Source organism: Leptodactylus fuscus, chromosome 7 (assembly GCF_031893055.1).
Source record: "Leptodactylus fuscus isolate aLepFus1 chromosome 7, aLepFus1.hap2, whole genome shotgun sequence".
Taxonomy (NCBI): Eukaryota; Metazoa; Chordata; class Amphibia; order Anura; family Leptodactylidae; genus Leptodactylus; species Leptodactylus fuscus.
In genome coordinates, this window is record NC_134271.1 from 127,006,036 (window position 1) to 127,294,393 (window position 288,358).

At 44.6% G+C, this 288,358-nt stretch overlaps 10 protein-coding genes, 8 non-coding genes and 2 pseudogenes across 20 annotated transcripts; 10 read left to right on the top strand and 10 right to left on the bottom strand.

The window, feature by feature from the left end:
- Nucleotides 1–404: 404 nt before the first annotated feature.
- Nucleotides 405–13,656, bottom strand: ZFYVE19 (zinc finger FYVE-type containing 19). Its single transcript, XM_075281038.1, has 11 exons — nucleotides 13,541–13,656; nucleotides 12,814–12,935; nucleotides 12,271–12,327; nucleotides 11,229–11,383; nucleotides 9,882–10,027; nucleotides 8,888–8,999; nucleotides 7,744–7,962; nucleotides 4,440–4,516; nucleotides 3,264–3,383; nucleotides 1,687–1,844; nucleotides 405–1,023 (listed from the first exon to the last, which is right to left on the bottom strand). The coding sequence occupies exons 1-11, from the start codon at nucleotides 13,592–13,594 to the stop codon at nucleotides 945–947; spliced, it is 1,299 nt and encodes a 432-aa protein (XP_075137139.1). The 5' UTR covers nucleotides 13,595–13,656; the 3' UTR covers nucleotides 405–944.
- Nucleotides 13,657–13,951: 295 nt separating this feature from the next.
- On the top strand, nucleotides 13,952–24,206 carry DNAJC17 (DnaJ heat shock protein family (Hsp40) member C17). Its single transcript, XM_075281039.1, has 11 exons — nucleotides 13,952–14,093; nucleotides 14,833–14,902; nucleotides 15,800–15,858; nucleotides 16,736–16,823; nucleotides 17,610–17,692; nucleotides 19,281–19,377; nucleotides 20,353–20,396; nucleotides 20,704–20,781; nucleotides 23,498–23,578; nucleotides 23,666–23,800; nucleotides 24,072–24,206. Exons 1-11 carry the CDS (start codon nucleotides 14,001–14,003, stop codon nucleotides 24,189–24,191), a joined length of 948 nt encoding a protein of 315 aa, XP_075137140.1. The 5' UTR covers nucleotides 13,952–14,000; the 3' UTR covers nucleotides 24,192–24,206.
- A 3,919-nt stretch (nucleotides 24,207–28,125) lies between these two features.
- Nucleotides 28,126–36,954, bottom strand: GCHFR (GTP cyclohydrolase I feedback regulator). The gene is made up of 3 exons (XM_075281040.1): nucleotides 36,815–36,954; nucleotides 29,880–29,974; nucleotides 28,126–29,060 (listed from the first exon to the last, which is right to left on the bottom strand). Exons 1-3 carry the CDS (start codon nucleotides 36,848–36,850, stop codon nucleotides 28,937–28,939), a joined length of 255 nt encoding a protein of 84 aa, XP_075137141.1. The 5' UTR covers nucleotides 36,851–36,954; the 3' UTR covers nucleotides 28,126–28,936.
- A 41,122-nt stretch (nucleotides 36,955–78,076) lies between these two features.
- RMDN3 (regulator of microtubule dynamics 3) lies at nucleotides 78,077–98,489 on the top strand. Its single transcript, XM_075283072.1, has 13 exons — nucleotides 78,077–78,180; nucleotides 79,040–79,237; nucleotides 79,360–79,525; nucleotides 80,134–80,277; nucleotides 84,207–84,474; nucleotides 85,667–85,769; nucleotides 86,394–86,454; nucleotides 92,292–92,367; nucleotides 93,188–93,265; nucleotides 94,254–94,352; nucleotides 94,445–94,498; nucleotides 97,288–97,368; nucleotides 97,864–98,489. The coding sequence occupies exons 2-13, from the start codon at nucleotides 79,045–79,047 to the stop codon at nucleotides 97,915–97,917; spliced, it is 1,377 nt and encodes a 458-aa protein (XP_075139173.1). The 5' UTR covers nucleotides 78,077–78,180; nucleotides 79,040–79,044; the 3' UTR covers nucleotides 97,918–98,489.
- Nucleotides 82,932–83,035, top strand: LOC142214720 (U2 spliceosomal RNA; annotated as a pseudogene).
- A 16,470-nt stretch (nucleotides 98,490–114,959) lies between the features above and the next one.
- Nucleotides 114,960–116,591, top strand: LOC142212911 (cytochrome P450 1B1 pseudogene; annotated as a pseudogene).
- Nucleotides 116,592–130,120: 13,529 nt separating this feature from the next.
- On the bottom strand, nucleotides 130,121–137,502 carry RAD51 (RAD51 recombinase). Its single transcript, XM_075281041.1, has 10 exons — nucleotides 137,446–137,502; nucleotides 135,878–135,977; nucleotides 135,143–135,280; nucleotides 132,957–133,074; nucleotides 132,512–132,603; nucleotides 131,738–131,832; nucleotides 131,547–131,660; nucleotides 130,984–131,113; nucleotides 130,724–130,845; nucleotides 130,121–130,274 (listed from the first exon to the last, which is right to left on the bottom strand). The coding sequence occupies exons 2-10, from the start codon at nucleotides 135,950–135,952 to the stop codon at nucleotides 130,151–130,153; spliced, it is 1,008 nt and encodes a 335-aa protein (XP_075137142.1). The 5' UTR covers nucleotides 135,953–135,977; nucleotides 137,446–137,502; the 3' UTR covers nucleotides 130,121–130,150.
- Nucleotides 137,503–139,638: 2,136 nt separating this feature from the next.
- RCCD1 (RCC1 domain containing 1) lies at nucleotides 139,639–145,714 on the bottom strand. Its single transcript, XM_075281042.1, has 8 exons — nucleotides 145,524–145,714; nucleotides 143,536–143,754; nucleotides 142,904–143,057; nucleotides 142,101–142,222; nucleotides 141,719–141,796; nucleotides 141,184–141,336; nucleotides 140,870–140,899; nucleotides 139,639–139,787 (listed from the first exon to the last, which is right to left on the bottom strand). The coding sequence occupies exons 1-8, from the start codon at nucleotides 145,666–145,668 to the stop codon at nucleotides 139,639–139,641; spliced, it is 1,050 nt and encodes a 349-aa protein (XP_075137143.1). The 5' UTR covers nucleotides 145,669–145,714.
- Nucleotides 145,715–152,373: 6,659 nt separating this feature from the next.
- LOC142214728 (U5 spliceosomal RNA) lies at nucleotides 152,374–152,488 on the top strand. The gene has a single exon (XR_012717293.1). It is a non-coding gene; the product is annotated as a U5 spliceosomal RNA (small nuclear RNA).
- A 2,776-nt stretch (nucleotides 152,489–155,264) lies between these two features.
- Nucleotides 155,265–155,379, top strand: LOC142214731 (U5 spliceosomal RNA). The gene has a single exon (XR_012717296.1). It is a non-coding gene; the product is annotated as a U5 spliceosomal RNA (small nuclear RNA).
- A 2,679-nt stretch (nucleotides 155,380–158,058) lies between these two features.
- LOC142214732 (U5 spliceosomal RNA) lies at nucleotides 158,059–158,173 on the top strand. The gene has a single exon (XR_012717297.1). It is a non-coding gene; the product is annotated as a U5 spliceosomal RNA (small nuclear RNA).
- Nucleotides 158,174–168,489: 10,316 nt separating this feature from the next.
- LOC142214733 (U5 spliceosomal RNA) lies at nucleotides 168,490–168,604 on the bottom strand. The gene has a single exon (XR_012717298.1). It is a non-coding gene; the product is annotated as a U5 spliceosomal RNA (small nuclear RNA).
- Nucleotides 168,605–171,063: 2,459 nt separating this feature from the next.
- LOC142214729 (U5 spliceosomal RNA) lies at nucleotides 171,064–171,178 on the top strand. Its single transcript, XR_012717294.1, has one exon. It is a non-coding gene; the product is annotated as a U5 spliceosomal RNA (small nuclear RNA).
- Nucleotides 171,179–171,718: 540 nt separating this feature from the next.
- Nucleotides 171,719–171,833, bottom strand: LOC142214734 (U5 spliceosomal RNA). The gene has a single exon (XR_012717299.1). It is a non-coding gene; the product is annotated as a U5 spliceosomal RNA (small nuclear RNA).
- A 1,794-nt stretch (nucleotides 171,834–173,627) lies between these two features.
- LOC142214730 (U5 spliceosomal RNA) lies at nucleotides 173,628–173,742 on the bottom strand. Its single transcript, XR_012717295.1, has one exon. It is a non-coding gene; the product is annotated as a U5 spliceosomal RNA (small nuclear RNA).
- Nucleotides 173,743–178,387: 4,645 nt separating this feature from the next.
- On the bottom strand, nucleotides 178,388–211,152 carry KNL1 (kinetochore scaffold 1). The gene is made up of 28 exons (XM_075283033.1): nucleotides 211,105–211,152; nucleotides 209,916–209,955; nucleotides 208,820–208,879; nucleotides 207,645–207,706; nucleotides 203,161–203,213; nucleotides 201,671–201,698; nucleotides 201,376–201,410; nucleotides 201,203–201,255; nucleotides 198,073–198,998; nucleotides 194,998–197,970; nucleotides 194,949–194,959; nucleotides 193,137–194,914; nucleotides 192,154–192,295; nucleotides 191,153–191,220; nucleotides 190,146–190,244; nucleotides 188,818–188,933; nucleotides 188,646–188,736; nucleotides 188,440–188,556; nucleotides 187,734–187,821; nucleotides 186,447–186,524; nucleotides 185,409–185,448; nucleotides 183,506–183,607; nucleotides 182,780–182,880; nucleotides 181,063–181,131; nucleotides 180,129–180,238; nucleotides 179,829–179,947; nucleotides 178,633–178,755; nucleotides 178,388–178,484 (listed from the first exon to the last, which is right to left on the bottom strand). The coding sequence occupies exons 1-28, from the start codon at nucleotides 211,131–211,133 to the stop codon at nucleotides 178,388–178,390; spliced, it is 7,608 nt and encodes a 2,535-aa protein (XP_075139134.1). The 5' UTR covers nucleotides 211,134–211,152.
- Nucleotides 211,153–214,489: 3,337 nt separating this feature from the next.
- TRNAS-GCU (transfer RNA serine (anticodon GCU)) lies at nucleotides 214,490–214,571 on the top strand. Its single transcript has one exon. It is a non-coding gene; the product is annotated as a tRNA-Ser (tRNA).
- Nucleotides 214,572–216,266: 1,695 nt separating this feature from the next.
- RPUSD2 (RNA pseudouridine synthase domain containing 2) lies at nucleotides 216,267–222,074 on the bottom strand. The gene is made up of 3 exons (XM_075281043.1): nucleotides 221,634–222,074; nucleotides 218,552–218,848; nucleotides 216,267–217,033 (listed from the first exon to the last, which is right to left on the bottom strand). The coding sequence occupies exons 1-3, from the start codon at nucleotides 222,006–222,008 to the stop codon at nucleotides 216,302–216,304; spliced, it is 1,404 nt and encodes a 467-aa protein (XP_075137144.1). The 5' UTR covers nucleotides 222,009–222,074; the 3' UTR covers nucleotides 216,267–216,301.
- Nucleotides 222,075–227,170: 5,096 nt separating this feature from the next.
- On the bottom strand, nucleotides 227,171–249,818 carry LOC142214224 (protein-L-isoaspartate(D-aspartate) O-methyltransferase-like). 2 transcript variants are annotated; one of them, XM_075283086.1, is made up of 9 exons: nucleotides 249,722–249,818; nucleotides 242,159–242,310; nucleotides 241,405–241,509; nucleotides 238,935–238,966; nucleotides 238,059–238,163; nucleotides 236,635–236,755; nucleotides 235,675–235,760; nucleotides 233,727–233,896; nucleotides 227,171–229,764 (listed from the first exon to the last, which is right to left on the bottom strand). In XM_075283086.1, the coding sequence occupies exons 1-9, from the start codon at nucleotides 249,733–249,735 to the stop codon at nucleotides 229,752–229,754; spliced, it is 798 nt and encodes a 265-aa protein (XP_075139187.1). In that variant the 5' UTR covers nucleotides 249,736–249,818; the 3' UTR covers nucleotides 227,171–229,751. The 2 variants fall into 2 exon arrangements, with proteins under 2 accessions (XP_075139187.1, XP_075139188.1); XM_075283087.1 differs by having other exon boundaries at nucleotides 242,159–242,305; nucleotides 249,722–249,782.
- Nucleotides 249,819–249,890: 72 nt separating this feature from the next.
- CCDC32 (coiled-coil domain containing 32) lies at nucleotides 249,891–265,917 on the top strand. Of its 2 annotated transcripts, none has more exons than XM_075283093.1 (4): nucleotides 249,891–249,965; nucleotides 260,923–261,159; nucleotides 262,758–262,914; nucleotides 265,425–265,917. In XM_075283093.1, the coding sequence occupies exons 2-4, from the start codon at nucleotides 260,937–260,939 to the stop codon at nucleotides 265,561–265,563; spliced, it is 519 nt and encodes a 172-aa protein (XP_075139194.1). In that variant the 5' UTR covers nucleotides 249,891–249,965; nucleotides 260,923–260,936; the 3' UTR covers nucleotides 265,564–265,917. The 2 variants fall into 2 exon arrangements, with proteins under 2 accessions (XP_075139194.1, XP_075139195.1); XM_075283094.1 differs by lacking the exon at nucleotides 249,891–249,965 and adding an exon at nucleotides 256,876–256,961 and having other exon boundaries at nucleotides 260,932–261,159.
- The last annotated feature ends 22,441 nt before the right edge of the window (nucleotides 265,918–288,358 follow it).

Genomic DNA, 288,358 nt, shown 5'->3' on the forward strand with positions numbered 1-288,358 from the left:
TAGGAATTTGATGGGGGTGGATTTCGCCACAAAATCTTTGTCCAAATTATTTTCATTGGGAGGCAGAGATCGGAGGAATACGCTGAAAAAATAAGCATCCTGCCGTGGACTACGTGGTTGATATAATGTGAGAGTCCACAGATCAAGCTCTCTTCTGGTCAACCCCACCAGTGGCCCCAAAATGAAGAGGAACTGCTTCATGAACAGCCCCTTAAGATGAGTAATATTACCCCAAAGCTGTGTGTGCTTTCACAGCTGCTACTTGATTCTGAGTGACATATTATCCAAACGCGGTAGATTTAGTAATAGAAATTCGCTCAGGCAGGTTTTCCCATGATAGGTCTCTGACCACAACTATTCATACCGAAGCCATATTCTACGGTGCTCAGAATTCACGCCTCCTCTTTCACACAAATTTTATTGAACATTATTTATCCACCCTCAACCCTTAGTGTCATAGCTGGTAAATGTGGGTGGTGACATGAGGCATTGTTTGATGTAAATGTTCCCTATACACTATGCATATTCACATACATATGTACAGTCGTCATAAATAGTTATAGAGCTGTAATTAGAAATTGTAGACTTATTAAATAGGCATCGGGGGAGGGTAAAATACTAAAAATCTACCCATTGGAGAAACCGGCTGAATGTAGGAACATAATCTAATCCCATCGGAATCACATAGAAGAGTCAGGGCATGGTAGGAGTTCTAGTCTTGCAACAGATAGAGCGCCACAGTATGGAGACAATCGGTGTAGAAACTTAGTCACCTTAAAGGAATTGATCGCTCATAATTTTTAAAGTGGATGTCCCCTTTAAACTATAATATATAAAATCCTCAGCACTATGAAGCAAGGCATATACAGTATAAAGTATTTAGTGTCTTCTTCGTCAAGTAAACAGACCAGGATTACGAGTAATATCCACTCATTTAGTCGCTTTTATCTCCCTTTCTTTTTTCGGGGAGGGCGATATATGGAGGTCTGATGCTCCTTCCGGTCAAATTCATCATGTCCTTCCCTGAAACAGAGAGAGAATAATCTATCAGCTGGGGGCAGGCAGCAAAATCACTGTAAGTAATGACTAAAAAGGGTATTACAATGGTTGACTCTTTGTTGGAGTGATACAGGTTCTACTTCTGGGTCTGTCCTGTACCTATTGCCCCATCGCATCTGGTAAGGCGAGTGTCGGGAACAATGTGTGGGCAGTGAATGAATGAAGAGGTGCTCGCAACATTTACCTTTAGAAGAAAAGGTTTCCAGGGTGGTTTACGTGCGCTCTGCGCTGCATCTTAAGGGCTCATTCACATGGGCAAAGAGGGGGCAGATTATGGAACTGAATCCACGTCATAATCTGCCCCCCCACAATGGTGGTCTATGTAGACTGCCAGGCTACTTTTTTCCGGGAGCGGAACGTTGCCGCTCCCGGAAAAAAGAAGCGACATGCCCTTTCTTCAGGCTGATTCAGCCATGGTTTCCGCCTCGCGGCTCATTCATTTAAGCCTACTCCGGAGCGGAGAGTTGAGACGGGATGCCGTGCACTACACCGGCATCCCGTCATGGCAGCCGCCCCAGAATACGCGCACGCGTAATTGCGTGTGAACTTAGCCTTAGCCCGGCTCTCCTAAATTTCAGCCAGTTCACTTGTGAGATGGAGAAACCATCAAAGAGACACAGAAAGTACCTGAAGCATCTCTTGCAGTACAGATCATCATCGCAGTCATGACAGCGTAAAACCGCGTCCTCATTGCAGATACAGCACCAGGGCAGCTCCTCCTCATCACTGTCCGGATCCTTAACTCTTCCTGCTGTGCCTCTAGTAGGCTGGATCATTGCTGCAGGCTGATATCAGAATATTAGGAAAGAAGGTTAACCATAGTACCAAAAGGTATACGGATATCAGCACTGAAGAAATGGAATCTACTGTGATGTCAATTGCAATACCGCATACACAATACACTATGTATCACAAAATACGTTTAAAAAATTACCAGGTTCTACCAAGATTGCACAGAAGAGGGCAGTAGGGACCTGCTATATGACCAGGAAATATATTTTTGTCAGGCCATTCAACCAAACATGATGAGCCCCCAATTTTGCTGTACGGAGATGCCTGGTACATTGTGCAGTCCTTTACCGAGTGCTGCGGCTCCTTCAGCATCGTGTCAATGGGCAATGTATCAGTTAAGAGTATTTTTCCTTCACATAAGGGCGGTCACAAAACGCTCACGGGCGGTCACTTTGGGAACCCATTTAAATGAATGGGTTTGAAAAGTGACTGATGGTTTCAGTCTCCTGTCCAGTTTCTTGGGCAGAAGATGGAAACCTGACTGAAAGCGGAGACCGGGACGCAGATGTGAACCCGCCCTAAGCTGTTAAGGAAATCTAACAATCCAACTGCAGATGTGAGGGCAAAGGGCAGGGGTAGTAATTATTAACTAATAGATGCAATTACTAGGAGAACGCTCCAACTGCAAAATCCATATTAAAGGGTTTATCCACCTAATACTTAAGGGCTATCCTTAGGCCATCAATTTTAGGTCAGCATGGGTCGAACAGCCAGGACCCCTGCAGATAAGTTGTTCTTCTACAGTGAAGATCCTGGTAATGCCTGCTAAAGTCTATGGGATAGCCCTGCAGTACCCAAACCTGCCGCTACATAATAAACTGCGAGTGAGCGGCATGGTTCCTGACATATCGCGAGACGGGTGGGGGAGCGCTGAGGGAAATAGCGCATGTGAAGGGGGAACCCTGGGATGGGAGGTTGGGGGCCAAAGGCACGCAACACAAAAGGAGAGCCAAGGCTGCCAACGGAAGCAGGGCCATAGGCGCGGGGACGGGAGGGGGCAGGTGCGCGGGTGACAGGGGGAAGGCAGGAGGTAGGTAGAAAGGCTGCGTGGCCCGGCGAGGGTCTAGGGAGGTGGGGGCGCACAGTGGATCGTATCCAACACGACTTGGCTAAATAGAAGTGGCTCAGCGCCAACGCCAACCCGCAGACGAAGTCACGGGCAGATGCTAGTACTGTATAAAGACATAGGGACATAGGGAAGTTTTCCAGCTTTTCTCTATGTGCAATATAGGTTTTGAAACCCTCATTGTGCACAGTGTGAAACTATAACAAAATTGCCGTGTCTGAACACAGCCTATATTTGTGCTTACGCTGCCCTCTCACGTATTACATAATAGGAGAAATATGGACTAAAGCCATTGCAATTACTTTTATCAGCGTCTAATGCTAAATAAAGTATATTTACAACGTACCACTTGTGTTGGCGGGCGTTTAGGTCCTGGCTTTACTTCTTTGTGGCTGCTAGCCGTTGGGCTTTGATCAGAGAGGTTATTATAGCCGCTGGCTTCATCTAGAATCACTTCTTCAGAGAGCTGCAAATAGTAAAATAAAGTCATAAGATATTGAAATGAGATTAAGTTTCAGTTATTCAATAACAAAAACTTGAGGATTTACATAATAAATCTTGCATAGAGATAATGGGCAGGAGACGGAAACATGCCGGCATTTTTCAAACCCATTCAAATGAATGGGTTTGAAAAGTGTCCGGCCGTGAGAGCCGGTGAGCGTTTTGTGGTTTCCGCAGCAAAACCGTTTTTTTTTTAACCGGACACAGAGTCGGACATGCAGGACTTTGTGTCTGGTTTAAAAAAAAACGGTTTTGCAGCGGAGAGCTGCATGCAGAAGACGGAAACGTCAGAACGGAGACCGGATGCTGGTGTGAACCCAGTGTTAGCCTCATTTCATAGAACATGTGATTCGAGACCAAAACGTCATGCACTTTAATTAAAAATGTAACTATTTTATTCCTGAAAAATCTCTCTGCCACTCTCTCTGCTTGAAAAACAGTCCTGCCACTATGTGTCTCCCTTCTAGCTAATTTGCAGTTCACTCCCTGTTGCTATCTAAGGTCTGTCCATAGATATAAGCAAGACAAGATCATGATGAGTCAAGGGGGAGGTTCTTTTCACACTGCGAATGGAGAGCAAAGGGGGTGATTCCCCTCTTAGAATCCAAACGTCTGCAAACTGTTAATCTGTGCAAAGGATTGAACATTCTGCAAATCTCACATGTTACAGTATAAGAAAATTCTTGCATCTACTTCTGGTTGCTTGTGTGGATACACATGGAATATTATTCACAGACCACAAGTAGCTTGACTAACACCATGCTCCTAGATTGCTTTTTTCCTGTGTTTTAGCTGCCTGCTGCATGTATTTGCCCTGTATTTGCAGTTCAGTGTTCTTGGATCTCCAATATTATGGTCACTTGACCAACATGCTGTAGCCCAGACGCCCCAAATATATTACACCGCAAAGCAAGAATGTGGGATTAATGAATGTCGGTCAGATATAGGGCCATGGGCTGATGTTCCCGCTGTAATGGCAGATGACATGAAAAGCGAAGTAGAACATGATCAAGGGTCTGACCTGCTTTAGTATTTTCTGTATGGCTTCGTCCTCGGTCTCTTCATCACTGTCAGGCAGTTTCACGTTCTCCATGGTTACTGAAAATGGCCAAAATCACATCATTACCTCACTACTGGTATAGGAGTTATATCCCGAATCCACAGGGATATAGTGGACATTATAAAGCTTTCCTTTGCAAATAGAATAGACGTGCTTATTTTTTTTTTGCAGAGGATTCATGCAGATCATTACCACCGGAAATCCTACAGAGGACTCAGCCTATTAGCCTTAAAGGGATATTTCCCACCAACATAACTAGATATAAATTTGTGGACAATTAAAAGTTAAACTTTTTTGGGACCATGAACTTGTGAGAAACCCAGCTATGATTTCATTATTGTGGACAGGTTCTTAGGCAGGGACACTACATGTATGAGAAGATAACCCGGCCACAATAAGGACATCATGGCTGGTTATCAGGAGGACACTACATGTATAAGAAGATAACCCGGCCACAATAAGGAGATCATGACTGGTTATCAGGAGGACACTACATGTATGAGAAGATAACGCGGCCACAATAAGGAGATCATGACTGGTTATCAGGAGGACACTACATGTATGAGAAGATAACGCGGCCACAATAAGGACATCATGGCTGGTTATCAGGAGGACACTACATGTATGAGAAGATAACCCAACCACAATAAGGAGATCATGGCTGGTTATCAGGAGGACACTACATGTATGAGAAGATAACCCGACCACAATAAGGAGATCATGACTGGTTATCAGGAGGACACTACATGTATGAGAAGATAACCTGGCCACAATAAGGAGATCATGACTGGTTATCAAGAGGACACTACATGTATGAGAAGATAACCCAGCCACAATAAGGACATCATGGCTGGTTTTCAGGAGGACACTACATGTATGAGAAGATAACCCGGCCACGGTAACTGAGTTTCTGACTAGTCTCCGACCATAGAAATTTCCTGTATTCATGGTTGTTTCCACAGTATTACTACCTTGTGTGGACCGTGAACTAGTAGAAACGTGTCTACTAGTCAACGAAGGATTCCTCCAGCTGCCATTCTGTACAGTAAAGTCAATTTTTGAATCTCAGCATATCTTTCACTGTATTTTGGAACTGTAATGAAAGTGAACCCCTAGTATCTACACTTATATTGGTGACGTATCTTGTATCTGATCCTTTCCTCCACTGAAGAGTTATAAGAACTAAGGCTGGCTTCACATTAGCCTTGGTGACTCCACAACTAATAAGTTTTTCCGATCCGTTGAAAAACGGATTAGAAAGGGTCATTTAAAAGAAATAAATAAATTTTAAAAAAAAACCTTACAAAAAACCCCCATTGATTTCAATGGGTTTTTAACACCATCTGCTGGTGTACATTTGGCGCATTTCCGTTGTGTATCCGCTCGCACTTTGCTCCGTCCAAAAAAATAAGGATACAGGACGGATAGCAATAGATCCATTTTTTTTTTTTTTTAACACTAAGGTGTATTGAAAGAAGACAGATACAGATTACCACCAGATACTAATCCATCTGTGTCCATTTTGCAATCAGTTTCTCCTTCTTCGTTATTCTCTGTGCATGTTTAAAAGCACGATTGAAATCAAGTGGGGGGGGGGGGGCTAAAATAACGGATCTGACAAAAATGGACATAGACAGTGACCCACTGATGGATCTGTCAAAAAAGGCAGATTATGAGAACCCCATGCAACCTGAGAGTCAATGACTTCTGACCCTTTACACACTCTTTAGTCTTCCTGTAACTAGAGATTCTCCCTAATGTGAGACAGCAACCAGCCCAGCCCAGTTATACACAATGGTGGATACATTTACTAGAGAGGAAACATTATATGGAGTCCCCTTCGAAACCCATTTAGAGGTTTTAATAACCAAAGGTCATGAACTGTACTAGGATGGAGCACCTTCAAGTAGCCACTTCTCTGTGAGACAAACAAGGAACTGGAGACTTACGGGAGGTGAAAACGCAAACCTAGTCATTATAATCATGTGGTTGGAACGTCAGAATACTGACGTTAAAGATGTTACCAGAGATCAGCTTTCTCTTTATGGCCAGAAACGGAGATAATCTGTTTATTTCTATGCAAATCAGGATGCAAGTGCATTGAGGGCGGGGCCTGAATTACCAGATTTGCCTACAGACAGCTGAAAATGTTAATCACAGCTGATGTGGAGACATTGGGCAGCAATTTGGAGGAGGGTCGGATCATTTGTAACTGTCGGTAGGCAAATCAGGCCCTGCCACAGACGTACCTGTAGGCTGATCTGCATAGCCATAGTAAGATGATTATGTTTCTATGACTTCACCGTTTTGTGGCCAAATGTTTCTGCCTCTACTCAGATTGGCCGGCGTTTCAGAAATAGGCCAATTTATCCATCATTAATCTAATGTGTTTGGCCAACTTTGCCATAGGATAGGTACACGTTTTTTTTTTTTATTAGTGTGTTAATTTAATATAATATAACAAATATTTGTCTATTGTAACATTACAGGAGCTCATATATATATATATATATATATATATATATATATATGTATCGTATATACTCGAGTATAAGCCGACCCCCCTAATTTTACCACAAAAAACTGGGAAAACTTATTGACTCGAGTATAAGCCGAGGGGGGGAATGCAGCAGCTACTGGAAAATGTAAAAAATTAAAATGGCCGGAGTTTTTGGGTGCAGTAGATGCTGGGTGCTAAGGAAGGGGAGGGGGTGTTTTGGTTGTCTGTCTGCCCCTTCCTTGAGCTTGAGGACTGGGGGTTTTTTTTCCCCCCCACTTGGAATTCAGCCTGGCTGAATATAGAGTATCTGCAGTGCTCCTATTAACCCCTTCTCGACGGAACAGGAGCACTGCAGATCCCCTATATTCAGTAGACCGGGCACTGTCAGACACAGGATACCTAATGTGTTTGTTTTTCACAGTCTTTTTGCACTTTTATATGTATTCTAAGGAAAGGAGGGATTTAGAACTTTTATTTACTTTATTTTTTTAAAGCTTTTTTTTTTTAAAACTATTTTATGGGAGATTCTATACATTACTATTGCGGCTGGTCATAAATCGCCCCTCCACCCAAAAAAAATAAATAATTTTTTTTTTGTTTGACTCGAGTATAAGTACAAAACTGTGCTGAAAAATTTGGCTTATACTATATATATATATATATATATATATATATATATATATATATATATATATATATATATATATATATGTACACACACCAAGTGTGTCGACCTCTAACCTTTCTGACAGTATGTGTGAATACCTTTATCGGGATCTCTCCCTTGTAGTACTGCCAGCCTTTTTGCGATCTCCAGCATTTTCTCTTGCCTCGTATTCTCATCTCGCAGTTCTGTTGCCGCTTCGCTCAATATCCTGTCTTTTTCCTTTTCCAGCTGTTGTGCATCCAATTCCGGTTGAAGGCCTGACCAGCTATCCACATTATCAGCTTTATTCAGATCATTCATGGTTTGAGAAGAGAATTCTGAAAATGACATTATATAATACAGCGATAAGAAAGTAAGAAAGAATTAACGTGTATGTCTGTCTGATATGAGGAAGGGGCTGCGTAATCTGTATGCCATCAATAAAGGAATGATGTTGTACACGCATTCTACTGACAAGGTTATAGGTCATCCAGCTGGTGGAGGTTCTAAATTCCTATATTATACAATACAGGAGACTAATTATCTAGCAGGTAATAGAAATAAATGGAATAAAATAACGCGTGACCATGTTGGTACAATTTATCGATAATAATTCATTGGATCACATTCCTCAAATTACTGCAGGATCCTAACAAGATCCATGTACATCCAACCTCACTCCTCTTGTGTGATCTGATATAGTATACTGTTATGATCAATGTCATTTTGCATGTCCATGAACCCTATGGTTTGTAAAGGGCTGCGGCATATGTTGGCATTATATAAATAAAATGTATTATTATCCAATGTACACTATCGTACAATCCTCCACATCAGCTGCTCGGTAAAGAGCCGAGATCAACAGACCTTGCTAGTCCGAGGCCCATGTTATCAGACTGCACCCTCCCAATGGCCGCAATAAAACAAAGTGGTACATCCATCTGTGACATTTATGGCATATTGAAAGTATAAGCAAACAAATGCTAAGCACGAGAATATATGGATTATATTGATTACTCTAGATTTTATTACTGTCATATTTACTATACATAAGAATGGGAAGTTTTCAGGATATGTTTTGAGAAAATTGTTTTCGAGAGTCCCTCTACCAGAATAAAAAACTAAATATAGGTTGTTGGGTTTTTTTTACTGCATGGTAAATTGTAGAAAAAAGAATGCAAAAAACAATGGTGGAACGGCTGACACATAGAAGTCTATAGACACACAGAGAACTTTGGGGAGTTCTGGTTGAAGTTTCACTACCTTGTTGAGAATCTGGGTCACACTGTTGGTCTATGGCTACTTCATCTTTCAGTTGGGTTAGCAGGTCATCAACTTTTTGTGTCTGGCATCTGGTATCAGGTGGTTGATGTTGCTACAAAGTAAAAAATAAAAAAATTAAAAAAATATTAAGACTTATATCCTTACTATAGAATAGAATAGGAGATAAGTTAGGGTCTGACAGCTAGGACCCCCACCAATCACAAGAATGAGGATCCGAGACACCTCCCTGAATGAATGAATGAATTGTACAGGCGTCCTGCTGCTCCTCGAATGTCGCATAGAAATAAATGGAGCGGCAGCGTGAATGCACACATACAAATATCTAGACTCAGGACCCTCATTTTCGTCAATGTTCTCGATCCCTGTGGTCAGACTACACGGATTAGACAGTAATCCTCTATTCTGTGGGATTCTGAATGAGGAGAAACGCCACTGTTGGTCACTAGGGAGCATTAGCAGAGTGCCACAGAGAGTCTGTCACCAGAACCCACCATTACAAACCAAGGTGTTGTCATTGCTCCCAAGAGGAAAGTGGCCACGTCCTTGTTGCTCCAAATGTCTCAATTGTATATTGAATAAAACAGTGCACCAATCCACAAGGAGAAAACATTATGATTCGGGCGACCCTATCCTATCTACAGGGCTGGGTTGATATGCTCGGGTTCTGGTGATGGACTCCTTTTAACGTCTGCCTTATGCAGCTGCAGTTGCCAAAATTCTTAAAGGGACAGTCTGCTAATGTCCCACTAGTGACATATTACCAGGCCTTTGCAAAAGCCCAATCCTGAGTGTACAGGAACCTGCACTTGCAGAATAGGCTTTAGCAAACACCTCCAACAAGACAGTAAGGGATCGTAGGAATGACACCAACCAAGTGAGAGGAACTTAAGATGGTTTTTGTAAAGCGGAATATCAGCAAATATTATTACAGGAAATTTAGACAACATGGAGTCTCATGATAAAACATAAATACCGGCTTGCTTGCTCTGGATGGCGGAACCCTCCCTTGTAACGCAGCCAGCCGATCCTCCATTTCCTGCAAGGATGGGGCATGTGGTTGTGTTTCCTTACGTAAGGCCTCTATCCTGGACTCTATTTCAGCCGTGGAAGGGATTACTTCTATAAAACGTGAAAGAGATGCATCAAACATACATGTGATAGATCTGCTATTCCATCTAGTCAGCAATTTCATATTAGCACCACAGATTTTTATGGATTCATATATGGGTTTTTTTGTTCTCAAATGGGACAACCAATAAAGATGATCAGGAGCGAAGTGATACACTGCTTTTACCCCCTTGTTTTAGTCTCCGCCCATGGACTCCACTGATCAAATCACCTGCCGTGCGGTTTTTAATAAGATAGGTACACTTTAAAGGAACGTTACACATATATATTAAGATATATTCATGTAGATAGTATAAGTAGCAGGTGTAAACTGCTGGGTGGAAATCTTCCAATATGCCAGGTGTCTGCTTAAAGATATACATTTTACTGACAATGGTCTCTTCTCAATATGAAAGCATTGGTGTCAAAGCAATGAATATGTAAGTTTACTACGTAGGGCTACAGTAAAAAAAATATATGATTTTATTTATTAATTACCGTATATACTCGAGTATAAGCCGAATTTTTCAGCCCAGTTTTTGTGCTGAAAAAGCCTCCCTCGGCTTATACTCGAGTAAGCAAAAAAAATAAATAAATAAATATTTTTTTTATTTATTTATTTTTTTAGGAGGGGGGGGGTCTATGACCAGCCACAATATTAATGTATAGAATCTCCCATAAAATAGTGCAAAAGAAAAAAAAAAAAGGTTTGAAAAAAAATAAAAGTTCTAAATCATTCCTTTGCCTAGAATACATACAAAAGTAGAAAATCACTGTGTAATACATACACATTAGGTATCCTGTGTCTGACAGTGCCCGGTCTACTGAATATAGGGGATCTGCAGTGCTGCTGTACCATCGGGAAGGGGTTAATAGGAGCACTGCAGATACCCTATATTCAGGCAGACTGAATTCCAAGTGGGGGGGGAAGAAAAAACCCAGTCCTCAAGCTCAGGGAAGGGGCAGACAGACAACCAAAACACCTCCTCCCCTTTCCCAGTACCCAGCATCTACTGCACCCAAAAACTCCGACCATTTTAATTTTTGAAATTTTCCAGGAGCTGCTGCATTTCCCCCCCAGGCTTATACTCGAGTCAATAAGTTTTCCCAGTTTTTTGTGGTAAAATTAGGGGGGGTCGGCTTATACTCAAGTATATACGGTATATTAATTATAATAAAGTAAAGAAAAAAAGCTCTGGACACGGCCGCTTACTGGGTTTGGTTTCCTGTTTGAGTTTCGCCAGTCTTTCTGCAATAGCCTGGTCCTCTGGTGACAGCCCCTGGTACTTGGTGGGGTTTCCACTTGCCCCATGTCCTCTTTGCATCTCTTTCTGCTGACTTTGCTTGGCTTCCAAGGCCGCCATCCTCCTGAAACAAAGAAGATTATTATAGAGCCCCAGGTCTCACATTTATGACAACATTACAATACAATGGTGTCTTCTTAAAGGGATTCTACCATTAAAACCTCTTTTTTTGTGGATAAGACGTCGGAATAACCTTTAGAAAGGCTATTCGTCTCTTACCTTTAGATGTGATCGCCGCCGCGCCGTTCCTTAGAAATACCGTTTTTTACCGGTATGCAAATGAGTTCTCTCACAGCGATGGGGGCGGGCTCCAGCGCTGAAATGCGATGGGGGTGTCCCCACTGCTGCTCGAGAACACGATCCTGCGACACCTCTATCTTTGGCTGGATCCTCCCCTTCTTTCTTCGTCATCACCTCCAACGCCTGTGCAGTTGGCTCTGCCAGTGAGACACCAGCAGAGCTGAATGCGAATGCCGGCCGGCAGCCATTTTTTGGCTTGAACTTCAAGAGCAAGAGCGGCCTCCCAAAAATGGACGGCGGCCGGCATGCGCAGTTGGCTCTACCAGTGTCTCACTGGCAGAGCCAACTGCGCAGGTGTCGGAGGTGACGCAGGAGGAAGACGACAGAGAAGGATCCAGCCGAAGATAGAGGCGTCGCAGGATTGTGTTCTCGAGCAGCAGTTGGGACGCCCCCATTGCATTTTCAGCGCTGGGGCCCGCCCCCATCGCTGTGAGAGAACTAATTTGTATACCGGTATTTCTAAGGAACGGCGCGGCGGAGATCACATCTAAAGGTAAGAGATGAATAGCCTTTCTAAAGGCTATTCCGACGTCTTATCCACAAAAAAAGAGGTTTTAATGGTAGAATCCCTTTAATGTTTGGGATTTTCATCTTGAGAACTGTTCTCTCTATAAGTGGGTAAGTATCAATCTCTTTCAGGGTGTCACTTACTTCTTGTAATTCTCTGGTGGAGACCATTTCGATGTATTGTTCCTTGGTGCCGAGGGACTATGGGGGGAAAAAAAAGGTGAACTATAAAAGTTGGAGAGCCAAAGACAACACTTCTTGTCTGTGTCCTAGTATTGTTCAGCTTTTTTTTTATTATTATTATTATTGTTTATTTATATAGCACCATTAATCCCATGGTGCTGTACATTATTAGATTAATTCCATGGTGCTTTACATTTGGGGTTTACATACAATACACAAAATATACAGGCAGATATAATACCAACAGTAGCTGACTGGCACGGTGGGGTAGAGGGCCCTGCCCGCGAGGGCTTACAATTTATGGAGGAAGGGGGTAGAGACAGAAGGAGAGGGGAAAAGCTTTGCCATGCAGATAGGGTTGGGAATTTACTAACCCATCTACGATAGTTTTCCGGTGTTGATGGGTGTCCATATGGTGCATAACGTGACAATGAGAGCCATTACAGCCATCACAGATGGGTTCATGGACCTCCATCAAACATCTTACGTACTATACACACTCACTTGTTGATGCTGTCATGACACTTCTTGCACACCTTCTGCTTGATGTTACTGGACGCAGGTAAAACCGCTGTGAACGCAAGGCATCCGCCACAGAATGAATGGCCACAGGATTTACAGCCGCACTGGGAAGGGAGATAATAAAATCCACCATTAATATCACAGAATCAGCTTCGATGGATTTGTCGTAGTTCACTGAATGGCTCCACTTGGACGTGTGAATAAACCTATAATCCTTTAAAGAGAACCTCTAACCTCTCCTGACATTTCCACTTTAGTAAATATTGGTACGCCCCACCAAATAACAATTCTGGAGACTCTTTTATTATAACTGTACATTGTGCTGTCCCTCTGTTATTCTTCCTGGAAATATATAAGTAAAAAACTGAGTTTCCCATTGTCTTCCCATTTCATTCTACAAACAGTACTGGAAACAGTCAGCAAGTTTGTTTATCAGACATACCCCAACAGCTAACTTCCTATACTGGATACTTTCCCTACCCCAGATGACTGTACAATGCCCAATATAAAGGCGCGACCCTGAAAACTGAAATCACTGCAGAAAACTTTGCACACACAATGGAGTCGGAAAGGAATTGCAGCTCTGAAGGGTGCAGACTTGTGAATGCAGCTCTAGACTAGGTTACAGACTGTAATACAGGGTTTTTACAATTGCTATAACAATAACATAATAGACATTTATGGAGCCCCCCACTACATGGATACTCACCTCTTTTTTGAATATAGAAAATTTGGAAGCACAACCAAAGCACCTTCCGTCCATTACACCTGTCAGACACACACATATACAAGTGCACACAATGCCCTACTGCACTGACAGTCCCCCCAAACCTCTCAAGTTTCAGGAAATATTCTAGTCTGCCCTTACACCATGGAATTGTGGGAGTAGTAGTCCGCCTACCGCTCTGCTTCATTGAGTCCACGCACAATTGGACTACGTTCCCCGGCATGCAATGCGCGAGAGCCGCTCAAGGGAACGGCGAGTCCGCCGCGCGTTGCCTCATGGGAATTGTAGTTTTTTGTTGTCGCTATTGTGCGCTTTAGCTACGGAAGTTTATATCACGAAGAACTACAAATCCCATAAGGCCGTGAAAACGGAAAGCGGAATATAGCATCAGATTCATGAATTTACCCATGGAGTAATAATTGTCATTTAGGAAAATAACACCATGGCTGCAGGGAAGATGTCGGCGTCCAAGGAGCTGATGCAGATGGATTTGTATGGTTTGCTTGGGATAGAAGCTGAGGCCACTGAGAAAGAGGTGAGGAAAGCCCAAAGTCACTGAATGGACATGTGGATGGTGGAGATTTGTAAACCCAGGTCAGGGGGAGAGGTGGGCTGTTGTTCAAAGCAACCTATAATGGACCCCACAGCAGGCAGTGCTTGTGGTAGATGTAGCCAGCAGCCTAAGGCGGCAGGGAGCGGGGCGCTTGCCATATGGGTTGTGGTCTCCATTGAACTGAATCAAAGTTTGGGGGGGGGGCTCATGTGGCGTAAACACCACAGTTTGGCCATGGCAGAAACGCTACGAAAACTACGAAGTGCATGGGATTCTAGTGAACCGCCGGCGGTTTCCCTATAGGTATAATGGAAGCAGAAAGTCCGCAGAGGAAACCTTAGGATTGGCCGTCCATATTAGATCAGCGGGGGTCCTCAGGCACGGACAAATTGTAGTGGCGAGTATAAGTATGGCAGTGCGGCCATACCTATACGCACCGCTATAGATTGTACGGCAAGTCGGCATCGCAGAATAGGCGCTCCCATCTTCCTCGGTACTGGTGATCAGCAGGAGTCCCCTGCAGATATACGGTAATATTGTTGGCCAATCCTAAATATAGACCATCAGTCAAATAAAACGGATAACCCCTTTAAGATTAACGTAAAATATACTGGTCGTGATGAATCTTCCCACTATGTACGAAAAACTATGTGTGTTAATACAGCCTCAGACATTTCTACAGCAAAATTAACTTTTCCATACTTTATTTTTTTTCTTCTAGATTAAGAAGGCGTACAGACAGAAGGCTCTGACGTGCCATCCTGACAAAAACCCAGATAACCCCCGAGCAGGTGAGAACCTTGAATATATATATATACTGTACTTATGTTATGTTTATTGCATTTTATATCATTTATTCTCTGTTCACACTCAAAGCGAAAAGTAGGTATTTTTCACTTGAATAATTTTTATTCCCCCCATTGAAATTCTTCAGATACTTAAAGGGGTTTTCCAGGCTTGATTATAAATGATAGGTTGTCAATTGAAAATCAGCAAAGGTCTGACACTTAGGCTGTAGCGTTTAGGTGTGTGCCTCTTCGCTCCTTATCAATCACATATCATACTATATATTATATAGTGGTTGTGCTTGATATCACAGCTCACTCCTTTTACTTGAATGTGACTGAGTTGTAAGCTCCCATGTGATCACTGCTGCTTTAAACATCTTCGAGGGGTCCCAAATATCAAATCCCCACTGATCTTTAGTTATCTAATTCCTGTTCCATTCTCTTGTGTATCTGCTGCTAAGAACACCTGACCGTTGGGGTCGCTGAGTGTTGGACCCTCACCGATTTAATTTAGATCACCTATTCCTCAAGTAGATCATCAATGGTTTTCAGCCTAGGAACTCCTTTAGGCAGGGGACCCCGTGATGTTTTACAGTCACAGCCAATCTGCATGTCCACTTTGCGGGCAAATACTTGGTGGGGACACACAGTGATTTCCAAAAGCGTTGCGGTTTTGGAAATTGCAGCATGTCAATTATATTTACAGAAATGCCGGCGGTTTACCTATAAGGATAATTTAAGCAGAAAGTCTACGGAAAAAACCTCTGCGAACCTTCTATGCAAAGTGCTGCGGGAAGAAACGTGATGCGTTGTGCAGCGGCTTTTCCCGCAGCGGCTTTTTTACTGTGGGACACCACTTGGGGCCTTACTCTTAAGCTAAATTCCTGTTTTATTTTTCAGCTGAGCTGTTTCACCAGTTGTCCCAGGCCTTAGAAATATTGACAGATGGAGCAGCCAGGGTAAGCATATACCATATTGGTGCTGGAGTGTATGAGGTTTGTGGGTCATAACTTGGGTTCACATGTGTTTGGAGCCTTCCCTTCAGCATGATACAGGAAGGCCAGATAACAGAAGTGATCCCTTAGCTTTAAATGAGATGGTGTGTGCACCCATTTTTGTTTGGCTATGGAAGACAAGTGCACAAAATACTAATAGATGTGTCTGGCTCATGCATGAAACTGACCAGACACAACTGATATGTGAACACAGCCTTAGGGTGACAGGAAACCAGAGACTTTATAGTTGTGGAGCCGGAGTTGGACCCCTTTCCACGATAGAAGGGTACAGGGCATTCTTGGTTCTATTGACTTCTCTCTTCCAGTCCTTGTAGGTGCTGTACACACAGTGTGATTTCTTGTATGTTTGGACAGTACATCTTAAAGGGGTTGCCCAGGTTTTAGGGCAAACTTGGACAGCTGGGGTGAGTGGAAAAGAAAAGACATACTTTCCTATCGCCAGAGGTCTGTGGTCCTGTCCTGGACACCTTCCTGTCCTGTGTCGGAATTTACCATATATGAAGCTGAGTGGCGCACGAAGACACTCAGCAGACACTAGGAAGTGACAAATGTGGATGACGCCAACTGTGATTGGCCGCAGCAGTCATGTGAGCATCTCCGCTTCAGGCATGGCGACTTTCAGAACGGAGAGAAAGGGGACTGGGACAGGACCAGTGGAGCACTGGGGATAAGGGAGTATGTTGTTTGTTTTTTTGGGGGGGTTTGTTTTGTTTTACACCCACTCTGGCTGCCCTAAGTTTGCTCTATATCCTGGACAATCCTATTAAAGACCTTACGTTCATCAGTTCTGTTTCCTACATGTCTTTCTTATTTCTTTCAGGCTGCATATGACAAACTCAGGAAAGCCAAGGAAGCCGCAGCAAAGAGAACTCAAAAACTTGATGAGAAGAGAAAGAAGGTGAAACTTGGTAAGGTTATTTCCGACTTGTGTTAAAGGATTTTACTGAACTTCTTTATTGATGACCTATCCTAAGTATAGATCATCCATATGTGATCAGCGGGGTTCCAACATCGGATCCCCTGCTGACAATTTGGTTGAAGAAGCCACAGTGTTTGGGTGAGTGTTGCAGCCTCATAACTGACACCTAAGCATAGTTCCCTACATATATAGGGGTCGGGCTTTGCATTGCATCCTAGTTTACTATGCTGCATGTATTAGGTAATATTCCTGTTATACTTCAACTAACCATCTGTGTTGGCTTGCAAGAATCCAAATGCAAACTGCAAACAAATAAAAATGATTTTCGGTCACAGAAATTTCTGCAACAAATCTGCCACATGTGAATATACCCTGCAGCTGGGTTAGACAAGGCATATTGCTGCAGATTTGTAGGACAGATTTTGCATTGCAAGTCAACAACAATTGTTGAAGTATGAGCATGCTGCGGATTTTCCAAGCAGTAAACTTGTCAGTCTAAGGCTAAATTCATACAGAGGAATTTGGATCTGATTTTGAGGTGGATTCCATGCTTTCCTTAAGTATATTGTATCATATGGCCATGGCTTTAGCTTGCATTGCAAAAAGGGTTCATATCTTTTCCACAACATTTAAATCTGCTCCTATTTCTGCTGTGCATGGAAAATCTGCCATGCGTGGACCCAGCATTATACCCCTGCACAAGTGTACTGTTATCTTACAATATGCATAAGGATTTTGCACACTGAACACTTTACATTTGCATTATCTATTTAAGATCTTGAAGCTCGGGAGAAAGAAGCACAAACCCGTGTAACCGAGGAGGAAGAGGCACAAGTTGCCCGGACGTTAGAGCAAGAGGTAAAACGTCCCATCTGCAGTATTCAGTATTCAATAGGGATTCTCAGGATTGTTAGAAAAGTATATGATATAAATTGTGGTGAAGGTGATCTTCTTATCAGTGGCTGTCTGTAAGTTATCCTCTCGCTTCTGGTCCTCTGTGTCATGTGATCTCACTTCTGTGTCATGTGATCAAAAAAGGCTCTCTAATAGAGATGAGCGAACACTGTTCGGATCAGCCGATCTGAACAGCACGCACCCATAGAAATGAATGGAAGCACCTGTGACACTGACTTTGCCGGCGGCCGGCCGGCGTCACAGGTGCTATGGGTGCTTGCTGTTCGGATCAGCTGATCCGAACAGTGTTCGCTCATCTCTACTCTCTGTGACGCAGCTTCTTATGTGTGGACAGGATATCACTTTCTACATTCATCCATTGGCGCTCTCATAGGTCACGCTAGGTTCATACTTGTGTTCAGCCCTCAGTTGTTCAGGTTCCGAAAGACGGAAAGCCCATCTACTAAAAAAGCAGTTACCCATGGACCCCAGAGACTTCGCCACAGATTCCGTATGAAACCATCAGGGAGAAAAATCCTCTGTGCAGGACTTTTCTCTCTGCCGATTCTAGTCTGAATCAGTGGTAAAGAGTCGAACTGTGTGAACCTAGCCTTACTGTCCATGCATAAGATGCTATGTTATTTGAACAGTCTTGTTCTTGGTCACATGACACAACTGAGGACCAGAACAGAAGGGCTAACTGACAAAATATGGACATCGGTGAGTGCTCGTTCACATCTGCGCCCCAGGTCTCCGTTATGCAGGTTTCCGTTTCCTGCACGAAACTGGACAGGAGACGGAAACCTGCAGTCATTTTTCAAACTCTTTCAAATTAATGGATTTGGAAAGTGTCCGGCCGTGAGCGCCGGTGAGCATTTTGTGCTCTCTGCGGCGAAACCGTTTTTTTTCAACCGGGCACACAGTCGGACATGCAGGACTTTGTGTCTGGTTTTAAAAAACGGTTTCGCCGCGGAGACCACAAAACGCTCACGGCCGGACACGGTCTGACAGGTTTCCGTCTTCTGTCGGCAGAAGACGGAAACTGAAAGCAGAGACCGGGGCGCAGGTGTGAACCCAGCGTAAGAAGTTTACGTTAACTTCAATATACATCGTATACTTTTCTAACAGGTCAGAGAATAAAGATTTTTGTGGGAACATTTCATTGTTGTTTTTGGACATTTGGAAATGGAGCGCTGCATAAATAAAGCTTTCTGTAGAGCCGATAGGTCGTAGTATACATGTAACGCACTTCAGACTATTCCCAGACCACAGCTAATCTGCGAAAGTTGGCTTGTGATCTAGATCCTTCCATACACCATTTATAGGTGTCCTTTATGAAATTGGACAGAGTCCTGTCACTAGCTACAGTCCCCAGAATTTGGCACTGAGTGCAAACATATTCCTGACACTCTTCAATAAACTTTGGTTATGGCATATCCTATGAATATCCTATAAGTTTGTTGTGGAACACCCCTTAAAGAGAGGCCGAGAATCTTTTTTCTCATGTTTGATATTTCCATGGTCTGTGATTTTTGTCTTCTACGGTTTATAGATCATACGACTGCGTGAAGAAGGGTCAAGACAATTGGAAGAGCAGCAAAGGTTGATGCGGGAGCAGATGAAGTTGGAAAAGACACAGAAGACACCAGGTACTAAAAACTGCACTCCGCTCTTTCACTGACAGACAGCAGCTTTATCTCACTTCTAGTAGTTGATGCTTAACTATAGACAGATATTTTTGGAGTCTGAAGAAGTCTCAGAGAATGCAAGCAGGGCGAGGGGGTTAGAAGATGCTAGAAAGTACCACTTTTATGAAAGATTAGTTCTCATATGTTCATTTGGACTACTGGTTGGTGCACAAAAATAGTGTTATAATGGCGGGTATATTTTAGGACACCTTTAAAATATATGGGTAGTCTCAGAAAAAAAAGTCATCAGTATGTGATTTGTGGGATCTGACATCCAGCCCCTGCACAGATCAGCTGTGGCAGTAGAGTAGAGTAGAGTAGAGTAGAGTAGAGTAGAGTGGGGTAGGGGTAGGGGTAGGGGTAGGGGTAGAGTAGATGCAGCACCACTTCTATACAAGAAATAGGAGCAGTACCACAATTCCCCGGGAACCAACTATGCAGTGGATGTGGTAGCTGCACACGTGTCCATCCACTATTAGCTGCTGGAATAGCTGATCCCTGTGGGTGTCGGACCTCGAAAGGATGGGTCATCAGTATGAAAAGTCAATTTGGGTTTGGAAATCCCTTTTTATGCTTGCAAAGTTATGAATGATGGCGTGCCCTAAAAGGTACACCCAGTCCCCAATCTATGCAAAACTTATCAGAGCTATATATATATATATATATCACAATGTTTAGTGCATATAGCCTTTTATCAGGAAAAATGTGACTGCCACTGTACATTGCATGGACCCAAAAGCGTCAGGCTTTGTCCAAAGTCAGTGCGGGTCTGACTGCTGGATTTCTCTGAGATCATCAGAGTGTAGTCAACACAGCCTTCAACTTTTTATCAGTGCCATAGACTTGATGTTGTGATGGAGATCCTTGTGGTACTTGGGTTAGCAACTTGCAGGAAGATTCAGTTTTTAATTCCTATGGCCTCTTTATATTTTTCAGGTAACAGGACTGGTAACACAGAACCAGGACCTGCAAGGCTAAAGGTATTTACTGTCATGTAAAACATGCTATACCCATAATAATAATACATTTTATTTATATAGCGCCAACATATTCCGCAGCGCTGTACAATTTGTAGGGTTCAAATACAGGCAGAAAGATACATTACAAAGAACGTCATTTCACACAATGGGACTGAGGGCCCTGCTCGCAAGAGCTTACAATCTATGAGGTAGAGGGGGACACAAGAGGTAGCAGGGGCGGCATTGCTTATACAGAGGTCAGACACTTTTGTAATAGAGGCTACTGTCATATAGGATGTACGTGTAACTGATCCATTATCTTCAACAGCTAAAATGGAAATGTAAAAAGGATGACGATACGAGAGGAGGATACACAGAGGACGTTCTCAAGAGGCTTCTACAGAAGGTTGGGGGAATAACCTTACACATTATTTTATAGTTTTACAGGTTCACTGTAATGTTCTTATATCAATACACATAGCATTGGAATTATATAGGAAATATACAGTGTCCTGGCAGTATAATAATAATAATAATATAATAATAATATAAAATTAGATTTTCCCCTTAGAAAAATAGAAACAAAAGTAAAAATCTGTATGGCATCGTTCACACTGTTGTATGAGTAGTTCATATAAATGCTGTATAATATATACCACAATAGGATTGGATTCTGTTGGGTCTGATCCCATTTTTGGTGCAATATACTGTATATATGACCCATACCGAGCCCTGAGCAGAGGAGTCAGAAATAACTTCGCAATTAGAGATGAGCGAGTAGTGAAATATTCGATTCAAGTAGACCCTCAGTATCGACCATTCGACCGAATATCGAATCCCATTATAGTCTGAACCGAGTCTGACACCCACTATTCTTATAGAGTGGAGGTCACCTGATTTCGCCAGCCAGTGACTTTTCCCCATTTTTTTCCCAATGCCTATGTTTTCCTGCTTCCTGTCTCATCTCCCCTGCACAGATATTGGTGTAAAAAATAGCGCCAGGGAAGGTGGGAGGGGAATCAAATTTTTTCTGCTTTTACCGCGTCGAATTCGATCGAGTACAAATATTTTAAATACCGTAATATTCGATCGAATACCTACTCGATCGAACAGTATTCGCTCATCTCTATTTGCAATAATTATTACATAACAATCTGCCTTGTCATATAGGGCTCTAAGTAAGCCAGGGGCAACCTCTGTAGGAAGTGGAATATGTCAATTGGTTTTGTCACTCCACTTTACCAGAAGTAAATGTAATGGCTAAGTCCAGATTTTTGTTACTCAGGGTGGAGGGAAATTTATCTTTGCCAGTCTTTATCCCTGTGCACTGGAGTGAAGGGGGGGTTAATTTAAGAAAGGTGGGCGCATGTGGCTGGATATGCCAATAACTGACCCCCTTGAGACAAAAATTGTGACTTTAGAAGGTTAGATAATTTTTCTAATTTTTTCCTTAAAGCTTCCACTTCTGATGAATCCCATTGAAATCTAGGGGGTGTTATACGGGCTATTACCCTCTCTTACAGTGATTGTTGATACCTAGGATCTGCCGGGGCAACACAGTGGCTCACTGGTTAGCAAAACTGCTTTGTTTAGCTACTATCTGAGATTATTCACTTCATTTTTTACACTGTGTTTCCATAACCACCTGGGAATTATCTTATCTCTCCGCCCAGGACAAGTAATGTAGCTCCCTGCTCTCAGGAGGGAGGGGGAGCTGAGTGCTCGGAGCAGCTTGTATTTCTGAGCTGTTTATCTCCCAGTTATCAGGTCGACTAATTGAATTTTGCTGATAAGGGCTGAGACAGGGATTGTGCTACCTCTGTATATAAACACAGACCTAAAACGGGGAGGGCAACACGGTGGCTCAGTGGTTAGCACTGTAGCCTTGCAGCGCTGGTGTCTTGGGTTCGAATCCAGCCAGGAACAACGTCTGCAAGGAGTTTGTATGTTCTCCCCATGTTTGTGTGGATTTCCTCCGATTCTACAAAGACATACTGATAGGGAAATATGTACATTGTGATCCCTATATGGGGCTCACAATCTACATTTAAAAAAAAAAAAAATTACTAGGATATGCCATCATTTTATGATCAATGGGAATCTCTGAAATTGATCGAGAGAACGCACAGACTGGAATGTTGTTTTGGCTTTGTTTCTGCACCTCCTTGCACAACAGCGCTCAATGTCACCAACTCTGCAAGGAGTTTCACTATCGTTACATTCAAGTAAATGGAGCCAGTTTCAAGATCCCTGGCAGTCAGGTGTGTGGGAGCACTGATGTGCAGGGAAACTCAGAAGGTGCACTCCTAAATCAGTGCCGCAACCCTTCATTCTCTGGGACCTCCACTGAACATAAAAGCGATGGCAGAACTTGGTGATACCCCATTGTTTTCTAACATGGGAATAGCGCTTTGATTAAAGTAACGTATTACCGTATATACTCGAGTATAAGCCGACCCGAATATAAGCCGAGGCCCCTAATTTTACCACAAAAAACTGGGAAAACTTATTGACTCGAGTATAAGCCGAGGAGGGGAATACAGCAGCTACTGGAAAATTTCAAAAATTAAAATGGTTTTTGGGTGCAGTAGTTGCTGGGTGCTGGGGAAGGGGAGGAGCTGTTTTGGTTGTCTGTCTGCCCCTTCCCTGAGCCTGAGGACTGTTTTTTTTTTCTTCCCCCACTTGGAATTCAGCCTGGCTGAATATAGGGTATCTGCAGTGCTCCTATTAAACCTTCCTGACGGAAGAGGAGCACTGCAGATCCCCTATATTCAGTCAGACACAGGGATACCTAATGTGTTTGTGTGCCACAGTCACAGTTTTTTTTCCCCACTACTTTATGGGAGATTCTATACATTGATATTGCGGCTGGTCGTAGACCCCCCCCCCCCCCTAAAAATAATTTTATTTTTTTTTTTGTTGACTCAAGTATAAGCCGAGGGGGGCTTTTTCATCACAAAAACTGTGCTGAAAATTTTGGCTTATACTCGAGTATATACGGTAAATTGCATAATTAATGAATGTGAATAGAGCTTTATGTGTTTATCAGCTCACTTGTATTACTGCTTTATCATCATCATCATAATTCGTAATTAATTTATATTACTATATTTATATTGCAGTATGGAGAAGTGCTAAACATTGTAGCGTCCAGCAAGAAGAAAGGATCAGCAATAGTTGAATTTGCCACTTTTAAAGCTGCTGTAAGTTTCCATCAATATAAAAAATAAAAAAATGCAATACTATATGGTCTGGAGGACTTGTATGACGAGTTATGTGATGTTTTGTAGGAACTAGCTGTAAGAAATGAAGCTGGCTTGTTGAATAATCCTCTACAAATCTCCTGGCTCGATACTCCACCTCCATCTGCTGTGCCAGAGACCGTTGGCAAAATGGCCTCCAACGTCTTCAGTCACTCCGCTCAGGTAAAGTGTAATTTCAGATGGCAAAGGACCTGTACTCTCTCCCATCATGTCTGTTTTGGTGAACGCTGCAAGTTTTCAGGATGAGCATCGAGGAACGACGCAAAGCAGAGTTGTAAGAAAAGCGGCTTTGGAATAGTTTACTAAAACGGACCTGATCGGACAGATCTTCTTGGACAGCATAAGATTATATTTAGTATATAGGTTGTGTTTTTTCCCTCCCCTTTACAATACACGTTCGCCCCCGCATACTGATCCATTTTACCCTTTGTAGGACTCCGTACGGTCAGATCGGGACTATGAAAGTTTAGTGCTCATGAGGATGAGACAAGCAGCCGAGCGCCAGAGATTGATAGAACAGCTACAGAAAGAAGATGAAGAGGCCAACACATAACTTATTGTTTTTTTTATTAAAGTTGTCTATTTTAATACAGTGTATTACAGTTACCGTATTTCTTTTTCTTGTGTTGTATGATTGAAGAAATAAGTATTACCTTTTCATACTGGATAATTAAAGTCAATTATTTAATATCAAAGGCTTATATAATAAGTTTCATGAGTGGCCCCAACCATCAGACATGCTTGTACCCCGATAGCTCAGAAAGACTTCAGTATTCTTCTACCGCAGATTCATCATATTGGTCAACAGCTCTATTATATCAGATATCTGTATGTGTCCTGTATGCGCCCCCTCGGTTGGTTACTCTTGGTCCGCATTACAGGGGTGCACTGTGTGGATGACATTATGGGGTCGCTTTGTTATGGCACAGTACATTGCTATATGACTTGTTTTAAGCAACTAAAATAAGGAATCCAGGCATGGTTGTTACTGTGTTATGTCTGGTGCAGACCTGAAGGGGGCAATGTGTGATTAGTATTCTCTATTTGATGCTGTTCCATACATAACACTATGGTGTCAGAGTACCCAAAGTAATCTTAAGGCTACAAGGTAGTTTTGGCTTCTACTGCAGATCAGCATGTTGCCCTATGACTCCTTCACTGATGCAATTTGTGACCCCACTTTCTAAAATAATGTGGTCAAAGCATTGGAATAGTAATGTCAGCGGAGCCCTTCTACCCCTTTGTTTTAGCCATTGCTGAGGGTCTTTGCACCTGCACCCCTTACCAACCCAATATGACACGTCAACGTTTTGAGTACATTTACTCTTTAAGAATAGTATATTTTATGACACCTGCAAGTCAGCTTAGGTTTTTATATAGGTTTTACATCATTTACACTTACAGGGAACCCTCAGTATAGGCCATTGAAGTGGTGGCTGGCAAAGGTCTAACTCCTGGGCTGCATAAATCCCTTTCACCGAGATGTTGATGTGCTTGTGTAGAAAACACAGAGATGTCAGTGGGCCGGGGCAGTTGAAAAGCCAGTCTTCATATCCCCTGCATCAGCGGAGGACATACCTGTTCATTTACGACAAGTCGTACCATGTGACTGTGCTAAAATCTCTGGGTGGACCCATGTAATTAAGTCTCCGTACGCCTATGTAGGCACACACTCTCCCTAATGTGTATGATTATCCCCTGACCCTGGTCTATAGTCTCTCACTCTGCCAAACTAGTATCCCTGCGCTATGCTGACGAGGTCCAAAAGACCGAAACAGCGCTGTCCATCTGTTCCTTTTGGAATAGAAATACCGTATTTTTCGGACTATAAGACGCACTTTTTTTCCCCCAAATTTGGGGGGAAAAGAAGGGTGCGTCTTATAGGCCGAATGTGGCACCTGGCATCCGCTGTAATAGAGAGGTGGAAGCCGGAAAGGGATAGACGCCATTACAGGTGCCGGGGCCTGCGACATCGCTGCGCTCCTCTGCCCTGAATGAAGCCAGCAGCAGCTCCTCTGTCCCCCCGCCGCTGGCTTCATGCAGGGCAGGGCAGCGATGTCTCAGGCCCCGGCGTCTATCCCTCCCCGGCATCCGCCTCTCTAGTACAGCGGATGCCGGGTCTCTGGTCTTTATCAGCGGCCTCTTCTCCCCCGGGGCCGGTCCCCACCGGCCCCGTACCTGTAGAGTTGCAGGCCGGCTCCTGCGCGGCGGTATCGCAGGAGCCGACCTGTTCGGGTGACAGCCGGGAGCCTAATGAGGCTCCCAGGCCTGTCACGGCTATATTAGTTTTGCGGCTGGTCTCTATGACCAGCCGTAATACTAATACACAGAATGTCCCATAGACGGCAATACAGTTGTATTGCCGTCTATGGCACTTGCAATCAAGTGACCGCAGGTTCAAGCCCCGGGGGGGGGGGGGGAATAAAATAGTAAAAAAAAAAAAAAAAAAAAGCTTTAAAAATATGAAATAAATAAAAGTTATAAATCACCTCCTGTCCCTAGAATATATATATATAAGTAGAAAATCATATATAATAAACCACCGGGTTTTATTTTCAATAAAAGGTGATCTAAGCAATAGATATTCCCCAAAATGGTATAACTAAAAAGTACTTCTGGACCCACAAAAAAAAACACTCTATGCATCCTCGTACAGCTGCAGGGTCACCTGTCAATGTGGCCTTGCAGCTGTTGCAAAACTACAACTCCCATATATTAAATATTTTACCAGTTTTTGCTTCAAAATTTTTTTTCCCTATTTTCCTCCTCTAAAACCTGGGTGCGTCTTATAGTCCGAAAAATACGGTACTAGTTTGGCAATAAACCCCGCATCATGTCAGTAGGCTTATTAACTGAGTCATGCATGATGTTAAGGGGGCTGCCCCTAGAGGGCAGCATACAGAGGCACTGTTCTCCTAATTACATCATGGAGAATAGATTTGCATATTTTTTTACCCAGAATTCCTAGCGGAGCAGGAATGACTTGTAAGTCTCTGTACACCTATGTAGGCACACACTCTCCCTAATGTGTATGATTATCCCCTGACCCTGGATGGACCCAGACAGTTATGGGCTCCTTGTTTTCCCAGTATCTTGGCACAGAGCTCCCTCTTATCTCAAAGAATCCACAATAATTATTAGGCATTTACCTACAGTAGAAAGCTGCTTAATGCTAGGGTGAACACTTTACATTTTAGTTGTGTTTTTCTTTCCTATAGGGAAAATCCTTATGCTAAATTTGATAGTTTAAAAGTGATATGGGCCCATGGCCTACTAGGTGCCCAGTTTGGTATGTTTACTCCTGGCCAGTGCATAGTTGGCATTGATACCAAGTAATCAGAAATCTGGGTGGGTTGGTGGCCCTACCCACACCCTTTTCAGGAAAGTGGCAAAAGAGGTGTTACTAGAAGAGAAAAAAAAATTGTGCAAAAATTTATTTTCATGCCTGTATACCATAAAAATTGCTATAGATTGCCCCAACAGTGTTCAGTGCTGCAGTGTGGTAGGTTCATAGATCTGCAGATCAGTGAGCATCCCGGGTTCAGACCATTACTGATCACACATATGGCCCTCCAGCTTCTGTGAAACTACAACTCCCAACATGCCCCATTCACTTCCATGGGAGTTCCAAGCGCAGCAGAGCAGGTATGCATGCTGGGAGTTGTAGTTTTACAACAGCTGGAGAGCCGAAGGCTAAGGATTGGCTCTTACCAATCAGACTTCTTTATCCATACTAGGCTTCATACTCTATCCAACCCTATTTGATATGGATCATCGATAAAACTGCATGTCATGGACATAATTCTTCATTGAAGAATGGAGAAACGAAATAAATAACTCCAAGAAACTCACCGTGTACCAATCCCTACAAAGGGACTACACCATGGCCACCTACCTGGAGAGAATACGCCACCCCAAGCACAGACAGACCCTGAGCCGATACAGACTGAGCGCCCACAACCTAGAGATAGAGACGGGGCGATACAGACAGACGTACAAGCCAAGGGAGAAGAGACTGTGCCAGCACTGTGACCAGGGGGTCCTAGAAGACGAGACCCACTTCCTGCTACACTGCACCAAATACTCAGCTGTGAGGGCCGTCTACTACCAAAGACTCTCTGCCCACATCCCAGACTGGGAGAAGAGGAAACTCTACATCCTACTGGGAGAAGAAGAGGCCACTGTGGAGATCGCTGCCCAATACATGTCCAGCTGTCACCAAACCAGAGGAAGATGAGACTCCATGGACTGTTATATTTATCCCAATACACCCGCCCCCCCCCCACCCCCCCATATAGCAGTCACCAACGAAGAGGAAGATGAGACTCCATGGACTGTTATAACCGAACCCCCCCCCCCCCCCCATACCCACCCAACCCAACTCCCCCCCCCACTTTACTAGCTTTGGCAATGCCAAATACCTATTCGGACGTGCCAATAAAGCATTTTTTGATTTGATTTGATTCAAAATCATTTATTTTCTCATTAATATTTTTCACTTATATTCAACTAGTAAAGAAAATAGCAGACTTGGCCTTCTTGAAATGTTCTGAGCATAGCACAAAACTGGAGAGCGGCAGGTTCTTTTTGGTCCTATTGTTCAATATGCTTAATTGCTACTGAAATTTGCAGAATTTCACAGGGTTAATCATTGCACTTCTATAACAAGTAAGGTGGCGATCACACTTACGCCCGTGTCCGCCTTCCGGGTCTCCATATGCAGCCTCTCCGCAGGGAAAGTTTTTTTTTTTTTTTTTGAGAACAGTCAAAGTCCTGCATGTCCGACTTTGTGTTCGTACAAAAAAAAAACAGTTTCCCCGTGGAGAGGCTGGATACGGACACCGGCAGTTTGCTTTATAAACCCATTCAAATGAATGGGTTTTAAAACTGATCGCTGGGAAACCGTCCCCTATGCAGTTTCTCTGGGGATTAGGACGAAGACCCGGCGAGTGGACACGGGCGTCCCCTAAACAACATTTATGGTATATTCACACACTGCAGATTTGTTGCAGAAATTTCTGTGATTGTCACTTCCATTGATCTAGAGCTTGCAGAAACCCCCAGCCACTTGCCATTGGAACAATCCCATTCAGATGTATGGATTTAAGTGGCAAAATTCTGCCATGTGTGAATACAGCTTAATAAGAAATTTGTATCATAGGATTTGCATGGAATCTTCTAGATGTTCTTCACCGGAGTCCAGGTTTCATACATAGACATATCTTCAGACATCCTCCATGTGTCCGGACCATCCTTGTATACTGATTTGGTGTAGAGGAAGCAGTTTTTATTGGTTATCTACCCTTTATGCAGACACCATACAAGTGTTTGTCCCACGCCCGTCATACTAATGACACGGTATCCAAGATTTTCAAGCTTGTCCAATGTCACTCGTGGCGGGTCATCGACAACGTATTCTGCACTAATAGGAAAAAAAATAAATATTAGTCCATATGGAGGAATCAAATACACAGGTAATGGTCCTGACCGAGAATGTGTTGGATCCACACCAATCTGATATTGATGTTCTGTCCTGATAGGTCACCAATAACAGCTGGAAAACCCATTTACCATTAGCATTGTGCCACCTGGCAGAGTACCATCCGCTATCATTAGGATAAGTCATCAATTAAAGATTGGCAGGGGTCTTGACACCCAGGCCCCCAAATCAGCCATTTCGGTGAGCACTGCAGCCTCTTTGATACTCACCAAGCACAGCACCATACATTTGTACTATGCTGTCCTTGGTATCACTGCTCAGCCTACTCACTTGAATGGGACTGAGCTGGTGAACAGATGTAAAAGCTGCTGCTTTGACAGCAAGTCTGCAGGGGTCCTGCATGTCGAAGCCCCTGCAGATCCTCAGCTAATAATTCATTCTGAAGATAGGAAGTCAATTAATAAGTCCCCTTTAAATGTACACATGGACTTTGTCACTGTATGATGGTATTATTTCAACATTGTATGGCGGTATTATGTGGCACGCTACTTAGACACAATAGAATGATAATTGTTTAGTAGAGATGAGCGAACACTGTTCGGAGCCGATCCGAACAGCACGCACCCATAGAGATGAATGGAAGCACCTGGCACGTACACTTTGCTGGTCGCCGTGCCAGGTGCTTCCATTCATTTCTATGGGAGCTTGCTGTTTAGGCAAATGTGGATTTGCTATTTGAGTAACATACTCTACGATGCATAACTACCCCCCCCCCCCTCCAAAAAAACCCCCACTACTTACAAATTATTTCCCAGCACGGTTCTTTTTTCTGCTCCAAGTTGCGCCATTAACTGTGGATCAGAACATTCATCGCCGACAATTGTAGGGCCAGTTTCCTGTGCAAGAAAAAAAAAAAAAAAAAGTCACTGTCACTGTAGGAATGATAGTTTTCCTAAAACTAGAAGCACTGTATAGGTATATGATGTCTGTCGCCACTGAGGGGGCACTCAACGTAATCTGGGGTTCTCTACAAAATTGGAATCTAGCGAGACATTCAGACTAATCTCTAAAATACCCAACAATATAATTCTGAGGTCAGAGATCTAGGCCAGATACAAGGAGTCTATGCACGGCCTCGCCAGAGGATGCCCCTGACTTACAAATACAAAACAGGGTGGCAGATCAAATAGAGGAGGGGTGTGACACCACCAAATTTGGGCCTTGCAAATCATGATAGGAGAGAGGACATGTTGATGGGTGTGTACAACAGATGTTGGTGACCGATAAGAATATACCCATGTGCATGGTCCATAGCGAGGATGGGGAAAGCTATAGAGCACCTGCCAGGTAGGCAAGAGCCATTGTTCGCCTATGAGGACTACTGCAAGCCATGTGTCTGATCTCAGAGCCCACACATGGATCTCGTGAGTATGAGCCAAAGGAAACAACTGAGGAAGAGGAGTCTTCATGGGCCCAGTCGATGTGCGGGCGAGACAAGGCCATACAGTGCACATTACTGGCAGAAGGTGCCATGTTGCTGTGAAGAGATGTAGTGCCCTTTGTCTCCACCACCTCCCGCTGCAGATGAAGAGAGAACTAAGAATTGATACTTTAACAGGAGACACATCGCAAACCCAGCCAGCAGGTGGAAAGGCCCAAAGACGGGCGCATGCTGAGCCTGGGCCTTGGTTGGTATTGGATCTGCAGTGCTGGATTTGCTACAACACAGCAGGGCCAGTGTAGTTTGTGCTGTGCTCAGCCAGTTTGTCAGCCAAGAAGTGAGGCCTGGAACAGGGTAGTACATAATAGCAGAAAGCAACGCTGTGCCCAGATGACAGTATGACGTGTGTGTAACATGCCCGTCACCTGAGGAGTATTTGAGCTGTACTGTATGCTTATACTGTGGCAGATTTTGACAGCGGATTTCGCCTCAAAATCTGCCTCCATACCATGGTGGTCTATGGAGACTGCTGGCAGAAAAAAGAAGCGACATGACCTTTCTTCACGCGGATTCCGCCTGAGGAAAGCTATACAAGTGAATGGGAGGCGAAAAACGCCTAGCGTTTTTTTTTTTTACAGTCCATTTACTTTAGGGGAGGGGAAAACAGCCTGGAGTTTTCTGAAGCAGTTTTTACCAAAAACTACTCCAGAAAAGGCTCCAAAAAACACCTCAAGGTCAAAAAACCTCTTCCTAATTAGGAAGCTGTTTTTTTCGGGGCCAAAATAAGCCAGGCGGTTTTTATGTGTGAACTAGCCCTAAAACCCAGGACTGAGCTAGCTGACCAGGAGATTGATGAGAGGATGACCTGTATAAAGAGAGTATTCCGAGGGGCCCAAGCCAAGACTAGGGGGTCCTGATGCAAGTATGACTAGTCACCCTAGCTTTTTGCCATATAGACCAGGCTCTGAACAACAGCCGGCCCACAAAGAGGGATAGTCGTTGTCGTATGGCACCTCCTGGTATTTGGCAGGTATCCTGCATGGTGCTGGGCTTGGTCTGGTGAGTGTCCAGTAGTGCAGGGCCAGTGGTCAGGCTCGTAGAGGAATGTACATATAGTCCAGAGTTGGGATAAGGCGTAAGGGACACCCAGTATGTACATACCTCTGTGTTATAGTATGTGACAGACACGGTATAGTTTGCTCCTCAGCTGTCTGGGTAGAGTGCTAGATTTTGTTGAAGGAAAAAGAACCCTAGCTAACCGCAAGCTTTAGGTAGTGTATTTTGTGGGAAGAACTAAGCCAAAGTCACGGTCAACAACGATAAATTGTGTGTGGTGGGGGGTGGGACACGGTCACATCAAACCCAGTGTTTAAGTAGCTGGAAAAGTGACTTTTAGATTGACGCCCAATAGGGAGGCCACGTAACAACAGACATTATTGCCCGTATCGCATTTCTGGGTTAATGCTTTTATGTCATGTATGTATATTTGACTAGAATATGAAGCTAGGTTCACATCTGCATTGGAGTCTCCGCAGATTCCACCCGAAATCGCTGGAAGGACTGATGCACAATGGACAGACACCCGGTGGACCCAATTATAGTCTATGGGTTCCGCAGGTGTACTTGGATTATCACTTTTTAAGCGGACAGGCTCTCCGTCTTTTGGGACCCCATGCAGACCGAATGACAAAGATCTGAAGGCTAGAGTGAACTTAGCGTTATCGCATTATAGGTCTACCTGATGGTCAAATACTTAAAGCTCCTTGAAGACTGCCATGCTGTACCCGGATGCCTCAGTCTGCTTTTATCTTGAGTACGTTTGTTAAGACAGAACCTTTATGTCTGCTGAACTATGGTGGGTAGAGTTCAGCCAAATGCTCTATGGGATGACCCTGCGTAGCTGTGGCCTTACACTGGGTCTTATGCAGGGGTATGTCTACTCTAAGTAGGAGTGCATGAGTGATATTATACAAGTTCAGTTCTGTGGTCACTTCCTCTGGAAGGTTCTTCTGAAGTACGGCCTTATTGACATGGCGGAGGCCGCCTTAGATTCTGGACCAAAATACGGGTAGCTGCGACTGGATGCCGCTGCAGTGCGTCGCGAATTCGGCTCCGGATTAGGCCCAAATGAATGGGCCTAGTCGGGAGGAGGGAGTGTCTTTAGGCGAATCCGCCTAAAAGAATGAGAATGTTGCTTCTTTTTTCCGGGACCTGAAACAAACAGCTCCTGGAAAAAAAGAACTGACCGGCTCCCACTGATTTCAATGGGAGTCGTCTTTTTGGTCAGGATTTTGAGGTGGATATGGCCTCAAAATCCTGACCAAAAAAACCCTGTGTGAACTTACCCTAATACAATGAAATATTCCCTCAAGCTGTTCTCACTGGCACCAGCAGCACCTGATACAATCCCCTAATATTGTTAGGCCTCCATGGAAATTTTTCAGCGAATTTGACCACTTGGCCATAGTCTGTACATCAGCAACAAACTGGGAAATAATGAGTTTATTGTTTTCCACAGCTGTGTGCAGAGATCCATGTGATAGCCGGGGCCATCCCGATATACAGATGTTCTATGCACGCACCCCGGCACTAGAGAATTAACAAGTGACAGCGAGGGACACATTGTCTGACGTCATCATTAATAAAACCGATGTTCACAGCAAAGCTCAAAAATAGGATCAAGTGGAATTCACAAAGGGATACAAGATGCTAGAACAGCACATAAGCCTAAGGTCAACACATCATATGGTGGGGGATCCCTTATTCTAATGTCTATATATTAACCTGTTACTGTCACAGCTTCCCTTACTCTTTATGTTTAGTATTTTTCTTTGCTTTTGCATCCCTGCCATCCAAGATCCATAGCTTTACATTTTGCATTGTAGCAATATTTGGGCTTATTTTTAGCAGGACGAGTTGCATTTGGAAACACAAATATGAGGAGGGGTGACAGTTCCCCTATAGGGTTCATACAAATCAAATGCACATCTGACATGTACTCGCCGTGAAATCCATGGCAGAAGTCCAAGGTTGCAAAGTTGGACCTCTTGGTTTAAGAGTTTCATCTGGTGAGATCCACATGATATACATGCAATGGGGCTCATCTGTGTGTGGCCACTTGCTGCAATTCCACTACATATTTAGCTGTGAATCTTTGGTAAGGACATGCTGTTTTGTTTTTCTGCAATGTCGAAATTCAATTTAGAATTGGACAGAAACAATGGTAGGCAGCAGAAAGTGATTACCATTCGGTCAGCATAGACTAGAGTCACACGAAAGAAGTGCAAAACAGCCATGAAAAAAAGTTTTCATGGGCATCTTGGACACAAGGGGCACCCGTATTCAGTGTATGGAGGGATCCATGAAAACATCCAAAAATAGAACATGACATTGGATTTGCTAAACGGATGTGTAAAGAAATGTGATCTGAATGGAGCCCGATGGTAGAATAAGCTTTACCCTGGCCACTTTAAAAATAGGGCCAACAGTACACCTGCATTGGGCTCTATGCTAGCAGGGCCCCTTTGGGACTGTCCTGCTATTCCGGGTTGCCCCGCTATGTCACGACTACAACTCATTTGTGTCCTCATGGGAATAGTAGGCACGATGTGCTCATGCCACTTACTTCGCCTACTGATCCCAGAAGCCTCAAGAAGAGACGGAAGAGAAAAACCGGGAACGGAGTATTAGTTTTTTTGTTTGGTTTTTTTCTTTGTTTGATATAAATTGTGGGGACAACCTGGAAGGGGACATTATTCTATAACTAGGAGGGAAAGGGTAGCAGGTTAAGGTTTGAAGCCAACGCAGGGGTGTCTGCTCCAAGATGGGCCACTGTGGGCCACTATATTGTATGGGGCCACTAAGGGGCATTATACCATGTGGGGGGCCACTATAAATTGTGCGGTTCAGGCATTGCTAAGTGGTGGAGATGGGGGTGCCTCATGACAGACTCCCTTGAAAAACTGAATTTATACTATGCCATACAGCGATATAACGTGATGCTCCTGGGTCCCAATGCCAAATCTGTAATGGGGCCCCTAGCTCCCTTCTACCTGTCATTTATAATAGTGATACAGTGTATGTGGCAGAGGTACCTTTGTGGCCCCCTTAGGGTCCAGTAGTGACTGCTACTTCAGCATCCCCTATAGCTATAACCCTGGTGTTATGTGACCTACAGCAGCATCTAAGAGGAGAAATAGACCCATCCAACCCCTGGGCTATCATCATACCGTGTCAGCAGCCATCTCCTCCACCGTGTGAGCGGACACAGATGTCAGTAGAAATGTAATAATCTGAGAGTTTTAAGATATGGCTCAGTCTGTTCCATTTACAGAAAATCCCTAATGCACATAGGAACAGTAAATGTCTTTATCTGAGCAGAGTCTTGTCTTTGTAATACACATTATCTACAGACTAAAGTTACTGCATAAGAAAGACAGGACGACTGATATCCCGCAATATAACAGTCTCCTCTGTAACATAGTCCAGATCCTACTCCCACTAAAACATATATAGCAGACGTAGAATAAGGGAAGAATACATACACACACATTTTATATATATATATATATATATATATATATATATATATATATATAGATAGATAGATAGATATAGATATAGAAGAAGAATATAGAAGAAAATTCAGACAGCACCTATATATATATATATATATATATATTTCGTTCTACCTCCATGTGTATACACATATTCATAGATATATATCGGTACATATAGAGTCATAGATAGGTAATAGGTAAATAATAGAAAAGATAAAAAAGATGAACTGATAAGAGAAAGACATACAGATAGAGAAGAAAAATCCACAGCAGCAATTTCTTCAGCAGAAGAGGCTGCAAAATCCCTGAGGACGCTATATATCTGGTGAAATAGGTTTTCTTTCCGGTGCAATAGTCTGCAGCTGCCCGTTATGTGGGATGAAATAGGAGATCTATTCATCTGCTATCATAGAGAATCTAAACAATGGCAGAAATGACTGAATTAGAGAAATAAAACGCCAATGTTAAAGGGATTGTCCAGTTTCAAACAAATGTTAGTAAAAAGAAAAGTTGTACAATTTTCCAATATACTTTCTGTATTGGTTTCTCAGGGTTTTCTAGATCTCTGCTTGCTGTCATTCATTCTGCTTACTAGCAGTGGATAAAAATCAGTCCATGGTCAGGTCATGTGATCCACAGTCAGTCAAGTCATGTGATCCACAGTCAGTCAAGTCATGTGATCCACAGTCAGTCAAGTCATGTGATCCACAGTCAGTCAAGTCATGTGATCCACAGTCAGTCAAGTCATGTGATCCACAGTCAGTCAAGTCATGTGATCCACAGTCAGTCAAGTCATGTGATCCACAGTCAAGTCATGTGATCCACAGCGTAACTACGCAAAATATAGCATTGGTTAATCAGTATTGGTATCTGTAATTGGACAACCCATTTAACATGTAAATCAGCCAGGGGCAGTGAAATTTTTTTTTTAAAAAAAACATATTCGTCTGTCCCCGATGCTCCTGTGTCCTCTCGCGCATCTTGGTTCTTCTCATCCGGCGGTGTCTCACATGACCACTGAGGCCAATCAGCAGAAAGCCAAAAGAGACCCGGGGGGAAGCCACCACAGTATAACAAATAGGAGGAGCGGGCGAACACCGGAGGATCAGGGACATGCGTGTATGACAATACCCCCAGCTGAGATAAAAGGGATGTCCATTTTTGCCTGGACAGACAACCCCTTTAAATGAATCCATAATACTCTTTGTAAATAAGAAGGTTGGCATCTGGGCATTTAAGTCAAGATGTCATAAACTGAACAGATACTTATAAATTTATTTTCTTAACTAAGGAGGGGGGAGTTGATGTTAAATGGGATTCTATTGCCAGAACTGATTTCGGCGTATACCCTGGACTGAGCTCACAAACTCTCCAAGAATAGTAAAAAAAAACAAAAAAAAACTAGGCAGCCCCAAAGTGCATTTTTTTAATGGAATAGATAGATATGAGATAGAGATAGATAGATGATAGATAGGAGAAAGCTATGATTGATAGTCAATAGACAGAAAGAGATGAATAGATAATAGATGGCTAACAGCGCCCCCTAGTCTCCAGTATAAGAAGTAATGCGGTAGTAGTGCTAGGCTAGTGCTGGAGGGATGGCTGCTATCACCTGTATGTATGTACAGCCAGCACTACAGACACCGCACAGGTAACACAGCACATAGAGAATGAGAATGGCTGATCCCATAGGCGGATGATGGCACCCGGTGTATACATACAGTAGTGTCGCTCACCATGCGGATCTGGGTGCTGATCAGTATGTAGGGCATGGTGATGGTGGTGCCGGTGCCGCCGCCTGGAGCTGCTGGTGCTGCCGCCGCTCAGCTGCCTCTGCTCCGGGCACCATACACACCGCTGACCTTCGGCATCCCGTCTCGCCTCCAGCGCTCCACCAATGAGAGGGCTTAGCTTGCCGTGACGTCATGGGGGCGTCTCCGGAAGTGCCAGGAGCGGGATTAGGAGTCTGGTGATGGGAGATGTCTGCACCTGGGAAAGCTGGGTGACACTGGAGTGACTGGCAGGAGCTGGATCAGTCTGTGGTGTCTGCACCTGAGAGGATCTATATCTGTACAGCCCTCACAGCACAATCTCCATCTATACAACATCAGACCGTTTGCCCACATCTACATCTCACTGGCCAGTTTTTTAGGCTAGGGCGACCAATGATGACCCCTTCACTAATGTTAGTATATGACGTTGTATTGTGACCTCAAAAATCCAACCTTGCTCCACTTCATGTCCTATGTCAATATCGTGTGTGACGCCGCTCCTATAGCCATCAAGTGTGTAATGCACAACAGAGAGTCGCACGCGGTTACAATTCCCGTCTTTGTTTTTTTTTTGCCGTAATTTTTCACGTTGTCCAGATTATTAATATTTTTATATCTGTGTGTATTTGGTATTTGTGCAGGTGTAAACAGTTAATAATTACAATACGATTTTTTTTGTGCAATTTTATTGCAGTTTTTTATTGCACAAAAAATGCCGCCGTGTATCCCCAGCCTTAATGTTTTATCCTGACCCAAATTTTGGTACTATTCCGTTATCGGGCCAGCAGCAGCGCAGTTCAGCAGCAGCTTTCGGGACAGCAGTTCAGCAGCGGGAATTACAATGACATCCGAGGACTGCTGGCCCGATGCTTGTGCCCAGTAACCAGTACATCGATGACCCCCCTCCCCCATCCTTCTCCTCCTGCCAGTGCTGCCCCCCAGCTCTCCTTACATCTTCCCCGTACCCTCTCCCCGCCACACGACTAGGCCTCACCTCAGCGCTAGTACCGAGACCGAAAGGAAAGACACCGGGGCTCAATCCAGGCCCTGACAAGAAACACGCCGACTATAGGAACGGTGAGCTACAGCGAGCCGGAGGGACAAACTTTCTGCAGCGTCCGGCGGCTATCTAGTAGCATTCATTGCTCAAGATTTACGGTGAGGCCTATTACAGGGAGAGGGTACGGGGCAGATGTAAGAAGAGCTGGGGGGCAGCACTGGAAGGAAGAGGAGGATGAGGGCATCGATCGATGTACTGCCTACTACACACAAGCACAGCCTCTATCATCGGGCCAGCATCGGCTTAGTCATGTGGCGGGGAGAGGGTACGGGGTAGATGTAAGGAGAGCTGGGGGGCAGCACTGGAAGGAGGAGGAGATGGAGGGGGGGTCATTGATGTACTGGCTACTGGGCACAAGCATCGGGCCAGCAGTCCTCGGATGTCATTGTAATTCCCGCTGCTGAACTGAACTGCTGTCCCGAAAGCTGCTGCTGAAATGCGCTGCTGCTGGCCCGATAACGGAATAGTACCCAAATTTTCTAGATGACCATGCTCCTTTTAAAGGGATCCTATCAGTCAGACACAGTTTTTTCTAGGTACCACGTCGGATAGTCTTAAGAAAGGCTATTCGTCTCCTACCTTTCATCGTCTTCTCGCGCCGCCGTTTGCCTACAATACCGGTTCTTGTCGGTATGCAAATTAGCTCTCTCGCAGCACTGGGATGGGCCCCAGCGCTCAAACAGCACTGGGGGCGGCCCCAATGCTGCGAGAGAGCTCTCTCCACGCCGCCTCCATCTTCGTCAGCAGCGTCTTCTTCCGGCGGTGGCTTGTAACTTCTAGGCCCTGGGCAGAGCAGACTGCACATGCCCACAGGCCACGAGAAAATGGCCGCTTGCACAGTATTGTAAGTGTTACTTTCTTATTTTCCCTTTAACAGAGCTATATTAGGGCTTAAAGAGGACCTTTCATCACTTGGGGCAAATGCGGTTTTATATACCGCTAGAAAGCCAACAGTGCGCTGAATTCAGCGCACTATTGGCTTTCATGATCCGTGCCCCGGGTGGAAATGGAGAAAAACTGCATTTGTGTGACTCTCTTACGGGCTTCATTTTTACGGCACTCACTGTACAGCCAAAGTGACATGTCAGGGCTCGTTCACATCTGCGCCTGATCTCCGTCTGTTGGGTTTCCGTCTTCTGCAGACAGAAGACGAAAACCTGACAGACAGTGACCAGCTGTGAGCACCGGGGAGCGTTTTGTGCTCTCTGCGGCGAAACCGGGTTTTTTTAACCAGACACAAAGTCCTGCATGTCCGACTTTGTGTCCGGTTAAAAAAAAAACGGTTTTGCCGCGGAGAGCACAAAACGCTCCCCAGCGCTCACGGCCAGACAGTTTCCAAACCCATTCAAATGAATGGGTTTGAAAACTGACTGCAGGTTTCCGTTTCCTGTCCAGTTTCGGGCAGGAAATGGAAACCTGCATAACGGAGACCAGGACGCGGGTGTGAACTCAGCGTCACCTGTATTCTTTTATTTTTTTTCAATCCAATTTTTTATTTCAAATTTTTAACACTACAACAGGGTCTGAAATAGACAAAGAAACATACAAAAAAAAGGGATGCTGAAATATACAAACAAAACAAAATGGTTTCGGCACACCAGGAGGTCCCAGGAAGGTCCAGCCATGGAAGAGAAGAATGGAGAAGAAATGCAAGAGGCAGAAGAAAAAGAGCAATGCCAAGGGGGGAGGGCGGTTATTAGGGGAGTGCGAATAGAGGAGGTGAGGGAAAGGCAAACCGACTAGAGCAGGGGTCTCAAACTCGCGGCCCGCACAAGCCTAGGGACGCCGGATCCGAGTTGAATACATTGCGAGATGATTATATCCACTAGCCGCTACGTTCCGGCTAGTGGACATATAGTGGACATTCAGCGCACTGTCGGCTTTCCCGATCTGTGCCCAGTGTAAAGAGCTTACGGTCCGGTACCATAGCTCTTCTATGGTCAGAAGGGAGTTTCTGACCATTAGCCAGAGACGTCCTTCTTCACAGCACAGCCAATCGCGCTGTACTGTGAGTGCCGGGAGGAACGCCCCCTCCCTCCCTGATAAGAAGGACGTCTCTGACTGAGTGTCAGAAACTCCCTTCTGACCATAGAAGAGCTACGGTACCGGACCGTAAGCTCTTCACACTGGGCCCACATCGGGAAAGCCGACAGTGTGCTGAATGTCCACTGTGCTGAATGTTCAGCTTTCCGGCAGTATATAGAACTGCCTGTGGGCAAAATGGTGAAAGGTCCTCTTTAAACATTGAGGTGGAATGAAGGGGCTCATGACACTGGGGGCAGACGAAGGGAGAGGGGAGAACGGCATGACATTGGGGCAGAAATGGAGGGACATGAATCTGGGGGAAGAGATGGAGGGGACATGAATCTGGGGGCAGAGATGGGGGGACATGAATCTGGGGGCAGAGATGGAGGGACATGAATCTGGGGGAAGAGATGGGGGGACATGAATCTGGGGGCAGAGATGGAGGGACATGAATCTGGGGGCAGAGATGGGGGGACATGAATCTGGGGGCAGAGATGGAGGGGACATGAATCTGGGGGCAGAGATGGAGGGGACATGAATCTGGGGGCAGAGATGGGGGGACATGAATCTGGGGGCAGAGATGGAGGGACATGAATCTGGGTGCAGAGATGGGGGGACATGAATCTGGGGGCAGAGATGGGGGACATGAATCTGGGGGCAGAGATGGAGGGGACATGAATCTGGGGGCAGAGATGGAGAGGACATGAATCTGGGGGCAGAGATGGGGGACATGAATCTGGGGGCAGAGATGTGGGACATGAATCTGGGGGCAGAGATGGAGAGGACATGAATCTGGGGGCAGAGATGGAGAGGACATGAATCTGGGGGCAGAGATGGGGGGACATGAATCTGGGGGCAGAGATGGGGGGACATGAATCTGGGGGCAGAGATGGGGGGACATGCATATGGGGGGACATGAATCTGGGGGCAGAGATGGGGGGACATGAATCTGGGGGAAGAGATGGGGGGACATGAATCTGGGGGCAGAGATGGAGGGGACATGAATCTGGGGCAGAGATGGAGGGACATGAATCTGGGGGCAGATGAAGGGTGTATATGTAACTGGGGGAAAGATGGAGGGGGGACATATAGTTTATGGGTGACTGTAGGAGGATTATACAGTGTGGGGGCACATGAAAAATGAATGGGCGGAGTCAACATAAAAGTGGGTGGAGCTAAATTTGCTGCGGTGCGGCCTGCCGACTGGCTGGGATCTTGCTCTGCGGCCCACATGCTGAGTTGAGTTTGAGACCCCTGGACTAGAGGGTCCATACTTGGTGGACCGTAAATCCATTGCACAAGTCAACAAAACGGCGGAAGGAGGGATGCATCCGCCCATGATAACCACAAACAGAATGCACCACACAGGTCTAGGAGGAATGTCCAGAGCCCAGGAGCGTCTGATATTCCCCAGAGCCTTGAAATTCAAATCAATAAAACCATTGTACTAAAAAAATATATTTTTAATGAACTTTGATCGCAGGCATTAGCTCTGGGTCTCTGCTGTAATGTAATGTAGCTATATAGCATCTTAAATGACCCAGCATCCGCTGTAATGGTACGGTAGATGTCTGGAAAGGGTTAAATAGGTTGTTGATCTTATGCTCTATCAGCAAAATTATGCTGTATGAGCCCCACATATGCCTAAAAACGAATATGCAAATTATACTTACCGTGCACGCTGGGCAGTTGTGCACTGCCCGACGTCATGTTGCTGGCACGCCTTCCTCTTTTTTCTTCTTCCAGCGACGTCCTCCTGTCCTGGCAATTCCCCGCCTTAATCTTCTGGAATGAAGAGCATAATTTTGCTGATAGGGCCCCTTTAAAATATGTGCATTGTCTTGCTGGTCAGTCTGTTCTATGACTGTATAAGCCTTCAAATGTTATGTCCTAGAGGTTTTTCTGCTACCAATAATCACTTTATGGCTACCGCACATTTTACCTACATTGTAATTTGTGACATCACTGTGTGTATTATCCCGTGTATTATCCCTGTACTGTGACATATACTGTGCGTATTATGCCGACTCTGCATGCCGGTGGCCACAAGAAAATGGCCACTTACACAGCTTACTATGTAAGTGTCCACAAGAAAATGGCCACTTAGCTTACTATGTGAGTGGCCTCAAGAAAATGGCTGCTTACAAAGCTTACTGTGTAAGCGGCCATTTTCTTGTGGCCGCTGGCATGTGCAGTCAGCTCCGCCTGAGGCCCGATGGCAGAGCCGACTGTGCATGCCTAGAAGATTGAAACCCAGGACGGAAGAAGATACAGGGAGAGGGCGTTCCAGAAGAAGATGGAGGCAGCTCTGGAGATTTCTCTCGCAGCATTGGGGACGCCCCCAGTGCTGTCTGACACTGGGGACCGCCCCAAGTGCTACAAAACGACTCATTTGCATACCGAAGAAAACCAGGATTTCTACCGAATAGCGGCACGGAGAAGACATCTAAAGGTAGGAGAAGAATAGTCTTTCTTAAGGCTATTCCTATGTGTGATTGAGAAAAAATGAGATTTTAATGAGAGCATCCCTTTAAGCTTGTATATGTAATGTATGTGCATTGTATATGAATTGTTTTAACAAATCCGTATGTTTGAGTGCAGAGTGCTTTATATATTACTATGATAGTTCTCATATTACGATACGCCTGACTTGCGTCTGTTTCTACTTTTCATGGCTGGCATAGCATTTCTCTATTACGAGCAGAATATTAAGTAATTTGGCTTGGTAGAACAGCCGTAGAATTCAGCCAAAAAACTTTGACATTCTCCATGCATTGTAGATTTTCCTCCAAAAATTAAATAAGATAATAACCAGTAATAACATTATGAATGACTTACAATAAGCGAGGGGTTGGATCTCCAGGAGTCAACAGGATGTAACTGTCCTTGGAATGGCCCGCTGTGCCCCACTTGGCGCCGCACAATACCCCTTCACCTGCTTGTCTCTATCTCTTGGCCATGCCCAGATCTCTGCTTTCCCCAGCTGGTATTCTACATCAAGTAGTGAGTTCAAGAACAATACAGAAGACAAAAGGACATCTTTTATGTGCGGAAGGAAGGAGCACATTATTTTATGAAAGAGTTCTTTACAGGAAGAGCAAACAAACTTTGGAATGCCCCCATCGCCTGCAGCCATGGGGCAAAACTGGTTAAATTTAGCCACATAGTCACACAGGAGAGATTACCTTGCCACTATATGGTTTATTGTACCTTCAGTTATAAACTACTTTGCATAAATGAATAGTACAGGTGAATATAAAAAACTTTGTAATATATTTTGTTAAGGATTTTTTTTCATCTCAGGATTTCACCTATCCTCTTGTCTCCTCTCCCCTCCATTTCCTCATTTTCAGCTTGTTGTAAACGGCACAGTTATGTCTGGATTTACATACACCTATAACAGAGACACTTCTCCAAGAAACATATGTAGTTCTCATGACACGTGTCCTCATCACACGGAAAGCACACGGACCCCATTATAGTCTATGGCAGGGGTCTCAAACTCAACTCAGCATGTGGGCCGCAGAGCAAGATCCCAGCCAGTCGGCGGGCCGCACCGTGGCAAATTTAGCTCCACCCACTTTTATGTTGACTCCGCCCATTCATTTTTCATGTGCCCCCTCCCTCTGCTCGCAGTACTCGTCCATAGACGAGCATTATCAGGGAGGGAGGGGGGAGTTCCTCCCGACTCTCACAGCACAGCGCGATTGGCTGTGCTGTGAAGAAGGACGTCTCTGACTGAGTGGCAGAAACTCCCTTCTGACCATAGAAGAGCTACGGTACCGGACCGTAAGCTCTTCACACTGGGCCCACATCGGGAAAGCCGACAGTGTGCTGAACTCAGCGGATTGTCAGCTTTCCGGCAGTATATAGAACTGCCTGTGGACAAAATGGTGAAAGGTCCTGTTTAACACACAAAAAAACCTTATACTCACCATCCAACGCTCCCCCGCTGCGCTCTGCAGTTTCACTAATAGACCAGTAGGCGCGATGTGATGATGTGACGTCATCACATCGCGCCTATATGTCCACTAGCCGGAATGTAGCGGCTAGTCACGCTAGGGACGCCGGATCCGCGTTGAATACATTGCGAGATGATTATATCCACTAGCCGCTAGTGGATATAATCATCTCACAATGTATTCAACGCAGATCCGGCGTCCCTAGGCTTGTGCGGGCCGCACAAAATTGTTCGGGGTGCCGCATGCGGCCCGCGGGCCGCGAGTTTGAGACCCCTGGTCTATGGGGTCTGTGTGCTTTCACTGCACACCGCTTGCCAATGCATTTGGTAGTCTGTTCAGGGGGTCCCCATGCGGACTCCCCCGAACAAATTACCGACGCAGATGTGAACCAGGCCTCAGTTGTATGTGGCAAACACAGCAAGATAGATAAAGCAATGTACTGGGTAAAACACTTTAGTTAGCTTAAGCTAAGAGTCTAAAGATGATAGGACTGCCCCTTTAAAGATATATTTTTTCTTCTCCACTTTTCAGGCAAAGTTACTTTCTACATATTGGTAGAGAGGAGGGGGGTTACGGATGACACCCTATATGATTGTTGCTCCTACACTTTGCTATTTTGTAAACTTTTAACACTGCAATGTTTGTAGGTAAGAGGCTACTAGTACACAGGATGAGGCAATCAATCATAACCAGTCGGTAGCAGTCTATATTCTTATATTCCCCTGTACTATTCATGTATAAAAAGTTGTTTATAAATGGAGGTATGCTATAAATGCAGTATTTCAATAAGTGTATAACTGGCAAGGAGTAATGTATACAGACCAACATTTCATTTTCTGGGAAAAGTCACACTGGTAAATTCCTTTAAGAAAGTAGATTGTGATGTTGATTACTCAAAGACTAAGGCTGATGTTTTGTTACCAGGCAGATGTACACCTGTGTCTTCATCACATAACCATGTATCACATGACTATATATCTAGACCAGGGGTCCTCAAACTACAGCCCATGGGCCACATGCGGCCCGCCGAGGACATTTGTCCGGCCCACTTGTGGCCCACGTGATTTCGTCTGGATCACTCACTAACGGGGAATCCAGGATTCCCCGTTAGTAGGCAGAACGCTGCTTTCAGTTGTATGTGCAAATGCATATACAACTGAAAGCTGTCAGTGTAGGCCACAGTCCGCATGAACCACAGCAGAGTGTGACCTCTGCCCTGACACAGATGACGTTAGTCATCACGCCTGCAGTCTGAAGAAGGAGGAGGATGCGCGGCGGCTCTTCATGGGTAAGTATGATAGAGTGAGTGTGTTTGTAATGTGTGTGGGGGGGTACATATGTACTGGGGAGCATATAATAAAGTGGGGTTGTTTTGTGGAGCATATAATAAAGTGGGGGGGTTACTGAGGAACATATAATACAGTGGGGGGTGTATTGTGGAGCATATAATAAAGTGGGGGGCGGGGTTACTGAGGAACATATAATACAGTGGGGGGTGTATTGAGGAGCATATAATAAAGTGGGGGGTCGTACTGAGGAACGTATAATACAGTGGGGGGTCTACTAAGGAGCATATAATACAGTGGGGGTGTACTGAGGAACATATAATACAGTGGGGTGGGGGCATACTGAGGAGCAAATAATACAGTGAGGGGCGTACTGAGCAGCATATAATTCTGTGGGGGGGGGCGTACTGTGGAGCATATAATGCTGTGGGGGGGGGGGCGTACTGTGGAGCATATAATGCTGGGGGGGGGGGGGCACTACTGTGGAGAGTATAATCTTAAAAAATTTTTAACTATATTTCAGCCCTCCAGTGGTTTGAGGGACAGTGAACTGGCCCCCTGTTTGAAAAGTTTGAGGACCCCTGATCTAGACCATGAACTGTTTTTTATCCATTGGAAGTAAGCAGATTGAAGGACAGCAAAGAAAGACCCAGAAAACCATAAGGAATGGATACATAAAGACACACCTACTGTTTCATCATTGGTTCACACTGCTGCGCCCTGATTCCCCTACAGCTCGGCCTCCTCTGATTGGCTGCTGTATATCAGCACAAAACTCTTAACAAGATGTTCAGACTTCCGTTACAGCAAACCTCAAACGATTCTAAATTGCAGATACTTACCCACCAGTAGGAAGAAGGTATTTACCAAAGACATATTTGTTACCGGGGGGGGGGGGGGATAAATCTTATTAAATAGCTTTATCGCGTGTTTATAATATTGTGGTGACAAGTTCTCAGAGCTCACCATACCATCTGTCACTCAGCATGACCTCTAAGAAGTAGATCTTATCCTATTTGGCCACCCACAAATGTGGGCTACATTGCATTCTTAGTGTAGTCATTTATAATTAATGGATACATATGCGGGAATCGTACCATGCTGTGCTTGGATTGGATATGCATATGCTAACTAAGCAATAATGAAATTCAGAAACCTCTACTTTAGCTGAATAATAAGAAAATTCCTAGAAGGGGGTCGATGCCTAAACCTCAGGAATTAAAAAATAATGGAAAAAAAAATAACAATAATACTATTGTGCCTATGGTGGAACTCTAGACACCATCAAAAAAGGATTTGGAAGAAATCTTCGAGGCTATCATATTGACTGAGAGATGTATAAGATCTCGCTTATGGGCAATGCCTGCCTACAAGTCACTGGCAGAAGCTTCTTTGACTTGGGAAGGAGTAGTGACCTGTATTATCTCCAACCCGTGTGTACCATGGTGGGTGACCCAACTGGTGTCCTGAGGATGGAAACCAGCGCCAGCTAGAGTCCAATGAAATTCTTAAAGGGGCTCTATCAGCAAAATCATGCTTATAGAGCCCCACATATGCGTGCATAGCCTTTAAAAAGGCTATTCAGGCACCGTAAATGTTATATTACACTACCCCCCCGTTTTAAAATAATAACCTAAAAAAAGAATGTGCTCTACTTATGGATCGTGCACCCTGGGAGGGCATTCAGGGTGTGTCTTCATCTTCGTCCACGCCTCCTCTTCCTCTGATGTCCTCCGGTCCCGTCCTCCTCCGGCGCTCGCAAACGGACACTGATATAAAAAAATAGCCTGGGCGCATGCGCAGTAGCATGCGGCTTCTATTACGGCTACTGCGCATGCGCCCAGGCTATTTTTTTTTTTTTTTATCAACGTCCGTTCGCGAGTGCCGGAGGAAGACGGGACCCGAGAACATCGGAGGAAGAAGAGGCGTGGACGAAGATGAAGACACACCCTGAAGATCCGTAAGTAGATAACATTCTGTTTTAGGTTATTATTTTAAAACGGGGGGTAGTTTAATATAACTTTTACGGTGCCTGAATGGCCTTTATAAAGACTACTAGCTGGTACCCGCGACTTCGTCTGCGGTGATTGTAGAAGTGGGTATATACAGGCGCGGGTAAGGTTTTCATATTGTGTATAAGGGATGGGATATGAAATGTAACTTTGTATCTTGTTTTTGCTGTAATTCAGAGAATACGTGAGACTTTTGTGTTGAAGTTAATTTGTATTTGAGCTGCTATATATACGGTGTTGTGAGAAACTTTACATAGTGACTTTGGGACAGAAGTATTTGAAGTTAACCCCTTCCCGCCGATGGCATTTTTTGATTTTCGTTTTTCGTTTTTGACTGCTCTCCTTCTAAACCCCATAACTTTTTTATTTCTCCGCTCCCAGAGCCATATGAGGTCTTAATTTTTTCTGGGACAAATTTTTCTTCATGATGCCACCATTATTTATTCTATATAATGTACTGGGAAGCAGGGAAAAAATTCTGAATGGGGTGGATTTGAAGAAAAAATGCATTTCTGCGACTATCTTACGGGCTTTGGTTTTACGGCGTTCACTGTGCAACCAAAATGACATGTCCCCTGTATTCTGTGTTTCGTTACGATGCTGGGGATACCAAATTTATATGGTTTTATTTACATTTTGACCCTTAAAAAAATCCAAAACTGTGTTAAAAAAATTTTTATTTGAAAAGTCGCCATATTCCGACAGCCGTAACTTTTTTATACGTCCGTGTACGTGGATGTATAGGGCGTCTTTTTTTGCGGGGCCGGGTGTACTTTTTAGTTCTACCATTTTCGGGAAATGTTATTGCTTTGATCACTTTTTATTCAAATTTGTATCAGAATCAAAACAGTGAAAAAACGGCGGTTTGGCACTTTTGACCATTTTTCCCGCTACGGCGTTTACCGAACAGGAAAAATATTTGTATAGCTTTGTAGAGCGGGCGATTTCGGAAGTGGGGATACCTAACATGTATGTGTTTCACAGTTTTTAACTACTTTTATATGTGTTCTAGGGAAAGGGGGGTGATTTGAATTTTTAATCCTTTTTATTTGTTTTTATATTTTTTTTACTTTTTTTAAACTTTTTTTTTTGCATTTATTAGACCTCCTAGGGGTATTGACATGGGTAGGCGGTGTCGCGGATTGTCAGAGCGGTGGGGGTCGGCAAACATGGCTGCTCCAGAGCGTTAAAGAGAGCCTCCTGGAGTATCGGTAAGGTGAGGGACAAAGTGGTAAAGTATATGTACACTCACCGGCCACTTTATTAGGTACACCTGTCCAACTGCTCGTTAACACTTAATTTCTAATCAGCCAATCACATGGCGGAAACTCAGTGCATTTAGGCATGTAGACATGGTCAAGACAATCTCCTGCAGTTCAAACCGAGCATCAGTATGGGGAAGAAAGGTGATTTGAGTGCCTTTGAACGTGGCATGGTTGTTGGTGCCAGAAGGGCTGGTCTGAGTATTTCAGAAACTGCTGATCTACTGGGATTTTCACGCACAACCATCTCTAGGGTTTACAGAGAATGGTCCGAAAAAGAAAAAACATCCAGTGAGCGGCAGTTCTGTGGGCGGAAATGCGTTGTTGATGCCAGAGGTCAGAGGAGAATGGCCAGACTGGTTCGAGCTGATAGAAAGGCAACAGTGACTCAAATAGCCACCCGTTACAACCAAGGTAGCCAGAAGAGCATCTCTGAACGCCGCACAGTACGTCGAACTTTGAGGCAGATGGGCTACAGCAGCAGAAGACCACACCGGGTGCCACTCCTTTCAGCTAAGAACAGGAAACTGAGGCTACAATTTGCACAAGCTCATCGAAATTGGACAATTGAAGATTGGAAAAACGTTGCCTGGTCTGATGAGTCTCGATTTCTGCTGCGACATTCGGATGGTAGGGTCAGAATTTGGCGTCAACAACATGAAAGCATGGATCCATCCTGCCTTGTATCAACGGTTCAGGCTGGTGGTGGTGGTGTCATGGTGTGGGGAATATTTTCTTGGCACTCTTTGGGCCCCTTGGTACCAATTGAGCATCGTTGCAACGCCAAAGCCTACCTGAGTATTGTTGCTGACCATGTCCATCCCTTTATGACCACAATGTACCCAACATCTGATGGCTACTTTCAGCAGGATAATGCAATGCCATGTCATAAAGCTGGAATCATCTCAGACTGGTTTCTTGAACATGACAATGAGTTCACTGTACTCCAATGGCCTCCACAGTCACCAGATCTCAATCCAATAGAGCATCTTTGGGATGTGGTGGAACGGGAGATTCGCATCATGGATGTGCAGCCGACAAATCTGCGGCAACTGTGTGATGCCATCATGTCAATATGGACCAAAATCTCTGAGGAATGCTTCCAGCACCTTGTTGAATCTATGCCACGAAGAATTGAGGCAGTTCTGAAGGCAAAAGGGGGTCCAACCCGTTACTAGCATGGTGTACCTAATAAAGTGGCCGGTGAGTGTAGTATGTGATTGTGTGGGGTTAGGGGCGAGGCTGTAGAGGATAATATGAATTTTGTGGCTTGCTATGGTCCAAAGTGTGTGAGATTGCAGAGATGGTGGTGTGAGTTTGGGTTTTGTGGGGGTCCTGGCACAAACGTATGTGCACTATTGTGACGAAAAGTAGCTTATTGCGCAATCCAGTGTAGTGACTATGTTTGTGGAAAATTTCAGCCAAATCGGTCGAGCGGGTTTTGCGTGATTGACTAACAAACATCCGAACATCCAAACCCACAAACATCCAAACTAACAAACTTTCACATTTATAATATTAATAGGATTCACGCATATGTGGGGCTCTATCAGCATGATTTTGCTGATAGAGCCCCTTTAAGGGGTTTTTATGGGTGAATTAGTGATGACCTATCCTTACACAATGTACAGCGTTATGCCTGATATTGGGTGAAGAGATGGCAGCACTTACCTAAACACTACAGTCACATCATACAGCTGATTATTGACCCCACCATTAGCCATTGATGACCTACTCGAAGGATTGGTCTTCAAGAGTTCAGTCCCAGAGGCTTAGGTCCCATGTTGTGGAAACCCTGCTTTTTTTTTTTTTTTTTTTTTTTTAGGAGAACCTAGTATTGGCTACGTAAGGAATGGGAACTATCTAGGGAGCTCTTATACTTCTTGCTGACTTGCGCATGCGTAGAAGTTTGACCCCAGTGCTGGAAGAAGATGTGTGAAGAGGCCGTTCCAGAAGAAGATGGAGGCGGCGCTGGAGAGTTCTCTCGCAGCATTTGGGACGCCCCCAGTGCTGTTTGAGTGCTGGGAACCGCCCCCAGTGCTGCGAGATAACTAATTTGCATACCAAAGAAAACCGTGATTTCTACTGAAAGGCAGTGCGGAGAAGACATCTAAAGGTAGGAGAAGAATAGACTTTCTTAAGGTTATTCCTATGTGTTAGTCAAAAAAAATTGCATTTTAATGATAGGATCCCTTTAAATGTCTATGGGATGGATGTTAACAACTAAATATCTTCCGGTCTTCTGTCTTATGTCAGGGACTGCTGAGGCCTGTGATTGGCCCTTAGCAGTCACATTAGTCACGTGGCATTGCAACGTTTGCATCTATGTGTTCCGACACCGCTATAGGCTTAGTAAAGAGTGGCAGTGCACATACTCAACCACTGGTGTTAACTTGAGGTGCTGCAGAGAGTGCAGTTGCACAGAGGCCCAGGAGCCTTAGGGGGCCCATAAGCACTGGCATCAGTATTGAGATTGCAGCTTCCATCTGGCCCATGAACCAAGGAGACCCACAGATTATCCTAATCACACTAAGGTGGATTAAACTTCTTAGCTTCCGTAACCATCACTATCAAGAATTCCCCGTAGGGATGAGGTAGGAGGCCCCGAACAAAAGATTGCACCTGGGTCCGCAAGACTTTAGTTGCACCACTGAATGTTAGGCACCAAGAGATTCCCATACTCATGATCATTGGGTGCCACAGCGATCACACATTTATCATCCGCCTGTTAATAATCATAAATGTTGATTCTATTAAAACCCCTTTAACAAATCTACAAATTTTCAAGCCTAGTTTTACCCTGTAAATGTCATTTTTAAGTATAGCCCATTGAAATCCTGGTTGTTTATTGCATTAAAAAATATGTAAAAATATTCAAAATTTTTCTGAAACAAAAAAAAACAAACACAATTCAAGTTATAGGCAAGAAGAAAAAAAAAACATATTTCTGGTGGTTTGTTTCTAAATTCACATGCATTATTCCCATGGGACTCCGTCTGTGCTGTGGTAGCGTGCGAGCGAGCTATAAAATTTTGGGTAATATATCTCAGAGGTGCAGTTTATCACATGGATCAACTCATTTCACTTGGCCGGGGCTCCTGCGAGTCTCAGACACAGCTGATGTGTGATACAGGCCTTTTGCAGCCAACAGAAACAGGGCTCTTGGAAGGGGGTCTGTTTGCTTTTTCGTTCTGGTGTTTTTTTTTTCACAGCATTCCTAACAAGGGAACAAAGGTTATTTGGCTCTTATTTTGCTTGTATTCAATGACCCGTCTGCTAAAGACCAGAACAGAGAAATATTTTACAAATTAAAATTGGTTATTACTGTTCAACATAAATTTTCCTGCCATATCTTGATAAGTTTTATTGTGCAATGTGTTTCAATCTTATACTGAGGTCTTCTTTATACATGAACGGACTCTAGATATAGCCTTTACGTCTTATATCTATGTCTTATACTATACTTTAGGATTAGATAGATTTCTTGAAGGGGTTGTCTTACATTCACAAATTATCACCAACCAGCTACCTCTGGGCCCCTGACCAATCATGACAACAGGTGTCTTGTCTCCTCTTCTTGTTGCCATTCAATACAAAGCTATATACTGATGAAGATAGCCAAACGTTATACTTCTGCTATATCCGCCACTCCCATTGAAATAAATGGAGCGGCGTATACACTACCCAACCACCATGCATTCAGACAAAACTCCTCTGTACTCCTGCTCAGTGGGGTTCTAAGGTGTCAGACCCCCCCCTTCCCCCCATCGATTTGCAAAATAACCCCTGTCCTATGGATAGGAGATAACTTGGTTAGATGGAAAAATCACTTTATCTATTTCGTGCCCGGTGTTGTAACTAGGAATGGTGGGGCCCATGGCAAACTTCCCCCGACCAACCGACCGCCCCCCTCTCCCCCACATTCCTGCACGTACTATTATGCTCCATAGTGGCCCCTGCACACAGTATTATGATTATGCCCCATAGTGGCCCCTGCACACAGTATTATCCCCCATAGTGCTCCCTGCACACATTATTATGCCCCATAGTGGCCCCTGCACACAGTATTATGCCCCATAGTGGCCCCTGCACACAGTATTATGCCCCATAGTGGCTCCTGCACACAGTATTATGCCCCATAGTTCTCCCTGCACACAGTATTATGCCCCATAGTGGCCCCTGCACACAGTATTATGCCCCATAGTGGCCCCTGCACACAGTATTATGCCCCATAGTGCCCCCTGCACACAGTATTATGTCCCATAGTGGCCCCTGCACACAGTATTATGCCCCATAGTGGCCCCTGCACACAGTATTATGCCCCATAGTGGCCCCTGCACACAGTATTATGCCCCATAGTGCCCCCTGCACACAGTATTATGTCCCATAGCGCTCCCTGCACACAGTATTATGTCCCCATAGTGGCTCCTGCACACAGTATTATGCCCCATAGTTCTCCCTGCACACAGTATTATGCTCCATAGTTCTCCCTGCACACAGTATTATGCCCCATAGTTCTCCCTGCACACAGTATTATGCCCCATAGTGGCCCCTGCACACAGTATTATTCCCAATAGTGGCCCCTGCACACAGTATTATACCCCATAGTGGCCCCTGTACACAGTATTATCCCCCATAGTGGCCCCTGCACACAGTATTATGTCCCCATAGTGGCTCCTGCACACAGTATTATGCCCCATAGTTCTCCCTGCACACAGTATTATGCCCCATAGTGGCCCCTGCACACAGTATTATGCCCTATAGTGGCCCCTGCACACAGTATTATGCCCCATAGTGGCCCCTGCACACAGTATTATGTCCCATAGTAGCCCCTGCACACAGTATTATGCCCCATAGTGGTCTCTGCACACAGTCTTATGCCCCATTGTGGACACCCATGAACAATTATTATACTCTGGGGTCTTTTCAGAGACCCAGGGGAGGATACAAACATAAAAAACACTGTTACTTACCTCTCCCTGGCTCCGGTACAGTCCCTGCTGATGTCAGCCATCTTCAATGACACGCGGGACATCACTTGACCTGGGACTGCATCATGATGCATAAGGACACAACCTCCAGCCAGAAGCCTGCCTGGAACCAGGAGAGGTAAGTAACAGTGTTTTTTTATGTTCCCTCACCTCCCCTGGACCTCCGATCATTATACTCAGGGGTCTGTAACAACTCCCCCTCCCCCCCGAGTATAATAATAGTGTTTGTGGGACCCACAACATCACTTACCGATCCTATCTCCTGCTCACAGTGGCCTCTGCAGAAATAGAAGCACAGGATCTGTGTTAGGATGGGGTCCCACAGGTTTCCCGTCCAGCGCACAGCGCCACCTGCAGGCCAATCCAACCCTCGTCCTCGTGTCGTGCAGTGAGCTGTATGGACTCTAAGTCCAGCTTTCTGCCTACTGAGCATGCTCGGACCTTTTGGAGGCGCTCAGGGGCTAAGTCCCATTCTTCTCCTACTGAGCGTGCTCAGACCTTTTGGAGGCACTCAGAGGCTAAGTCCCATTCTGCCCATACTGAGCATGTCCGGTGAAGTATGGCCACCGCCCCTGTGGGCGGGGACTTGCCTTTATATAGTGTGAGCTGCCGCCCGCTGGGTGCTCACACTTTGACTAAAATACCTTGAGACAGGAGGTTAGAGCTAGGTTCCAGTGAAAGGCAGGAGCAGTCTAGGGATCTAGTTAAGATTCCTTGGCTCTGCCAGTGGGAATCAGTAAGCCTATTGAACTGTCTACTTACATTGTAGCTCTAAAGCTGTTTGTGGAGTCCTTTATGTTACTGACCAGGAGTGGCGTTTAACCCCTGGCAGTCTTTATTGTGTAGCAGGGTGAAGCATTGCTAGTGCCTATCCCTCTGCTGTAATTAGCAGAGGTCTGTTGCAAGGCTTTATTCAATTTCACCCAGCAGTTATACACAGGCACGCTTTCCCAGTAAAGTTAACTGGTGAAAGTCTGTTGCAGTCTGTTCACATTAGAACCGTGCAACATCACTGCCAGTGCAGTTTAACTGGTATTTCGCATTCAGGCAGACGGCTGCCCTCCTGGGGGCTTGTGGACCTCACTGCAGTGTCTTGCAAGCCTAGCAGTTCTGTCGTGGTTAAAAATATTATTCTCATATACCTGAGCGCCCGTTACCTGCTGGGGTAATTCCAGTAGGTAAAAGCCTATAAAAAACAAAGCAGCAGCGATTGTTGCTGGGCCCCCTAATGTCCCTGGCCCTGTGGCCGCTGCTACCCCGGTAGTTACGTTGCTGTTTCTGCTCCATGACGTAAAATTACCTGTTCCTGCAAGCTAACACAATAGTATGTCATGAAGATGGCATTGGCTCAGGAGCTGCGCTGCGGGATATGATGGCGCTATATAAGCAAACATAAATAAGCGGAAGGGCTCCATCCTAAGTATACTGGTGGTGCCACAGTACTGCAGCTGGACTCTTATTCACTTGAATGATGACTTTCTGCTTCCAGGTTCATCCCCGACATTGGATGCTACCTGGAACACCCAAATGCTGCAGAAGGTAGATCATCTGTATCAAGAAAAACTCCACGCACCCTTTTAAGCTGCAGTGAGCTGCAAGAACATTGACTTTTGATGCAGAAGATAAGACATCTACTTAGGTTTTACCTCTTTATTTGTATAATCGTCAAAAGCCAAGGTATCGAATAGTCATTCCCAGGGATTGGGACAGGGTCATGCATACATTTAATTCTTATATAGTTCAGTTTTCTATCTGTTTGACATTGGATCGTTGGATGTAATACTGGACACTTTCCATTTGGCAGGCAGATGGCCCTTTGCACCAAAAGAGATCTGGTTGCAGTAGTAAGAGCCGATTGTTCTAGCCTGACCACAGTCGTGGAGCGGATCCGGATCCCATAGGAAATATCCTACTTTGGCAGAGGATAGACTTTTGCAGATGAATTGTATAAACTCCTAGTGTAGCGTTACAATGACTTGGTGCCTAAATTGTGGTCTCTAAATTGTCAAAGCCTTGAGTAATGTACTGTGGCTTTATGCATGTCTTAAACCTGAATGCTTGTTATAGAGCGATATTAATAACATGCGTGTTACAGCCCACACATTAAATCTAGCCTGTGGTGCGAGTCCATGAACTGGACGCTTTCGTGCCAACAAGTAATAAGACAGTTCTGGCATAAAAACTTCTGGCAGCCGAGACATATACTGTGTCTATAAATGTAATTTAAGGGAAGCGAGGCTGAATAGTCAACATTTTATACCTAAAATTTAGATGCTAAACCCTGTATATGAGCTCTACTCATGTAGTCATGGCATCATGGGATAGGAAAGCCAAGGTCTTTCTGGGATGCTAGGAGTTCAGTCAGGCAAGCCATGACCGGTCTGGTATATACTGCTATATACAGCCATTACATACCTCCCAACTTTTGAAAAGTAGAAAGAGGGACATTTTTTCACGTGCTCCCACACAGTATAATCCTCCTACAGTCACCTGTAAATGATATGTCCCCCCTCTATCTCTCCCCCAGTTTCATGTCCCCCCTCCATCTCTGCCCCCAGTTTCATGTCCCCTCCATGTCTTTCCCCAGATTCATGTCCCCCCATCTCTGCCCCCAGATTCATGTCCCCCCATCTCTGCCCCCAGATTCATGTCCCCCATCTCTGCCCTCAGATTCATGTCCCCCCATCTCTGCCCCCAGATTCATGTCCCCCCATCTCTGCCCCCAGATTCATGTCCCCCCATCTCTGCCTCCAGATTCATGTCCCCCCATCTCTGCCCCCAGATTCATGTCCCCTCCATCTCTGCCCCCAGATTCATGTCCTCTCCATCTCTGCCCCCAGATTCATGTCCCCCCATCTCTGCCCCCAGATTCATGTCCCTCCATCTCTGCCTCCAGATTCATGTCCCCCCATCTCTGCCTCTAGATTCATGTCCCCCCATCTCTGCCCCCAGATTCATGTCCCTCCATCTCTGCCCCCAGATTCATGTCCCTCCATCTCTGCCTCCAGATTCATGTCTCCCCATCTCTGCCTCCAGATTCATGTCCCCCATCTCTGCCCCCAGATTCATGTCCCCTCCATCTCTGCCCCCATATTCATGTCCTCTCCACCTCTGCCCCCAGATTCATGTCCCTCCATCTCTGTCCCTAGATTCATGTCCCCAAATCTCTGCCCACAGATTCATGTCCCTCCATCTCTGCCCCCAGATTCATGTCCTCTCCATCTCTGCCCCCAGTGTCATGCCGTCCCCCCCTTCATCTGCCCCCAGTTTCATGTTCCACATCAATGTGTACACACATTAAACTCACCTTTTCCTTGCTTCCCCGCTGCTCTCTCCGCAGTCTCGCTAATACTGTTGTAGGCGCGATGTGACATCATCACATCGCGCTTACACAACCACTAGCTAGAATGCAGCGGCAAAGCTTTAGTCGCGTATGTATTCAACTCAGATCTGCATCCTCCGGACGCAGATCTGAGTTGAAATCGGGACATACCTCCCTCCAACCGGGACCGCGGGACACGTCACCGAAATCGTGAATGTCCCACGGAAATAGGGACGGTTGGGAGGTATGCCATTACAGTCATCTTTACCCCATACACTTACACGCTCGGCCCGGTCATGGGTTCTTAACTGGGAGAAAGGAGCAAGACAATGTTGTATACCTCTAGTAGTGGCTTATATCCCCTCGAACCATAAGAATCAGGCATGTAAAATTCAACATGTTATTTCCTGATATGCTAATGAATCTTGAAGCTCTCAATGCCCCAAAGAGTTTTGTTTTGCAGCGCCCAGTCCTTCCCTGGTATGTATGATATGCTCACTGTCTGGCCCTATCAATAATAGCATGGAGGTAACTCTTGTGCAATGAGAGCAATAGTGACGACCTCTGTGCACCAAAGAGCACATGAGCATATCAGGAAAAAAGCTAATATTTTAGATCAAGAAGCAGAAAAACACTAAACCTCGGCTGTTTACTGTGCCTTTAGTACCATAAGGACTATTCCGGTGATAGACTCCCTTTATAGAGAACCTGTCGTGGTTTTTCAGCCATAAACTGGCTCCATCATGTGTAAGATAAAGTTTTTCCCTTTGTAACCATTCTGTTGGAGCAAATTGAATGTAAAAAATCTCGGAAAGCATAAAAATAATTTGTAAATTAAACTAAGTAGTCACAGGAACAGGGCGCAGTTTCAGCCTAGTCACTCCGTCCACTTGACTACGTCTCCAGGGCAGGAGTGACGTCTCCAGGGCATGAGTGACATCTCTCAGAGGGAGCCTTCACTCCCTGATGTCACCAGACCCCTCTCTACCCACTGGCCTTATCTCGTGAACCTTCCTGGACGGCTGCCGACTTCAGGAGACTAAAGCGCATGTATCTGGGAGATAGCAATATACTCTATACAATGGCCCTGCTCACTGCTTAGTGCACGCTACAGGGAAATAAGGCAATGAGCAGGAGTGTGCGTGTCCGGTTCTAGCCCATACAAGATTTGGCAAACAATTTTGCAATGTTTGCTAAAAAAAATGCAAAAGTAAGGCGTCTCTTTCAGACAGGACGCAACATGCTGGAATCTGTACAGGTGGAAATTTTTGAGGCATCTTTTTTGCTGGCAGTTTATGGTAAATGTAGCACGTTTAATAAAGGGGTTGTACCACAAGGTAAAGTGAGAAGGACCTTTCTCAGGCTCCACTTTCAACCTGAACACAGCCAGGCTGTATGTGGCCGAGACTGGTGACCGTCCCTTTACTCTTCAGGACAGCCCCTGCAAGTATATAAGGCATGTAGATAGGCTTCACACCACTTCATACATTGGTGACTGGTTGACACTGTGGAAGACAGTAAACAAGCTTAGTGTTGGCCATACTTCTCCAAGCTTCCAGGATACAAAAAGACCTTAAAGGGGTTGGCCACTTTCTAACTAACAGTCTGTAATGTGTAGCCCAAAGATAAATAATAAACTTTCTCATAGACATTCATTTTTAATTCTGCACCTGTCCCTTTATTTTTGAAGCCACGCCCCCCGCTTCCCTGGCTCTGCCGGCTCTCTGACACTCCTCCTCTGACCACTGAGCTCGTGACATGGAGGGACATGTGACCCAGCTTGACCATGTCACGTGTCTGTGCCTGCTCTGCTCTTCTGCCTGGTCTTTCACTACTCAGCAAGGACCTTATGACGTCACAGTCACATGACCCTCTATTCTTGTTACTGGGTAGGCGTGTCTGTGATTGCAGGAAGGTCCTTGCACATGTAATAAAGTTGTATGCCATTGCAGTGGAGGAACATGCAGAGATGTGAGGTGCCTGGTGTATTGTGGGGATGTGAAAGATGTGGGGTTTATTGTGTAGTGTGGGTGAGATGTAGGGTGCATGGTATGGAGGGGAGGACAAATCTGGGGAATAGATCTGGGCTGCATTGTGTAGTGGGGCTGAGAGATGTAGGTGCATGGTGTACTATGGGGTAAGAGTTGTAGGATGCATGTTGTAGTGTGGAGGTGGAGAGATGTGGGGTGTATTGTATAATGTGGGGTGTATTGTCTAATGGGTAGAGATATGGGGTGCACAGTGTACTGTGGGGGGCAGATTTGGGGTGCATTGTGTAGTGGGGGTGAGAGATGTAGGGTGCATGGAGTACTGTGGGGGGGATATCTTGGGTGCATGGTGTACTATGGGAGTTGTCGGGTGTGTGTTGTAGTGTGGAGGTGGAGAGATGTGGGGTGCATTGTATAATGTGGGGTGTAGTGTGTACTGTGGGGGGAGAGATGTGGGGTGCATAGGAGAGAGGCACGTGGAGAGCTGGGGGGTGGTTGTGTGTGTGCTCCTTGAACTGAAGTTACATTCAGTAAGGGGGGGGGGGGGTTTGGCGATGCACAAGAGGCTCATGAAGAATGGAGGAATCTTTCATATCTGTGTTAGGGCTAGTTCACACGGGAACATGGAGGCGGATTTTGACTGCAGAATCCACGTTATAATCCGCCTCCATACAATGATAGTCTATGTAGAGGGCTTGTTTGTTTTTTTTTACGCTAGATGAAAAAAAAAGCGACATGACCTTTCTTCAGGCGTTTTCCGCCTGAAGAAAGCAATAGAAGTGAATGGGAAGCACAAAACGCGCGGTTTTTTTACAAAAAAAGTGCGGTAAAAACGCGATGCATTTCTTGCAGCCCGTTCTTTTTTAAGGGATGGGAAAACCGCCTGGCCCTGGCCTTTTTTTTTACAAAAAAAAAAAAAAAAAAAAAAAAACTCCACAAAAAGTGGGCCAAGGTCCCAAAAAACACTTCCTAATTAGGAAGTGTTTTTTTCCGGTGCCAGAATAAGCCGCACGTTATTTACGTTTGAACTAAGCCTTAGGTTTGCATGAGAGGCACAAAGAAACTCTGGAATATGCTGCAGTTTTTGCCACCATTTTACCACCACATTGGGCTTTGGCCATAAAAGACACACAGGGAGCTGTGTGAAACTTGTTTGGAGTGTTCTGAGCTGTGGAGTGCTTATTAACACTATGGGGGTGCACTAGAAAGATATAGAGTGCTTGTCTGGGGGTGCACAGGAAATATATGGCTATTGGTGAAATAACTGCTAGTAGTGCGGGGGTAGACTTACAGGGGTTATCCCCTCCCCTGTGGGTATCTTGCAAGGGGGCGTATATCTTATGAATAATGAACCGTCACTCGGTGATTAGGCTGGTGCTCGGCACTCATCCACCAAGACTCCCTATCCATTTTGTTTGGCTTCCTATACCTCCTTCTTCCTACCGACACACTGAGGAAGGTCTTGTAGACCGAAACGTTTATTTGTCGGAATAAAATTTCACTTTGGAAGCATACTTAGAGTGCCAGGAATTTCATTTACTATATCTTGCAAGGGGGGGTCATAAAAATTTGGACTCTTCTCTGGAATTTGGACGGGTGAGGACCTGGCTGTGTATATATACAGTCCTATGAAAAAGTTTGGGCACCCCTATTAATCTTAATCATTTTTAGTTCTAAATATTTTGGTATTTGCAACAGCCATTTCAGTTTGATATATCTAATAACTGATGGACACAGTAATATTTCAGGATTGAAATGAGGTTTATTGTACTAACAGAAAATGTGCAATATGCATTAAACCAAAATTTGACCGGTGCAAAAGTATGGGCACCTCAACAGAAAAGTGACATTAATATTTAGTACATCCTCCTTTTGCAAAGATAACAGCCTCTAGTCACTTCCTGTAGCTTTTAATCAGTTCCTGGATCCAGGATAAAGGTATTTTGGACAAACAATTCAAGTTCAGTTAAGTTAGATGGTCGCCGAGCATGGACAGCCCGCTTCAAATCATCCCACAGATGTTCAATGATATTCAGGTCTGGGGACTGGGATGGCCATTCCAGAACATTGTAATTGTTCCTCTGCATGAATGCCTGAGGATTTGGAGCGGTGTTTTGGATCATTGTCTTGCTGAAATATCCATCCCCGGCGTAACTTCAACTTCGTCACTGATTCTTGAACATTATTCTCAAGAATCTGCTGATACTGAGTGGAATCCATGCGACCCTCAACTTTAACAAGATTCCCGATGCCGGCATTGGCCACACAGCCCCAAAGCATGATGGAACCTCCACCAAATTTTACAGTGGGTAGCATGTGTTTTTCTTGGAATGCTTTTTGGACGCCATGCATAACGCCTTTTTTTTATAACCAAACAACTCAATTTTTGTTTCCAAAATGAAGCTGCCTTGTCCAAATGTGCTTTTTCATACCTCAGGCAACTCTATTTGTGGCGTACGTGCAGAAACGGCTTCTTTCTCACCACTCTCCCATACAGCTTCTATTTGTGCAAAGTGCGCTGTATAGTTGACCGATGCACAGTGACACCATCTGCAGCAAGATGATGCTGCAGCTCTTTGGAAGTGGTCTGTGGATTGTCCTTGACTGTTCTCACCATTCTTCTTCTCTGCCTTTCTGATATTTTTCTTGGCCTGCCACTTCTGGGCTTAACAAGAACTGTCCCTGTGGTCTTCCATTTCCTTACTATGTTCCTCACAGTGGAAACTGACAGGTTAAATCTCTGAGACAGCTTTTTGTATCCTTCCCCTGAACAACTATGTTGAACAATCTTTGTTTTCAGATCATTTGAGAGTTGTTTTGAGTAGCCCATGATGCCACTCTTCAGAGGAGATTCAAATAGTAGAACAACTTGCAATTGGCCACCTTAAATACCTTTTCTCATGATTGGATACACCTGGCTATGAAGTTCAAAGCTCACTGAGGTTACAAAACCAATTTTGTGCTTCAGTAAGTCAGTAAAAAGTAGTTAGGAGTATTCAAATCAATAAAATGATAAGGGTGCCCATACTTTTGCACCGGTCAAATTTTGGTTTAATGCATATTGCGCATTTTCTGTTAGTACAATAAACCTCATTTCAATCCTGAAATATTACTGTGTCCATCAGTTATTAGATATATCAAACTGAAATGGCTGTTGCAAACACCAAAATATTTAGAACTAAAAATGATTAAGATTAATAGGGGTGCCCAAACTTTTTCATAGGACTGTATATATATATATATACATGTACATGTACGAGTCACTGGTGAGGACCTGGTCCTTCTGGAGTATGGGATTTGGCCATTTTACTGTGAGCTGGCTAAATACTACTTCAGTTCAGATTCTGACCACTAGAGGGGAAAAAGGTCCTGACCAGTAATGGGAAATAGATCACACTGAGGCGGCTAATACTATAAGTGATAAGGACCAGGTCCTTACTGAGAATAGGATTTAGTCACAACCCTATTGTAATCGATGGTGTTCGGTGGCATTTTATTGAATTTAGCACTAAAGAAGGTGTTTTGGGGCTCCATTCAAATTGGATGAATCATAGCGGCCCTCAGCAGCTATTAGTTGTGCAGGACCCCTAGGATTCAGCCCAGTGCTGTGACAGTGACAGCTATTGTGAGCGCACTCTGCTAGCCAGAGGTGCTGAGGTGAATGAAGCTGTGTGATCACATCCTATGTGTGGGCAGCGCTGTGATGCGCCTCAGCCTGGAATGTAGGCCAGGAGTTTTACTTTCAGTTTATTGATGTCCCGCCCACACAGGCCGGCTGAGCTCACACTGCAATATCTCATTTTAATGGGGAACAGGTAAAATAAATTTCATTTTTACAGCACATTTGTCCTATAACCATCTTTCTGAGTTGCCTGGGGCACTTTGGTTTTTTCAGCTTAAGGGTGGCCAACCCCTTTAAGTATAAGGTTCTTCTGTCTTTTCTCCCTTTTTATTTTAAAAACTGTTATGCTTATGTCATCTTATATATATATATATATATATATATATATATATATATATATATAATCACCGAATCCTTTAGCTATTAAATTGTTAACTTTAATGGTACTTCCTATGAACCCATTACCTTTTTAAAGTGTGTTTGTGTCTGAATGTGGGAGAGATGTGAGCGCACTGAGCCTGGCAAATCACTAGCGGTGTTGATGTGTATTTTGGGGTTCATGGATTGTGTTTGGGTGTGATATACTCTCAGTTTGCAGCCTGAATGAGTGTACGATTGAGTGAGTGAACTGACCCCTGACAGCCATCACATTATAGTATGTTCTTTTTTTTTTTAATGTAGATTGTGAGCCCCACATAGAGCTCACAATGTACATTTTTTCCCCCCTATCAGTATGTCTTTTTTGGAATATGGGATGGAGATCCATGCAAACATGGGGAGAACATACAAACTCCCTGCAGATGTTTTTTTGCCCTTGCCAGGATTTGAACACCAGGACCCAGTGCTGCAAGGCTGAACGGCTAACCACTGAGCCACCGTGTGGCCCCTCATTATAGTATGTTCTGTACTTTGCTCCATCAGGCTTTTCCCTTAACCCCAACCAGTCTCACCGTCCCAGCCGCAGAAAAACACCTCCACAGCCTGAAGCTACAACCACGCTTCACTGTTTGGATGGCTTTGGGCAGGCATGACACTTGAATTGAGGTCAAAAAGGTCAATCTTGGTTTCATCATACCAGAGTCTAAGGGTCCATTCACACGGAGGAAAATGGTGAAGAATTTGGTGTGGAATATCAGCGCTGAAAGGAAAGCCTCCCATTGACTTCAATGGGTTCTGCTTGCTTTTTTTCCCGCTATTATCTCATTCAACTCTGCGGTTCCGGCCCTTGCTACCTGCAACTTCAATCCTAACATAGGCCATTCTCAGCCAATCCCCACCTATTTATTTCTGGCGTAAGTGCTGATTATTTTTTTTTTCTAATTCCACTCCGTCCAGAAGTTTTTTTTCATCTTAGGCACTATTAAATGGCATCATTAGGAATGTCAATTTGTCCCACAAAAATTAAGCCCTCATAAGCCCCTGTGAGCAGAAAAATTAAAAAGTTCTGGTGCATAGAAGATAAAACATTAAAAAACAAACTATAAAAACAAAAAAATGTCTGTGCCAGGAAAGGGTTAACACAGTATAGCTACTAAATAAAAACACGTTTCTTCTTTTTAGAGAGAATGAACGCTCCCTGCCAAATTTATGCTTTTTCTCATAAAGTGAGCCTGTCTTCATCTATAGATACAATCTTTAATATCCGCAAATATAAATATTAGACCTACAATATAGCGGTCTCTCTAGACAACGGGGCCCTTCAGTGACTGCGCCGTCCCTCCGGATGAAAATCTGATTGTATTTCATATTTGCAGAATATTATCAGATGGAGATTGGCACATTCTCTACATTTTCAATAATAACAGGGAATTTCAATAGCAAGAAAACAGATAGGAAAGCAAATGAAACATTCATCCGCTCAGTCTAAGAAGCTCATGTGCAGAGGTGGAACGGCCGCCAGGGGTTGGAGGTCCCAATATTTCTAGAACATGTTCCATAGCCTTGTATTCATTTATGTTGTATAGTTTGGGTCGTCTCTGAATAGATATTGTTGACTTAGCCTATAGCTGGGGGTCTGACCACTGAAACCTATTAGTACCGCAGTGCTAGGAGAGCGGCATGCCATCTCCTCCCCAGTTGGCTCTTCAGACCAGCTGCAAGGTGTTACTATAGGAGTATGTATACATATATTTTGCATTTTTATTGATTTTAATGAGACTAAGTACTATAACTAGGGCAAATCTGTGTGCGTACAGCTCACCAAACTGCAAATCTATTGCTAAAAATGTAAGATTCAGCCCCAGTGTAATGCCAGCAGCCTGCGCTTACCAGTGCATTACATTACACAGCAAACTGCTAGAACATTGGCTAGGGTATGTTCAGAAACCACTGAGGCAATCTACATACTAAAGGTAGGTGTGGAATAGACTTTCTAAAGCCTATGCAAGGATGTGATTAGTTAAAAATGACTTTTTCCCAATGATAGAGCCCCTTTAAGTCATTACAACTGATGCCAAAACTGATGCAAAACCGCACCCGTCGTCATCAGGCTTCCCCCCCACCACCACCACCAAATTTCTACACTAAACCCATAAGGCCAATAGAGCAGGGGCACTCAACTACTTATAGTCAAGGTCTATTGACCAGGTTTCACCATCATGTAAAGGTCCGAGCTGAACATGTCCAGTATTTACGGTATTTTTGGACAAAAAGACACGTCTGACTATAAGACACACCCTGGATTTATACAAGAAATAAGAAAAAATATTTCCTAATGTGATATTATACTGTGCGGGGGGTGACTAACGTGGAAGTATGCTGTGTTCGGGGGGCACTAAGGAGCATTATACTGTGGACTCATTAAGGGTCCATTCACACGGGGTAAACGCACGCTCATTTTGGCAGAATATATGTGTAAAGAATACACGTGTAAAAATAAGACTCCCATTGACTTCAATGACATTTTTTACACGTGTAAAAAAAAAACGCGTCAAAAAACACGGCGCGTTTTACGGCGCATTTTTTACACGTGTAAAAAATGTCATTGAAGTCAATGGGAGTCTTATTTTTACACATGTATTTTGCCAAAATGAGCACGCATTTACTCCGTGTGAATGGACCCTTAAGGAGCTTTATATCGTGTGTAGGGGCATTAAGGAGCATTATTTAATATTATCAGCAGCAGTGGCGTAACTAGGAATGGCGGGGCCCCGTGGCGAACTTTTGACATTCCCCCCCCCCGACACCGAAGACCTCAACCGACCCCCTCCTACGCATTTCTGCGCATTCTATTATGCCCCATAGTGGCCCCTCCACACAGTATTATACCCCATAGTGGCCCCTGCACACAGTATTATCCCCCATAGGGACCCCTGCACACAGTATTATCCCCCATAGGGGCCCCTGCACACAGTATTATCCCCCATAGGGGCCCCTGCACACAGTATTATCCCCCATAGTGGCCCCTGCACACAGTATTATCCCCCATAGGGGCCCCTGCACACAGTATTATCCCCCATAGTGGCCCCTGCACACAGTATTATCCCCCATAGTGGCCCCTGCACACAGTATTATCCCCCATAGGGGCCCCTGCACACAGTATTATCCCCCATAGGGGCTCCTGCACACAGTATTATCCCCCATAGGGGCTCCTGCACACAGTATTATCCACCATAGTGGACACCCATAAACAATTATTATACTCTGGGGTTTTTCAGACCCCAGAGTATAATAATCGCAGACCCAGGGGGGAGAAAAACATAAAAAACTACTGTTACTTACCTGTCTCTGGCTCCTACGGGGTCTTCTCCGCTGCCTTTCCTCTGCCGTCCTTGTTTAATGACGTCTGACGTCACATGACCCGGGACGCAGGCCGGGTTCATGTGACGTCAGAGACGTCAGGCAGGATCGTGGAGAGGTAAGTAACATGTTTTTATGTTCCCTTACCTCTCCCGGTCCGCCGATCATTATACTCAGGGGTCTGCAAAGACCCCCGAGTATAATGATAGCAGCGGTAGTGGCTGTCACCGGGCCCCCAATGTCCCAGGCCCTGTGGCAGCCGGCTCCGGTGCTATGGCGGTAGTTATGCCACTGATCAGCAGCCAGGAGATACATTCACCTTTCGCCCGCTGTCCCCAAGCCCTGATCCCTTACACCAAGCGACAGCAGGGATAGATAATTGTTCCTCCTGCCTGCACAAGACCCCTCATGTGTGAAGATAGCAGAGGTGATTACCAATCCCTACTGCCGCTAGTGCAAGGATTAAGGCTTGGGGACAGAGGGCAGGAGATGAAGATTTTCACTGATTATAGTCATAATGTAAGAGTCCGGGGTCTGGGCAGCAGGCGGCCCCCTGCTTGGGTACAGTAGTGAAGCCGGCAATTATAAATTGATGTTCTGGTGAGGAAACACTTCAGGGCGCTCCTCCATAGGCCGGGTGATTCCACATCCACCTTCATATTATAGAACTACACAAACCTAATCTTCACGCCTTTTCTTCTTTGGGATCTGAAAAGGATCCTAGACGCTATGGAAGTGGAGTGGGAAGACACGGATTCTAGAAGACATTGGTGATGATGAGTTTGAACCTGATGGCGCCTCTTCCTGAAATTTTTGTTATACTGAAACCGACGTAGAGAAAAGTCTTCCTTGCAGGACTTTCCTCTCCACTGATTTTAGGCGGAATCTGCACTACATCAGGTTTCTGTGTAGTCTCAGTATTTACAGCATTGACCTTTATTTTTCAAGACTTCTGCAATTCTCCCTGGCATATGGATATCAGATCCTGGGTCAAACCCTGACTGATGGCAATCCATTTTTATCTGATCAGAATTTGGAGGTTATCACAAATTGTCTGTTTTTGTTTTACATCGGTTCTCAATAGGATTGAGATCTGGGGAGTTTTCTGACCATGGACCCAAAATTTCAATACTTTGGTCACCGAGCCACTTGGTTATTACTTTTGTCTTGTGGTATGGAGCTTCCTCATGCTGGAAACAGTATTATTCGTCATGAGCTTCAGGACCATTGGGAGAAGTTGCTCTTAACCACTTCCGGACCGCCCATAGACTATATACGTCCGGATAGTGGTTGCCTAGTTCTGACAGGACGTACCGGTACGTCCAGTCAGAACACAGCAGCTGCACGGAGATCGTGCAGCTACTGATGCTGGGAGCCGGCTGTAACTTCAGCTGGAGCTCCCAGAGAGATGGCAGGGAAGATTTATTACCTCCCCTGCCATCTCGATTGCTGTATATACAGAGCTCAATGAGCGCTGTATACACGTCTATGGGTGCCGCCATGATGTGGCCGCCCTCTGACCCGGCGGTCACGTGATCCGCCGGGAGCAGCGTCTTGCAAGAGCTGCTGGGTCCTACAGGACCCAGATCAGCTCTGTATACTGTGTATAGCAGTGTTTAGGAGACTGTATTCCTCCTGCAACTGAGGCTAAATGTACCAGCCTCAGTTGCAGGGGAAATCAGCCTCTGTAACAAAAAAAAAACCAAAGTGATCAGATGTCCCCAAAGGTCTCTTATCACCTTATGGGGACACAATCTGAAAAAAAATAAATAAATAAAAATATAATAAAAAAGTTAAAAAAAAAAAAAGTAAATAAAATAATAATAAATTTTTTTAAAATAGTACGCTAATAAAACGCCGTTATTAAAGGTTATAGCCCCACCCCCGACGACACCATACAAAATAAAAATTACCGTAACGGAGAGGAAAAACTATATTATAAAGTTTTTCAGTGACACTTTGTGTTATTAAATAAAAAAAACAAATAATGAAAAACAGACACATTTCCCTCCTATTATGTTTATATTTTCCCAGATATAAAATAAATTAAAACACATTCGAAAATAAAAACAACATAAAAATAAAGCCCTATGTGTCCCCAAAAAAGACGCAAAAATTAGTTGACTGAGACATACGGGAAAAATGTTACAGCCCTCAAAACCGCACATACAAAAAAACCCGAAAATGTGTCTGGTCCTGGACTACAAATTGACCCGGTACTGAAGTGGTTAAACAAAAAATTTGGTAAAAGGTCCATCGTTGAGAAATCAAAAAAGTGACGAACTGGATCCCTTCCGCTGTCACGTGACCACTAATTGGAATGAGTGGCTTCAGGAAGAGACCCCCGGACCTCACATGCCCCTTCACTGAAGCCACAGTGGTCATGTGTGGCGGGGACTTCTGCCGGAAGGCAACAAAGGACCGGGAGGGCCGCGCTGAGGGGCCCCGGAGCAACAGGGAAAGGGGAGTATGATTTGTTTTCTCACCTCCCCCGACCTATTTAAAATATAAAAATTTGGCCTGGACAAGTCTTTAACTTTTAATCCATGTGATAAAATAACAAGGTTAATGTACTTTAAAGGGTCCAGACAACACAGCTGCTCACAATTTTCAGGGTTCAACCACACCCCACTCGTAGCATAGACGTTGCTCTTGGAGGAGGTTTAGATACAAATCTTTTTTCATTTACACATTCTTCTAGACGTCTGAAACAGTCTGAAGGAGCTTCATCAGAAAGTATCTTTAGCCCAGTTCTCTGTAGTCCAGTGTCACCCACAGAGGGCTCTACTGTATACCCATGGCACCCACATAGAGCTCATGGCACCCACAGTGGGCTCTGCTGTATACCCATGGCACCCACATAGAGCTCATGGCACCCACAGTGGGCTCTGCTGTATACCCATGGCACCCACATAGAGCTCTACTGTATACCCATGGCACCCACATAGGGCTCTACTGTATACCCATGGCACCCACAGAGGGCTGTACTGTATACCCATGGCACCCACAGAGGGCTCTACTGTATACCCATGGCACCCACATAGGGCTCTACTGTATACCCATGGCACCCACATAGAGCTCTACTGTATACCCATGGCACCCACATAGACGTCTATTATATACCCATGGCACCCACATAGAGCTCTACTATATACCCATGGCACCCACATAGAGCTCTACTGTATAACCATGGCACCCACATAGAGCTCTACTGTATACCCATGGCACCCACATAGAGCTCTACTATATACCCATGGCACCCACATAGACGTCTACTATATACCCATGGCACCCACATAGAGCTCTACTATATACCCATGGCACCCACATAGAGCTCTACTGTATAACCATGGCACCCACATAGAGCTCTACTGTATACCCATGGCACCCACATAGAGCTCTACTGTATAACCATGGCACCCACATAGAGCTCTACTGTATACCCATGGCACCCACATAGGGCTCTACTGTATAACCATGGCACCCACATAGAGCTCTACTGTATAACCATGGCACCCACATAGAGCTCTACTGTATACACATGGCACCCACATAGAGCTCTACTGTATACCCATGGCACCCACAGAGGGCTCTACTGTATACACATGGCACCCACATAGAGCTCATGGCACCCACAGTGGGCTCTGCTGTATACCCATGGCACCCACAGAGGGCTCTACTGTATACACATGGCACCCACATAGAGCTCTACTGTATACCCATGGCACCCACAGAGGGCTCTACTGTATACACATGGCACCCACATAGTGCTCTACTGTATACCCATGGCACCCACATAGAGCTCTACTGTATACCCATGGCACCCACATAGAGCTCTACTGTATACCCATGGCACCCACATAGAGCTCTACTGTATACCCATGGCACCCACATAGAGCTCTACTGTATACCCATGACACCCACAGAGGGCTCTACTGTATACCCATGGCACCCACATAGAGCTCTACTGTATACACATGGCACCCACATAGAGCTCTGCTGTATACCCATGGCACCCACATAGGGCTCTGCTTTATACACTTGGCACCCACATAGGGCTCTGCTGTATACACATGGCACCCACATAGGGCTCTGCTGTATACACATGGCACCCACATAGAGCTCTGCCGTATACACATGGCACCCACATAGGGCTCTGCTGTATACACATGGCACCCACATAGGGCTCTGCTGTATACACATGGCACCCACATAGAGCTCTGCCGTATACACATGGCACCCACATAGAGCTCTGCTGTATACACATGGCACCCACATAGGGCTCTGCTGTATACACATGGCACCCACATAGAGCTCTACTGTATACACATGGCACCCACATAGAGCTCTACTGTATACACATGGCACCCACATAGAGCTCTACTGTATACACATGGCACCCACATAGGGCTCTGCTGTATACACATGGCACCCACATAGAGCTCTGCTGTATACACATGGCACTCACATAGAGCTCTGCTGTATACACATGGCACCCACATAGAGCTCTGCTGTATACACATGGTACCCACATAGGGCTCTGCTGTATACACATGGCACCCACATAGAGCTCTGCTGTATATACATGGCACTCACATAGAGCTCTGCTGTATACACATGGCACCCACATAGAGCTCTGCTGTATACACATGGTACCCACATAGGGCTCTGCTGTATAACCATGGCACCCACATAGAGCTCTACTGTAAAACCATGGCACCCACATAGAGCTCTACTGTATAACCATGGCACCCACAGAGGGCTCTACTGTATACCCATGGCACCCACATAGAGCTCTACTGTATACCCATGGCACCCACAGAGGGCTCTACTGTATACCCATGGCACCCACAGAGGGCTCTACTGTATACCCATGGCACCCACAGAGGGCTCTACTGTATACCCATGGCACCCACAGAGGGCTCTACTGTATACCCATGGCACCCACATAGAGCTCTACTGTATACCCATGGCACCGACAAAGGGCTCTACTGTATAACCATGGCACCCACAGAGGGCTCTACTGTATACACGTCACCCACATAGAGCTCTGCTGTATACACGTCACCCACATAGAGCTCTACTGTATACACATGGCACCCACATAGAGCTCTACTGTATACACATGGCACCCACATAGAGCTCTACTGTATACCCATGGCACCCACAGAGGGCTCTACTGTATACCCATGGCACCCACATAGAGCTCTACTGTATACCCATGGCACCCACATAGAGCTCTACTGTATACCCATGGCACCCACAGAGGGCTCTACTGTATACCCATGGCACCCACATAGAGCTCTACTGTATACCCATGGAACCCACATAGAGCTCTACTATATACCCATGGCACCCACAGAGGGCTCTACTGTATACACGTCACCCACATAGAGCTCTACTGTATACACATGGCACCCACATAGGGCTCTGCTTTATACACTTGGCACCCACATAGGGCTCTGCTGTATACACATGGCACCCACATAGGGCTCTGCTGTATACCCATGGCACCCACATAGGGCTCTGCTGTATACACATGGCACCCACATAGAGCTCTGCTGTATACACATGGCACCCACATAGGGCTCTGCTGTATACACATGGCACCCACATAGAGCTCTGCTGTATACACATGGCACCCACATAGGGCTCTGCTTTATACACTTGGCACCCACATAGGGCTCTGCTGTATACACATGGCACCCACATAGGGCTCTGCTGTATACCCATGGCACCCACATAGGGATCTGCTGTATACACATGGCACCCACATAGAGCTCTGCTGTATACACATGGCACCCACATAGAGCTCTACTGTATACACATGGCACCCACATAGAGCTCTGCTGTATACCCATGGCACCCACATAGAGCTCTACTGTATACACATGGCACCAACATAGGGCTCTGCTGTATACACATGGCACCCACATAGGGCTCTGCTTTATACACATGGCACCCACATAGAGCTCTGCTGTATACCCATGGCACCCACATAGAGCTCTACTGTATACCCATGGCACCCACATAGACGTCTACTATATACCCATGGCACCCACAAAGGGCTCTACTGTATAACCATGGCACCCACAGAGGGCTCTACTGTATACACGTCACCCACATAGAGCTCTGCTGTATACACATGGCACCCACATAGAGCTCTACTGTATACCCATGGCACCCACAGAGGGCTCTACTGTATACCCATGGCACCCACATAGAGCTCTACTGTATACCCATGGCACCCACAGAGGGCTCTACTGTATACCCATGGCACCCACAGAGGGCTCTACTGTATACCCATGGCACCCACAGAGGGCTCTACTGTATACCCATGGCACCCACATAGAGCTCTACTGTATACCCATGGCACCGACAAAGGGCTCTACTGTATAACCATGGCACCCACAGAGGGCTCTACTGTATACACGTCACCCACATAGAGCTCTGCTGTATACACGTCACCCACATAGAGCTCTACTGTATACACATGGCACCCACATAGAGCTCTACTGTATACCCATGGCACCCACAGAGGGCTCTACTGTATACCCATGGCACCCACATAGAGCTCTACTGTATACCCATGGCACCCACAGAGGGCTCTACTGTATACCCATGGCACCCACATAGAGCTCTACTGTATACCCATGGAACCCACATAGAGCTCTACTATATACCCATGGCACCCACAGAGGGCTCTACTGTATACACGTCACCCACATAGAGCTCTACTGTATACACATGGCACCCACATAGGGCTCTGCTTTATACACTTGGCACCCACATAGGGCTCTGCTGTATACACATGGCACCCACATAGGGCTCTGCTGTATACCCATGGCACCCACATAGGGCTCTGCTGTATACACATGGCACCCACATAGGGCTCTGCTTTATACACTTGGCACCCACATAGGGCTCTGCTGTATACACATGGCACCCACATAGGGCTCTGCTGTATACACATGGCACCCACATAGGGATCTGCTGTATACACATGGCACCCACATAGAGCTCTGCTGTATACACATGGCACCCACATAGAGCTCTACTGTATACACATGGCACCCACATAGAGCTCTGCTGTATACCCATGGCACCCACATAGAGCTCTACTGTATACACATGGCACCAACATAGGGCTCTGCTGTATACCCATGGCACCCACATAGAGCTCTACTGTATACCCATGGCACCCACATAGACGTCTACTATATACCCATGGCACCCACAAAGGGCTCTACTGTATAACCATGGCACCCACAGAGGGCTCTACTGTATACATGTCACCCACATAGAGCTCTGCTGTATACACATGGCACCCACATAGAGCTCTACTGTATACCCATGGCACCCACATAGAGCTCTACTGTATACCCATGGCACCCACAGAGGGCTCTACTGTATACCCATGGCACCCACATAGAGCTCTACTGTATACCCATGGCACCCACATAGAGCTCTACTATATACCCATGGCACCCACAAAGGGCTCTACTGTATACACGTCACCCACATAGAGCTCTACTGTATACACATGGCACCCACATAGGGCTCTGCTTTATACACTTGGCACCCACATAGAGCTCTACTATATACCCATGGCACCCACAGAGGGCTCTACTGTATACACGTCACCCACATAGAGCTCTACTGTATACACATGGCACCCACATAGGGCTCTGCTGTATACAATTGGCACCCACATAGGGCTCTACTGTATACAATTGGCACCCACATAGGGCTCTGCTGTATACACTTGGCACCCACATAGGGCTCTGCTGTATACACATGGCACCCACATAGAGCTCTGCTGTATACACATGGCACCCACATAGAGCTCTACTGTATACACATGGCACCCACATAGGGCTCTACTGTATACACATGCCACCCACATAGAGCTCTGCTGTATACACATGGCATCCACATAGGGCTCTGCTGTATACACATGCCACCCACATAGAGCTCTGCTGTATACCCATGGCACCCACATAGGGCTCTGCTGTATACACATGGCACCCACATAGAGCTCTGCTGTATACACATGGCACCTACATAGAGCTCTACTGTATACACATGGCACCCACATAGGGCTCTGCTGTATACACATGGCACCCACATAGAGCTCTGCTGTATACACATGGCACTCACATAGAGCTCTGCTGTATACACATGGCACCCACATACACTCACCGGCCACTTTATTAGATACACCATGCTAATAACGGGTTGGACCCCCTTTTGCCTTCAGAACTGCCTCAATTCTTCGTGGCATAGATTCAACAAGGTGCTGGAAGCATTCCTCAGAGATTTTGGTCCATATTGACATGATGGCATCACACAGTTGCCGCAGATTTGTCGGCTGCACATCCATGATGCGAATCTCCCGTTCCACCACATCACAAAGATGCTCTATTGGATTGAGATCTGGTGACTGTGGAGGCCATTGGAGTACAGTGAACTCATTGTCATGTTCAAGAAACCAGTCTGAGATGATTCCAGCTTTATGACATGGCGCATTATCCTGCTGAAAGTAGCCATCAGATGTTGGATACATTGTGGTCATAAAGGGATGGACATGGTCAGCAACAATACTCAGGTAGGCTTTGGCATTGCAACGATGCTCAATTGGTACCAAGGGGCCCAAAGAGTGCCAAGAAAATATTCCCCACACCATGACACCACCACCACCAGCCTGAACCGTTGATACAAGGCAGGATGGATCCATGCTTTCATGTTGTTGACACCAAATTCTGACCCTACCATCCGAATATCGCAGCAGAAATCGAGACTCATCAGACCAGGCAATGTTTTTCCAATCTTCAATTGTCCAATTTCGATGAGCTTGTGCAAATTGTAGCCTCAGTTTCCTGTTCTTAGCTGAAAGGAGTGGCACCCGGTGTGGTCTTCTGCTGCTGTAGCCCATCTGCCTCAAAGTTCGATGTACTGTGCATTCAGAGATGCTCTTCTGGCTACCTTGGTTGTAACGGGTGGCTATTTGAGTCACTGTTGCTTTTCTATCAGCTCGAACCAGTCTGGCCATTCTCCTCTGACCTCTGGCATCAACAACGCATTTCTGCCCACAGAACTGCCGCTCACTGGATGTTTTTTCTTTTTCGGACCATTCTCTGTAAACCCTAGAGATGGTTGAGCGTGAAAATCCCAGTAGATCAGCAGTTTCTGAAATACTCAGACCAGCCCTTCTGGCACCAACAACCATGCCACGTTCAAAGGCACTCAAATCACCTTTCTTCCCTATACTGATGCTCGGTTTGAACTGCAGGAGATTGTCTTGACCATGTCTACATGCCTAAATGTACTGAGTTGCCGCCATGTGATTGGCTGAATAGAAATTAAGTGTTAACGAGCAGTTGGACAGGTGTACCTAATAAAGTGGCCGGTGAGTGTAGAGCTCTGCTGTATACACATGGCACCCACATAGAGCTCTGCTGTATACACATGGCACTCACATAGAGCTCTGCTGTATACACATGGCACCCACATAGAGCTCTGCTGCATACACATGGCACTCACATAGAGCTCTACTGTATACCCATGGCACCCACATAGACGTCTACTATATACCCATGGCACCCACATAGAGCTCTACTGTATACCCATGGCACCCACATAGACGTCTACTATATACCCATGGCACCCACATAGAGCTCTACTGTATACCCATGGCACCCACATAGACGTCTACTATATACCCATGGCACCCACAAAGGGCTCTACTGTATAACCATGGCACCCACAGAGGGCTCTACTGTATACACGTCACCCACATAGAGCTCTACTGTATACACATGGCACCCACATAGAGCTCTACTGTATACCCATGGCACCCACAGAGGGCTCTACTGTATACCCATGGCACCCACATAGAGCTCTACTGTATACCCATGGCACCCACATAGAGCTCTACTATATACCCATGGCACCCACAGAGGGCTCTACTGTATACACGTCACCCACATAGAGCTCTACTGTATACACATGGCACCCACATAGGGCTCTGCTTTATACCCATGGCACCCACATAGAGTTCTACTGTATACACATGGCACCCACATAGGGCTCTGCTGTATACACATGGCACCCACATAGGGCTCTGCTGTATACCCATGGCACCCACATAGGGCTCTGCTGTATACACATGGCACCCACATAGAGCTCTGCTGTATACACATGGCACCCACATAGGGCTCTGCTGTATACACTTGGCACCCACATAGGGCTCTGCTGTATACACATGGCACCCACATAGAGCTCTGCTGTATACACATGGCACCCACATAGAGCTCTGCTGTATACACATGGCACTCACATAGAGCTCTGCTGTATACACATGGCACCCACATAGAGCTCTGCTGTATACACATGGCACCCACATAGAGCTCTGCTGTATACACATGGCACCCACATAGAGCTCTGCTGTATACCCATGGCACCCACATAGAGCTCTGCTGTATACACATGGCACCCACATAGGGCTCTGCTGTATACACATGGCACCCACATAGGGCTCTTCTGTATACCCATGGCACCCACAGAGGGCTCTACTGTATACACATGGCACTCACATAGAGCTCTACTGTATACACATGCCACTCACATAGGGCTCTGCTGTATACACATGGCACTCACATAGAGCTCTGCTGTATACACATGGCACCCACATAGGGCTCTACTGTATACACATGGCACTCACATAGAGCTCTACTGCATACACATGCCACCCACATAGAGCTCTGCTGTATACACATGGCACCCACATAGGGCTCTACTGTATACACATGGCACCCACATAGGGCTCTACTGTATACAATTGGCACCCACATAGGGCTCTGCTGTATACACTTGGCACCCACATAGAGCTCTGCTGTATACACATGGCACCCACATAGGGCTCTGCTGTATACACATGCCACCCACATAGAGCTCTGCTGTATACACATGGCACCCACATAGGGCTCTGCTGTATACACATGCCACCCACATAGGGCTCTGCTGTATACACATGCCACCCACATAGAGCTCTGCTGTATACACATGGCACCCACATAGAGCTCTGCTGTATACACATGGCACCCACATAGAGCTCTACTGTATACACATGGCACCCACATAGAGCTCTGCTGTATACACATGGCACTCACATAGAGCTCTGCTGTATACACATGGCACCCACATAGAGCTCTTCTGTATACACATGGCACCCACATAGAGCTCTGCTGTATACACATGGCACCCACATAGAGCTCTGCTGTATACACATGGCACCCACATAGAGCTCTACTGTATACCCATGGCACCCACATAGGGCTCTGCTGTATACACATGGCACCCACATAGAGCTCTGCTGTATACACATGGCACTCACATAGAGCTCTGCTGTATACACATGGCACCCACATAGAGCTCTGCTGTATACACATGGCATCTACATAGAGCTCTACTGTATACACATGGCACCCACATAGAGCTCTGCTGTATACACATGGCACTCACATAGAGCTCTGTTGTATACACATGGCACCCACATAGAGCTCTGCTGTATACACATGGCACTCACATAGAGCTCTGCTGTATACACATGGCACCCACATAGTGCTCTGCTGTATACACATGGCACCCACATATAGCTCTACTGTATACACGTCACCCACATAGAGCTCTTCTGTATACACATGGCACCCACATAGAGCTCTGCTGTATACACATGGCACCCACATAGAGCTCTACTGTATACACGTCACCCACATAGGGCTCTGCTGTATACACATGGCACCTACATAGGGCTCTGCTACAGATGTCACACCCGCCTCTGCTGCTCGGACTCTTATCATTATACTACCTTCTCCCCTAGAGCAGCGCTGTCATTGCCTGGCCCCGCCCACACATGTGACCCGTCACATGACCGTGACATCACACAGGTCCTCCTGGCTCCAGCATCTTCTCCAACCTTTGCTCTGGACACTGGACCGGTATTTCGGGCCAGGCTTGCTGTACGGCAGGGTCGTGACGCCGGCTTCTGCCCCCTGCCGCGGGTAATGCCTGTGTATGTGTGTCTGGTGGGGAGGTGCGGGGCTGCACTGCTGCCACTCCGCTGTAGGGGGCGCGCCTCTGCTGTCAGCTCGTGTGTGTGGTGGCCTCACGTGGCCGAGGTCATGGGCGCTTCGTGCAGGGGTCCATAGACTTCTATATAGTGTATGGAGTGACCTTGTTCCTCAGCTCTGCTCACACTGTGCGGGTATGTGTAGTGACTGCTCTGCTAGTACTTTCACTTTCCCTCCTCCATTGCCCCCTCTTACCCCAGGCACACATGTACCTATTTAAAGGGGTATTCTTGTATGGGGCAACTATATACCCACTGGATAGGTGATCAAATCTAGTAGGGGTCTGACTGTGGGGGCCTATATACTTGACCACCATTACTCTATACAAACTCCTAGCGTCCTTGTGGCTGACGGGGAGGGGTATGAGGACGTCTCCATGTTCCGAAATATCTCTTTAAAGGGACATCAGTATCTGATCGGTGGTGGTCCTACACTCGGGACCCTCTGATATCAGCTGTTTGAGGAGGCCACGTGCTCATGAGCCCCACAGCCTCTTCCCTGTGCCGATGATGTCACATGGTACCGCAGCAATTCAGTCCCATTCGAGTTGCAAATTTCTAAAATTTTCCCTTTTACTAGCCTAGACCAACCTGAAGGTCATTATTAACCCCTTAGGGGTATTATTTTAGTATAACGTGAATTCACATGCAATAAATTTGTTACATAGTTAAAAATTGGTTCTATTCACACGAATGGGGTTGGATATCGCCAATCTGTTCTCAGATCATATCAGGATATAAAATACAGTAACGCAACGCTTCCTTACAGTTGTATTTCTTTTCTTTTCAAGGAGTCATGCCTAAATTTGCCCTTCCATCTGAGGTCGCTGTTCGCCTGGTAGCGGGAGCGGCTGCTTGTGGTGTGCTAGGGTATATCGTGTACCAGCAATGTCATCGAAATCGGAATAGAAACGCGACAAATCAGAATGGATATCATGTCCGCGCTAGAACAGATCATGACCGTACTGTGACTGCTAGTTACTCACGAGGTTTGTCATCCCCTGGGACATGTCACATGTTTGTTTATATATATATATATATATATATATATATATATATATATATATATAGTCAGTGGTGTATAGTAATCCGCTCCTGTGCTTTCCTTCAGATCTGTCAGCAAACTCTGATATTGCCGCTGCCTCTCGTACTGAGCAGTTGGAGTTATTGAACCGCCTGGACTATGTCATTGGCAGCATTACAGAGCTGCGGCAGGAGATTGAGTCACTGCGGAACATCCTTAATGGCCTCGCTGAGGATATTGTCGGAGAAGTCCGGTGCGTACATGAAAGCAGGGTGAACTCATAGAGTCACGTGTACCGTCTTTGGGATAATCTATGCAGCAACATCAAATTTTATGCAAATAAATAAAATATGGTCACCCGTATGATAGACGCTACAACCAACATATACACCAGCAGATAGAAAACAAGGCAATCACCCCTAAAGGGGTTGTCCCTCAGTAATATCTGACGATAAGTGTTTAATCACTGGAAGGCCCCATTATCAGAATAAAGGGCCCATATTTCCAGTTTGAAGTGAGTGGCATGGGCACTAGAGATGAGCGAACACTGTTTGGATCAGCTGATCCGAACAGCACGCACCCATAGAAATGAATGGAAGCACCTGTGACACCGCCCGGCCGCCGGCAAAGTCAGCGTCACAGGTGCTTCCATTCATTTCTATGGGAGCGTGCTGTTCGAATCGGCTGATCCGTACAATACTCGCACATCTCTAATAAGGATATTTCGGGTCTTCTGAACCAAACTTTCTTTTTTTTTCCCACGATGCATTTTCCTTCCACAAAGCCATATAAGAGCTTTTTTTTTTTTTCTTTCTGCATGGAAAAAATCTGGAATATAAAACTGTATTTTTGTTTTACCAGGTCACATTTGGAAGAGAACCAAAGGGCCATTCGCCGGCGAAGATTCCTGCCCCACAGAGAGAGGACTGATTCCACAGGTTCCAGCTCTATCTACTTTACAGCTAGTTCTGGGGCAGCACATACGGATGTGGAAAGTGAAGGAGGGTAAGTACAGCTGACCTGGGAGAAGGCGGGCGTATTAGAGCTACGGGGGGCATATTGTGAAATAAACAAATATCTCTGTAACAGAGGCACGTTCTGGTGAACCTGACCTATCTGTCTGTGTTGTTGTTTTAATATGCTGCACCCTAGTGACAGACTTCCATCACCTGGGGCACATGCGGTTTTATATACCACTAGAAAGCCAACAGTGCGCTGAATTCATAGACGAGTGCTATCAGTAGGGGAGGGGGCGTTCCTCACCCCTCTCACAATACAGCGCAATGGACGCTACTGTGAGGAAGGGCGTTCCTGACTGACTGTCAGAAATGCCCTTCTGACAGTGAAGAGCTACAGTACCGGCACTGATAGCTTTTCACTGGGGGCACAGAACGGGACAACCCCTTTAAAAATGTCGCTCACTATCTCCTTTCCTTCATGCCTCCCTCCTTCCGTCGCATCTTCTATACAACTTACACTGCCATATTTTTGTTACTGCCGCTTTCCAGTCTGCTATATACCGTTTACTGTTTGGAGGCCAGGTATATAGCTACAAGGCAGACCTCCCTGACTCAGTGTCTCGTGCTGCAGCGTGCGCTGTTCTCTTGTCCATTCCTGTCTATATGACAGAACTAGATTGGGCAGAGCCCTCAGACATGTCCAGTCAATATCAGAATAAACGAATAGCTTGCCATTAGCTCTAGTTAGAGACTATCTTGGCACAGAGAAACGTTCATGAATCGGTTTGTTTTAGTAAGATATATAATGTGTTTGGGGGATTTAAAGGAATTCTATAAGTGGAATCCCTTTTTTTCAGGTGATATGACATCGGAATAGCCTTAAGAAAGGCAGTTCATCCCCCACCTTTATATTTCTGCTCTGCGCCGCTGTTCCATTGATTCATTCCCCCTGTGCAGTCTCCAGACTGCACAGGGGGCGTTCCCTGAAGACTCTCCAGCAACGCCTCCTTCTTCTACAGCCGTGCCTCTCCGCCGCGTCCTACTTATAGTCCTCTTTTGGCGAGCTTGCGTTCAGATTCAAAATTCCACGCATGTGCAGTCGGCTCTGCCATCGGGCTTCAGGTCTGTTCAGCCATTTTACTGTGGCCGCTTACACGAGCGTACTGTGCCTGTATACAGTAATGTGTGTAGTAGTATCCCACCAACGGCAGAGACTGGAGGAGAGAAGGATCGGGCCGTTGGATTTTCACATGCCCAATCCCTTTCTTTTCTGGCAGTGGCTTACTCCGGCCTCCCTGCATTCTCTGCCGAACTGAGCATGCAAGTGTACGGGAGGTTTGCCAAATCTTTGGGAAAAGCTTAGAGCAGTCGTCGTTTTGAACCTTCTGAGGTCTCGATGGTGTCTCGGCTGTTACTGACGCCCCTGCTGCAGCTATAGGGAATTTTTATATAGCTGCTAAATCACTGGTAATTAGTAGAGATGAGCGAGTACTGTTTGGATCAGCCGATCCGAACAGCACGCTCCATAGAAATGAATGGATGCACCTGGTACTTCCGCTTTGACGGCGGCCGGCCGCTTAACCCCCCGCGTGCCGGCTACGTCCATTCATTTCTATGAGAGCGTGCTGTTCGGATCGGCTGATCCCAACAGTACTCGCTCATCTCTAGTCAGTAGTAAGACATCATGTAGTCTTTAAGGGGGTTAACCATTTACTATAGCGTTTCTGGGAACGTTGCCAGCCATATAGAGATGAGTATTATAGAAGGGCCGCTGTGTTGTGTGGTCCTCCAAGGCTTTTATATAGCTATATCCACTATAAGAAAAGGTACAAGACAAAAGAACTGGAGACAATAATATAGAAGCTGAGATAGTAATAAAGATGGAGCTCCAAACAAATAACTGGGCCCCAAAGCAAAGCAGCGTGAATGTTTTCTTTGGCTGAGGCGATGGCAGTGAGGTTAATTCCGCTCTTTGCCTGTTTTACATGATGATCCTCGAGGTCCATTTTGACGGTTTCATTTTTCAACTTTTTAGCTAAACCAAAACCCCAGAGCATACATTGTTTGTAGTTTCCAAATCCGAAGCGGAGCATGCTATGTAAAAAAAATAAAATAAAATATGAAAAACCTGCTGCTCAGCATTATACTGGCCAAGCTGTGAGTCTCAAGCCCACTATTGTAACCGGACCTTTCGTAAGTGCTCTGGATATAGGGAGAACAGCACAGACAGGTTGTATGCTATACGTAAAGTTCTCACGAAATGGAGACAGCTGTGGCAGGACTACAACATACATCCAGCATGAACAACCGTCTGCAGCTGTCAGGCCATGCTGGGAGTTGTAGTCTTGGTACAAGTAGAAGATGTGATGCATTACTGGACAAGGGAACTGTCTGGGGACATGGAAGTAAGAATTTATAAAGGGATATAGTCTCTTTCTGATCGGTCGTGGTCCCATTTGCCCAGATGGAATGATCCTAAATTAGCTCTTTGGAGCAACGGGGGTGTTGCCGCTTACCTCTTTGGAGCAATGCCATACCCTCATTGTGCAAAAAGGGCGGCAATAAACTGCCACTAGACGTGTCTGACAGTAACTTATTCCCCACAGGGGCAACACGGTGGCTCAGTGGTTAGCACTGCAGCCTTGCAGCGCTGGAGTCATGGGTTCGAATCCCGCCAGGTACAACATCTGCAAGGAGTTTGTCGCTTCTCGGCCTTTTGGCTAAGATCAAGTGTAGTATCTGTTCTTATCAGAAGCAGTAAGTACGTGAAACTGCCGGAGGTGCTGGACTAGGGCCCACCATGCAGGAGTAGACCGAACGCTGTGGAGATGGGAACGGAGAAACCGCTTTGGGCATGTTGCTGGGGGATGCAGTTAGTAATCAGTTCCGCCAGTGGTATGGCATGGGCCACTGTAGGGGACTGATAGAACGCTGCTGACGCTGGCAACACGACCACCTGGTGCTTCGGTGCCAGTGGATCTTGGCTGGGGGCCGGGGAGCGCTCGAAGGCCTCTTGTGTTGTACCCTGGGGGCTGAGTGGACCCCGGGGTGCCTTAGACCACTGGGCGTGGGAAAACCCACTGGTTTTTGGCACATTGCATGGCACAAGTTTACACCTTTTTGAGCACCCCACTCCCTATGCCTGGTTTACCAGAGCGGGAGAATTTTTATAGATCTGGCAGGTAAATCGGGCCGTGACTGGCACTTTACCACTTATTTAACTGTTTTTTTCACTTCTTTTGTTCACTCGTCACTTTTTTTGTGTGTGTCGATGAAGGGATGCTGTACCCTTTTGGGACGCCCCCGACGGTCGTTATGGAAGGTGAAGTCTGTAATGGGCTTCCCTTCTGTCTCTTTCTTGGTGATCCTCCCTGGGTCGACTGGGGAGGACGCAGGTATTCGGTCTGAGTCCGGGAGTACCCTAGGTGGTGTAAGCCCAAGGGGAAAAGGATGTTTGAGGGCTTTCGGCTTCGGCTGTTAGCCCACTGGTACTTGACTCCGCTTGGCGCCTTTTGGGCCTTGTGGGGAAGGGTAAGTCGGGAACTCCTCCCCTTTCGGGGAAGGGTACGTTTTTGACAGACAGCATCCTGGGCACGTTTTTTTAGTGGCACTCCCACTTTTTTCGTGCACTGGGTGTTTACGTTGGCACTGTGTGAGGCCTTCGATAAGATCTGCAAGGAGTTTGTATGTTCTCCCCGTGTTTGCATGGATTTCCTTCCATTCTACAAAGACATACTGATAGGAAAAATAAAAATGTACATTGTGATCCCTACATGGGGCTCACTATCTACATAAAAAAGTAACTTATTCCCCACTGAGAACATCTCCTGAGCTGAGTGTGCATGTCTTTGGAGAAGTCAGCAAGCGTTACTATCTATGGACGTCGATTCTATAATTACATTTATTACACCTGTACGGTTCGGTTTTACATATAATTTGTGAATGATTTCATCTTCTATTTTATTACGTCTATAGTTACACTACAGCAAATGCCGAATCCGACTATGATCGGGAAAGTAGCAAAGGCAGTGAGGAAGAGGAGGATGAAGTAAGCTGTGAAACAGTGAGGACGATGCGGAGGGACTCCGTGGACCTAGTTACAGATGATGAAGCGACGATGTTGGCTGCCGACCCTTTAGACGAAGAGTTAATGCTTTTGCTCCAGAGGGCTGATCAATTGCACAATGGTGATGCTGAGCAGAAGAAGGAAGGCTTCCAGATGCTGTGCAGTAATAAATTACTGGTAATTCATATTACATGCTTGCCAACAGTCCTGAGTTTGGTGGCCAATCCCATCAACCGGGCTGCAAAAGGGACAAGGTTTTGAAAATCCTACCCAAAAGAGGGTGTTATGTTGTCTTTCCCAGGTTGTTTGGGGGTATTTCAGGGCTTCCCTACAGAGCAGGGCTTAAAGTCCTGAATTTGGAGTTTGGTATGCACAGTATTAAAGGGATCCTAACACGTAGGAATAGCCTTAAGAAAGGCTATTCTTCTCCTACCTTTAGATGTCTTTTCCACTCTGCCGTTTGGTAAAAATCTGGCTTTTCTTCGGTATGCAAATTAGTTCTCTCACAGCACTGGGGGGCGGGTCCCAGTGCTCAAACAGCACTGGGAGCATCTCCAATGCTGTGAGAGAAATCCCCAGCGCCGCCTTCATCTTTTTCTGGAACGCCCTCTTCTTGTGTCTTCTTCAGTCCTGGGTTTCAGTCTTCTAGGCCCCGGGCAGAGCTGACTGTGTGTGCCCGGGCCACAAGAAAATGGTCGCTTACACCAGCTTACTATGTAAGCGGCCATTTTCTTGTGGCCCGAGCATGCGCAGTCGGCTCTGCCCGAAGCCTAGAAGATTGAAACCCTACGTGTTGGTCAGAAAAAAAGGGTATCCAATGATAGGATCCCTTTAAAGAGAACCTGTCATGTTAATTTGGGACATTTAACCACCCGTAGGTCCTTATAGTGTGTCCATATTTTAAATAAAGAAACCTTTATACTTGCCTAGAGATGAGTCAGTCTCATCGGACTCCTCTCTGGGGCTCCCGTCATCTGTGTAGTTCTTTAGTGAAGCTGAGATTGTAAACCCCGACTTCACTGCACAAATGCCGGAGATATGGGGCATGTGTCCTGAAGCCGAGAAGAACTGCAGGGTGACTGAAAAGGAGTCAGTCACAAGCATCATCCCTGTAAAACCAATAGTACCGTTAGATAGCTTTCAGTTACCTAAAGCTGATTTTATGTTCCCCTTCTGGTTCGATGCCCCTGATCATGAGAGCAGTTTCCAAGATATTCAACTGAACTGTAACGGCATCACGGTTGTCAGGTGTCCACATACTTGTTATGCCAGATTTTTACTAGTTCATCAGTTCATTACCGTAATGTAATCATTTTAAAAACCTCTAATATTATTATTATTATTATTTTTTATTTTTTTCATTTTTCAGCATGGCAGCCGCCAAGATTTTCAGTGGAGACTAGCCCGGTCCTACTGTGATATGTGTGAGATTGCTGAAGACATTCCAGAAAAGAAATCTTATGCCTTGGAAGGTGTGTTGCAGAAATAAGATTATTTGTTGACAACCTTGAATAGTGAAAGAGGTTTCCAGTTTCAGGGTAGTAGATTGATTGCTGTGAGTGTTGTGTGCAGAATCTCCTGTGTACCTTTTTGTAATGCAGCTTTAGGCTAAAGCCCCATGTTGTGGAAAAGCTTCTCTTTTCTTGCAGATTTTGGGGGGTTGAGTAGAAGAAAGAAGTATAAGTGTGAGCCTTATATTCTTATATTTTTTTCATTCAAGGTGGAACCATGAATTGGTGCTAAATCTGTCAAATGAAGGACACTAACAGGGTCCCATCGTGGTGACCGCCATGTTGTCCTATCACATCTGATGGAACTGCAGATGGAGGCTCCACAACTACTGTGGAAGTAGCTTAGTAATTTCCAAATGGAATATAAGACTAAAGTCTTTGACCTTTGCTGTTTTTTTTGGTTTTTTTAGTGTCTTCCACAAAGAAAGATATATATCCACTTTAGGTCCAGTTACAGATTTGTGATGCTGACAGTATTTTTATGTTAAACTAGATGGATAATGGAGGATAAGTGTCTGGCCGATTTATTTATGGCCCTTGAGCTATGTTCTTATCTAAGGGGAAAAAATTTGCTTCTTAATTTAGGGAAAGAAGAAGTCGAAGCTGCAATTCAAAAAGAAGGCCAAAGTGCGGAGTGTCACAAATGGTATGTGCCTTTACTGCGGGAGAGGGAGGGGGAGCTTCACGGTCGTGTCCCACATTCATCCTCCTATAGACAGAACACACAACCAGCCAGTTTCTGCTCACTCGGTCGTCAGATATGAACAGTTCAACCTTTTCCCAAGAGACTTTACGCGACACTTCGTCCAGATAAGTGTTTGGTTTTTTTTTGGTGCCTCAAAGAGGCAAACGTTTATGTACCCTTAATTCTAGGCTGAATGCCAAAGGCAAAAACATTTACTGCTTCTGTGTATACAACATTATACGGCCAAGTATGACTCTTGGTACAAGCACTGTATTGTGTGGGCCCTCTGAAAGGGGTAGCTATAAAGCGGCATGTGCGGACTGAAAAGCCACTGCTGGAACTGAGAAATAATATATAAATATTTCTATACAAGGCCAATTAACAAATGAGGCAAAGTTACACATCGTAGACAAAATTTATGTGAATGGAACCTAAGCTTCAGTGACTCCGTTCCGCCACTACACCGAACAGTGCTGTCAATCTATCAATAACAAGCAGGAAGAAAGAGAGAGCAGCCAGAAGCTTCGGATCAGGAGAGTTTTAAAACTCCTTTTTTATTAACTTTGAGTACTGTGTGCAGAATCTCTAGTGTATCCTATGTGATGCAATTTTAGCTTCCCTTTCCCCACCTCCAATTTCTCAGCCTTTATGAACAAAACACAGGACATATCCATCGTTTCCCACCTAGACCACCACAGCAAGGGGGAAATGAATAAAACAGTTGAGCACCTGTCCAATATTTTAATGCTGAAAAACTGACCTACATGCGTAATGTTCCATCTTTATTGGGTAGATGTTAGAAAATGAATTACTCAAGCTATAGGACCTGTCACATTTGCTGTATTTATCTCACTGCCATGTCTGTGTTCTTCCATATTTCACATTCACTACAGATAGCTTGCATGCCCTCGATCGTGTGTGTTATAGCGGTACGTACACTACTGATGATGTCACAGTGTCCTGTACGATAATCCCGAGTATTTCCAGGCTTTTCCACTTAACCCTACAATTGTTATAAGAGAAGATGTAAGCTCTCTGCTGTGCATTATACACATTTGGCATTGATCGGAAGACGGTCCTACATGTTTGCACTGGTCGGGAGCTCACATCTGTTTTCTATTAGGATTTTCTTGTTTTGCGGAGTCCTATACAAGAGTGAAATGTGTCAGATATTGCTATGAAAGTCTGCCTGTAAGCGTGCAGACACTGCATGGCAAATCTAACATGAGACGTCTTTACTTTGAAGGTACATTAGAAAACTGTAATGCATTGCCCTGAATGAGCGCACAGAGAAAAGTTCAACCTTTTTCGGTTGCAAAATCTCTAGGTGCAGGGGTGTAACTATAACCGGTACAGACGTTGCGGTCACATTTGCTTCCTAGAGGGAGCTCAAATATTGAGTCCAGTGTTCACAGATCTCAGTGTGTATTTTCTGTACATTGACATGTAGTATGACATCATTGTTTGTTATACGTATGCTCTGACATCACTGTTATTATACAGTACTCATACTGTCTAGTATACGGTATCTGTAGGCAGGGTTGGGCAATTCATCGAAAAATAACCAAAATCGAAAGTTATGTTACACCCATGCCATCCTGTCTCACACTGCCATTGGCTAAAGAATATGGCACGACATGTAAAAACGGAGTGTGACATCACTGTATATTACAGTGACATCACTGTTTACCATACAGTACCTGTACTTTGATATCACTGTCTATTATACGTTACCCTTAGGGTATGTTCACACTGAACTTTTTTTCAGGCTGAAAAAAATCTGCTCCAGGAATTAGAAAACATTTGTCGTTTTTACTCCAGCACACTGTATGGACATTGAAAATACACTTCAAAAAACACTAGCAGTTTTTGATGTGGTTTTTGCAAAAATCGCATCACATTTTTTTTTTTTTTTTTTTTCTTTTTACACCTCCCTGATTTCAAAGGGTTTTTCAAGGCAGGATCTGCATGTAGATATCATGTCACTTTTTTCTTTTCCTTCTATCTGAAAAAAAAGGCTAGCGAAAAAAAAAAAAGCTGCTACAGACTCCCATCGAAATGAATGGGAGTTTTTTTTTTGTAAATATAGATTGTGAGCCCATATAGGGATCAAAATGTACTTTTTTTTTTTTCCTATTAGTATGTCTTGGTAGAATGGGAGGAAATTCACACAACACGGGGAGAACATACAAACTCCTTGCAGATGTTGTTCCTGGTGGGATTCGAACCCAGGGCTCCAGCGCTGCAAGGCTGCAGTGGTAACCACTGAGCCACCATGTTGCCCCAAATGGGAGACATTTTTTGAGGTAGATTGAACCTCAAAATCCTCCTGCAAAAAAACTCCATGTGAACATACCTGTGACATTGTTGTTTATTACACCTGTTCTGTGACATCGCTGTTTATTACACCTGTGCCGTGACATCGCTGTTTATTACACCTGTTCTGTGACATCGCTGTTTATTACACCTGTGCCGTGACATCGCTGATTATTACACCTGTGCTGTGACATCATTGTTTATTTAGTACCCAAAATGTGACATTATTGTTTATTTTCCATTACCTGCACATTGTCCCTATACTATGACAGTACACCGCATGATCCTTGTGTATTAGGGTCACCATAATAACCATAAGCCCTTCAGATTCTGATCTTGCTTCTCATAAGGGTCATTGTGAACTTGGGTCCCGTTCCAAATTTTGCCATGGGGTTCCCTGCTTATTTGATATACCACTGGTAAAAAATGATTGCAAAAATCTTCTGAAATGTCTTCTGTTTTGTATTTCTTCATCTACAGTTCCATATTAGTTGTATCCTATACACATTATGTGCTTGGTGCAGTTCACACTAGCATCAGCCTATGTGTTCTTGTGGTCCTTTGGAGGACCAGAACAACGGATAGGCGGACCGCTACAACAGCGGACACTTACAGAGTCTGGCGGATCCCATTAACTATAATGGGATCCGTCGGGTGTCTGTTCTTAAACTGCAACCACCGATTAAAAAAAAAAAAATCAGACATACTGGATTTTTTTACCCAGACAAGTCCAGTATAAGACTGGAAAGACTTGGACGTGCGATATAAAAGAAAAACGGACTGATCTGTTAAAAGAAGGAACGTGTGCACTGCCACATACACCATTGTTTATCAATGACAGATCACTAAAGATAAATGCGTGCATGAGACCGGAGTAACCTGCAGAAACAAGGATGTAACTTCCTCGCTGACAGTTTCCTAGCGTGCGTGCTGCGGGGATGGTTTATAGTTGCGTGTCAGCTGCAGACAGCGTCCTCCCTGGGAGATCTATGCAGAGTTCCAGAAGAATAAATGTTGTGTCAGGTTGCCGGTTAAATAACTTCCTATCTCTGTCCTGCTTTCCTGGGGATTGCGGAATTAGGGCTCATTTACATAAGCTCCACGTTCTGGAGAGATTGGGACAAAAGCAATTTGGATCTGGTTTCAATCTTATATTATAGGAAAAAAACAACTCACAATCTGTTTGTGAAACAAGCTGTTGTGAGGACTACTAGGTGGTCGCGTGACTAAAATACGCTATTCGAAGCTTGCTGTCACAGCGCTACTTGGCGGTAAGACCAGGACTACATAGATACATTGGTCACATCAAACAGGTTCAGGCCTTGTGGTTGTGCCATTATTTTATGGTGCCATTTGACTATCCATTGTACAGGGGAAAACTTTTTTTTTTTTTTTTTCCCTACCCAAATGAAGTGAATCCTCAAATATAATATAATATCTTACAAAGTATGGTAGATTAATATTTTATTTAAGAGCAATGCTCTATAGTTGTGCCATTCCAGCATATACTTGTTTCATTATGTTGAGTATTTCAGTAATGTTAGAAGCCTCGGGGTCATTTATCTATGGCTCTGCCTGAACGGGAATGCTAAATCGTTTTTGCATTTGTTATTGGACTTTATCATTATATACTACTAGCCTTTGCCCGTGACTTCGTCTGCATGTTGTTGGTGTTGATGATCCGCAAATATTCAGCAAATTGCTGCCGTCGATGGTCTGCCTGCTCCCGTGTTTCGGCAGCTCTCAAGCTGTCCTGCTGCTGAACTTGTTCCTCACACTGTGCCTGTGATTGTTACAGCATCTTGCAGCTCACTGGGAAGCCATATAATGAGCGTGTTGTTGGCGTCGATGGTTCGCCTGCTCCGGCGTTTCGACAGCTGTTAAGCTGGCCTGCCACTAAACTCATTCCTTGCGCTGTGCCAGTGATTGTTCCGGCATCTCAGCAGCTCGCTGGGACTCCATATAATGAGTGTGCTATTGGCGCCGATGATCCCCCCCCCCCCCCGCCCCTGTCAACTCTGTGACTTCTGGCTACCTTCATAGCTCTCGTTGTTTGTAACAAATTAGATTTTCTTTTTCCAGACATGTTCAAAAGTAGCAAACTGCCAATTTGGATTAAAGGCGGTTTCCCATGTCATTGTGTCAGCACTACCTGGAGCAGATCAGATAATATGCAAATGCATGTACACAATCCAGTGAGGGTTAGCGTTTGATGACCTATGATAATACTGCTGCAGGAGCAGTGTAATATAGTATGTGAACATAAATTCAGTCATGAAGTCATGTCATTTACCAGGATAAAAAGTAGCCTTTGTGTTAATCGAGTTTAGAAACTATCTATGTGCCGAATATCTGCAGTTTTTGCATGATTGAGGAACAAACACACAAACATCCAAACTTTCATATTTATAATATTAGTAGGATAGGATATTGTTGCTTCTAGGACTAGGTTCACACTCCCGTGATTTTATGTCCATGGCTGTGTGTTTTTTGGAACAAATTTTGAGGCAGAAAACACCTTAAAACCATTCCTATAAAGGCAGCAGCCCTGACGTCTTTGTCTCCTATATATGCCTGCTCTGTTCTTCTAGATATAGCAAGTTCTTTCAGATTCGTGTTCCCGCTATAAGACCGTCCATTCCCGTTGACATCTGAGCCGGCGTTCCTTTTCTTACACCCCTTGCGTTCCTGGGAATTGGGAATTGACTGGTGGGGCTATTCCTGATAGACAAGCCCTTCTTCTTCTCTAGTTTATGTTTCTTCCCCGCTGAGATAGGAAATAGATCTGTTATTTTTTGTTTCTGAAGTTCTTCGGTCGCCATATGCTAAGATTGGGACTATTTGTTCAGCTGCCTGAGCACCGTGGGAAATGTCCGCATTATCTTACAAGATCTGCATAAGGACCACATTCTGCACGGATTGGAGGGTCACAGATCGCAGGTTGGACCGCAGTGGCCAAAAGAAGGAACCGCTTGATAAACTAAGCTGTGGGGTCGCTCTTTATTTAGATTAATTTGTTGGGTTAAGTTTTCCTTTTTTCTCTCATCCTAATTCTTTATTTTTGGAAATTTCTATGGGCTGTAATCTATAGGGCTTTATAGATTCCTCGTATTTACTAATCTGGCATGTTCTTAAAGGGATCCTATCATTGGATACCCTTTTTTTCTGACACGTCGGAATAGCCTTAAAAAAGGCTATTCTTCTCCTACCTTTAGATGTCTTCTCCGCACCGCCATTCGGTAGAAATCCGGGTATTCTTCGGTATGCAAATGAGTTCTCTTGCAGCACTGGAGGCGGTCCTCAGTGCTCAAACAGCACTGGGAGTGTCCCCAATGCTGCGAGAGAAATCTCCAGCGACGCCTCCATGTCGTGTTTCTGCTTGGTGGCTTATCCATGTGATGTATTCACTCCAGTTTAAAGTAGAAGGATAAGAATTTACTAGTTGCTTTCTTTAATAGTAGATTATGTTTTGTTTTTTGTAGGTTCGCCATCCTTTGTGGGCACGTGTCGGAGCATGAAGGCATTCAGAAGCGTATTCAGACTGGATATCTCTTTAAGGTAAGCAATGTTATTCTTCCTTCGCTCTTCGATGGCTCAGAACCGGCGCTATGTCTCCTTAGGTCACCTATTTATGTGCGATTCTTACAGACTAAAAATTTTGGAAAAATAATAAGGCAAATAAGTTCTCCTTGATGGGAAAAGGAAAACTTGCTGTTGTGCCACCTTTTCCAGAACTCCTAGCTGCACACGTGTGGTCTGTAAGACTCTGTAAGATGGCCTGCAAAGGCTTCATCTCCCTAAGGAGCCATAGCACCCCTTCGGACCCACATCTATGACCTCTCAGCTTGTCAATCGGTACACTGCTTTGCACAGAGCGACAATAACCCCCAACACAACTGTCTGCAGATGGGTCTTTCTTCATTTTGGAAGATGTTCTAGTTTGGCTTTAATCCCAGATAGTCTATAAACCCAGCATTGATCGATAGGGAGCTACCTTCCAAAAGCTAGTGCTAGAGTCTGCCTATGGAGACATTATACCCCTAGATGTGTTTGGTAACCACATCCAGAGAATGAATGGATAGATAGATAGCCATGTATATGCGTGACTTTCCATTCGCTTTGATGGAAACTGCCAAAAAGTGAGTAGATCCATATATATGTGTGCTGCTACCTCCCCATTCATTCTCCTCTTGGATGTGTTATTTATCTCACCAGGCATGGCTGGGTCCAGGAACCCATATGCGGGTGTAACTATCAAACATATACAGTCGATTCTGTGACACCTAAGCATGGCTTACACGCCCATTGTGGACGGAGATTTGTAATGTCCATTTCTTCAGCACTTCAATACTTATGTTTACAAACTTGTCATTTTTAGGAACAAATTGAAAAGGCGATTCTTTTACAGCCAAACGATCCACAATCCTACTACTTACTGGGCCGATGGTGCTACGAGGTATGTGTCGCTCGCTATTCTGCAACACGTTGCAATGGAAACCATAAAAGGACAGCCCTTTAGGCTACAGGTTGTTATGTAGAAGCCCATGCACTGGCCCTTGTCGCTGTTAAAGCCTCCATCCCTTCCATGGATTATGGAGGGGATTCCATTACGTACAGCAGATAACCATCCGTAGAGGTCTGCACCAGCACTTTCTACTAGATCCCTGGTTCTATAATCTGTACTATTAAAGAGGTCTTTCCACATTCACAACTTCTCATCTAGCACAGGAGAAGTGTCTGACCACTGGTTGTCCCACGGCTGGGTCCCCCACTGATCATAGGAACAATGGTTCTGTGTAGCGGCCACCCCATTCAATCACTATGGGACTGATGGAGATCTTTGCCGTGAAGGTTGAATGGAGCAGTCGTGTGAGTGCACAAATGTCACTCCCTTCACACCATGGACACTGATTGAGTCGCCATTCCTCAGCAATCAAACCTAGCACGTTATCTACTATACACAGGGTGGGGCATAAGAGCTGATCAGTGCGGGTCCAACTACTAGGATGCCCATTGATCACAAGAACGGGATATGCAAATGGTTTGTGCTAAGACACCATTGATCTTTATAGGGTTGTCAAAGAGTTGAGCACTATCTCTGTCAGTTATGTTAAGTGAATAGAGTTGTGACTCCATTTATAGGAGAAAATGGGTTGTTTTGTTGTCTAAAGTGGTGAGGGTCGCTGCTGGCCCATCACAATCCTACCATGCATAGGAGATAACTTGAATCTAATGTAACACCCCTTTAATACCAATAACCCTGTAATTGTGCAGTAAGTAACAAACAAGATAGGGTCCTGAGATCAAGTACAACCAAGGGCAACCTATACGGGGGTTTCTTCCCAAACTCTGATAGTTCACTTGGTTTTAGTTGGACTTGGCCTTAATGGCGGTGTCCTCTACACGAAACCTACAGCAGACTTTAACATTGCGCTTACCTATAGGTCTCTAATCTTGGCTGGCTGGAGAGGAAGACGGCTTCTGCCCTTTACGAAACCCCACCAAGTGCTACTATGGATGAGGCCTTACAAAACCTCCTGAAGGTGACTGTCAGCAAGGGTTAATACTCTGTCTAGACGTATTGGACTTTTACATAAAACAGTTTTTTGTTTTTTATTCCCCCTCCCAAATGAAGGCTGAAGAGCTGTCACCAGGATTTTCAAAGGCCGCAAGAGTTTACATTGCAAAAGTAAGTAGAGTTTCTTACATGTTAAAAGAGTTTTCTAGGACTTGCATATTAATGACCCATCTGTCACACAGTAGTACAAGAGCAGCTCAGTCCCATTCAAGTGAATAGGGCTGAGCTGCAATACCTAGCACAGCCTCTACTATAAGCACTTATATCTGTTCTTGGGATTCAGTAAAGAGACTTCAGCTTCTCCAACAAGCCGGGTGTTTGGACCCCCCCATGAGCACATATTGATGAGCTATCCTAAAAATGGTTGCTCTATATGCAAGACCAAGAAAAGCCCTTTATAATTAAAAGGATCCTATCATTGGATCTTCTTTTTTTCTGACTAACGCGTAAGAATAGCCTTAAAGAGGACCTTTCACCATTTTGCACACAGGCAGTTCTATATACTGCCGGAAAGCTGACAGTGCGCTGAGTTCATCGCACTGTCGGCTTTCCTGATCTGTGCCCGGTGTGAAGAGCTTATGGTCCGGTACCGTAGCTCTTCTATGGTCAGAAGGGCGTTCCTGACACTCAGTCAGAGACGTCCTTCTTCACAGCACAGCCAATCGCGCTGTACTGTGAGAGCCGGGAGGAACGGCTCACACTCTACAGCGCGATTGGCTGTGCTGTGAAGAAGGACGTCTCTGGCTAATGGTCAGAAACTCCCTTCTGACCATAGAAGAGCTACGATACTGGACCGTAAGCTCTTCACACTGGGCACAGATCAGGAAAGCCGACAGTGCGATGAACTCAGCGCACTGTCAGCTTTCCGGCAGTATATAGAACTGCCTGTGTGCAAAATGGTGAAAGGTCCTCTTTAAGAAAGGCTATTCTTTTCCTACCTTTAGATGTCTTCTCCGCGCCGCCGTTCGGTAGAAATCCGGGTTTTCTTTGGTATGCAAATGAGTTCTCTTGCAGCACTGGAGGCGGTCCTTAGCGCTCAAGCAGCACTGGGGGTGTCCCCAATGCTGCGAGAGAAATCTCCAGCGACGCCTCCATCTTCTGAAACGCCCTCTCCCTGCGTCGTCTTCCATCTTGGGTTTCAATCTTCTAGGCCTCGGGCCAAACTAACTGCGCATACACGGGCCACAAGAAAATGGCCACTTACACCGGCTTACTGTGTAAGCGGCCCTGATCAACAGCAGTAATGAAGCGGGGCAATCTATAAATCAGTAATAATGGTCATACAAATCTGTTAAACACAATAAATGCACAAGTCTTCCTGAAAAAAAAAAACAGATAAAAATAAAACAAGTCATAACAAAATCAAGAGAAAATAAAAAAAGTTATGGCTTTTGAATGCAATGTGAAAATTTTATGTTACTATGTTAGATTTTTTTTTTCTTGTCACATCTGAACTCGCCCTTAACGTGCAGATGAGATTTATTTTATGTTTTCATCTTGAAGACATTTGTAAAGTGTTCCTTCCAAATGTGTGCGAAGCTTAATAGGATGTAATTGAGAATTTGGATGCGTGCCGGGGAGAGGTGCACTGGGGAGCAGTAACGTCTTAGTAGAAGTGGTACATGAGCCTGACACAGTGGCGTTATTGTGCTTTTCCTATGAGCTCCATTATATCAGGCTCTACTTCATTATACTGTGGGAGGACCGATGACATGTGATACAGGCCATATCCGCAGCCCTGGTGTTATAAGCCATGCTTGTCCTTCATATTAAGTGACAGTTATTCTCTGGGAGCCTCACTGTTCTTATGGTAGGGGGCCTCGGACATAAATACAAGCACATCTGTTACTATCCAGACCTGGAACCCAGTTCATAAATGAAGTGTAAGAACTTTATATACCTTGTCTCACCAGATATGACCTAGAGTAGGACTGCCTGTCCGCAATAACCTCTACAACATCATGTACTATAACTATTATTAGTGCCATCGTTTAACTATGACTAGTATATAGTGGTAGGAACCTTTTTATATCCTATAGTAGTCCTATATGCAGGCAATATGTTATAGAGCAGAGCAGATATATAGTTTAGTGAAATAGGTGCTTATTCAGGTCTAAGAGTCCAGTGGGCGGGTCTAATCAGAGATTAACAGTATGCACAGTACTACAAGGAAGGCTGATGGGACCGCCCACTGGACTCCTAAGCATAAAGAAGGGTCTTCAGTCAATAACAATACTGTATATCATTCTGCTCCGCTCCTTCTGCTCTACAATATGCCATCACCAACATGCCAAGTTGATTTTCTCGGACCCACTTGTATATTTCATACTGATGACCTATTCTGTGGATCTTTGGGGGTCTGACTGGCCACACACAGATTAGTTGTTCCAGCAACCCCCGGGCACCAGAAGCTACTGCAGTGTATGCAGGGAGGCGGAAGCAGTCTGCCCCTATTCAAGTAATGGGAGAGGAGCTACAGCTCCGCCTTCTGTAGTGGTGGCATGGGGTACTGCAGCTCTACGCCTACACCTAGACTGCTTCTGCTTCCCATCAACTACACTCCGGCTGCCGTAACAACTGATCTGTACAGGATCCAGTTGTCAGATTCCAACAGATCAGATACCGATGACTGATCCTGTGGATAGGTGATTTGCTTGACACCATACTCATGACAATAGGTTACAATAGACCGAAGAGGACTCATTTGCGATCTATGGGAGAGCTTTCTAGACCTGCTTTATGCAGATAATCTGTGACATCCTCTATTGTCAGCAGTGAATGTATTGATGGGGGTGTTATCTTCTATTGTAATCCAGCCTGTGATGTAAATGAGATTACACCTGCAATGAAAATCCCTAGAGAAATGTGAAGACGAATATTTAACCTTTTGGTGTTTTCAGTGTTACAGGGACTTGGGGAACACTAGCGATGCCGTCCACTGGTTGAAACTGGCTGCAGAACTTCCTGACCGCACACGAGAGGTAAACATGGAGTCTCATCTGATATATTATATTACAGTGCACACTACAGCACCCTGACCGGTGTATGTATACCCCACACTGAGATTGCAGTATACATAAGAGTGGGCTTTTTGCATTTAGTTATGGTGGGGACAGGAGTACAGTTGTAATGGCATATACCTACCTCCAGACAGTGGGGGCGCTAGCCTGTAGTGTGATCCTCCACCCTCACAATACCAGCTACAGCAGGGATAGGGAACCTTCGGCTCTCCAGCTGCTGTGAAACTACAACTCCCATCATGCTCCATTCACTTCCATGGGAGTTTCAAGAACAGCAGAGCCAGTATGCATGCTGGGAGTTGTAGTTTTGCAACAGCTGGAGAGCCGTACGTTCCCTACCCCTGAGCTACAGGGTGTAAAGAATAACACTCCGCACTTTATCTGTAGAGGTTTTAATTTGGGGTTTTTATGGCTCATCCGAATAATTCCTTGCAAAATTGTCTTCTATTCAAACAGGATAAAGAAAGCAGCTCTGTCATTGAGGAGATGATGTCATCGATGACTGCGTAACTCATTCCGATGACACAGATTATAGTTTTATTCATTCCCTGGAGGATCTCAAGTTATGGTATTCCAGTAAAAGATCCGATTTTAGTAATTTATTATTAAGGGGGTATGTACAGAAGTAGCAGAGTTAACCCGAACTTCTGCTGCAGTGTGATCTCTTATCACAGAAGACAACAAAAAGCAACGGAACGATATCACGCCGCAGCAATATAACCAGTTGCAGAAGTTGGGGTTAACTCTGCTACATCTGTACACACCTATCCTATGAGACATTGCAGGGTCGTCCGCTCTCGGCCCTCAGCACTGACTGTTCCTATGTGAATCTAGATGTTCATGTAAAGACAGACATATGTGTTCTCCATTTTCCAGGTCTACACATGATACAAGTCTAGGGTCTAAGTAAGCAATGGCCCTGCAGCTCTGGTCTCAGCCTCTTAAAGGCCCCCACTTTTTGGTGCCTTAGAACTGACGTTGTTGATAAAACTTCACAAAAACCAACATTACTTTAAAAAATTTTTCTTAATAAAACCTCTTAATTTTGCTTATATGGTTGACATACATGCGAGTATATTCTGCTGCCTTCTGTTTGGGAGCGTTCGTACCCAACGTTCCCAAACTTTCTGAAACAAGCACTGTGTATTATGTCTGCTATCCCCAAAAGGGAAAAAATATATTCCAACTTATATTATATATCTTCAGATTCTGCAAAAATGTAGGGTTTTGGCTTTAGATCCTTGACCCGATCAGAATTTTATTTGCAGAAACCCTGACCATGCCCATAGACAATAGATTGACATCGGTGGCACCCTGCGATTTTGGTGGAGCCAATGACTTTCTGATGCGTATAGGGTCGTCCCTACATCTAATACATTTGCCCTCTGGAAGCTAAAAAGCAGAGGCTCCAGGGTCGGGTAGCTATGGCTGCATCCCTGGTATTAGTCCTTTCTGTTCTAAGGATAGGAGGATCCCTTTAAATTCTGTAGGACACATAGTAGGAGTTGTATTTTGATTTGATTCTACATTCCCAAGTGACATAACAGAATGATTTGTCTTACCTCATATATTGTGCAGGCACTGAGTAGGAGTAAAGGCAGCACCATTAGTTCTCCTTCGCTTAGGACTAGTACATTGCACACTTTATTACATGTGTAAATCTATGGGTGCCATAAGTCGTTTCAGCGCAGTTGTATGTGAGCGGAGGATACAATGACAAGTGAACCGTGTAAGACTCCGCCATCCATCATGACTGAAATCCATCTCTCCGCTTGGATTCTGACACCACACATGGAAAACTGAGAATTCCCTAAATAACCCATTAACCTGACCGGCTTGATCAGACTCCAACCATGTATGTCACATACTCTCTAGCTTAGACGTGAGCATACATTAGTATGGAAGCTTACATCTTACACACTGTGAAACTACATTGAGATATATATATATATATATATATATATATATATATATAATTTTATTTTTTTTTATTATTTTTATGTTTAAATTTGACAAATTTAAAGGGATTCTACCATTAGAATCACAATTTTTCTCAATCACACACAGGAATAGCCTTAAGAAAGGTTATTCTTCTCCTACCTTTAGATGTCTTCTCCGCGCCGCCGTTCGGTACAAATCCCGGTTTTCGTCGGTATGCAAATGAGTTCTCTCGCAGCGCTGGGGGCGTCCCCAATGCTGTGAGAGAAATCTCCAGCGCCGCCTCCATCTTCTTCAGGAACGGCCTCTCTGCGTGCCTTGTTCCGGAGCTGGGTTCAAACTTCTAGGCCTCAGGCAAAGCCGACTGTGCATGCCCACAGGCCACAAGAAAATGGCAGCTTACTGTGTAAGTGGCCATTTTTCTTGTGGCCGCGGACATGCGCAGTCTGCTCGGCCCAAAACCTAAAAGTTTGAACCTAGCACTGGAAGAAGATGTGCAGAGAGGCCATTCTTGAAGAAGATGGAGGCGGCACTGGAGATTTCTCTCACAGCTTTGGGGACGCCCCCAGTGCTGCGAGAGAACTCATTTGCATACCGACGAATACCGGGATTTGTACCAAATGGTGGCGCGGAGAAGACATCTAAAGGTAGGAGAAGAATAACCTTTCTTAAGGCTACTCCTATGTGTGATCAAGGAAAAAATGTGATTTTAATGATAGGATCCCTTTAACTCTTCTTTAGCAGTACGCATTTTGGGATTTAAGAAAAATGTCTAATATAAAGGTTATGAAATGTTTGCAACCATTTTTATAGCCCCAATGCAACTACATTGAAGCAACTTTGCAAATTGTCTTTCTTAAAACTGTGCAGGCCTGACAACAACCGCTTAGTAGTCTGATCCTTCATAGGCTCAAACGCCCTCCTGATCCTTGAGTATATACGTTTGGGTAGGTCAGTGAAATTAGACGACAGATAGAAGAAAGAATGGCTACAGAGTGGCAACACGGAGGCTCAGTGGTTAGCACTGCAGCCTTGTAGCGCTGGAGTCCTGGGTTCGAATCCCGCCAGGAAAAAAAAAAGAATGGCTACAGAGATCGCCTGCACAAAGTTTATTTGTAGTCTGTTACCTTGGAAACATATAGGCTTGCATTGAAGCTGTTGAATCACCTTTTTTAATTTATTTTGGGCTTTGTGATAGATGAACTCAAAAACACTACGATTGCACGCCCCTCGGAGTATTCTAACTTGACCAGTGAAGAAAGAGAAGGTCTACGTTCCCTCCAGAGTGACGATGACCTTGTCATCAAGCCCTCCCATAAGGGGGGCAACATCGTCATCATGAGAAGGGACCAATATCTCACCATCTGCAATAACGTTCTGGGGGATTGAAAGCTTCCCTCAAACCCAACCAGGGTCTTCAGCCAAGCCCTAAAAACTTTAGGCATGAGGCTAAACAGGATGGCATTATTGATGAATCCGAATAGGAGTGTATGCTACCAGCTGGCCACTTTCTATAGCAATCCAAAAATTTATAAGGGGGTGGAGGACGTCCGATTGTGTCCGATATTGATACTTTAACACAGGGGGCAAGCTTATACGTAGACCAGATGTTGAGACTATACGTCCAGGAACTACACTCATACGTCAGAGACTCGACGGACGTCCTCTTAAAATTGGAAGGGGTAACGTGACAGCAACACCCTCTTGGCCAGTCTGGATGTGGAAGCCGTCTACAGCTCCATCCCCCATGATAGACTCTGCTCTTATAATGCAAGAGGAAACCAATTTGCCGGTCATAGTGAGTTTGTGGTTCGTCTGCTCAAATTCATATTGGAACATAATTTTTTCATTTTTAACCGGCAGTTCTTCCACCAGCTTAGGGGGGTAGCAATGGGTAGCCCTTGTGCGCCCATCTTAGCAATAACCAATAGTGATTCCACAACCCGGCCTTATCCTTAGTGTGAACATCGTTTTTGACGGTAGTTAATAAAAGTTGCGTTTCAGTCCTATTTTTTTTATTATTTTGGATTTATTTGCAAGGTTGCTTCATTTTTAATATGAGATTCATTAGAGCAGATAGATAATGATATGGAATACCTAATATATCCTATACATGTTGTAAATAATATTTCACCAGATACAAGCACATTACTTCCATAAATTGACCTGTATTGAGTAAGGTTCTCTTTTTAAGTGTAAAATTAATATAATTTGTCCAAAGTGCACTGAACAATAAGGTGGTTTGTGTTCTATTTAATGATGTTACTGAATAAAGGTATGACCTGTTGTTTTATATTATTCGCTTGATTTTCTGCAGTAGAAAAGTGTGAATATAGGAGGGGCCGCCTGGAGAGAAAGGATCGGGATGGGGGGGCATTACTCTTATTATCTCAGGGTGAGTGATTGAGCCGTGACGTGTACTTGTGCATGATTGTGAATCAGTGCAATAATGGATGTTGTCAGTCCATCAGCTCCATTGCTAAGGGCCTAGGGTAAACATTAGAGATGAGCGAACAGTGTTCTATCGAACACATGTTCGATCGGATATCAGGGTGTTCGCCATGTTCGAATCGAATCGAACACCACGTGGTAAAGTGCGCCAAAATTCGATTCCCCTCCCACCTTCCCTGGCGCCTTTTTTGCACCAATAACAGCGCAGGGGAGGTGGGACAGGAACTACGACACTGGGGGCATTGAAAAAAATTGGAAAAAGTCATTGGCTGCCGAAATCAGGTGACCTCCATTTTAGACGAATAGTGGATTTCAAATCCGGGTCATATGAGAATGTGAACTTTGTGACTATGAGACAGGGATAGCTGTACAGGCAGGGATAGCTAGGGATAACCTTTATTTAGGGGGGAATGTTATTAAAAATAACTTTTTGGGGCTCTATCGGGTGTGTAATTGTGATTTTTGTGAGATAAACTTTTTCCCATAGGGATGCATTGGCCAGCGCTGATTGGCCGAATTCCGTACTCTGGCCAATCAGTGCTGGCCAATGCATTCTATTAGCTTGATGAAGCAGAGTGTGCACAAGGGTTCAAGCGCACCCTCGGCTCTGATGTAGCAGAGCCGAGGCTGCACAAGGGTTCAAGCGCACCCTCGGCTCTGATGTAGGAGAGCCGAGGGTGCACTTGAACCCTTGTGCACCCTCAGCTCTGCTACATCAGAGCCGAGGGTGCGCTTGAACCCTTGTGCACACTCTGCTTCATCAAGCTAATAGAATGCATTGGCCAGCGCTGATTGGCCAATGTATTCTATTAGCCTGATGAAGTAGAGCTGAATGTGTGTGCTAAGCACACACATTCAGCTCTACTTCATCGGGCTAATAGAATGCATTGGCCAGCGCTGATTGGCCAGAGTACGGAACTCGACCAATCAGCGCTGGCTCTGCTGGAGGAGGCGGAGTCTAAGATCGCTCCACACCAGTCTCCATTCAGGTCCGACCTTAGACTCCGCCTCCTCCGGCAGAGCCAGCGCTGATTGGCCGAAGGCTGGCCAATGCATTCCTATGCGAATGCAGAGACTTAGCAGTGCTGAGTCAGTTTTGCTCAACTACACATCTGATGCACACTCGGCACTGCTACATCAGATGTAGCAATCTGATGTAGCAGAGCCGAGGGTGCACTAGAACCCCTGTGCAAACTCAGTTCACGCTAATAGAATGCATTGGCCAGCGCTGATTGGCCAATGCATTCTATTAGCCCGATGAAGTAGAGCTGAATGTGTGTGCTAAGCACACACATTCAGCACTGCTTCATCACGCCAATACAATGCATTAGCCAGTGCTGATTGGCCAGAGTACGGAATTCGGCCAATCAGCGCTGGCTCTGCTGGAGGAGGCGGAGTCTAAGGTCGGACCTGAATGGAGACTGGTGTGGAGCGATCTTAGACTCCGCCTCCTCCAGCAGAGCCAGCGCTGATTGGTCGAGTTCCGTACTCTGGCCAATCAGCGCTGGCCAATGCATTCTATTAGCCCGATGAAGTAGAGCTGAATGTGTGTGCTTAGCACACACATTCAGCTCTACTTCATCAGGCTAATAGAATACATTGGCCAATCAGCGCTGGCCAATGCATTCTATTAGCTTGATGAAGCAGAGTGTGCACAAGGGTTCAAGCGCACCCTCGGCTCTGATGTAGCAGAGCCGAGGCTGCACAAGGGTTCAAGTGCACCCTCGGCTCTCCTACATCAGAGCCGAGGGTGCGCTTGAACCCTTGTGCAGCCTCGGCTCTGCTACATCAGAGCCGAGGGTGCGCTTGAACCCTTGTGCACACTCTGCTTCATCAAGCTAATAGAATGCATTGGCCAGCACTGATTGGCCAGAGTACGGAATTCGGCCAATCAGCGCTGGCCAATGCATTCTATTAGCCCGATGAAGTAGAGCTGAATGTGTGTGCTAAGCACACACATTCAGCACTGCTTCATCACGCCAATACAATGCATTAGCCAGTGCTGATTGGCCAGAGTACGGAATTCGGCCAATCAGCGCTGGCTCTGCTGGAGGAGGCGGAGTCTAAGATCGCTCCACACCAGTCTCCATTCAGGTCCGACCTTAGACTCCGCCTCCTCCAGCAGAGCCAGCGCTGATTGGCCGAATTCCGTACTCTGGCCAATCAGCACTGGCTAATGCATTGTATTGGCTTGATGAAGCAGTGCTGAATGTGTGTGCTTAGCACACACATTCAGCTCTACTTCATCGGGCTAATAGAATGCATTGGCCAGCGCTGATTGGCCGAATTCCGTACTCTGGCCAATCAGCACTGGCTAATGCATTGTATTGGCTTGATGAAGCAGTGCTGAATGTGTGTGCTTAGCACACACATTCAGCTCTACTTCATCGGGCTAATAGAATGCATTGGCCAATCAGCGCTGGCCAATGCATTCTATTAGCGTGAACTGAGTTTGCACAGGGGTTCTAGTGCACCCTCGGCTCTGCTACATCAGATTGCTACATCTGATGTAGCAGTGCCGAGTGTGCATCAGATGTGTAGTTGAGCAAAACTGACTCAGCACTGCTAAGTCTGCATTCGCATAGGAATGCATTGGCCAGCCTTCGGCCAATCAGCGCTGGCTCTGCCGGAGGAGGCGGGGTCTAAGGTCGGACCTGAATGGAGACTGGTGTGGAGCGATCTTAGACTCCGCCTCCTCCAGCAGAGCCAGCGCTGATTGGCCGAATTCCGTACTCTGGCCAATCAGCACTGGCTAATGCATTGTATTGGCTTGATGAAGCAGTGCTGAATGTGTGTGCTTAGCACACACATTCAGCTCTACTTCATTGGGCTAATAGAATGCATTGGCCAGCGCTGATTGGCCGAATTCCGTACTCTGGCCAATCAGCACTGGCTAATGCATTGTATTGGCGTGATGAAGCAGTGCTGAATGAGTGTGCTTAGCACACACATTCAGCTCTACTTCATCGGGCTAATAGAATGCATTGGCCAATCAGCGCTGGCCAATGCATTCTATTAGCGTGAACTGAGTTTGCACAGGGGTTCTAGTGCACCCTCGGCTCTGCTACATCAGATTGCTACATCTGATGTAGCAGTGCCGAGTGTGCATCAGATGTGTAGTTGAGCAAAACTGACTCAGCACTGCTAAGTCTGCATTCGCATAGGAATGCATTGGCCAGCCTTCGGCCAATCAGCGCTGGCTCTGCCGGAGGAGGCGGAGTCTAAGGTCGGACCTGAATGGAGACTGGTGTGGAGCTATCTTAGACTCCGCCTCCTCCAGCAGAGCCAGCGCTGATTGGTCGAGTTCCGTACTCTGGCCAATCAGCACTGGCCAATGCATTTCTATGGGGAAAAGTTAGCTTGCGAAAATCGCAAACTGACAGGGATTTCCATGAAATAAAGTGACTTTTATGCCCCCAGACATGCTTCCCCTGCTGTCCCAGTGTCATTCCAGGGTGTTGGTATCATTTCCTGGGGTGTCATAGTGGACTTGGTGACCCTCCAGACACGAATTTGGGTTTCCCCCTTAACGAGTTTATGTTCCCCATAGACTATAATGGGGTTCGAAACCCATTCGAACACTCGAACAGTGAGCGGCTGTTCGAATCGAATTTCGAACCTCGAACATTTTAGTGTTCGCTCATCTCTAGTAAACATTTGACCATTTTATAACTTCAGTCAACACACGTCCATAATGCAGTCCATAACAATCCAACTAGCTGTACTGGAGAGGCCACAGGAAAATGGCCGACAGACACGTGCTGAAGAAGCACGAGAGAAGAGGTGGTCCGGAGAAGAAGAAAGAAGCCATCGCTGGAGAGTCTTCAAGCAGCACTGGGAACGTCCCCAATGTTGTGAGAAAACTCATTTACATAAGGAAGAAAGAAGATATTTCTCAGGGACGGCAGTGCGAAACAGACTCTTGGCGCAGTGGTTAGCACTGCAGCCTTGCAGCGCTGGAGTTCTGGGGTTTGAATCCTGCCAAGGGCAACATCTGCAAGGAGTTTGTATGTTCTCCCCGTGTTTGCGTGGATTTCCTCCCACACTTCGAAGACATACTGATAGGGAAAAAAAATGTAGATTGTGAGCCCAAAACAAGGGGGGGGGGGGTCATATTGTGTGGTGGGCCAAAAAAAAGGGGGTGGGTTACTATGTGGTGTCAAATAAGGGGATTTTTTTACCTGCCAATTCCCTAATTGGGGTGACCCATCACACAAACAAAGATAGCCGGGAGGGTATCCATTTTTTTTTTCCAAACTGGTGAAGGACGCCTTTCTGTAGTTCGCCTCAGGCAGCAGAGAGGCTAAGTTCACCCCTGAATTTACGTTGCGGGTTTTGAACATGCAGTATGGCAATTATTAGCCAATTCCCGGCCCAGCCAACTTTCTTTGTTATTACCTGGCGGTGGGTCTGTTGTGGATATCTCACATCGGACCTGACCCATGTGGCCATAGCCTTAGTTTACAGTCAGACTAACGTGGGTGAAAAGCGCTCACTTTCACAGATCCCTTATAGATTGCAGTGTATGGAGGGATCCATGAAAACTGATAAAAATAGAGCATGCCCTTGCGGCCTTGTTTGCAGATGTAAGCCTACGTCGTGTATACTATATAACACGATGTGATGAGCCGAGCCTTGTGATGATGAAATCTATGTGTCAAGACCTTGTCTTTTTACAACAGATCAAACTACAACTAAAAACCTTTTCTTTTTCTACATGTTTTTGCACTTGTACAGAAACCTGGATCCTATTTAGTAATAATCAGCCCCCCCGTCGCCTCCAGATTTCAGCAGTAAAATCGCAGAATAATAGACAATAAGCACCCCATAAATCAGCACTGTCAGTAATTACACGGGCTCGCTGTGGTGCGGCTACACAACATACTGGAGCGAGCCCAGACCAGATTCTTATATCCAATAGCTATAAAATATTCCAAACAGAAGACATTTGATTAAGTAAGACATGTCCTTCAAGTTCATCCAGAGAGGAGGAAGCAGGAACGGAAATAATCCCAGTTAACCCTGGTAAAGCCTGCTCAGATCTTGCCTTGTCTTATATTATGGCACTACGACGTTATGACACTTATGACATCCATCAGGGGCATTTGTATAATGTATACATCATGCGTATAGGGGTCTGTTCAAATAAAGAGAATATTCCTCTTCATTTTCCGCCGCTGGCATTTTCGCGCGGGCTAGCCGTGACTGGGTGCCGATGCAATAAATCGCCATCTTGCTCCTGATTAGGCCCGGATGAATGGGAGTCTCGTGGGCAGAATCCACGGCAAGATCGAGCAGGATGCTTCTTTTTTCCGCGTCCTGCTGCGATCTCTGGTGGATTCGGGAACAATCCGTTCCTGATTCTGGAGCGAAATCTGCCTTCAAATCTGTAGCAAATTCCTCCATGTGAACTGACCCTAAGTGAAAGCAAAGGAAATCAACAGTTTCAGCCAGGTAGGCTTCTGTGACATCGCAAGTGGGGTTTTTTGGTGATGGTGGTTGGTGAGATCACAATTGGTTGTGGTCAGTAAAGCAACTGTGTTTTGGTTAAGTATTTGTCATATCACAACTCTCTGCCAGTTAAGGGCGGGTTCACACCTGTGCCCGGTCTCTGCTTTCAGTTTCCGTCTTCTGCCGACAGGGGACAGAAACCCGGCAGATCGTGTCCGCCCGTGAGCGCCTATGAGCGTTTTGTGGTCTCCACGGCGAAACTGTTTGGTTTTTTTTTAACCGGACACAAAGTCCTGCATGTCCGACTTTGTGTCCAGTCAAAAAAAAAAAAACCGTCTCCTGTCCAGTTTTGGTTTTCAGTCAGGTAAATTGTTGTGACATCACTGGTGCTTCAGTCAGGTAAATTGCCATGACATCACCGGTGCTTCCGTCAGGTAAATTGTGACATCACCGGTGCTTCAGTCAGGTAAATTGTTGTGACATCACCGGTGCTTCAGTCAGGTAAATTGTTGTGACATCACTGGTGCTTCAGTCAGGTAAATTGTGACATCACCGGTGCTTCAGTCAGGTAAATTGTTGTGACATCACTGGTGTTTCAGTCAGGTAAATTGTTGTGACATCACTGGTGCTTCAGTCAGGTAAATTGCCATGACATCACCGGTGCTTCAGTCAGGTAAATTGTTGTGACATCACCGGTGCTTCAGTCAGGTAAATTGTTGTGACATCACCGGTGCTTCAGTCAGGTAAATTGCCATGACATCACCGGTGCTTCAGTCAGGTAAATTGTTGTGACATCACTGGTGCTTCAGTCAGGTAAATTGCCATGACATCACCGGTGCTTCAGTCAGGTAAATTGTTGTGACATCACTGGTGCTTCAGTCAGGTAAATTGCCATGACATCACCGGTGCTTCAGTCAGGTAAATTGCCATGACATCACCGGTGCTTCAGTCAGGTAAATTGTTGTGACATCACCGGTGCTTCAGTCAGGTAAATTGTGACATCACCGGCACTTCAGTCAGGTAAATTGTTGTGACATCACTGGTGTTTCAGTCAGGTAAATTGTTGTGACATCACCGGTGTTTCAGTCAGATAAATTCTCGTGACATCACATGTGGCTTTTAGACCTGTAACACACTATGACATCACAATTAGTATTAGTCAGATATACAGGTAGAAAACCATAAAACTGTTTCAGTCATGTAAATATCTGTGACATCACAATTCTCTGCCAAGTAAGATATGACATCATAGGTGGGTTTCCTCACAAATCCTTCTGTGACATCACTAGTGTTTGTCAGATAACAAAATGTTTAATCTGAATAGCGTTTTATATCAAATCAACTTTTTGCTTTTTCTCTTTTCTTTTTTATACATCTCTGGAATTTTTGCTCCTATTTTTTTGGGAAATCGTGACAGTAGCTGAAGAACATAACTTGTGGGCAGGGGCCAACTGTCAGTCGAAGAATTTCCTTCCTCAGACGCCATCCTGCAGTCCCCGGAATAAGCCCCCATGTCCTGCTCACCCTTTGCCGTGCGTGACAGGAGCTGAAAGTGAGGGGAAGTGAGTGCTATAAACAGTGATCACTTCCAGGCCGTCTCTTCGTGACTACAAGCGCCCCTTCTCCTCCACTGCCAGTATTCTCACATGCAAGCCTTAAGTAAGGTCCTGGCCTGCTCTCCGTATAATAAAAGGGGGTCAGGCAAAGGAAGGAAGAAAGTCAGGGGGTGTTAAATGTCTTCAGCGCCTAGTAATTCCCATAATACAAAGCTATAACACGAGAATCAGGGGTGGGGGGCTCTGCGATATATTAAATAAAATGTATAATGGCAAACACACAAGCGAGCTGGGAGCAATTACGGTGGAAACGCCGGCGCTCAGTGTTTGGGATTAGGTTACGACAAGGCTCGCTGCTGAGTCATAACTTACTATTTTCTCAATGGAGTGTGGCTGAATGGAGGTAGCCTGCCAATTAACCCCATCTTCACCGTCATGGAAGCTTGCCATAGAGTGGGGATATCACTCGACGATGCTGAAACTATCGCACCAGATGTAGAGTTCGATATCCAATTACGGTCCATATTTCTGGTCTGTCTCTTATATACGGTGTTGGACATGGCGGGTCTGTACGATGGAATCGCTGCAGGACTTCCCCAGCAAAAGGTGAAAGCCATAGATGGCGGTACATGACAATATGTGGATGAGATTTGTAGAAATTTTTACTGTATATTGCGGCGATATCTGTCCATGTGTCCCCAGTCAGCCCTCTGTTACATTCACCTCTTGTCTAGGGTTGAGGCGATCTTGAGATTTCAGGATCGATTTTAAAATCCGATTTCTGATCATGAAACTTGATTGATCGCTGATCGGGGTCCGATCTTTCCCGATCCCGATTGCTCAACCCTAGTCAATGCTTCTCTATGGGAAAAGTCACTTTGAGGGTTGAGCCGATCTTGAGATTTTAAAATCCGATTTCCAATCATTTTTCAGCCGATCCCGATTGTGAAATTTGCTCAATCGCCGAATAGAGTCTCATAGTTCACCACATTAGGACTAGACCTTCATATATGGACTGAACACACTTGCACCAGCCATCACTCCTCACATTAGGACTACGTCTTTCTCCTCATTAGCCGGCAGATGACGCATGAGATCAGTCAAGTCTTAAGTAAGAAGTCTTGGATCTGGAGTAAAACGGAAATGTGCAGTTTTGTTATTTTAGCTACAAAGCTGATTGTGAGCAGGCCGGGGATTGTCACACAGCACGCAGAGGTGCCGCACAGATTACACGCTCATTTGTAGGGATTTACAAAGTTGTTATTTTTTTTATTTTCAAGGTGTTTCATACAGTAATGCCTGCTGTAGTGGAGATGAGATAGGGGGCTATGAAAACATCATATCCAGAGCATGCCGGGGATAGAAACTATATACTATGCTCCAAGACTGACAGAAATAAAGCAGTATATATGTCCACGGGGACTCATGAACTACTCCGGACTAAAACTGCAGCGAAATAAAGCAACAGCCGCGAAACTGCCCATAAAACACTGAGTAGATTTACTAATCCTGACTTTATAGAGCGTAAACTTCTATCGCCAGTCTGAAAATGAGCCAATGGCTTATCCTCATGTATCACAGTGGCTATCTATCTCCTATCTATCTATCTATCTATCTATCTATCTATCTATCTATCTATCTATCTATCCATCTCCTATCTATCTATCTATCTATCTATCCATCTATCTCCTATCTATCTATCCATCTATCTCCTATCTATCTATCTATCTATCTATCTATCTATCTATCTATCGTCATATCTATCTATCTATCTATCTATCTATCTCCTATCTATCTATCTATCTATCTATCTATCTATCTCTCACCTATCTATCTATCTCATATCTATCTATCTATCTATCTATCTATCTATCTATCGTCATATCTATTAGAGATGAGCGATCAGTGAAATGTTTGAAGTTCGATTCGAGTAGCCACTCAATACTCGACTATTCGATCGAACATCAAACCCCATTATAGTCTATGAGGAATAAATACTCGTTTAGGGGGAAACCACTATTCGACTCAGGAGAGTCACCAAGTCCACTATGACACCTCAGGAAATGATGCCAACACCTCTGGAATGCAACTGGGACAGAAGGGGAAGTATGTCTGGGGGCATCTAACATGCCCAAGTCACTGTATTACGTCGGCATCCCTGTCAGCTTGCGATATGCACAAGCTGACTTTTTCCCATAGGAATGCATTGACCAGCGTTGATTGGCCGAATGCCATACAGAGTACAGCATTCGGCCAATCAACGCTGGTTCTGCCGGAGGCTCGTCTGTGAGGAGGCGGAGTCTAAAATCGTACCAGAATGGACACTGCGTTGATTGGCCGAATGCTGTACTCTGTATGGCATTCGGCCAATCAACGCTGGTCAATGCATTCCTATGCCGAGATGTAGCAGTGCTGGCCGTGCGCACAGCCTGGCTACTCCGGAGATGAGCCGAGCTGCTAGTCAATGCATTCCTATGGGAAAAAGTCAGCTCGCGCATATCGCAAGTTGACATGGATCTTGACCAGATAGAGCACCAAAGAACTGTGTGAGTGACATTCCCACCTAAATAAAGGTAATCCCTAGCTAACCCTGCCTGTACATCTATCCTGGTCTCACAGTCACATAGTTCACAGTCTCATATGAACCGGATATTAAATCCACTGTTCGTATAATTTTTAGGTCACCTGAATTAGCCAGCCAATTACTTTTGCCGATTTTTTTTTTTCAATGCCTCCGTTGTCGTAGTTCCTCTCCCACCTCCCCTGCGCAGTTATTGGTGCAAAAAAAGCACCATGGAAGGTGGGAGGGCAATTGAATTTTTAGTGAGTCTGCCACCTGGTGTTCGACTCGAATCGAACATCTCGAACAGCCTGATATCCGATTGAACATGTACTCAATCGAATGCTGTTCGCTCATCTCTAATATCTATCTATCTAATGTCATATCTATCTATCTATCTATCTATCTATCTACAGTGTTGGCCAAAAGTATTGGCACCCCTGCAATTCTGTCAGATAATACTCATTTTCTTCCAGAAAATGATTGCAATCACAAATTCTTTGGTATTATTATCTTCATTTAATTTGTCTTCAATGGAAAACCACAAAAAGAATTGTCAAAAAGCCAAATTGGATATAATTCTACACCAAACATAAAAAGGGGGTGGACAAAAGTATTGGCACTGTTTGAAAAATCATGTGATGCTTCTCTAATTTGTGTAATTAACATCACCTGTTACTTACCTGAGGCACCTAACAGGTGGTGGCAATAACTAAATCACATTTGCAGCCAGTTGAAATGGATTAAAGTTGACTCAACCTCTGTCCTGTGTCCTTGTGTGACCACATTGAGCATGAGGAAAAGAAAGAAGACCAAAGAACTGTCTGAGGACTTGAGAAGCAAAATTGTGAGGAAGCATGAGCAATCTCAAGGCTACAAGTCCATCTCCAAAGACCTGAATGTTCCTGTGTCTACCGTGCGCAGGGTCATCAAGAAGTTTAAAGCCCATGGCACTGTGGCTAACCTCCCTAGATGTGGACGGAAAAGAAAAATTGACGAGCGACTTCAACGCAAGATTGTGCGGATGGAGGATAAAGAACCTCGACTAACATCCAAACAAGTTCAAGCTGCCCTGCAGTCCGAGGGTACAACAGTGTCACCCCGTACTATCCGTCGGCGTCTGAATGAGAAGGGACTGTATGGTAGGAGACCCAGGAAGACCCCACTTCTTACCCAGAGACATAAAAAAGCCAGGCTGGAGTTTGCCAAAACTTACCTGAGAAAGCCAAAAACCTTTTGGAAGAATGTTCTCTGGTCAGATGAGACAAAAGTAGGAAAAGGCATCAACATAGAGTTTACAGGAAAAAAGAGGCCTTCAAAGAAAAGAACATGGTCCCTACAGTCAGACATGGCGGAGGTTCCCTGATGTTTTGGGGTTGCTTTGCTGCCTCTGGCACTGGACTGCTTGACCGTGTGCATGGCATTATGAAGTCTGAAGACGACCAACACATTGTGCAGCATAATGTAGGGCCCAGTGTGAGAAAGCTGGGTCTCCCTCAGAGGTCAGGGCTCTTCCAGCAGGACAATGACCCAAAACACACTTCAGGTCAGCACTAGAAAATGGTGGTGAGAGAAAGCACTGGAGACTTGTAAAGTGGCAGCAATGAGTCCAGACCTGAATCCCATAGAACACCTGTGGAGAGATCTCTTGATGGCAGTTTGGAGAAGGCCCCCTTCACATCTCAGGGGGGACCTGGAGCAGTTTGCCAAAGAAGAATGGTCTAAAATTCCAGCAGAGCCTTGTAAGACACTCATTGCTGGTTACCGGAAGCGGTTGTGCGCAGTTATTGTGTCTAAAGGTTGTGCTACCAAGTATTAGGCTGAGGGGGGCAATACTTTTGTCCGGCCCATTTTTGGAGTTTTGTGTAAAATGATCAATGATTTGACTTTTCTTTCATTCTCTTTTGTGTTTTTTCATTGCAAGCGAAATAAATGAAGATATTAATACCAAAGAGTTTGTGCTTGCAATCATTTTCTGGAAGACAACGAGTATTATCTGACAGAATTGCAGGGGGGCCAATACTTTTGGCCAACACTCTATCTATCTATCTATCTATCTATCTATCTATCTATCTAAGAAGTGGAAAAAATGGCAGCACTCCAACATTTAGAAAAAGTGTGGGTTTATTCCAAGCAGCGACGTTTCGGTTCTTATTCGAACCTTTTTCAAGCAAAGAAGTGAGGAAAACCACCAGTTTAAATAACAACCACATCATATGGTGCATAATTACATTTAATTACTCAGCATGTGGAAACAATGTATCACAACATCAAAACACACTTAGGTGAAGTGAAAGATACAGTGTAACAAAGTGCTATAAATATACAATGATCTAGTAACATTTTACAGATCAATATAAGTGACACACATATATATAAAATAATCACACCATATGAAAATGTTTATAAATATGAGGAGGAACATCCACTTACTTTCACTAGTATCATGGGCGTTTATATCTCCTATCTATCTATCTATCTATCTATCTATCTATCTATCTATCTATCATCTATCTATCTATCTATCTATTTATTTATTATCTATCTATCTCTCTATCTCCTATCTATCTATCTATCTATTATCTAGGCTATCTATCTATCTATCTATCTATCTATTATCTATCCATCTATCTCCTATCTATCTATTATCTAGGCTATCTATCTATCTATCTATCTATCTATCTATCATCTATCTATCTATCTATCTATCTATCTATCTATTTATTTATTATCTATCTATCTCTCTATCTCCTATCTATCTATCTATCTCTCTATCTCCTATCTATCTATCTATCTATCTATCTCCTATCTATCTATTATCTAGGCTATCTATCTATCTATCTATCTATCTATCTATCTATCTATCTATCTATTATCTATCTATCTATCTATCTCTATTTATCTATCTATCTATCTATCTATCTATCTATCTATCTATCTCCTATCTATCTATCTATCTATCTATCTATCTATCTATCATCTAGGTTATCTATCTATCTTATGTTATCTCTATCTGGGGTGAGATCAGAATATATTATTTTCCTTGCAGAGTAGTAGATGCCTGGAACAAACTTCCAACTGATGTGGTTGGAAAGTAAAGAACAAGTTGATCTATCTGTGTGTGTGATTCTAAGACACAATGAATAAAGGAATCCTATAGAGAGGACCCGGAGGAGCGGAGGTTTGTTCCTTCTGTGTTACGTTCCTTGGTGTCATGTACATTTCCAGGGCATTATAACTATATACTCTTATACTTCTTACATGAAGCTGCTTTCTCAGTTTCCCGTCCATATTAGTCTTTCCCTTCTGTACCTCACTTCTATTATTCTGACACTTTCCTCTAAGTTTTCTGTTTGCTTCTGGAGTTGTGTGCAGAATAGGAGCACATGATAATTTACAGTGTGGGGCTGGAGGGGATGGAGGGTCCACAAGATTGGGAGGAGACGGCTCTACCCACCTCACTCCTGCGTCTTATAAATATATGGCAGCAGCAGTGCACTTCAATAAGTGCCATATATAAGAGCAGGATAAACAAAAAAAAAAAACTTCATTGAGGAGTCAGGAAGCTCTTACTGAGATCTGAGGAACCCCTGACATGGACTAAGAAATAGCAACTCATTCACATCCAGTGCTAACAAAAAATTTGCAAGATGACTCCAATGAATGACATAGAAGTATCTGGACCATGGAAAGATTGGGAGAGCAGCGTCCAACCAGCTCTGATGTTCTCCTTTGTTTTTCTCATCTGCCTGGAAGCTTGTTTGTGGGTGCGAGGTCATGGACAGAAGAAGAGTCTACCTGGTCCATTTCCTTGGCCTCTTGTCGGCAATGCCATGCAACTAGGGCAAATGCCTCATCTAACGTTTTGTAAGATGGCACAACTCTATGGAAACATCTTCAAGATCAAACTGGGTTCGCGTGATATTGTTGTATTGAATGGAGAGTCAACCATCAGGCAAGCTTTGGTGAAGCACAGCGCAGAATTTGCTGGTAGACCCAACTTCTCCTCCTTCAAGGTTGTCTCTGGGGGCAAGAGCATGGCATTTGGTGCATACGGCGACCTGTGGAAAGCACACAAGAAAATCGCCCACTCAACCCTTAGAGCCTTTTCCACCATAAATACGGAAACTACCAGGCTGTTTGAGCAACATGTAGTAGGTGAAGCTGAAGACCTCATCCAGGTGTTCCTGCACCTCAGCTCTGGTGGTAAGTACTTTTACCCTTACCATGAATGTACTGTGGCCATTGCCAATGTGATGTGTGCATTGTGCTTTGGTAAACGCTACAGCCATGATGACCATGAGTTTAAAGCTCTTTTGGCAAGGAATGACAAATTTGGGCAAACTGTGGGCGCAGGTAGCTTGGTGGACCTCCTGCCCTGGCTACAGTCCTTTCCAAACCCAGTGAGAAGCCTGTATCAGAGCTTTAAAGACTTAAACATTGAGTTTTTTTACTTTGTGAAGGATAAAGTTAGCCAACACCGACAGACCTACAACCCTGAGGTCACCAGAGATATGAGTGATGCCTTCATAGAGATCATTGATTATGGGGTGGGAGCAGGAGAGGTTCTGAGCAAGGAATATGTGGAAGGGACAGTCACAGATTTGCTAGGTGCTGGCCAGGACACTAACTCTGTCGCCTTAACCTGGATCCTTCTTCTACTGATCAAATATCCTCATATACAGAAGAAGCTACAAGAGGAGATAGATAAAGTGGTGGGACAGGACAGGAGGCCCACTGCTGAAGATAGGGCCCAGTTGCCATATGTCGAAGCCTTTATCTATGAATCCTTACGCTTCAGTAGCTTTGTGCCACTGACCATTCCTCACTCTACCACCAGTGATGTTATCATTGATGGCTTCTACATCCCCAAAGACACTATAGTGTTTGTCAACCAATGGTCAGTCAACCATGATGTGGACAAATGGACAAATCCTGACCAATTCCAACCTGAGAGGTTCTTGGATGAGAATGGCCAACTCAACAAAGACCTCATCTATGGAGTGATGATCTTCTCACTGGGCAGAAGGAGATGTATTGGAGATCAGCTTTCCATGTTGCAGCTTTTTCTCTTCACCTCTATTCTTCTGCATCAGTGTTCATTCCATTCAGACCCCAAAGAGGAGCTAACAATGGGCTGTACCAATGGCCTGGCCCTCAGACCTAATCCCTTTGTACTATCGGTGAGATCTAGGAGACTGCCCATAAACCAGGAGACTCTGGACTGATCCTGCACATCCTCGACACTTTCCAGCAATGCAGTATTTGGGGGACATGAGGAAGAACCCCATTGCTTGCCTCTGCACTAAGGACATAATAAGACAATCTACCAAACGTCCGTCCTCTGACTGCAACAGGCAAGAAACATAAGTCTGAGCTTCTGAGGATCCAAAAGTCTCAGGATCTAGTACTGGACAGCAAACTCTGCTGAAACCTGTGAGAGCCGGACATTGCCCTATAAGACTTGTGCATTACACATGGTGCATCGTACAATCTGGTATATGGTCCTAGTAGAACATGCTTCTTCTATTTGCGGTGTTGTACAGTTCTGGCTCCAATCTGATATCTATTATCACATATATAATTCACTCATATCTATTGATCTGTATATCTAATAATTCATATCTATATTTTAAATGTTTATGATATGTATTTATCTGATATCTATCCTTAATATCTCTTATGTCATATCTAATGCTTCTGTCTATCTATCTATCTATCTATCTATCTATCTATCTATCTAATATCTTCTACGTTTAATATATTCTAACTCATATGTATCTGATATCAATCATTTTCCTATCCATCTATTGATCTGATATGTATCTCATATTCATCTATGTTATTTCCATCTTTATGATATGTATTTATTTTAAAATCTTCTGCCTATCATCTATCTATCTATCTATCTATCTATCTCCTATCTATCTATCTATCTATCTATCTATCTCCTATCTATCTATCTATCTATCTCCTATCTATCTATCTATCTATCTATCGATCTATCTCCTATCTATCTATCTATCTATCTATCTATCTATCTATCTATCTATCTATCTCCTATCTATCTATCTATCTATCTATCTATCTATCTATCTATCTCCTATCTATCTATCTATCTATCTATCTATCTATCTATCTCCTATCTATCTATCTATCTATCTATCATTACTCTATCTATCTATCTATCTATCTATCTATCTATCTATCTATCTATCTATCTATCTTTCTATCTATCTATCTATCTATCTATCTATCTATCTATCTATCTATCTATCTACCTACCTACATTAATCTCTATACACTCAGTTATCTATGGCTATGTGTGTATAGTAAATCAGTAACTGGATCAGATATATACATTATATTTAGTAGGTTTTAGGTTACACGTGGCCTCCAGCAGTTATATTATTTTATTGGAAGAATATTGATTTTATTCCTGTAGATTTTTCTCTTGGAATCAGGAAATGAATGGCATAGTGTATATACAGTTAGTATACAGGATTATATGTATTATGTCATGTAATGAATACAATCCAGTATCTACCTTGCACTATTTACACACATTCACTCCTATAGACCCCAGGTCACATTATCTACAGTAAGAATAATCTCCTCCTCATCTCTTCCCTATATACTGTACTATAAAGCTATAGTGGTTTGAAAAACGGTCGCCCAAATACAAAGTGACTGGATGAAATATCGTGTAATAGATCATGTAATAAACCTCAGTAAAGTCCATGTCTTCAGCGTATCTTCTGCATTTTATTTTGAATATTTTACAGCCGTATTTCATCCCTTTTTCTAGCGATATATTTACTGTATATAGCTGCTGTTTGTTATTCTGCTCCTATTGTATCTTCTTCTGGGAATTTGGAGATTATATTTCTGACAAACATGAGCGAGGAATGGACGCCTTACGAATAAATCTAGAGATGTATCGGCTACGTGGGATCAGGCTTGTTCCTATTCAATTCTCAAGTCATTGCTGATTTTGTGAGTTTTTTTAAAATTTATAGTAATAAATATATATATATATATATATATATATATATATATATATATATATATATATATAGTAATTTTATATTCAGACAAGTGGTATGTCATGTGTACACCATATACAGTATAGAAGTAAAAAAAGATCTCCATGAAAGTCAAGTTTAAGAATTTCTCAAGCACACAGGAACGCATAATAACATAAAATATAATAAAAATATAATATATAATAAAATATACATTAAATATAATGGTTTATTTTTTTAGTTGAATATTAAAGGGGATTGGTCAGAAGGTTTATACTGTCCTAACCACAGGAGCGTGAAATCCCACCAGGCTCCCCCATTACAATGGACTCTATTTTACTTAGAAACTCTGCGGGATTTCAGCGAAAACATTGTGGGGATACATGGAGACCAGCACCTCGTACACTGGTTTTGATGATCCCTGTGTCCCCAGAAGATCAGCCTGGTTTATGATGAGAAAGTCGTGGTCATAAATAGCACGCGACGTCTGTCAGGCATGGATGTAAATGACATTGGTGCGTCTTAACACGTAGCGGGCACAGATGTCAGGCAAATTTGTGCTATAAAACCAGTATAATTACCAATCTGGCACAGGCCATGGCCCTCCATCTTCTCACTAGATAAGTTTGGGTGATTGATTTCTGTCCCCCATTCCGCTTGAAAAACTCAGTCATGCAAGCAGAACTTTTCTCTATATTTTTTGGACGCAGACCCCATTATAGTCTATGGGGTGCATGGGTTTGCAAGGGTAACCACTTTTTAAGGGATTCGGTTTCCGATGATTGGGTCGCCGAGCGGACCTGAACAACAGAGAGATGAAGACTAGTGTGAACCTAGCGTACGCCTGAATGAAACTGAAGATGGGATCATGTGACCAGATATCCAATCTCAGGAATTAGAAACTTGTCATACAGCGAGTACATTGGTAAGTCTCTAGTACGGGCAATGATTTGCAGAAGGTCACACCCGGACAACCTCTCTAATCTCCCCATAGTGGTTATTATTTCTTCATCTCTATATCTATACAGGAGATGTAAGGCTTTTTCTCAGAAAGAAGATCTGGGAGGCCTATAATAAAATATTAAACACTATGGCATAACTAAAGTCTTGTGAGCCCCAGTGTAATCTTTTGTCCCCTACCTCATCCCTACAGTGAATTCTTGATAGTGATGGTTACGGGTGCTAAGGAGTTTAATCCACCTTAGTGTGGTTCGGGGAATCTGTGGGTCTCCTTGGCTTATAGGCCAGATGGAAGCTGCAATCTCAATATTGATGACAGTGCTTATGGCCCCCCTAAGGCTCCTGGGCCCCGGTGCACCCTTTGCACCCCCTCAAGTTACACCCCTGATTCAAGAAATTATTCAGCCTTGAATGCTGGACCTAAAAATAATACTGTCAATGGCTGAGGCCAAACATTGCAGAAAAGCCATTTTTGTTGCAGATTTTTTTTTGGCAAGGGAGATATAAAGGAAATGTTGATATGTCTTCCGTCTGCTATATCTGCTCCTGGCATAGGCTACAAAAAAATACAGCGAAATCTGCAAGCAAAAACACAGCTTTTTTTCCATGTGGCCTCAGTCACAGTCTAAATTACTATCAGTTGTCACCTCCCTTTATCTTCAGTCTTACAAGGGAACATTATTTTGGGTGAGAATAAGTAGATACACATTGTATAGTAATAATAGTAGAAAAGTAGTAACATGCATTATAATGAGTAACGTGCAAATAAAGGAAAACAGACATTTGGCCAGAAAATCATTGTAACATTTCCATTGATTATAATTGATGTCATTCTGACGCTCGGCCATCTGATCTCATGGACACTGAACAGACCAAAGAGGCAGATAACAGTATAATAAGAGACAATTCACACGTACAGGACAGAACGCTGTCTCCTTGCTTATTATTTATATATTCTGCTCAGCCCCAGACGTAGTCGACAATTATCAGTAGATCCAGCAGAATTTATTTCACCGGATTGCTCAGATTTATGAATGAAAACCCATTATCTATACCAGCAGAACACTCCGTATGGAAAAAGGTAAAGTTTCAAGCAGACTTTTCTTCACTTAAAAGGGTTGTGCCATTGTGACACTTATCAGATTGCTGGGGTCTCCCCCCCTGAATCCATCAGTGATCAGGATGACACGAAAGTTCCCCAAAACCAGTGGTAGGCAACTTTCAGCACTCCAGCTGTTGTAAAACTACAACTCCCAGCATGCATACTTGCTCTGCTGTTCTTCGAACTTTCATAGAAGTGAATGGAGCATGCTGGGAGTTGTAGTTTCACAGCAGCTGGAGGGACGAAGATTGCTGACCCCTGCTCTAACCCCTGCTAGGACTGTTATCTACAGCAACACATGCATCCCTGTAGAAGTGAATGGAGCAACACAGATGTACTGGCACTCCATTTACAAGGAGGCTTTAGGGGTGCTTTAGGTCCCCAGTTGATCTGATCACTGGACCCAGAGCCATTTTAACACAGCCCAGTGCAAAGGTATTATAAGTGCCCCCATCACCACCACTGCATAATTTATAATGTCCTCTCAATGGCCCCCACATAGTATAATTGGCCCCTCACACAGTATACCTCCCTATTGTCCCCAAAGTATAATACCTCCCTAGTGTCCCCATACAATATAATGCACCTCAGTGGCCCATCACACAGTCAAATGCCTCCTCCTTCCATGGCTCCTCAGACATTATATTATAACGTCCCCCTCCACTTGCTCCCACATTTTTAGGCCCCCCTCCTGGATGCCCCCACTGTTTCACATCCGCCTTCAGTTGCCAGACAAAGAAAAAAAAAACCCTTAATAATCACCTCTCCCCATTCCCTTATTTTCTTCTATCTCTGATATCGTAGGCTTCAGGGAACAACACGCGCAATATAAGTGATGTCAATTCATTGCACCTCCTGCCCCCAGGAGCAGAGACAGTAAATGTTTGGTGAAGCAGGGAGCAGATGGCTTCCTGCTTCACCATTGTCTTCAAATTATCAGCATTAGGAGGATGCCGATGAGTTGGATTTGGGGCAGCCCGGACCCATTACCCGGAACAACGGGACAGCAAATGCAGGACTATCCTGCTGTGCCAAGGTTACCATAGGGCCAGGGGCAAATAGATGTCCGGGCCAGACCCCTAGAACCTTGCCACTTATCTGTCTCCTTAATGGCACAGCCCCTTTAATGTATTAAGAACTGCATCTTCAGCAATTGTGTAGTAAAGGAAACATTGATATTACATCAATGTAGTGAAATTATAATGTGTGACTGCCAAAATGAACGCTATTAAAATAGTGCTCAGTACAGGCAGTCATATAATGGCGCCGTAAACCATAAAAATTGGATAAGTGCCATGTAGATAATGGAGTAAAGTTGCACTCACTCAAAATTCCTGCGGTCTCCTTGCTGTGATGATAAAAATAATTGTGGCAGATACATGGACGCTAACTCTACAAACTTTTTAGAAATAAAAGTACAAGCAAATATAGGAAACCGTAATATAGCTTATAAGAAAAAAATGCTTCTTTCTCCACAGCAATACCTGTAACCGCCTGGCTCAAGCAGCCTGGACAGATCGAATTTCCATGGTCCCCTTAGTTGTTGGCCCCCTAGCAGCTACTATGCCTGTTACCCCCATTTTTCTCTTCACAAATATAAGAAATTTTGTTATAGATCTTAAAAGAAGAAAGTGCTCATTTCTCCACTTATCATACTAATGTCCTACCACTGAAATCTCTGCTGGGAGACCAAAACCCAAGACAGACTGTCAAAGTATCAATTGACATGTGCCCATTGAAGTCTGTGAAGAAAAGATGGGGCCAGATATGAGAAGCAGACACACACATACCTGCTTCTGCAGCTAACGGTAAGTCTTCTATCTCACCACACATTAATATTCTTCAATACAGCTATAATATACAGTATTTCATGCTGCTTCTGAGTAAATGGGAGAGTTTCGGGAGCAGGATCTTCTCTGTGTGCAGTATATGGAAGACATCATAGCAGCTAGTCTCCTCTCCCGGCTCAGGAACTGTACTGAGAGTTGCTAAATTCCTCCTTGAATGAAGCCTCTATTCAGAATGCTAAGCTTCCTATGATACATTGAATGGCCACTTTATTAGAGACATCTGCTCTTTCATGATAGGAGCTTCCCTGGATAGAAATTAGGCATGTGACCCCGCAGCGCTGAATAACAACAACAAATGGGCTACAACAGCAGGTGGTCAAACATTGTCTATGGGAAAGACTAGAAACTATATCACTGAGCAGTAGAAGAGCATCTCCTGGTCACATGAAGACAGATTTCTACTGCACCTACTCAGAATTTGGACCAAGCAGCAGGAATTGGTGACCTCTTCCCGACAGGTGGCAGAAGGTTAGGCTGGTGGAGTAATGGGGTGGGGAAGGTTTTTTCGGCATACTCTAGGTCCTCTGAAAACTGTGGCTGTGGCCACCCTAATGATTTGCTGTGGTTCTGAAGGCCAAAGGAAGTCCAACATGCCACCAGTCTCTTAAGAACATGGCCATTCAGAGTGTGAGTGTGTATGGATGATGTAATGTTCCTGCCCCTGGATGGTCTTATGTCATAACCTTGGCAAAATGGAGAGTTCTGTTCTATTTTCTAGTCATGAGGGACAGATATTATATATATATATATATATATATATATATATATATATATATATATATATGTGAATAATGGCTACCGGATCCAACCCTGTGACCACCCAAATCACTAGAATCACTTCCTGTCCCAGAAGGGTCTGAATGGAGACGTGGTCACACAAGCATCCTGCACCTCCACTGAAAGACTAGGGGACATGAAATTGCAAAATAGCACAAGTGAATCTTGATTGGAAGATCGGGATCGGAAAAGATCGGATCCCGATCGGTGATTGAGCAAATTTCACGATCGCGATCGCCTGGAAAATGATTGGAAATCGGATTTTAAAATCGATCATGAAATCTCAAGATTGGCTCAAGCCTATGGCAGTGACTACATTTTTCTAGGTGAGAGCTACCCTGAATTATAGAGAATTTAAAAAAAAATGTCAGATCCTCCATTCCAAAACAGTGCCACATCTGTGCATGGGTTACATCTGGGATTGCAGCTCAGCCTAATTTGCTTAAAGATGATCTTTCACCTCCTCCCCCAACTCCAGTTCTTAGTATCTGTAAATAAGCGCCACTCCACTGATCCCAGCACAGTTGGAATGTTTTCAGAGGCCGCCAGTGTCAGAGATCAGAATCACACCCCCTGTCTGCTCCTGCCTGACAGTACAAGAGACTAAATAACTCAGGAATGGTGGGGGGTAGAGAAAAATTTCATCTGTCCTGGGATGAATGGAGCCGTTGGTGTCTACTAACAGATGCAAAGAACAGAACTTGGTGTAGGTGGTGAAAGGTCCTCTTTAAAGTCCTGAAAGAGTCGTACAGGGGAACTCTCCGACCACCTCTGACATTGGGCACAGGACATGGAGCTGCATGCTAGGGCGTCAGATTGTTGAGACACCATCCATCCAGCGTCATGAATGGGTCCCTTCGGTTAGAATAGGATACATGATGATTCTCACGGCACCAGCAACTATATGGCACAATATGCCGTGGTGTCTCCTCGAGCCCAACATCAAATTGATCAGAATAATAAGTCTTGAGATATAGAAGAGCCATATCTTATTTTAGGCTTTTATTAGTGAAATTCCCATAACAATCCCTTTAGTTCATGTCTACTCTTACTTGACTTTCCCCGCTCCAGCTGTCTGACAATTCATCACCAATTTCACGCCATACTTCATAGAGGTCTTACATATGGCTTCACTCATAGCAAAGGCAACACACTACAAGCGTTCTTTATTAATGTGATGTAAGCGTGCAGGTATAAACCCAGGACTCCCATACTTACTATAGTGATGGCCGCCTTCATCTGTAAGCCATTAGTAACATCAAGCCGTCCGCCCAGTATTACGAGAATTCATTTCTCCCCTCATACATCAGTATAACTGGTGGACAACACAGCGATGAAGAAAAATCTAAGCTGTAAGGAAAGCGAATCACAAAGAAGAAAGTCCTTGGTAAAGGTAAGTTCACCTGTGGCAGAAATTTCCACAATAGACCCATTCATCTTTATTATGATTACTTATATAGCGCCATCATATTCTGCAGCGCTTTACAGATATTGTCAGTCACTGTCCCATATAGGGCTCACAATCTACATTCCCTATCAGTATGGCTTTGGGAGGAAACCCACACAAACACAAGGAGAACATACAAACTCCTTGCAGATGTTGCCCTTGGTAGGATTTGAACCCAGGACTCCAGTGCTGTAAGGCTGCAGTGTTAACCACTGAGCCTCCGTGCTGCCCTAGACCCATTCATCTGGATAGGGTTGGGCAGGAATCAATGCACATGGTGCAGGAACAATGGGATTGTATGGGAGACATGTTTTGCTCTCTTGCACAGTATTACTACAGCATAAGCAGGAGCAGGTTTCCAAACAGCGGCACACTATTAAGTGTACACTGTGCCCAGGAGATCTGGAATGAGAGTGAAGTTACTAGTTACACTTGTTCCCATGTGCAGTGCATTATATGGCACCAGTGCTTGCTTCATAGCTCAGGCCCATTCTTTGAATGGGACCAAGCTGTGAACAGGCCATGTGGCTGACGAACATGACATTGTTACTACAAAAGCAAACATTTCATCTGTGGGCGTACCTAATGTTAAACCCCTGCTGATCTTACACTGATGACCTATTCTAAGAATAAAGCCTGGAAACCCCACATAGTAAAAAAAAAAAACAAAAAAAAAAACCTTTTCCCTCTGTGGTTTTTCTTCCCCTATTAAAATTAATCATTGAGTTTTCTTTCTACTGAAATTCATTCTTTTTGCTGGCCCTGTTAAATTCAGCGGTAAAAAGTACAGAACATGGGGCCTTAGCCTTAAAGGGGTTGTCCAGAATAAACCATTTTTAGTAAGGAGGCTGGCGAAGGTTAAAAAAAAAAATAAAAAAAATTAACTACTGAGCAGCCTCAGGAAAGGAACTGGGACTTGCATACATCACCTGTGACCTCCTGTGTTCCTTCCTTAGACCCCTGATTGGCCTCGGCAGTCACGTGAAGCAAGGACTTCTGCTGGAAAAAGACCCCAGGAGCAAAGGGGCAACATGGTGGCTCAGTGGTTAGTATTGCAGCCTTGCAGTGCTGGTGCCCTGGGTTCGAATCCCGCCAGGAACAACATCTGCAAGGAGTTTGTATTTGCGTGGATTTCCTCCCATTCTACAAAGACATACTGATAGGAAAACATAAAAAAACAAGTACATTGTGATCCCTATATGGGGCTCACAATCTACAGAAAAAAAAAAAAAGACCCCAGACCACAGTGGAAGACACCGAAGCACCAAGGAGAACTCCTTTAGACTAAGGCCCCATGTAGCAGGCCGCAGCACAAAAGTACACGTCTTTTTCCTGCAGCGCTTTTCACAGAAAGTGCGCAGGTTTCCTCTGTGGACTTTTTGCTTCCATTATACCTATAGGGAAACCGCCCACATTTCCCTAGGTATTATTGACATGCTGCGATTTCCAAAGCAGTGATGGTTTTGAAAATCTCGGTGTGCCCACTGCGTGTATTTTTCTGCAGTGCGTGGATGGGATTAGGCAGAATTCCATCCGCTATACAGGGACTATAAAACACCATGTCGTGCCCCGCCTGAAAAGGGTTTCCCAGGCTTAACATGGATAACGTATCCCCCTTTGTGATGCCTCCCTGAATTGTGCTGATTTCTGTGCCCCCCCCATGATAATATGACAGCACTTCCAGTAGTTTAGGATCACATGTCCTTTGATTATAATCAATTAATTATTATTATTAAGGCAGGGGGATTATTGTCAGCGGCTACAAAAAAAAAAGGCATTGTGTTGCATAATGACGCTAACTTGGCCCATGTTAGGACTGGGACGTCACCAAATAGGCCAGAAGACGCCTGGTGGATGACAAGGCACAGAAGAAGTAAGTAACATTATTTTTTTATGTTCATCACCTTCCCTGGGTCTGAAAAGACCCCAGAGTATGATGATAGCAATGTTTATTGGGGTTTGTGGGCCCACGGCCTTAATTCCCGATCCCTGCACATGCTCACAGCCGCCTCCACTTCCCCTTCTGCCGTCCCAGCTACATGATATTGGACACAGAAGGGGAAGCGCAGGCGGCTGTGAGCAGGAGCAAGGATCGGTAAGTAAATAGGGCCCGTTACCTGATTAAAAAAAACAAAAAACAAAACACCATCAGGGACCCACTGGGCCCCCTAAGATCCCAGGCCCTGTGGCAGCCGCCACCACGGTATTCTCACCACTGCCAGGAGCACTGACACTTTAGATGCTACATTGCAATTTATCACCATCTTGGAGTCTTGTACATAGGGACAAGGATCATTTCATATTACAGCCAAAGCCCTTTTGTGGGCATTGTAGTGCCATCTAGTGGTGTGTATCCCACACTGCTGCTCACTCTAGACAGACTGACTATAGAGATTTGTACCTGTGCTTCTGACCTGCTTTTGGTTCACAATCACTGACATGTGAATAAGGTCCAAGCCAACGTCAGACTCCCCATACAGAGATGTATTCCATGTTCATACAAAGGATCAGGCATAAGGAAAGCGATGACAGTTGCACATACACCTTTATGGTCCAGAAAATACAGTCCATATATCAGTCATACCGTAGCATGATAGTTGGTTAGACAGTAGTCCCACGGTGGAGCGCTCATAGATAACTATGATACTGAGAGTTTGGGTCTCCAGAGAAATGTTCAGGAAATAAAGCTGATATACAGACCATATTCTATGATAAAGCTGGCCTTAACAGGAATGTTCCTTCTTTATCTAACATCTGGGACATTCCCCATACACATTAGATAGTTGGTCAATCCAGTTGAAAGGTGCAGCCCTGCAGAACTTATTAGTATGACTGTTCAGATGCAGTCAGAGCTGCGCTCACCTTTACAACTCTCCAGTAATAGCAAGAGCTGCACTCACCAGTCTGACTCCGCTCACAGCGAAAGCAGCAATATTTTGTCTCTCTAATTACAGCCAGAGCTGTTCCTTCCATTCTGAGGCTAAATTGACATCGAGAACCGCACTTACTAGACTGATTTTCCGGTTTCAGTCAGTTACACTCACCATTCTGACTCTCCAGTCACAGCCAGAGCTGCACTCACCATTCGAACTCTCTTGTTACAGCCAAAGCTGCTTTGATTATTATGACTTTACAGTTTTGGAGCTGCTCTCACCACTAGGATTCCAGTTCCAGCTGCACCCAACATGGTGATTGTGCTCGCTGTGACTAGTCAGACTGGTGAGTGCAGCTCATTATATATATATATATATATATATATATATATATATATATATATATATATATATATATACACACATACACACAAATTCCGTGTATGTTGTTTCCCCTGTTTTACGCTAAGGCCCCACAGGACCTTCCACATTGCGATTCTTCACACAGCGCTGTACACAGAAAGTTCGCAGAGTTTTCCTCTGCAGACTTTGTTACAATTATACCTATGGGAAAACCGCTGGTGTTTCTGTAGTTATAATTGACATGCTCTAACTGACACGGTTTTGGAAATAGTGGCATGTCTGCACCACAGTTTTTACTGCAAAGTGGGCATGGGATTCTCTCTTTGCCTTGACTGTAAAATGCTGCAATTTTTCCTGTGGTGTCTCCATCCTGTGGGGCCCCGGCCTAAAAGAGAATTCCACTGTGGTTCAACCCAACCAACTGTTGGCTGGAATGAAGGAAGGAAAATCAGACAAGTGAGTTGCTTTAGGTCCTCCAAATAATGAGGTTGACTTCACCGAGAGACAGCCCATTGCAGCCCCTGAGAGGTGTGCGGGGTTCTTTTATAGAGCCTTTGCCCAATATCAGCATTGCTACAGGCCTGAAACAGGGAAATACTTGCTGTCGGCCTCCTGATGGCAAGGAGCAGAGGTTGAGGTTTGCCGGAGCCTCACAGCCCTGACTATGTTACACGAACCTTAGTCAGGGTACCAATTGGAACCTACTCCTATCTGTCCCCATATATAGTGGGAGAGACAGGAGGATTGTATTGTTGGAGGGGAGTTATCAAATACTGTACTTTGCCTATAGTGGGCGCCCCTGGCTGTGGAAAACCCTTCCCAGGCTCTGCACCATCTCCCATAGAAGATCTCCTGTTGCACTTCTACCCCATCTGAGAATCTGCATCGGTTGCCATCATTTCAGTAAGCTTCAACCATTTTGTTCAATTGCAACTGCTGTCAAGAAATAATCAGAAATCTTACAATCCCTCCAATGTCTCCTGTAATGTGGCACACATAGGAATACATTTTAGGAAAACTCCAGAGGCAGACAAGACAAAGAGAAAGAAGCCACTTTGTAAAAGAGGAGCCAGTATCTTCAGAGGATTTCCGCAGCCGCGCTGTATTCTGTATGCACGATAAGAGTTACACTATAGTTATAGACGCACATGTCCAATGACGGTCTAGTAGTTTATTTTCAATATATACATGTATACACACAAAAAAACCCTCCACAACTACAAAATAAAACATGTACAAGTATTTTACAATTTCCGGCACAGATGACGCAAGTGATCTAGTGTTATGAGCAGGTTTGATCAGATGACAGATCCGTATAATACATACCGGGTGATTCCACTCGCAAACAATGCACTGTAATGGGAATGTAAAGTTTACCTGGAAACAGTAGCTTTACGCAAATTAATAATCCATCTGGAAGGCAGACTTCACACACACACTTTTACATTGTGAAAACCGCTCACACCGCTAGATAAGTGTCACAAAAGCAAGTCCAACCCATGGCAGTGGCATAATGGAAAAATATAAGGCGTCTGATGGCCAGGGCTCAATGCAGGAAGTGTGTCCTGAGGTTTGAGCGTTAGACTGAAGACACACCATGAGTTTTTTGCTCCAAAAGCCAAAGCCATAGGTAAATTCAAAAGAGATAAACATAAAGGAAGGACGTCACTGGGAGGTTTCCTGCAGAATCCATTTCTGGCTTAGATGCAAAAAAAAAAAACCCACTAAAAAAAACAAACAAAAAACCCCTCTGTATCTTCAGGCTAATGGCCCATTCACACAACTGAGCCAGGACTCACCATTCACATCCATTAAAATGCAGCTGACAGTGATTCGAGAAAAAAAAAAAATTCTATTTTTTTCCCCCCACAAATCACAGTCTAGACAGGCAGATAGGGTTCCTCTGCATTTTTCAATGTGGGGCTGGTGCGAGTACATTGCTCTTGTCTTCATGTACGTGCTGACTCTCCACTGAACAATTCAGGGAAACGCTAAAGCTTTAAGACCTGCAGGAAATGTCCAAATCTCAGGACACCTCCAGACACGACCAATGCCCAGTGTACACTTACCCAGACAGCCTATAACTTAATATACTCCACTATGAATACTGGCATAGGTGTGTGTAAACTTGCTTTCCTGACACCCATGTAGTGGTGCGAGTGGTCTGGAAGGGCTCCTGGTAAGGCAGCCAGTAAGTCAGAACCCTTGAAAAGTTTGTCTTGGGGTTTCCTCCATTCACAATGGATATCAGCTCCGACTCTGATCTCTTTTGAAGGATCTTGTAGATTCGCACAGAAATCTGATGATGTTCTATACAATCCATCATAAAAGGTTAATATGGCCGCCTTGCTGTACTTCCTTGGTACTAGCTATGATGGTGGGTATTGTGTTCAGTCCTTGGCATCACCTACCCCGTCAGCATTAATTGCGAACATGGCCTCGGCCTCTGGTAAGCAAGGAGAGTCGTAGATCTTGCAGATACGGGTTTCTCCTCTACCTTTCCTTAAGTACAATCTACAGGAAAGAACAAATCAGTAATGTTAAATCTCTGGGTCGAAAAGGTCTGGTTTAAGATTTAAAGGGGGTGTCTCACAATCCCGGTCAGATCACAAATACCTCTGCCAGCTGACTACCTAAGGTCTCGCTCCTGGCTCCCCTCCAGCAAACTGCTGACTGCCAGGGTAGTTGTCACCCAGTCAATCCATCACAATTACAGTAAAATAGAGACCCCTGACCAATTGCAAGTCCTAAACCACATAGTATATAGGATGGTCTGTAGGTGAAGCTCAATATGTTACCCATAGTGTGGTAATGTCCACTGAAAACACGTTTTGTCCTGATAACAACTACTATCACCAGATAACACCCAGATACTCACTACTAGACACTACACACTATGTAATATGAACTCATATGAATACAACGTAGTGGATTAAAGGGTAATTCTGTACACATTTGCTTACCTAGTTGTGGATGCATGAGCTATGATGTTCCCGCCAATGGGTTTTTTAGGATCAGCAGCAAACATGGCAGCTCCATCTACCTGGGCGACGACCTGGTTGGTGATCACAACAGCTACACCAAACTGAAAGAAAATGGATGAGGTGGAGTTATTGGCACTGTGCAGAACTATGGAGGCAGTGTATTATACATGTAGGCGATCCATTACATACATTATTAATCTATACAGGTATCACTGTGCGTTACAAATGTCTCCGCTTACCTCATCCGCCAGCCGCAGCAACATCCTCAGGAAGCGGGCCAAGTGCATCTGACGTGCGGACAACTCCCCTCTGCCCGAGTAGTCTGTTCTGTATAGAGCGGTGGCGCTGTCCACAATGAGAAGGGCGTACCTGGTAACATAAACTAGCCAGTCAGCAATAGACTCAAAAGCAAACAAGATCTGGGTGTATATCAGGGTACGTTCACATGATGGAATTTGCCATGGATTCGTGTGTGAATTCTGTGGCAGATTCCACCCAGAGTCTTCCTTCCATAACATTCAATGGGAGGCAGAGATCGCAGTAGGACGATGGGAAAATAAATAAAGCGTCCTGCTCGATCTTGCCACAGATTCTACAGCTCGAAACTCCTTGCGGCTGAATATTTTGGTAAAAAATTAAGGGGAATCCTAAGCATAAGATACATTCAGGGTTAAGCTACAAAACAGCTCATAACACAATGGTGCTATACAGCCACAACTTTAGGGGGCCAGCTCACAGGGAGGATAGCTGGAAGACTTACTGTGGGAAGAAAACACAGCACACAGGGGTTAATTCCAATTACCTGGACTCTGCCATCATGGCTGACGCCTGATACAGGAGCTGGGTCTGGTGGTCAGTGTTGAAGGCGCGTGCATAAGCCACATTGTCCAGAACATCGCTGCCAGATAAGCCGTACCTAAGTGTGAAATATACATACCCTCAGGAATCTGCACCAAGGTGTTTCGCATACAAAATATAAGGTTCGTTCCCCACCTTTCAGCCACAGCAAGCAGCCTTTCAGGTCTAAAGGTCCCCTCTGTATCTATGTACATAGCTTTGCCCTCACCACCACCTCGATCAATGGGAAGCTGAAGAAAAAAAAATAAAGAAAAGGAAAATTTAAATCAGAGAACAAGAATAAAAAGGTCTGAAAAGTAAAGTATTTGGGGGTAAATGTACATAGATCTAAAACATACCTATGATACGGAGCAGCACATAGAGAGTAATGTAACGAGAATGCCATAGAGGTGAATGGGATCACTAATGCACCTCTCTATACCTGAGATTTCTAGGACAAAATATCTATGTACACACGGGACTAAACAGGATTTTACAATAATCTGTCACAAGAGGTCAACCTTATAGGTGTGGCCGCCCAGTGGTTGTATTATGAATTGCAGCCTAGCAAGGGCTTTGGGGGGAAAGGGGTCCCCATAAGGACTCCCCGAACGGAATACTGAATGCAGATGTGAACAAAGGGTAAGACTAGGATAATATCTGTGAAGTCCAATGTCCGCCTGAAAATTGTCTTCTCCAGTTTCAGTTTTATAACAACAGACAGCAGACAAACCCATTATAGTCAATGAGTCTGTCAGACTGTGTATCGCCTCTGTTTAAGTGGTTCACATCTCTATTGTTAGGGTCCAGCAATGGAGAGACAACACTAGTGTGAACCTTGTGTCAAGAAAACAAGACCGCTCCATTGCTTGCCCTCTACATTACTTAAATCATTTGTATATAACAAGGACCATCTATTTCACTGCATACCTGACAGGTGACTGCGAGAGTGTGACATAACTGCGTCTTCCCTGTACGAAACTCTCCAAACATCTCAGTGATTGATCCGGTTTCGATTCCCCCTAGAGAAAAAAACCCAAAGACAATTACACCAAACACATGGGATTGAAAAATACTGTAACTGGATGATATTAAAGGGGTTGTCCAGTTCCTATTTTTATTACTGAATACTGCAGCCACAGGGGATATAGAAATTAAAAACACGCTCATTATATGGTGTCCCAGCGAGCAGCTGGAACAATCACAGGCACGGCGTGAGGAACAAGTTCACCAGGACACATGCTGAAACGCCGGAGCAGGCAAACCATTGACGGCAGCAATTTGCTGAATATAGGCGGGTCATTGACGCCAACAACCTGCAGACGAGGTCGCGGGCAGAGGCTAGCAGACAATAAATGAAAAAAGCTGAACACACCTTGTAATAACTTGTCCAGTTCTTTGGAGCCGGTGGAGATCTGTATGATCTCAGATCGCCTCTGGTGGAACTCTGTAGCAGTGGTAAATCCCATAGGGACAAGTTTTGCAGCCTCTGCCTAGAAGACAGCAGGAACAATGTCTATTGAATAATATTACAACCAGTAAACAGTAAGGAACATTGTGTGACAACTCATCCAGTATGGCAAGCAGTATATCAGTGTAGTCACATTTTGCTTGCAGTGTCCATTTGGAAAGCTATGAGAGTATACATCAAACCTAACCCTAGGGACCCCATTCACCAGACAGATGCTAAATAACTGATGACCAATAATTAGGATAGTTCATCAGGGGTCCAACACCCACCCACTACTGCCGATCAGCTGTTTGAAAAGGCAGCAGCAGCATCTGGGTGAGTACTGCAGCCTCTTCTGTATTTAACAATACATGATTCGCATGGATTTGAATGGGACTGGGCTGTCACCAGGCCATGTGACTAGTGAACATGACATCATATAGCCTATGACGCTCAGGGGGTGGCTTTAACAGCTGGGAGTTGACCCCCATGGATCAGTGATCATCAATTATGTGCCCAATCTATGCTGTGGATGCTCGCATTGGAGCTTTGTTTTTTCGATCCATAGATCTAACATGAAAGGAAATGGATCAGGGATGCTTCTTCTAAATAAGCTCTAAGGGTGCATTCACACTGAGTATACGCTTGCTGATTCTGATTGTGTAACTCGTTCTGAATCAGCGGCGTTAAAACAGATCCCATTGCTTTCTATGGGAGCCGGCATACGTGCGCTCCCCATAGAAATGAATGGGCTGCTTTTTTCCCCTATTGCTTTCAATGTGATAAGCACGTTTCGTGCATTGAAAGCAATAGGGGAAAAAAGCAGCCCATTCATTTCTATTGGGAGCGCACATATGCCGGCACCCATAGAAAGCAATGGGATCTGTTTTAACGCCACTCATTCGGAACGAGTTACACGTTCAGAATCAGTGAGCGTATACTCAGAATGAATGCACCCTAATACTGTGAGATAGATGCAGGCATCTCTACAATACAAACCAGCTACAAAAATGTTTGAGGATTCTGAGCAACACAATATCCAGCAGGGGGCCTCACTGTGCTGCTCCTACTGTAGACGCGTGTTTCGTCCCTTGACAAAGTCCAGCTTCTTGGACGAAACGCGCGTCGGACGTTCTCCTCTGACGGTATGGTACATCACTGGAGGGGGTATTCCCTGTGGCGATTAGTGCCTCACTGGGGTCTGTGTATGTAACCATTGTAGGGTATATACATTGGTCTGCCTTTTAGCAGCAGCATTATAGACATATCCCTTCATATGTACTTACTTAGGGGAGACCCAGTCTCTCAAGGCTTTGTATGTATTTAACATTTTGCACTACCCCATCAGTATTGTGCCCATACCTATCTGGGGTCAGGCATTCTTTGGTACTTGAACTACTTTGTCCCCCCATTTATATGTGTATGATGTTATTTGTATATTTTACGTATGTGATTAATAAATTTGATAGTTTTATAATAATTTGTGTAGGTTTTCCTACTGGAGACTTGCAGGAGACCACCTGCTGGATATAGGTCTAGTTAGTATAGTCATCTGTTAGCTCTAGGACCCCCACCAATTACAAAAACCAAGGGTCCCCGTCTAAAAGGACCTGTGGATAGATTAGTATCCCAAATACTTCTCTTTTAAAATGACCCGAACACCCCTTTCAGATGGGTTCATACGAAGTGTTTGTATCTTGTTTTTTTTGGGAGGAGGTGATTTAACCATTAAGGGCCACTTCACACGGAGTTTATGCTCCGTTCATTCAGACACGTATACATGCGCTCCCATTGAAGTCAATAGGATGTGTTTTGAAGCGCTCGTGTATACGTGTGTGAATGAGCGGAGCGTAAACTCCGTGTGAAGGGGCCCTAAGATAGGATGCAACAGAATAGATAACTACCCAGTTTTAAAGATACTTCTTTTTTTAATGTTATGGAAAAGAATACCTTTTAGCAAGAGGCAAGAGTGTGGTGTGAATTGAGCCTTAAATAAAGAAGGATGGATTTGTTTTCATCAGCATTGCAAAAGACCCCACCCCCGACGCTCAGCACCCTATCTGACCATGTGGAGTCAGATTCCTATAACAAGAAGAGGTTTCGCAGCTTACCAGGATTTTGTCGGCTTTGGCCTCACTTATCCCCTTGATATTGATAAGTTCTTTCTTTGGAGCATAGGCGACCGCCTCCACGGTGTGAAAACCGGCCTCCTCCAACTTCTTCACATCATTTGCATTGATTCCACATTGCTAAAGTGAGACAAAAAACATTTTAGCAAAGCAAATTCCTTTAAAATTTCAGTAGGCGCATTCATGGATGGGATCGCTGATGGGACCGTCTTCTTGAGTTCTCACCACAGAAAGCAGAGATTACAAAGGACAAGGCCTCGTCCACATCAGTGTTCGTATTCCGTCTGGGAGAGTCCGCATGAGGACCCCACCCCGAATGGTATACTGAATGCAAGTAAAAGCGGTGTGCATGTGCTGGCCGCCAGATCTTTGCAGGGATCCTGCGGACAGAAAAATAGTTCACAATCTACTTTCCTGCTCACATGATTCGTGCAGGCAGCGCGCGGCAAGCACACGGACCCATTATAATCTATGGGGTCCGTGTGCTTTTACTGCACACCGCTTGCCAATGCGTTCAATATTCCGTTCGGGGGGTCCTCATGCATACTCCCTGAACGCAGATGTGAACAAAGGGTAAGTGACAAGTTACTGAATCTTTTAGACAAATGTAGACCATACAGTAAAAAGAAAGCACAGGGGAAAAACTGGAACACACAAACCATTGCAGAAAAACAGCAGGTCATATCTTACATTGAGAATTTTTCATTAAAACATTACCTCAAGACGTGAGATTGCTTGAGGTCCAAAAGACTCTTCTTCTGCAGATGCCTCATACTGGGCTTGCATGGCCATGCTACTCCAAAAACAGCACAAAAACCTAAGCAACAAAAAAAAATTTAGTTGTTTTTTTGTTTTGTTTTAACTCTCCTTCCAAGAGCCGCAGCGTTTTAAATTTGTGCCAACATAGCTGAATGAGGGTTTGTTTTTTACAGGATGAGCTTACGAGAACCATTTAATGTCCCATAGAACGTAATGAACGCCTTAAGCGACATTTCTCAGTAGTTTTTAACTTTTTTTTTACAGAATCATATGAGGGCTTATTTTTTTTATGTAGTTTTTATTTACCATTTTTGGGAAATATGTGATTTTTGGATATTTTTTGTGTGTACGATTTCAGGCAAAACAATCATTTGGATTTCTTTCTTCCTTTTCTTCTACCGCATTCACATATAGGAGGAGGTATTTATATATTGTAGCAGTCAGGGTACATTGCTTAACCTGTTAATGCTCAGTGTTTTTTTGCGTTTCTCTTTGCTTTTTACCCTCCTCAGGGGATTGAACCTTTGATGGTTAGATGATAGATCATATCTGCAGTTGAGTCAATCCATTTGCCTATGTGCAAGCAGTCATTTTCTCTCTGCCTTTTTCATGCGGAAACCACACGGACCCCATTATAGTCTATAGCAGGGATAGGGAACCTTTGGCTCTCCCGCTGCTGTGAAACTACAACTCCCATCATGCTCCATTCACTTCCATGTGAGTTCCAAGAACAGTGGAGCAAGTATGCATGCTGGGAGTTGTAGTTTTGCAACAGCTGGAGAGCCGTACGTTCCCTACCCCTGGTCTATAGGGTCGGCAGGTTTTCTAAGGTATCCACTTTTTTATGCAGACTGGGTCCCCAAATGGAAACCCGAACGCAGCTGTGAATAGGGCCTTATATTAGGGCTGGACAAATAACCGATCATCAACCAGGATAATCAATGTGATCACAAGATGGATATCAGGACACGATCAGCGTATAGCCTTCATCCTGACTGTGCCGTTCTGCTGGTACATGTGGTGCAGCTATACAGTGTACCATATGGGATCAGTATGTAGCGCGGGTCTGCCCCCTCCCCAATATGACCTTACAATAAGTCTTATGGGTGACCCTAATGTGACCTTTAGATACCCATCCCCCATAGACACAGCCAGGACCCCCTGTATTACACCCCCACTATGGTGGCCTCCAGGTACTATGGCTTACCTAATCTTTCATTGCTAACGATAGGGGGCGCTCTAGAGGTTCAGCACATTTCCTAATCTGGATGTGATGTTATGTAATACTATTACTATTCTATGTATGACGTCTATCACCCTCCTATACTACACGACAGCTCACAGCAGCGCCATAGTAAGGGGGGCACAGCCTCTACACCCCCCTAGTGAGCAGTTACATCCACCATAGCAGCGGCCGCCATGTCCCCCCACCCTGTGTCCTGCCACCTCCCACCCTGTGTCCGGACACTTCCTGCCGGTTATGTCCCGTTATCAGCCGCCCCATGGTCCCCCCTCACATCCCTCACCTGATCCGCTCACTCTCTCCCCGCAGACCCCGGAGCTGCTTCCCGGTGACTACAAATGTCCCGCCAAAGTCTGCGTGACGTCACACGTGCTGGCCACCAGTCACTTCCGTGTAGGAGCTCGTCAGCGGTGTCCGCCGGGTCCTAGCGCCCGGCCGTATTAGATTGTCCCTGGATTTCTGACTATAGCTTGCCTCGTAGTGAATTATTCACTATCCCTGTAGTCAATAGACAGTCCAGACTTGTAACCCTAAACCCCCTTTGCTCTTGAGATGTCTATGTTTTAACCCTTTAAAAATGAACCCGTGACCAGGTTTGGGCCCCTAAACCAGGGATGTAGCTATAGGGAGGTAGCAATTGTTACTGTGCCCTGGATCCTCAGGGGTCCAAAGGCCTCCCTATAACATAAGACACCAGTATTACAGATAGCACATGGTCAGTACATATTTTGCATTGGGGCCCCGGAGTGTCAGGTTACGCCTCTGCCTAGGCTAGCGACATATAACCCCAGACCCGTCTATCGCACTGTATAGCAGAACTGTAAGTGCTTATTCACATGAACAGCCCTGTGATAGATAACACAAGGCGCATTGACATGAATGAATATATTCACATGACCATTCCTCTTTTAATGGTCCATACGTCTGACCCTTTAAGACAGGCATAGGGAACCTTCAGCTTTCCAGCTGCTGTGAAACTACAACTCCCATCATGTTCCATTCACTTCCATGGGAGTTCCAAGCACAGCAGAGTAAGTATGCATGCTGGGAGTTGTAGTTTTGCAACAGCTGGAGAGCCGTACGTTCCCTACCCCTGCTTTAAGAGAGAGAACATACCATACATTGGACCATATTCACAGATCCCTGAATAGACCCAGGTTTTCATCCATTTTTAACAGACCATTAAACAGATGGATGAATTTCAATGATCTTTTTTCCCCCAACCCACTGATCTGTTCAATCACATGCAAATCCATATTCATGGCCATTAAAAGTGAATTCATATGAGCATATTTATGTCTAAGTTGATATTCGCATAGACGCACGGCCCAACAGTGGAGCAATCACATTTATGGGGAGCCATGCACCTTGTCATAAATGAGGTGGCTGCTCCCCATTGCCAGTCTTCCTATGCCCGGCCTCATTGGAGGCTATATCTGATTTATGACAAGGCGCTCCCTCCGTTGTGCAGCGTGCCGGCACTAACCTATATACCATCTGATTGCTGGCGTGGATGTTAGGCATCATTTATACCAGTAAACTGGTGTCAATAAGAATAAATCTGACATTGCTCCTCTCACCATGTCCCCTTTCAGGAAGATAGCAAGGGCACAATTCTTTTTTTTCCCCAAAAAAAACCTGCAACTTTTTCCATACCTTGATGGTGTATAAGTCACGATAAAACTGGCCTTATAGGTGTATTCAGTTTTTTTTTTTTTTATAGGGCTCACAAGCTACATATTTCCTTATCACTATGTCTTTGGAGTATGGGAGGAAATCCATGCAGACACGGGGAGAACATACAAACTCCTTGCAGATGTTGTTCTTGACAAGATCCGAACCCAGGACTACAGCTTTGCAAGGCTGCAGTGCTAACCACTGAGCCACCGTGTTGCCCCTGGTGTATTCTGTTTTTCACAGCTGAGGCAGGTATGTGACATATATATAGGAGTATTTGCATAAGCTGTCTGTGGCAACAGTGGTAAAAACAGCACCTGGTTGTACCACCAATTGCCGTCCTACACAGCTAATAAATCATGAACTTCCATAAACTTTCTTCATTCTTTATTGTGAAAATCTCTATTACTGGTGATGGCGGGCACCCAGCGACCCAGGATGAATCCCTGGAAGCAGTTATAATGTTCTTAAAAGAAAAAAAAATTGTGAACGCAAGAAATGGAGTAGACTCAGCCCATCCCCCATTTATAGCAGATGCAGGAAGAGGGGCCCTGAGCTGCATTTTCAGTCAGGTGCGGTTCCCCGAGGAGGAACCCACAATTATATTATATTGTATTTATGCCTTGTACTGTAGCTATACCATAGATGTCTAATATTGAAAAACCTGTGTAACTCTGCACGAGGTCCTACTCTTTTCATATATATTGACCCGTTTATATAGGAGGACAGCTCCATGGGATAATCAGCACATTGTCCAAACAAGAATATTCCAACAAATATACAAAAGACACTAAATACTTTATTTTGCTCCTACTACACACATTACATAGGTATTCCAATGCCGACAAGTTACATCTTTCACGTGAAATTTATTCTGGTAAAAAAATTCCACCCGTTTGGGTTGATCCAGAGTCTTGTTGTCTCCATGGCCAAGCTGACCATATTTTCCTAGAATAGACAAATAAGTAGTGTTACACATAGTGATGATATGACAAGACGGACCCCATCGAGACGTATTGATCCTATCATACTGTGTTTGCAGTGTACATTTGGTCTATGTGCTGGGAAAGCTGACGGTTAGAGATGAGCGAACACTGTTCGGATCAGCCGATCCGAACAGCACGCTCCCATAGAAATGAATGGAAGCACCTGGCACGGCGACTGGCCGCTGGCAAAGTCAGCGTCACAGGTGCTTCCATTCATTTCTATGGGTGCGTGCTGTTTGGATTGGCTGATCCGAACAGTGTTCGCTCATCTCTACTGATGGTATATATGCAAAATTTAGCCATAGAGCCAAAATAGTGTTGCACATACAATGGAAGAACATTATTTTGGAAATATAACGGTAAGTTCACACAGGGTTTTTTGGATCGGAACCTGAGGCCTAAGGCTACGTTCACACAGAGTTTTTTGGTCAGGAAACTGACTCAAATTCCTCCTCCAAAAAATGCCTCACCATACAGTCCTATGGTGAGGCGAGGTGCAACATGGGTGGATCCTCATGGGCACTGCAATAAGCTGCTTCATAGCACCTCTGCTTTGAGTGGGAAGCTATAGCGTCCATTGCACTTGTATGAGCGGAGTCGTGGTGGAATCTAAGGTTAAGGCCCCACTGGCCGGAACCGCCGCGCTAAAGCGCTTCGGGAACAACCGCGGCGTGAATGCATTGCGGTTCTTCCTGCAGCGCTTTGAACAGAAAGTTCACAGAGTTTTCCTTTGCGGACTTTCTGTTACAAAAAATATCTATGGGAACGCCGCCGGCGTTTCCGTAGATATAATGGACATGCTGCAATTTTCAAAACCACAACGGTTTCTGAAATCGCAGCGTGTCCGCGGTGCGATTTTTTCTGCAAAATGGGCATGGGATTCGCATGAATCCCATCCACTTTGCAAGTACCGTATAACGCCGCGATTTTTACCGCAGTGTTTCCGATCAGTGGGGCCCCGGCCTTAGTCGGTTTTTATTCCCATTCTCTCAAAAACCAGAAGTGAATATGTTGTGTGAAAAACATATATAGCAACCTACTTACCCCATCCCCAAGTGTACAGCTCACCGCTCCCTGTCAAACAACACAAGAAACAAAAAGTTACAAAAACTTTTGTAACTAGCCCCATACCCGTAGTCTGGAGATAAATACTACACTACAGGGAATATTGGAGAATCCCACAACATTTGCCTCTTAGTATGGGTGATGGGTACATAAGTGTCAAGATAACCCTTACTACATCTGTATACGTACAAGATCTGCATGGAAATCAGATTCTCCGTTCCGTCTCAAGGGCTTGAACACCACTAACTACTGTATTTCTACCATTCATACACACAGCAGAAACAAGTCCTTACGGGTGACGGCAGCGGTATGGCGAGATCCACAGCTGACTTTTGCTGCTTCCGTTTCTTGGGGTAAATCGATCAAAGCTGGGAAAGACTGAATTCCAATAAATTTGCTGTCTTCATCTTCGTCACATCCAGGAGGATCTTCTTTAGGGGTTAATCCTGAGAAAAACAAGAGACATCAGTGCTGTGTGTTGTGTGGTGGTAAGAGGTATAGGGCAGATTTACTAAGCAAAATGTGTCAGAAATCTTAATTTGTGCACCTAATTTCTATATGTTTTAGACACTTTATCAGTCTTGTCTGACAAGGGGGTGGAGCTTAATGATGTGGGTGGAAAATGTTGTAGAGCTTAAGATGTGACAATGTGATCCAGAAGAAAATCTTCGCTGCAGAGTAAGCTGACTAAGGTTTGGAATATTGACAATGTAAAGTTAGATCAGATTTATCTTCCATTATTGATCACTATGATAAATCTGCTCTATGTTTGCCCCATGGCGTGCTGAATGGGTTAAAGACACCGTAAGTGCGATACATCCTGCTTACGTTCTTGTTGTAAAGCCTTTGAAGGAAGTCCGAGCTGTCCGGATTCATTCCATCCCCAACAATACAGGTCTCCAGTTTCTAGAGAGATGACAATATTAGACTGTTTGTAACCAGATAAGTGACACAAGCTGCCTGTCATTAGTCATGTGGGCGGTCCTGCCTCATTACATAAAGAATAACATTTATTGCCGAAATTGGACAACCCCTTTAATAACTTTATACATGTATTCAAGCTGTTAGAAGGCCACTGATCTATAGTTTATCCGCTATCCTGTGTATAAAGAATAATTTACAACCCCATGCAGCACACTATATAGTGCCCCTATCTCATGGCATACCCGCTATGATGTCAGCTACCCCACTATTAGTTCTAAATAATTACCACTGATAGATCCGGTGTGCCATCCTCCTGCCGCCACCTCGCTCATTGTCACGCCATGAAGAGCTTCCACTATACGAGGCTCTGATACATCTTCCACGTCCCCATGTCCCAGTTGTCCATGTCTTATAATCAGAGGCACAGTGTAAGAAAGACATACAAAAATGGCGCAACTTACGCGGTTTTAAAGTGGTTGTCCCACAGTCACAACTTATCACCTATTCATGGGATGGACGATAATAAAAAAACAGATCGCTGGGGATTAACACTGACACTCTACAATCAAAGTCTATGGGATTGGTGGAAACATCCCAAAGATCGGCGATCTGTGTCAGTCCTGTAGAGACTGGAGGGGGCCGTGAACACACGACCATTGCTCCATTCAAACAGGGAGCACTGGACCCCATTATCATCACAAGTTGGGTTCCCAGATGTCGGACCCCCAGTGATCAGACACTAAGGGTAAGTTCACATGGTGTTTTTTGGACTGGAACCTGAGTGCACCGGCATCCAGTCGCACACTCCGCTCTAGATTAGGCCCAAATGAATGGGCCTAATCGAGAGTGTCTTCAGTCGGATGTTGCGAGGCAAATCCGCCTGAAGAATGAGCATGTCGCTTCTCTTTCCGGGAGACGGTTTGTTCCGACTGACTGGCTCCGATTGATTTCAATGGGAGCCGTCTTTTTGGTCAGGAGTTTGAGGCGGATACGGCCTCAAAATCCTGACCAAAAAACCCTGTGTGAACTCAGCCTTACTATCTATCCTAAGGATAGAAGATAAAGGAGACTTTCCACAACCTGCCATACCTCCCTGCTCCCCAGGTCAGCACCTTTCCATCAGAGGTCAGCAGTACAGCATGCTCATTTCCCAGAGCCATCTTCTGAGCCTGCAGTGTGGGTGCGAGCTCCCTAAAGAATGGGGGCTGAGGTAACACATGTCCTTTGGATACCAAGGGAAAAGCTACAAATACAAAAAAAAGACATACACCATTATTTTCCTACATATACTTTTAACTAACATGACAAAGAGGTCTTTCCCATCCTCTGGACTCATCAGTATTATATATCGCTAGACAGATGACAGTGCGCTGAGTTCGGTACACGCTCAGCTTTGCCAGTATGTGCCCGTGTGGCAGCGATATCCCTCCACTGTCAGAAGGGCTGGCCGTACAGTCTACCACACTGTCAGCTTTCTAGCAGAATATAATACCGTCCATCTTCAAGGACATGAAAGGTCCTCTTTAAATATGGTGGAGCAGTGAGGACATTTTTTTACTTTTTATCACTGACCAAGCTTGTATGCATGACTGTGTTCCACCTGACTCTAATTCTTACCAGGTGCTTGATCCGATCAAGACCGAGGATCAGAATCACACTTACATACTTGATGGAAGACTGTTACAACAACTGAACCAGAATGTACATAAAATTGTATTCACCGCTAGTGTGGACATCAGTTAGTTCCATCTTCCACATGGGTTCTGGCATCGTCCCCGCACAGTCCAGGTGGGCGACATTCCAGCATTCTGCCCGTCCTTTCATCAGAACAATAAGATACTTCTCTGATGGCAGAACATCCCGACAATCCAGATCAGGGAAACAGATGGACTGCTGCGGAGTCCCACCGATGCATCCGGACAGCAGGAGCGATCCTTCATCTGTAGATCAAGGACATTATGGTATATATACGGGATTTGGACTGTCTGTAGATTTGACGTTGTTTTTGATGCAGAATCTAAACTGAAATCCATGTCAAATCTGATGTATGTGAAGAGACACTTAGGCCGGGGCCGCACAGGTCAGAAACGCTGTGAGAAAAATCGCTGCGTTTTACAGTAATTGCAAAGTGGATGGGATTCATGTGATCACATGCCCACTTTGCAGTAAAAACCTCAGCGTGGACACACTGCAATTTCCAAAACCACGCCGCAGCATGTCAATTATATCTACGGAAACGCCAACGGCTTCCCAGTAGGTATAATGGTAACAGCCTTACCCATAGAAGTGGTCAACCCACTCCCAACATTGCAGTGTGCCCCTAATTAGATCTCTTTTAGTAGACCCTTACCCTAGATTCACCTGTGAAACGCAGTCCATGTGAGTGCTGGATTTCACGACCCGAATTGTATGCCTGGAAATAGACTCCTAGCATTATTGATATCTATGCTGTATGGAGTCCCTGGGAGGCCACAACTCCTAATAGCACAGATACCTATAATGCTAGAAGTCACTCTCCCAACATGACATTCAGACCAAGAACCCCAGTAACATGTAAGTATATTCCTGTACCCCTGTTTACTCTCAGACTCCACTGCAGAACACTGTTGGCCCTGCATTAAGATGTCTGTAGTAAAGAGGAGTATACTAGTTATACACCTGGTCTGGGGTCACTAAGGCTGAGGCCCCACATTGCAGAGACGCAGCTTTTTTTGTTGCAGATTTTGCTGTGTTCTTTTGAGCCAAAACCAAGAATGGCTACCAAAGGAATGGGAAATATATAGGAAGTTCTTATACTTCAATCTTCTGCTTAATCCACTCCTGGGTTTGTCTCAGAAAATGCAACAAAAAAAGCTGCGTTTTCTGCAACGTGGGGCCTCAGCCTAAAAAGGATTTGTGGTCATTTGGGCCTAATCTAGGGTCTCTATTAGTATAGAGGATTTTGAGGAGATTGCATTTACTTAAAGTGTTCTCAGTGAGATTGACATTTTAATAAGAAGTTGCATGTGAGGGTCTGGGGGTAGGGGTCTATTATAGGGTAGGAGAGGTGGCATGTACAATGCATTGTGAAGATTTTCCACATCCCTTTACAACAAAGCCACACATTGCTTTTGGAGTCCTCCCCACACTGCCCCACTTACATAAATGATGCCCTGTATATTATATGGGTTATCCTAATCTTTAGGATAGACAATGAATATTACATCTGTGTTATCCAACAGCCAAGACCCCTGCAGATCAGCTGTTCTGACATGGCGTCGGAAGCTATGCTGCTGAACTGTGATACGATATGCACCTCTACACATTGTATGGCGAGTATGTGCCACCCCTCCTGTCCTATAATAGACCCCCAGACCCATTACTGGTAGCTGCATTGTCTGGGGCCGCTTTTATTTAGTGGGGTGGGGGTCTTCAGTGGCATCTATTTAAGGGGTCTGTGTTGGTCAAGAAGTCTACTTTGGGGGTCTCTTGGAATTTGATGAAGGGTCTCATGTAGGTTGGGGCGTGTCCTATACAGCTGGGCGGGGCATATGTAAAATTACGTGTCACTTCCATGTACACAAATAGGGCCGGGTTCTGCACCTTGTTATATGAGCCAGATCACCCCCCACCTCCCTAGTCCCCAGTAAGCAGCTGCTGTAGTCCCTGCATGAAGTAGAACCATCAGCCTGTATAGTGCCATACATGGACCGAACACTAGGTGGCGCACCTGTCACCAGGGCAGTATAACTCCAGGCCGGGACCGCTCTGACTATCTGTCTGTTTCCATTAATCTGTACAGGCCGGCTTATGGTGGGCCCCTCTCCCGCCCCGAGCTGCCCGAACCCCCTGTATCCAAAACCGAACCACAGCATGAGGCTCCGGCCCCAGCACAGGTCCTCAAGCGGGAACTAGTGGCCGGGGTCTGCGGTGGCTGAAGGACCTGATGACGTCACGATCATGTGATCCGTCACGTGGGAGATGCTGTGCAGGGTGCTGCTGCAGGGGAGACCAGTGTGGTGTGCACAGAGGCTCCTGGGCTCTAGCAGTTTCCTAATTGATCTGCAGCGTGACTTGCTGAGACTTGTAGTTCTTTTTCATTAAGCTACTCTGGCTGCAATATAATATTGACTTGTATTTGCATCCTTCATATGCTGAGACTTGTAGTTCTCTTTCATTAAGCTACTCTGGCTGCAATATATATGCACTTGTATTTGCATCCTTCACATGCTGAGACTTGTAGTTCTCAGTAATCTACCACGGCTGTAGTGTCACCTCCTATGCAATAATAGTGGCTTGTATCTGCTTTCACGTTACCAGGGTCCGCTTGGGGACCCCATGAACAGAAACCTAATTAAAAAAAAGAACAAAAACCAGTTACCTCATAGATTATAATGGCGTCCGCCGGGTTTCTGAAAAAGGCAGAATATTGTGCTTGCACTTTCCCTGGTGGTTTAGAATATTTCATCTCCATATTTTACAAGCACTTGTGGAGAGATTGATCAAAGAGTAAGGTGATAATGGAGGGGTTATCGGTGCCTGGCAATGGGGTCGCTGCTTTTATTATCCATGAGATCTGATGGTCACTACATACTACTGCTCTTGTAAGGGTAAGTTCACACCGGGTTTTTTGGCCTGGCACTTGAGACGGAGGCCGCCTCGGGTGCTGGACCAAAATACGGGTAGCTGTGACTGGATGCCGGTGCTGTATACAGGCAACCAGTCACGCACTCCGCTCTGGATTAGGCCCAAATGAATGGGTCTAGTTGGGAGGAGGGAGTGTCCTCAGGTGGATGTCGCGAGGTGAATCCGCTTGAAGAACGAGCAGGTCTGTTCTTTTTTTCGGAAGCCGTTTGTTCAGGCTCCTGGAAAAAAGAACTGACCGGCTCCCATTGATTTAAATAGGAGTCGTCTTTTTGGTCAGGATTTTGAGGCAGATATGGCCTGACCAAAAAAAAAACCCCATGTGAACTTACCCTTAGTCATCTCTTTCATGGTTTCTATATTGTGCTCTATTGATTGTGGTAAAGTCATGCTTATTCCCTATAGATTTGTGCAGGGAAGGGAGAGGGGATCAGTGCTTCATTCATTGCTATGGGGCAGATTCGGCAGCCCCATAAAAGTGAATGGAGCACCAGGTATGTAAATGTGCAGACACTTCACTCATATATAGAACTAGCTGGTACCCGCGACTTCGTCTGCGGTGATTGTAGCAGTGGGTATATACAGGCGCGGGTAAGGTTTTCGTAGTGTGTATAAGGTATGGGATATGAAATGTAACTTTGTATCTTGTTGTTTCTGTAATTCAGAGAATACGTGAGACTTTTGTGTTGAATGTAATTTGTATTTGAGCTGCTATATATACGGTGTTGTGAGAAGCGTGACATAGTGACTTTGGGACAGAAGTATTTGAAGTTAACCCTTTACCGCCGATGGCATTTTTTGATTTTCGTTTTTGACTCCCCTCCTTCTAAACCCCATAACTTTTTTATTGCTCCGCTCCCAGAGCCATATGAGGTCTTAATTTTTCCTGGGACAAATTTTTCTTCATGATGCCACCATTAATTATTCTATATAATGTACTGGGAAGCAGGGAAAAAATTCAGAATGGGGTGGATTTGAAGAAAAAATGCATTTCTGTGACTTTCTTACGGGCTTTGCTTTTACGGCGTTCACTGTGCAACCAAAATGACATGTCCCTTGTATTCTGTGTTTCGTTACGATTCCGGGGATACCAAATTTATCTGGTTTTATTTAGATTTTGACCCCTTAAAAAAAATCCAAAACTGTGTTAAATTATTTTTTGAAAAGTCGCCATATTCCGACAGCCGTAACTTTTGTATACGTGCGTGTACGGGGATGTATAGGGCGTCTTTTTTTGAGGGACCGGGTGTACTTTGTAGTTCTACCATTTTCGGGAAATGCTATTGCTTTGATCACTTTTTATTCAAATTTTTATCAGAATCAGAACAGTGAAAAAATTGCGGTTTGGCACTTTTGACCATTTTTCCCGCTACGGCGTTTACCGAACAGGAAAAATATTTGTATAGCTTTGTAGAGCGGGCGATTTCGGACGCGGGGATACCTAACATGTATGTGTTTCACAGTTTTTAACTACTTTTATATGTGTTCTAGGGAAAGGGGGGTGATTTGAATTTTTAATCCTTTTTATTTTGTTTTTATATTTTTTTTTTACTTTTTTTTAAACTTTTTTTTTTGCATTTATTAGACCGCCTAGGGGTATTGATATGGGTGGGCGGTGTCACGGATTGTCAGAGCGGTGGGGGTCGGCAAACATGGCTGCTCCGGAGCGTTATAGAGCGCCTCCTGGAGTATCGTTAAGGTGAGGGGCAAAGTGGTAAAGTATATGTATATGAGATTGTGTGGGGTGAGGGGCGAGGCCGTAGAGGGCAATATGAATTTTGTGGCTTGCTATGGTCCAAAGTGTGTGAGATTGCAGAGATGGTGGTGTGAGTTTGGGTTTTGTGGGGGGTCCTGGCACAAACGTATGTGCGCTATTGTGACGAAAAGTAGCCTATTGTTTAATCGGGTGTATTAACTATGTTTGTGGAAAATTTCAGCCAAATCAGTGGAGCGGTTTTTCCGTGATTGAGGAACAAACATCCGAACATGCAAACATCCAAACACACAAACCCACAAACTTTCACATTTATAATATTAATAGGATACAGGGGGGCTTTCAGCTTCCCATCAATGTCACATTTATCTGTATCCTGTGGATAGGATCACTTTTGGCATCAATGTTAAATAACCAATGGCAGAAGGCGCGTGTCATCAGCCATCTGGGTGCACTCATCATTGTGGAAGGCACAATGGATCAACACAAGTATGCATCTATCCTTGCGGACCATGTTCACCCCTACATGCGAATTGTTTTTCCTCAGGATGATGGCATCTACCAGCAGGACAATGCGACGTGTTATAAAGCTCACAGTGTACGTGCGTGGTTCGAGGAGCACCAGGATGAGTTTACCGTACTCCCTTGGCCAGCAAATTCCCCGGACTTGAACCCAATTGAGAATCTGTGGGACCACCTTGATCGGGTTTTTCGCACCATGAATGCTCAACCGCGTAACCTAGCGCAGCTGGCCACGGCACTGGAGTCGGCATGGCTCAACATCCCAGTGACATCATCACAACATCCCCTCTCTCCCTGCACGTCTCGCAGCGGTCCGCTCTGCCAAAGGGGGTTATTCTGGATTTTGACAGGTGGACTGGACTGTGTATTTGGTGTGACCTTTGCCCTTTGGAGGAGCAGTCCTGGAAATGATCCAGCCTTCACAGAGTCCTGATCTTATCATCATCCAGTCTGTCTGGAACTACATGGAGAGACAGAAGGATTGGAGTAAGTCTGCATCCACAGAAGATCTGGGCTTAGTTTTCAAAGATGGCGGGAACAACCTCCCTGCCGAGCTCCTTTAAACACTGTGTACTAAGAAGAACTGATGGAAGGCTAAGGTCACACCAAACATTGCCTTGGCTGTAACCAGTCCCATAGACTCTGAGTTCTGGTGTATTCTGTGTGATATATTGTAATGAGTAAATATAAGATATATAGATTTTGTCTTCCATTGAATCCGGTATAATATATCGCCATGTCTTGTCTTTTCTCTCTTATGGACAGAGCAGGCTGTGGACCGTCCCGACGGTCCTGTGACATGAGCGCTTTCTTACGACTGGCCTCCATAACGCTTCCATTTGGACTCCTGTTTACAAGAGTCATGGCTTGGACCTCTAGTGGAAAAACACACACGGATCTCATCAACAACCTCCGAAGTGAGACCGGTCGCTTTTTTTCTCTAGTTTTCACACATCAGCTTCTATGACCATTTTATGTCCCGCCAGTTCTATAGGATTCTTCCCTTTAGGCCTGATATTCATATAGGAATATTCGGGGACAACCCTGGTTCCTATTAATCCTTCCCTTCTAAATCGGGCAGTAAAGTCATTTTATATTCAGATCTGTTGGGTATATGTTGCTGTTTATTGAGCCGTCTGTCACTGAGAGCTGCTTCGTGCTGGGTTTATTAATAGATTGACAGCTCTATTGGGTTCTGCAGGATGAAAAGTTTGAGTCTCCCTTTGTGGACAGGAGACATCAAATATCTTCAAGTCTAGATGTAAAAAGGGTCTTGTCATAACACATTGGTCAATAATACAATGTATAATCATTAAAGAGGTTCCACGATTTTTATAATAATAATAATCTGCTTTATTTGATAAACAGTGCCACACTTGTCTACAGTTGGTTTGCGGTATTGCAGCTTAGTCCTGTTCACTTTAATAGAGCTAAACTGCAATTCTAGACCCTATGGACAGGTGTGGCGCTGCGCATTCAGCAGTTTTTGGGGCATTTTCTTATATTTATTGCTATAAATTACCATTAGGTTTATGTTGCTGACGTCCAAACGTTTCATTTTAGAAAACGGAGTGATCCAGGCTCAGCGTGTGCATGATGTTCTGATGGCTACAGATCGAGCACTTTATATCAAAAACTTCCCATATATGGATTCTCCCCAGAGCATAGGTAGGACATTGCAAACCTCTATGTCTATTAGCAGTTATATTATGCAGGCTAGGATGGCGACATACATTCAAAACACTCATTTCACTGACAGATATTCCTCCTGACTCCCCCATACACATGCAGACTTGGTTCAGCCATGCCTGCTTAGAGTAAGTTCACACGGGGGGTGTTTTGGATTGGATTTTGACGTGGAGGCCGCCTCGGTATCCGGTCCAAAAAACGGCTAGCCGTGACTGCAGTGCATCGGCATCCAGTGGCGGCATTCTGCTCCGGATTACGCCCAAATAAATGGGCCTAGTCAGGAGGGAGTGTTACGCTGCAGCGGATTCCGCCGTGGAATCCACGGCAAGAAAGGGCAGGTCGCTTTTTTCTTCGTGAGTAGTACAAAACCGCTAGCGGAAAAAATAAATGAACGGCTCCCATTGAACTCAATGAGAGATGTTTTTTGGAGCTGGATTCTGAGGCAGATTCCGCATCAAAATCTGGTACAAAAAACCCTGTGTGAACTTACCCTTCTATTGCTAAGTGCATAGGATCAGGCATGTTGAAAATCAATAATCCAGTCCTACTTTTGCCTAAAATCATTTGTTTGGGAAGAGTCACCATCATATACACAAGGCTGGTCCTAATTTTGTCAATTGGCTGTGATGGTGAAGGGAGCCAGTGTTGTAAGGTTGGGTCCACACCGGGTTTTTTGGTCCGGAAGCGGAGGCCGCCTCAGGTTTTGGTCCAAAATACGGGTAGCTGCGACTTCGGATTAGGCCCAAATGAATGGGCCTAGTCGGGAGAAGGGAGTGTCCTTAGGTGCATGGCACGAGGTGAATCCGCCTGAAGAATGAGCTGGTCTGTTCTTTTTTGTTCAGGCTCCCATAAAAAAGAACTGACTGGCTCCTATTGATTTCAATGGGAGCCGTCTTTTTGGTCAGTATTTTGAAGCTTCCCATCAATGTCACACTTATCTATATCCTGTGGATAGGGTCAGGGGTGTAACTTTAGGGGGTGCAGAGGGTGTGCAGGAGCTTCTGACCCATAAACCAAGGAGACCCACAGATTCCCCTAACCACACTAAGGTGGATTAAACTCCTGAGCACCTGTAACCATCACTATCAAGAATTCGATGTAGGGATGAGGTAGGGGGCCCCTGACAAAAGATTGCATCGGGACCCTCAAGACTTTAATCATTTGTGCGGGTAATGTTCGGAAAGCACACGGAGTCCATTATAGTCTATGGGGTCTGTGTGCTTTGCCAGCACATCACTTGCAATTGCGATTGTATTCCATCCGGGGTATCCATGCAGACTCCGGACGGTCGGAATACAAGTGCTGCTGTGAACCAACCCTTAGCCACTGGATAGGGTATAAGTGTCTGTAATGGGACAACCCCTTTAAGTCTGTCTGGGGTAAATATGTCTATCCAAAGACAAAAAGCTAAGAATATAAGGGCAGACTGGATAAACTACATGGTCTTTTTCTGCTGTCAATCCTATGTAAAAGTGATTTTCCCCCTGCTCATGGTGGAGCTGTATGCCCGCCCCGCTGTGCTGCTTGTCACATCCCCCGCTGGGGTCGCCTTTTATATTTGTTCCTTTATGCTAAACCCAATAACCATTGTCTAAGTCTCTCTGTAAATGCTCAGCCCCTCCTGAGACTAGGACTACGGCAAATACAATAATGTCGGCTTTGGAATGACGAGATGAGAAAACGTAAAACGGCTCCTGCGTCCTTAAGGGGTTAATAGAGGATTGTTCCGGATTGTGCTGCAGCCATGTGACATTCCTTATCTGGGTGGGGCCTATGTGCCACCTCCTGCTCTGATTTGCATATTTTCCCAGAATGCATCTGGTACATTGTTACACTTCTTACTATTTCTATATCTCTTTCTGTATTTGCTGTGCGGTTCAGTAACAGATGAGATCCATTGTATATGGGGTGAGGGGAATGTCACATACACAACAGCCCCGGCCCCCCGTCCTCTCCCTGTGTGTGCTGAGCGGAGCACAGACCCCGTGTAGTGTCGCCCCCCACTATCTGTATACTCTGGTTTCTCTTCAGACCGAATAAATCTTTCGCCTTTTACTAAAGATTTCCGTGGAGAGGAACAATTATGAGTTTCTGATAATTTTTTGATGCCTGGCTCTCGCTGGGCTTTCTCTATTGGTTAATGATAGATGAGATCTAAGGTTATGTGGCGGCATTTGTGCCTGATCTCTGCTTGGGACTCTCGGTCCCTATTCTGCTCAAAAAATGCGGAAAGTTGTACGAGCAGGACAGTTCTCTGCATTTTACAGGCCGACTCTATTCCAGTCTATGGGGTCTGTGGCTAACTTTTTTTTTTTTTAAAGGGATTCTACCACTAAAACACTTTTTTTTTCTAGTTACCACGTCGGAATAGCCTTTAAAAAGGCTATTCGTCTCTTACCTGTGGAAGTGCTCTCCGCCGCGCCGTTCGTTCAAAATACCGGTTTGTACCGGTATGCTAATGAGTTCTCTCGCAGCGATGGGGGCGTCCCCATTGCAGCTCGAAAACCTACCGTAGCGCCGCCTCTATGGTCTTGGGTATCCTCCCCTTGCCTCTTCAGCGTCTGTCGGACGCCTGCGCAGTACGCTCTGTTCGGCGAAGATTGCCGAACGTACTGCGCATGCGCGAAACTGCGGTCCCAGCCATAGTGCGGGCACCGCACTTTCGTGCATGCGCAGTACGTTCGGCAATCTTCGCCAAACAGAGCGCATACTGCGCAGGCGTCCGACAGACGCTGAAGAGGCAAGGGGAGGACACCGAAGACCAGAGAGGCGGCGCTGCGGTAGGTTTTAGAGCTGCAATGGGGACGCCCCCATCGCTGCGAGAGAGCTAATTAGCATACCGGTACAAACCGGTATTTTGAACGAACGGCGCGGCGGAGAGCACTTCCACAGGTAAGAGACGAATAGCCTTTTTAAAGGCTATTCCGACGTGGTAACTAGAAAAAAAAGTGTTTTAGTGGTAGAATCCCTTTAATATCGTCCTCAGGCACATGGGGGTTTATACCACTAGAAAGCCTGTTCTGTGCTGCAGAGATCTGCCCATTAATTAGAAATTTCATATAAAATTCTATATTTTATTGACATTATATTAAAATACATAAAGAAAATGATGGGAAACAAGGAAATAATATCCATAAAACACCAAATCACAACTCCAAAGGGTGGAGGGACCCAGGAATATATAGCCAATAGAGATGAGCAAACACTGTTCGGAACAGCCGTTCCGAACAGCACGCTCACAGCACTCTCCCATAGAAATGAATGGAAGCTGCCGGCACGCGAGGGGTTAAGCGGCCGGCCGCCGGCAAAGTCTGCGTGCCAGGTGCTTTCATTCATTTCTATGGGAGCGTGCTGTTCGGCTCGGTTGATCTGAACAGTGTTCGCTCATCTCTAATAGCCAAATAAATATAGACACATACCATGGGGAAGTGAGCTAAAACGTCAATTAGTGTCACAGAGAATCATGTTAGAACTGATACAAATTGCCACATATACTCGAGTATAAGCCGATGCGAATATAAGCCGACCCCCCCCCCCCCCCCACCACCACCACTAATTTTACAACAAAAAACTGGGAAAACTTATTGACTCGAGTATAAGCCGAGGGGGGGAAATGCAGCAGCTACTGGAAAATTTCAAAAATGAAAATGGTTTTTGGGTGAAGTAGTTGCTGGGGAAGGGGAAGGGGAGGGGGTGTTTTGGTTGTCTGTCTGCCCCTTCCCTGAGCTTCAGGACTGGGATTTTTTTTTTCTCCCACTTGGAATTCAGTCTGGCTGACTATAGGGGATCTGCAGTGCTCCTATTAACCCCTTCCTGATGGAACAGGAGCACTGCAGATCCCCTATATTCAGTAGACTGGGCACTGTCAGACACAGGGATACCTAATGTGTATGTGTGTCACAGTCATTTCCTACTTTTCTATGTATTCTAGGGAAAGGAGAGATTTACAACTTTTATTTATTTTATTTTTTTATTATATTTTTTAAAGCTTCTTTTTTTTTCACTATTTTCTGGGAGATTCTATACATTACTATTGCGGCTGGTCATAAGTTGCAAGGAGTTGGAGTTATTTAGATAAATGTTGTATCCAGTATTCTCTATCACAGCTCTACATGCTGTCCAGCTTTCCAAGAATCCTGAAATGTAAAGCAAGCAAGCTTTGGTATGATTTGGGAGCAAGCAGGGGGATCTTAGTATTCAGTAATCCCTATTACTGCATTACCTGATATGTTATCCAGCTTCCCCAGAATCCTGAAAGAGAAATCCTGGAATACTATGGTATGATTATAGTGCAAAGAGGTAGAGCTCAGCCTTGAAGCAGGAGCTTCGACACAGATGAGTTGAAACCGGGATATACATTCCACCGACCGGAACTGCAGGACATGACCCTGAATCCGGGAATGTCCAGCAGAATCCGGAACGGTTGGGACATACCGTCAGTTACTTGAGGAATTCTTTCCAACAAAATATCTGCCCTCACTATATAGACAGAATGTGTGCAGTCCTAAACTCCGCCCTCTCCTCTTAAACTTCCTGGTTCATGTGCATTAGCATTGGAGGGAGGGGGGGGGGGCATGGCTGCTTTTCTAAGTCATTTTTCAAGGAGTTAATAGAGTATTGTTGTGTGTTGCAGCCATGTGACGTTGCGGATCTGCAACCTTTGTTCCGCCTCCTGCTCTGATTTGCATACTTACCCAGAATGCATCTGGTGTGACTTCAGATTTGTCACTTTTTATATATCTCTTTCTGTATTTGCTGTGCGGTTCAGTAACAGATCAGATCCCATATACTGTATATGGGGTGAGGGGAATGTCACATACACAACAGCCCCGGCCCCCGTCCTCTCCCTGTGTGTGCTGAGCGGAGCACAGACCCCGTGTAGTGTCGCCCCCCACTATCTGTATACTCTGGTTTCTCTTCAGACCGAATAAATCTTTCGCCTTTTACTAAAGATTTCCGTGGAGAGGAACAATTATGAGTTTCTGATAATTTTTTGATGCCTGGCGCTCGCTGGGCTCCCTCTACTTGTCAATGAGAGATGAGTTCTGAGACAGGTGACTACTCAAGTGAGCCGGGATATACTCGAGTGAGTGGTTTCAGCCTCTCCGCTGGGTATCCTATATGTTAGGGGGGCGTTCACACTACCGTCATTGTCCGACAGGTAGTGTCCGTTCAAAATCTGTCACGGACATTAGGAGCGCACACTTCATTTAAATGGTGATTGGGTGCGTTGTTTTACACTCCGTGCCTGTCCTTAAGTGTCCGTTCCTAAAGATGTCTGACTTTTCAAGCAGACAGAAAAAAACCTACATGTCGTCATTAGAGATGAGCGAGTAGTACTCGATCGAGTAGGTATTCGATCAAATACTACGGTATTCGAAGTACTCGATCGAGTACCACTCACTATTCGAATGTAAAAGTTCGATGCAGAACCAGCATTGATTGGCCGAATGCTATACAGTCAGCCAATCAACGCTGGTTCTTCTCCTACCTTTAGAAGTCTTCTCTGTGCAGCTTCCCCGCAGCGTCTTCCGGGCTCTTCATTCACTCTGCCAGGCATCGGGCCTGGGCAGAGCCGACTGCACATGTTCGCTTGTAGTGCGGACATGCGCAGTCGGCTCTGCCCAGGCCCGATGCCTGGCAGAGTGAATTCAGAGCCGGAAGATGCCGCGGGGAAGCTGCAAGGAGAAGACTTCTTGGAGGATCCAACCCGACCCTCACTCGTGGACTTGGTAAGTATAATTTGATCGAACGTTGCCTACCCCTGAAATGAGCATTTCCCCCCCATAGACTATAATAGGGTTCGATATTCGATTCGAGTAGTCGAATATTGAGGGGCTACTCGAACCAAATATCGAACTTCGAACATTTTACTGTTCGCTTATCTCTAGTCGTCATTCCTACGCACCCAATCGCCATTTAGATGAATGAAAAATGTCACGGACACAGCTGGTGTCCGCTCCTAATGTCTGTGCGAGATTTTGAGCGGACACTACCTGTCGGACAACGACGGTAGTTTGAACGCTCCCTTAGATAGATATCAAAGTCAGACATGCAGGCAGGACTTTTGTGTCCATACTTTAAAAAAAAAAAAAAAAAAAATTTCAGTCGGACAGCAACCACTCTTTTTTTTTTTTTTTTTTTTTTTACATTAAGGTCTATGGAAGACGGACACAAACTAAATATGGCGGGTTCACTCCAGCGCCCGATCTCCATTTTGCAGGTTTCCGTTTTCTGTCGGCAGAAGACGGAAACCCGGCATTCAGTGTCTGCCCCTGAGCGTATTATGTTCGAAACCGTTTTTTTAAAAATCGGACACAAAGTCCTGCATATCTGACTTTGTGTCTGGTTAAAAAACAAAACAAAAACGGTTTTGCCGCAGAGACCAGAAGACGCTCACGGGCAGACACTTTGCAATTGAATGGGTTTGAAAACTGCCTGCCGATTTCCGTCTCCAGTTTTATATTACAGGTAGATTTTACTTGTGCAGCAGTTTGTATTACAGCAGTCCTTGGTATGTTACTCACCTTTCCCAGGACCCTGAAATATACACCAGTCACATTAAGGAAGGGGGAGGGTTTACTTGGTGTATTTGGAACTCAGCAATCCCTATAATATTATTACCTGATATGTTACCCAGCTTTCCCAGAATCCTGAAAGAGAACTCCTGGAATGCTGTAGTATGATTATAGTGCTAGGAGGGAGATTTATGTAGGTAAATGTTGTGTCTAGTATTCTTTTGAGATGCGCTATGTTACCCAGCTTTCCCAGATATCTGAAAGGCAAATGTGGCCAGCTCTGGATCAAGGAGATTTATCAACTATAATAGTGAGGTCTAGTAATCAGAATACTTATCCATTGGTTGTTACTCATCTTCTCTAAGCTCCTGAAAGGTACTAAAATACCCTGCAAGCCGGACTTTCCTCTCTGCATTTTTCATCCTTTTTGGGTGGAAACCGGGCAGACCTCATTATAGTCTATGGGATCCGTGGGTAACCGCTTTTTTAAGCGGATTAGGTTTTTGTTGCAGGGAAATAGAAAAGAGGTGAATTATCAAATCATAACTACACAGATTTGCTATTCACTGTAGGAAAGTTGGGTACGGTCCCTGGGTAGCTGTAATGGGTTGTATTGTTGTCGCTGTGAGTTAGTGCGGTACAGCCGGCGGGTGTCACTGTGTGCACATTACTGCTGGGACCTGTGGTACTACTGTACATATCTGTTTCATACTATCACTTACTTTAGGGATTCCTTCCAACAAAATGGCCGCCTTCACTATATAGACAAAAAGTGTGCAGCCTAAACTCCACCCCCTTCTCCTAAACTTCCTTGATCATGTGCATTAGCATTAGAAGGAGCATGGCTGCTTTTCTAAGTCAGTTTTCAAGGAGTTAATAGAGTATTGTTGTGTGTTGCAGCCATGTCACGTTCTGGATCTGCAACCTTTGTTCCGCCTCCTGCTTTGATTTGCATACTTACCCAGAATGCACCTGGTGTGACTTCAGATTTGTCACTTTTTATATATCTCTGTATTTGCTGTGCGGCTCAGTAACAGATCAGATCCCATATACTGTATATGGGGTGAGGGAAATGTCACATACACAACAGCTCCGGCCCCCCCCCCGTCCTCTCCCTGTGTGTGCTGAGCGGAGCACAGACCCCGTGTAGTGTCGCCCCCCCCCCCCCCACTATCTGTATACTCTGGTTTCTCTTCAGACCGAATAAATCTTTCGCCTTTTACTAAAGATTTCCGTGGAGAGGAACAATTATGAGTTTCTGATAATTTTTTGATGCCTGGCGCTCGCTGGGCTCCCCCTACTGGTCAATGATAGATATAACCACGTGTAGATTAGATACCCCATGCTGTCATATACTTTCTTTATTGGTCACAATTAGAGATGAGCGAACACTAAAATGTTCGAGGTTCGAAATTCGAATCGAACAGCCGCTCACTGTTCGTGTGTTCGAACGGGTTTCGAACCCCATTATAGTCTATGGGGAACAGATACTCGTTAAGGGGGAAACCCAAATCCGTGTCTGGAGGGTCACCAAGTCCACTATGACACCCCAGGAAATGATGCCAACACCTCTGGAATGACACTGGGACAGCAGGGGAAGCATGTCTGGGGGCATCTAACACACCAAAGACCCTCTATTACCCCAACATCACAGCCTAACAACTACACACTTTACACACTCAATACCACCTCTCTGACAGTAGGAAAACACCTTGAAACATGTGTATTTGGCACTTGCAGTGAGGAGAGCTTGTCACCAGCAGTGAATTTGGCCCTTGTAGTAAGTTGAGGTTGGCACCAACATTTGTTTTGAAAATCAGGGTGGATTGAGCCTCTAACCAGCAGAGTTTGGGCAAATTCATGGTGGAGGGAGCCTCTAAACACCCCAGTTTGGACCAATTCATGGTGGAGGGAGCCTCTAAACAGCCCAGTTTGGACCAATTCATGGTGGAGGGAGCCTCTAAAAAACCCAGTTTGGACCAATTCATGGTGGAGGGAGCCTCTAACCAGCCCAGTTTGGACCAATTCATGGTGGAGGGAGCCTCTAAACAGCCCAGTTTGGGCAAATTCATGGTGGAGGGAGCCTCTAACCAGCCCAGTTTGGGCAAATTCATGGTGGAGGGAGCCTCTAAAAACCCCAGTTTGGACCAATTCATGGTGGAGGGAGCCTCTAAAAACCCCAATTTGGACCAATTCATGGTGGAGGGAGCCTCTAACCAGCCCAGTTTGGACCAATTCATGGTGGAGGGAGCCTCTAAACAGCCCAGTTTGGGCAAATTCATGGTGGAGGGAGCCTCTAAAAACCCCAGTTTGGACCAATTCATGGTGGAGGGAGCCTCTAACCAGCCCAGTTTGGACCAATTCATGGTGGAGGGAGCCTCTAAACAGCCCAGTTTGGGCAAATTCATGGTGGAGGGAGCCTCTAAAAACCCCAATTTGGACCAATTCATGGTGGAGGGAGCCTCTAAACAGCCCAGTTTGGGCAAATTCATGGTGGAGGGAGCCTCTAAAAACCCCAGTTTGGACCAATTCATGGTGGAGGGAGCCTCTAAAAATCCCAGTTTGGACCAATTCATGGTGGAGGGAGCCTCTAAAAACCCCAGTTTGGACCAATTCATGGTGGAGGGAGCCTCTAAAAAACCCAGTTTGGACCAATTCATGGTGGAGGGAGCCTCTAAAAACCCCAGTTTGGACCAATTCATGGTGGAGGGAGCCTCTAAACAGCCCAGTTTGGACCAATTCATGGTGGAGGGAGCCTCTAAACAGCCCAGTTTGGGCAAATTCATGGTGGAGGGAGCCTCTAAAAACCCCAGTTTGGACCAATTCATGGTGGAGGGAGCCTCTAAAAACCCCAATTTGGACCAATTCATGGTGGAGGGAGCCTCTAAACAGCCCAGTTTGGGCAAATTCATGGTGGAGGGAGCCTCTAAAAACCCCAGTTTGGACCAATTCATGGTGGAGGGAGCCTCTAAAAACCCCAGTTTGGACCAATTCATGGTGGAGGGAGCCTCTAAAAACCCCAGTTTGGACCAATTCATGGTGGAGGGAGCCTCTAAAAAACCCAGTTTGGACCAATTCATGGTGGAGGGAGCCTCTAACCAGCCCAGTTTGGACCAATTCATGGTGGAGGGAGCCTCTAAAAACCCCAGTTTGGACCAATTCATGGTGGAGGGAGCCTCTAAACAGCCCAGTTTGGACCAATTCATGGTGGAGGGAGCCTCTAAAAACCCCAATTTGGACCAATTCATGGTAGAGGGAGCCTCTAACCAGCCCAGTTTGGACCAATTCATGGTGGAGGGAGCCTCTAACCAGCCCAGTTTGGGCAAATTCATGGTGGAGGGAGCCTCTAAAAACCCCAATTTGGACCAATTCATGGTGGAGGGAGCCTCTAAACAGCCCAGTTTGGGCAAATTCATGATGGAGGGAGCCTCTAAAACCCCCAGTTTGGACCAATTCATGGTGGAGGGAGCCTCTAAAAAACCCAGTTTGGACCAATTCATGGTGGAGGGAGCCTCTAAAAACCCCAGTTTGGACCAATTCATGGTGGAGGGAGCCTCTAAAAAGCCCAGTTTGGGCAAATTCATGGTGGAGGGAGCCTCTAAAAACCCCAGTTTGGACCAATTCATGGTGGAGGGAGCCTCTAACCAGCCCAGTTTGGACCAATTCATGGTGGAGGGAGCCTCTAAAAACCCCAGTTTGGACCAATTCATGGTGGAGGGAGCCTCTAAAAACCCCAGTTTGGACCAATTCATGGTGGAGGGAGCCTCTAAAAAACCCAGTTTGGACCAATTCATGGTGGAGGGAGCCTCTAACCAGCCCAGTTTGGACCAATTCATGGTGGAGGGAGCCTCTAACCAGCCCAGTTTGGACCAATTCATGGTGGAGGGAGCCTCTAAAAAACCCAGTTTGGACCAATTCATGGTGGAGGGAGCCTCTAACCAGCCCAGTTTGGACCAATTCATGGTGGAGGGAGCCTCTAAACAGCCCAGTTTGGGCAAATTCATGGTGGAGGGAGCCTCTAACCAGCCCAGTTTGGGCAAATTCATGGTGGAGGGAGCCTCTAAAAACCCCAGTTTGGACCAATTCATGGTGGAGGGAGCCTCTAAAAACCCCAATTTGGACCAATTCATGGTGGAGGGAGCCTCTAACCAGCCCAGTTTGGACCAATTCATGGTGGAGGGAGCCTCTAAACAGCCCAGTTTGGGCAAATTCATGGTGGAGGGAGCCTCTAAAAACCCCAGTTTGGACCAATTCATGGTGGAGGGAGCCTCTAACCAGCCCAGTTTGGACCAATTCATGGTGGAGGGAGCCTCTAAACAGCCCAGTTTGGGCAAATTCATGGTGGAGGGAGCCTCTAAAAACCCCAATTTGGACCAATTCATGGTGGAGGGAGCCTCTAAACAGCCCAGTTTGGGCAAATTCATGGTGGAGGGAGCCTCTAAAAACCCCAGTTTGGACCAATTCATGGTGGAGGGAGCCTCTAAAAATCCCAGTTTGGACCAATTCATGGTGGAGGGAGCCTCTAAAAACCCCAGTTTGGACCAATTCATGGTGGAGGGAGCCTCTAAAAAACCCAGTTTGGACCAATTCATGGTGGAGGGAGCCTCTAAAAACCCCAGTTTGGACCAATTCATGGTGGAGGGAGCCTCTAAACAGCCCAGTTTGGACCAATTCATGGTGGAGGGAGCCTCTAAACAGCCCAGTTTGGGCAAATTCATGGTGGAGGGAGCCTCTAAAAACCCCAGTTTGGACCAATTCATGGTGGAGGGAGCCTCTAAAAACCCCAATTTGGACCAATTCATGGTGGAGGGAGCCTCTAAACAGCCCAGTTTGGGCAAATTCATGGTGGAGGGAGCCTCTAAAAACCCCAGTTTGGACCAATTCATGGTGGAGGGAGCCTCTAAAAACCCCAGTTTGGACCAATTCATGGTGGAGGGAGCCTCTAAAAACCCCAGTTTGGACCAATTCATGGTGGAGGGAGCCTCTAAAAAACCCAGTTTGGACCAATTCATGGTGGAGGGAGCCTCTAACCAGCCCAGTTTGGACCAATTCATGGTGGAGGGAGCCTCTAAAAACCCCAGTTTGGACCAATTCATGGTGGAGGGAGCCTCTAAACAGCCCAGTTTGGACCAATTCATGGTGGAGGGAGCCTCTAAAAACCCCAATTTGGACCAATTCATGGTAGAGGGAGCCTCTAACCAGCCCAGTTTGGACCAATTCATGGTGGAGGGAGCCTCTAACCAGCCCAGTTTGGGCAAATTCATGGTGGAGGGAGCCTCTAAAAACCCCAATTTGGACCAATTCATGGTGGAGGGAGCCTCTAAACAGCCCAGTTTGGGCAAATTCATGATGGAGGGAGCCTCTAAAACCCCCAGTTTGGACCAATTCATGGTGGAGGGAGCCTCTAAAAAACCCAGTTTGGACCAATTCATGGTGGAGGGAGCCTCTAAAAACCCCAGTTTGGACCAATTCATGGTGGAGGGAGCCTCTAAAAAGCCCAGTTTGGGCAAATTCATGGTGGAGGGAGCCTCTAAAAACCCCAGTTTGGACCAATTCATGGTGGAGGGAGCCTCTAACCAGCCCAGTTTGGACCAATTCATGGTGGAGGGAGCCTCTAAAAACCCCAGTTTGGACCAATTCATGGTGGAGGGAGCCTCTAAAAACCCCAGTTTGGACCAATTCATGGTGGAGGGAGCCTCTAAAAAACCCAGTTTGGACCAATTCATGGTGGAGGGAGCCTCTAACCAGCCCAGTTTGGACCAATTCATGGTGGAGGGAGCCTCTAACCAGCCCAGTTTGGACCAATTCATGGTGGAGGGAGCCTCTAACCAGCCCAGTTTGGGCAAATTCATGGTGGAGGGAGCCTCTAAAAACCCCAATTTGGACCAATTCATGGTGGAGGGAGCCTCTAAACAGCCCAGTTTGGGCAAATTCATGGTGGAGGGAGCCTCTAAAAACCCCAGTTTGGACCAATTCATGGTGGAGGGAGCCTCTAAAAAACCCAGTTTGGACCAATTCATGGTGGAGGGAGCCTCTAACCAGCCCAGTTTGGACCAATTCATGGTGGAGGGAGCCTCTAAAAACCCCAGTTTGGACCAATTCATGGTGGAGGGAGCCTCTAAAAACCCCAATTTGGACCAATTCATGGTGGAGGGAGCCTCTAAACAGCCCAGTTTGGGCAAATTCATGGTGGAGGGAGCCTCTAAAAACCCCAGTTTGGACCAATTCATGGTGGAGGGAGCCTCTAAAAACCCCAGTTTGGACCAATTCATGGTGGAGGGAGCCTCTAACCAGCAGAGTTGTGGGAAAGCAGGGTGGAGGGAGCCTCTAACCAGCAGAGTTGGGGGAAATCATGTTGGAGGGAGCCTAGTATTAGCAGAATTGTGCAACGCTTATGGTGGATGAGTATGAGGATGCGGAGGAATTGGAGAGGTTGAGTACAGACATGGAGTTTCATGTTGGTGCTTTACACAGGTGGGCACAAAAATGAAGGCTCTATCCAGTGGTGGTTCATTTTTATCAAAGTGAGCCGGTCGGCACTCTCAGCTGACAGACGGGTGCGCTTGTCAGTGATGATGCCACCGGCTGCACTGAACACCCTCTCAGATAGGACGCTGGCGGCAGGACAGGACAGCACCTCCAAGGCATATAGGGCAAGTTCAAGCCACAGGTCCAACTTCGACACCCAATACGTGTAGGGCGCAGAGGGGTCGGAGAGGACAGGGCTGTGGTCGGAAAGGTATTCCCGCAACATGCGCCTATACTTCTCACGCCTGGTGACACTAGGACCCTCTGTGGCGGCACTTTGGCGAGGGGGTGCCATCAAGGTGTCCCAGACCTTAGACAGTGTGCCCCTCGTTTGTGTGGACCGGTGAGAACTTGGTCGCCTACTGGAGGAACTGCCCTCCCTGCCGCCAACGTCACATGCTGGAAACATCTCCATCATATTCTGCACCAATTGCCTGTGGCAAGCATTGATGCGATTGGCCCTCCCCTCTACCGGAATAAAAGACGAGATGTTGTTTTTATACCGGGGGTCAAGGATAGCAAAGATCCAGTACTGGTTGTCCTCCATGATTTTGACAATACGCTTGTCGGTTGTAAAGCACCCCAACATGAACTCAGCCATGTCTGCCACAGTGTTAGTTGGCATGACTCCTCTGGCCCCACCGGAAAGTTCAATCTCCATTTCCTCCTCATCCTCCATGTCTACCCATCCGCGCTGCAACAATGGGACGATTCGAAGTTGCGCCTGAAGCCTCCTGTATCACCATCACATCATCGGACAACTCTTCTTCCTCTTCCTCCTCCTCCTCCTCCATTAAACGCAGTGAAGCGGACAGATGTGTGGACCTACTCTCCAGCTGTGACGGATCGGATGCTATCCCTGACTCCTCTGTGTGATCTGAGTTATCCCTGATGTCAATCAGGGATTCTCTCAGAACACACAAGAGCGGGATTGTAAGGCTCACCATCGCATCCTCAGAGCTCACCCTCCTTGTGGACTCCTCAAAGACCCGTAGGATGTCACAAAGGTCTCTCATCCATGGCCACTCATGGATGTGAAACTGAGGCAGCTGACTTTGTGGCACCCTAGGGTTTTGTAGCTGGTATTCCATCAAAGGTCTCTGCTGCTCAACCACTCTATTCAACATCTGAAACGTTGAGTTCCAGCGTGTGGGGACGTCGCACAAAAGCCGGTGTTGTGGCACATGCAGGCGTTGCTGGAGAGATTTTAAGCTAGCAGCGGCTACTGTCGACTTGCGAAAGTGGGCGCACATGCGCCGCACTTTCACCAGTAGCTCTGGAACATTGGGGTAGCTCTTTAGGAAACGTTGCACCACTAGGTTGAAGACGTGGGCTAGGCATGGAACATGTTGGAGTCCGGCAAGCTCCAGAGCTGCTACCAGGTTCCGGCCGTTATCACAAACGACCATGCCTGGGCCCAGGTGCAGCGGCTCAAACCATATTGCCGTCTCATCGAGGAGGGCATCCCTCACCTCGGAGGCAGTGTGCTGTCTGTCCCCCAAGCTGATCAGCTTCAGCACAGCCTGCTGACGTCTACCAACGCCAGTGCTGCAACGTTTCCAACTCGTAGCTGGGGTCAATCTAACAGCGGAGGAGGAGGCGGTGGCGGAGGAGGAGGCGGTGGCGGAGGAGGAGGCGGTAGAGGAGGAGGAGGAGGGGGGTGTTCTTCTCGTGTCCCTGCCAGGAATGTTAGGCGGGGAGACGAGGTACACCGGGCCAGTTTGGGAAGCAGTCCCAGCCTCAACTACATTCACCCAGTGTGCCGTCAGTGAAATGTAGCGTCCCTGTCCGCATGCACTTGTCCACGCGTCGGTGGTCAAGTGGACCTTTGTGCAAAGCGCGGAACTAAGGGCCCGCCTGATGTTGAGTGACACGTGCTGGTGCAAGGCGGGGACGGCACACCGGGAGAAGTAGGGACGGCATAGCGAGGTGCCGCAGTTGCCATCAGGTCCAGGAAGGCGGGAGTTTCAACAAGCCGGAACGCCAACATCTCCTGGGCCAGCAGTTTAGCGATGTTGGCGTTCAAGGCTTGCGCGTGTGGGTGGTTAGCAGTGTATTTCTGCCGCCGCTCCAATGTCTGAGAGATGGTGGGTTGTTGTAAAGAAGCGCCTGATGGTGCCTTTGATGGTGCAGGAGAAGGAGATAAGACAGGAACAGGGGAGGATGAGGGAGAAGTCAACAAAGTGGCGGAGGCAGATGAAGTGGTGTCCTGGCTCGTCCTCTGGAGTGCATCGCCAGCACAGTCAGCAGTGGCAGTGGCAGAGGCAGAGGCAGTGGCAGAGGCAGTGGCAGTGGCGTGAACGGCAGGCGGCCTTTGTCCTGCCGTTGCTGCCTGCCACTGATTCCAGTGCTTGGATTCCAAATGACGGCGCATTGAAGTGGTGGACAGGTTGCTCTTCTCAGAGCCCCTAATCAATTTCGAGAGGCAAATTGTGCAGACAACACTATATCTGTCCTCGGCGCATTCCTTGAAAAAACTCCACACCTTCGAGAAACGTGCCCTCGAGGTGGGAGTTTTTCGGGGCTGGGTACGAACTTGAACATCTTGGGAGATTCCGGGTGTGGCCTGGCTTCGCCTAAGCTGCTGACCTCTGCCTCTGCCTCTAGCTACCCTTTTTGGTGCTGCACTTGCCTCAACATCCACACTACTTTCCCCGCTTGACATCCCCCCTGTCCAGGTCGGGTCAGTGTCCTCATCATCCACCACTTCCTCTTCCAACTCCTGTCTCATCTCCTCCTCCCGCACAATGCGCTGGTCAACTGGATGCCCTGACGGCAAATGCGTCACATCATCGTCGATGAGGGTGGGTTGCTGGTCATCCACCACCAAATCGAACGGAGATGGAGGAGACTCTAGTGTTTGAGCATCTGGACACAGATGCTCCTCTGTTAGGTTCGTGGAATCGTGACGTGGAGAGGCAGGTTGAGGGACAATGAAAGGAGCGGAGAACAGCTCTGGGGAGCAGGGACAGTTTGGGTTATTGTTCTGTAAAGCTTCGGAATTTTGGGAGGAAGGAGGACAAGACTGTTGGGTAATAGGAGGAGAGGAGGCAGAGTCTGACTGGCTGCTGGACAATGTGCTGTAAGCGTTCTCTGACAGCCATTGCAAGACCTGTTCCTGGTTCTCGGGCCTACTAAGGTTTGTACCCTGCAGTTTAGTTAATGTGGCAAGCAACCCTGGCACTGTGGAGTGGCGCAATGCTTGCTGCCCCACAGGAGTAGGCACGGGACGCCCTGTGGCTTCACTGCTACCTTGCTCCCCAGAACCATTCCTCCGACCTCGCCCACGGCCTCGTCCACGTCCCTTTCCGGGAGCCTTGCGCATTTTGAATTCCCAGTTAGAAATTGGCACTATATACCAGTAGCAAAAATTGTGGGTGCACGTAACCCCAATATATTCTTTGAATTCCCAGTCAGACAATGGCACTATATACCAGTAGCAAGAAATGAGGGTATTTATAACCCCAATATATTCTTTGAATTCCCAGTCAGACAATGGCACTGTATACCAGTAGTAAAAATTGTGGGTGCACGTAACCCCAATATATTCTTTGAATTCCCAGTCAGAAACTGGCACTATATGGCAGTAGCAAGAAATGAGGGTATTTATAACCCCAATATATTCTTTGAATTCCCAGTCAGACAATGGCACTGTATACCAGTAGTAAAAATTGTGGGTGCACGTAACCCCAAATATATTCTTTGAATTCCCAGTCAGACAATGGCACTATATGGCAGTAGCAAGAAATGAGGGTATTTGTAACCCCAAATATATTCTTTGAATTCCCAGTCAGACAATGGCACTATATGGCAGTAGCAAGAAATGAGGGTATTTATAACCCCAATATATTCTTTGAATTCCCAGTCAGAAACTGGCACTATATGGCAGTAGCAAGAAATGAGGGTATTTATAACCCCAATATATTCTTTGAATTCCCAGTCAGACAATGGCACTGTATACCAGTAGTAAAAATTGTGGGTGCACGTAACCCCAATATATTCTTTGAATTCCCAGTCAGACACTGGCACTATATGGCAGTAGCAAAAATAGTGGGTGTATATAGCCCCAATTCTATTGCTAGGGGACTTGCAGGGTATTTCTGGGGTGAAGGTGGGGGGCACACCGTTGGAACGGGTATCGGGGGTATATATCGGGTATACGGGAATACACTGACAGTGTATTCCATTCAGGATCCTGGGAAAGCTGGGTTGCGGCGATTGAGCCCGTCAGTGCCACGTTACACTGACAAGCTTCTCCCTGGAATTTAGCTCTTACAAGAGCTGTTGGTTGTCTTCTCCTTCCTATCCTAGCCTGTCCCTGCCTACCCAGAATCTAAGCCCTAGCTAACTGGACGGAAACCTCCGTCCCCGGTGAATTGCAAGCTCAGAATGACGCGAACCTGGGCGGCGCTGTTCTTTTAAATTAGAGGTCACATGTTTTCGGCAGCCAATGGGTTTTGCCTACTTTTTTCAACGTCACCGGTGTCGTAGTTCCTGTCCCACCTACCCTGCGCTGTTATTGGAGCAAAAAAGGCGCCAGGGAAGGTGGGAGGGGAATCGAGTAATGGCGCACTTTACCACGCGGTGTTCGATTCGATTCGAACATGCCGAACAGCCTAATATCCGATCAAACATGAGTTCGATAGAACACTGTTCGCTCATCTCTAGTCACAATGTATCTAAATGGATTTGCTTTGCATTTGCTAATCCAAAAATTTTGGGTTTTTGTAAATGTATTTAAACATGACAGAAACTCTATATCATGTTGGTATTGCTATTATGGTGCCAAACCAAAGTACGGTATAGAAGGAACTTGTCATTATTACCGCCATAAAAACAAAACCCATAAGAAAATTGCAGTTTTATGTAATTCCACCTCATTCTGATTGTGTTCCAGTTTAGCAGAATATCAGATGGAATAATATTATAGTGGGGTCCGCAGCTTTCTTGAGGTTTTTTTACGTGGATAGGTTTCAGTTCGGGACTCGCTGAATAGAAAACCAGATGCAAATGTGAATGTAAGAAAATTTCCTGCATGGAAACCTGATGGCATGGTTGTTCTATCATTGACCAATAGAGAAAGCCCAGCGAGCGCCAGGCATCAAAAAATTATCAGAAACTCATAATTGTTCCTCTCCACGGAAATCTTTAGTAAAAGGCGAAAGATTTATTCGGTCTGAAGAGAAACCAGAGTATACAGATAGTGGGGGGCGACACTACACGGGGTCTGTGCTCCGCTCAGCACACACAGGGAGAGGACGGGGGCTGTTGTGTATGTGACATTCCCCTCACTGGTTATAGAAGGGATCGGATCTGTTACTGAACTTACAACAAATGCAAAAATAGATTTTTTTTTTTTTTTTTTTTTTTAATGACAAATCTGAAGTCACACCAGATGCATTCTGGGTAAATATGCAAATCAGAGCGGGGGGGGGGGATCACAAACTTTTCAGTTCAGCGATGTCACATGGCTGCTGTAACAACCAGGAACAATCCTCTATAATGGTGAGATCTGATGGTCACTATAAGGCAGTGATGGAGAACCTTTTTGAGACCAAGTGCCCAAACTGCAACCCGAAACCCAATAAATTATCGCGGAGTGCCAACACGGAAATGTAACCTTAAGACTCTGGATTGCAGACCCACAAATTACAGTCGTGTGACTGGGGCTTTACACAGCTTGTACTGAATGGTAGGGGTCTCTGCTTTTGGTAGTTTTGAACAATTAATGTTCACTATTTACATCGCACAGGATCTGTTTTATAGAGACCGTACAATGTAATTACAGCCTGGACTAATATCATGTGTGCTATAAAACAGATACTGTGTGATATAAATAGTGAAGGGGACCCCAGACAGTACAATCTGGCCCGCAGTGGCCCCCACACACAGTACAATCTGGCCCGCAGTGGCCCCCACACACAGTACAATCTGCCCCGCAGTGGCCCCCACACACAGTACAATCTGGCCCGCAGTGGCCCCCACACACAATACAATCTGCCCCGCAGTGGCCCCCACACACAGTACAATCTGCCCCGCAGTGGCCCCCACACACAATACAATCTGCACCGCAGTGGCCCCCACACACAGTACAATCTGCCCCGCAGTGGCCCCCACACACAGTACAATCTGCCCCGCAGTGGCCCCCACACAGTACAATCTGGCCCGCAGTGGCCCCCAAACACAGTACAATCTGCCCCGCAGTGGCCCCCACACACAATACAATCTGTCCCGCAGTGGCCCCCACACACAATACAATCTGCACCGCAGTGGCCCCCACACACAGTACAATCTGCCCCGCAGTGGCCCCCACACAGTACAATCTGGCCCGCAGTGGCCCCCAAACACAGTACAATCTGCCCCGCGGTGACTCCCACACACAGTACAATCTGGCCCGCGGTGGCCCCCACAAACAATTATACCAGTATACTCCACAATAGCCCTCCTCCTCACACAGTATTAAATGTTCCACATAAGCCCCCCTCCTCACACAGTACACATACAAATATACTTACCAGAAGAGGCGCCGGGCATCCTCTCTCCTGTTCACTGCGGGCACTGATGACTTAAATCATCACACCCCCGCCGGTGCAATGGTCACACTGTGTAGGCGCAGCGTACACTGACAACTTTCAGATGGATGTGCATTTGCGCAACCGGCTGAAAACAGTGATCGCTCACTAACAGGGAATCCTGTACCAGATTCCCTGTTAGTGAGCGATCCGGGTGACTGCACACCCTCTCTGGGTTCACCATTACTGTTATAATGGGTCATTCACATAGTGGAATATGAGGAGGAATTCTTCATTTTCTGTTCGCCATTTTCCTGCACTGGTTCTCAGAGCCTGTTTTTACCTTTTTGCTGGTGATTGGGCTCAGATGAATGTCTTGAAGGGATCTTGAGTTGTGGACACCACAGCTGGACGCTTATTACTTCAGCATCCTGATGAAAAAAATGTGAGGCAGAATCTGCCCCAAAAGTCATCTCCAATTCCTACATGTGAACACTCCCCTAACTGCGCCACTAGGCACTTATACATAATCTCATTCATGGTTTGCAGATTTTCCTATATTGATAGTGTGGTAAAGTTGTGTCTACCCCCAGTAGATACATGTGTATGTGGGGTGGGGGAGTGTACCCGTGATGAGACCCCTCCTCATGGTGGAGCTGTACGCCCTGCTAATACTTGTCACATTGTTTTTAGTTTGTTTTTTTTTCTATTAAAGCTTGATAACCATTTCCTAAGTCTCCCTGTAAATGACCAGACCCTCCCCAGTTTATGTCCATGGGAAGTAAAACGCGTGAGCTTTGGGATAAGGGGATGGAAAGATGCAAAAAACCAAACAGGTGCTGTTAATAGAGGATTGTTCCGGATTGTGCTGCAGCCATGTGACACTCCTTATCTGGGTGGGGCCTATGTGCCGCCTCCTCCTCTGATTTGCATATTTTCCCAGGATGCATCTGGTACATTGTTACACTTCTTACTATTTCTATATCTCTTTCTGTATTTGCTGTGCGGCTCAGTAACAGATGAGATCCATTGTATATGGGGTGAGGGGAATGTCACATACACAACAGCCCCGGCCCCCCGTCCTCTCCCTGTGTGTGCTGAGCGGAGCACAGACCCCGTGTAGTGTCGCCCCCCACTATCTGTATACTCTGGTTTCTCTTCAGACCGAATAAATCTTTCGCCTTTTACTAAAGATTTCCGTGGAGAGGAACAATTATGAGTTTCTGATAATTTTTTGATGCCTGGCACTCGCTGGGCTCCCTCTACTGGTCAATGATAGAATAATCATGGTAAACTGCATGGTCTTATGTTCCCATCGGGTTTCCATGCAGGAAATTCTCTTACATTCACATTTGCGTCCGGTTTTCTATTCAGCGAGTCCACTTGTGAACCCCCGAACTGAAACCTATCCACATAAAAAAAAGCCTCAGGAAAGCTGCGGACCCCATAAACTATAATATAATATTATTCCATCTCATATTCTGGTAAACTGGAAAAAAAATCAGAATGAGGTGGAATTACGGTACATAAAACTGCAATTGTCATTTTCTTATGGGTTTTGTTTTTATGGCGGTATTAATGACAAGTTCCTTCTATACTTTGGGTTAGCACAGTAATAGCAATACCAACATGAAATTATAAAAATCCATAATCTTTGGATTAGCAAATGCAAAACAATCCATTTTGTTATATTCTGACCTATTTTGATATATTCTGACCAATAAAGAAAATATATCTGACAGACAACATGGGGCAACTAATCTACACGTGGTTATATCTATCATTGACCAGTAGGGGAAGCCCAGCGAGCGCCAGGCATCAAAAAATTATCAGAAACTCATAATTGTTCCTCTCCACGGAAATCTTTAGTAAAAGGCGAAAGATTTATTCGGTCTGAAGAGAAACCAGAGTATACAGATAGTGGGGGGCGACACTACACGGGGTCTGTGCTCCGCTCAGCACACACAGGGAGAGGACAGGGGGGCCGGGGCTGTTGTGTATGTGACATTCCCCTCACCCCATATACAATGGATCTCATCTGTTACTGAACCGCACAGCAAATACAGAAAGAGATATAGAAATAGTAAGAAGTGTAACAATGTACCAGATGCATCCTGGGAAAATATGCAAATCAGAGCAGGAGGCAGAACAAAGGTTAGAGGTCAAGAATGACTCTTGTATGGACTTACTTTTGGTAATGGCACCATTTATTATTCCATATCATCTGGTGAGCTGGGAAAAATCAGAATGGGGAAGAATTTGAGAAAATTTGCAATTGTGTCATGTTCTTATGGGTTTCATTTTTATGGCGTTCATAAATGGTAAAAATGTTTGGGTTTCTATTTGGCAAATACGCTTGGGATCCCCCAAGTAAGTGACAGTGTTAAATAGATATGTACAATAGTACCACAGGCACCAGCAGTAACACACAGTGACACCCGCCGGCTGTACCGCACTAACTCACAGCGACAACAATACAACCCATTACAGCTACCAGGGACTGGGTCTGTGTAGTTCTGATTTGATAATTCACCTTTTTTCTATTTTCCTGCAACAAAAACCTAATCCGCTTAAAAAAGTGGTTACCCACGGATCCCATAGACTATAATGGGGTCTGCCCGGTTTCCACCCAAAAAGGATGAAAAATGCAGAGAGGAAAGGTTTGCAGGGTATTTCTCTCCACATTTTTCAAGCGGAGAGGGGAACAAACTCCCCCAGCAGAGCGGGCGCAGGCGTGAACCTAGGCTTACTTATATACTTTGGGTTGGCACAGTCATAGCGATATGATAGTTTCTGTCATGTTTAATTACCGTTATAAGAATCCAAAACTTTAGCAAATGCAAAACAAGCATTTGAGCCACCGCATCATTAGAGACGAGCCAACTTTTTAAAAATGCGATTTGGGTGACGCACTGAATTTTCCGTAATGATTTGATTTGAATTAATTTGCGGCGAATCGTGTTAATCCCTTCCCGACATCCACCCTAGTAGTACGCCGCTGCGGAAGAAACAGTGTGCGCAACCAGCTTTACAGGAGTCAGGCGTATGTAATGGCTGACCCTGTCTTCTAATACACCTGGTCGGTGTTGAGCTCCGATCGTGGGAGTTAACCCCTGAGATGCCGTGGTCAAACATGACCACAGCATCTCAGGGGTTTTTATTATATATTGGAGTCCCAATCACCACCCCCCTCACAAGGTTTTAGGGGGTGCCGCTGCTCCTATTCGGCAACCTGGGGTCTTCCCCATTGCTGTCTCTTCACATTCCTGGTTGATTCTGCCTTGAATGGAGACTGTCAGTCTATGTGTCTGCACATGTATTACAGCGTATACCTATGGAAGCGTATACCACTTACATTATAATGGGGTCCGTGTATTTGCGGAGAGAAAAAAGCATCATGATTTATGCGGACACCGTGTGGAAAACACAAGGACCCCATTATAGCTCATGGGGTCCGTGTGGTTTGTTAGCTAACCGCTTTTTAATGCGTTCAGTATTCACAAGCGGACTCCCTGAATGTAATACTGAGCGCAGATGTGAACCAGGCCTGAGAAAATCCAGATACGATTTTCAGCAATTATTTGATTCGCATTGTATCCGCTTCAATCCGCTCATCCCTAATCACAACCTCAGCAGAGTCTTCTGACATGGCACGACATAATCAGACACTTTCTCTTATTATTCATCTCTCATTGACCAGTAGAGGGAGCCCAGCGAGCGCCAGGCATCAAAAAATTATCAGAAACTCATAATTGTTCCTCTCCACGGAAATCTTTAGTAAAAGGCGAAAGATTTATTCGGTTTGAAGAGAAACCAGAGTATACAGATAGTGGGGGGGGGGGCGACACTACACGGGGTCTGTGCTCCGCTCAGCACACACAGGGAGAGGACAGGGGGGCCGGGGCTGTTGTGTATGTGACATTCCCCTCACCCCATATACAACGGATCTCATCTGTTACTGAACCGCACAGCAAATACAGAAAGAGATATAGAAATAGTAAGAAGTGTAACAATGTACCAGATGCATCCTGGGAAAATATGCAAATCAGAGCAGGGGGGCGGCACATAGGCCCCACCCAGATAAGGAGTGTCACATGGCTGCAACACATTTCGGAACAATCCTCTATTAACAGCACCTGTTTGTTTTTTGAATCTTTCCATCCCCTTATCCCAAAGCTCACGCGTTTTCCTTCCCATAGACATAAACTGGGGAGGGTCTGATCATTTACAGGGAGACTTAGGAAATGGTTACTGGGTTTTAGCATAAAAGAAGAACAAAATGTGACCCCAGTTGGGGACGTGACAAGTATTAGCAGGACAAGCAGCACTGCAGGGCGTACAGCTCCACCATGAGGAGGGGTCTCATCCCATTTACACTCCCCCCACCCCACATACACATGGATCTACTGGGGGTAAGCTAAACTTTACCACACTATCAATATAAGAAAATCTGCAAAAGATGAACGAGATTACTTATAATTAGTGCAAAGTGGGGTGTTCACATGTTGGATTTTGATGCCATTTTGGGGGCAGATTATTACATTTTTTTCAAGGTGAAGCAGAGATAGCAGCAGGATGCTGAAAAGAGAAGCTCCCACAAATCAGGACCACTTCATATGGGCCTTACCCACCATGGAAAAGGTGAAATCTGACTCTGGGAACTAGGGCAGGACAATGGCAGAAGAAAATGAAGAATTCCTCTTCATATTCCACCATGTGAACAACTCCTTATAGTGACCATCAATGGTAACACCCCATGGAAAGCAGCGACCCCACTGGCCGACCTCTCCATTATCACTTTGATAAATCTCTCCACAAGTGTTTTTACAATATGGAGATAAAACAGTGTAAATTATTCGGAAAAGTGCACAAAACTCCCATAAAATTAGAATTTTGCTTTAATCCATATTCACAGACTACATGACGTTGGCTCACCCCACATTTCTGTGACTGGGCCTGAGTGGTCCTTGGCCCAGGAGAGGTGAGTAACATTGGTTTACACTCTAAAGAGACCAGATCCAAGGTATAGTAGTGGGTCCTGGGTGGCAAACCCAAAATATTACTAATATTTTTTAAATACCTCAAAAACCCATTACTCTATTTTTATCAACTCTTTTTAGGCTGAGCCCCCACGGTGCGGAAACGCAGCTTCTTTTGTTGCAGATTTTGTTGTGTTTTTTTCAGCCAACACCAGGAAGTTCTTATACTTCTTCCTTCTGCTCAATCCAGTCCTGGGTTTGACTGAAAAAAACGTAACAAAAGAAGCTGCGTTTCCGCACCGTGGAGCCTCAGCCTTAGGCCGGGGCCCCACTGGCTGGAAACGCCGCGGTAAAAAAATCACAGCTTTTTACAGTACTTGCAAAGTGGATGGGATTCATGCGAATCCCATGCCCACTTTGCGGTAAAAATCACAGCGCGGACACGCTTCGATTTCCAAAACTGTTGCGGCTTTGAAAATTGCAGCATGTCAATTATATCTACGGAAATGTCCGCGGCTTTCCCATAGATATAATTGTAACAGAAAATCTGCGGAGGAAAACTCTGTGAACTTTCTGTTCAGAGCACTGCAGGATCGCAATGCGTTCACGCCGCGGTTCTTCCCACAGCCCTTTAGCGCTGTTTTTCCACTCAGTGGGGCCTTAGCTTTAAACAGTTTTTTATAAATCAACGTTTCAAATTTTTCAAGAAAAAAATTCCCTAAAAATTTGAAAAGCCTTTGCAAACCATTGATTATCTTCCACTAACAACTATTTTTTCACAGCCACTGCAAACAAATCTCCAAGATCATTTGTAATTTTAAAACCTCTTGTCTTTTCCCTAACAAGTTCAGATACTTTATATTTTTCATAAAAATCTTCCTTGTCAACAGGTAACCTTATCCCTGACTCCAGACACCCTCCTGTCGTACCACTCCAAGAAGACACCTGATCACAAGGCTTCATTTTTAAAAGTTACGCCAAAAGACTTCCTACTACCATTTTCTTACATACAAAGAATACTTTCAGGATCAGTCTTCAATAAGTCCTGGATAATCCAAAGAACGTAGGCTTTGTCCCAATTCTCCAACACCGCATCCTTCAAAAGAACCGCAGGTAAAACTGCTTCTTCTTTAGCGCCATAATTGCACAATCCAATCTGCAGATCCCACTGCAGCACTAGTGCCTTGGGGCTAGTTCAACCAGCCAGTGGCATCGACTAGGTTAAGATAAGGGTGAGGGGATAATCATACACATCAGGGAGAGTGTGTGCCTACATAGGCAGTACGGAGCTATGGAAATCAGTATCCCTGCGCTATGCTGAAGAGGCTCAAAAGGCCGAAACAGCGCTGTCCATAGCTGGGAATCTGTTCCTTTTGGAATAGAAATACTAATTTGGCAATTAAATCCGCATCATGATAGACTTTTTAACTGAGTCATGCATGTTAAGGATTCTGCCCTCTACAGGGCGGCATACAGAGTGCACTGTTCTCCTAATTACATCCTGGAGAATAGATTTGCATATTTTTTACCTAGGTTAAGATATGGCAATAAACCACACCGATGTCAGAGGGCTGAGAGGCGGTGTACCCAGGGTACCCCACAGCCAAGACCAAGCACAGAACCGTCAAAATCCTACACGTGATCTTAGCCATGAGGCTGAGAAGCGAAGGGGACACGAGGAGGTAAAGTACTGGTGTGACTACACTGAAGGAAAGTTCACTGTGCGAGAGAGCACCACACATTTGGGAGATGCAGTCTTACTATATCCTTACTGCAGTAAGGAGAGTCCTGAGAATACTAATTTCCATGCAAGAAGCCTGATGCCCTGTTCACATTAGCGTTTGGATTTCGTCTGGGGGAGTCCGCATGGGTATACCAAACGCAAGTGCAAAGCGCTGTGCTGTAAAAGTGCACAGAACCCATAGACTATAAAATTAGTTATAATAATTATACTTACCGCCAGATCACCGCAGGGACCGTGCAGACAGGAAAGTACTTCACCACTTACTTTCCTGTCCGCATGATTTGTGTGGGTAGAGCGCGGCAAGCACATGCACCCCATTATAGTCTATGGGGTCCGTGTGCTTTTACTGCACAGCGCTTGCAATTGTGTTTGTATTCTGTTCGGGGAGACGGGACTCTCCCCAGGCGGAATACAAAAGCGGATGTGAATGAACCCTTATTTGGGTTTGCAGCGTCTACTATGTTACTCCATCCTGCTTTTTCAGAGCTATTCCGGCATATACCAGCCAGAGGCCAAATATATATGTAGGTCCTTAATAACAACACTAAAATAAAATAATGTCTGTCTTTTGTATTTTCCATCTGACCTCTACAATGCAACACATTACGCAGATTGTACACACATTTATTTATAAAGAAACGGGACAAAAGACCATAAATGACACAAATAATAAAACCTCTGGAAACCGACAGACAGATCACGGCACATAAATAATATTTACATCTGTACACAGCGGACGAAACACACAGAAATCTGCCACAGAGGACGTTCTGACAATAAGATTACCTTCAGGTCACTAGTAGTTACTAAGTTGCATTATAACTTGGGCAGCGCTCTTGTAAATCAAACGTGACATCCGTTTAGCTGACGTTTACAAAAAAGCACATACAGATCTGTTCACATAGAGATCAAGGTTTATAAAACTAAAAATGGATAAAATTAATGCAATTTTTTATTATTATTTTTTTTGCTGTCCATCGCTCATCTGTCACAGGATGAGAACAATGGACATTAACTGACAGATGCAGATGGAGCCCCCTCCATTGCTGGTCTGCATAGACTTACTTAAAACCTGAAATCTACGTAAATCGGCATCAATTTGAAGAAAAATTTACTTAGAATGTGGTGTCAGAAAAGAATTGTCTGGGCAGTGCCAAAGGGGATTACATTTTGCACAGAATCTGTAAATTGACTGAACTACTGCTCTATTCACACTGGGGACCCGGGACCTCAGGTTCTTATCAGTTAGGTTCACTGTGATCAAACCCCCCCCCCCCCCCCCAAGTGTGGAGATGTGATTGATATAGAGAAACCTCTTCCAATTCTGTAATTCTATTGTGTCAGACATCAAATTTTGCCACTATGTGTTCTCTTATAAATAAGATTGATATATTTACAATAACGCTCTATAACTCTTAAAGGGGATCTGTCAGCAGAACACAGTCCCGCAGGGTCTCTTGCATATTGACAAATTCATCCTGCGATTCGGGTGACCCTAACCTATCTATCCGCGGGGTTGGCTTTATAGGCCGAGTTCTGGTGACAGACTGCCATTAAATCAACACTAAACCTAGAAGTAGATTCTTATCATATATGAAGGTTAGGGTATCAGGAAGGTTATAAGAACAAGATGAAACTATAACTGCCCCAAGTAATTCGTATAGGATTCCAATAAAATAAAACCCCTTCCCCTGTAAACGTATAACATGTTACATAGACTCGGATTATTAAAAACTGGACTTTTTTAAACCAAGAGATTTGTGTATAGAGACTTCACTGTTCTCTTCAGATACCACAGCCCGACGGGGACATTGGACATAATCTCGGTGACTCTGCCGATGCTGAAATGCAAAACGAAACAGGTTAGGATAAAAGTGCGCGAAACCAAATCCCTCACTACATGGTACACGCGCCCACGTCAGCCCAGCTCAACAGAAATCCTCCTCCATGCATAGATCACACAAATGCTATGGTTTCTTCCATACTTACCCAATATTTCCAATATAGTTATTCACCGTACACCCTAGCGGGGCAGTCGGGTAGGTGTCCGAAAAATGTATTGTCAGCTCAAACTTTACAAGAGCTGCCAAGCTTGAAAACAGCAGCCGTACTCTAGGAAAGGGTTAAACAAAATAAAACACATTATAAATGTCTATCCACATAAAATGTCATGATATTATGGCACACAGCGAGGCATAGCCAAAGGGGTCTCACCCCACAGACTTCCCCCTTGCCATACTACTGCTCTACTTAAAGGGATCCTATCTTAAAGATCACATTTTTTTCCCGATCACACTTAGGAATAACCTTAAGAAAAGCTATATAGAGTATACTAGCTGAGTAGGTGGTTTCCCTGAGGCAGGGAGCCTATATGTGCTCAGCACCTATCAGAGGATATATATCTCATTGGGCTTATCACACTTGCTAACAGTTTATCATTAAAGGGGGAGGGGGAGGGGGGGGGGGTTAAGCGGCCGGTCAGCGTCAAAGCGGAAGTACCAGGTGCATCCATTCATTTCTATGGAGCGTGCTGTTCGGATCGGCTGATCCAAACAGTACTCGCTCATCTCTAGTAGGCACACCACGCAGTTGCTTTAGGGCCTATGCTAGAAAAAGGGCCTGGCCCAAAATGTATTCGGCTTCTCGACAGAATGAAGGAGTTTTCAGGCAGCCGCCGCTGGGTTGAGCTCACTATTAACTTCTATCACAGTTGTATAAAATCCTATGTACTGAGCTCCACCTAGTGGTGGCTGCAGGCAGCCAGTCTTTTTAATGAAGCAGTCAATTACTTAATGGGCGATATTTATCAGTGTATTTATGCCAGTTTTCTGTCAATTCTATTAGTTTATAGGGGTGAAACCTGACCATAGGAGATTGTATTTTTTTTGTGCAGAACTGCAGCAATACATGTGGACCTGGGATAACTGTCTGAACACCGTGCCTAGTGCTCCAGTTATAACAGGTTAACCCCATCCATTGAGTTAGATTGGTGGGGGTCTGACTGCAGTTATTAAAACATTGGTCCTAAGTCCCCTGTACGAATGTACTAATGGTTGAACATGTGCAGACAAAGTCTATGGGACTGATGGAGAAAGCCAAGTGCCGTACTAAAGGGGTATACCTCATCTTGTTAATGTGGCATTCATGAATCCCTTTAATATAATATTTGTCAAAGTATTACTCACTCTTGATTTTGTACTTGCGCCTTCACAATGTTATATTTCGCCCCCCATTTTATTAGGTATTCCAGCTCTTCTCCAAGTAATCTGCATCTGCACACCACCAGGGACAAATCCTGAAAAAACTGTAAAGGAAAATGGAAGTTCACATAACAATGCCTTCATGTTCATTGACTTTAAGAGGACCTCTCTTGTCCTCAGGCACATATGGTTTTATATACTGTTAGAAAGTTGATTCAGTGCTATAATATAATAAAAAAAGCCTTAAACCACAAATCCATAGCATCTGCATGTCTGACAGGTTACCTGAGGCAAGTCGTTCTGTGTTTTATAGGTTTCATGAAGGGCTCCTTTTTTCTTGATATACTGTAAGATCAGTCTATGTACCAAAATAGATGTAGGAGGAGCAACCTTGTCTGCAAAACAAGAGGAAATTAAGAAAAATGTCATTGTATGTTCATATTCAAGCATCCTGCAAAACCAATAGGCTGGGATCAAGATCAGGGAATAAGACACAGTTAATTTCTGTAAGAAAACAGTTGTTGCAGTATCAAAGCTTATCACCGATCCACCAAATAGGAGATATATTCCTGGTTGCTGTAGGACAGACCTCTGGGGATGAGGTGTCCCTTAGGGCAAGAGGGGGCAGATTGACGCCGAATCCACCTCAGAATTCGCCCCCTCACAATAGAGGTCTATGTAGACTGCTAGCTTCCTTTTTTCCTTGAGTGGTATGTTCCAGCTCACAGAAAAAAGGAGCGAGCTGCCCTTTCTTCAGGCGGATTCTGAGGCTGATTCGGCCGCGGTGTCCGCCTCGCGACAGCACCCTCCGGACTAGGCCCATTCATTTGAGCCTACTCTGGAGGGGGAGGCTGCGGCAGGCGCATTTTGGTCCCATTCTGACGTGGCTTCCCGCATCAGAACCAAAATACGCAGGCCCGTGCCCCCTGTGAACAAGGCCTTATAGCAGGGATCAATCATGCACACGGCTGCGCCGATCACACTTTATGGTCCAGGTCAACAGAAGCCAAGTACGACACTTTTGAGGCTTTTTTTCAACATTTTGAGAATTTATATGCTGAATTATGTCAAGCTGTTCGGCATTTTCCAGAAGAAGCAGAGCCTGACCTGAAGTGGCGAGTTTCATGACACTGCTTCATAAACCATCGTTTATGCTTGAGCCCCCTGCTGTGGATGGTTGTAAAATTGACAGTGTAATCCTAAGAAAGGTCGGACTCACCGTCCAGCAGAGACTCCACGGTCATATTAGATATTCTCCTGCAGGGTTGGTCATTAAAGCTTTCACCATCTGAATAAAAAAAAACCACAATATATGGGATAAAGTCCGTGGCAGAGAATATATCATCAGCGCGGTTTCTCTTTAAACAGACTGGACGTGACGTAGAGGCAAACAGTAGGCGCTATAAGGGGCACACAGATTTCATATAGGGGCTGTATTTTCTGTTTGTGTCAATGTCTATATGGTCTTAAAGGGGTATTCTACGAGTCTTATACTGACGGCCTATCTTTATTATAAGTCGTCAGTATCAAATCAGTTGATTGAATTGGCTCAGGCAAGTGCTGCAGCATCATCTTTGTAAGTCATGTGATCCATCTGCAGCTAAGTCCCATTCAAGTTAGGACCATCTGGAGGCTACATCATGTATTTACAGCTCACGCATCACTGTTCATACCTCATAAGATAGGCCCGGGTCACATTTGCGCATGGGTTTCCGTTAAAAATATCACAATGCGGACAATTGTTTTCTCCTTATATTTGCAACTCAAAAATATTTCTACAAATTATTAGAGATGAGCGAGTACTGTTCGGATCAGCCGATCCGAACAGCACGCTCGCATAGAAATGAATGGACGTAGCCGGCACGCGGGGGGTTAAGTGGCCGGCCGCCGTCAAAGCGCAAGTACCAGGTGCATCCATTCATTTCTATGGAGCGTGCTGTTCGGATTGGCTGATCCGAACAGTACTCGCTTATCTCTACAAATTATACAGTTTATTATATGTCCCCAAAAAGTGCAAAAAAAAATGTCCTGCATAAAGTGAGATCTTAGGGTACGTTCACACACAGTTTTTTGCAGGACAATTTTGACGCGGAATCCGCCCCAAAATCATCTCCCGTTCATTTCAATGGGAGTGCCTTGTTTTTTTTTTCCCCCGTGAGCTATTTTTTTCAGCTAGCCAGCGGGAAAAAGAAGTGACATACCTTATTTTCCCGCGGATTCCGCGGCTCGAGACTCCCACCTCATTATGCACATTCATCCGGGCCTAAATCAGAAACGGGATGTAGATGCAATGCATCGGCATCCCGTTGCAGTTAGCCGCGCGGAAAAAAACTTTTCCGCTGTGTGAGCATACCCTTACAGAGATGTAGCAGCTACTAAATGAAAATTCATTTCCCGCTCAGGCAGATCGTATAGTGCGGCCAGCACTGGATGGTAAGCTAACGTGTTACCCAAATTGAGCACCCACCATGGAAGCTACAGAATGATTGTTAATAGAGATGAGCGAGTACTGTTCGGATCAGCCGATCTGAACAGCACGCTCGCATAGAAATGAACGGACGTAGCCGGCACGCGGGAGGTTAAGCGGCCGGCCGCCGTCAAAGCGGAAGTACCAGGCGCATCCATTCATTTCTATGGAGCATGAATTTCTATGGAGCATGCTGTTCGGATCGGCTGATCTGAACAGTACTCGCTCATCTCTAATTGTTAACACAGCAAATGTTCATCTGGTGGCTACTGAAAAAATATAGGAGGTTACTAAGGCCTGAACACTGAAGGGTTAAAAGGTCTATTATGCAACTGCTGCCCTGTATAACAGAGATGGAAGGAGACCAAGATGAAATAAAAACTAAATAGAATTGCCAATTATTATTTTATGACACATCTATCGGCATGTGGAAAGATGTCACATAGTGCAGGCATAAAAAGCCACCTACCGATACATTCTCCGAACGTGATGGAAAGTTCAAGAGAGTCGTACAGGAAAATGAATTCCGCCTCTTTGTCTGTCCACTTAACCAATTCCCATTCTGTGAAACTGAAAAGAGAAGAGAATGATCTATAGCTTTTCGTGGAGATCTACAGAGGAAGAGAACCCTCCCGTCTCTGTATACTGTACATCGCCTGTAAGTAATATACACTTATTATTGTTTATTTATATAGCACCATTAATTCCATGGTGCTTTACATTTGGGGGTTACATACAATACACAAAATATACAGGTAGATATAATACTAACAGTGACCGACTGGCATAGTGGGGTGGAGGGCCCTGCCCACGAGGGCTTACAATCTATGGGACATATGGAGAGCTTGAAGCCGTCTCTCATGTCAATAGTCCTTCCACTTATATCTACTGACATAAAACACCTTTATTATACTGAGGTAGAGGTCATCTGTCCGAGTAACAGCGACTTCTTACATGTGCCTTTAAGGCAGAATTTGAGGAAGTCTTCTATCTCAATATCCTCTCCAAAACCCCCCCCCCCCCTTCCCCTTAAGACTCCAAATGGCGAGCAGCTCTCGAGCTATCAGTGTGGCATTTATTGAAATGTTGGAAACAAAAGAAGAGTTTTGGCTGGTCAGTATAAGGAACAACTCATTAGTTTGTTAATAGAGTTCGTCATTGGGTGTAGACAATGGGTCACATGTAACTATGTTACCTGGGTTCCTGTAAACGCCTCTCCATAACCCGCGCTTCTTCCTGCAGGCAGCCAAGTTGTCCCAAGACCTTTTGTTTCTTATGTTCTAGCCTCAGACTTTCCCTACAAAGTGCAAACCGATCATATCAGTGGTGAACACATGATTTAGGCTTTGCAGGGTATATGGTCCTTAGTTGTCATGTGGTTTTGTTTATATGTAGAAGATTTTTTAGTACAACATTAGAAATATTTACTATGCAATGGATGTTATATACCGTGTTTCTCCGAAAGTAGAACACCCCCCGAAAGTAAGGCATACAGGGGGTTTCTGTTCAGGCACCCCCTGAAAATAAAGCATGGCCAAAAATCATTGCAGCCGGCTGGATGCTGTGCACTGTGATCCGTGTGCACAGGTAAGCCGGCTGCTGCCTCTGCTGTTGTATCCACTGTCCCTGCTGCTGTAGGATGAGCTCTCCCAGCTTATCCCAGAGGCAGAGGCAGCCATACAGAAGAGGCAGCAGCTGGCTTTCCTGTGCACACGGAGCACAGTGCACAGCATCCAGCCGGCTGCAATGCCAGTGAAGTGAGGCTCTCCAGCGCAACCGCCGGAAGCCTCGGTAAGCCCCGCCCACCGCTGCCGGGACGAACAGCAGCACCAGCGCTGCTATGAAGATGGGAAAGTTAAGTAGGATACCTTCCCCCCTCCCCTATACGACCTACAACTGGCAGTCGTACTGGCGCTCCGCTAAGGAAGTGCCGGCATGACTGCCGGTTGTCATAGACGTCCCCCGAAAATAAGACAGGTCCTATATTTAGGACAACAATTTAATATAAGACACTGTCTTATTTTCGGGGAAACAAGGTAGTAGACTATATGGTGTTTGCATGTGTGAATGGTGTTCTACGTTCAGTCTACATGGATGGACTACGTTCAGTCTTCTGTTTATATCAAGGTGGTACAACAATATAGCCAAGCGGAAAAAAAAGGGTATCCTACAAGGGGGAAGGAATGAGGCTGGTGCTTTGTGGTTCAAGGGGTTGTATGGTGACAAGAAAAAAAGTTGGTAAAGTTCATATGGCTTGTGAGAGAGTAATCCATGTGACTGGCAAATGAGACATCATGCAGTCTTTGAAACTTTTGTTTTGGGGGACAGTCAGAACATAGAACCAAAATGTGAAATAGACTCCTATGGGTATGACTTTTTTTTTTCTTTTTTTCAATACTGTGCATGGGGTATGTTGCTTTTTGCTATATGAGGCACAGTCTTTATTTGAATTTAACAACTGGTTCCTGGGGTGAAGGAAGGGTATGCTGAAGAATCTTAAAAAGCAGGAGACCAAAATATGGCCCCAGCATGCTGTAGGCCTGGGTTCATTTCCTATTTCCCATAATAAATGAAGACAAGGAACAAAATGTTATGTGTGGCCCCTAGACTGAGTCAAGCACCACATGTTAGGTCCCCAGAAGTGTAGTTAAAGTTCACAACTTATCCATACTGTTCCGAATCTTAAATGCTAGTTATACAGTAGATTGCATTTAAAGGGGTAGTTCATAATTTTAACATTGATACAACGTGTAGTGGCCATGATTAGTTACTGCAGTTCAGCTCCCAGTCATATGAATGAGAGTTGAGGTGCAATAACCTGGTCTGCTCATTGCACTGTGTATGGGGCCGTCTGCTTCTGGCTCAGTACACTGCTTTTGCTAGTACTGTGGTTGCAGAGATCAGCCGATCGTGGACATGCCATTGTAGATCAAAATAAAAATTCTGAAAAACCCCTTAATATAACATTTTAGATGTTTTTGTTATTCCATTTTTAAAGGATTGCAGTATGACCTTGTATTCCATGCACAGAAGTATCTCAAGTGTGTATATTAAACTTACAGATGTGATATAGTACATGTCTGACAGGAGGCGCTCACCTGATACATTGCTGTTCCTGGGACTTTAACTGGTCAATATCTATGAAGAGAAAATGTTATAAGGAGTAAATCTAGTTATATAGGCTATAAACATTAATTTGTGCTATTACTATGTATTCATATAGTGTAGTTGGGTGGAGTAAAAACACACACTGGACTGCCTCAAAAGAAGTGTGTGGCTTTCAGTGTGGATTCATTAGGCCAAGTTCACACGGGGTTTTTTGGTCTAGGGTGCCTCAGGTTCCGGTCCAAAATACAGGTAGTTGCGACTGGATGCCAGTGCAGTGCAGTCGTGCACTCCGCTGCCGATTAGGCCCAAATGAATCAGCCTAGTCGGGAGGAGGGAGTGTCTTCAGGTGGATGTTGGGAGGCGACTCGGCCTGAAGAAGGAGCATGTCGCTTCTTTTTTCCAGGACCCAGAAGAAACGGCTCCTGGAAAAAAGAACTGACCGGCGCCCATTGATTTCATTTTGGTCAGGATTTTGAGGCGGATACGGCCTTAAAACGCTGACCAAAATACCCCGTGTGAACGCAGCCTTATTGTTACCACAGAGAAAACTGCATCCTAAAGGAGTGTAGCTTTTATTGCACTGCGAATACAGCTTTAAATGTGTATTCCCATGTATATTATCTATGGCATATCCACAAGATATATACCATAAATATCTGACATATGCAATGCCCATGGGTGGGACCTGCCTCTTGCAAATGGTCCTAAATTGACATTTCACAGTGTGCTTCTCTTCATTCATTTCTATGGAACTTTGGAGTATAGTCGGGTCACCCAAAAGTCATGTATTGGTGAGCCATGTATGTATGCCATACTCTTCCCTCTGCAACTAGGACACCGGGATCCCTGCCCCCCCCGGTTCAACAGATAGATGCAGGTAAGTGTAAATATTCCAGAAGTTTCCTAAATAGGAATACTCCTTTAAGGGTGCATGTTCTTGCATATTTGATCAGTCTAGATTTTCGTACACCGTGTGATCCCAGCCTAACATGGTGACATAATGACTAGCACTTACACCTGATACTCACCTGCCTGGATTTGCATGCAGCCTGGGATGTTTAGGGCCAGGTTTTCATTTCTACATTCTTCATCCAGTTTAGCAGTTTCTTATAAGGGAGAAACAAATCAAAATATTAGCTGAAACTATCAGTCACTTAACTTTTATAAACTATGGAACAGCAGCCAACAGCAGGACAGAATTATTCACTCATTCCTAGCCTGCTCAGAGAAGGATGAAGAACTGGAAGAGGCCATGTCATTCATCCATTCCCTGTCAGTCATTATAGTTGTTAGGGTATATGTGATGAAAAACCTTCCATGTATGTTTTATCGGTTTATTGTATATGTATGTACATATGTAGTCATTGGGACTATCCAAGAGTGGGGTTATTGTCTTCCTGTGATCACAGAATCCCCAATGCAGCGGTTTTATCACCTAGTGTCGGCACACACAGTCCCCTTTTATAGCTTAAACATAATTTGGGTTTATGTGCAGAGAGGAGGGAGTAACTGAAGCTATCCTGAAATATTTATATATAGACACACACACATATATTTTATATATTGAAAGAGGTTTTTCAGGAATTGGACCAACCTGTATAGAGGCCAAGGCATATAAAAAAACACCATCCCCCCAAAAAACATACTTGTCTGTTCCTGGCACTCCATTGTTCGCAGCTGATGTTCAATCAGACTCGCTCCAGTGCATTGACGCGAGGAGTCTTCAGCCATGTCAAGGAACCAGTGACATACATGAGTGAGATCACTGGTCTCTCTCCAGGGACTGCAGATTGGTCTTAGCGGTCACCAGAGGTTGAGGACATCCAGCATCCAGGCACCCGTGTGAGGCCTCGTTCACATCTGCGTTGGTATTCCACCCGGGGGAAAACGGAATACCGAACGCAACTGCAAGCGGTGTGCAGTGAAAGCAGACAGATTCCCATAGACTATAAATGGGGTCCGTGTGCTTTCCGCCAGATCTCCACAGGGATCATGCGGACAAGAAAGTAGTTCACAATCTACTTTCCTGTGTGCATGATTCGTGCGGGCAACACGGGCAAGTACACGGACCCCATTGTAGTCTATGGGGTCTGTGTGCTTTCACTGCTCAGCATTTGCTTTCGGTATTCCATTCGGGGGGTCCCCATGCGTATTTCCTGAACGGAATACCGAATGCAGATGTGAACGAAGGGTAAGACTGAACGGATAATGGCGGCAGACAATAGAGTACGGAAAAAGGTGAGTGCACTTTATATAAACTGGTTGTCCAGGAATTGGAGGAACCTGTGTGGAGGCGTAAAATAAAAAATACATACCAATTTCAAGGCTAGAAATACAGTAATCGAGTTCTCTCAGAAGCGCATCAGTCTCATTAAGTCTTGCTTGCAGTTGCTCCCACTGTGTCTGTTTCATAGAAAGCAAAAGTTCGTTACAACTTTGGATCTTTACGTAGCTTGTTAGACTGAGCCTATGGCCTGTGCACTTTTGATGATAGTTATTGGACGGGCACTCATTCACTTGACAGCTATTACTCTGTCCCAATGCACGTGCACACTCCGCTTAGCGTGCATGTGCTCTTAAAGGGGTTGTCCAGGATAGCAATTTTTTTGGTTTTTTAGATGAGGCTGGCGAAGGATTTCAACAACAAAAACCCCATACTGCCCTGTTCCGGTGCTCCAGTGTCTTCCACCACAGTCTGGTCCTGCTGCTCCAGTGTCTTGTTTCGGCGTAAAAGACATGGAAATCACAGGTGACGTTTCCGAGTGATGTCCCGCTTCCTATAACTAGACTGCTGATTGGCCTGAGAGGTCATGTGACAGAAGTCCCCACTGCACAACAAGACACTGAGGAACAGGAACAGAATGCGGTGGGGGACACTGGCGAGTATGGGTTGACCCACCCCACCAAAAATCAAAGGTTCTGGCCGACACTAAGTGTATGTCTGCCTTAAATGCAAGTTTCCTGTGAGCTATTAAGCACATCGAACCAAGTTATGGCTATAGGACACATAAATATCAATACCTGAGCTGTGTGAAGAAGTTTGCTGTACGTAGACACCTTCTCTTCATGGGCTAAGAGTTTACTTTTCTTGGAATAAAAGGACTTCATATTTTTCAGAGTCACTCCAAAGTACATCAACTAGATCATAGGTAAAAAAGGAAGAAGATGTTATCTCATGTACATGAACGTACGGCGGGTTTCTGCCCCTAAGAAACTCCTGGGTTTACCTCATTTTCGGAGCACATTCTCATCGCCTCCCAGAGCAAACTGTTGGTCTGTACTAAAGGCTTGTGCTGCATCTCCGTCGACATCTTTAACCTGATAAAAGAGAATTTAGAGAACATTACAAGCTGCCCTCACTTTCATGAATTGGAGCCGATTTACTAGAATGACACTCACTCCTCTATGGTTTGGTACAAGGTATGGCATTCCTTCTCATACACCGCCAGTTTGGGTTGGTAGACATACTGATCTAGCAGGATTTCTAATGTGGTTAGGTCTTCAGTCATACCACGCTATAGAGAAAGAGAAGGATTGCATACATTAGTCAGCAAATGTAATCTTGCCTGTGAATGTTCTTCATTTGGTGAAGGCCTGTCATGCACATGGACAATGAGGGACACAGTTGAGACACAAACCTAGTCCCTTGTGCAACAAAAACAGCAACCAAGGGAGAATAGAGAAGACCAGGAGACCACTATAATGATGATGGATGGATTACAGGAGCTCTATCACTAGGAACAGTCATTTTTAACTAATCACATCCTTGCATAGGCTTTAGAAAGTCTATTCCACACCTACCTTTAGTATGTAGATTGCCTCAGTGGTTTCTGAATAAGTCCGTTTTTATTCATATGCTAATTAGACTGGTGCCGATACATCGTGCATGCTTTGCAATTGTTTCCTATGAGAGGCTGCTGATGACTCAGCTTCCTGTTTGCACACACATAGGAGATAATATCAGGGACGAGTGCTGCTGGGAACTTCCTGTGCTGGCTGGAAGCTCATTAGCATATGAATAATAACGGACTTATTCAGAAACCACTGAGGCAATCTACATACTAAAGGTAGGTGTGGAATAGCCTTTCTAAAGGCTATGCAAGGATGTGATTAGTTAAAAATGACTTTTCCCAGTGATAGAGCCCCTTTAAAGGCAACCTTTCATGTCCTCGGGGACACACATGGTTTTAGATACTGCTAGAAAGCCGACAGTACCAGGCTGGAGATACCGGTGCCGTTATTTTCAGCACCCAGCTCTACACACAATCAAAAGGGTGTTCCTGGGCTGTGAGGAACGCACCTCCTCCAATCCAGGGGCACATAATGGGAAAGTCGACAGTGCACTGAATTCATCACACTGTCGACTTTCTAGCGATATATAAAACCACATGTGCCTGAGGACATGAAAGGTCCTCTTTAAAGGAAAGGTCATCAGTATGTGATCTGTGGGGATCCAACACTCGGAACCTGCACAGATTAGTTTTTGGAGCAGCCTTTGGGTGTTGGAAGCTGCTGGTTGACAGGGAGAACAAGTATTCAAGTAATAGGAGTGGGGCTACAGTTCCCTTGAACTATTGCCATACAGTGGATGAGGCTGCTGCACCGCTCCTATTACTTGATTAAGAAGCCAGCAAAAACAAAAATTACTCGTCTTTGGCCTCCGTTTTCAGGTTACACAAACCTCACCAAGACATTGAACATTAGATTACATACAAAAGAAAGCTCACCTTAGATGGACGCTCACTGTATCTTGGCTTCTGGATAAGAATGCGGATTCTTAGCAGTGTAAAAAATTCCTGTACTGTGATGGTGCCATCTTGAAATTTCTTAGGAAACAAAAAAAATGGATGGCCCCATTGACACACGTTAGCAACATTTATGCACAACATTTCTCTGAGATCGAAATCCCAAATACAGTCATCACAATAAACCTTAAAGGGATCCTATCATTGGATACCCTTTTTTTCTGACTAACACGTAGGAATAGTCTTAAGAAAGGCTATTCTTCTCCTACCTTTAGGTAGAAATCCCGGTTTTCTTAGGTATGCAAAGGAGTTCTCTTGCAGCACTGGGGGCGTCCCCAATGCTGCGAGAGAAATCTCCAGTGATGCCTCTATCTTGTTCTGGAACGCCCTCTCCCTGTGTCTTCTTCCGTCCTGGGTTTCAATCTACTAGGCCTCGGGCAGAGCTGACTGAGCATGCCTGGGCCACAAGAAAATGGCCACTTACCCCAGCTTACTGTGTAAGCGGCCATTTTCTTGTGGCTCAGGCATGCGCAGTCGGCTCTGCCCGAAGCCTAGTAGATTGAAACCCAGGACGGAAGAAGACACAGGAAGAGAGCGTTCCAGAAGATGGAGGCAGTGCTGGAGACGACCCCAGTGCTGTTTGAGCGCTGGGGCCCACCTCCAGTGCTGCGAGAACTCATTTGCATACCGAAGAAAAAACAGATTTCGACCAAATGGCGGCACGGAGAAGACATCTAAAGATATGAGAAGAATAGCCTTTCTTAAGTCTATTCCTACGGGTGATTGGGAAAAAAAATAATTTGATTTTAATGATAGACTCCCTTTAAGATGCTATGGATGTAAATTACCTAACAGTATTTCAATTGTATGGGGAAAATACATTAGCAATGGATATGAATCATGTTACACAGCTATGTGTACACCAGTGCCTTGAGGTGCATATACACATATATTCGTAGAGACTCTGAGGGTGAGATAGATGATTATACCTGCCAGAGACTTTGCTCGCATCCGGCATCCCATGGTAACTGAGAATCCATTTGACTGTACTGTTGGCCTGTAATATATAAAAAAAAGTAATACATTAGTTGTCTGCAATGGTTTCATAAATTTAGGCATTAGAGCACAAAATGTATAAGCCATAAATTATCTCCTATATACAAAATAAAACTGTAAAAGCCTCTAAAAACTCAAAGTAAAGATTTGTACATTGCTTTGGCAAGAAAAAGTCCTTCAACTTTAAAGGGATTCTACCACTAAAACACTTTTTTTTCTAGTTACCACGTCGGAATAGCCTTTAAAAAGGCTATTCGTCTCTTACCTGTGGAAGTGCTCTCCGCCGCGCCGTTCGTTCAAAATACCGGTTTGTACCGGTATGCTAATGAGTTCTCTCGCAGCGATGGGGGCGTCCCCATCGCAGGAGCAGCGATGAGGGCGTCCCCATTGCAGCTCGAAAACTGACAGCAGCGCCGCCTCTCTGGTCTTCGGTGTCCTCCCCTTGCTTCTTCAGCGTACTGTCGGACGCCTGTGCAGTACGCTCTGTTCGACGAAGATTGCCGAACGTACTGCGCATGCGCGAAATTGCGATCCCAGCCATAGTGCGGGCACCGAACTTTCGTGCATGCGCAGTACGTTCGGCAATCTTCGCCGAACAGAGAGCATACTGCGCAGGCGTCCGACAGACGCTGAAGAGGCAAGGGGAGGACACCGAAGACCAGAGAGGCGGCGCTGCGGTCAGTTTTCGAGCTGCAATGGGGACGCCCCCATCGCTGCGAGAGAACTCATTAGCATACCAGTACAAACCGGTATTTTGAATGAACGGCGTGGCGGAGAGCACTTCCACAGGTAAGAGACGAATAGCCTTTTTAAAGGCTATTCCGACGTGGTAACTAGAAAAAAAAGTGTTTTAGTGGTAGAATCCCTTTAAATTACCAATAAAAAAAAAGTTTTGCCAAAACGCAAGAGGAAGAAAAGGAAGCCAAAAACTTACTGTTGAGCTCCATAGACAGCCCATCCCCCCGTGAATCTTGAGAGCTGCTGCTGTTGTACGTCTGCTCCATCGTCCTACTCGCTTGATGGGTTGAATGATCACTTTTGTAGGATTTGTCAGAACCTTTCAAAGCCATTGAGGTCTGAGGCAAACAAAAAGAAAACAAAAACGTCAAAACACATGAAATTTTGTCAGTGCATTGCCCATTATTTTTCTTTTTTAGTCCTCACAGAGCTCAGCTTCTCTCCTCTATCACATAACCCTATATATCACAGAGCTCAGCTTCTCTCCTCCATCATATAACCCTATATATCACAGAGCTCAGCTTCTCTCCCTCCATCATATAACCCTATATATCACAGAGCTCAGCTTCTCTCCCTCCATCATATACCCCTATATATCACAGAGCTCAGCTTCTCTCCTCCATCATATAACCCTATATATCAGAGCTCAGCTTCTCTCCCTCTATCATATAACCCTATATATCACAGAGCTCAGCTTCTCTCCTCCATCATATACCCCTATATATCACAGAGCTCAGCTTCTCTCCTCCATCATATAACCCTATATATCAGAGCTCAGCTTCTCTCCTCCATCATATAACTCTATATATCACAGAGCTCAGCTTCTCTCTTCTATCATATAACCCTATATATCACAGAGCTCAGCTTCTCTCCTCCATCATATAACCCTATATATCACAGAGCTCAGCTTCTCTCCTCCATCATATAACCCTATATATCACAGAGCTCAGCTTCTCTCTTCTATCATATAACCCTAGATATCAGAGCTCAGCTTCTCTCTATCATATAACCCTATATATCACAGAGCTCAGCTTCTCTCTTCTATCATATAACCCTAGATATCAGAGCTCAGCTTCTCTCCTCTATCATATAACCCTATATATCACAGTGGCTCAGTGTAATATCTTGACTAGGTTATGAAAGTATAGAAATAAAAGAAAGGAAGGAAATTGAATTAACCTGTTCATCTTTTTCCACAAAATTTTCATTCCACTTGGCTTTCTTTTCACTTTGACTCTCAAAGTCATCCTCTGTATCACGAACTCTTTTTTGACCATTCATGGAGTCTTTAGGCTGAGAAGTCGATATGTTCATGTTCTCCTGAAGAGCTTCTTCCTGACATAACTCCTCCCAGGCACCTTCAGGCACCTCATAGTCAAATATACGATTGATATCTTGATCATCGAGACAAGCAGGTAGCATCTCTTTGTCAATGCACTGCCCATCATCCACCACATTGAAAGTCTTAAGAAGTGCTTTAGATCTTTGATGCTTTGGGGTTTGTGCCTCAGAAGACAAAACTGCTTCCGAAACATTAGCTGTGCTTGACGCCCTTTTGTTGGGTAACTTCGGCTGAAACATTTTGACGGACAATCTATTTGGTAAGCAATTTTCCCTTGGCAGCGTTTTACTTTTCTCATTATTAGGTTCCTTTTCTTGAACAGTTTCTGTGTTAGGGAACCCTCCATTTATCGAGACCTGTTCAGAATCTAAAGGTTGCACAATTTGGGATGTTCCCGGCAGCTGTTTGACAAGGCTCGAGACAGGTGCAGTGTGATGGGTTGAAACTTTCGACTTCAACGTCAAACTCTTTATCTTTTGCTGGATTTCGGCAATGCTTCTGCGCTTATTTTTACTTTTCTCTGATAATTCGGATGAAGTCCCAAACTCTTCAACCTTAGAGGAGATGCCTTCAGGAAAACAGACATTGAATTCTGATATTTCAGGTTCCTTGTGAACAGGCTTATCCTCCCGCTGTTCAGCGTCTTGCGAAGCTTGTGTGATCAAATCCAAACTTAAGTCACAGGTTTGATTTGTATGATGGACAGTTCTACCTTCATGTTCTACTTGGTCTTGTTTTGATACTGAAGGTTCGGCAACTGTATCCATACAGACAACCTCCTTTTCTGGAAAATGGAAAGATACTCTTTTTCCCTTTAATTTTGCGGGTTTCGCTTCCTTTTCTAAGGTCACTTCTGGATCTTTTTGATGCACACTTAGGAAGACCCCAGCTTTCTGTTCTTCAGGTAGGACATTGTCTTTAGAATCGGAGCCGATACCAGGTCTAAGTTCACTGGTCGTCTTTAGACTCTCACTTTTTTCTCTTAATATTCCATTTTCTTGAACGGATTTGTCAGGAACATCCACTGGTTGTTCTACCATACCGTCCGAACTACCACCAGTAAAAATGGGATTGAATTTTGGATCGGTATTACCTACATCACTATATGTAAAGGGGGTATGCTGACTGTCCTTTGATTTATCATCAGTAAAACCAACCCCAATATCCAACTCATTACCTAAAGTAAAATCCATTTCGGCATTATCACAACAACCAGTCTTCGACAAAGAGATACCTTCGACTGGAATTGTGTGAGTTTTCGTGAGCTCATCATTTCCCAAACCCCCCATGAACATTCCAGATTTTGCTGAGAGTGAAAGAGACCTTGCGCAACTTTTCCTTAGACAAGTCTCTAATTTTTCTGCGGGCTTATTTAGATGACATTTTTGCTCCATTTCTATTAATTTTTCAGGATCTTTTCCCTTTCTGGATACCTCTGCTTCACCTTTTATTGCACCTAAGTTAGTAACATGGGAATTTTGGTCTAAAACATGGACTTCCACGGCGGCAGTGTGGGCTTTAGTGATATCCATACTCTGGTCTTCATTAGGAAACATGGTTTCGTTACTGTAAAGAAACAAGTCTTTATTTCTTGGTGCCACAATGCTCCTTTCTTCTGTTTTTGTGAATTGACTTTCCCTACTGGTGACTGAAAACGTCCCTGCCGATTGTTTCGGACCTGGAGTCATGCTCGGATACTTAGATGAAATATGTTGAGGTGCACTTTCAGCATGCATGCTATCATTTGAAGTAGCACGAGGTGCGATGTAATGGGAAGAACTAGACATGTAAGCATTGGTTTGGTCACACGAAGTAACGGTTTGAGATACTTGAGAAGACATCCTTGATGGATGGGTAACATGAACAGCACCTAAGGTTTTGCTTTCAATTGCAACCGTATAAGATTTTGTCATTTCCATATCACCTTGGTTGCATAGAGTTTTATCAAAGGAAGACTTATTTACTAGGTTCTCCACAAGATCAGCATTTGCTTTGGTTTCCTCCATATTACAGATCTGAAGTACAGTTTCATCAGAAGACTGGGGTCGAAAAGAAACACTCTTCCTCTTAGGAAGAACATCTGAAGTACGGGCACCTTTATGGTGTAGTTTATCCGATAGGTGATCGATAAAGACAGTGTTTGACTTTGTAAAGTCCATGTCTTCATCCTTGGCGTCTATACCATACACAGATGTAACGTTATCTGGTAGAGTCTCGGTGAGATGAACATTGGCTTTGGTCTCCTCCATATTACAGATCTGAAGTACAGTTTCATCAGAAGACTTGGGTCGAAAAGAAACACTCTTCCTCTTAGGAAGAACATCTGAAGTACGGGCACCTTTATGGTGTAGTTTATCCGACAGGTGATCAATAAAGACAGTGTTTGACTTTGTAAAGTCCATGTCTTCATCCTTGGCGTCTATACCATACACAGATGTAATGTTACCTGCTAGAACCTCGGTGAGATGAACATTGGCTTTGGTCTCCTCCATATTACAGATCTGAAGTATTGTTTCATTACGGGAAGAAGACTTTAGGCAGGACGAAACACTTTTTCTCTTATCAATAATATCATGAACATCTTTATCAGCTATGTGATCAATAAAGACAGTGTTCGATGTCGTGAAGTCCATGTCGTCATCTCTGGTGTACATCCCAGTCATAGTAGTGTTTTCAGCCATATTGACTGCATTACTTTTTGGATCAAGGACAGCATTTCTATTTGCTAGCTTTGTCGTATTTTGAAATTCTGTAAGAACCCTTTTAGCCTGCGAGTCTTCCAACAATTTGCTTTCAATTGCTGTAGTATGTGACCTGGTAATATCCATATCATTCTGTTCATGTAAACATAAAGTTTTATCCTGCGACTCAGTAGATATGGGAGTATATTTCTCCAAATGGTTTCCATTGTCCTTGTGGAATACAAGGTCTTTGCCTTTACATCTGTCCATATTGTCATGATGTTCGTAACTTGTGGAAGGGAGGACTTTAGTTATGGGAAGCTGTGGCTCGTGTCTAGTCTTTGTATGGTCTATAAAAACTGTATTTGACGCTGTGATATCCATATCTAGATCAAACTGTGTCCGACTAGTGTACTGCTCTTCATCATTGCCATGTACTGATTGAGGCCTAGAAAAGTATTTCACATCACCAAGATGACTCTTATTCACCATAGCAGAACTCGGCGTTGCAATGTTTTTCGACATACTCTTTACATTAGTATTCCCCATCTCAGCTATCACTTTGTTCTCGATAGCCACGGTATGTGCCCTGGTCATATCCATATCATCTTGGTCGTCTAGATATATAGTTTTATCCTTAAAGGATTCAGGCAATGTATTTTCTTTGTTCCAAGGCTTCATTTTTTCCGCAGCAATAAGTAGGCCTGCATTGACTTTAGTCATCTCCATATTACCTTCTTGATGGACGGTTTCCTGAGGAATCGCCTTGTTTTCGATAGCTACGGTATGTGCTTTGGTCATATCCATATCATCTTGATCGCACAGATATATTGTTTTATCCTTAAAGGGTTCAAACAATGGATTTCCTTTTTTCCAAGCCTGGGATTTTCCAGCAGCAATGAGTAGACCTGCCTTGACGTTTGTCATCTCCATGTCACCTTCTTGATGGACGGTTTCGTTATGAAGTGTTTGTGAGGCCTTACGTGTGGTGTCCATCTCGTGGCGCATAGCATTTGGTTTCGTAGTGACATTATCTAGAACTGAAGTGGATTGAAATTGTGACCCTACTAGATTTCGCTCGTCAATAACCATTGTATGGCTCTTTGTAAGTTCCATGTCGTCTCCGAAAACTGTTTTATCTATAGCAGAGCTCTTTATGGTGGATGGAATGGATTTGTTAGCTTCGGAATCGCCAGGTAAAATCGTATTTTTGATGGCAACTGTATGTGAGCGTGTGATGTCCATATCATCTTGATCAGACCTGAAAAGAACTATATTATTTTGCAAAGTTGTACATGACACATTATAAACAGGATTAAGACAGCCAGCTGGTATAGTCATTTTTCCAGTTTCTTGCTCGTTGTTTGGACATTTTGTGCGGTTAGTATCTTGCAACCTCTCGCTTAGAACTCTGCTGTCAATAGAAACCGTATGTGAACGCGTCATTTCCATGTCTTGCTGGTCGAATCTAAACACCACTGTCTTATTGCTTTCGTCGACACCTAATGGAGGACCCTTTCCAAAGCCACCAGTTTCAACGCCGGTCATCTCCATGTCATCTGAGATACGGCTAGTGGCATTCATAATGCTTTTTCGCTTCATAATCCCAGTGAGTGGCTCAGTACTTTCTGAGACTGTGTGATCACAAAAATCTGTGCCAGGTTTTTCAACATGGTTACTTCTAGAGGCCCTTTGTTGAAACCCTGTAGAAATCTTACTTTTGTTATCTTGATTCAAAATTTTTTGGTCAATACAAACTGTGTGGCTTTGCGTCAGCTCCATGTCATCACCATCAGTGGAGAACAACATGGTTTTATTAGAGACCGACTGAAGTTTTAGACCACCAAAATAGGATTTATTCTCTCTCTTGCTTGACTCTTGTAGGAGTTTACGATCAATGGCAACGGTGTGGGACTTGGTCAGTTCCATATCATCTTGCTCATAGGAAAACATGATTGTTCTTTCATTATGGTCAGATTTTGTATTGTTGCTAAACATTCTTTCCATAGGTTCGAAGTTAGAAATGGTGCTTGCAGTCTTGTTTTGTCCAACTTCCAATTTGTTTGGTACCATCTGAGAGTTTATAGACAACCTAGAACTTAGCCTTTGGCTAAAGTCAACGCCACTTGCGACGACTTGAGTTTTTACCCGATCCATTGTTAAACCATCTATAGCAACTGTATGACTTTTTGTAATATCCATGTCCTCTCCCTGAGGAAGAATAGTGGTGTGCTCCATGAAGAAGACTCTCTCTTTATTCGGAATAGATGTTTCCCTCGGATTCCTGTTTAATAAAACAGAATTGTTTCTGGTAAGTTCCATTTCATTTTCGTCACCAAAAACAATGGTCTTATCGGATGGGAAAACAGTCTGATGTGGCTGGACATCCTGAAGAGACATGTCTTGCCTTATGCGAGTAGTATGACTACAGGTCATATCCATGTCGTCTTCCAAAAACACAGTTTGGTCATTAGAAACTGGGCCAGAACTTTTTAGGCGAGAGCATTCAGTTAAAGGTAATTTCTGACTTGGGACTTCCTTATTGAACATTGGAAAAAAAGAATCGATGTTGGTTGTGTGGCATTTGGTCAAGTCCAGTCCGTCATCTTGCTCTCTGAACATTTGTGTAACATTTCCCGTGTTGTCCTTAGTCTGCAAACAGGTGGGAACAAATGGAAAAACGTTCTCTTTTTCAGCATCATCTATTTTAGTTACTTTTGATTTCTCATTGCCCAAACTTGCCAAAAAGTCACTGAATTTTATTTTGTTATCCACGGAAGAAGCTTTCTTAAACTCAGATGGTTTTTCAACGCCAACAGACCATGGAAAGTCTTTGTTTTTGGCAACTTCCTCGCTGTTTTGGGATTTTAAACTTGCCAAAAACTGACTGGTATCGATTTTCTTAGTTTTTTCCTCCGTCAATCCGAGAATGGTTACAGTGTTGCTTGTAGTCATATCCATATCATTGTCTGAAGCAAAGACAATTGTTCTGTCTTTTGCAGTGTCAGCACAAGTCCACTGTAAATAAAAAACCAAAACAAAACATGAACTGTTAGAAAAGTTACCCTGTAAAGAAGATGCATTACAAATAATACATAAAAATATAGAAAAATAATGCAGGTGGCCATGCATGCCAATTCTATCTACCCAACACCAAAAAAGTTGGTTTACTAACTAATTTGTTTTTCATGAATTGTGGAACATGGGACACCCATCCTCATATATAAATGGGGCAGGTACTGATGATGGTACTCCATTACAAGTCTATGGGACTAAGTGCTTTTCTAGCTCTGTATGTTTCATAGAGAGTGAATGGCAGGTGTGACCAACAGCCCCATTGACATGAGGGACACGGGAGGTCTGCGCTTCTAAATAGTGAAAAGATCCTAAGGAACCCAGTCTATGAATTCTAATACTACATGGTGACACAATCACACATTGCATGATCCTGTATCTTATAACCATCAATGTTAATTTCCACCCCCCTCACCGACAGTGTTCACAAATTGCACACAACTTTGCAATTATAAACATTAATACAAGTCACATGTAAGGGAGCGTTCACACTACCGTCGGTGTCCGACATGTAGTGTCCGATCAAAATCTGTCACGGACACTAGATGTGTCCGTGACACCTGTCATTCACTTGAATGGGCATCGGGTGCGTTCTTTTGCACTCCGTGCCCGTCCTTCCCTGTCCGCAAGAGAAGATGTCCGACTTCTCAAGCGGACAGAGGAACCCTGCATGCAGGATTCTTCTGTCCGCTTGAGAAGTCGGACATCTTCTCTTGCGGACAGGGAAGGACGGGCACGGAGTGCAAAAGAACGCACCCGATGCCCATTCAAGTGAATGACAGGTGTCACGGACACATCTAGTGTCCGCTCCTAGTGTCTGTGACAGATTTTGAGCGGACACTAGGAGCGGACACTACATGTCGGACACCGACGGTAGTGTGAACGCCCCCTTACATGTCCACCATTTGGCTATTTTTTTTTTGGTCAAATATTTTAGGTTGCACAACTTGTCTGACCCATGTTGCCTTTATGTTTGTGTGACACCATACACTTTAGTACATATTATCTATTTATCGCTGCTATTTTAAAACAATAGTGAAATGAAAGGGGTCGTTCACACTACAGCTGATGACCGCCAGTAGTATCCGTAGCTATTGTCTGTTACAAGATTTTAGCAATGGACACTAGCAGAACCGTCACGTCTGTTTTCTTTTGCAGACAAAAAATTCAGGATGCAGGACTCGTATCCCCAAAAAAGTTACATGTTGGACATCAAGCGTCCATTATTTTTTAAAGGGACTCTATCAGCAAAATTATGCTGATAGAGCCCCACATATGCGTGAATAGCCTCTAAAAAGGCCATTCAGGCATTGCTAATGTTATATTAAACTACCCCCCCCATTTTAAAATAATACCCTAAAAAAAAAAAAAATATATATGATAATCATACCGTATCGTGCACGCTGGGTGGGCATGCACGGTCCAACATCATCTTTAGCCACGTCTACATCTTCTTTCTTCTTGAAGCGATGTCCTCGGGACCCGTCCTCCTCGTCTTCTTCTTCCGGAGTCATTGCTTGTATTCCCGCGCCGTTGCAGTAGCAGGGGAACTGAGTATGCTCAGTTCCCCTGCTACTGCGCGGGATTGAAGACGAGGAAGACGGGACCCGAGGAGTAGCAGGGGAGGAGTAGCAGGGGAACAGTAACAAGGGAACTGAGCATGCTCAGTTTCCCTGCTACTGCACCGGCGCGGGAATACAAGCAATGACACCGGAAGAAGAAGACGAGGAAGACGGGACCCAAGGATATCGCTGCAAGAAGAAAGAAGATGTAGGTGTGGCTAAAGATGACGTCGGACCGTGCATGCCCGCCCAGCGTGCACGATACGGTATGATTATCATATTGGTGGGGGTGGTAGTTTAATATAACATTAGCAATGCATGAAAGGCTTTTTAGAGGCTATTCACGCATAATTGGGGCTCTATCAGCATAATTTTGCTGATAGAGCCCCTTTAACATTAAAGTCTTTGGGTAACAGACAGTAACGGACGGGTGTCCATTATTACTGTCTGTTTTTTTTTCTGCGCATGCTCAGAAAGAAGAAACAAACACCACCCCCCAAAACAGACATAAGTTAAAAAAGCAGACACATTAAAATCAAAGATTATTATTATAGTGTTCAGAAAAAGCAAAAAGATGACACTTACATCTGCATTGTGACCTGGAGCTTGAATAGGTCCATGAAGCAGAGTGTCCATTCCTGTAATTTTTTTTTTTTTTTTTTTAATTACAAACACAGAATTAATAAAGTAATGATATTATAGGAGCAAATATCATATGCCCCGGAAATCAAAGAGAGAAGTATAATAGTCTTGTATACCTGCAATCTCACAAGTATCCGCTGTTCCTTTATCACTGGCAAATTCAGAAAGAAAATAGTTAGAGAATGGAAAAAAAAAACAACAAAAAAAAAAAAACACAACAACAACATACTGAAAGACTTTTGCCTTTGTAGAAAAAGTATCCACGTGGCCCATAGCAAATAGGAGTTCAGCATGAAAGGTACAGGCATGGCCATAACAGAGTGTTATCCAATATCTAGCCAGAATAACACTATATAAAGCCACTCCTAAGTTATGTAATAAGAGTTACTATGTTATGTATACCATACTTACATATCCTTTGAATCACCCATCCCAAAACCTATAATAAAAGGGTACAAAGACAGACTATGAAGCAGAAGAACAAACCGTGTAAACTACAATACTACTACTACTACTAATATGTAGATAGAGAAGATTCTCTATGGTCCTCCCAGTATGGTGACAATAGCAAGACCAAGGTGTGTGGTCAGGACAGCCAGTGACATCTACAATGTGACACGGTTACAAGGATTACCAGGCCCCGTGTTGGCCTCCAGCAGTGACATGTGACCCCTGCAGATAATGCCTGGCCGCAGAGATAAACACCATGTTATTAACACGTCACAGCTACAGTGGTCATGTGTTTGCTGGAGGCCAATATACAAAGACTGGTGGAGGACCAGAAATAGGACAACAGAATCTTTGATACTCTGTATGCCTGTATTTTTTGTTGTTGTTTTAACCACTTCAGTACCGGGCCAATTTGTGGTCCAGGACCAGACACATTTTCGGTTTTCTTTTTGTATGTGCGGTTTTGGGGGCTGTAACATTTTTCCCGTATGTCTCAGTCAAATAATTTCTGCATCTTTTTTTCGGGGACACATAAGGCTTTATTTTTAGGTTGTTTTTATTTTCGAATGTTTTTTAATTTTTTTTTATATCCGGGAAAATATAAACAAAATAGGAGGGAAATTGTGTCTGGTTTTCACTTTAATATTTTTTTAATATTTAACAACACAAAGTGTCACTGAAAAACTTTATAAAATAGTTTTTTCCTCTCGGTTACGGTAATTTTTATTTTGTATGGTGTTGTCGGGGGTGGGGCTATAACCTTTAATAACAGCACCTTTAATAACAGCGTTTTATTAGCATATTATTTTATTTATTTTCTTAGATTATTTTACTTTTTTTTTTTTTACTTTTTTATTATATTTTTTTTTTTTTTTCAGATTGTGTCCCCATAAGGTCATAAGAGACCTTTGGGGACATCTGATCACTTTTTTTGTTTTTTTTGTTACAGAGGTTGATTTCTCTTATAACGGAGGCTGGCCTCAGTTGCAGGAGGAATCCAGCCTCCTGCACACTGTTCTTTACACTTACAGAGCTGATCTGGGTCCTGCAGGGCCCAGCAGCTCTTGTAAGACACTGAGCCTGGCGGATCACATGACCGCCAGGTCAGAGGGCGGCCCCATCATGGCGGCGCCCATAGCCGTGTATACAGTGCTCATTGAGAGCTGTATACACAGCGATGGAGAAGGCAGGGAAGGGAATAAACCTTCCTTGCCATCTCTCTGGGAGGTCCGACTGAAGTTACATCCAGCCCCCAGTATCAGCAGGTGCACGATCTCCGTGCATCTGCTGTGTTCTGATTGGACGTACCGGCACGTCCTGTCAGAACTAGGCAACCACTACCCGGACGTTTATAGTCTATGGGCGGTCCGGAAGTGGTAAAAAAAGAAATAAAAAAAAATCTGAGGTGACAGACACCAGTGTGCTGGTATAAAACATGTACATGAATTTACCTTCATTTTCTTTATCAGCTGATGCAGCCGACTGCAGCCCTGGAGTGAAGACTCTGAAAATGACAAGATAAATTAATGGATAATTTTATTCTAAAAAACTGACTTTTTACCTTGCTATCATTTTTTTTTTTTTAAATTGCTGTGAAAAGGTAAGAGAAATATCAGCCAATATAGAAACACTCAATGGGGATTTTAACCAAATACATGTAAGTCCCAATAGGCTATAACCATATAATACGTGTGACCTGCATCTATGGCCAGAATGGAGGAGCCTAAACCATTCCTGGTGCGGGAGCTACTGAATGAATGGAGAGGTTCCAAAACTGTCTGCTTTTCATTGGCTTACTACTGTACTTTAGAATTTTTGTATTATTTTATAAATATTGCATTTTTTACTATGGAGGCGCAAGTTAGCTGGGAACACAATCTTTGTGTTATATACTCGCCAGATGTAGACACAGATCATTGTGACTAATGTAAAAGCCTAAGAGATAATAGTTACCAGTGACTGTATATAAGGAGGCTTGCAAAAAATGATACAGATTGCATCCTTATTTGTGATTGTATGGCTAAGTTCACACGTGAATTACATGTGGAGTAATCTGGTCTGGAAAAAAACACGCTTCCTAATTAGGAAGCGGTTTTTGGACCTCGAGGAGTTTTCGGAGCGTTTTCTGGAGCGGTTTTTGGCAAAAAACGCCAGGCAGTTTTTCCCTGCTGGGCAGTGAATGAGCCGTAAAAACCACGTTGCGGTTTTCACCTCCCATTCACTTCTATTGCCTTCCTGAGGCAATCCGCCTCAAGAAAGGTCATGTCGCTTCTTTTTTCCGCTAGCGGCAAAAAAGAACGCTAGCGGTCTCCAAAGACCACCATTGTGAGGGGGCGGATTATGACGTGGATTCTGCGCCATAATCTGACCTCTCTGTGCCCACGTGAATGGGCCCTATCTGTGATATATTTAAAGAGGACCTTTCATCAGATTGGGCACAGGCAGTTCCATATACTCCACGGCAAAAACAAATTTATCCAGCAACTCTCCAATGATAAAATATAACTTTTAATCAGAAAACATCATAAAATGACAAAAAATTTGATGTCGATTTTATGATGTTTTCTGATTAAAAGTTATATTTTATCATCGGAGAGATGCCGGAGAAATTTGTTTTTGCCGTGGAAATATTACACTCAAGGAATAGAGTGTGTTGCTGTGCACCCCGAAAAATTTAAGCATTGAAAAGCCGATGTCTGAAATCAACCTGTGGGTGAGCTGAACCTTTTTGTACCTTTTTTTTCTATAGTTCCATATACTCCTGGAAAGCTGACAGTGTGCTGAATTCAGCGCACTGTCGGCTTTCCCGATCTGTGCCCCGGGTAAAGCGCTATCGGTCCCGGGACCGTAGCGCTTTACAGTCAGAAGGGCGTTTCTGACAGTTAGCCAGGGACGCCCTTCTGCCAAGCAGTGCCTATCGCGCTGTACAGTGTGAGCGGGGAGGAACGTCCCCTCCCTCTGCTCACAGTGCTCGTCCATAGACCAGTATTATCAGGAGGGGAGGGGGCGTTCCTCCCTGCTCCACAGTACAGCGTGATAGGCGCTGCTGGGCAGAAGGGCGTCCCTGGCTAACTGTCAGAAACGCCCTTATGACTGTAAAGCCCTACGGTACCGGGACCGATAGCGCTTTACACCGGGCACAGATTGGGAAAGCCGACAGTGCGCTGAATCCAGCGCACTGTCAGCTTTCCAGCAGTATATAGAACTGCCTGCGCCCGATCTGATGAAAGGTCCTCTTTAAAGAGCACAATGCACATCTTTCAGTGTCATAAGATAGAAGGAATTTTATAGGGCTAACGCAGGGGTAGGGAACGTACGGCTCTCCAGCTGTTGTAAAACTACAACTCCTAGCATGCATACTTGCTCTGCTGTTCTTAGAACTCCCATGGAAATGAATGGAGCATGTTGGGAGTTGTAGTTTCACAGCAGCTGGAGAGCAGAAGGTTCCCTACCCCTGGGCTAACGGTACCGTTCCATTAAACCAATAAAGTACAGTTTAGTGAGGTGTTAAGGGCAACCAAGTCCAAGTTTTATTATTGTTGTACTTATAGTGATCCTGCTACAGACAAGCACAAATAAAATAGCGTAAATGTAAGGAAGTTATGCCATGAAAAATATTTACCCCTTATAAAAAGGACAGTGGATAAATTGCTTTATCAGTGGGAGTCTGACCGTTGAGAGCTCGGGGTGTGATAGCTCAGTGAATGCTGCAGCCCCCTCCTCACAGCTCACAGTACATGGTGGCAGGGATGGGTGTGGGTCCTCTAGTGGTGTAGCGGCATTCACAATGGGATAAAACATTCTCTGTTCTCAGGGGTGAAATTTTCACTGATCAGTAATATATCCACTATATTATGGATAGAGGACAAATATGTTTTGCGGCATAATCCCTTCAAAGGGATTCTATCATTAGAATCCCTTTTTTAAACTAAGGCCTCGTTCACATCTGCATTGGTATTCCGTCCGGGGGAGTCCGCATGGGGACCCCCCAAATGGAATACTGAACGCCGCTGCAAGCGGCGTGCAGAGAAAGCACACAGACCTCATAGACTATAATGGTTCACAATCTACTTTCCAATCTACAATCATGATTTGTGCGGGCAGCACATAGTCTATCTATGGGGTCTGTGTGCTTTCTCTGCACACCGCTTGCAGTTGCGTTTGGTATTCCATTCGGGAGGGGGGGTCCCTATGCAGACTCTCCGAACGGAATACCGAAGGTAGATGTGAACCAAGCATAAGTACACATCGGAATAGTCTTTAAGAAAGGCTATTCTTCTCTTATCTTTACTATTCTGATCTGCACCGCCGTTCCTAAAAATTTTTTTCTTTCTTCCTTATGTGAATGAGTTTTCAGACAGTACTGGGGACGTCCCCTGTGCTGGCTGAAAACTCTCCAGCGATGCCTCCATCTTCTCCTGTGCCTCTTTTTACGTGTCCAAAAGCATTGACTGCACATGTCCGGTCATTTTCCTGTGGCCAAATGGGAGAGGCCTCAGAAAAATGGCCGACAGACATGCACAGTTGGCACTTTTGGATGAAGATGATACGGTTATGAGGAAGAGGATGATGAGAAGAAGATGAAGGCATTGTTGGAGAGTTTTCAGACAGCACAGGGGGCGTTCCCCTGCGTTCAAACAGCATCCCCGGTATCTAAAAACTCTCCAGCAATGCCTCCACCTTCTTTTCATCATCCTCTTCCTCATCACTGTATCATCTTCATTTGAAATTCATGTCTGAAATCTAATTTACATAAGAAAGAAGGAACAAATTCCTCCTCAGGAACGGCGGCACGGATCAGAAATAATGAAGGTAAGAGAAGAATAGCCTTTCTTAAGGCTATTCCGATGTGTGCTCAGTTCTAATGAAAGAATCCCTTTAAAGAGGACCTTTCATTTTTGGGGCACAGGCAGTTCTATATACTGCTCACAGTGCTCGTCCATAGACCAGTATTATCAGGAGGGGAGGGGGCGTTCCTCCCTGCTCACACAGCACAGCGTTATAGGCGCTGCTGTGGAGAAGGGCGTACCTGACTGGCTGTCAGGAACGCCCTTCTGACTGTAAAGAGCTACGGTACCGGGACTGATAGCGCTTTACCCGAGGCACAGATCGGGAAAGCTTTCCAGCAGTGTATAGAACTGCCTGTGCCCCGGACCATGAGAGGTCCTCTTTAAAGGGATTCTATCATTAGAACTGAACACACATTGGAATAGCCTTAAGAAAGGCTATTCTTCTCTTATCTTTATTATTCTGATCCGTGCTGTCGTTCCTGAGAAATTTGTTCCTTCTTTCTTATGCAAATTAGATTTCAGACATGAATTTCAGATGAAGATTATACGGTGGTCAGCTTTCCAGCAGTATATAGAACTGTCTGTGCCCCGGACCATGAAAGGTCCTCTTTAAAGAGTCTGGCACAGTTGGAATTGCTCTAGCGCCCACCATTCCAAAACAATCAGTGCAGCATGTTCAAGTGTCTGATATGCCAACTAGGCTCTTGACTGTCAAGTGAGTCAGCCAGAAACTGATAGCGCCAAGGAGCTCAGAATCTTGCCCCATTGTCTGTTATGTTCCTTTTGGTGTCCAATATATTAATTAGGCTGTGTCAAGTGGGGGATCTTGGATTAGTATAAAAAAAAGGATCTCATTCTGAGGTCAGACAATGTCCAATCACCGATAGTGTCAGAGGGCTCAGAATAACACCCCTTTGCCTACTCCTGCCCGACACTGCCCACCTGACAGTATAGAGCCCAATTAGTAAATAAGACACTGATCCGGAACCAGCGGAATGGCACCAAACAGGAAAGATGCAAAGTGGAGTTTGTGGAAGGACCTCTAGTGTGAGAATAAATAATTTTATATATATATATTTCATTCATGGTATGCATTCAGAAAACAACACCATAGAAACACTCCTCAGTCTTCGGTTTTACAATACCTTATAGTCTCAGCAAAACTCACGCGGCGAGAGCTTTTCCGTCGCTTTTCAATAGTAGGCTCCTAAGAATAAAAACAGCAGGGGACTTTCTAAATTTAGGCAGCACAAAACCAGAGGAAGCTGGCAGAAACTGTTCCACATTTATGCGCTGATACAAACTTGCTATATTTTGCCACATATTAGACACGCTCTCTATTGACTGGCTTACTTTACACCAATATTTTGCTCCAAAGTAATAGTTCACTCAATCCCCAGATCTGCCACATATTCTAGGAGTCAGGCCTCATTTGGAGACAAGTTTCAAAACCTCAGTATAACGTGTGCTAGAACACAAATGTATAAGATATGCTCATTCTCACGACAAAAAAGGCAAAGCCTTACATTACCAATATATGTGGGATTCACAGCAACTAAGGCAAGCCAAGGCCAAATGTTTATTTTGCTGACCAATGTTCCCCTAGACTACACCATTAGTGCAGGTCATGAGAATCATATATCAGTATAAGTCCAACACCGAGGACCATCATCACCAGCAGTCGTTACTACATTAGGAACAGAGTTGGAAGCAGATAGCGCTGTTCTTTATGTTGTGGCCATGCTGAGTGAAGCTGCAATAACTCAGCACAGCCACTACACGGAGAACAGCGCTATCTGCTTCCAACTCTGTTCTCTGAGAAGTGCTGAGTAGAGATGAGCGAGTACTGTTCGGATCAGCCGATCCGAACAGCACGCTCGCATAGAAATGAATGGACGTAGCCAGCACGCGGGGGGTTAAGCGGCCAGCCGACGTCAAAGCGGAAGTACCAGGTGCATCCATTCATTTCTATGGAGTGTGCTGTTCGGATCGGCTGATCCGAACAGTACTCGCTCATCTCTAGTGCTCAGCATTACTGGGTGTCGAACCCCTGACAATCTGATATTGATGACCTATCCTAAGGAAGGGTCATCAATATAATTTGCCTGTGATATCCCTTTAAGCTTGCAGTCTATACATACACTATAAGGTGCTGTACTTGGTGAGCAGTCAAGAGGCTACAAGACAGGTCATCAAAATCTTAGTTTCAGAGTATCCCTTTAACATACCCACAAAACAAAAAGCCTGCAGAAATAAGGAGATTAGGAGGATTACCAGGACTCCGGCCGTACCTTACTTGTCTAGTCAGAAAGACACTCACCTGACATAGCTCATTTCCACTTCCCAGATCTTTCAGAGGACTACGTGGAGCTTTTAAAATCTAAAATAAGAAAGATGAAAAGCTGTGAACTATCACATAACTGTGCTGAATTTTGGTGTTTAATCACATGCCTGGACCTTTCATTAAAGTTGGGCTGGGACGATTTTTGCCTAAAAATAAAATCTCAATTTCTTTTCGAGCTCATGGGCAATTCCAGATTTTAATTTCGATTTTCATGTTTTTGATTAAAGAAATAAAAAAAAAAATAAAAAAATAAAAATAATAATATTCAGTGAGCTGGCGCAGAGAGAAGATGTCAGATATATTTGATGCAGGCCTATCATCCAACTACTGACTACAGTGAGGTGCTGTAGGGTATATATCAGGCTAAGGCTACAATCACACTACCTTTGTTAATGTCCATTGCAGTCACAGGATGACAGCAACGGACATTAACTGTAGCAGAGTAATGGACGCAGACCGAGCTCCTCCCATTAACAATAATGCACACAACATGCTGGACGCCGTCTTCCGTCATGTCTGTTTACTTTTGTAATAGAAGAAAAAATCCTGCATTCACAATGGACATTAAATAATGGTAGTGTGAACATACCCTTACATCGATTTCATGATTCTTTCACAATTTTTTTTTTAAAGCGGTAAATTACCGTATATACGGAGACCGGGGCGCAGGTGTGAACTCACCCTCACTCCAATATTGTATATGGGGTGAAAGTGCAGTAGTAACACAACTTGTGCAAAAAGACAAAAAGCGTGGCAATGTTTCTACACAGAAGAGCCATGCTTTTCTAGCTCTGAGCAATCTCTTACATCCTCTGACAATTTGATTTACAAAGGATTTGTTAGGATCTGAGACTACATTCACGCCGCAGTCGGAGTCTCTGTTAGCAGTCCTGTCAGATTTAACAGCAGGAATAGCACAGCATGCAGTACTGTTCTTTTCGTCCAAACTACAGAAACCCTGGCCCGGCATGGAGGCTTCCATTATGAACAAATGTCACGATGCATATGTGAACAGAGTCAAAAGTGTTCAGCCAGCTATTTGTGAAGAAAGTGACCGATAGAAGAAACCTACCGAAGAAAGTCTCCTGCGATGGCCCTGATCGAGCAGGTCACTGGAAGACAAAAAGAATTCCATTATCATCTTATCTGTCATGTGCAAGAAAAAGGGAAATTCTAACTCTGCAGAAGGGGTTAATACACAAAGCTAATAGTGTCCTAATAACCCCCCATAGGTAATAGTATCCTATTTGTCCCCTCTCATAGACATAGGTGACCCCCACAGGTAATAGTTCTCCCCACCCCAAATTACACCACGTACTGTCCAGGCCACAGAATTCTGTCGAATTTTATACTTATTTTTCCTGCAAAGACCTTATGTGGCACCCAGCTGTGCCCAGTCGCAAGGGCGACCACTGTGACCCCTATTGCTCAGTCTTTGGCTATAAAGTCCACAGCACTACCAAGGTGCTGTGCCTGACTTACAGCTGAAGACAGAACAAGGGGATGACACATAAACTGACTTACTAGCCCTCCCTTCCACCACAGCATGTGGCCCCCTTTATTTGCCTCCACACAGGAAATGACCTCCTATTTTTTGGACCCCACACAGTATAGGTCTCCCTTTTTTGCCCCCACAAAGTGATATGTTATACCCTTTACATATTGGATAATTGGAATAACCACCACCAGGGCGCGCTGTAGTATATAACATACCTGGCGTTCTTCAGCGTTGTGATGCAATATGCATCGCCACCTAGAGGTCTGGACAGGATTGTCAATAAAGCCTGGTTCATATCAGTGTTCAGGTTTCCGCTTGGGGATCCCCCTCCCCCAACGGAAACCTAATCCACTGTAAAAAGTGGTTACCCCCAGAAATCCACAGACACTATACACTATAATGGAGTCCGCGTGGTTTCCACCCTAAAGGGGTGAAAAATGTGGAGAGAAAATTGCTGCTTGTATCGCTTTTCTCTCCACATTTTTCATGCAGAAAGCGGAACAGAATCCTCATATGGAAAGACAACGCTGGTGTGAACCTGAGGCGGCCATGACAGACGCAGTCCTGAGACACAGGTAACACCGCACAAGGCAGCGGGCCGGGCCTTGTATCTGACAACTGTGTATTATATCATATGTGATGCCAAACACTAAGGAACTACAAGTCCTACAGACGGCAGATAATATAATGTATATAATAGGAGATAGACAGAAGATAATATAATGTATATAATGGGAGATAGACAGAAGATACTTGGCCTCACCTGCTCTGGGGGAGAGACTTGCCGTCCATTTTGCTGTATACGTTCCTGTATCCTGTAGAAAGAAACAAACTTCTATTACACAATTCCAAAAACATAGCATTAGATTCCAGTCCTAGTCACAATTCTGCAACCCATTCTAGACAGTGGGTCCATTGTAATTTTTGTGCCCTTCATATGACAGATCAATCCTTATTTGGACAGGCTCTAGAGTCAGTCCTAAAACTTGCGGCGAGGGGTGACAATGAGGCACACGTGTGACGCAAGGCCATTTCTAGAACCAATTGTGCGCCACAAGCACTGATCCATGCCACATGAGCCTGGTTTGGTACCTCAGCCCGGCAGATTCATTATAACTCATGTCAGTTTTCTGGAGTTAGTTGTGATGGAAATCTCTACCAGGGACGTACGACTGATTTATAAATTGGCCACAGCCTATGATATGCCAGTCTTTATAATCTGCCCCATAAAGTATAGGCCTGGCTCTAGAGCATAGGGGTACTGCAGGGTATTGTATATACAGTGCCTACAAGTAGTATTCAACCCCCTGCAGATTTAGCAGGTTTACACATTCGGAATTAACTTGGCATTGTGACATTTGGACTGTAGATCAGCCTAGAAGTGTGAAATGCACTGCAGCAAAAAAGAATGTTATTTCTTTGTTTAATTTTTTTTTAAATTGTGAAACGTTTATTCAGAGGGTCATTTATTATTCAACCCCTCAAACCACCAGAATTCTGTTTGGTTCCCCTAAAGTATTAAGAAGTAGTTCAGGCACAAAGAACAATGAGCTTCACATGTTTGGATTAATTATCTCTTTTTCCAGCCTTTTCTGACTATTTAAGACCCTCCCCAAACTTGTGAACAGCACTCATACATGGTCAACATGGGAAAGACAAAGGAGCATTCCAAGGCCATCAGAGACAAGATCATGGAGGGTCACAAGGCTGGCAAGGGGTACAAAACCCTTTCCAAGGAGTTGGGCCTACCTGTCTCCACTGTTGGGAGCATCATCCGGAAGTGGAAGGCTTATGGAACTACTGTTAGCCTTCCACGGCCTGGACAGCCTTTGAAAGTTTCCTCCCGTGCCGAGGCCAGGCTTGTCCGAAGAGTCAAGGCTAACCCAAGGACAACAAGGAAGGAGCTCCGGGAAGATCTCATGGCAGTGGGGACATTGGTTTCAGTCAATACCATAAGTAACGTACTCCACCGCAATGGTCTCTGTTCCAGACGAGCCCGTAAGGTACCTTTATTTTCAAAGCGTCATGTCAAGGCTCGTCTACAGTTTGCTCATGATCACTTGGAGGACTCTGAGACAGACTGGTTCAAGGTTCTCTGGTCTGATGAGACCAAGATCGAGATCTTTGGTGCCAACCACACACGTGACGTTTGGAGACTGGATGGCACTGCATACGACCCCAAGAATACCATCCCTACAGTCAAGCATGGTGGTGGCAGCATCATGCTGTGGGGCTGCTTCTCAGCCAAGGGGCCTGGGCATCTGGTCCGCATCCATGGGAAGATGGATAGCACGGCCTACCTGGAGATTTTGGCCAAGAACCTCCGCTCCTCCATCAAGGATCTTAAGATGGGTCATCATTTCATCTTCCAACAAGACAACAACCCAAAGCACACAGCCAAGAAAACCAAGGCCTGGTTCAAGAGGGAAAAAATCAAGGTGATGCAGTGGCCTAGTCAGTCTCCTGACCTTAACCCAATTGAAAACTTGTGGAAGGAGCTCAAGATTAAAGTCCACATGAGACACCCAAAGAACCTAGATAACTTGGAGAAGATCTGCATGAAGGAGTGGGCCAAGATAACTCCAGAGACCTGTGCCGGCCTGATCAGGTCTTATAAAAGACGATTATTAGCTGTAATTGCAAACAAGGGTTATTCCACAAAATATTAAACCTAGGGGTTGAATAATAATTGACCCACACTTTTATGTTTAAAATTTATTAAAATTTAACTGAGCAACATAACTTTTTGGTTTGTAAGATTTATGCATCTGCTAATAAATCCTGCTCTTGTTTGAAGGCTCTAACTTATTTGCTTCTTATCAAACCTGCTAAATCTGCAGGGGGTTGAATACTACTTGTAGGCACTGTACATACAGTACAATCCTGGCTCTAGAGCACTGCTGTACTGCAGAATATAGCCTACACATTCAGTACAGGCCTGGCTCTAAAACACAGCAGAGCTTCAGGGAATAGTATTCACATACATTACTGTCCTGGCTCTAGACCACAGCAGGGTATAGTGTACAGTTAAAGGACCTGTTTGGCTCTAGAATAATGTAGTACAGCAGGGTATAGTATACACATACAGTACAGATCTGGCTCTAGAACAATGCAGTAATGCAGGGTATAGCATACACATACAGTACAGGGATGGTTCTAGAACAATGCAGTACTGCAGAGTATAGTGTACATATACAGTAGAGAGCTGGCTCTAGAATAATGCAGTACTGCAGGGTATAGTATACACACACACAGTATAGGGCTGGCTCTAGAACATTACAGTACTGCAGGGTATAGTGTACACATACAATACAGGGTTGGCTCTAGAACAATGCAGTAGTGCAGGGTATAGTGTACACATACAGTAGAGAGCTGGCTCTAGAAGAATGCAGTACTGCAGGATATAATGTACACATACCGTACAGGGCCGGCTCTAGAACAATGCAGTACACAGGGTATAGTATACACACAGTACAGGGCTGGCTCTAAAACCCTGCAGTACTGCAGGGTATAGTATACATACATTACAGGGCTGGCTCTAGAACACTGCAGGGTATAGTATACACACAGTACAGGGCTGGTTCTAGAACACTGCTGGTAATACAGACTAGAATACAAGTAGCTGTCTCTCACTTTACGTCTCGCTTCCTTCATATAACGCTATATGTATAACCGTATACAGACTCTGCTGCACAAAGTTCCGACATGCGTTACCGCTCATACCTTTCAGAAAAGCCGTCCCGGTGCGCGCCGCCTCCCCTGCTCCGGGACCGGGAAGCTCCGCCCTTAATCCGCGGCCTCAGACCTGTACGAAACGGTCAAACCGGAGGAGCGGCCTCCATTTTCAAATTGAACCGCCACTGTCTGCCTCACACTAGACACGCCCACCTCCTTGGTAATTGGCAGATGTCTGGCCCCGCCCCTGTGAATACATTCTAGCGCGAGTGATAAGGCCGCGGCTACACTGACAGGACTGTAGCGTATATAGTGCGGTTATTAGGGTAAATAACGCGTGTAATTGTGTATATGCGGTACCGCAATTATACTGGTAGTAAGTCATGAACAGTATAATAGCTTAGGTAATGCTAGTGTCCGTATACAGTCATGTTCGGCATATAGATATCTGCAAGCCGCGCTTCCTTACATATGACGAGGTGGCCGAGTGGTTAAGGCGATGGACTGCTAATCCATTGTGCTCTGCACGCGTGGGTTCGAATCCCATCCTCGTCGCATCGTTTTACGTCTGTCTTTTATATCACAATTAATTCTATTGCTTTATTATCTCATTTACAGAAATATGACCCTACATTATTATCTCATTACAGATACTGTCTAGCCTGACAGCATTCTTATTATGTCTAAGTTATCCAAAAGAGGTGAGGTAAAGAGGTGGAAGTGTACTTTATTGCCTTTATTATACATTTTATTTTTAAAACATAGAGAACCAAAGCACATGAAGTACAAGAGACCCGGCAGTGTACTGTATATACCCAAGTAGGGTCCTATAGTTACATCTGCTGTGTATATCACCTCATCTCATTCCTTTTTGTTGTGACATCGCTGTGTGTATTATCCCTGTACTGTGACATCACTGTGTGTATTATCCCTGTACTGTGACATCACTGTGTGTATTATCTCTGTACTGTGACATCACTGTGTGTATTATCCCTGTACTGTGACATCACTGTGTGTATTATCCCTGTACTGTAACATCACTGTGTGTATTATCCCTGTACTGTGACATCATTGTGTGTATTATCCTTGTACTGTGACATCACTGTGTGTATTATCTCTGTACTGTGACATCACTGTGTGTATTATCCCTGTACTGTGACATCACTGTGTGTATTATCCCTGTACTGTGACATCACTGTGTGTATTATCCCTGTACTGTGACATCACTGTGTGTATTATCCCTGTACTGTGACATCACTGTGTGTATTATCCCTGTACTGTGACATCACTGTGTTATTATCCCTGTACTGTGACATCACTGTGTTATTATCCCTGTACTGTGACATCACTAGGTATACTGTCCCAATGTCTATTATTCCTGTACTGCGACATCACAGCATTTATTTTCCCTGTATTGTGACATCACTAGTGCAAAACCTCATGTGACCATGTTAGGGTATGTTCAATTGGAGGAATTTGGTGCAGAGTTTGAGGCAGATTCATCTGGGCCCAATCAGAAGCAGCAGAGCCACTACGGGATGTCGATCCCCCCACATCAGTATCCTATCGCATCTAGACCAGTACCCTAAGGCTCCATGTAGTGGGCCGAAGCACAAAAGCGCTGCAGGAAAAACCAGGGTGGCAACACATTGTGGTTTTTCCTGCATCGCTCTTAACAAAAGGTCTGCAGGGATTTCCTCTATGGACTTTCTACTTCCATAATACCTATATGGAAACCAGCGGCATCTCCGTAGGTATAATGGACACGCTGTGATTTCCAAATCTGCGGGTATTTCCCAATGTGTGGATGGGTTTCCCTTTGCAGTAACTGTAAAACGCACAGTTTAAGCCACGTGGGGCCCCGACCTTAAAGTGACAATGCTCGGCTCTCACTGATAATGAGGCCCAAGGGGAAGGAACACAAGGAGCGCCACCTACTGTTTAACAATTGAAATAAAGATAATGACACTAATGACGTAAAACCAGGTTAAGAGCTCTTGGCTGTAATATAGCTCCACAAATTGCTATGGATTGCATCCAGCATTGCAGCTCAGCTTCTTCCACTTCAATGGACACAACCCATAGCCATACACGGATCTAGTTGTGGGAGAAAGCAGCCATGTTTGTCCGATCCTGGTACAACCACTTTCAGGATATATAAAGTAACAGCGACCAATGAAAGCTAAATGTAAAATAATAGAATTGGATCTAGAAATTTTAAATTAAATAAAATCTTTATTTTGGGTCCATGCCTATGCGGAATCATCGTGATGTGGCGTTTAGTCTTATTCAATCCAGTTATCTTTCGCCCATTCGGGTAATTTAGTAGAATAGTCAAAACCTTCTCCCCTATACCGCAAAGCATGAAGATACATTACGAGGTCTTTAGGGGAAGGGTCTGGCCTTATTATTTTACATTCCCCACACAGGGGGTCTACTAGTCCGTGCCCCTTTCCTTCCATGTCAGCATCTGAAGGATTTTTAATGGCCACTTCCTCTGCGTCCTTAGCCAATGATACGTCTTTATCTTGACGGGTGCATGCTGGGTCTTCGGTACCTGACGCAGACGGCGGGCACGGGCAGCCATCTTCACTCTGCCCACTATTTAAGACTAGAAGATCATCTTCTCCAACATCCAGGATATCCAGGCTCTGCTTAGATTTATGCTCCTCTATGAGAGTCCGCAAGAGTTCCTCATTGGTCATGTTAATTTCCCCCTTCTTCCCCCTGTTAGGCCCCCACGCCTCCGTGTTGTAGATTGGGTCATTGACAATAGGATGTCCTAAATACTGTAAGTGAACTCGGATTTGGTGCGTACGCCCCGTATGGGGGAAGCACTTCACAACACTAGATTTGCCATTGTAGCTAAGTCTCTGGAAGACCGTTTTGGAGGTTTTGCCCTTTGGATGTACACGACATACGCCAATCTTATAGGAGACCACCAGGATGGGCTCCTCACAGGTCACCATTTCTTCGGGAAATTCTCCACAGACTCTACACACATACTCCTTCTCCACCTGGACAGAAAAGCAAACAAAAAAGTATAGTAAATTTAGAGACGCATCAGAATTTCAGTCAATTTGCACAGAAACATTGAGGCCAAATTGAGAGGTTTTAAAAAGTCAAATTTTAGGACCAAGGACCTACTGTATTTTTCGGACTATAAGACGCACTTAGGTTTTAAAGGAGGAAAATAGGGGAAAAAAATTTTGAAGCAAAAAAATGGTAAAATATTTAATATATGGGAGCTGTAGTTTTGCAACAGCTGCAAAGACACATTTTTATTTTAGTAGACGGGGCATTTTCGGACACAGGGATACCTAATGTGTATGTGTTTGACATATGATTTTCTACTGTTATATATATTCTAGGGAAAGGAGATGATTTAGAACTTTTACTTATTTCATTTTTTTATTATATATTTTTAAAGCTTTTTTTTTTTTTTTTTACTATTTTATTCCCCCCCGGGGGCTTCACCTGCAGTCATTTGATTGTAAGTCCCATAGACGGCAATACAACTGTATTGCCGTCTATGGGACATTCTGTGTATAAGTATTACGGCTGGTCATAGACCCAGCTGCAATACTAATATAGCCGTGAAAGGCCTGGGAGCCTCATTAGGCTCCCGGCTGCCACCCGAACAGGTCGGATCCTGTGATATCGCCGCGCAGGAGCCGGCCTGCAACTTTACAGGTATGGGGCCAGCCCCGGGGGAGAAGGGGCCGTCAATACAGACCCGGCATCCGCTGTACTAGAGAGGCGGATGCCAGCGAGGGATAGACGCCGGCACAGGTACCGGGGCTTGAGACATCGCTTGTTTGTTCCTGCCCTGCATGAAGCCAGCAGCGGCAGGAACGATGCTGACATTCCGCTCCTCCGTCCCCCAGCCGGGAATAGCAGCATCACTCCTCCCTCTGCTGGCTTCATGCAGGGCAGGGCAGCGATGTCTCAGGCCCCGGCACCTGTGCCAGCGTCTATCCCTCGCCGGCATCTGCCTCTCTATTACAGCGGATGCCAGGGGGCCACATTCGGACTATAAGACGCACCCTTCTTTTCCCCCCAAATTTGGGGGAAAAAAGTGCGTCTTATAGTCCGAAAAATACGGTATCTACAAGAAGACTAATTGTTCACAATGAACACTAAAACCCACAATATATCTTATATTCTTATGTCCATCAAGACTGCAATACACTAGAATATATCACTTATGGTTGGCACCTTACTGCCACAGCCACTTTCACTTGAATGGGACTGGGCTGCTTATGTATAATGTGACATCACTGGCACAGGCCAGAGCCCTGGACTCTTCAAACCGCTTATTCCTATGGCGTCCTCCATGTCAGACCCTCAACAATGATATATTGATGACCTAACCTACAAAGAGGCCATCAATATGCGAGTGCTGTAAACCCCCTCTGAGCATTGTATGGCCATCTGCACACTGATGACTTTATATCACACGCACGCCATTTAGGGCATCATCCAATACCGGACCACCCTGTAAGGCAGTAGTGTGCGATTCTCTTGTGGCTCACCTTCCTCTCCCGAACGAGTTCTGCCATCTTCTTTGACACCTCTGGAGTCTTGGCAAACATAAGTACACCGGAGGTCAGGCGATCCAAGCGGTGGATGGTATGGAGTTCTTTCATGTTGTGCTCTTTGCCCAAAATAAAGATAACAGTGTTGTGTCGGAAGCGTCCACAGGGGTGGACTGGCAGAGACGAAGGCTTATCCACGACCACAATGTCTTCGCTTTCAGCCAGGAGGTGCAGGGGTTGTGCGGTTACTGGGGGCTCATGGCGATGTACAGTGTTTCTGAGGAAATCATTATCCTATAAGGGAAAGGGAGGAATGTTATTGATGAAAATGTGCAATAAACTAGAAGCAGACTGATCGGATATTGGTGCAGAGGGATGCACAGTGGGTGAGATAACAGGAGGATGCTCAGCGAGTACTATATACAGTGTAAAAGGACTCACCCCTGATAGTCACTGACTATTGTATGGATGCCTTGGGAACCATACCACCCAGTGAGAGGTTATGTCCCTTTGCGGCCAATGTCAGATCAGGCTGGAATATATCTTTACAAGTAGACTTTAATACTATATCCACTTTTTTGTTGCAAGGTGTTGCTGCATTTTAAGCCACAGCTAATAGTGGATTTAGCAATAGGGAGAAGTATAAGAACTTCCTTTACATTTCCCATTCCTTCTGAAGCCACTCAAAGAAATACAGCAACAGAAAAATGCATCTTCTATGAATGGGACGGAGCTGCACACGTGCCATATAAACGCAGATGCCACGCTGTTTCCAATAGTGCCATAGATTTCTATTGTGTAACCGTCGCAACGTCACCACATAGCCATAATCAGCAAATAGCAATGATCAGGCTCCTGTACTATTGCATTAGGCTAGGTTCACACTTCTGATATTTCGTCCATTGTTCTGATCCATCATGGAATCATAACAATAGACTGAGACAATAATAAAATGACAGACGGTGCACTTGTGTCTGCATCCATTATCAATGACTTTAATGTTGAAGACAGAAGCTTTCTGTGATCGGAGGTGATGCAAGTGGTGGCTAGCTGCTCCAGTCATACGTGGCACACGGCATCCCTGTTCTCATGATCCGTGGGGGCAGGAATGGTGACCCTTTGCTCCATTTATACAAGGCATATGTTATCCCTGTTCTCGACATCAGTGATGGCTGGGGGGGCTACCTGCTGATCCACTTACATGGGGCACCTGCTACCCCTGCTCTCATGATCACAGTGACTACTTGCTGCGCCAATTATGCAGGACACACGGTATAGCGCTGTTCTCGTGGTCAGCGGTGGCCTTGCAGTTGGACCCCTACTGATCAGGGGTTACCTGCACTCTATTTGTACTATGCAGAACACTAGAAATCATACAGAGAACCTTCAGCTCTGCGGTGTACAGTCTGTCTATTGTCCTAGGGCTCACTAGGGGGCGCCCTCCTCACCTTCAGCTCTGCCCCATCTGCCCATTGTCCTAGGGCTCACTAGGGGGCGCCCTCCTCACCTTCAGCTCTGCCCCATCTGCCTATTGTCCTATGGCTCACTAGAGGGCGCCCTCCTCACCTTCATCTCTGCCGCATCTGCCTATTGTCCTAGGGCTCACTAGGGGGCGCTCTCCTCACCTTCAGCTCTGCCCCATCTGCCCATTGTCCTAGGGCTCACTAGGGGGCGCCCTCCTCACCTTCAGCTCTGCCCCATCTGCCTATTGTCCTATGGCTCACTAGGGGGCGCCCTCCTCACCTTCATCTCTGCCGCATCTGCCTATTGTCCTAGGGCTCACTAGGGGGCGCTCTCCTCACCTTCAGCTCTGCCCCATCTGCTTATTGTCCTAGGGCTCACTAGGGGGCGCCCTCCTCACCTTCATCTCTGCCCCATCTGCCTATTGTCCTAGGGCTCACTAGGGGGCGCCCTCCTCACCTTCAGCTCTGCCCCATCTGCCTATTGTCCTAGTGCTCACTAGGGGGCGCCCTCCTCACCTTCATCTCTGCCCCATCTGCCTATTGCCCTAGGGCTCACTAGGGGGCGCCCTCCTCACCTTCAGCTCTGCCCCATCTGCCTATTGTCCTAGGGCTCACTAGGGGGCGCCCTCCTCACCTTCATCTCTGCCCCATCTGCCTATTGTCCTAGGGCTCACTAGGGGGCGCCCTCCTCACCTTCAGCTCTGCCCCATCTGCCTATTGTCCTAGTGCTCACTAGGGGGCGCCCTCCTCACCTTCATCTCTGCCCCATCTGCCTATTGCCCTAGGGCTCACTAGGGGGCGCCCTCCTCACCTTCAGCTCTGCCCCATCTGCCTATTGTCCTAGGGCTCACTAGGGGGCGCCCTCCTCACCTTCAGCTCTGCCGCATTTGCCTATTGTCCTAGGGCTCACTAGGGGGCGCCCTCCTCACCTTCACCCCATCTGCTTATTGTCCTAGGGCTCACTAGGGGGCGCCCTCCTCACCTTCACACCATCTGCCTATTGTCCTAGGACTCACTAGGGGGCGCCCTCCTCACCTTCAGCTCTGCCCCATCTGCCTATTGTCCTAGTGCTCACTAGGGGGCGCCCTCCTCACCTTCATCTCTGCCCCATCTGCCTATTGCCCTAGGGCTCACTAGAGGGCGCCCTCCTCACCTTCAGCTCTGCCCCATCTGCCTATTGTCCTAGGGCTCACTAGGGGTCGCCCTCCTCACCTTCATCTCTGCCCCATCTGCCTATTGCCCTAGGGCTCACTAGGGGGCGCCCTCTTCACCTTCAGCTCTGCCCCATCTGCCTAGTGTCCTAGTGCTCACTAGGGGGCGCCCTCCTCACCTTCATCTCTGCCCCATCTGCCTATTGTCCTAGGACTCACTAGGGGGCGCCCTCCTCACCTTCAGCTCTGCCCCATCTGCCTATTGTCCTAGTGCTCACTAGGGGGCGCCCTCCTCACCTTCATCTCTGCCCCATCTGCCTATTGCCCTAGGGCTCACTAGGGGGCGCCCTCTTCACCTTCAGCTCTGCCTATTGCCCTAGGGCTCACTAGGGGGCGCCCTCTTCACCTTCAGCTCTGCCCCATCTGCCTATTGTCCTAGGGCTCAGTAGGGGGCGCTCTCCTCACCTTCAGCACCACGCTCAGGTCCTGCACCGTGTCCTCGTTGAGCCGCAGTCTCCCGGCCCGGGCCGCCCTCCTATAGTACTCCACGGGCTCGGAGCGGAACTCCTTACTGAAGACGTCCAGCAGGCTCTTCCCCACCCAGCGCCCCTTGCAGTACGTCTCGAAGTCGAAGTAATAAGGACGGACCTTCCGCAGCCCGTTCTCTATGTACGACTCGGTCTCACTGAAGTGCTCGTCTCCAAAGCTGACCCCGGCTCTGCGCTTGGTGGGCGGCGGCACGTAGCGACCCTCTCCGCCGTCACCGCGGGCCTTCTTCCTCCTCCCCCGGTCACCGCTTTTCCCGGCCTCTGCCTCCGGATCCTTCCTCTTTAGCGACATCTCACACGTTAGGACAGACAGAGCTCTGCGGCTGCCAACCAGGAGCCAACCAGTCCTGCAGGCAGCGAGCATAACCACGTGGTGAGGGCCGGCGACTACTGATGACGTCGTGCCGCTGGTCACGTGGTAGGGTACAGCTGTCAGATGCCAACTCTATCTCATAATAGTAGTCAGAGTGTCTCCATAACAGTGTCAGTCACTGCAGTAACCCCGGAACACTGCTGACAGCCATTTACATTACAGTAGTGCCAACCACTGTGCCCCCATAACACAGAGACCGCCGTTATAATAAAACTAACCACTGTGCCCCCAATAACACAGACACGCCCATTATAATAGTACCAACCACTGTGCCCCATAAGTCACCTTCATTATAATAGTACCAACCACTGTACCCCCATAACACAGACAACCCCATTATAATAGTACCAACCACTGTGCCCCCATAAGTCACCTTCATTATAGTAGTACCAACCCCAATGCCCCCATAACACGGACAACCCCATTATAATAGTACCAACCACTGTGCCCCCATAACTCACCTTCATTATCATAGTACCAACCACTGTGCCCCCATAACTCACCTTCATTATCATAGTACCAACCACTGTGCCCCCATAAGTCAACTTCATTATCATAGTACCAACCACTGCGTCCCCATAACTCACCTTCATTATAATAGTACCAACCGGGACCGGCCACAGCAGGAGTAGACCGAAACCTGTGGAGGTAGGAATGTGAGAACCACTTTGGGCATGTTGCTGGGGGATGCAGCTAGTAATCGGTTCCGCCAGTGGTTTGGTCCTGGCCACTGTAGGGAGCCGATGAAGACTGCTGACGCTGGCAACACGACCACTTGGCACCTCAGTGCCATGGATCTTGGCCGGAGGGTCGGGAGGCGCTCGAAGGCCTCTTGTGTTGTGCCTCGGGGGCTGAGTAGACCCCGAGGTGCCTTATCTCACTGGACGTGGGAAACCCACTGAGTGAGGCACATTGCGTGGCACAAGCAACACCTTTTCTGAGCACCCACTCCCTATGCCTGGTCCACCAGTGCGGGGAAATTTTTTATAGATCCGGCGGTGAACCGGGCCTTGATTGGCACTTCACTAATGATTTACATGTTTTTCACTTCTTTTGTTTCACTCTGTCCACTTTTTTGTGTTCGACGAAGGGATGCTGTACCCTTTTGGGACGCCCCCGACGGTCGTCTGGAGGTGAAGCCTGTAATGGGCTTCCCTCCTCTCTCTGGTTGATCCCCCCTGGGTAACTGGGGGGGACGCAGGTCTTTGGTCTGAGTCCGGGAGTAGCCTTGGTGGTGGCAGCCCTAGGCGAAACTAGACGAAGGTCAGCCCTTAGTACCCTGGGTGGTGGCAGCCCCAAGGGGAAAAGGGCAGTTGATGGCTTTCGGCTTCGGCTGTTAGCCCACTGTTACTCGACTCCGCTTGCGGGGAAGAGTTAGTCGGGAACCCCCCCTCTCTCCTTTTGGAGTGGGGAAGGGTACGTTTTTGACTGACAGCATCCTGGGCACGTTTTTTTTAGTGGCACCCCACTTTTTTCGTTCACAGTGGTGTTTACATTGGCACTGTTTGAGGCCTTCTAATAAAAAAAAAATAATAATAATAATAATAGTACCAACCACTGTGCCCCCATAACTCACCTTCATTATCATAGTACCAACCACTGTGCCCCCATAAGTCACCTTCATTATAGTAGTACCAACCCCAATGCCCCCATAACACGGACAACCCCATTATAATAGTACCAACCACTGTGCCCCCATAAGTCAACTTCATTATCATAGTACCAACCATTGCGTCCCCATAACTCACCTTCATTATCATAGTACCAACCACTGCGTCCCCATAACTCACCTTCATTATCATAGTACCAACCACTGTGCCCCCATAAGTCACCTTCATTATAATAGTACCAACCCCAATGCCCCCATAAGTCACCTTCATTATCATAGTACCAACCACCGTGACCCCATAAGTCACCTTCATTATCATAGTACCAACCACCGTGCCCCCATAAGTCACCTTCAGTATCATAGTACCAACCACCGTGCCCCCATAAGTCACCTTCATTATAATAGTACCAACCACCGTGCCCCCATAAGTCACCTTCATTATCATAGTACCAACCACCGTGCCCCCATAACTCACCTTCATTATCATAGTACCAACCACCGTGCCCCCATAAGTCACCTTCATTATCATAGTACCAACCACCGTGCCCCCATAAGTCACCTTCATTATCATAGTACCAACCACCGTGCCCCCATAAGTCACCTTCAGTATCATAGTACCAACCACCGTGCCCCCATAAGTCACCTTCATTATAATAGTACCAACCACCGTGCCCCCATAACTCACCTTCATTATCATAGTACCAACCACCGTGACCCCATAACTCACCTTCATTATCATAGTACCAACCACCGTGACCCCATAAGTCACCTTCATTATAATAGTACCAACCACCGTGCCCCCATAAGTCACCTTCAGTATCATAGTACCAACCACCGTGCCCCCATAAGTCACCTTCATTATAATAGTACCAACCACCGTGCCCCCATAACTCACCTTCATTATCATAGTACCAACCACCGTGACCCCATAAGTCACCTTCATTATAATAGTACCAACCACCGTGCCCCCATAAGTCACCTTCATTATAATAGTACCAACCACCGTGCCCCCATAACTCACCTTCATTATCATAGTACCAACCACCGTGACCCCATAAGTCACCTTCATTATAATAGTACCAACCCCAATGCCCCCATAAGTCACCTTCATTATCATAGTACAAACCACCGTGACCCCATGTCACCTTCATTATCATAGTACCAACCACCGTGACCCCATAAGTCACCTTCATTATCATAGTACCAACCACTGTGCCCCCATAAGTCACCTTCATTATCATAGTACCAACCACTGTGCCCCCATAAGTCACCTTCATTATAATAGTACCCTGTAGAGAAATGAACCTTCAAGAGGTCTGTCTTATATTTTAGGGCTACAAGCTGTTGTAGTCCGGTTAGATACACAGCACAGACAATTGATTTTGGATTGATCATAAGATGGGCTCTGCCACTACATTCATTAGACACGTTCTTGCTGATGTTTATAGTACATATCGTGCGCTTGTTACGTTTCGCATCCTATTGACAAGTGGCTGACGTCTGATAGATCTGTTCTTCCCGATGAGCTGTGACCAACGAACAGATGTCTGATATAGGATAGCATAGATTATGTAACACATGTGGTCTGGCATGTGGGATTATAACAACAGGTGGATGAACTGGTTTATAACAAACCAGAATTAACACAGATTTCTCTAAAGATTTGGTTTCCAACAGAACCAAGACTTTTGGGATTCACGTGGACTTGGTTTACGCAGAGGCCTCCTATATCTTCAAGTCCATAACTAGCAATCCTTAAGATGACCAGTATACCCAAACTGATTAGCATTTGCATGGGCCACTATAGACTAACCAGTGTGCGCAGGGGGTGGCAGCAAGTAGAATTCAAGGCTAGGCCTCCTGCACTGCAATCTATTTAATCTACGTGATAGAATTATACTAAAGTGCCCCAAATATTCTTTTTGGTGCACAGCCAACTGTTGTGTGGTAAGACTGTGCATTGTACCAGAAATTGCTGTGACTTGTTCTGTAAATGGCCACATGTCAAAAAGAAGGTACAATATATCTCATGTGTAAGCACCCCTATGCTGGGTCCACATAGCACATCTGCTGCTGCCCTATGGGAGCCTTCACACGGCGTAGCGCGCCGCTCCTTTAGACACATATGCACGTGTCCAAGCGTGGCGCTTCAAAACAGAGCCTTTAGAAAGGCTTTTCTATGCATAGCTTTCATTCATTGATCCTTGTTTAATTAACCCGATTTTCTTGATATGCAAATTAGTTTTCGGGGAGCACCGGAAGCCTTCTCACTTTTTCCTGAGCACTGCTGCGTCATCAGCCGCCTCTGTTTCTCATCACCCCCTTCTCTACAATTCCTCCTGCTACACCTCTATACTGCTTCCAGAGCAGCTATGCTTCCACAGCGCATGTGCATGATTTTAATTGTGCTGTACATGACTAGAATAGCCTTTCTAAAGCTATGCTTATTTCAAAAACGATATAGCCAATGATAGACTCCATTTAAAATATCACAAAGATAGACAATGGAGAACACATCTCTGTTCTCCGTGACTCAGAAAAGCTGATGATATGTATTGTTGCACTTGATAAAGGAGAGGCCGATCCCCAAAACGCATTGTGCCCTGTTCGTAGCAAATAAAGAGACATACTGTATATTTCCACCTTGGCGTCCTCCAGTTTTGTTTTCACTTTTGTCTCTGTGAGCGCAACTGGGGTCCTTTCTCTACTGGTTCCCATGTATGAGACCATGACAGCACTGGGCACAAGTACTGTCAGTGACCGACTGCTTCACCCCAAGTGTGAGAAGGAGCTATCGGAGATCCTTCCTCCCAACCACGGTCAGGCTGTATAATCTACATCAGACCAAGCGGAGATCACTCCGCACAGAGAACTAAATGATCCTGAAGTCTTTCTTTTTCTTCTTAGTTGCTATGACTCCTAGTGTCTTCTCCATCTGCTATGAGCTTGTATGTGTCTTTATTGTAATATATTACTGTATTATCCATGCTGCTGTAACACTGAATTTCCTCATGGTGGGACTATTAAAGGATTATCTTATCTTAGGTGGTACATGTCAAAGTGACATCCAAATTACTGCCAGGACCCAAAGTTTCCAAATAGAACAGAGTATCATAGCCCCTCTGCCAGCTTACCTTTATTGCACCTAGCGCCATCTCACACCTATCGGTCGTACACAGGATACAAAAGAAAAACATGATTCATCAGACCAGGCCTCCTTCCTCCATTGCTCGGTCACATCTCATACAGTGAAGAGGAAGAATCTCTCTGCCTGTGTCAGCATATATGTAGAAGTGGAGCTACCTGTACCTGAAGAGGGGTGCTAAAATAGGACAGGGGGAACAGATGTGACAGATTCTTCTTCCCTTTAAGGAGACACTAGTAGGGGGATGACATTTTGACACGAGTAATCTCTGCCAGCCTCACTTACTATGCAATTATTACATTTTTATTAGCAATTTTTCACTTTTTGAAAGACAAATATTTCACAATGAACTTTTCCATTTAAAGTGTCCCATTAGTGAAAAAAAAAACAGCAAAGCGGATCTGTCAGCGTTATATTCTGCTGATCTATGTGTGGGCTACGAGGCCATACTACTAATAGCCAAAATGATGGCTACCTTAAAAGGGAGTCTGTCAGCAGGAAAATCCAACTTAATTAAATGAGGAGTACCTTGTAGGGCTCCTCCTACCATTTCCAAAAACGCCTTTGTGATTCAGCATTGCAGATCCATTACTGATCATGCGACTCTATGGATTTATGTAGTAGGGAAGTAGCGCAGTTTGGTGCTATGTAGAGATGAGCGAACACTGTTTGGATCAGCCGATCCGAACAGCACGCTCCCATAGAAATAAATGGAAGCACCTGGCATGCAGACTTTGCCGGCGGCCGGCTGCTTAACCCCCTGCGTGCCGGCCGCTTCCATTCATTCCTATGGGAGCATGCTGTTCGGAACGGCTGTTCCGAACAGTGTTCTCTCATCTCTAGTGCTATGTATTAAAAGTGGGACTGATCAGCAGAACATTTTGGTATTATTTAAGGAAAACAACACAAAAATCGCAAACAATTGGTACATAGAAAACAACACAAATGCAAAAAATTCACAGTATACCATGAGTTGCCTAAGATTCTTCAAAGTAATGTCTTAAAGTGTAGTTCCAGTTCATGTTTGACAGAAGTTTGGAGGTGCATTCACAATAGGCCGCAATTGTTGGGGACTTCACATCTCAATATTTTTCGTAAAAAATCTACAGAGGAAAATAGTGGCCCGCAAATGGATGGGTCTTTAAGTCATTTTTTCATGCATAAATTAACCTGTGGTGCAGATTTTTACATTTGTGGTATGTCAATGTCTGACAGAATGGCTGCCATTTTGGTGCAGGTTTTCTCTATTAAGTTCAATGGGGACAATGCAACAAAACCCAATTGTTGTAACTTTTTCAGTCAATTACCCTTATACTCGGGTCACATCTGCACTTGCCACTCCAAACGGGGATTCCGTTCCCCTCACTGCAGGAAAAATGCAGAGAGAAAACGCTTTTATTTCCGCATTTTTCGCCCTTTTTGAGCGGAATCCATAAGGACCCCATTATAGTCTATGGGGGTCCACGGGTTTCCTAAGGTAACCGCTTTTTAATGCGGATCAGGTTTCCGTTTGGGGGGTCCTCCAGTCTGTTGACTTTTCATGGTCCCTGGTAGTTTTGTATCCTGGACTTTAGTGACGTCTTGTTTTGTACGTACATGGCCATTGCAGCCAATCACAAGCAGGCATGTTTTAGTAGATCATACCTTGAAGCCAGGATACAAAGACCAATGGGAGACAAGGATAGTGCTGCCAATGTATTGAGACAAGATTGGGAAGGGGAGTTTTTTTTATTCACGTTGCCAAATATGCAAACAAATCTGCATCATAAACTGCACAATTTGGTGCGGATTTGCCTGTGAATGGATCACAAGTGTGATAACAGTATAAGGACGGGTTCACATCTGTGTCCCGGTCTCCGCTCTTAAGTTTCCGTCTTTTGCCCGAGAAACTGGACAGGAGACGGAAACCGGCAGTCACTTTTCAAACCCATTCAGCTGAATTGGTCTGCAAATTGTGAGCGTTTTGTTGTCTCTGTGGCGAAACCGTTTTTTTTTTTTTTTTTTTTTTTTTAAAGTCAGACATGCAGGACTTTGCGTCCGGTTAAAAAAAAACGGTTTCGCCACGGAGACCACAAAATGCTCACGGGCGGACACTGTCTGCCGAGTTTCCGTCTCCTGTCAGCAGAAGACGGAAACCTAAAAGCGGAAACCGGGGCGCAGATGTGAACCCGCCCTTAGCAGCAGGGATGGTGTGATTGCTTATGCAAAAACACCAGAAGCAGTCAGACAGGTAACTGGAACTACTCTTTAAAAATGTTTTATGGGCTTATCAATTGATGACCTACCCTTAAAATAGGACAACAGTTGAAGGTAAGTAGGGGACCAACACCTGGACCCCCGTGGACCAGTTGTTTGTCACAGTAGCAGTGCTCCATGCTCCACGTCACAGTCTACGTTACCAAGCAAAGCTGATATACAATGTATGTGTATGGTGCTGATGTGGCCACAGTCTCTTCAAACAGCTGATCAGCCGGGGTCCCAGGTGTCAGACCCTCACCAATTATCAATTGATGGCCTATCCTAAGGATTGATAAGCCCAGAAAACCTCTTTAGCTACTGTGCACAATTAATGTCTGTGGTGAAAGCAGAACATGTAACATCTTTCACTACTGTAGGTAACTTCCTCTCCACACACTGCCATGTGGAAGGCAGGAAAACCCTACTGGGTAGTTATTATTTTGTATTGCTTCCTAATACCAGATTTATACCTATCCTCATGACATCCATATTTGTAAGCATTTGTAAAGCTTGTAACTGAAGCCTGTAAGGTAAATTTCTAACCCAACACCATCTCTGATCCCGCACCATGCCTTTGCAACAAAGCTGCCCCTTGACATCTCAGCATCATCTTCGAAACCATCTTTAATAACCAGCTGCTCTGCTTCGCATTGTCTTGTCATGAACCAAATCACAGATCATCCCTAAGGTAAAGAGGAGACATGAATTATTCACAGATCTATCATTGGTGCGACAACACCAGTCATACAAGAGATCATTTTTAGGATAGGCTTATATTTGCATTGAAGGCAGTCGCAGTACCCTCCTGAAAATCAGCAGAGAAAAGGAGGGCTTTTTACTCTACCGGTTTCAACTTTAGTACAGCGGACACTTGACAGATCCCATTATAGTCAATCGGACTCTGTGTGCAGCTACTGTTTTTGTACTCTGCCTATCCATTGTACTGGTTCTCCGACAGACCAGAATGGATAGGCAGCGCTAGAGTGGACTGGGCAAGACAGCATGCAAAATGTGGAGCTAGCTCAGGGAACAGTGAGGAGAATTTACACAGTCCAGTCATATTAATGTGACCACCTGTCACAATCCAGAATAACCACCTTTGGCAGAGCGGACCGCTGCGAGACGTGCAGGAAGAGAGGGGATGATGTGATGATGTCACTGGGATATTGAGCCATGCCGACTCCAGTGCCGTGGCCAGCTGCGCTAGGTTACGCGGTTGAGCATCTATGGCGTGAACAACTCGATCGAGGTGGTCCCACAGATTCTCGATTGGGTTCAAGTCCGGGGAATTTGCTGGCCAAGGGAGTACGGTAAACTCATCCTGGTGCTCATGGAACCACGCACGTACACTGCGAGCTTTATGACAAGTCACATTGTCCTGCTGGTAGATGCCATCATCCTGAGAAAAAACAATTCTCATGTAGGGGTGAACATGGTCCGCAAGGATAGATGCATACTTGTGTTGATCCATCGTGCCTTCCACAATGATGAATGCACCCAGATGGCTGATGACACGTGCCTTCTGCGACTGGTTTTTTTAACGCTGACGTCAAAAGTAGGCGGTGGTCACATTAATATGACTGGACTGTGTATTAACTACTAGTGTAAGTTGGATGTAACTCGGGCCTGCGCCAAAGATGTGCCACACGCTACTTTTTGAGAAAACAGGTCACGTCTGACATATTTCTTATAACTTATACATTACGATACACAGGAAGTCTACACCAGTTCCTGACTGGTGAATGGCAGAGACCATAGTAATGTTTCAGGTGCACCTTGTGCTAGTCGGGGACTATATTAAGTTTGGCGTAGGAAATGTCATTCTTAATAAAATTTCCCCCAGTATGCTTTGTGTTTGGACTGCCCTCTGCTAAAACCATTTGAGTAAGACGTTCATCCATGGTCCTCCAAACCTGGGCATAAACAATACATAGCTATCATTTCAACATCTCTACTTATCCTAGCACTCATGCATGCTTGGCTCAGTTGGGCATGCAAGTAATTTGAATGGGCGATGGGAGAACACTGCTTCGAGGCACCTCTGGGGGGCAGCTCATCTCCCCTAGAACAAACAAACTGGGCATGTTGTAATGTATTCCAGCAGAAAAAAAAAAAAGCGAGCAACTCCCATTGAAATGAATGGGAGCCTTTTTTGCAGGAGGATTTAGATGCAGATTCTGCATCAAAATCCGCCTGCAAAAACTCCATGTGACCATACCCTTTAAAGTGGTTTCTAGGCTTATTCTAGGCTAAGCTGAGGTCAACTGAAGATCTGTGGGGGCCAAAACCCAGGCCCCTATCAATAAGGTTTTAGAAGAGACCACAAGGTCAGAAAAGAACAGAACCAGACATTGGTACAGTGGCTGTGCTTGGTATCACAGCTCAGTCCATACACTTAAAAAGGACTGAGTTGCGATCAAGTCAAGTGGATTCAAACAGCTGATCCGTGGGGTCCCTGGAGTCGGACCCCTGATAATCTGAACTTGATTATCTATCTTAAGGATCGGTCGTGAATTTACAAAGCCTTGGAAACCCCTTTAGGGTAAGGCCCAACGTTGCAGAAATGCAGCTTTTTTTGTTGCGGTTTTTTGAGCCAAAGTCAGGAGTGGGATTGAGCAGACGGTAGAAGTAAAAGAAATTCCTATATATTTCCCATTCCTTTTGTAGTTATTGTTGGAAGAAACCAAGAAATCCAAACAATTGGTGGGGCTTTAGCCCTAAGGTGGCTATGCACATTAGAAGAATTTTGGCCAAACTCACCCACCACCTAATGTTTACAGTGGTGACCCGACTTTTCCAACAGTGACCAGAGGTGCCAGGGAGCAATTTATTCCTCTCTCCCTATGGAAAGTACATGTATATTGGGCAATCAGGAGCAACTGTAGTCAGCAGACCAGAGCATGCATGTGCATAGGGGTAATCTGGAGGAATAGCTGAGCATGCATGTGCATAGGGGTAATCTGGAGGAATAGCTGAGCATGCATGTGCATAGGGGTAATCTGGAGGAATAGCTGAGCATGCATGTGCATAGGGGTAATCTGGAGGAATAGCTGAGCATGCATGTGCACAGGGGTAATCCGGAGGAATAGCTGAGCATGCATATGCATAGGGGGAATCCGGAGAAATAGCTGAGCATGCATGTGCACAGGGGTAATCTGGAGGAATAGCTGAGCATGCATATGCATAGGGGGAATCCGGAGAAATAGCTGAGTATGAATGTGCATAGGGGTAATCTGGAGGAATAGCGGAGCATGCATCTGCATAGGGGTAATCTGGAGGAATAGCTGAGCATGCATGTGCATAGGGGTAATCTGGAGGAATAGCGGAGCATGCATCTGCATAGGGGTAATCTGGAGGAATAGCTGAGCATGCATGTGCATAGGGGTAATCTGGAGGAATAGCTGAATATGCATGTGCATAGGGGTAATCTGGAGGAATAGGTGAGCATGCATGTGCATAGGGGTAATCTGGAGGAATAGCTGAGCATGCATGTGCATAGGGGTAATCTGGAGGAATAGCGGAGCATGCATCTGCATAGGGGTAATCTGGAGGAATAGCTGAGCATGCATGTGCATAGGGGTAATCTGGAGGAATAGCTGAATATGCATGTGCATAGGGGTAATCTGGAGGAATAGGTGAGCATGCATGTGCATAGGGGTAATCTGGAGGAATAGCTGAGCATGCATGTGCATAGGGGTAATCTGGAGGAATAGCTGAACATGCATGTGCATAGGGGTAATCTGGAGGAATAGCTGAGCATGCATCTGCATAGGGGTAATCTGGAGGAATAGCTGAGCATGCATGTGCATAGGGGTAATCTGGAGGAATAGCTGAGCATGCATGTGCATAGGGGTAATCTGGAGGAATAGCTGAGCATGCATGTGCATAGGGGTAATCTGGAGGAATAGCTGAACATGCATCTGCATAGGGGTAATCTGGAGGAATAGCTGAACATGCATGTGCATAGGGGTAATCTGGAGGAATAGCTGAGCATGCATGTGCATAGGGGTAATCTGGAGGAATAGCTGAGCATGCATGTGCATAGGGGTAATCTGGAGGAATAGCTGAGCATGCATCTGCATAGGGGTAATCTGGAGGAATAGCTGAGCATGCATGTGCATAGGGGTAATCTGGAGGAATAGCTGAGCATGCATGTGCATAGGGGTAATCTGGAGGAATAGCTGAGCATGCATGTCCATGGACAAAACTGGAATGAATAGCACAAGCATGAATAGGCATGGATAGATTGGGGGGGAATAGCTGTCCAGCAACAGTAATGGACATGTTTAGGCTGAAACCCGTCTCAGTACAAGAGTCCAATATTTTAAGCCAAGAATGAGATTGAATCCAGTAAGAACAAAGCTTGAAATCGTATCTGGATAAAGTCACTTGGTTTTATCTAAGAGAGCCAAGAGTGAGATCAGGTCTAAATATAAGGATTTAGGTCATAAGGCGGAAGTGAGAAAAAGTTAAAAATATTCTTAAAAGGAGTTGCTATAGTAACAATGACAGCGAAAATGTTTGTGACAAACTGTAAAACCTTTGTATTTGAGCCTCAGCGTTTATGAATGACCTGCCCGAAGAATAGGTCTTATTGTCCTTCCAAACATACAAGTTATTTCTAAAGATCTCAAGCTGTTCTTACTTTGGCCATTGCCTTTTTCTGTCTGTCAGCGGCACATACATCACACCCATTAGGCGAACTTTGGTGATACTCCCAGCACTATCTTTATCATACTGCTCGAGAACCTGACTTCCACCTTCCGGTCCTACGGGTAGGATTAGTCTTCCTCCTGGCTTCAACTGGTTCAAGAGCTGCTCAGAATAAGAGAACACAACTATTAATACAAGGCTCGATTCACATCATGCTTTTTATTTTTACATCCATTTAGAAGAGCTGTTTAATTGGTGCAAAAAATGTATGACGGGGGCAACACGGTGGCTCAGTGGTTAGCACTGCAGCCTTGCAGCGCTGGAGTCCTGGGTTCGAATCCTGCCAGGAACAACATCTGCAAGGAGTTTGTATGTTCTCCCCGTGTTTGTGTGGATTTCCTCCCATTCTACAAAGACATACTGATGGGAAAAAAAATGTACATACATTTGGCCATATGGGGCTATATTGGCCTATATGGGGCTCACAATCTACATTTAAAAAAAAAAAAGGAAAAAAGAAACAACAAAAAACGGACGACCATCTGTTTACATAAAGATCAATATTTTTATTAAAAACCCCAAACTCATATACATTTCTGTCGCTTACCTATGGTATACTACATCTTTCTGGCTGTGCAAAAAAAAACAACAAAAAACCCAGAAAATGATCGTTTTTTAATCTTAACATTGCTTTCTATGTAAATGGCTGGCCATCTGTTTGCGCCCGTCCTTTGCATCCATTAAATGGATCTTCTATACCAAATATGTGATGTGAATGGAGCCTAACAAGAATATGCAGTGAAACCCCAACAGAGCTTTCCTTTATCTAGACAAGAGTTGCTGTGACAGTTTTCAGTTTCATTATATACGGACCATCTCCTTCGATAAGACCGCCCCACCAGACAATTTTAGGCAGTTGTGCCAAAAATGTTTCACTGTAGTTATTATATGATTTATGCAGATAACAGACTAAAAGGATGTGGCACTATTAAAGTATCCGAGCGTTAGGCCTTTCCTCTATTTAAAGGAGACCTTTCATGTCCTCGGGCACACACGGTTTTATACCGCTAGAAAGCTGACAGTGCGCTGAATTCAGCCTTTCCCGATCTGTGCCCCCGGGTAGGAGATCTCTCTGCCCACTGTCAGAAGGGCATTCCTGATAGTCTAGCTGGGCTGTGAGGAACACCCCCCTGACAGTATTGTCCATAGCACTGTACTGTCAGAGGGGGCGTTCCTTACCATCCAGCAAATGGAATGACTCCCCTACCTCTATACATGTCTATGGGTGAGTACAGTCAGGAGGCGCGTTCCTCACAGCCCAGTTAGATTGTCAGGAACGCCCTTCTGATGGTGAACAGAGATCGGTGCCGAAACTAACTGTTCTGCTCCTCCTGCTCTATAACATGCTACCATGCTATACACTGCACTGCATTCTTAAAGTTACTTTAGTGAACTGAATTACATTTCTGCCATGTAATAACTCATCTTCAGTCTCTCTTCTTCCTCTGATTTCAAGAAATAAATACAGAACTGTCCATATCATTGTGCACACATCATGTACCAGCACGGCATGGATTGTTCTTAAGACTGTAGTAAGGTAAATGCTACGACCAGTGGTATGGTGCTTTATACTGTACCACTGCATCTGACACTTGTAATTGCTAGGCCTTGGAAACCCATGACAAAAAGATCCCGGTGTACAGTGGTTATGCAAGCATTAATGCCAAAGGTCAGGAGCGCTGCAGTTAGCAGAGCACTGGTGATTTGTATACACCATAGCACTTGACGACGCTGCTCCGTAATTTTATGTGGTCTACGAACTGTGCATGTACGAAACGCAATTCATACAAATTCATGCAAAAGAGTGAAGCGTCCAAAGTTTCACATCCTTTTAAGTATAATCGGGTTACTATATCTGATATCTGCTACCATTCACTTACTTCTTGTGGTACTATTGCAGCTGCTGCCCCAACATGGATTGCATCATAAGGGCCATCTTCTGGATGGCCAAGCCTACCATCACCAACTGCAAAAAAAAGAGAGAAACAGTATTTTACATGTAAAAAAACACGGCATGAAATGTCTTCATATGCATCACAAAAGGACGGTAAGGATGAAAGTGACAATATACGGTTGGTCTCTGGAACCCCTTGATTTGGTAGAGTGGAAAGTCACTAGGAAAAAATAGCTCTTGCTTATATGGATAGCAATTCATATGAAGAGATGGTATTTTAATACCTCTCTGTCCCTCTGATGCGTAACAGGAGATAAAACTCATACTGTAATGCAGGTCATTGGACTATGGGAGTTAGAGCGAGACTTGAATTGATAGGCTGACCTCCTGTTCATAATAGAAACATTGAGAGGTCAGTGCTCCGGAGGGGAGCCTCTAACTTCACAATAAAGTTATCTAATGACATTTCACTGCATGCAGGCTCATTTGTAAATGAGGTGGGGACAAAAATAATTTCCCTAGAGCGCTTGTTGGGGCCAAGGACAGCACACACACTGCAGAAATTCCCACAATGTGTTCCTCTGCAGCAAAAAAAAAAAAAAAACTGCCTAAATTTGAGTGACTTTTGCTGCTGCTTACCCAACAGAACTGCTGTGTGCTCTGCGCAGCTTTCAGCCTTTGCAATGCAAACAATTGAAGCCACATCAATAATTGACGCGCTGCGGTTTAAAGCAGGTTTTATGTGGCTGACATTTGTCGAACCTCATGCACAATGCTACGGTACCGGCACCGATAGCTCTTCACCGGGAGAACAGAACGGGAAAGCCGATAGTGCGCAGAATTCAGGGCATTGTTGGCTTTCTAGTGGTGTATTAAACCGCATGTGCCCCATGAGGTGAAAGGTCCTCTTTAATATTACATTGCGCTAGCTAAACAATAAGCTTACCTACAAACTTTATACGTCCAGTGCTCAGTAATTCAGGATCATCTTGCTGGACATTTTGAATAGAGGAGAGGACAAGTTGTTCAATGTGTTCTACACCTACAACTTTTCCAGTCGGGCCTACCTAAAGACATCAGAATAGTTATGAGATTGGTAAACTTGTCAATTCTTTGCTATCACAGAATATATACAATGATGAGAAAAAGTCTGTATAGCACTACAATAAAAAAAACCAAAACCCAATAAAGATCATTGTCACTTTTAACACCATTACCCAGAATGACACTGTAAACTTTTTGCTTTGCTTACCTTGTGCAGACTCGGAATGATCTCATACATGTCCAGAGCTTCTCTAGAATAGTGTCTGCTCTGCCTATGGACATGTGACCCCGCAGATGAAATGACCCCAAAATGTCCAAGAGTCCCTTCAAAAATGCATGACCTCCTGGCATCCCAGATAAATGCGATGTACAAGAATATCCAGCACTCCTAGACTTTCTCTTAGCTAAAAAGTGACATTTTATTTCGGAGCCGTACTCCCTTTAAAATCCATATATACTTTTTAACTAAGAGAAAGTCTAGGAGTGCTGGATATTCTTGTACATCGCTACTATCTGCTGTCTTGCCGGAAGACCCTCCGCGCATTCGTAGGACTTCTCCTCTCTCCAAGTATCGCTCATCTGACAAAGTAAGCTTTGGATATATACATTTCCTATCCATCCATTTATTTTATACTGTGCTGGTTGTGACCTCTCATCTTTTACTAAATCCCAGATAAATGACTGAATCTACCAGCGCCTGCAGTTTGCCCCTGCTTTGCCAAGTTCCAGATCATATTTTAAGGTGACATAGGCACTTTATGTGCTGGTCAGGTCACAAAAAAATGGGTGTGGGGGTACATGTAGTGTTGATGTCACAAAAGGTGGAGTGTTAGTCTCCACATGCACACAGCTTTACTCCAGGTTTCTATAATAACCCAGTCATTTTTCTTCACTGCTGTAGGTCAGCTATAAAGGGGCAGGGCGTAGCGAATGACACTGTTACACAATGTTACATACACACAGCTTTACTCCAGATTCCCATAACAACCGATCACAGGTTTTTCACGGATATCCAAACTGAGTTACACATGATCACATGACGCTTATGGACCAATGGAAACTCACAGGTTCAGTCTTCACATACACACAGCCTTACACCAGGTTTCCATAGCAATAAACCTATTCTTATAGGGCCACTACACAAACATAAAAATGAAATAGAGCTCTGCAAAGCCGGGTCTTTTTGCTAGTATTGTATAATTAATAAGATGCATAGTTTGTTACATATTTACTTTCTGGCCAACAGACTCCACAGCCCTGGAAAGCAGAATATATCCAAAGGACAATTTAGCAAGTTTACAGTGTTGTTAAAAATATCAGACTAACCATTCTAGCAAAGCAGGCTGTTAGGTATCCACTGCCAGAGCCGACATCCAATGCCTTGGCTCCTTCTTGCAGTTTATCTTCTAACAACTCCAGTGCATGTGCATGCTGTAAGACAGAAATATACAGTAATCCTCATGATGGTTCTCTATTACTATATATTATTATTTGGAGAGGACACTGAATGATGTAACATAATTTGTAAAAGAGGAGGGAGGGCAAAGAAGTAGCAAATGAGGCGTAACACTGACCCCAGAGTATAATAATAGGAGACCCAGGGGAGGATACAAACATAAAAAACACTGTTACTTACCTCTCCCTGGCTTCTTTGCAGTCCCGGCTGATGTCGGCCATCTTCAATGAAGTACGGGTCGTCACTTGACCTGGGCCTGCATCGTGACACATAAAGACACAGGCCCCGTCCATGTGACGTCAGGGACGTCACACAAGTAGGCCTGAAGCCTAACTGGATCCAGGAGAGGTAAGTAACACTGTTTTTTTTTTTTTTTTTTTAGTGTTTCCTCACATCCCCTGAGCCTCCAATCATTATAACTTTGAGTATAATAATAGTGTTTGTGGGGCCCGCGACATCACTTACCGATCCCGGCTCCCGCTCACAGCCTCCCCAGAAGGAGAAGCACAGGCGGTTGTGGGCAGGAACCAGGATCAGTAAGTAAATAGGGCGCGTAACTCTAGCCAGTAACGGCCTATTACAAAAAAAACCCTCCAAAAAACGCAGCTGTTGTGTCTGTCGCCGGGTCTCCTAATGTCCCGGGCTCTGTGGCAGCTGCAACCGTTGCTCCCCCGGTAGTTACGCCCCTGCCAGAGAGGGTGCATAGTACAACACAAAGCTACATTTTAACTACAGAAACCACTCACCATGTGAGGTGCACTTATTGTAGCCTTGTATCCTGTACGGAAAAAAACCCAAAAAAACAAACACATATAGTTAATAACAATGGAATATTATAGAATGGATTTACTATGACTACCAAAAACAAAAGTTTTAATTTGGAAGCTGCATTAAAAACCAAAACCTGTAATCTTAGATGGAATACATCGCAATATGTGGCACACAATATGGAGCACAATACAGTCCTGCACTGTGCATTGTATTGCACACCACAATAAACATATGTGCATGCAGTCTAAGTATTCGGACCAATGGCATTTATGACAATTGCGTGATCCACACCTATAGTGAGAACAAGAGTTGCACATCCCTGTGATAAAATATAAAGTGTATACTGCATATAAAAAGAGAAGACACGAATGTGCATGGCTCTTGCAGCACTGGGGTCCGGGGTTCAAATTTGACCAAGGACAACATCTGCATGTGTTTCTATGTTCTCCGTGTTTGCGTGGGTCTCCTTCAGGAACTCTGATTTCTTCCCACATGCCAAATATAGGTAAAATAGCTCCTCATACAAACAACTGACCCTTGTGGGTGTTGGGGTGAGCACCTGTATGGTGGCCAGTGACCCCTCTACTCCACAACGCTTTCTGCACTCTGCGTCTCTGTGAGAAAAGCGCATTATAATTGTTTGTCTTTGTTATTATTAAAAAAGCAAAGCAAGTCCTGTATACCAATGATATCGGAGCACGTGTATGACAGTATGGCAGAGATTAGATTTGCTTTACAACTATTTTATACAATATTTCACAGACATGGCTTCAGTTCAGTTTTTCATGCCTACATTTTATGACCATGTTCACTAACTAACAGTGGCAGATTTAGAAATAGTCTTTATTAAATATCTACTATGGTTTTGTGTTGTCAATGGGTTAGATTAACAAAGTGGTCTTCTTCCAAGAAAACAGCACCGCATTGGGTCACAGGTTGTTTGGTAATGAATACTAAACTCAATACCATCAATGAAGTTGGATAGGTGTGATGCTATTTTATGCTGCCTTATGTGTCTCCATAGTATCAGACTACAAAGAAATCCTATGTAGTCCGATCTTGCAGTCACAGACCTACAGTATTTGTCTGACCCCTATTTCTAACTAACCTAACAAATATAGGTAAGAAAAAAAATTGGTAGACATTGTGGGGAAGGTATGCTGCAATGGTGCGGACCCAACGAGTCAGAGATAGGGACTCTGTAGCAAACAGATTTATTTAAAACAAAAAAAACCCCAGCAAACCTTCAGTTCAGGTGCAAAAGGATAACTAAAATACAGCCTCAACTTGAAGCAAAGGAACGTGAAACAAAACCCTGCTCACCTGAGCACTAACTAAATAAAGAAGTACTAAATATACATGCGGCTTACTAGCAGCCACATGAATCAACAAAAAGAGCACAATATGGTCTCACCAGACTAAGTGTCAGGACAGACCCAGGCACTTCCTCTCCTCCCAGGATCTGCCCTGAAATTCAGGTTCTGCCGCCTTTTATGGCCCAGTAACAAGCCCAGGACCCACACCTGGACTGAGGCCTACTCCAAACCACACATATAAGTTAGAAATCTGGGTGAGATATACCGGGTCTCCAGAACTCTACCTGTCACCTTCTCACAACAGATAGAAGTATCAGACTATACTGGGCTTATTGTTATTGGTTACCAAGGAAAGCTACAGTGCTGCTCTGACACAAAATATAAATATACAAAGTCACTTCATTTTGGAGGCAGTGAAACAATTAAAAAATTGGCTGTGATGGTGGACATAGCCTTTAAAGGTTTTCCTGCTAAATCTACAAATCATAAAATTTATCTGAAAATGACTAATTTGTTCACTGACAAGAGGTGCCCCAAAACTTCTGGTGTTGGAGCTAGCTCCCGGGTTCACTTCCATTTGTGCTCAACAAAGGAGAATGGTTCCCGTGTCAGCATGTGACCAGAGCTGTATGTAAAAAGTATTAGGGTCAGTGCACACAGAGTTTTTTGGATTTCGGAATCTGCCTCAGAATCCGACTCCAAAAAACGCCTCACATTGACTTCACTTCTTTTTCCACTAGTGGCTTTGTGCCGCTCGCGGAAAAAAAGAGGCAACCTGCCCTTTCTTGCTGCGGATTCCACGGCGGAATCCGCCGCACGACACTCCCTCCTGACTAGGCCCATTCATTTGGGCCTAATCCGGAGCGGAATGCCGCCACTGGAGGCCGGTGCACTGCAATTGCGGCTAGCCATTTTTTGGACCGGATACAGAGGCGGTCTCCGCGTCAAAATCCGGTCCAAAACCTCCCTTGCGAACTTACCCTAAGCAGGCATGGCTGAACCAAGTCTGCATGTGTATGGGGGAGTCAGGAGGAATATCTGTCAGTGAAATGAGTGTTTTGAATGTATGTCGCCATCCTAGCCTGCATAATATAACTGCTAATAGACATAAAGGTTTGCAATGTCCTACCTATGCTCTGGGGAGAATCCATATATGGGAAGTTTTTGATATAAAGTGCTCGATCTGTAGCCATCAGAACATCATGCACACGCTGAGCCTGGATCACTCCGTTTTCTGAAATTAAACATTTGGACGTCAGTAACATAAACCTAATGGTAATTTATAGCAATAAATATAAGAAAATGCCCCAAAAACTGCTGAATGCGCAGCGCCACACCTGTCCATAGGGTCTAGAATTGCAGCTTAGTGCTATTGAAGTGAACAGAACTAAGCTGCAATACCGCACACCAACTGTAGACAAGTGTGGCGCTGTTTATCAAATAAAGCAGATTATTATTATTATTTTAAAAATCGTGGAACCTCTTTAATGATTATACATTGTATTATTGACCAATGTGTTATGACAAGACCCTTTTTACATCTAGACTTGAAGATATTTGATGTCTCCTGTCCACAAAGGGAGACTCAAACTTTTCATCCTGCAGAACCCAATAGAGCTGTCAATCTATTAATAAACCCAGCACGAAGCAGCTCTCAGTGACAGACGGCTCAATAAACAGCAACATATACCCAACAGATCTGAATGTAAAATGACTTTACTGCCCGATTTAGAAGGGAAGGGTTAATAGGAACCAGGGTTGTCCCCGAATATTCCTATATGAATATCAGGCCTAAAGGGAAGAATCCTATAGAACTGGCGGGACATAAAATGGTCATAGAAGCTGATGTGTGAAAACTAGAGAAAAAGAGAGACCGGTCTCACTTCGGAGGTTGTTGATGAGATCCGTGTGTGTTTTTCCACTAGAGGTCCAAGCCATGACTCTTGTAAACAGGAGTCCAAATGGAAGCGTTATGGAGGCCAGTCGTAAGAAAGCGCTCATGTCACAGGACCGCCGGGACGGTCCACAGCCTGCTCTGTCCATAAGAGAGAAAAGACAAGACATGGCGATATATTATACCGGATTCAATGGAAGACAAAATCTATATCTTATATTTACTCTTTACAATATATCACACAGAATACACCAGAACTCAGAGTCTATGGGACTGGTTACAGCCAAGGCAATATTTGGTGTGACCTTTGCCCTTTGCCTTCCATCAGTTCTTCTTAGTACACAGTGTTTAAAGGAGCTCGGCAGGGAGGTTGTTCCCGCCATCTTTGAAAACTAAGCCCAGACCTTCTGTGGATGTAAGCTCACTCCAATCCGACTGTGCATGCCCGGGCCACAACAAAATGGCCACTTACACCAGCTTACTGTGTAAACGGGCATTTTCTTGTGGCCCAGCATGTGCAAGTCGGATCTGCCCAAGGCCTAGTAGATTAAATGAAACAAAGAATCCAGCTCCACTCCTTGTGTCCCTTCTGTTTCTTTAAAACATAACTTTTATTTTCGTCTTGACATAAAAGTCCAAATTATGTTACAGGCATGATGGATCATATTATATTCCCATGAATCCATCATGCCTGTAACATAATTTGGACTTTTATGTCAAGACGAAAATAAAAGTTATGTTTTAAAGAAACAGAAGGGACACAAGGAGTGGAGCTGGATTCTTTGTTTCGTTTTGTATGGATTTTTCCCACAGCCGATGGGTAGCATCCGATTGCAACCTCCGTCCCGGGATTTAAGGATCATCAACCACCAACATTTACTCATCTGAACATAGTTCAAGTAAGTGGGCTGTAGTTTCCCTTCCCCACACCCTTGTTTTTCACACTAGTAGATTAAAGCCCAGGACAGAAGAAGACACCGGGAGAGAGCGTTCCAGAAGAAGATGGAGGTGGCGCTGGAGAGTCATTGGGACCGCCCCCAGTGCTGCGAGAGAACTCATTTGCATACCGAAGAAAACTGGTATTTATACCAAATGGCGGCGCAGAGAAGACATCTAAAGGTAGGAGAGGAATAGCCTTTCTTAAGGCTATTCCTATGTGTTAGAAAAATAGCCAAGAGTGGATTGAGCAAAAGGTAGAAGTATAAAAACTTCCTGTATTTTTTCCCCATTCCTTTTGTAGCCATTCTTGGCTTTGGCTCAAAAAAATGAAGCAAAATCTGCAACAAAAAAAACAGCTTTTACAGAATGGCCCCCAGCTGGTTTTTCATTCTGATCCTTCCTACCTACTATCTCTGGAGAGCAGCTCTACTCGCATTCAAGCAATAGGCACAGAGCTGCCTCCCAATCCACTGTATAGCAGTGGTGCAGCGGTACTGCAACTCTCTGTGTGTTACTCTTCTGGTTTCATCCAATATAATAGCGTCTGACACTTCAGCTTCGCTCCACATCCTCCAGCACTTGTGTACCTCACATCCTCCATACCTCCAGCACTTGTGTACCTCACATCCCCCATACCTCCAGCACTTGTGTACCTCACATCCCCCATACCTCCAGCACTTGTGTACCTCACTTCCCCCATACCTCCAGCACTTGTGTACCTCACATCCCCCATACCTCCAGCACTTGTGTACCTCACATCCCCCATACCTCCAGCACTTGTGTACCTCACTTCCCCCATACCTCCAGCACTTGTGTACCTCACATCCCCCATACCTCCAGCACTTGTGTACCTCACATCCTCCATACCTCCAGCACTTGTGTACCTCACATCCCCCATACCTCCAGCACTTGTGTACCTCACATCCTCCATACCTCCAGCACTTGTGTACCTCACTTCCCCCATACCTCCAGCACTTGTGTACCTCACATCCCCCATACCTCCAGCACTTGTGTACCTCACATCCCCCATACCTCCAGCACTTGTGTACCTCACATCCCCCATACCTCCAGCACTTGTGTACCTCACATCCCCCATACCTCCAGCACTTGTGTACCTCACTTCCCCCATACCTCCAGCACTTGTGTACCTCACTTCCCCATACCTCCAGCACTTGTGTACCTCACTTCCCCCATACCTCCAGCACTTGTGTACCTCACATCCCCCATACCTCCAGCACTTGTGTACCTCACATCCCCCATACCTCCAGCACTTGTGTACCTCACTTCCCCCATACCTCCAGCACTTGTGTACCTCACTTCCCCCATACCTCCAGCACTTGTGTACCTCACATCCCCCATACCTCCAGCACTTGTGTACCTCACATCTCCCATACCTCCAGCACATGTGTACCTCACATCTCCCATACTTCCAGCACTTCTGTACCTCACTTCCCCCATACCTCCAGCACTTGTGTACCTCACTTCCCCCATACCTCCAGCACTTGTGTACCTCACATCCCCCATACCTCCAGCACTTGTGTACCTCACATCTCCCATACCTCCAGCACATGTGTACCTCACATCTCCCATACTTCCAGCACTTCTGTACCTCACTTCCCCCATACCTCCAGCACTTGTGTACCTCACATCCTCCATACCTCCAGCACTTGTGTACCTCACATCCCCCATACCTCCAGCACTTGTGTACCTCACATCCCCCATACCTCCGGCACTTGTGTACCTCACATCTCCCATACCTCCAGCACTTCTGTACCTCACCTCCCCCATACCTCCAGCACTTGTGTACCTCACCTCCCCCATACCTCCAGCACTTGTGTACCTCACATCCCCATACCTCCAGCACTTGTGTACCTCACATCTCCCATACCTCCAGCACTTCTGTACCTCACCTCCCCCATACCTCCAGCACTTGTGTACCTCACATCCCCCATACCTCCAGCACTTGTGTACCTCACTTCCCCCATACCTCCAGCACTTGTGTACCTCACATCTCCCATACCTCCAGCACTTCTGTACCTCACATCCCCCATACCTCCAATCCCCCATACCTCCAGCACTTGGCTACCTCACATCCCCCATACCTCAGCTTCACTGTAGAACTGTGCAGGTGCCAGGAGCACCAGAGATGAGTCCAGGGAGACTCATCAAACTCATCTCTAGGTATTAAGGCTTTTTTTTTTTTTTTTTTATAAATACGGACATGGATGGATTTAAAACAGTGAGATTTGGGACATTAAACTGGTTCTATAAGGACTTGTGGGCGGTTTAAGTGTCTCAAATCGACCAGACAGGTTTCCTTTAGAATCAGGATCCCGTTTCCCGTCCACGCTTCTATTCCCTATGCGAGTGCCGGCGATAGCCAAGTGCTGTACTCTCTATCACTGACAGTCCATTTGCAGCAAGCTGCTACATGAAGGTACAAAGGACCACCGTTCTCAAGATACATCTAAGGCTCACATGGGGTATTTTGGTCAGGATTTTGGGGCCATATCCGCCTTAAAATCCTGACCAAAAAGACGGCTCCCATTGATTTCAATGGGAGCTGGTGGTATATTTTCCGGGAGCAGTTTGTTCCAGCTCCTGGAAAAAAGAACAGGCATGCTCATTCTTCAAACAGATTGTGCCTCGCGACATCCACCTGAAGACACTCCCGACTAGGCTCATTCATTTGGGCCTAATCCGGAGCGCAGTGCCATGACTGGACGCCGGTGCATTAAACCGGCATCTAGTGGCAGCTGCCCTGTATTTTGGACTGGAACCTGAGGCGGCCTCCGCCTCAGGTTCCGGACCAATAAACCCTGTGTGCACTCATCCTTAATGTGCATAAAATCCAATTGTTACTACACAGAGGAGGTAATGTGCCTTGTATAAAGCAGCCATTGGTACAGCATAGAAATCATCTTTCTGAGTCAGCGCCTATAAATGACACTTGTAAATACCAAGGTCTATAAAGCAGACCACAAATGTTAATACAGCGCTTCTTCATGCTGAAGACACCTTTGTGCGATTAATATGACAGTCAAGGGAACCACAGCATGAAGGAATCACATCTCGGAGAACATCTGGGGAGGTTATGTCCTCGGTAATCGCTGACCCATGAGACATGTGCACGTAAACAAGCTCCAAATTCTGCAGGGTTTAATTGCTCGCATAATACAATGTGACCTTTATATGGGGGTAAAGAGATCTTCGGTGGTTATTGGCGGTGCCCAAAATCGTCCGGAAATGACAAATCATATTAAACATCCTATGGACTAGTTATCTTTAAAAATACATATTACGATTAAAACATACCGGTACTTACCTCACCCATCCACCGCCGTTCTCATTCCATCGCTGCGTCCTTTGACTGCTCAAGGAATCATTGGCTAAAGTGGTTCACTACTGAGGCCAGGGATTGGGTCACGTGTTTAGCGGGCATGTCATCGTTGCAGCATAGTATACTATGAGCAGCAGGGAGTACCAGGTGCACCCAAGCATAGCAAAAGTGCCAAGGACTTTGGGTAAAGGTGGCACAATTTGGGTGGCCTGGTGGCCAAGAGAAACTTGTCAATTTTTCATTGTAGGTGTGATCTAGCTAAACAAACAATAACCGCCTTCATCGGTCCCTGACGACAAATAGAATAGATAACCCTGCTGGACCCAAGGTGACGTGAGGAACAGTGGGTTTTTTATGTTTGATCACCTCAACTGGACCTCTACTAATTCTACCCCAGGTTCTAAAGGGACCTCAGAGTAAGGTCCACTCCACATCGGTGTTTGGGCCATTCCATTCTCATATCCACATGAAATATACTGAGAGAAACGTACTTTTCTCTCCACGGTTTTCATGTGGAAACCACATGGACCCCATTATAGTCTATGGGGTCCGCGGGTTTCCTTAGGTAACCACTTTTTTATGCGGATAGGTTTCAAGCGGACCCCCAAATGGAAACCCAAACCCAGATGTGAACCAGACCTAAGGCTAAAACCCTAACGCTGCAGAAACGCAGCTTTTTTGTTACAGATTTTGCCTTTTTAAGCCAAAAATGGCTACAAAAGGATTGTGAAATATAAAGGAAGTTCTTACGGCTCGTTCACATGGGCACAGAGGGGTCAGATTATGGCGCATAATCCACATCTTAATCCGCCCCCTCACAATGGTGGTCTATGCAGACTGCCAGGTTACTTTTTTCCGTGAGGTGCATGTTGCCGCTCACGGAAAAAAGAAGTGAGCTGCCCTTTCTTCAGGCGGATTCCGCGGCTCGTTTAATTTGAGCCTACTCCGGAGGGGGAAGCCGCAACTGTCGGGTTTTGGCCCGAGAGTGATACGGCTCCCCGCGTCACTCTCGGTGCCAAAATCCGCCCTTACTCTCCCCATGTGAACTTATCCCTTCTGCTCAATCCACTCCTTGCTTTGGCTGAAAAAACCACAACAAAAAAAGCTGCGTTTCCGCAATGTAGGATCTCAGCCTAAAACAGCAATTTTGTTCGGTCCAAATGAAACCACTGGGTGAATCTTGCCAGATTTGCCCAATGCATACTCATACTTTAAAATGGGTGTGACCTAATTAATTATAATCGATGTAAAATGCTCATTTAATCGCGATTTACATTTAGGTCATAATCACTCAGCCCTAGATAGAGATGAACTATCCAGCTAAATCGGTCCATTTTGACCAATTGATGTAGATAACACATCCTACACCTCCACTGGCCTCTACTAGTTTAGTTTACTGTATCCGAAGGATGGAAATAAATCCTCTGCCCGCAGCAGGAGACACCTAATGGTGCAGATTTATTAAGACTTGTAATGCATACATCAGTCTTAATAAAGGGTTTGACAGGTACAAGGCACGCCTGAATGATCAAGAGGCTCCATGATGGAAATCTCAGGAAGTAGTGTAGATTTCCTGTACATATATAATACAAACGTCCATCACCTGTGGAAAGTGGTCAATAAGGTGCAGAACAGGGGATGGATTGCAATTTTGGTTGAAGACTACAGATGTGCAAGAAAAGTGGCCTATTTGCATTAATAAATTACCCTCAGCGTGCTTCAGGGTCTCTGAATTACGGTGCATGTGCATTGTGGGGGTCACTGACTCCGATTTATTAGAACTGCAGGTCCAGAGAGTAGAGCAAAGTCATGCAATGAAGAGTAAATGCCAGTACACTTTCGGCCTCCACCAAAGGAAATCATCAGGGCTCTTATGTATTAGTAAGACAGGTTATACAGTGCAGGGAATACACTGGTATAACGGCATTATTTCGCTATGCGTAATACAGGGGTCATAATGGTGTAAATATAGACCAGCTACTAACAAATATAATATATGAATAGTACAAAATGTATTATGGTAGGACACCATGACAAATTTGGCCTCAACCCATCACATGGCTAAAAACTGGTTCACATCTGCATTGGTATTCTGTCCGGGGGAGTCCGCATGAGAACCCCCCTGAACGGAATACAGAACGCAACTGCGGTGTGTCAGTGTAAGCACATGGACCCCATAGACTATAAATGTGTCTGTGTGCTTACCGCCAGATCTCCGCAGGGATCATGTGGACAGGAAAGTAGTTCACAATCTACTTTCCTGTCCGCATGATTTGTGCGGGCAGCGCACGAACCCCATTATAGTCTATGGGATCTGTGTGCTTTTACTGCACAGCACTTGCAGTTGTGTTCAGGATTCCGTTCGGTGGGGTCCCCATGCGGATTCCCCGAATGCAGATGTGAACCAAGCATAAGGCCTGGTTCACATCAGCGTTCGCGCCATTCCCTTCTCCTATGTGCATGAACTATGAGGGGAGAAAAGCCCTACAAGAGGCACTTTTCTCTCCGTATTTTTGTGCAGAAACCACAATGGACCCCATTATAGTCTATGGGGTCCGCAGGTTTCTTTACGTAACCGCTTTTTCATGCGGAATAGGTTTCCGTTCATGGGGTCCCCAAGCGGACTCCCTGAACGGAAACCCATGTGCAGATGTGAACCAGGCCTAAGGATCACAGTGTTCCCCAATCTCACACATAATGGACGTGGCCACGCCCACAAAAGAAGTGCCTTAAAAAGCCAAAACCTGATGTTTTTGTTTTTTTCCCCCCATGTTTTGATTTCTGGCGGCCATTATGTAACTGTATTTGCGAGGAAGGCAGCGTGACAACACAATATTGGTCTAGACCGCACTTTACGGTTAAAATTGCACCAAAACACCAGAAATAATGCCGCCATGTCTATTACTATGCACCATCTTTTTTGATGGCTTTGGCGGTAAGACTTATAGGGGATTACATTACGCCGCCATAATATGACCCGTATATGTATATATATGACAGAGCAGGCTGAAGCGTCCTATACATGACATACACGTACATGCTATATCCTATATACATTGTCCAGCCCTTCCATTCACGCACAGCAGCGGGCTGCCCTGTCCACAGCCTAGCGTGGGATTTCAGGGCATGCTGGGAGTTGTAGTTTCACACTGGCGGCCATAAGGTGCAGCCCACTGACGCAATACAATATCAGCAGCCAGTCAGCGGCGAGCTGGCGGCTACATAATGTAAATGTATGGCGACCTCCGCCAGGCCTGACAGCACGACACTCACCTCCACACCCACATTAGCCTTCACAGCGGCCGTATGTAAACACACCAGCGCGGTTGCTATGACACATCCATAGGTCCCGCCCCTCACGCGCTAATGATCCCGCCCTTGTTTCCTGCTAAGGTAAAAGCAGTGACTGACAGGTGAAGCGACCTATTACGGCTGAGTGGGGAGGACGGGATTGGAGAGGAACAGGACACGCCCACATACGGGCGGAAGTGCTGTGGTTGGAGCTGGGGAGTGAAAGGTGAGTAAACAGCGGGCTGTGAGCCCCTCGTTGTGCTGTAGTGACCATGTACGGAGCAATGGCTGCAAATACGAGGGCTGTACAATGCTAATAGCTAGTGTAGAGCAAAGGGAGGATTCGCTCGTGGCAACCAATCAGCTCATTGCTTTCATTTGTTACCTGTGCTGGGAATATGAAAGCTGGAATCTGATTGGCTACTGCTTAGTTATGCCGAGGCTTCCTGTAAACCCCCCATGTCTGCACCCATAGACTAGTCAGCGGCTACTACGGGCCCATGTAATGCAATGTATTGCTCAAGCTATTTCTTTGTGATATGCCTTGGTACTGGGTAATTTGCCTGATTTAGTTTTTCAGTACAGCAAAAAATTTTTTAAAAAGTCAGCACCTACCCCAAGAGTATGCCAAGAGGGCAGTGTGACCGTTGGCAGGTCTGGCATCACTCGGGGGTCCCAAGCCCCATTGTAGAGGGGTTTCTAATTCTGTAGGTCACATTCGTAGAAGACAGGAATTGAGGCACAACCAGTCTTGCAACAAAAATTTACCATTTTATCCTTTTGTCATCAATCACAGCACTTTGGGTGGGACATAGCACGAGGCGGAAATGGGTTCAATGGCCCAACATATTTAGGGAGCATTCACACTGCAGAGAGGTCTGTAACAGAATGGAAAACAGAAATACAGAGTGATCAAGGGGCCACAGTGGCTCTGGTTAGCACTGCAGCACTGGGTCCTGGTGATCAAATCCCACCAAGAGAAAAAAAACATCTGCAAGGAGTTTGTATGTTCTCCCCGTGTTTGCATGGATTTCCATCCCATATTCCAAAGACATACAGTACTGATAGGGAAAAATGTACATTGTGAGCCCCATGTAACAGAATAGTATACAGAAATACAGTGTGATCAGTAACAGAATAGTATACAGCACGATCAGTAACAGAATAGTATACAGAAATATACAGTGATCAGTAACAGAATAGTATACAGAAATACAGTGTGATCAGTAACAGAATAGTATACAGAAATACAGTGTGATCAGTAACAGAATAGTATACAGCACGATCAGTAACAGAATAGTATACAGAAATACAGTGTGATCAGTAACAGAATAGTATACAGAAATACAGTGTGATCAGTAACAGAATAGTATACAGAAATACACAGTGATCAGTAACAGAATAGTATACAGAAATACAGTGTGATCAGTAACAGAATAGTATACAGAAATACAGTGTGATCAGTAACAGAATAGTATACAGAAATACAGTGTGATCAGTAACAGAATAGTATACAGCACGATCAGTAACAGAATAGTATACAGAAATACACAGTGATCAGTAACAGAATACTATACAGCAAGATATATATATATATATGGATTGATCAATAAGATACTAAGGGCTAGTTCACACGGGGGCAAAGGGGCGGATTTTGACAGCGGATTTCGCTTCAAAATCCGCCCCTTTACAATGGTGGTCTATGCAGACCGCCAGGCTTCTTTTTTCCGTCAGCGGCGGGCTGCTGCTAGCGGAGAAAAGAAGTGACCTGCCCTATCTTCAGGCGGAAGCCGCGCGGGTTGAGCCGCGTGGCTTCCGCCCCCGGCAGCACTCTCATATGTCGGCTCATTCATTTGAGCCAACAGCGGAGGGGAAAGCCGCGACCGCGATGGTCGCGGCAGGCGGGTTTTGACCAGAGAGAGACGCGGCTCGCCGCGTCTCTCTCGGTGTCATAACCCACGCGGGCAGTTCACGTGTGAACTAGCCCTAATTCTGTCATAACACATCAATAAGACACTATGATTTTGTGAAAAAAAAAAACATGTTTTACTACACCGGTTTACCTATTGTCTCTTTTTCTCACGTCCTGTATTCTTCACCTGGACCTCAATAGATTTAGACATTGCCTTTCCCATGAGAGATTATTTATTATCATTACTAGAAATCTATAGTAATGCAGATAAAATAATATGCAGAGTCAATGTTTATTACATTACACAGGTTTGGAAAACACTTACATGCTGCTAGGACAGATGGCGTTCTTGCAGGGAACTCAGTGTTACACTTGTGTTTACATAGAGCGATAACGCTCACTGAGCCTTTATCAGCAAAATGCAATTAGCTGAACTGAATGCTTAGACTGCAGAGCATTAAATAGAACTCTGTCCCCTTCCCTCCAGAGAGCAGTGATTCATGTCATCCTATCTGGATGTGATACCAGGCTGAGTGCCATGACAACGATGAGTAAACGATGTGAGGAATAATTTTACATAGCAGGCAAACAAAGCAGCTTTGCTAAAGCAATGCTTTTAGGAAAACTCTTGAATTTACATAAGCTAGCAGTATAGATGATCTTTGGGGCAGGAATACCCCTTTGCGCTATGCGCTCAAGTGCAATGCGGAATGATTATGTGAATTCCCGGGGTTGTCTGCAGCAGTGGTAGTCAACTGAAGGTAAGTTCACCCGTGAATTTTTGGTCTGGATTTTGAGGTGGATACGGCTGAATGGGAGCTGGTTGTTCCGGCTCCCGGAAAAAGAAGCAACATGCTCATTCTTTCAAGCGGATTCGCCTCGCAATATCCGCCTGAAGACACTCCCTCCCGACTAGGCCCATTCATTTGGGCCTAATCCGGAGCGGAGTGCACGACTGGATGCCGGTATACTGCACTGGCATCCAGTCGCAGCTACCTGTATTTTGGACCGGAACCTGAGGTGGCCTCCGCCTCAGGTTCCGGTACAAAAAACCCTGTGTGAACTTACCCTGAGGGTCCACGGGTGCCCTTCCTATAGCCCCTGGCTCTCCTGTCCTATTTTACATGTTTTACAGATTTCACTAATTATGACTCTATTTAGACAACACATAATTAATCTGACCAGCAGGTGGCAGCATCATACAGTGAAACTTCTTCCTTGTCATCTCAAGGCTTGCCAGTAGGAGGCATTTGCTGGGCAGCATTTGACTGAACCAATTCTCAGGCGGAAAGCATAGTTGCCAATTGTCCCAAATTTGCCAGGACACTCTTGAATCTTAAGCCCAGTTTACATCTGCGTTCATGCCATTCTGTTCCCCTCTCAAGTGCAAGCAGCACTTCTCTCTCCAAGCAGAAACCACACGGACCCCATTATAGTCTGCGAGGTCCACGGATTTCCTAAGGTAACCGCTCTTTTAGGCGGATTAGGTCTCCATTGGGCGGGTCCCTAAGCGGACTTTCCGAACTGAATCCCATGTGTAGATATGAACCAGGCCTTAGAAAACTCTGATTATATGATATTTTGTAGCAGGTTTTTCCTCTTTCGTCTCCGTCTGTAATTTCCAGTTGTCTCGGAGCTGGTAGGTGGAGACAACACACAGAAAGTAGAGGAGAGTCTTCTGCATAGCGCTGCCATTCAGCAGAATCATAGCACATGATAGCAGATTGAGAATTGAAATTGTTCCTGAAAAAAAAAATTGTAAGAGTGGTCCCATTTTATAGAAGGGCTCATTGCAAATTGGTAGGGCCAGTCCAAATACAAAAGTAATCTTACACAGGACTGCAGTCCTAAATTACCAGATTGAAACCACTGCTCCGGTCCGTCCCCATAAGCCCTGCACCGTATATGACTACTAAAGCCAATCAGTGGTTGCGGGAGAGGGACCAATGACATATGTGAGTGACATCATCCTGGTCCCTGACCAACGACCGCAAAGGTTAATTGTCATGTGGGGTGCAGGGCTCCTGGGAAACGAGACATGGTATGTGACTAAACAGGCTAGGGTGGCCAACATTGTAACGCTGGCACAGGTGGGTATGTTTTTTTACCAATAGGGCTCCTCTGGAGTTTGTACAATTCCTGAACAAACTCCTTAATAACGTCCCATAGTGCGCATAGAATAATATCCCATGGTGGCCACCATACAGTATAATATCCCATAGTGCACAGTATAATGTCCCATAGTGTCCCTCCATACAGTAGCATGTCCCATAGCAGCCCTCAACATAGCAGTGCCCGCCTCACACATTATAATATCCCCCAGTGGCCCCTGCACGCAATATAATGTCTACGATTTTCTTTACAAATTCAAAAAAAATTCAAGTTCGCCACCCATAAAGTATTATTTTACTCTTAAGACCCCATTATATAATGAGCAGAGGCTCAGAGGAGATCATTAAACATAACTAACATCAGTGTACTCACCTCCCCTGGGCTCAGACTTCAGTTTTTTGGCCTCATATTTGTTATGTTTCCTCACCTCCCCAGATTTCCGAGTAGAAGTTCTATTTTGGATGTGTTTGGCCCCAATCAAACTACTGGGTGAACTTTGTGCGAGGTTTACTCAACAAATACCCCCCGTACAGCCTGAGCTGGGGACCATGAAGGTATAGAGCAGAGACCACTGGGCTGCAGTCTACAAAAGCCAAGGCAATCGGCGCAGGGAGCTTGGCAGTCAAGCGGCACATATTCAATATCCCATCGCTCGGGCCACCGGAATTTTCCTGGTGTTATAGATTACCAATCCCTCTCTGATACTGACCTGTACTGATGTGATTAAAGCACTTGGGGTGAGATACAAAACGTATCTGTAAATCTGCAGCAGTCTCTCACTCAGCTCCTGCTCACCATTGCCCTCTCCATAGACCTCTATGTAATATCATACCTGTGTTCTCAAAGCAAATTCAGCAGAGGTTTCAGAGTGAATGTCAGTTTAGCGGGAAGGAGGAAAAAGAACTTGGTAAGTGGAGAAAGAGGCATTTTTCACTGACAAGATACATGACAAACTTTCTCGTATTCACTTGCACTATTGATTCGTGCAAAGTTTGTGACCATTTAAGGACTGTGAACCCTTGTGTGATTTGTACAGAATAATTTGTATCGGGCCTCCTTATCTAAACTGTCTTAGGCTACATTGACATGGCAGAAAATGAAGAGGAATTCCTTTTCATATTCCGCCGCCGTATTGAGCCACCCATGACAGGATTTTCCATTGTGACTTTTAGGCCCAGATGAATGGGAGGGAGTCTCGAGTTGTGGAATCTGTGGCTGAATCAGCCGTGGAATCCGCCTCAAAATCGAGTAGGACACTTATTTTTATGATTTTTCATTGAAAACAGTGGGAGACAGATTCTGGGTTCAAGAGCGGTAGTATGGCACGGTCACTATATAGTGCAGCTTAGACTCTGTACACTGTGTAGATATTAGCGGTTTGGTAGTGGTCTTGGTTGTTGGCCCATAGAGGTGTTGAAACTCTAGAAGTATAGAAGATTCTGGGGCACTACACACGGGGAGATGGGAGCTAGGTGGGTGGCAGGATTCGTCCTTGTTTCTCTGGAATTCCTTCATTCTCTTTTCCGGGGGATTCCGACCATAGTGTAGGTGATACAAAGGAGATGAATATGATATACCGTATATACTCGAGTATAAGCCGACCCGAATATAAGCCGAGGCCCCTAATTTTACCACAAAAACTGGGAAAACTTATTGACTCGAGTATAAGCCGGGGGGGAAATGCAGCAGCTACTGGAAAATTTCAAAAATTAAAATGGTGGGAGTTTTTGGGTGCAGTAGTTGCTGGGAAAGGGGAGGGGGTGTTTTGGTTGTCTGTCTGCCCCTTCCCTGAGCTTGAGGACTGAGTTTTCTTCCCCCACTTGGAATTCAGCCTGGCTGAATATAGGGGATCTGCAGTGCTCCTATTAACCCCTTCCCGATGGAACAGGAGCACTGCAGATCCCCTATATTCAGTAGACCGGGCACTATCAGACACAGGGATACCTAATGTGTATGTGTGTCACAGTCATTCTCTACTTTTGTATCTATTCTAGGGAAAGGAGGGATTTACAACTTTTATTTATTTTTTTTTTCTAAGCTTCTTTTTTTATTCACTATTTTATGGGACATTCTATACATTGCTATTGCGGCTGGTCATAGACCCCCCCTTCCCCCGCCCTGCTCTAAAAAAAAAACAAACATGTTTTTTTTTTGCTGACTCAAGTATAAGCCGAGGGGGACTTTTTCAGCTCAAAAACTGTGCTGAAAAATTCGGCTTATACTCGAGTATATACAGTAATTTGGTGAAGCCCCCCACTCTTTTTTTCTTCTTCCTTCCCCTTCCTTTTATTAGTCTCATTGAATTGCTGTTCCTACTTTCCAGGACTTCTATTTTGCTATCTTTGTCTTTCCACCCTTTGACATTGATTTGGGATGGCAGAGTATGTAATGGGTGTGATGTACATATATATGGCGGTTCATGACTCCACATAGGGGACTTCCCAGTGACTATCCACTTGTATCTCATCTTGTACCTTTGATTGAACACCTATGTGTATCACTGTTTGGCGACCTCTATCACTTTGTATGGCTGACATCTAAATTTTGCTTTGCAAAAATTCAATAAACTGCTAAAAGAAAAATTTAGAACTGTTTTATAGCTTATGTTTGTCAATTAACAAATCAATATATGGTGTGACCTTTGCCCTTTGGAGGAGGAGTCCTGGAAGTGATGATACGGCCCCCACAGGGCCCCGATCTCATCATCATCCAGTCTGTCTGGGATGACATAAAGAGACAGACGGATTGGAGCAAGCCGACATCCACAGAAGATCTGTGCTTAGTTCTCCAAGATGGCGGAACAACCTCCCTGCCGAATTCTCTCAAAAATGATGTACAAGTGTACCGAGAAGAATTAATGAAAGGCAAAGGGCAAAGGTCACCCCCAAATATTGATGGGATTTAGATTTCTCTTTTCTTTAGTTTAATGACAAAAATAATCTATTAACCCTTCTATTTCTGAAAGCATTCTTACTTTGCAGCATTCTTTTCTACACCCGCCTAAAACTTTTGGGATTATTTTTGGGTTATAGGATTTTTTGGTTGTTAGGATTGGCAGTATTGTGCGCTATGTAGCTATCAGGAGTATGTTTATAGCAGGAGTTGCCTATTTTGGCCAGTATAGGTTGCGGCATACCTGGGAGGCGACATGGTCAGCGCAATGTGATGTTTATCCTGCAGCAGTGTACACTAATTGATGTTCTCTTCTTTACATTAATGTGGATTATTTGCGTTAATTGCCGCCCGGATTCGCAAATTATGGTGTTTTGAGTACAATAATTGATGCTCGGTGTGTACATCATTATGCGTCTACAGTCTATTATGAACGCTTCCATTCATGTTTACATTGGGAACAGTCTAATCTCCTGGTATTACGCTCTGTAATATATGCTTTCACCTTCGTAGCTCACAAGGGTTCTTTTTTTTTCTGTTATAGTAATTATTCAGCGTACATTGCTGTGACGTATATCATTATCTTCCTTTTTTTTTCATTTTATTATATCTCTCTAATTAATTATTTAGGCCCTCTTCACAAAGTGCTTTTTTTTATTCATGTATTTTTATATCCAAAACGAGAGACAGGTGAACCAAATCATCCCGAGTCAGGCTCAACATGAATATTCTAAATTGATTGTTTTTTTGAGATCCGTCAAACTAAAATGGCCACCATATTTTATTATGGGGTCTCTTCAGACCCCAGAGGATGATAGGTGGAGGTCCAGGAGAGATGTCAAAAATATAAAAAAAACATTCATACTCTCCTTCTGTGACCTCTTTTAGGCCTCCTCGTGGTGTTCGCGGCTTTCTGGTGACGTCTTGCACCTGGGTTCATTGCTGAGGCTTGTGATCGAGACATCAACGCATATTGTTCACATGTGCATGCCAATCATCATGATGTCATGGCGCTCAGAGTGCTCATGTCACCACTGAGACAGTGTTCTATACTATGTTTTATACATAGCTTCCTAGGAGCCTTGACCGTGTCATACACTATGTTTTATAGATAGGTACCTAGTTACCCGGACAGTGTTCTACACTATGTTTTTTAGATAAGTACCTAGTTACCCTGACAGTGTTCTATACTATGTTTTATAGATAGATTCCTAGGAGCCCTGACAAGTGTTCTGCACTATGTTTTATAGATAGGTACCTAGTTACCCTGACAGTGTTCTACACTATGTTTTATAGATAGGTGCCTAGGAGCCCTGACAGTATTCTACACTATGTTTTATAGATAGGTGCCTAGGAGCCCTGACAGTGTTCTACACTATGTTTTATAGATAGGTTCCTAGGAGCCCTGACAGTGTTATACACTATGTTTTATAGATAGGTTCCTAGGAGCCCTGACAGTGTCCTACACTATGTTTTATATATAGGTTCCTAGGAGCCCTGACAGTGTTCTACACTATGTTTTATAGATAGGTTCCTAGGCGCCTTGACAGTGTTCTACACTATGTTTTATGGATAGGTTCCTAGGAGCCCTGACTGTGTTCTACACTATGTTTTATAGATAGGTTCCTAGGAGCCCTGACGGTGTCATATAATATGTTGTTGGCAATTTTAAGGTATGGTTTGCCCATCTCTAACCAAAACCTGTAAAATAGAAATCCGCCCATATACATAAGGAAGAGTTCATACCTACAATGGAGGGTATATAATCAAGGGTCTGACGGGATCCATTGTACAACAGACTTGGCTTTTGTCTTTGTGTCTGTGATAAAAGGAACCCCACAGCACAGATCTCGACAGAGCCTAAAGAAGGCCATATACATTTTTAATGCTTTTGAATAAAAGATAATAACATAATGTATGCAGTGGCAAATTAGTAATAAAAATAGGGTACTCGTGACATAAAATATAGGGCAAATGAACAAAATTTAAAACAAACTGGGAATATGGTAATGTGCAAATAGGAAAGGACTATACACTGCAGCATCAAAGAAAAGAAAAAACAACTAATAATATCCATACAATCACACACCATTTATACCACCCCGTGCCCTAACTCACATTTGGACAGCAGTCTCAGACATCTCAAGCCAATGCAACCATATTTTATCAAACTTGAGACAAATCTGGGGAGTAAATATCTGATGGAAGTCAAAGTGATCATGCAGGAACGTCAGAACTGTCAACCAAAAGGAGGACACAGGACAGGACCGTATGCAATGTATAAAAGTGTCCAATTCAACTTGACCATGGGTGCAATTTGCAGAGAAGGGAGCCTAACCAGTGCATAGTAAATGCGGTGGAGGAGGCGGACCGAATTAGGAAGTCTCTACCGTTCACCACAGTGTCAAAAGCACTGCAACCAATTGTAAGACTGTGTTTAGGCTTGGAGAGATCAGAGGTCCCAAGGAGATCCTCCATCTTAGAGAAGCCCAACTCAGGAGCAAGGGAGCCGATTTGAGCCATAAAGGCATATCTTAATTGGAGTTAATTGAAGAAGGCATGCCATGAGACCCCTTGATGTTCTGGAAGGAAGTTAAATGTCACTGGGCAAAAGTTATCCCTGGAACTTCACCCAAATCCTCATCGATTTCATCGCCCCTGGAAGTGCAATAAATCAAGGTTTAACCAGAGAGGATCCTCTGGGATGGCAAAGAGGTAGAGTTCCTTTTTAGGATGGCTTGAGCTACACGCCACGCTTGGGCCACAGTTTTTATCAGTAACATTTCTCTGCAAGGATATATATTTCTATAGAGAAGGTTCTTCAGACTATAATATGAAACCACAAAAATATCCGACAGTGATGTAGCCACATTACTCAAATCAAGGTCTCTCCACCATTGGGCTTTCATTAGATGAGAGGCTAGCCACCCCTACCTGCCAATAGAACAATATATGATACTGTTCAATTTGGAAGAAGGTCATAGGTAGAAATATAGGACGAGTGTGAGAGGGAAAGGGACTGCCATGACTTCAGTTGCTTCTCAGTAGAGGCCACCATGGGATCATGGTTATGAGTTTGATACTCCAGTAGACTGAGCGATACCCCTACCCCTACGTATTTAAATTGAGAAACCACCTAGAGGGGCACAGAAAAGTTCAGCCATGGAGCTTATTGCAGAGGCAGAGAGAAAAATATTGACGCCCAATTCACCGACAGGCCAGAAAAAGATCCAAATACTTGAATAGTAAAGAAGCCCGGGAGGGACCATCGTCCTCATATAGGGATACTTTTTCAGCAAGGGTACCCATACTGAAACCAGGTACATCCAGGAAGTACCAGATACCTGGAGCCAGGGGCTCAATGGCCATGACAAACATTAGAAGGTGGCCATACCCATAAGCAAGACCAACCAACAATTGAAAATTGTGGTGTTGCGACATGTCCTTTTTGGGGTAAATAGGATTGGCCATGTGTTGTTCTGTGGGCAGTATGCCATTGTACTCTATAGGGAACAATTAGGGCTTTAAAGAGATTGTCCAGGATTTGAGGCAACCGCACAGACAGTTGGGGCGGGTGTTCTTGAAAAATAAAAGGCTTACTTATCTGTCCTCGGTCGCTCTGGGTTTCGGTCATGCACCTGGTTTCCTCACGTGCCAGAAGCTGTGAAGGTCATGTGGCAACTGAGACCAATCGGAAACCTCAGTGGTTGCTGGCAAGGAATCGGTGATGTATGTGAGTGAGCAGGACCGGACAACAGAGCGATGTGGACAGGTGAGTATATTCTTCTGTTCCTGAGCATTCAGTGCAGCTAGTTTTTGTGCTTGATAGGAAGAGTCTTTCTAACAACAAGTGGGTGGTTTTAAGTAGAAGAAGGCAAGAGGATGTGACTTACACACAGTCTAGTTGGAGCTCTAAGTAACATCCCTTGTCTGTTCCTGCCTGACACCACCCACTTGACATTAGGGAGTCTAGGTCACATGTCGGGCAAAACTAACTGCACTTATTGCTCAGGAACGATGAGGAATGGGAAAAAAATTTCAATGGTGCTGGAATTAGTGGATGAGTTGCCTATAAAATAGTTTAATTTTGTTGAGGTGGCAAGTGTCTTCTATAATAAAAAAAAAATTCGCACCACAGATATGCAGGAATTTTATTAAAACTATAACTTTGATCAATTTATTGGCATTTTATTACTGTAATGTTTCCCCCTCTTATGGGTGTTTCACATGGCTTTGATTTTTCTTTGATTTTTTTTTGTCTTTTTAGAGTACACAGCACCAATGAGGATGATTGAGAACCTCGATTCTGATGATATGGTCTCCAGCAAGGACATGTGGGCCGAGATCTGCCCCAGTACTCCAGACATCCAGGAGGTGAACCCGTCAGACATCTTTTCAGACTCTTTCCTGTGTCCTAGTGAAGTACCCCAGAATGTCGGGTCATCTTACTCTCCAAAACCTTGGGCTCCATTACAGGATTCTGAAATATACTTAGCAACTTTGGGTCAGTAAACGAAATCCTTTCTGCTTTTGTGTATTCTCTGCATGCCTCTTATTATTTGTTCAGCATGAGGTCCAGGTAAAGCGTCATTCATGTCATTGTTTCCTTTCAATTTCATACTTTCTGCCTCAATGGAAAGTGTTGCGTTCGGAAACTTGGCAGCTTATGAAGGATGTATTTATACTGCCGATATGAATTGCGGCCGTATTCTTAAGGCCAGTTTTCGACCCCGAGTTTTTTTTTGTGTTACCCCAAAGGGAATTCTGTCAGATGTCAGATTTTACAAGAGTTGTGGGTGTAATTGGAAGGGCACTGAACGTGGGATATGAAATGTTAAAGGCGCTGTCAGATTTTAGTTTTCTTGGACACCTAGTCAGAGATTTTGTACTTAGTTCATTGAAGATGTCATGTATTCTACCGTATATTGATGCATAATAGAAGGAATTTGTCATAGGCAAAATGTTCTTAAGAAACTTACAAGACTCTTAGATGGAGTTTATTCTTGTTTTTTTTTTTTTTAAATGGTCGCTAACTTTTCAACAAACTTTGCATAAATCAGCAGTCCAGGTGAATATTATAAACTGTGATATACTGTATTTTATGCACTATAAATCTTAAAGTATGAATGTAAGAAGGTGGGCAACAGAGCGGGGTCCCCGCTGCCGGAAGCGGTAGTAGTGGAGCGATGCTGCGGGCCCTGGGCGTGAGGAGAGGGTGTCCAAGACCTGGTCTGTAAAGATGATGGTGGCCACTCTGATGCAGAGCAGCCACCATACCTACCGGGTCTCTGCTGTAATGTACAGCAGAGGCCCGGAACTAAAGCCTATGATTAGGATAAGGACTTAAGGGCAGTAGTAACACCCACTTGTTAATTTACCGTATATACTCGAGTATAAGCTGACCCGAATATAAGCTGAGGCCCCTAATTTTACCACAGAAATCTGGGAAAACTTATTGAATCGAGTATAAGCCGAGGGGGGAAAATGCAGCAGCTACTGGAAAATTTCAAACATTAAAATGGTCGGAGTTTTTGGGTGCAGTAGTTGCTGGGGAAAGGGGAGGGGGTGTTTTGGTTGTCTGTCTACCCCTTCCCTGAGCTTGAGGACTTTTTCCCCGCCACTTGGAATTCAGCCTGGCTGTATATAGGGTATCTGCAGTGCTCCTATTAACCCCTTCCCAACGGCACAGGAGCACTGCAGATCCCCTATATTCAGTAGACCGGGCACTGTCAGACACAGGGACACCTACTGTGTATGTGTATCACAGTCATTCTCTACTTTTATATGTATTCTAGGGAAAGGAGGGATTTACAACTTATATTTACTTTATTTTTTAAAGCTTCCCACTATTTTATGGGAGATTCTATACATTACTATTGCGGCTGGTCATAGACTCCCCCCTCAAAAAAAAGAAATAAAAAAAAATATTTTTTTTTTTTGCTTGACTCGAGTATAAGCCGAGGGGGGCTTTTTCAGCACAAAAACTGTGTATAATTTTAGATTATTATAGATTTTATATTATTTGTATACACACATTTTATTTTAATTCGATTATAATTTATAGTTTAAGTTTTTAATTTATAATTTTTTCAAAAATTTTAGAACGCAGGCTGCAGAAAATTAAAGGTCAGACCTCTGAAGTGACATCCAAGGACATGTTACTTTCACTAGGACAAGCAAAAAAGGAATGCTGGGACAGATTTCTACAGGAGTCCTTTGAAAGCGAAGCTTATATTGGAACAAGTGAAGTTGACAATAGGTAAAGAGAAGTCATTATATTGTGATATATTACAGGAAACTATCAAATAAACAGATGATTGTTTCCTTTCCCAGAAAATACACTTGCATTGTGGTCTTCTTGCTCCCTTTTGTGCCTGCTCTGTATATAAGTTTGACAGTAATCTTCCCCCTTTTATCCATTACTGTATTCTTTAGATGAGGCGCAAATCCATATCATCTTTTTACACTAGTTTTCCGGCATAGAGGGAATGATGAATTTGCCCTATTTCGTCTACCAGAGTAGATTTTATTAAATCATGTCTTCAGTGATCCCATTCAATCATATTAATATGGGGCAGTATAGAATTAGACTTACTGCAGCCCTTTACTTGCACCCTGCTGCTAAAGCAATAGCTAAAATAGCTTGAAAACCTTAGCCCAACAGAAAAGTGAATTTGTCTGTGTCTTTAGAGACAAATAGCCTTTACTAAATCCTGTGACCACAGCAGCATCAACGCTTACACAAGCAAGTGGTATCTGTAGATTGGGAGGAGTTACAAGTTATGTGTTATATCTTGCAGGATTATAGAATCAGTGACCATGACCGGGCTACATCTCTGCTTCTATTAATGTACATTTTAAGGGTGGGTTCACATCTGCGCCCGGTGTCCAGTTTAGCCAATCTGGCGGGTTTCCGTCTTCTGCCCCGAGAAACTGGACTTTGTGTCTGGCTAAAAAAAAAATCAGTTTCGCTGCGGAGAGGCAGAAGTCGCTCATGGGCGGTCACTTTGCAAACCCATTCAAGTGAATGGATTTGAAAATTGGCTGCGGGATTGGCTAAAGTGGACATCGGGCGCAGATGTGAATCCGCCCACACTCTGATCTTCATAAAAGACGATTTGGAACTGGGTTTTCTAAACTTGACATCCTGTTTTAAAGGGATTAGCAGAAGTTTTTAATTGTTGTGTGTGTATTTGTGAATGTATACAATGTTGTTCTAGTATTTTTAAATGTCCGGAGTGAAATGGTAATAAAACAGTTAAACGTAGTTGATAGTGAAATATGAGTCACACCGCGGTATTCTATAAGTAAGCATTGTAAGGCTAATGTATGCTTGCTTGATATGATATTACTATTCTGATATATGGATATATATGGATATGATGTCACCTAGTTTGAACTCTGAGGCCTGATACTATAAATAAACGGATCGCTCTGGGATTTGCTCTAGAAACTCCACGTATATGCCATACATCATGAGCGTCTGTCTATCACCCCAAGGGTATTTAAAGGGATCCTATCATTGGATACCCCCCCCTTTTTTTTTGACTAGCATGTCATAATAGCCTTAAGAAAGGCTATTCTTCTCCTACCTTTAGATGTCTTCTCTGCACTGCCGTTCGGTAGAAATTTGGGTTTTCTTCTGTATGCAAATGAGTTTTTTCCCAGCACTGGGGGCGTCCCCAATGCTGTGAGAGAACTCTCCAGCGACACCTCCATCTTCTTTTGGAACACCCTTTCCCTGTGTCTTCTTCCATCCTGGGTTTCAATCTTCTAAGCATGCATAGTCGGCTGTGCATGCCCACGGCCACAAGAAAATGGCCGTTTACACTAGCTTACTGTGTAAGCGGCCACAAGAAAATGGCAACTTACACCAGCTTACTGTGTAAGGGGCCATTTTCTTGTGGCCGCGGGTATGCGCAGCCAGCTCTGCCCAAGGCCCGATGGCAGAGCCGACTGCGCATGCCTAGAAGATTGAAACCCAGGATGGATGAACACACAGGGAGAGGCCGTTCCATAAGAAGATAGAGGCGTCGCTGGAGAGTTCTCGTAGCATTGGGGACGCCCCCAGTGCTGTTTGAGCACTGAGGACCGCCCCCAGTGCTGCGAGAGAACTCATTTGCATACCAAAGAAACCCTTGATTTCTACCGAATGGCGGCGCAGAGAAGACATCTAAAGGTAGGGGAAGAATAGCCTTTCTTAAGACTATTTCTACGTGTTAGTCAGAAAAAAAGGGTATCCAATGATAGGATCCCTTTAAGAATTGGACGCTCACAGACAATGAGTGGCAATCTCTGTTTGGGATCAAAATGAAGTTCTACCATAACCTGAGCGGATGTGTTCAGTGTGACTTTTGCATATCTGTTGTAATGTACTCCCTAGTCTAGTTAAGTATGCCCGTCCAGTTTGGGTAAGAGGTGAATGGCACCCAGTTCTTATCAAGATCTGACCATGCATGGTCATCATAAGGTCACGTATATAGGACATCTACACATACTCGCCCCAAAGTAATACAGATGTGTCAAAGCTATATAACTGCAGAACTTGTTGATATAAAGCCGGACAAAGTGCTTATAATCCTAACAAGACTGTAACATATTACAAGCCACGCGTTTCATACTGACCGGAATCCATTACCTCAGCATTACATCCCCTGACATATTAAATCACAGCTCATTACCCTTGCCTTAGTCTCAGTGTTTTGGCTTTTATTTGTATCTGCCTACGCCTATTGATTTCTTTCCTTTTTCCAATTCTCACATTTTCAGCAAGCTAGAACATTTGAAGAGGTGGCTGCAGCCCGAGAAGGTGGCTATAAATGCAGAGGAAGTACAATGTCTAATACCTGGTGAAACTCCACCAATAAATGGTGACAATGAGCAGGAATCTTCTTCTGTTGAACAGTGAGATCCTCTGTGCTGCTGGTACCCAGCTGTGTATCTGACGGTCCATATAATGCAGTAGCAGTATATACTTTCCATGTAAATCCACAAACGCAACACGTTCATCATGATACAGCATAAAAATAAAAATCTGGATAGATATTTTTTTAGATTTTATTTGTATCGTATTTTAATTAAAATGCTGCATTTGTGTCCTTCATGTATAAACAACTTTTCATAAATGAATAGTGCAGAAAATATACATCTTTATAATATATCTTCTTAAAGAAATCTGTTTTCTTCTCCACTTTTCACGTAGTTACTTTCTTCATATTAGTCTATGAAGAGGGGAGAGGGATAGAAAATTCACTCAAATAATTGCTGCTATTCCTGTTTTTTTTTTTAACACTGCTAGGTTGTAGATAAGAGGTTTGGAGTGCACAGAATAGGAAATAAATCAATTAACCAGCCTCCAGGAGAATCTCCCTCCCTCCCTGCTTTCCCTCCATAGAACTCTATGTGTGAGGCTGAATATGGAGAAGGATATAATGTAAATAAAGCAGTCACATTGTACATAAGGAGCAGGAGAACAGCTTAGATCTTCTTAAGATATATTCTAAAGTTTTATAAGATTTCTTATATGCACTTTTCATTTCTGCAAAGTTGTATATAACTTTAAAGCATATATCCAATTATAAAACCACTTTTCATAAGGGAATAACACAAGTAAATATAAGAAACTTTGTAATATCTCCCTCCCATCACGCAGTCTGTTATCACTAATAGAATCCTTCAGCCTCACATACTCAAGTTATTTCCAACAAAGAAGTCTATGGAAAAGGAGAAGGCTGATGGAGGGAGAGACACAGTGATAAGAGTATGAGTGAAGGGAAGAAAATAGTCTTAATAAATGCAGAAACCCAAGCCTAAATGTTTCATACTTGCACCTAATGTAAAGAAATATCAAAATAATTTTCATATACAGTACAGACCAAAAGTTTGGACTCACCTTCTCATTCAAAGAGTTTTCTGTATTTTCATGACTATGAAAATTGAAGATTCACACTGAAGGCATCAAAACTATGAATTACCACATGTGGAATTATATACTTAACAACAAAGTGTGAAACAAGTGAAAGTCTGTCTTATATTCTCGGTTCTTCAAAGTAGCCACCTTTTGCTTTGTTTACTGCTTAAAAAACAAAAAACCCGGACCAAAAAGAATATATCAAAAATATATAAATTTTATTAATATAAAAATACACAAACATGTAAACATAAATAATAATAAATGGAGGAGCTGAAGTGTCCACACTAAATGAGCAGGTGAGAATGTGGCATGTAAAAATGTACTAAATCAGCTGAAGTGCCAAACATACCAAAACAGCAAAAATATATAAACCCATATATATATATAAAGAAGAGTGAACAACAAATGCCTGAGTGAATGTGAAAAATAAGGTAATGAATATCACATAACTGCAACGTGCAACTCTAAATGGAAGAAGTGAAAAAACACTGAGGTAAGATATAAATTACTGTGAAACCCAATGAATACCAAACGTAGGATAATAAAGGTATGCATGAAACTCCCTGTAAAGCTGTTACCTATACCACATACACAGCCTGCCCACGCCCGACGCGCGTTTCGCTCAAAAAGAGCTTCGTCAAGGGACAATGATGGTCACAAGATGGTGGGTATTTAAGCAGTACAAATCCGATACACCTGTGCAAAAAATTAAATATATAAAAAAAAGAATAAATGCCGGCATACCAGCTTATCAGACAGAGCGTGTTAGCTGCAGCACACGTCCAGAAAGATGGCGGACCGGACGCATACAGCGCATGCGCCGCCGCCACGTAAGCATAAATTAACTGGCATGAACGCCCAGAACAATGGCGGACCAAGAGCCTACGGCGCATGCGCCATAAAAACTACAAAGCCCCAGCATGTATATGCCCATACAAAGATGGCCACTTCCTATGGGGCAACCAAAATGGCCCTCATATAAGATAATACAAATCTCGCGCATAGTGAATGCCAGGCGAGTTTGAAACCACGGCGTCTCACTGCGCCGACGCAGGAAAGAGTACACCACAAGGGGGCAGAAGTATACCTACAAGATAATAGTGTAAGGTAAAGGGCCTATACGCAATATAATAACACAGGGCATGTTTGAGCAGAGCTAACACATAATACAGAGATCTGCACTAAGCACAGATAAAAGCAAAATATTTGAGCTCATATCGAACTAATAGAAATATATATGAATTCACTCATACAGCAGATCTATGCTAATAACTGGTACTGCAACCAGTATATATGAAGTGGTTCATGAGATAAATATAAAATCAGAGGAATACACTTATAGAAATAATTATGTACGTAAGTGAAAAACACATATATAAGATGAAGTGGAAGTGCGTGCAAGAAAACACGGACAAAAGTGTGAGGTGAAGTGAGAAAGGTGAAGAGAAGGATAAGATATCAGGTTTAAATAACACAAGTGAAAAAAATATATATATATTTTTTAAATATTTTTAAATATTTTTTTAAAAAATAATAAATAAATGTCCACAAAAGGTATTCCACATGGGTATCTCTTGATAGAAGAAAAGCCAACAGAACCACTAAAAGATGGATGGCAAGCGTCATACGGATCTAGAAAAAAATAAAAAAACCAGACAGTAACCGAAGCAACAAAAAGTCAGACAACACCAATTAAAAATTTTTTTAAAAAATATATATATAAAAAAAAAATATATATATAAACATATATATGCACGGGCACGCAAAAATTACATACCCGTGCAATACATGTGTACAAAAATGAATAAACTAAATGAATAGACAAAGTGAGAAGACACAACCAGAGCAAAACTACAAAAAAGGAGTAAAGCTAATATTGTCATTAAGACCCATGGGATACACTGTATTGAGAGTATAAATCCACCGACTCTCTTTTTGGGCTAATAATTTCTTCCAGTTACCCAGTCTTGGGCCTGGAATGACTTGATCTATTGCCCTAACCCTGAAGAGTGAAGCATCACTGTTGTGACATAATTTGAAATGTCTCGGGATGGTGGTAAGTGATCCAATATCCTGAGCATCCCTGGCTTTGGTGATGCCCAGAACATGCTCCCTGACCCGACGGCGAAACTCCCTGGTGGTCATGCCAACATAAATAAGATTACAAGGGCAAACAGCAAAATAAATAACTCCAGATGATACACAGTTGAGAGTAGGACGGATCTGGTAAGTACGACTATGTTCAGAATTCCAGAATGTGCAGGCCGTATCAACATTTACACAGGCCACGCACTGGCCACATGGTTTGCATCCCGGTTTAGGGCCATGTATACTTAAGATTTGTTGTCCGGAGTTACCTGAGAAATGGCTCCTGACCAACGAATCTCTAAGATTCCGGAAGCGTCTATATGTAATAGACGGAGATCCATTCAAGTATAATTTCAAAACTGGATCCAACAGTAGCAAGCCCCAAAATTTTTTAAGGATTGCTCGCTGCTGGCTACATTGGGAATTAAACGTAGTAATGTACCGAACCTGTTCAAGTTGAGAATCGGTCGATTTAGATTTTTGCTTTTTCTTCAGTAATTCAGCACGATTAGACGATCTAGCACGGACATAAGCTTTCTTAATCACATCCCGGTCATTATGACCGGGATGTGATTAAGAAAGCTTATGTCCGTGCTAGATCGTCTAATCGTGCTGAATTACTGAAGAAAAAGCAAAAATCTAAATCGACCGATTCTCAACTTGAACAGGTTCGGTACATTACTACGTTTAATTCCCAATGTAGCCAGCAGCGAGCAATCCTTAAAAAATTTTGGGGCTTGCTACTGTTGGATCCAGTTTTGAAATTATACTTGAATGGATCTCCGTCTATTACATATAGACGCTCCCGGAATCTTAGAGATTCGTTGGTCAGGAGCCATTTCTCAGGTAACTCCGGACAACAAATCTTAAGTATACATGGCCCTAAACCGGGATGCAAACCATGTGGCCAGTGCGTGGCCTGTGTAAATGTTGATACGGCCTGCACATTCTGGAATTCTGAACATAGTCGTACTTACCAGATCCGTCCTACTCTCAACTGTGTATCATCTGGAGTTATTTATTTTGCTGTTTGCCCTTGTAATCTTATTTATGTTGGCATGACCACCAGGGAGTTTCGCCGTCGGGTCAGGGAGCATGTTCTGGGCATCACCAAAGCCAGGGATGCTCAGGATATTGGATCACTTACCACCATCCCGAGACATTTCAAATTATGTCACAACAGTGATGCTTCACTCTTCAGGGTTAGGGCAATAGATCAAGTCATTCCAGGCCCAAGACTGGGTAACTGGAAGAAATTATTAGCCCAAAAAGAGAGTCGGTGGATTTATACTCTCAATACAGTGTATCCCATGGGTCTTAATGACAATATTAGCTTTACTCCTTTTTTGTAGTTTTGCTCTGGTTGTGTCTTCTCACTTTGTCTATTCATTTAGTTTATTCATTTTTGTACACATGTATTGCACGGGTATGTAATTTTTGCGTGCCCGTGCATATATATGTTTATATATATATTTTTTTTTTATATATATATTTTTTAAAAAAATTTTTAATTGGTGTTGTCTGACTTTTTGTTGCTTCGGTTACTGTCTGGTTTTTTTATTTTTTTCTAGATCCGTATGACGCTTGCCATCCATCTTTTAGTGGTTCTGTTGGCTTTTCTTCTATCAAGAGATACCCATGTGGAATACCTTTTGTGGACATTTATTTATTATTTTTTTAAAAAATATTTAAAAATATTTAAAAAATATATATATATTTTTTTCACTTGTGTTATTTAAACCTGATATCTTATCCTTCTCTTCACCTTTCTCACTTCACCTCACACTTTTGTCCGTGTTTTCTTGCACGCACTTCCACTTCATCTTATATATGTGTTTTTCACTTACGTACATAATTATTTCTATAAGTGTATTCCTCTGATTTTATATTTATCTCATGAACCACTTCATATATACTGGTTGCAGTACCAGTTATTAGCATAGATCTGCTGTATGAGTGAATTCATATATATTTCTATTAGTTCGATATGAGCTCAAATATTTTGCTTTTATCTGTGCTTAGTGCAGATCTCTGTATTATGTGTTAGCTCTGCTCAAACATGCCCTGTGTTATTATATTGCGTATAGGCCCTTTACCTTACACTATTATCTTGTAGGTATACTTCTGCCCCCTTGTGGTGTACTCTTTCCTGCGTCGGCGCAGTGAGACGCCGTGGTTTCAAACTCGCCTGGCATTCACTATGCGCGAGATTTGTATTATCTTATATGAGGGCCATTTTGGTTGCCCCATAGGAAGTGGCCATCTTTGTATGGGCATATACATGCTGGGGCTTTGTAGTTTTTATGGCGCATGCGCCGTAGGCTCTTGGTCCGCCATTGTTCTGGGCGTTCATGCCAGTTAATTTATGCTTACGTGGCGGCGGCGCATGCGCTGTATGCGTCCGGTCCGCCATCTTTCTGGACGTGTGCTGCAGCTAACACGCTCTGTCTGATAAGCTGGTATGCCGGCATTTATTCTTTTTTTTATATATTTAATTTTTTGCACAGGTGTATCGGATTTGTACTGCTTAAATACCCACCATCTTGTGACCATCATTGTCCCTTGACGAAGCTCTTTTTGAGCGAAACGCGCGTCGGGCGTGGGCAGGCTGTGTATGTGGTATAGGTAACAGCTTTACAGGGAGTTTCATGCATACCTTTATTATCCTACGTTTGGTATTCATTGGGTTTCACAGTAATTTATATCTTACCTCAGTGTTTTTTCACTTCTTCCATTTAGAGTTGCACGTTGCAGTTATGTGATATTCATTACCTTATTTTTCACATTCACTCAGGCATTTGTTGTTCACTCTTCTTTATATATATATATGGGTTTATATATTTTTGCTGTTTTGGTATGTTTGGCACTTCAGCTGATTTAGTACATTTTTACATGCCACATTCTCACCTGCTCATTTAGTGTGGACACTTCAGCTCCTCCATTTATTATTATTTATGTTTACATGTTTGTGTATTTTTATATTAATAAAATTTATATATTTTTGATATATTCTTTTTGGTCCGGGTTTTTTGTTTTTTATGCCTATATTGCCCTGGCTGTTTTGTTATTGAGTTGTTTATCATCTTTGTTTACTGCTTTGCACACTTTTGGCATTCTCTTGATGAGCTTCAAGAGGTAGTCACCTGAAATGGTCTTCCAACAGTCTTGAAGGAGTTCCCAGAGATGCTTAGCACTTGTTGGCCCTTTTGCCTTCACTCTGGGGTCCAGCTCACCCCAAACCATCTCGATTGGGTTCAGGTCTGGTGACTGTGGAGGCCAGGTCAGCTGGAGTAGCCCCCCATCACTCTCCTCCTTGGTCAGATAGCTCTTACACAGCCTGGAGGTGTGTTTGGGGTCATTGTCCTGTTGAAAAATAAATGATGGTCCAACTAAACGCAAACCGGATGGAATAGCATGCCACTGCAAGATGCTGTGGTAGCCATGCTGGTTCAGTACGCCTTCAATTTTAAATAAATCCCCAACAGTTTCACCAGCTTGGCACCCCCACACCATCACACCTCCATCTCCATGCTTCACGGTGGGAACCAGGCATGTAGAGTTCATCCGTTCACCTTTTCTGTGTCGCACAAAGACACGGTGGTTGGAACCAAAGATCTTAAATTTGGACTCATCAGACCAAAGCACAGATTTCCACTGGTCTAATGTCCATTCCTTATGTTCTGTAGCCCACACAAGTCTCTTCTGTTTGTTGCCTGTCCTTAGCAGTGGTTTTCTAGCAGCTCTTTTACCATGAAGGCCGGCTGCTGCACAAAGTCTCCTCTAACAGTTGTTGTAGAGTTGTGTCTGCTGCTAGAACTCTGTGTGGCATTGACCTGGTCTCTAATCTGAGCTGCTGTTAACCTGCGATTTCAGAGGCTGGTGACTCGGATGAACTTGTCCTCCGCAGCAGAGGTGACTCTTGGTCTTCCTTTCCTGGGGCGCTCCTTATGTGAGCCAGTTTCTTTGTAGTGCTTGATGTTTTTTTCAACTGCACTTGGGGACACTTTCATAGTTTTCCCAATTTTTCGGACTGACTGACCTTCATTTCTTAAAGTAATGATGGCCACTCGTTTTTCTTTACTTAGCTGCTTTTTTCTTGCCATAATACAAATTCTAACAGTCTATTCAGTAGGACTATCAGCTGTGTATTCACCTGACTTCTGCACAACACAACTGATGGTCCCAACCCCATTTATAAAGCAAGAAATCCCACTTATTAAACCTGACAGGGCACACCTGTGAAGTGAAAACCATTTCAGGTGACTACCTCTTGAAGCTCATCGAGAGAATGACAAGAGTGTGCAAAGCAGGAATCAAAGCAAAAGGTGGCTACTTTGAAGAACCGAGAATATAAGACAGATTTTAAGTTGTTTCACACTTTGTTGTTAAGTATATAATTCCATATGTGATAATTCATAGTTTTGATGCCTTCAGTGTGAATCTACAATCTTCATAGTCATGAAAATACAGAAAACTCTTTGAATGAGAAGGTGTGTCCAAACTTTTGGTCTGTACTGTACGTCATTCCTACAAGTGTTATATTCAGTTTGTTCTAGTTTAAAGTGGTTGTTCGGGACTGGAAAAAGAGAGAAATCTTCTTACATATGTACTTGAAGCAAAGTGTAAATCTAGTTGGATTATAGAGAGTAACCCACACCAGGTTACTTAAAGAAGACCTTTCGCCACCTCCACCATCTCCATATCTTTGCATCACTAATTTTGGATCTGTTAGAATTTCTTCTCTAGCTCCCACCATTCCTGAGCAATTAGTCCTGTTCGTTACAGCACCCGATTTGCTAATTAAGTTCTCTACTGTCACTCGGTTGGTCAGATAGTATCATAATCCTTTATTGACAATACTCTAATTGGTATATAGGATGCTGAAAATATGAAAATAACAAGACTAATTGCTCAGGAAGGGTGGGGGCTAGAGAAAAGTAAATCCAACTGGGCTGGGAAATTGTATGTTATTTTTGTCTTTTGACAGTTACATAGACAGTATTTATTTTGTATCTGAAGGTTTTCATCCAACAATTTTATTTATCCAGGAAAAATCCTAGTATCTGTATAATATGGAATAGTATCTAGACGTCCAGCCTAAAAGTATTAATGGGGATCCAAGGGACTTATATTACATATTAGAAATAAAGCTTATCCAGTGCATGAGATCCATTGGTACGGTTTATTGTTCCATAGGTAACCCCCTTTCAATAAAGAATTTTATCCGGGAGATGAAACTGTTTGTAAAATGTCCAAGATTTCAAGGTTTCATATTCTGTGTTGTCTAATTGTAAAATGGGTATCCATTCTACAAGCTCGCAGTACCACCGCTGTCCATCTTCCTGGTATTTAATGAGAACTGCTGAGGAGGAGATGTTGCCACCCCTACGTATCCAGTACTGCCTATGGATGTCATAATCGCAACAAAATATCAATACAAATCTGTTCGCTGTTGTGTGTGTGTGTATACAGTTGTACAATTTTATAATAAATAATTAACAAAAAAAAATTTCTTAGATTTTTCTATTTACATTTGGTAATATAAGTTATTAAAAGTCTTATGATGTTTTACCATTAAAGGGGTTTTCTCATCTCAGTGTTTCAGCAGTTTGCCTGCTGTCTATTCTTCTCATTTCCTGTAGTTCCACCACCCTACCTGAATGGTACACTGCAGTATCATAATACTTATGCGGATCAGTAATATACAGATGCTTGTAGAGAACAGATTCAGTGTTATCTGTGTGTCTACATAGAGAGATAACAGACTCGGCTTTATCAGCAAACTCCAATTATCTGAGCTGATAGCCCTATCGGCAAAGCAGCGAGTGACGTCACTTGTACTGTCTCACAGCTTTGTGGTTATAACAACGCTGTTTAAAGAATGGAGGAATAAATTTGCATAGCAGGCAAACAAAGCAGCATTTCTAAAACAATATAGATAGGAAAAGTTTTCAATTTACATAAGCTACCAGTATAGATAGGATCCTTGAGATGGGAGAACCCCTTTAAAGAGATTCTACCATTAAAATACTATTTTTTTTTTTTTCTAGTTAACACATCGGAATAGCCTTAAGAAAGGCTATTCGTCTCCTACCTTTAGAAGTGGTCTCTGGCCCGCCGTTCGGTAGAAATACCGGTTTTTACCAGTATGCAAATGAGATCTCTCACAGCACTGGGGGCGGGCCCCAGCACTCAAACAGCACTGGGAGCGTCCCCAATGCTGTCATAGAACTCTCTCCAGCGACGCCTCCATCTTCAACAGCAACCGCCTCTTCTGTCGTCTTCTTCCAGCTGGGGTCACACTCTAGTGCCTGCGCAGTCAGCTCTGCCATCAGGACGCAGGCAAGATCCGAGTACACAGGCCGGCGGCCATTTTTTTGGAGGCCGCTTACGCGCGAATGTGCAGTATGCTCCTGTTCTCCATAGAACTATAGGAACATACTTCTATTCTTTTATATTATTTCTGTTCCTTTTGTAGTTCACTTGAATATTAATCCTACTTGTGGTATGGGTGTTCTATATACATAGCCCATGTATATGGTATATAGGCCATGTTAAGTGTCCACTAATAGGCATGATCCTCAGTGGTGCAAGTGCTTAAGCCATGTTAGGCTATGGACCCACATTGCAAAAACATTTTTTTTTGTAGCCAAAGCCAAGAATGGCTACAAGAGGAATGGGAAATATATAGGAAGTTCTTATACTTCTCCCTTCTGCTCAATCCACTCCTGTCTTTGGCTAAAAATAATCACAATAAAATCTGCAAAGTAAAAAGCTGCGTTTCCACAATGTGCCCCTTTAGCCTTAGGCTACAGCCTCAAGTTTCGAAGCATGGCTTTTTTCGTTGCAGATTTTACAGTGATTTTTGAGCCAAAAATAATGCATAATATATATGAAGTTCTTATACTTCTACCTTCTGCTCAATCCACTCCTGGCTTTGGCTCAAAAAACGCGGGAAATCTGCAACAAAAAAAGCTGCGTTTCTTCAACGTGGGGCCTCAGCCTTATGGACATCTGTAGTACAGCGCATGAATCCTATATGCTGCAATCACATACATCCCAAACTTAGGGTCAGTTCACACGGAGTTAACGGGCACGCATTCTGGCACGTATACACGTGTCAGAATGTGAGCTCTCAAAACAGATCACTTTCATTTCAATGGGTCGTTACAGGCGTATAACGTGCGTAATTTTGCGGTATATTCACATTATTGATATTTTGATGGTCCATAGGTCATGTTCATGTTCCTTACACTCCAGTGTATGTGGGATCCATGAAAACAGATGTTTCTGGTACATGCTAGACTTGAAAAGTGTACAGTTCTCATGGCCATTTTGGTTGTGTGAATGTAGGCTTAGTAATGTCGGGTGATGCTAGAATATGAAAAAACATATTGCGGTTTTTTTTATGGTCCAAGAGGTTTTTTGTTGTTAAGAAGGTGCTAGTGTGTAGACTTGTCTTTCCTGATGTTCAGATCCATGAATGATATTTGACATTATGTATCTTGTATGTGAAGCGCAGATATGAAAAGTATGAATAAATCTGTAATCCCATTATGGAAAATGAGGATATCCTCTACGAACCTAAACCCAGAATCTAATATGACAGATTGACACCTCTCATCTCACATCATGTGACATAAAAACATGGGGCTACGAAGGTTCTTCATATCTTTTTTTTCTTTTCTTTTTTTTTTATGTAGATTGTAAGCCCCATCTAGGGATCACAATGTACATTTTTTTCCTATCAGTATGTCTTTGTAGAATGTGAGGAAATCCACGCAAACACGGGGAGAACATACAAACTCCTTGCAGATGTTGTTCCTGGCAGGTTTCAAATCCAGGACTCCAGCGCTGCAAGACTGCAGAGCTAACCACTAAGCCACCATGTTGGCTCTGAAGGTTCTTCATTTCTTTATCTTAGATGTAATGCGACCATCAACCAGGAACGGAGTCTGGAATAGAAGAAATTTTAAAAATGATCAAACAAGTTATCATGGAAGGGCAGCAGGAATCGTCACCCTATTTATGTTATATTGGTGGTTTATCATTTAAATGGGTTTATTTAGGCATATCTGTCTTTTACCCCTTCCCTCCTTTCCTAGGCCGTTCGTTTAATTTCTGTACGACTAGTTTGTGTGTTTGGATGTTTGTTCTTTAATCACGCAAAAATGGCTGAACGGATTTGAATGTAATTTGGCACATAGATAGTGTGTAACCTCGATTAAAACATAGACTACTTATTATTCCAGTAAATGATATGGCTTCATGACTGTTATGAATTTATTTTCATATACTATATTACACTGCTCTTGCAGCAGCTTATCTCAGGTCCCAGGTCTGTTATCTCTCTGTGTAAACACTCAGCTAACCCTCAGTGGATTGTGTACATGCATTTGCATATTATCTGATCTGCTCCAGGCAGTGCTGAAAAACTGACACGGGCAAACACCTTTAATCCAAATTGGCAGTTTGCCAATCTTAAACATGCCTGGAAAAAGATAATCTAATTTGTTGCAAACAATGAGAGCTATAAAGGTAGCCAGAAGTCACAGAGTTCTCCTCACGTGGAACTGAGAGGGATCATTGACGCTAACAACATGCTCATTATATGGCGTCCCAGCGAACTGCTGAGATGCCGGAACAATCACAGGCACGGTGTGAGGAACAAGTTCAGCAGCAGGACAGCTTGAGAGCTGCTGAAATGCCAGAGCAGGCAAACCATTGATGGCAGCAATTTGCAGATTAGCGACGCCAACAACCCGCAGACGAAGTTGCAGGCAGAGGCTAGTCTTACTATATATTATTTCCCATACACTACAGTTTTGAAGGCTTCTGAAAACAATTAGCAGGTTTTCAAGAGAGAATGTCAATATGTAGAATACATTCTATAACACGGTATGCATATTAATCCAGGGCGCCACATGAGGACACAAAGTACTTGGCAGATATTTCTATGTTTGGCAATTATCAAATACATTTATTTTCTGCATTAATTAAAGCATGCATTAGAATTAGCATTATTGTCATTGGTAGTCAGTAAAGGCACTCAGATATTAAGGGCGCCATCTTACAACATGCACAAGAAACCATGACAAGTATAAAGCATTATTAGACCTATTACTAGCTGTGCGTGGACAGCTCCTTCATGTGTTATAGCTCAGAGCCACTTAATAGAGCTAATTGTTGAAATCAATAGGTGCTCATGCTCTTCATTGCTTTCAATGGGTGCTTTGTTATCCAGTTGTGCTGCAGATCTAAGTACGTGCTACGGCCAGTCCATGCCTGACTCTATCATATATGGACAAATACACTTCTTTTTCTTGTTCCTGCACAGGCTTGCCTCTGGTTTGCACCAGGAATGCTACACATTATACCCTGATGAGTAAGTAGTTATATATAGTCCCGCCTGTGTGAGGGCCAGTAATGCGGGCATTATGCTGGGCAGGGGCCTATCAAGGTGCAATATCAGCAAAAGCAGAATCTGGCTGAGCGAGCAGAAGAACAAGCTATTTAAAGGGATCCTATCATTAGATACTCTTTTTTTTTACTGACTAACACATAGGAATAGCTTTAAGAAAGGCTATTCTTCTCCTACCTTTCGATGTCTTCTCGATGTCGGTAAAAATTCGTGTTTTCTCTGGTATGTAAATGAGTTCTCTCGCAGCACTGGGGGAAGTCCTCAGCGCTCAAACAGCACAGGGAGCGTCCCCAATGCTGCAAGAGAACTCAGCACCGCCTCTATCTTCATCTGGAACAGCCTTTCCCTGTGTCCTTCTTCCGTCCTAAGTTTCAATCTTCTAGGCTTCGGGCAGAGCCAACTGTGCATGCCTGGGCCAAAAGAAAATGACCGCTTACACCGGCTTACTGTGTAAGCAGCCACAAGAAAATGACCGCTTACACCAGTTTACTGTGTAAGCAGCCATTTTCATATGGCCCGGGCATGCACAGTCGGCTCTGCTCGAGGCCTAGAAGATTGAAACCAAGGAAAGAAGAAGACACAGAGAGAGGGCGTTCCAGATGAAGATGGAGGTGGTGCTGGAGAGTTCTCTCGCAGCATTGGGAACGCTCCCAGTGCTGTTTGACTGCTGGGGACCGTCCCCAGTGCTGCGAGAAAACTCATTTGAATACCGAAAAAAACCGGGATTTCTACCAAACGGCGGCACGGAGAAGACATCTAAAGGTAGGAGACGAATAGCCTTTCTTAAGGTTATTCCTACTTGTTATCGAGAAAAATTGCATTTTAATGATAAGATCCCTTTAAATCCAGTACATCTCGAGAAAGGCCTAAACAGGACTTTGCTGAATTTGGGGGTCCAAGTTATCACCTCCAGAAACTGTACTGAAAATAAAATGTTCCAGTTACTTTAAACAACATCTAAATCCACAATTCACTTACTAGGAAAACAATGAGGAAGATGAAGACCCGGCAGTAGTCTGTTAAGAACAAATGTCTGAGCCAAGAGAAAGCAATATTCCAATAACAATCTAAAAGGTTGTGTTTCAAGGGATCACATCAGGACAAGATTCAGTAGATAAGTCGTACAGTCATGGCCAAAAGTTTTGAGAATGACACAAATATTATATTTTCACATGATCTGCTGCCCTCTGGTTTTTATGTGTGTTTGTCAGATGTTTTTATCACATACAGAAATATAATTGCAATCATATTATGAGTAACAAAAGCTTATACTGACAGTTAGAATGAGTTAATGCAGCAAGTCAATATTTGCAGTGTTGACCCTTCTTCTTCAGGACCTCTGCAATTCTCCCTGGCATGCTCTCAATCAACTTCTGGACCAAATCCTGACTGATAGCAGTCCATTCTTGCACAATCAATGCTTGCATTTTGTCAGAATTTGTAGGTTTTTGTTTGTTCACCCGTCTCTTGATGATTGACCATAAATTCTCAATGGGATTAAGATCTGGGGAGTTTCCAGGCCATGGAGCCAAAATCTCTATGTTTTGTTCCCTGAGCCATTTAGATATCACCTTTGCTTTATGGCAAGGTGCGCCATCATGCTGGAAAAGGCATTGTTGATTGCCAAACTGCTCTTGGACGGTTGGGAGAAGTTGATCTTGGAGGACATTCTGGTACCATTCTTTATTCATGGCTGTGTTTTTAGGCAAGACTGTAAGAGAGCCGATTCCCTTGGCTGAGAAGCAACCCCACACATGAATGGTTTCAGGATGCTTTACAGTTGGCATGAGACAAGACTGGTGGTAGCGCTCACCTCGTCTTCTCCGAATAAGCTGTTTTCCAGATGTCCCAAACAATCGAAAAGGGGATTCATCAGAGAAATTGACTTTACCCCAGTCCTCAGCAGTCCACTCCCTGTACCTTTTGCAGAATATCAGTCTGTCCCTGATGTTTTTTCTGGAGAGAAGTGGCTTCTTTGCTGCCCTCCTTGAGACCAGGCCTTGCTCCAAGAGTCTCCGCCTCACAGTGCGTGCAGATGCACTCACACCTGCCTGCTGCCATTCCTCAGCAAGCTCTGCACTGCTGGTAGCCCGATCCCTTAGCTGAAACACTTTTAAGAGACGGTCCTGGCGCTTGCTGGTCTTTCTTGGGCGCCCTGGAGCCTTTTTGCCAACAATGGAACCTCTCCTTGAAGTTCTTGATGATGCGATAGATTGTTGACTGAGGTGCAATCTTTCTAGCTGCGATACTCTTCCCTGTTAGGCCATTTTTGTGCAGTGCAATGATGACTGCACATGTTTCTTTAGAGAGAACCATGGTTAACAGAAGAGAAACAATGATGCCAAGCACCAGTCTCCTTTTAAAGTGTCCAGTGGTGTCATTCTTACTTAATCATGACAGATTGATCTCCAGCCCTGTCCTCATCAACACCCACACCTGTGTTAATGGAGCAATCACTGAAATGATGTTAGCTGGTGCTTTTAAGGCAGGGCTGCAATGATGTTGAAATGTGTTTTGGGGGATAAAGTTCATTTTCTAGCCAAATATTGACTTTGCAAGTAATTGCTGTTAAGCTGATCACTCTTTATAACATTCTGGAGTATATGCAAATTGCCATTAGAAAAACTGAAGCAGTAGACTTTGTAAAAATTAATATTTGTATCATTCTCAAAACTTTTGGCCATGACTGTATATGGTAACAAAGCCAAAAGGTTGGTATTCCAAATGATCACGTCAAGGTTTGAGTTAGAAGACAAGGGTTATCCGATCACAAGCCAAAGTTTGGTTTTGAGCAGATCAGTCATACATAAAGAAACAGCAGGTCCCAGAGCCAAACAAGGAAAATAATTGCAGGCATCTGGCTGAGGAGGAAGGAGATTTAAATATGTCTCCTCAGCTGGCAAATGGGCAAGGCCAGAGAACTCAGACATTGTAGCAGCAGAACCGATCTTCCTGACAGCATGTGATCTATAGCGCAAGATGGAGACCAAACACTGTGCTGTGTTCGGGATCCATATTGGCAGATCTGTAACTTTGCTCCAAGAGGAGTGAATTATAAACTTTAAAAGAGAATTTTGGATTGACGTAAGAGAAAAAGTTAGCCCCACATTATCTCTTCATATAACACTTCTCTAGTTCGTAACATTTACTTTTTTGTATATGATTTGTTCCGATCCTAAAAGGCAGCATCAGTTTCAAGCAAGTGGCACAGCGTGTCTTCATATTCATTGCATGCTTATTGCGCAAATAGCCCAAAATGGAAACATAATAATATGTACGGTATACGCTATGTATATTGCAAGTGAAGCAGCCCCCTTGTTCTTTATGTACAGGACAGCGCTGTATAATCATCTAGATTTGAGAAGAAAATAAATGAGATATTGTTCAGTTCTGAAGCCTTATAGTGCGATCCTGGAACATTATGTTTCAATAAATGCTACAATGTATCTCCATCTACCAATAATTATACTGGCATAATGGCAGGCTAAAAAAGTTCATTTTACTTTACATAATTTTTTGTTCCTTATAGTCTACGATAGTTGTCTGACTCATAAATAATCTTCACATTAAAGCCTTTGGACAATGAACATCATTTTACACTTTTATGTAGATCAAATTTGACATTTACTAAGTACCTTTGTTATTCTACGGTGTCCCCTCAAGTCACGATATTAAAGGGATTCTACCATTAAAGCTGTTTTTTTTTCTAGTTGACATGTCGGAATAGCCTTAAGAAAGGCTATTCTTCTCCTACCTTTAGAAGTCACCTCTGCCCCGCCATTTGGTTAAAATCCCGTATTTTGTCGGTATGCAAATGAGTTCTCTCGCAGCACTGGGGGCGTCCCCAATGCTGCGAGAGAACTCTCTCCAGCGACGCCTCCATCTTCTTCAGAAACCGCCTCTTCACTCGTCTTCTTCCGACTGGGGTCACACTCCATAGAACTACAGGAGCGTACTGCGCATGCTCGCGTAAGTGGCAACTAAAAAAATGGCCGCCGGCCTGTGCACTCAGCTCTGCCTGCGGCTCGATGACAGAGCCGACCGCACAGGTGTCGAAATGTGACCCCAGTCGGAAGAAGACGAGTGAAGAGGCAGTTGCTGAAGAAGATGGAGGCATCCTTGGAGAGAGTTCTCTTGCAGCATTGGGGACACCCCCAGGGCTGTTTGAGCGCTGGGGCCCACCCCCAGTGCTGCGAGAGAACTCATTTGCATACCAACAAAAAACGAGATTTTAACCGAATGGCGGGGCGGAGACGACTTCTAAAGGTAGGAGAAGAATAGCCTTTCTTAAGGCTATTCCGAAGTGTCAACTAGAAAAAAAGAGTTTTAATGGTAGAATCCCTTTAAGGATCCTAATGTACAACTTATACTGAATGGGGGCAACACGGTGGCTCAGTGGTTAGCACTGCAGCCTTGCAGCGCTGGAGTCCTTGGTTCAAATCCTGCCAGGAACAACATCTGCAAGAAGTTTGTATGTTCTCACTGTGTTATCATGGATTTCCTCCCATACTCCCAAGATATACTGATAGGGGAAAATGTGCATTGTGATCCCTATATGGGGCTCACAAACTACATTAAAAAAAACAAAAAACCCCCATACTGAATGGCCACTACATTAGTGACACCTGTCGCTTCCTGATTGGAGCTATTCATATAGACACAGGTAACTTTGCCAAAAAACAAGACCCTAGCAGGAACTATGCTATGAACAATAGAGGACCTGTCTTTTGTGAACAGATAACTGCACTGTAGTAGTATCTGCACATTCACAATATGACAAAAACATAATTTTATCAACAACCAAAAATAGGAAACCCCCACATTGTCAAAAATCAGCTCCCGATGCAAAATGTTTACCCACCCCCTAGTATATGGTATCGTTTATAGTAGCGGTCTCCTAATATTAGGAGAAAGTACCTTAGGGGCACACTAAGTCTCCAGGTCCCAGGTCCGATTGCAGCCACTGCACCCCCTCAAGTTACACCCCGATCACCTGCACAGTATGGTGGGAATTAATGGAAGGATCTAAGGGTTAGGGAATGTGTCCTGAAACAAGCTGGTCCAAAAAGGAATAAAAACAAAAGGAGGAGATGAAGATACAAAAATAAGAGAAAGGTGAAAGACAAAAGGGGAGGGGGTCTGCGTAGTCGCCCACCACATCCATTCAGAAATACAGATTTTGTGAAAAGATAAACCTTAAAGGGAGTGTGTCACCAGAACCCAGCAGATAACCCAACTGCTGATAAATAGGTTAGTTTCACGTGAATCAAATGATGTTCCACTTGTTTAGATATCACCATTCTAGGCAATAAGCAAAAGAGCTTGTTGGATTATATCGACAACAGAGGCACCGATTTGCAAAGGAAAAACACCATACCATTTGATGTAGATAAGATAAGATAAGATAATCATTTAATAGTGCCACAGTGGGGAAATTTCAGTATGTTACAGCAGCATAGTAAAACAGATACAGTATAATACACAGTAATATATTACAGACGTAGGCACACATATGCTGAGAAGAGAAGATATACTAGGAGTCCATAGCAGCTAAGGAACAGAAGAAGAAAGAAGGAAGACTTCATAGTCATAATCATTAGTTCTCTGTGAGGAGTGATCTTCTCTTGGACTGATGTAGATTATACAGCCGGATCCCGGTTAGAAGGAAGGACTTGCGATAGCTCCTTCTCACACTTGGGGTGAAGCAGACGGTCACTTACAGTGCTGCCAAGTCCCATCAAGGTCCCATACATAGGGTGGGACTTGTTCTCCCGCATGGAGCTCACCACAGACAGTATCCTTCTGTCACCCACCACCTGTAGAGGGTCCAGGGGGCTCCCCAGGACAGAGCTGGCCCTTCTGATCAGCCTGTCAAGTCTATTTCTGTCCCTGCTTGATATACTGCTCCCCCAGCAGGCCACACCGAAAAAGATGGCTGAAGCAACCACAGAGTTGAAGAAGGCCCTAAGAAGTGTCCCCTGGACTCCTAAGGCCCTCAGCCTCCTGAGCAGGTAGAGTCTGCTGTGGCCCTTTCTGATCCAAACCTATCCAACTGAGGTGCTTAGTTGATATGTTGGGTTCTGCTGACAGACTTCCTTTACATGTATAATTAATATGGAGAACCACAGAGATCTAGAAGGTAGGGGGATGCTTCATGCTGAAGGTGGAGCCTGATGCACATAATATATCAATGACAACTCTTTACCACTCGGTACCACAAGATGAACGAGGCCTGAGTATAAGGAAGCAGTAGTAACTGTATACCCACTATTGCTTCTCGGTTGTGGTAGTTGGTGGTTGGACAGACATACATTATATATATAATCAGGTGTCAGAAGTGGGACCTACATTTATCTAACATTTATGACATATCTATGTCACTTAAAGCATATACATATTTAATATTATACTAAATTACTTTAATCTCTGAAATTTTTGTAGTTTCAGGACTGATTTTTACATTCCACCATGAACAGGACCGAGCAGCTGAATTCTTGCAGAATACAAGGGGCTGAAAGTGATTACAAGAAATATTCATGCTAATCCATCAGAGCATACGTCTTCACTGCTAATCCGGATACGCTGAGCTTTAATCCCTTTACTAAAATGAGCTTTTCTGCTCTGATAATTACATTAATTCTAAAAATCGAATTAAAATGTTATAGTCAGCCATAGCTAAATAGTTTGTACATATACAACTGTATACTGCTCCAGAAAGTATAGAGGTGGACTCTACTATGTAATATATACTCAATAATGTGCAAAAGTTTTAAACCAAAATCTGCAGAAATAGAAGTGATAATAGTTTATTTTTGTCAATTAACAAAATGTAAAAAGACGCCATAAGCTGCTTGTGGATGGGGAGGGGCTGAAGTTACAGAATAGCTGCGAATAGGAGCAGAGCTTCTTCTGGATCTGTACCTAGCCCAAAGCCACTGATGGGGACGGGGTCTGGGAGTCAGAACCCGACCGATCTGATACTGAAGATAGGTCATCAGTTTTAATTACCTGGAAACCTCTTTAGGCAGTGGTGTAACTAGAATCTTGTGGACCCAGTGTAATCTTTTGTCCGGGGCCCCCTACCTCATCCCTACAGCGAATTCTTCATTGTGATGGTTACGGGTGCTAAGGAGTTTAATCCCCCTTAGTGTGGTTCGGGTAATCTGTGGGTCTCCTTGGTTTATGGGCCAGATGGAAGCTCAATCTCAATACTGATGCCAGTGCTTATGGCCCCCTAAGGCTCCTGGGCCTCTGTGTGACTGCACCCCCTAAAGTTATGCCCCTACTAGAGATGAGCAAGTAGTACTCGATCGAATAGGTATTCAATTGAATACTACGGTATTCGAAATACTCGTACTCGATCGAGTACCACTCGCTGTTCGAATGTAAAAGTTCAATGCAGAACCAGCATTGATTGGCTGAATGTTATACAGTCGGCCAATCAACGCTGGTTCTTTTCCTACCTTTAGAAGTCTTCTCCATGCAGCGTCCCCGCGGCGTCTTCCGGCTCTTCATTCACTCTGCCAGGCATCGGGCCTGGGCAGAGCCGACTGCGCATGTCCGCTTGTAGTACAGGCATGCGCAGTCAGCTCTGCCCAGGCCCGATGCCTGGCAGAGTGAATTCAGAGCCAGAAGATGCCGCGGGGACGCTGCACGGAGAAGACTTCTCGGAGGATCCAGCCCGACCCTCACTTGTGGACTTGGTAAGTGTAATTTGATCGAACGTTGCCTACCCCTGAAACGAGCATTTTCCCCCCATAGACTATAATAGGGTTCGATATTCAATTCGAGTAGTCGAATATTGAGGGGCTACTCGAAACGAATATCGAACCTCGAACATTTTACTGTTCACTCATCTCTAGCCCCTACCTTTAGGCTAAAGCCCCAGGTTGCGAAAAAATGATGGAAAATTATACCTATATCTACGGAAACACTGTTGTTTTCCCTATAGGTATACTAAAGGAAGAAAATCCGCTGAGAAAAACTCAATGAAAACAACTGCAAAAAACCTCACAATGTGTTTCTGCTACGTTATTTTTCTGCAGTGTTTTTAGCTGCATTTCCTTACATGGGGTCTTAGTCCCAAGTATTGATCTTTCACATATATGACCTATACATGTACACAAGTATACTGCTAATATGATATGAGCCTGTACAGAATAACAATGGATTTATATTTGCTGTGTATTATTACAGCAATTATATCTCTGTGACTTTGGCTACAAAGAAGAAGTGCTCAAGATAGTTGTCACGAGATCTGAAGTTAATACCATAGATTGAGCGCACTTTGGATCAGATACAGTAGATATGGATCACCTCATTGTGACTGTAAATTATTGGCTTGCTGAGAGCTTTTACAACCTGATCATTTTCTTCTGCTCCTAAAACTTACATTTTGACACAGTTAAAAAACATTCTGAAGAACATTATAGTGCTCCAATGTGAAATTGTCAGGTATTTCATACAGAATGTAATGATGATGTTTTGTCAAGCTCTGAGTGTAAGTAACGTATGTACCGGATAGCAGGGTATCAGTAATGTATCAGATCGCCAAACGGACCGCCAGTATAAATGAAAGACCACGCCATGACGTCTGAGTACAAGAATGACCAAGTATTAAACCTTATACTATCGCAGCTGGAGCCTTACAATATATTTTATTACTTCATAGTCCTGAAATTCTACTGATTCAGATTTTCCGTGGTAATGCTAAAACTTATCTCCGTTTTTTCGCGTTTGAGTTATATGAATATACTCCAAATTGTTGACTTACCAAACTAGTCTTAGGGTTGTAAGGTGGTTGGTACTTACGCAAGGTTCACGCTAGTGTTCTATTGCTTCCTTCTCAGATTCCACTTAAATTGGCACCCCAAAACGCCACCGCGACCCTCCAAAGTTGTCTCCTGCTCCGCTGTTGGCCCGGGCATGACGTCACCGCAGAAAGTTACACGCAGCTACTATTGGTGCAATCCGGTGTGTGGGCAGGATAGGGAGCCAGCACAGCGGGCCATGGGTTGGCACAGAATTGTGGGTGTGGCCAGCGCGCAGGGACCTGTCTCTGAACATGGCGTCTGCCCGCATAGTTCCGAACACCGCTGACACGCCAGCCGGCCACACATGGCCTCAGGCCGGCGTAGCATGCAGCAGCACACCCGGTCCGAACAAGCCCAGCCGCACCTACCCGCGAACTGTGCGACCGGGTACACACACAGCACGGAAAGGACCACACATGCTCTCTGAAGCTGTAGCCATGAGACACTACAAGCGGGCATGCGCAGTTGGCTCTGCCCAGGCCCGATGCCTGGCAGAGTGAATTCAGAGCCGGAAGACCCCGCGGGACGCTGCATGGAGAAGACTTCTAAGGGCTTGTTCACATCTGCGTCCGGCACTCCGTACTTCAGGTTTCCGTTTTCTGCATAAAACTTAGCAGGAGACGGAAACCTGCAGGACTCTTTCTCACCCATTCATTTGAATGGGTGAGAAAGATGTCCGGCCGTGAGCGGCGGTGAGCGTTTTATGCTCTCCGCTGCGAAACCGGGTTTTATAATCCGGACATAGAGTCGGACATGCAATACTCTGTGTCCGGATTTAAAAAAAAAACGGTTTCGCGGCGGAGAGCATAAAACGCTCACCGCCGCTCACGGCCGGACCCGGTCTGTGGTTTCCGTCTTCTGGCATGCAGAAGACGGAAACCACAGAACGGAGACCCGAATGCAGGTGTGAACCTAGCGTAAAGGTAGGAGAAGAACCAGCGTTAATTGGCCGACTGTATAGCATTCAGCCAATCAATGCTGGTTCTGCATCGAACTTTCGAATAGCAAGTGGTACTCGATCGAGTACGAGTATTACCGTAGTATTCGATCAAATACCTACTCGATCGAATACTATTCGCTCATCTCTACTCATAGTGTATATTGTCATGGAATTGATGGTGCTTTATTAATGATATTACTTATTTTGCTGTATTTTCTGCATTTTCATACCCTAAACTTTTAATATTCCAGGTACCTTCAAAAGTATTGTCCTACAACTGACACTTATCACCTATCCATATGTTAAATATCCGACTGCTAGGACTCCTACTGATCGTTTGCACAGGCACCCCAAGCCCCCTTTCATAACCAATGCATGACCATGATGCCATATATGAAAAAGTTTGAGCAGTCCTGCTTTAGAAAGCATATCTTTGTATTACAGTCCATTGATTTTAGTGAGTCCTGTGTAATACTTTATCTCTCCACTGGGGGCACTGCAAAGTAAATACAATGTTTCAGGGGTTTC

Excerpts from the sequence above, each read along its gene's own strand:
- ZFYVE19 (XM_075281038.1), bottom strand. The coding sequence starts at position 13,594 with ATGGACGGAAGGTGCTTTGGTTGTGCTTCCAAATTTTCTATATTCAAA. Across the intron at positions 12,328-12,813 it reads TGTCATGACAGCATCAACAA|TCCCTCGGCACCAAGGAACA; the intron begins GTGAGTGTGTAT and ends TTCCCCCCATAG. Across the intron at positions 9,000-9,881 it reads CATCCAGAGCAAGCAAGCCG|CAACATCAACCACCTGATAC; the intron begins GTATTTATGTTT and ends TTTACTTTGTAG.
- DNAJC17 (XM_075281039.1), top strand. The coding sequence starts at position 14,001 with ATGGCTGCAGGGAAGATGTCGGCGTCCAAGGAGCTGATGCAGATGGAT. Across the intron at positions 14,094-14,832 it reads CTGAGGCCACTGAGAAAGAG|ATTAAGAAGGCGTACAGACA; the intron begins GTGAGGAAAGCC and ends TTTTTCTTCTAG. Across the intron at positions 23,801-24,071 it reads TCTTCAGTCACTCCGCTCAG|GACTCCGTACGGTCAGATCG; the intron begins GTAAAGTGTAAT and ends TACCCTTTGTAG.
- GCHFR (XM_075281040.1), bottom strand. The coding sequence starts at position 36,850 with ATGCCCTACATACTGATCAGCACCCAGATCCGCATG. Across the intron at positions 29,975-36,814 it reads TCAGCACCCAGATCCGCATG|GAAACTGGCCCTACAATTGT; the intron begins GTGAGCGACACT and ends TTTCTTGCACAG. Across the intron at positions 29,061-29,879 it reads ACCGTGCTGGGAAATAATTT|TGCAGAATACGTTGTCGATG; the intron begins GTAAGTAGTGGG and ends TTTTCCTATTAG.
- RMDN3 (XM_075283072.1), top strand. The coding sequence starts at position 79,045 with ATGCCTAAATTTGCCCTTCCATCTGAGGTCGCTGTTCGCCTGGTAGCG. Across the intron at positions 79,526-80,133 it reads GATATTGTCGGAGAAGTCCG|GTCACATTTGGAAGAGAACC; the intron begins GTGCGTACATGA and ends TTGTTTTACCAG. Across the intron at positions 84,475-85,666 it reads TGTGCAGTAATAAATTACTG|CATGGCAGCCGCCAAGATTT; the intron begins GTAATTCATATT and ends TTCATTTTTCAG.
- RAD51 (XM_075281041.1), bottom strand. The coding sequence starts at position 135,952 with ATGGCCATGCAAGCCCAGTATGAGGCATCTGCAGAAGAAGAGTCTTTT. Across the intron at positions 135,281-135,877 it reads AAGCAATCTCACGTCTTGAG|CAATGTGGAATCAATGCAAA; the intron begins GTAATGTTTTAA and ends GTCTCACTTTAG. Across the intron at positions 133,075-135,142 it reads CCAAAGCCGACAAAATCCTG|GCAGAGGCTGCAAAACTTGT; the intron begins GTAAGCTGCGAA and ends GCTGTCTTCTAG.
- RCCD1 (XM_075281042.1), bottom strand. The coding sequence starts at position 145,668 with ATGCTGTGGTTCGGTTTTGGATACAGGGGGTTCGGGCAGCTCGGGGCG. Across the intron at positions 143,058-143,535 it reads AACTGATGTCCACACTAGCG|CTTTTCCCTTGGTATCCAAA; the intron begins GTGAATACAATT and ends TTGTATTTGTAG. Across the intron at positions 140,900-141,183 it reads CCATACCGCTGCCGTCACCC|GGAGCGGTGAGCTGTACACT; the intron begins GTAAGGACTTGT and ends GTTGTTTGACAG.
- KNL1 (XM_075283033.1), bottom strand. The coding sequence starts at position 211,133 with ATGGACGGCAAGTCTCTCCCCCAGAGCAG. Across the intron at positions 209,956-211,104 it reads AAGTCTCTCCCCCAGAGCAG|TGACCTGCTCGATCAGGGCC; the intron begins GTGAGGCCAAGT and ends TTTGTCTTCCAG. Across the intron at positions 192,296-193,136 it reads TTGTGGAAAAAGATGAACAG|ACCTCAATGGCTTTGAAAGG; the intron begins GTTAATTCAATT and ends TGTTTGCCTCAG.
- RPUSD2 (XM_075281043.1), bottom strand. The coding sequence starts at position 222,008 with ATGTCGCTAAAGAGGAAGGATCCGGAGGCAGAGGCCGGGAAAAGCGGT. Across the intron at positions 218,849-221,633 it reads ACCTGAGCGTGGTGCTGAAG|GATAATGATTTCCTCAGAAA; the intron begins GTGAGGAGAGCG and ends TTTCCCTTATAG. Across the intron at positions 217,034-218,551 it reads AACTCGTTCGGGAGAGGAAG|GTGGAGAAGGAGTATGTGTG; the intron begins GTGAGCCACAAG and ends TTTTCTGTCCAG.
- LOC142214224 (XM_075283086.1), bottom strand. Across the intron at positions 241,510-242,158 it reads TCTCATCAACAACCTCCGAA|AAAACGGAGTGATCCAGGCT; the intron begins GTGAGACCGGTC and ends GTTTAATTTCAG. Across the intron at positions 238,164-238,934 it reads CAATAAGTGCACCTCACATG|CATGCACATGCACTGGAGTT; the intron begins GTGAGTGGTTTC and ends TCTGTCTTACAG.
- CCDC32 (XM_075283093.1), top strand. The coding sequence starts at position 260,937 with ATGAGGATGATTGAGAACCTCGATTCTGATGATATGGTCTCCAGCAAG. Across the intron at positions 261,160-262,757 it reads AATATACTTAGCAACTTTGG|AACGCAGGCTGCAGAAAATT; the intron begins GTCAGTAAACGA and ends CAAAAATTTTAG. Across the intron at positions 262,915-265,424 it reads ACAAGTGAAGTTGACAATAG|CAAGCTAGAACATTTGAAGA; the intron begins GTAAAGAGAAGT and ends TCACATTTTCAG.